At 40.7% G+C, this 284,401-nt stretch overlaps 2 protein-coding genes and 1 long non-coding RNA gene across 10 annotated transcripts; 1 reads left to right on the forward strand and 2 right to left on the reverse strand.

Moving 5' to 3' along the window:
• Nucleotides 1–9,679: 9,679 nt before the first annotated feature.
• LOC135445672 (uncharacterized) lies at nucleotides 9,680–12,551 on the forward strand. Of its 2 annotated transcripts, none has more exons than XR_010439578.1 (3): nucleotides 9,680–9,765; nucleotides 11,052–11,225; nucleotides 11,912–12,551. It is a non-coding gene; the product is annotated as an uncharacterized LOC135445672 (long non-coding RNA). The 2 variants fall into 2 exon arrangements; XR_010439577.1 differs by having other exon boundaries at nucleotides 9,760–9,885.
• A 29,374-nt stretch (nucleotides 12,552–41,925) lies between these two features.
• Nucleotides 41,926–216,472, reverse strand: DISC1 (DISC1 scaffold protein). Of its 7 annotated transcripts, none has more exons than XM_064708525.1 (14): nucleotides 216,361–216,472; nucleotides 207,862–207,936; nucleotides 196,988–197,955; nucleotides 193,467–193,536; nucleotides 163,570–163,720; nucleotides 160,048–160,177; nucleotides 155,540–155,775; nucleotides 141,789–141,843; nucleotides 137,240–137,342; nucleotides 126,208–126,396; nucleotides 74,779–74,839; nucleotides 55,224–55,467; nucleotides 50,140–50,184; nucleotides 41,926–42,121 (listed from the first exon to the last, which is right to left on the reverse strand). In XM_064708525.1, exons 2-14 carry the CDS (start codon nucleotides 207,866–207,868, stop codon nucleotides 41,960–41,962), a joined length of 2,421 nt encoding a protein of 806 aa, XP_064564595.1. In that variant the 5' UTR covers nucleotides 207,869–207,936; nucleotides 216,361–216,472; the 3' UTR covers nucleotides 41,926–41,959. The 7 variants fall into 7 exon arrangements, 6 of the variants coding, with proteins under 6 accessions (XP_064564595.1, XP_064564596.1, XP_064564594.1 ...); XM_064708526.1 differs by lacking the exon at nucleotides 207,862–207,936 and having other exon boundaries at nucleotides 196,988–197,136; nucleotides 197,221–197,955; nucleotides 216,361–216,471; XR_010439576.1 differs by lacking the exon at nucleotides 207,862–207,936 and adding an exon at nucleotides 51,821–51,896 and having other exon boundaries at nucleotides 42,029–42,121; nucleotides 216,361–216,471.
• A 24,217-nt stretch (nucleotides 216,473–240,689) lies between these two features.
• TSNAX (translin associated factor X) lies at nucleotides 240,690–264,643 on the reverse strand. Its single transcript, XM_064708531.1, has 6 exons — nucleotides 264,551–264,643; nucleotides 262,710–262,817; nucleotides 260,559–260,673; nucleotides 258,792–258,922; nucleotides 244,140–244,267; nucleotides 240,690–242,542 (listed from the first exon to the last, which is right to left on the reverse strand). The coding sequence occupies exons 1-6, from the start codon at nucleotides 264,564–264,566 to the stop codon at nucleotides 242,168–242,170; spliced, it is 873 nt and encodes a 290-aa protein (XP_064564601.1). The 5' UTR covers nucleotides 264,567–264,643; the 3' UTR covers nucleotides 240,690–242,167.
• Nucleotides 264,644–284,401: the final 19,758 nt, after the last annotated feature.

A 284,401-nucleotide genomic window follows, 5' to 3' on the forward strand; every position in this document is an offset into this window, starting at 1 on the left:
GTATTCAATATGAGAAAAAGGTTGATAACACGTGGATGATTTAGCTGTAGCTCAGCAGTGCTCACCCCAAGCCAAGGACTTTTCAGTTTCCCGTGCTCTGCCAACCAGCAGGTGCACAAGGAGCTGGGAGGAAGCACAGCCAGGACAGCTGACCCAGACTGGCCAAAGGGATACTCCATACCACAGAACATCATGCCCAATAAATGGACTGTGAGGGAGTTGGCCAGGAGGAGCCCATCACTGCTTTGGGGTCAGGCTGGGCGCCAGTCTGTGGGTAGTGAGCAATTGTATTGGACATCACTTGCCTCTCTTGGGTTTCACTCCTCTCTTTTTTGTCTACCTCTAAATTACAATTATTATTATTATTATCAATCTAATTAAATTTCATTTTATTTCCTTTTATTTCAATTATTGCACTGTTCTCATCTCATTGATCCTTTTCTTTCTGATTCTTCCCCCCATCCTGCCAGGCTGGGGGTAGGGCAGTGAGCAGATAGCTGCAGGGTACTTGGTTGCCAGCTGGGGCCAAATCACATTACCATTTACACCTACAGTTTGTGAGTAACAGGGAACACCAGGGATGCCACAACGTAAAACAAAGCAGTCAAAACACTCTGCTCATTCTTCCAGCTTTGGAAAAAAGCTAAATATCATGGCATTTAGTGAAGAGGCAACACAGTCACAATAATGAAGTACCTCTTTTTTAAGCAAATCATTGAAAATAATCAGTTCACAAGTGAAATAGGTGGAATCAAACACATCAGGCACACAAACCTCATAACACTAATTAAGCTTATGTTCTTAGGAGGAAGAATTTTACTAACAGATGACAAGAAATTTTTTTCAAACAATAGCAAATTTGTAAAAGATCTCTAAGTGGAGTAATGCAACACACAAGTGATCCCATCTCTTACTTATTTCCTGGCAGACTGAATTAAGTTTAATAGATACAAAAGGCTGCAAGCAGATGCATGATCTTCCTCTATGGTTATGTAAGCAGATTTTGCCTTTACATTAACCTGTGCACTTTGGCAGGGAGTAAGCAAAACTCAGCTCTGATTCCAGTCGCAAAAAAAAAAAAAAAAAAGTTGAAAAAATGCAAATTTGATGAGGAATTATAGAATGGTTTGAGTTGGAAAAGACTTAAAGGTGTCTAGTTCCAAACTCCCTGCGATGGGCAGGGACACCTTCCACAAGATCAGGTTGCTCAGAGACCAATCCAGCCTGGTCTTGGACCCTTCCAAGGACGGGGCATCCACAGTTTCTCTGGGCAGCCTGTTCCTGTGCCTCATCAGCCTCACAGTAGAGGATTTCTTCCTAATATCCAATTTAAACCTACTCTCTTTCAGTTTAAAGCCATTCCTCTTGTCCTGCCATCCCTACAAGCCCTTGTAAAAAGTCCCTCCCTGTCCTTCTGTAAGCCCAGTTAGGTACTGCGAGGCCACAGTAAGGTCACCCCAGACACTTCTCTTCTTCAGGTTGAACCACTCCAGACCCGCAACTGGAGAGGTGTTTCAGCCCTCTGATCCTCTTCCTGGCCCTCCTCTGGAGTGGCTCCAACAGGTCAATGTCCTTTTTGTTGGAGGAATCAGATCTGGACACAGTACTCCAGGTGGAGTCCCACAAGAGCAGAGCAGAGAGAGAAAATCACCTCCTCTGATCTGCTGGTCATGCTGCTTTTGATGCAGCTCAGCCTTCTGGGCCACAAGTGTGATTTTGTTGTGTTATGTGGAGCTTCTCAGCTATCAACATCCCCAAGTTGTTCTCATGAGGGCTGCTCTCTATCCATTCTCCATCCAGCCTGTATTTGTGCTTGGGATTGCCCTGGCCCAGGCAGAGAACCTTGTATTTGTCCTTGTTAAACTCTTGTGAGGTTTTCACAGGCCCACATCTCAAGCCTGTCATGGTCCCTCTGGATGGATTCCTTCCCTCCATCACGTTGACCCCACCACACAGCCTGGTGTCATCAGCAAACTGCTGAAGGGGCACTCTATACCCCATCTGCTCCATGATCTTGCCAGGCACAGAGGTGAGACTGACCTGCCTGTAATTCCCTGGGTCTTCCTTCTTTCCCTTTTTAAATGGGTTCTATTTCTTCTTTTCCAGGCGAAATGTTTTCCTTATTAACCCCCTTTGAAACACAGGAGCCTGGGGCCAGGTTCTACCAAAGAACATAGCTCCAGCTCCCTGGCTCCAGCTGAACTCTCAGTTTTTTAAAGGCTGCAGATCTGGCTGGGAATTTTGCAGTCCACATATTTCTTCCAAACTGTCCTTGAAGCTCCAAATAAATACAGAAGCAGCAGCTTTACAGCTCTTCCCCTGCCTTTGTGTGTACTCCTCTATTAGTATGTGCAAAGTACAAATTGTGGAAATCAAATAAATTAATTTAGTTTTTCAAAAGTCAGTGGAAATCTGCTGGTGGCCCATGTGAGGTCTCACATCAGGAAGTTTCACCATCTCCAAAGCTGGGGCACAGGAAATTATTTTCTTTTTGAGGGGAATATTTTAGTGAGGCTGAGTCAGAATGTGACCTGCTCTAGAAAAGAATGAGAAGGAAAAATGGAATGATGCTCCTGTATTAGTTGCTAACACATTTGGTTCCCCTGTTAAAGATGTATGACTGCTCAGACTGGCACTTGCATGTGAACAGTACCTGCAAGGTTCATCCAGGAGCAGAATGTGGCCTTCTGGAGATCAGGCCAGTGTCCCAGTCTCCCACCACCTTCCAATAAACTGCCAGAAAAACTCTGTGTATCCTGAGGGTAAATTTTTCCTCTGCAGATTCTTCAGGAAAACTTCTCCTGTTCATGCTGTCATTCAAAGGCATCAAGCTAGAAAGACCTAGGCTTTCCCCATAAATTATCAGCACAATTTAAATTTCTTTCTTAGGGAAACAAAACCAAGAGTCTGTTTCAATCTTAAGTGCTCCTGACTCTCATATCTGTATTCAGTGCACCAGCTCTGAACTTGTAAACAGCTATTCCACAGAGTCATATCAGAGAGAGATTTGAATGTTTCCATTTTTTTCCCCCTCAGCTAACTTCTAATAAAATGTCCTAAAGTCACGGGCCATAGAACTTCTGATTAATGTGTGCAGAATAGGTTGCCTTAGTGCCATAAAGAAACCAAAATCAATTACTGAGCAACTAAATTAACACTTTAGCTCTTAGATAAATATGTAAATGCAGTTCTTGATTAAAATGGCAACTTCAGCATCTTTCCCCAGTGGCCATTACAATCCCCAGCACCTGCAATGCCGCTGTGCCTCGCTTCTGTAGTGACCATCTGTGACCTGGCTGGGGCAAGATTCACAGCAGAAAAGAAGTCACAACTGACAAACAAACAAAGGCTTTCTCCCTCCTTAACAGCCTTGGAGAGGAGAGGGGAAGCTGGTGACAGGCTTGGTGCTGTCATGAGTGAGCATAATGTAAATACCTTGACAGGCAGAATCTGAGATTTTGACAGATGTAATACAGCTGCAAAGCCAGTAATAACTGAGTGTTAAACCCCTGTAGAGAGGGCACAGCCCATCTCTGCTGGCATTCTCCTTATCCTCTCTCCCCCACCCTGCCTTTGTAAGATCTTCTTTGTGGTTTTCAGCTTTTTCTTCCACCTCCTTTCCCCTTTCTTCCTTTTGTGCTTTCCCCCATCCCCCTCTCCCTCCTGGGAGCCGGCAGTGTGGGCCCTGCGATTCTTCACGGTTCATTGGGTGTGCTTTGCAAGGCTTCATTCCTCCACATCAAACAAAGATTGCGAGGAGGAGAGCAGAGGCTATAGAGAGCAGGTTACATCAGGCACGTTGTAGACAGCACCGAAATGCGCTTGTAACATTGCCAGATGGATGGACAGCCCCTGCACAGCAGGGACTCTCAAAAGCAGATTCAAGTCATACATACCAGAGGGTGGGGAGGGGGACAGAGAGGTGGGATGTCAAATTTCCATATATTTCCATGAGCTTGCTGTCATTTCTGCCTAGCATGTCACTAGCAGCATGTTACAAGGCTTTCCTGCAATAGTCCTGCCTATTAAGAGAGTATCCTGACCTAGTTGCTTCATTTCCCCCCGCTCAGAAATCAAACACACACTGTAGAAAGATTGTAGATGCTGCCTGGAGCTGGTGAGAAGCACTCCCTGTCATGGTTTGCTTGCTTGTGCTTGTTGCAGCTGCTGTTCTAAGCCATGCAAAACAATTAAACAGCTACAAACAGGGATATCCCCGTCACTCTTTGAGCTTATCGAGGGCTTGATTCAACACCATCCAGATACAAAGGAATATGTTGCAAAGAGGCAGCTGCTCATCACACATCAGGAAGTCATACAGGTGCTCAAGTCCAGATTGCTCCAGTGCCTGTGGCCACAGCCCTGGCTGGAAACCCACAGGACCAGACACATGAGAGGTCCATGAGGAAGAGCATAGACCTGGACACTCCCATTGTAAGCACATCTGAACAAGTGGCATCACTACAAATAGCAAATAAGAGCATTAAACACCGGTTATAAAAGGGACTTTCAGCAATGGCCAGTCCTTGGTGCTTCTCTTCTGTCTGAGCTCCAGGGAAGAAGTAGCCTCACAGACACCTCCTCCCAGATTTGGTCTGCCTTGGACATGGTGGGCCACACAAGCCCAGCCCTCCATCCTGCCACCCCCACACCACCACCATCAGCTTTGCTCTATTGGAAACCAAAGGGATACCTCTGCCCAGGGAGCCCTGAGGATGGGGGTTTCAAAGTGGGGTTTACTCTAAGCATGCATTTTTCAGTGTTTCAAAGTGACTGAGTCCAAAGTGGAGAGATGGACTACTTTGCAGTCTGCACTGAAGGCTGAGGTTTGTAAGGGAGAATCAGAAATCTCCTTTCCCTTCTGCCAATTCCATGATACCAACCCCCATGGAGGAAACTGCTCTCCTCTGCCCTGAGAATCCAATGTCAGCAGCCTTCCTCACACCATGGCAACTCACAGCTCCTTCACTGGCCTCTCAGGATGATGGATAAGGAACATGTTTTTCTAATTCACATTGCCCAGAATTTTTCTAATTCACAAATCCCCAGATTTGTGTCCTAAATCATATCTGCCAGCCTTGGACTCTACAAGTTCTTATGTCAGCTGAGCCTTCCTGAGTTGTGATGCCAAGAGGAGGGAGATGGTTTAGCTGGTTAGTTGAAGTGCTCCCAGTTCTCAGAAAAGCTCAAATACATTCTCAGCCACTAAATGCTGCCCTTAACCAGAGAGATACATTGGGAGAATTCATCTTAATGTTTGTGCCCAAGAAGGGCAAGACATTTTTTGAGGAATTACTGTCTTAGAAAGTTTGACCAGTTTTGTAGTACCCAAAAATAGTATAATATCATGTCTATCTGGTATTCACTTTAAAATCAGGTATAGTTCAATGTACTTAATTTATCTGCTTACAAAAATGTGCTGGTTTCTGCTGGGATAGAATTTTCTTCCCAGTGGCAAGTCAGGGCTCTGTTTCGGATTTGTGCTGAACAAAGGCTTGATATTACAGTGATATTTTTGTTATTGCTGAGCAGGGCTTACACAGAGCCAAGGCCTTTTCTGCTTTTTGTACAACCACATTGGGGAGGAACTTTGTGGTGCATGAGAGTCTGGGAGGGGACAAAGCCAGGACAGGCAACCCAAAATGCCAAAGGGATAGTCCAGAATATATGAAATCATGCTCAGTATGTAAAGTGGGGGGAAAATGAGAAAGGGGTGGACATTTGGAGTGATGGTGTTTGTCTCCCCAAGTAACCATTACATGTGATGAGGCCCAGCTCTCCTGGAGACGGCTGTACACCTCCCTGCTTATGGGAAGCAGTAAATTAATTCCTTGTTTTGCTTTTCGTTTGTGCATGGCTTTTGCTTTTCCTATTAAGCTGTCTTTATCTCCAGCCATGAGTATTTCAGCTTTTACCCTTTCTGTTCTCTCCCTTATCTCACCGGTGGAGGAGTGAGCCAGAGGCTGTGTGGGGCTTGATGGCTGTCTAGGGTTAAGCCACAACAAAAAGCTAACCTACTTTTGAGATAACTTTTCCTGTACTTTGTCTTATACCAGTGACAACTATGAGCACATGTGTGTGTTTGAATTTAGCCAAACTCAGCCAATTCTTTAGTGGGAAAAAAATAATCTTCCTTCTTATTCTGCTGTCCACCTTCCTGCTCCTACTGCCACTTTCTGCTCCAGCAGCTGACGGCCATACACTTTTCACAGAATTCACAAAATCTTCAAAAATTTACAAGATGGGCCTGAAGACAACAGGTCTTGGGGCTTGAGAGGGGTCACCTGGGCCTCTGCCCATTTTTCTGCACCATAGACTCCCATGTGCTCTGGCACATAGCAAGCTGCTTAGCTGCTGCTGCACCACTTCAAGGAGCTTAAAATAGGACCTTCCCTCAGAGGCAAAGGCAGGGCTGAGAATGAGCAACAGCATCAGAATGAGCCTGGTTTTGCTTTTACACACACTGGCTTTCCATTGCTTTTCTAAAGACATTTCTTGTTTCTGTGGCACTCTTTAAAACAAGGAGTATCGGGCCTCTCAATGACTTCAGAGGCTGCTGAAACATTTGTCACCGAATGTTAAAGCTGTTGTTTAATCACTTTACTCACAGCCAGATTCCTCTTTTTGCTTATAGAAATTTCTGCAGTCTGGTATGTGTTTTCAGGCAAGATCAAGCTGTTTTTCCAGCAAAAAGGTCTTTTCAAATCTGCAGTCATGTCTTACTTGAACTCCAGCTGGGCTCCTTTCTGAGTGCAACTTGTCATGGTCTGCAACACGTCTCTTTCCGTAGCTGTTGTTTTACTGTTCTCATTTGAAGCTGACTCTGAACTCCTCCCATTCCATGCCCACATCACCTCCTGGTAGGAAGTGCTGGGAAATAGGGGCCTCCACCACCATGCCATGCTTGGTTTGTTGTAAGAGAGCAGAGAACACGTCAGGGCGCCCTGTTACATTACACTGTGTTGTGTTATGCTCTGCTGTGCTGTGTTGTGCTACGTTGTGTTACAAGCAGAGCGCTGCAGCCATCTGTGCAGAGCTGCAGCCAGGAATTGCATGATACATGCACGATAGACAGCTGCTTTGCCCAAATATCTGGTGAATACTTGACAGTCTGCTATGACTAGTTACTGTCTAACCACTGTTTCCTACCTTCATTCACTGGTTAAATGCTAGTAATAAGTCAAATTACACTTCTGGGAATTACAGTTTTTGAGACTTTTTTATTTCACAGGTCCACATTGTCTGATTTTGCAAGCTAAATGACCAGCCCAGCATCTCTCTTAATCTACTGTCATGCATGCGGCATGCCTAATCTTTTTTTCTGGGTTGTATGTAGGTTTGATTTTTGTTGGGGTTTTTGTTGTTTTTTTTTCCTTTGTCACTTAGAGCAAGAAAATTGAATGAAAAAATCTGCCTAGTAAAGGTTAAGAATCTCCCACTGATTGTCTAAATAATCATTTTTCTTCTTCTTATCTTCTAAATAATTTCTAAAAAAACCCTTCCCCTTATCCAAGTGGATATCAAGTGTAGAAGTAAATTTTCATTGATGCTTACAATAAATACTTTCTAGGACATATCAGTTCTTTCTGACTAGGAAATGACAGCTCTTCTCAGGATGTCTTTAGAGTGCTCAGAGTAAGCAAAAGTAGACAGGAAAGTCTACTGTACCTCCAGGTACATTCCAAAATTTGATGCAGCATTGCCAGCAGACAATCTAGTGTTTGGGGGCTGTGCACAGCCCATTTTCACTGCATGCAGACATAGTTTGCAGAAAACTATTTGGTCATTTATCCACTATTGCCCTTTTTGCCTGTATTCACAAAGGGGAATAAAACAGAAAAAAAAAAAATCTGTGTACAAACAAGCTAGACACTGATGCAGTAACAGGATGTGTAAGATGACTGCTAGCAGTAGGTCATTTCAGAGCTCACAGACAGAATAATCTGTTAATTTACATATGGCTACTACCCAGCAGTAGTGGTAAATGTCGATGGATAGAGAAAAGTATAAAAGAAAAAAAAATCAGCGAAGTTTTCATTAAGTTTGATCGTGTGATCCAACCAAAGGGACCCATCAGAGCAAGTCACAGTCAGGTCAGGCAGCAGAAGGGGCTGCCCAGCACCCAGCCACTGCTGTCTGCCACTGCCTGCACTGGTCTCTTCAGCCTGGGGTGACCATGCAGGGAAAAACATTTCTTTCCATCCAGTAGCAGATCCACACCTCATAGGAGACCTTTTTTTCCCCCAAAATTTTAGTTAATCCTGCTTGAAAAAAAAATCACAGAGTCTACCAATTTATTCTGGTTAGTTATGTGTACAGACAAACCAGCCATGGGAGAGGGAATGATAGATGGATCATAGATAGGTTCCAAAGCTCTAGATTTGGAAGATCTCCGCTCCTGCTGAAATCACTGGGATTTAGGCACCTATTTCTTCTTGGAGATGATGAACCAAAACATGTCCTGCATCTCCCACAGTTAAAAGAATTCCAAAACAGGAGCAGGGCTGTAAAGCTTAATTTCTAAAAGCAGCAGTGTACCCTGTCAAAAAACTCGTGTTGTATTTCATTTGGTGGCTGCTCCAGAAATACTCTCAGCAGCTGCTGCAGCATCTTGGTTGGGATTCCTCTCACCTAACTTTAGTCTTCCCAAGTGAGGCCTCCAATCTGAATTTGATCCCTTGGCCTCCCCCACAGCCAGGCAGCTCCTCCAGATGGTGACTCAGAACTCAAAAAATTTGGTGAGGGGAATTTCTGTGGCTTCGTAGTTGAATTTGTTTCAAACAACTGGTTTATAAAATTCTGCTCTGAGGAAACACCCTTTAAATATCACTGCAATTTTGTTACATGGAGCATGACACACACAGCAACCTTGATATAAAATAAAACAATTGTGTTTGCTCATTGAGATTTCAACTGCTAAGGAGCAGTGAACCAGCAGGGAGCTGGCTGGGGATGGCCCTAAGAGCAGGGTGCTGAGCTCCTAGGGATTCCCAGGGACCCAAGAACAGAAAAAAAACTACTGCTGTGGCATCATTTCTGTCTCCAAGAATTAAGAGAAGCAGGGTGGGATGCTTTTATTTCAACAGCATTATTATTTTTGAATTGAGGGTAACAAAACCTGTAGTATCACACTAGCTGGAGATGCAGTCTTTGGCATTACTGTGGAAAGGCCTTTCCTGGGCACAGGGGAGAAAAGGAGGAGGGAAGGAATTGCTCTCTGGAGCCCACGGCACCCTCCCAGCACTGCAGAAGCCCATCTGGGGCAGCCCATGAGGACCAAGAGAGCTCCCAGGGAGACTAAAGAAATGCAGCCACTTCCTCCAGGAGCACTGGTGAAGTTCTCCATGCCACAGCTTTGTCACATTAGCAAGCTCTGCTTAAAAGCAGCTTATCCCTCCAGGTAAAATACAGACCTCCCAAAACACTGAGCTCCTTCTACTCTGGGTAAAAAATCATGTCTAGAACATGCAAAAGTGAATTCTTTATTGTGCAGAGACATTGGAGAAAAAAAAATTAAGACAAGCACCATACTACTACCATACTACTTTTAGTAGTATGGTAGGCTGGACTATTTATCTGGGCTGCTACTGTTGTAAATGTGTATGAGGATGGGATATTTTGCTCATTCAGGCCACCTGAAGGAGGTAATTAAATTTACCAGTGTCGTAGTCAAAGCTGTAATTAATCCTCTGCCTTGTGACTGGGGGGAATGCTTGTCAGCTGTCTCTAGTGATAAGGTGCTTCTGCACGGGGCTAAGGAATAAGGTCAGTCCTGCTGGGAGGTAAGGTGGGTCTTGATTGACTTTTGGTGCCTGCTGTAGATGCTGAGAGGTGCAAGCGCAGCCTTCTCAATTCAGTTTCATAGATCTCTGCAAAAAATTACTGGTGAGTGTTTACCTGCCTGGTAAACCCTTGTGCAGCTGCTTGGCTACAGTGCAGAGCAGAGCATGGTAAAAGCTGGCTGCTGAAAGTGATTGTGTCCTTTCTAATTGTATCTGAGCATTTATTTAGCTGTCTGATTGGTGAAGTCCTTTGAAAAGTGTTGTTTTCGGAAGAGGCAGTTGTATTTTTGCATGTTGAAACTCTGGTGCTCTGATACTTAAGTTTGCATTAGAGTTAAATTTGAGAGTAGTCTTTTCTAGCCAGACTTTTCTTGATTAGTGAGGTCTGGGCACCTATCCCTTTTGCTTGGAGGGACTGGTCCTAGCTATGCTGAAATAAGTCTGCTGGAAGAGCTGTTCTTGCTCTGGCCTGAGGTGACTTTTCATTTCCCCTCTGAAAAGGGAATTGCTCCTTTTGAACTGTTTTTTAATTTCAGCTTTTAGATCTCTTTCATGTGAAAAGGCTGTGTCCTCCTGGGACATGGTATTTCCCTTTCCTCAAACCCCAGTTCCTACCACCTCTCCAGATGGTGCTGCCTCCAGAAACCAGTTTTATCTCTGTGGGGGAAGAGGGGTCTCAATCTGTTTTTCAGTGAAAATGCCCTCTCATTCTAGGGGGTCTGCCTGTGCAAATGGTGTGAGCCCCTGTGTATTGGCCCAGGGCCACGCAGCAGAGGGGCATTTCCAAAAAGACTTTAAACTGGGGAAGGAGAGGCAGAGAGCTGCTGGGGTGTGACCCCTATCACAGCTGTGCTGTGCATATCTCAGCTTTGTGCTGTGGCTTCTACTCTGTTGGCAATTGAATTGAAATCAAAACACAACTGTATTGCTCTGATGCTCTGGCTGCTAAATAGCAGCATTGTGAATAAATCAGCGTTATTTCACAGAATCGCTTTAATGTGGCAGAATTGCAGCAATCAGGGTTTAAAGTTAGATTTAAGAGTATCTGGTAAAGAATCTGATTGGCATTCAAAGGAAAAGTGCTTTTGTTCACCCTTTCTGCAAGAGGGGGTAAGCACCCTCCAGAGGAATTAGCAGTGCTTGATGGCCAGGGTAACTCCTCATTCCTGCTCTGCCCCTGATTTTCACCCTGTAGCCTTTATCTAGACAATTTTACTTCATGCCATTTTTTTCCTAGTTTTAAGAGCACTTATTTCTTTGGTTTTCTAGTTCTGTGTGAGTCTGCTCATTTCACTGTATAAAGAACTACATAGACAGTAAAGCACCTTGTCCTGCTCAATGCCACAGTAACCATGTGGGAGGAAAGGAAGTGGAATTGCTCCATAGCCAAAACTGCAGGGTGCTAGTTGGAAGGACACAGTGGGATTTAAACAGTCCCTCAAGGTAACCATGTCTTGTCTTTTACAATAATAAAATGCCCCATTCAGTATTGCTGCTGTTGATGTCTGCTCTGTGTTGATCTTGGGTGCATCCCATCCTCTGTTCCCATAAGGAACCTTCACCTTCTGCTGCAGCCTTTAACCAGCCCATGCTCTACAAGCCTTGAACAAAAGAATTACCCTACCCAGAGTCTAACCCCCTTTACCAGAGAGGGGGTAAGGAGAGAATGAGATTGGTCTATCTTAAAAATAAAAACCCCTCAAGAGGCTGTTGTTGCTGGTTAGATGTGAGGGAAATGAAATGTGTAGTCCAGGTGTGTCAGGTTGGGGTGGGCAGGGAGGGATGCTGACTCTCCTGGCTTATAGAGGTGATAAAGTGAGCATTTGGTGATGAGGCCTGATCCTCAAGCAGCTGCACAGCAAAATTTCTAAATTTCTGGCTTCAAACTACCCCAGCAATGCAAATGGTGACCAGGAAGGTTGACTGGGGGCTACCTGAATTTGGTTCTCTTCCAGGTATTCTGTTTAAAACATTAGTTTTTCAGGCAGGTTGAGTGTCTGTGATATGAAGGTAATTTAATTTGTCAGGTTTTGGAACCACTGGAAACTTTCACCATGAGGCCATAGATCCAGGACTTTTTTTTCCCCTCCCTTTGTTAAACCCATTTTTTTTTCTTTTTCTCTCCACAGTTTAAAATGGGTACAGAGACTTTCCATGTAGGAGCAACTGGCAGAGTGCAAAGAAGTCAAGGCTCAGTCATGGTATTTTGGGCATTCATATTCTAATGAGCTCCAGTAATGGCCCTGTGAACAAATAACAAAAATACAATTTGTTTTTTCAACCTCCTTAAAGATGGTAGGGAAAAAACCAACCTCAACTTGGCCATTAGAAAATGTTTTTTCTCTGCTGGGCATATGCTAATTAGGACTTTGCAGATTCTATCAAGAGCTATTCTAGCTTTATGTAGAACTGCCTTTAACTTCTCTAAAGTCACATTAGTACTGCCAGTCAAAAATAAGGTCTGTGGCTAGATACGCCCCCTCAAAAATCATAAAATGTAGCATTTTTATTTTTTTTAAGGTAGAGTTAATAGATATCTGTGACAACTTGATTCATACATTCATTACCAGACATGAATGAACTAATGCTTGGTTTAATTTTTGGCGTTTCTTAGCTGCATCTATGGAAGTTGTATAAAAGAACCTTTCTGTGTCAGCGTGTGCAAATTTATTTCGGTTTTTGTAATGGAAATTTTGAGATCTGGCTGTGGTATTTTGGCACTAATCTGCTTCAATCTAGATCAGGCAAAATTAATTTCTTGTTTTTGATCCTTAGGACAGATCTGCTGCCACTTATAACTGCCTGTATGACAACTTCAGTGTAAAAGGCCTTTATGCTTCACAGCCTGATTAAAGACACTGAGAAAAGGTTTTTTGCGTCCTTTTTCCATTCTTGAACTAAGGAATTAAATCTGTTCTTGAGATCTGGCTATCAATAACACTAAGGTATTTCCTTCTCTGCCCAAAGTTAACCTGTTTGTACTGGAGCATTGCATGTTTTGAAATATGCACTGTTATCTTCAGTGCTATTCCCAGGGAAAAAAAGAAAGAGTAAGGCAAAAGTGGCAATTACTGGAGTGCTATACTGGGCCATGAACAGAATTTCTTGCACCAGATATTCCTGACATTCCCCTCATGTGAGTAGAGAAGGGGGATGGAGAGAGCACACAGGGAAGTCAAGTTCTGCCTTATCAGACTTCCTGTACAACTTCAAAGCAGTATGACAAATACTTTCCAGAGATCTTCTGGGTCAGCAGTTTTGGGAGTCTTTCTGAAATACCTTGCCTATAATAGCTGTACAACTTGGGTGTCTGCCTTTGCTGGTTCATAAGCTCCTGCCTATCAGTACAAGCATTTCCCTAAGCAAAGCTGCCAAACTGGTTTTATCCTGCCTGTGGAGCTCACCTATCCCAGCTTACAAGGCCAGGCATGAGCTGGAAGAACCCCTGAATTTGTATGGTGTGAAACTCCCTCCCAAGTTTCATAATCAAGATGAATACAATTGACTGAAATATGGTGGGAATAACAGGCTGGGGCACTTTTCTTACCTGACTCTGATAAGTTTTTTCCTCGGAAGTTGCGATGTATTTTGCATATGTCTGGTGATCTCTTGCACTTTGGTTGTAAACCATGTCCTGGATAACAATCTGGAGTTGTCTGTCAACACCATTGAAAGCTCTTTGGGTTTTGTTTTCGCAGTTTCCATGGTTCTGAGTTACTTGCAAGAGGTACTCTGTGAACTTCCTTATCCTAACTCCATAGCGGAGGTCAGGCTCCAGGTGGGTTGCCATCCTGCAAGGAATTTCATGTCGTCCAAAACTCCTGAAAATATCATTAGTGAGGCATCAGCAGCCTGGAGACCCATGTGATTATTAGGCATCTAAAACAAGATTAAAGCCTCTCCGACCTGGGGAGATCAAGAGTTTTAACTTGATCTCCAAGCAAGGTGTGACACTTGGGATGGTCCTGTGCAGGACAAGGAGTTGAACTCAGTGATCTTTGTGGGTCCCTTCCAACCCTGCATACTCTGTAGTTGCTTGGTGAAAAACACAGGTGTTTTCTTAATTGATGAGGTTTTTTGTTACTTTATTTTGCTTTCCTCTCCTTGTGTAAGAAGACTAACAAAGGATGATTTCCTCACTAGGGGTAAAGAAGGAAGATTTCTTTTAATAGGATAGGAAGTATATTTCCTGCACAGCTTTAATGACAATATTCTTTAAGTTCTGACAGTAGTTCAGGTAAGGAGTGTCTCTGGGAAGATGGGAAACTTCCAGGAAAAAAATATTCCCCTAAAAACATCTGTTTCCAGTATTTTATGGCTTTTGTTCAAGCACAGAATTAGTCAAAGAGGCCCCACATTTGCATCCACCCTCTCCTTTTGCATGATCCAAGGGGAGGCAGAAGGTGCACAGGAAGGGAAGGCTTTGTCGTTCATATTTGTGGTTAGTCAGGCTTGAAAGGCAGCTCAGCCTTGATCCAAGCTGAACTTTGTTTTGGCTGATGGCTCTTATTCTGTCAACACCAATTCCCCCATCCAAGCTCGTCAAAGCCATTTGTAGGAGCCTGCACCTAGGTGCTCTTGTCAGTGGGGAAGGGAAATGCCATCCTCAGCTCAAACCTAAGGATTTTGCTCTCTCTGCTGGGTGAGAGCAGTGAGTGCCGGCAGGGCAGAAAGCTTTATGGTTGGGCAGTGAGTAACAGGGAGCAGCAGGGCTGACTTGGCACTTGGGGCATGTCCCTGCTGGTGTCCCAGCCTCTCCTGTAGCTTCTCAACATGGTGCTTCCTGCTCCTGCCCTTCCTGGGGGCAGCTGGAGCAGCACAGGCTGGGGCAGGGTGTCATCTGGCTCCTGCTGGGTTGCTGCAGTCAGGGAGGAACAGCCCTGGAGAAGTCTGGGCATACAGGAAGGGAACAGCTCTGGAGAAGTCTGTGCATACAGGTTGGTTCTAGCAGGCGCTGGCATTCAATAAAGCTGCAACCTGTGCCTCGGTGCTTAGCTACTTTATAGAAAGCCCCGTTGCTTACAGCATTACTCCAAGGAAATGGTGGGTTTGGCTTTTCCACACCCTTGGACCTTAGCTTTGCTAGCTACTCCTCACATACCAATTCCTAGTGCATAGCATACAGAACACAACATTTGTCAATTTTTTTGTTGTGGCCTTTGCTGAACCAAGCTGAAGCCTTAGATAACAGATAATGCCCATTAAAGCTAGGCCAATTAATATATGTACTACCAGTAAAATTCAAAATGCTGTCTGCTGCCTCCTTGTACAAATTGTCAGGTTCACACACCTTGTAAATGGCAGTACTACTGGTGATGTACCTTTTAGTCTTGATTCTTGGTTGTTGTGTATTTATTTTTGCTCACTGTGAGCTCCTCTGCAGTCACAAGAGCACAAACATCTGCACAGAATCACCTCTTGGCCTGCTAGGAGAGAAGCCTCTCTCCTCCTTACGTCTCAGAGTTTTTTACCTTTTTCTACTGTGAAATATTGTGTGAGAATGAAACCCCAAGTTGTGTTAGGCTGTGCTGGAGAAACAGCCAGGAAAAGCAAGTGTGTGGAGGAAGCATTTAGAGAGCAGAGAGGTTTTTAACTGTGGGAATTGAGATCCTTCACGTGCTAAAGGGGCAGTACAATTCCCTATATATAATAGAGGGATTCTATGTATATAATAGAGGAAAACCCTTGAGAGCTATCCCAGACCCTTTGCTTAATGTTTGGGATTTCCTGTCCAGGATTGTTCATTTATTTCAGGCTTAAGTAAATGAAAAAAACATAAGCTCTGCTGGGGTCCTGTAACCACAGCCTTGAGCAATTTGTGCTCCACTGCAACAATTCCTATGGGTGAAAACTGAACCTTGGACAAAAGCAGAGGGAAGGGCATGTCCTGCCTCAGCGGGCAGGGGTGGCATGCTGAGAATGGGACCACAAAAAGGGATCCTAGCAGGTGGGTTATCAGGGTGAGCTAGTTACTTCCCCAGAGCATCAGGTTTGGTGTGAGGTCAGGTTTTGGAGGCAACTCTTCCTGCCCATGGGTTTGGCCTCATACATAGCCCTGGTCTCCAGAGGGCTGCTGCATGCCCCCACAGCCTTTTGGCAAGTGAGCACACCAGTTTTGGGTTTTTGCTCCTTTTCCCCCACCCTTCACTAGTTCCTTTCCCACCTTCAAGGCTCCTCAGCCACCTCCCAATGATGATGGGACATTGATCCCCAGAACAGTGTCCCCCATCCTGGAAAGAGAAATCTCCTCTCTGGCACACAGTGCTGGATGAGTTAATTCCCAACTGAAGCATGTTTGCAGGGTGTGCTTGGGTGTTCCTTTGAGCTGGTGGCAAAGGAAACTGAACAGGAGGTGCTAACAAAGGAGGAAGGGCCTGTCTGCAGCAGGAAGCTTTGAGAAGTAGGAATTTAAGGGATGAAAAGTTGTTGACTTGCTGTAGCTCACGTCAATCTCTGGCAGTTCTGTGTTTATAGACCTTGCATCCTCTTCCTGTTTACATCACATTCTTATGAGCTTTGCACCTTGCATGAGAAAGGATCTGCAGTAGCAGACACACTTTCTGAAATAGATGCTTTAAGCTATGAATTCTTTTAAGAAAAAAAATTTCCTTACACAGTACTACTCTTGATGGGTTTCTGGTGAACAATTTCAAAACAATTGTTCCTTCATAAATTATAGCTGCTACTCTGTGACAGTAAAAATGTGTCAATGAAATTGCTTAAATGCTACCTTGGGTTTGGAATGGTAGGGAAAAGTATAAATGTTCAAAATAACAGCCAAATTCCAAAGTAGGGACTTAGCCATCCAATCTCCTTTGGAAGATGTAAAGTTATGGCTTTTGAAAGGACGTGGGTCCTTTGAAGTTCTGTACCTAGCTTTCCTTGTAGGAAGGGCCAAGTTCAATTTCTCATCTGGACAGTGTATGAAATTTAACATAGAGGTCTTGTGACAGCTTTGGGATTGAAGATCCATCTTGTACACAGTTGTGAAGGACTTTGAATGCCTGCATGATAGGTGCTGTGACAACTGGCTGAAAGTACACCACGAACTTGTGAGGAAAAGCAGCAGATGCTGAGCACACGGTCTGCGTGCAGCAAGGGGGCTGCAACACACCAAGGGAAATTAATTTGTTGCAGATGTTCTGTGACTGAGCCAAAATGAAGGGGGGCCAAGAGGGCCATATTGCCTCTGACCTGTATGCTACAAATGCTCATTTTCCCCCCCTCACCAGCTGCATTTATGGTGTGTGTTTGGGACAGATGAGAGATCTCACTTGAAACCTACTACTGTTCTGTATGGTAAAGAATTGGGTATCCCCTGCATCCTTTCTGTTCTCCCTTCTCCATCTGCTCCCGATGTCTGTAAGAGTAAGACACAGTGTGCAGTGTTAGAGAGCTGAATATAGCAGCTGAATAAGGCAAAGCTTGCTGGAGTCCTTAAAGCTGTATAGCAAGCCTGTACTTTGCTAATCTTAGATAGGCTTTTATGTCAGCATTTCAAAAATAACTCTGAAAGATTCCTTTTCACCGTAACTACAATAAAAGAGAAAATACAGAAGACTACTCTTGAGCTGACTTTTGAGAGGCAACAAAAGTCTGTAATTGAAGTTCTTCTCCAGGCACTTCAAGGAAGTGCAACAATACCTGGCATTTCAAACTGAAAGGACTCAAAGTCAGATTAAAAGGTTGAAGGCACTTAGGCACTTGCAGGATTTTGCCATCACTCATACATTGAGCATCTTCTATGAAATAGTTCTTAAAAATGAAGCTGTTTCCAGTGTAACACTGATGGTCAAAAGCACAACCTTGCACTACTCTTGACTCTGCTTATTCCCAGGCCTTCTGGGGCTTGGCTCTTCCTGGGACTGGCAAGCTTTTTTCTGCTTTGCAGTAATTTTGTTCAACCCTTCATGGTTGACCTCCTGAGCCTCAATCCAAGCTGTTGCTAATGGAACAAACTCAAATTATGCATGTAAGCACCTGACCTGAAGGATCCTCATCCTCACAGGTCATAGCACCTGCAGCTTCCTTAGAAACCAGTGAGAAGTCTGAGCACTACTCTACTTGGAAAAACCACTAGAGCCTCTTCAGTTCCTGTAAGGCAACAAAAGGAGATAATATAGGAGAAACATGGCTATTGTATTCCTGTTGGGATAGAATCTCAAATGCCAGTGAGATGTGGCTCTTCAGAGAAGTCTAATCACAGGGGTTTGCCGTTGTTTGGGAGGGGAGTAGTGTTTTTTCTATTCTGTTTATCTGTGGAATCCCACAAATAAAAGATAAACTAAGTCTTTTCTCCAGTGCCCTGGTTATGCCATTACACTTGGCAGCCGGGGTGCAGACAGTAAGGAGCTGCCATGGAGGACAAAGACAGTCCTGTTTATTCACTTGAAATGCTATGATGTGAGTAAGTTCTGATCTGTGGGTTTCTTGTCCATGCACAATTTGGGAGGTGGTAGCAGCCCAGAGTGGCAGTGGGTTTGTCTGGGTCTGTAAATGCTTCCTGCTTCACTGGGCTGCCAGGCACAAATGTTAAGCTCATTAGCATGGGAAGCCACACCCTTTTGTCTTGAACTGAGCTATATGGTAGTCCTAACCTAGCTACCCAGAGAAAGCAAACACTTACCAGGTGTTGGAAGACAGCAAATGGAGGCGAGCCTTGAATTTGGGAAGGAGCAACTCTTCAGAGACCATGAGCATTTTCTGTTCATTTTGCTCTAAATGGCCAGAGGAGAGATAACTAATGAGCCAGTAGTCAGCTGTGGTCCTTGCTGATAATGCAGCATCAGCTGTTTGGGACCTGGCTGTTCAGCGAAGTCAGGCAGGCTGCTTGGTTTCTGTCCCAAATGCTCGTGTTCTCCTCAGGAAGAAAAATCAGAACTGATCCTAATTGGCATGGCAGAGGCCACCTGCATGTGAGGGGAGGGTGAGCAGGCCCTGAGCACATGGGCTGGGACAGGACTGGCCCTGAGCAGGGAATGCTGTCTCTGTTGCTGACTGGGCTGAGAGCAGAAGACAAGTCAGACTGGCACTGATTTTGCTTTAATGGCCACTGAGGCTTGCTCTGAGATCTGATTCATCATGTGAGAGGTGAAGCTCTGACTCCAGACTGGGGATGCTAGCAGAGAATGCGAAGAGATAAGCTCTAACCAGCTGGGATCATATCAGAGAATCATGAAATGCTCTGAATTGGAAGGGATCCACAAATACAACTCTTGGCCCTGCACAGGACAGCCATGACATGGTTGTTGAAGACCTTTCTGCCTGCAGAAAATGTTATCTGTTTAGAGAAAGTTTTGTTCTTCTCCAGCATGCCTTGAGCCCTGTTCTGAGCTCAGGTTTTAGGGCTGCTGGCATCTGTGTAACAGGGCTGTTGCTCTGGGTCAGATGCCAGCACAGCTCTCACCCCTGAGCTGAGAGTCTGTGCTAAAGGAACACACTGCAGCTGATACCCTGGTGGATAATAAGGCCAGCTGTTACTGGCTCCCTACTTGTTTTCCAAGTGAAATACACTGGAAGTGAGGCCTCCATTGCCTGGAGAGGAAGGTGGGAATGATACCTGCATTTACATCTGTTGGTGTATGGGAAGAGCTTTAAAGCTGAGCAGTTTACCCATAACCAGTGAATAGCATGGCATTTCTTCCACATGGCCAACTGTGCCTCTTCTCTTAAAATACACCTGGGAAAATAAGTGAATCATTTCTCATCAGGCTACAAGAATTTTGAAACTCCTCTCCAGGGTTCCTTCTGCACTCTTCTGTGTGCATCTTAATTTCCTGTAACAGCCCTAACTCGCTTCCCATAGGTACCCATGGGAGCCTTGTTATCGATCTCAACTGGAAAAAGAATTGTTTCTCTCCCTCATTACGGCTGCTATTAACTGGCATAGCTCTTGTCTGTCTCCATCACAGGGGCTATTTACATAATAGGTCAGAGAAGGTGAGCCGTGCCTCTGCCCTCAGAGGTGTCCCAGCAGTGTGGGGATGGAGCATGTTCTCTGTGTGGGAGGGAGCTGCTCTAGCTGCCCATCCACTGTGGAGGGCTCAGGCCTGGGGCTGTCAGACAGGGCATTCACACCCCCACATGACAGCTGGGAGAGTGATACAGGTGACAGGCTGCCCTGATGGCTGCTTTTTAATTGCCTGTTCCCGGAGCAGCCTCTGGGCTGAGCTGGCACTCGATAGCTTGTTACCTGCCTGGCCTCCATGGGCTTCCTGCAGAGCTGCTGGGGGACGGAGATGCTCAACTGTCCTTGGAGCTTGCCTTCTTCCTCTGCATCCCAGAGTAACTTAGGCACCAGAGCTGGGGTGAGCTGCCAATTTAATCCGTGCTCTTCCCCCTACAGTACTCTCACAGAGCCCTGTGATCTTCCTCTTCAGCCCTGAGAATATCCAAACACAGGGCCAGGCCTCAAGCAGAGGAACTGGAAACAGATTGGGTGGAGAAAATACAAGGATAGTGGAGCCCCAGGACTGTTCTAGGGGCAGGTCACAGGTCCAGCAAGAAAGATTCTGGGTTAGCTGTGGCACCCAAAAACCCTACCTAAAACACTGCCTAAATTAGCTACCTGAACTAGTTGCATGGGAGGTCAGAGGCAGTGTAGAACAGGCTTGTCCTGGTCTTGGGCTGGCCACTGGAATGTGTCTCAGATGACGATGCCTTCCAGGGAAATCCCTTTCTTCCCTGGCTGCAGAAGAGGGGCATGATGCCCATTCCTCTGTGTGTGTGCTCCCATGCCTGCAATGCCTCGGGCCAGCCCCTGCCCAAGGCATTTGAGGCAGGAGGGCAGGGCAAAGAGTTGGTCCTTCAGCCCTGCACAGCTGGCATGGCCAGCTCCAGCACCTGTGTTACAGCAACAGCCCCAATGCCCAGGTCTTGCCAGGTGTGTCCACACTTGGCACTCAGCCCGAGACCAGCACAGTGTTTGTGCTAAGTCTGTTCTTTGCAGTTAAAATCTGACTCATGTCACAGATCTCATTGCCTGATGTCTGTCCTGAATGTTTTCTTGTGCCCACACAGACTAAAAGGGATATGGAGGAAGAGATAAGAAAAATAAGCTTCTGTGGTAGGCAATAGAGTCTTCAATCCTGAGAGATCAAAGCATCAAACTTCAGTCTGGAAAAAAGGAAGGCTTGATGCTGTGCTTTTGGGGAGGAAAGAAAATCAGAAAATGAGATTAGAGAAGTACTCATAGTTCTGCACACAGCCAGTATGCAGAGCTTGCTAAGAGCCATAGAGATCTGTAATTACATTTGTATGGATTATACTAATCCATGAATTTGTAGCCCATGGGACCTGGCCATCCTGGGCTAGAGAAATAAAGAATTATCAGGTAGTGCTTTATGATGTGCTAGTACATGTCTTGTGGCTTTTTTTCTTAACCCCAGGAGGACCTTTCTGGTGAGGTGCTGCTGCCCTTCCACAGTCTGTGCTCTGGTTGACAGTGATAATTTGTCTTTTAGCGAGTGGAGCTTCCATTGTACATTTAGGAGGCAAGAAAACTTTGCCACTCTTTGAACTTGCTTTAAGGCACAGCATAATCAGGGATTTATTTAAATATAGACCAGGAAATTATGTGTTCTTATTTTCTTACTGTGGTGTTAGTCGTGCAAATGCAAGAAATCTTAACAAAAATCACTGATCATACTTTACATTGTTCACCTTTGGGATTAAAGTCAGTCCAGCTTTATCTGTTTGACTTCTAACATTCCTGATTCTCTTAATGCTGTGATTTCAGGGTCTCGGTCCCCACAGGAGATGGCTCAGCTCAGGCTGCTCGCTGGCATTTCACTGCTTGAATCCCAACTGTCCCTCCTGACTTTAGTAATTGCTCAGATATCTCTGACAGTAACAATTTATTTGAGAACTTTTTTAACTGCTGGGACAGAGGGAACACTTTAATAGGCTCACAGAAGAGTAATATCCTCTAAAGAAGCTGTTGAGGAATGTGACTACTCACATATCCACCTGCAACAAGAGGTTGTTGCTAAGTTGTAACACCTTACACATTGTTAAATGGACTGAAAGATAAATTTGAAAATCATCAACGTCAAAGGATCATGGCATGGGTTAAAGTAACTGACCTTTTCACTAAGATATTGAGCACCCTTCGTGCCTCCTGGAACTGAGGATGCTGAAGGGGTTTCTGAAGTGACCATCTAACACATCTGGTACTGAACACTTCAGGCTTAATGGAGAACAGCAATGGGACAACTTCAGGTGATAACACCAGCTCAGTGTTTGACTGGACTCTGTTTTGTGTTACTGAGTTTGCATTACCAATGTTGTCAGCAGCCCACTAGTGAAGGTCATGCTTCTGTGGGTTCTGCAACCATTATTTGTTGGACCCTGGATCTAGTCAAAGTGTTTTCTTTAAAGATGTACAAAACCAGGCAAGGCAGATTAATTGTGCCAGGGTGTAACCCTGAGGAGTATTTTTGAACAATCCTGTGTTTCTTGGAATTCACATTGAGGGTAAAAATGCATAAATGCATCTTCCATTTACTGGGGGCAGGGAAATAGCAATATAGAAATGGAGAGGCAGCGGGGCTCACAAGTGCCATTTGGGAAGATTTAGAACAGCAGTAAATGAATTTCTGAACTTCAGTGTGCTTGTGAACTGCTAACCTGATGTGACTGCTTCCTGGCATATAAAGCACTATAAAAATGCTGCAGCATGTGATGCTGCCATCTGCTATGAGATGGTGGCATCTTCATTGTGGCCTATAACAACAGGCCAGACTCGCAGCAGACTTCATGCGTTCCTCTGTGAAACATGGATGATTTCAGTACCCCAGACTCTTATTTTAGACCAAAATCCAGGAGCTGAGCCAGAGCATGGCCAGCCTTTGCCCCAGACACTAGTGGCTGTAAGTTCCATTAATTTTGGTGGCACTGCAATTCAGTACCTATAGTGAGAGGTGTAGGAGGAGGGAAGAGAGAGATGTACCTACTCTGGTTCACCTGTCAGACACCCAGTAGAGGGTGCAGACAGACAGCTCTGTCCTTCTCAACCACAGCTGGACCTAGTGCAGAGTGTGGGGACTGATGTGTGTTAGAGAGGGATAGCTGTCTTTGGCTTGCTCTGAGAAAGTCAGTGTTCCTTATCCTGACCAAGTTTAGAAATAAAAATTAATGGAATATTCTCTTAGTCAAATAGTGCATCTGCTCTGGGCTGAAGATACTGTTTGTTCCTCAATACTACTCACCTGCTGCTCATGATAGAGTCAAGAGAGTTACAAAAACTTCATTAGGAATCTCAAGCTGGAAATAGAGAGGAGGGAAATATGGCCCTGAGGGTGGGGAATGGAGGGGGAAGGTGAAGAGAAATATGGTGTTGTGTAGAGCATTTGAGATTTAAAACTCAGTCACACTTGCAGAGTAAGCTGATATGTGTGGTTCAAAATGGCATGTGAAATGCTGCTTTGCCAGCACTCCTGGGGATGTGCATCCTGTTCCCTGGTTCAGTGGGGCTCAATAGAGCTGTTATTCCTCCTCTGCAGACTATTTGGCACCACCTCCTGTGACATGGCTGTGGTCAAAACAGGCTCCTAGAATCACAGAGCTAATTTAAAACTGGCTAACCACCATCTGACACAGGTATGGATGTGCCAGATCTCTCATACAAAACATGTCTGATGGGTTGAAGGAGGACTTGGCTCAACAAGACATTAGAGATTCACTGGTGGAGCGAGTTCTGGGGCAGGTGGGGACTTTTCCCTAGTCCTGCTGTGTCCCTTTGCATCTGCTGATGCCGAGCACCCTGTCACTTTGTGCACAGCCAGACTTTGGCATCATGGAGCAGTCAGCCCAGCGAGGCTGCCCAGCCACACTCAGAACTTCCCTGGCATGGAATGAGAACTACAGCATTTATGTGAAGTAAGAAAATGTAGACCTACTTTCACTGCTAATTACTGTGTCAGAATCAGTTAATTAGCCCATGTCATGATGAAAACAGGATCTTTTATATGCAGATAGGAATTAGTGGTATCAAAGGGCTGCAAGGTAGGGAAGGAGGAAATGGCCCTGTGGATTGGATATTGTGCCCTTCAAAGAGAGAATTGCAGTCTGTCAACCAGTCCTGATTATCTTGCCCTTATTTAGACAATCTCTTACCTGACTGCTGCATGAAATGTGGTATATCTGCCAGTGAACTGAGGTTTACTAATCACTCCTCTTGGTTTTGGTGGGTCATTGGTGAGACAGTCCCTCCCTCCCCCTCTCAGTGCCAAGTTGATGAGACAGTGGTGGGAATAGCAAACTCCTCACTGCTGCCCCTGAGCGGGTGGCATGGAGGGTTTCTCTGCTGCCTTGGACTGGGCTGCCTCTTGGCAAGTGTATACTATTCATTTTATCAACTAGTAGAGAGGATAAGAAGGCAGTGAAGAAGGGGCCTCCAATGTGGGGTGCAGAGTAGAAATGAACAGTAGTAGGTGGAGGAAACTCTTTGAGCAGGATGTCCCTGTGCACAGCAGGAAAATGGTGGGGAGCCATAGTTTTTTGGATTCTCTCCATGCTTGGACACAGGTTTTTACCTTGGTCAATGTACCTGTAAGGTTTCATCTGGGGGGGAAATGTTCACAACATTGCTTTAGATTAAATACTAAATTTTAAAAAACCCCAAAAATCTAAGGTAGAATTATTTTAGTGAATCCAATTATGTCATTGCTACTACCTTGAAATGCTGAAGTCCCTGAGCGGAAGGATCCAGGCTTTTACTTTAGTGCTGCAATGCCTACCTTCTGGTGCAGAGTTTCTGTGTCAAATGCCATCATTCCTGTTATTTCATGAGCACCAAAGAGATGAACTTAGAGAGGACCATCATATACCAGCTTCAAAGGGTAAAGGGACATGAGGATCCTAAGCAGAGCTCAGGTGCTGTAGGGATGTTGTTGAAGACACTAGAAGTCTAACTTCTCATTGCCTTAAGTCAAGCTTCCCTTAAGCAGCTCAGCTGTTACTCCAAAAGTAAATTGTAAATTGTTACTTAGGCTTAAAATTTGTATTTGGGTCAGTGGCACTCATAAAGATGCAATTCAGAAGTGAAATGCACTTACTGGTTGCTGTTACAAGAAACCTGTGTCAGTGTCTGTCGAATCTCAGGTTTCTCTAGCATTTTAATAGCTGGAGCCGTGTCAGTGGTGTGCCTCTTGCCTGCATTTTTCTCCTGGTATCACTTTGTGACTCTCCTTGGAGAACTCCACATGATCCTACACGCTTTAATGCTCCCTCAAGCAAAACCTCTTAAAGGATTACTTTGACTGTTGATTAGAAGTGGCAGGGAACACTTGGCAGATCTGAAACTCAACAAAGAAGTGCAGTTTGCTTTCTGGGATTTCCCCCCCTCCCCCTTATCACAGAATGGTTGTGGTTGAAAGGGACCTCTGGATATATTCTAGTCATCTCCCTCCCCCCACTTCCTCAGATTCAGCTATTGCTTATGTTTCAAAGTTGTCAGATTGCAAATGATGCCTGGAAGGGCAGGTGGGGTTTGGTTCAAGACCCAGTGTTTAGCCTAGAGACAGAGGGAATGCTTATTTTTAAGTACAGGAGAAGCTCTCCTTTTGACAACTGTTCATGTAAGTTTTTATACTTTATTCTTTGCTAGAGAAGGTCTTATGTCCACAAGGGGAAACCTGAAGAAGGAGGCAAGGTGTTCAGAGGGCATCAGAAGGTAGAAAGAGCAGCTGAAAATCAGTATCAGGCCCTTGGGGGAGGAGTTGAGGCTGGGGGAAGGGGATGCTTGCTGGATGCATCCATGTTAGGGGCTCCTGTTGAAATGAATTCCCTCCCAGATGCAGAGCAACGCTGTCCTTCCATGTGGGACATAGTAAAAGTTGTCAAGTCCTGCTTTTACCCCCAAGTTGCACAGGAGAAGTTGTTTCACCTCTTGGTGACTCTGATATAACTTCTTGGCCACTGGCTGGGAGTTGCTGGCTCAACTTATTCAATCTGGGGGAGAATTAAGCAGCACTCAGTGGTCCAGAGCATGTGGTTGAAATCCTGTCACCAAGTCCCTAGGGAAGGCTTATCTTCTAGTGGGTGCTGGATTTTGCAGTCTGTGTAGTCACACAGATTCTGCTATTTCCTATGCCAAATGCTTCCTGGAGGATGTCTCACAACATTTATTTCCTCTACATGAATCCAGAGTTATGCAAAGCCCAGCCTTACTGCAGGGCCTTTAATGATGCCTTTTTAATCTCCCCCAACCCCACTGAAGCACTGTAGGTGTTTTCAAAACCAGCCTGGCATCCAAAGTCAGAGATACACATGAAAGAAAGGGTCTGAGCACCCTGTGCCTGATGCACAGTGCATCCTTGCCTAGAGGGTCCCCACAGACTGCTGAAGAGACCTCACTCTTGACTGGTGAATGGTGGGATCACAAAAATTAGAGAGGCACGTGGGTTTCATCCTAGCATTAGTGAAGCAATAATCACCAGAGAGTTCATCTGGCACAGCCTTGACAGCATGCAATGTTTTTATTTTAAGGGCATTGGTAAAATTTACTGGAGACTCAGACATTCTCAAAATCACTGATGTGCTTAAAAGCCTTAAGGGACCAGGACCTCTGCCCTTTCATCTACCTTCAGCACTGGGCAGCACTTCTAATTGCTAATTTGGGGATAGTTTGGAGTCACCTATAAGGCATGAGAGGTTCATCCCTCCTCTTTCTCTAAAGCCTTTAATGATCACTAACTGAGCTGCACAGTAATCACCCAGGACTGATGTGTTAACTCCAGCTGAGGCTGGTGCAGTGCTGGAAGCCCAAGCTCACACAGCCCAGCTTTGGTAGGGTCAGATGGAGACCCAGGCTATCCTTGACTTTTGAATTTGCTTTTGTTGTATCTCCAGGCAGATGAGATCTCCTTTCCCCCTGCAAAGATGGGAAGGAAGGTGTGTGAATGGAGCTGATAATCCCCTGTGAGAACCTGGGCACTCTGGTTCAGGCATGTGGGGAGCTGACAGGGTCCTGTAGCTCTTCCTGTGATTCTGTGATGAGATTAACTCCTCTGGGGGAGCTGCTGGGGCAGGCCCCTGCCTGCCCAAAATGTGCCTTTTGCCTCCTACTTCTACCAGTGCAACTAACCTTTCTTGCCTGTCTGGTGGTGTTCTGCCAGTTCTTTTTGCAGTCATAGGGAGAAGATTTAGTAGACCCTTTAGGTGTGGGGGTTAGAGACAAATGGCTCTGCTCTCTGCCTGGCTGCTCTCAGCCTCTCAAGAAGCAGATGTGTGCAAGGCTTGGATGGAAACAGCTTTCTTTGACCCAGGCCCTGGGGATCCTCACTCCCTGATGAGCATGCCTGCCTCCCCTGAGCCGCAGGCTTTTGGCAGGCTTTGACCCAAAGGAGTGAGGGAAAAGCATCTGGGCTCTGTTTATCCTCTGGGAGGGAGGATGCGTGCAAGGAGGGGGCTGTGCCCGTGCACATGTGCTGAGTGCAGGGGTGAGCGCTGCCACCACCACCCCGTCCCAGAGCTGATGTGCCAGCCCCTGTGCAGGGAGATCAAAGAGGAAAGCTGAAATGAAAAGATGACTACCAGCAGTGGGGGAAAAGCCTTGAATTCCAGCATGAAGTTTGCTCCTTTCTTTCCAATCAGTGCACCACTAAGGGCATGCATAAACCATATGTTAAAGGTGTTAGAGGGCTGAATGTGGAGCATATGTGTTTGAGCCTTTACCTCACGGTGGACTGACTGGGGAAAAGTTAAGCACTCTGGGAGCTCCTAACCATAAGACATCAGACACTTTGGTTAGTTTGGTCAATTTAGACTGTCTGTGCACAGGAATTAGGAATATTTTCTTCTACTGATTCAACCCCTAGAGCTAAATTACATCTCCCATAACCCAGTGACCATTAACGATTTGAGGTAAACCTTGAAGCTTACTAATATGTCTTGCAAAAGATAGGCAGACTCTGTTACCAATTTATGGGGGAAGTGAATAAAAAAATCCCTGAATGATTGCTCTGCTGACCTCAATATATCTTGTGGAAAGAACTTCCTAAAGCCCGAGAACTAAAACTGCAGAACAGGAGACATTAACCAGGTGATTTACTTCTCCTTCAGAACACAACATTGCTCATTGGGTTTTTGTTTGGCTTTATTTCCCATTTTTTGCCCACTATAGTAAACCCAATCAATATTACATTTCTAATTCAGGATAATAAAAAACCCCACATGGAAGGAAATAAAGCTGGTGATGCCTTTTTGTTCCCATGTTATAACCAGGGAATGTTACTGTGCTGGAAGAGCTGCTCTGTGCTGCTGCCTTCAGTTCACAAGACTAGAGAGGAGTTCCAAGGGCAGTTGGGTGTTTGGTACAGCTATAGGAAGGAATCTGGGGGACTTGATGAGAAGACAGAGAAGAAACATCTCCCATCAGGATTAATGGAGAGAGATTGGTTTCACTTGCTACAGTTCATTATAGAAAATTAGCAGTGACAAATCATGTATGGCTGTGAGAGGCAGGGTGCTCTTTTCACCTTTTCTTTCCGACTTAACAAGTCCAAGCAGCACCACATTGATCAGCACAAACAGCCAAGACAAGCAGTGCCTGATGGCTTGGTGTTGGTTGAGTTTCTTTGGGTTTCCTCTCAATGCTGCCGGTGGCTGTGCTGCCCCTCAGGCTGGAGGGCTGTCCAGGTGTTGTGGCACTGCCTCTGCTCCTGGGCCACCATGTCTGGGGGCCTGTCCTCCCTGGTGCTGCACCACGGCACGTGTCCCTGGCTCCTGAGCCCATTTAACCTGCCTGCATGTGGGAGGGAAGAAATTTGCCTCATGACCCTCAGCTTCTCCCCAGCCAGGCTGTGAAGCATTTTGTAATAGCTTCAGTCTTTGCTTCCTGGGGAAGATTTACAGGAAAGCCTTCCCTAGCATTTGGTTTCACTTGCCCTTTTGAGCTAAGGTCAAGATCAGAAAATGGGTAAATAGGCCTTCCCAACTTGCTGACATCCAGTTGTTCTGTCCTCCAATTCTGCTCTGAGCTAAGCACCATTTCATGAAAGCATTTCTTTTTCTGTGCCTTAATTATTTTTTTTAAGCTAGTAAGGAAAATGCATATATTTAAGGTAAAGCCCTGTGACTGTTCTTCAGTTCTACAGGTACCATACAGGCTGTATAAAACTGAATTGTGGTGTTTTCTGTGTCAAGTGCATTACATCTGGGATGCAGAAGGGCTTTATTCACAGTTTCTGGGGGGAAAAAAAAATCAGTGGATAATTACTCTCCCTGCTAAAAATATCTTTTTTTTCCCTTTTTTGTTTTGTGATTTCTGCTAGATGAAACAACTGGTAGGCAAATCTTTCTCCGTGTAAATACTAAAGGACATGAGTGGGTCACATTTTGAGCTTTGGTTGGCAGGCTGTCTGTGCTGAATGTTGCTGGTCTTACAGCTTACATTAGTTTGTCCTAACCTCCAAAGAGGTTCTTGTGCCTCTTTTTCTGAAACCTCACTTCCTTTTACTTTGTGGGGGCACAGCAGAGTTGTCAGTACTTGTCTGTACTGTGTACAGATGCAAGGCCACATTCTTGCTCTTCAGAGCTGCCCATCTAAGTGAGGCAAATACCTGGGTCAGCCAGTCAGCTGCTGCTCCAGGAGCTCATGTGGTTGAAACTAAAGGACTAAACTGTGATGCAGCCCTGAAGTTCTGCCTGTAGAGCTGTGCAGGGCTCCCTGCTGCTGCTCCTGAGCATTGCCCTGGAGGTTCTACTGCAGGGAAACATGGGAGTGGGCACAAAACTCTAGATTTTGGGATTGAGCTGATAGACAAAATCTTAAGCCTACTTTGACAAGAAAACAGAGAAGTCTTTCCTTTGGAGTGTCAAAGTTTCAGTGTCAGAGAAGTTATAAATTCAAGGTAATTTTCTTCTTGTAAATTGGATGGCCACTGTGAAAAGGTCTCTTAATTTTCCATTTCTCCAGTGAGATCTATCATGTGTCTCCTACCTGTGCCTGACTAGTTTAATATTCTCTCTCTCTTGCCACTTAATGTTCCTGGATGGCTGGTTTTATTTTAAACAATTTATTCAACTTTGCAGGTGATTACAAGAACAAATAGTCTAGTCTTGTATTGACATTATGTGTCTTTGACAATGCCCCAACAACCCCTTCCCAAAGACAGTGCTCTTCCAGATAAGGAAACAGGGAAAGTGTGGCTGAATACCATGCATGTGCAAAATTCAAACATTTCCTTACTCACTCAGCCCCAGATGTTCTTTTCCCAGGCCTCATATCCAAGTCTTCATTAGAAATTTGAGATAAATGCTTTACAGTGGCTGCTGGCTTGGCAGCTTTTCAGGTTCAGGCAGAATCTCCTTTATTCACAAGCCCTTTCTTCTTATTATTTTTTAATGCTTCTCCAGAAACTTGTATTATCATCTTTAGCAGTGCAGAAAAATATTCAATATTTTAGAGCTGCTTTGTAGCATGGTAATCTCTGAGACTAAAAAAAAAATTTCTTGGTCCCAGCCTCATTTTTAATAGGATAGTAAACTAAGAGGATGCATGAGGATTATTCTAATCTCACCCTGGAGCTCTCTCCAGCACTACTGCCTATCTGGGACCCATTATTGAGCTGCCTACTCCAATGCTCTAGAAAACAGGCACTTATCTTGATTTAACAAGTAATGATAGCAAAAGCCTGAGCTGTCATGCTTTAGAAATAATGGATTAGCTAATTGATTGTGAAAAGCAATATTAGACTGGAGCTGAACACCCTTTGGAGTGCTCTCTTCTCCTTGCTTCAGTCTTTAGTCCCTTGAGAGCATGTTTGTACACTGAGGGGGGGTATACTCAACAAAATCAACCACTCCTCTCACAAAGCACATGAAAGGGACTGCTAAAGGTGAGCTACTTTTCCTCATCTTGCAGCTCTCCTGGAGCAGTCCACTGTGTGTGCTCTGGAAGAGCAAGGGAGCTGGTGAAGAGTCTGGAACACAAATTTGATGAGGAGCAGCTGAGGGAGCTGGGGGTGTTCAGCCTGGAGAAAAGGAGGCTCAGGGGGGACCATATCACTGTCTACAACTGCCTGGAGGCTGTAGCCAGGGGAGGGTTGGCCTTTTCTCCCAGGTAACAAGTAACAGGATCAAGAGGGAATGCCCTTAAGACGCACTCTAAGTGCCAGGGGAGGTTAGTGTTAGATATCAAGAAAAAATTCTTCACTGAAAGGGCTGTCAAGCATTGGATCAGACTGCTCAGGGAGGTGGTGGTGTCACCAGTGCTGCAAGTACTTAAAAAATGTGTTGATGTGGCACTTATGGATGTATTTTAGTGGTGCACTTGCTTGGCAGTGTTGGGTGAATGGATGGGCTCAGACTTGGTCTTAATCTAAATTATTTTATTATTCTGCTGCTGTAGCAGAAGAAAACACACAAAGCCTTATTTGCCTATGTAGTCATTAAACCTATTGGGTCTGGGCTTTAAACCTCTCGGGTCTAGGGACAGCACATGATCTGGGCAGGAAAGGAACTTCTTTCTGGAGATTTTCATTGTTTGCAGGTGGTGGGAGACCAGTCTGCCCAAAAGAGAGAATTTCAATATATGAGAGTGGTCCTTGGGACACCATACACACTCTCCTACCTCTCATTGTGAAAATGAATGTGTGTAAGAGCATAACTTTGGCTCAGATATTGCTGTAGCCAAGGCACAGTCATGCTGCTCTTCCTTCAGCCTTTGTCCATGGGTGAGAAACTGAGGCAGGGCAGGCAGGACTCAGCTGCACAGCAAGACTGAGTCAAGCTGGGACCTAAGTGCAGCTATTACCTGTCTGTACAGCTCACTGTGTAATACTCACTTCTCCCTCTCATACTGAAAAGAACTACATGTTGCTGTCAGGCTTTAGTCTTGAATATGTCTGTAGACTGTTTTCAAAAGACATAACAGGCTAGCCCAAGCAGACGAATTACTGCTGTCAGCAGCACAATAATAGTCTCACACATGGTTTCTTTCTCCTTTTCTTTCTTCCACTCCCTGTGATGAAACTTCTAAAATGCTGTACACTGCACAGAATGCAAACAGACATTGGGTTAGTTAAAAACATACTTCTCTTTATTTGAAAGTTTTCTATTCACAGATAAAAGGCAGCCAATACATTGCATAGTATACCTTTTTTTTTAAAGTATGCTTATTATCACATGTGTCTCAGAAAAGGAATGGTTACTGGCTCTCACTTCCCACAACAAACAATGAAGTTAATGGAACAATAAATTAAAGGAGTAGTAGTAGTCCATGTTACATATAAAATAGATGTTAACAGATACAAACATAACATCAACGATGACTGATTCAGTTTCCCTTCTCCTTAGAAATTCAGTGTCTTATTAGAGTGGTTGCCTAAATGGAGTTTTTATTAAGATGCAGTAGTGCTCTGAAGCTTCAAAACACAAAAGCCACACAATTTTTTTAATTGAATGGGAATATCTTCAAGAAACCTTGCTAGTGGCAATGAGGGTGCTGTTCTCCTACCCCTGTGGTGGTCGGGTCCTATCCCTGCTGTTGACCCCTCACTGCTGCAAGGAGACAGGCCTGATGCTTCAGCTGTAGCTGATTCTGGCTCTAAGGCACTTCTAGGGCCTAACAACTGTTTACATTGCAGGCACTAAGTATTCAAAGGACAAAACTCTGCAGGGTGGGAGAGCTGGGTGTCATGAAACCTTAGTTGAGTGTACTGGCCATCATCTCTGGGACTGTTGTCATAGTCCCATATAAATGCTCCTTGCTGGAAATGCAGTACCTGGGCCCTCTGAGGTATTGAACCCCAGGCAGCTTCTATGGGCGTTAAAGAAACAGTTCTAAGAGCTATCTTAACAGTTTCAAGAGTATCTTGTCAGAGTGCTCGCTTTCCTCTTTAGCTGAACTCATGTGGGTTTCCATGAGTGCTTTCTGGCAGGCAGGTTTTGCTCTGGAGCTGTTCCTGTGCATGGGCTGAATGTCAGGGTGCCACCTGCACTTGTCTCCTGCCCTCAGCTGGAGGCAAACACCTTGTTCATCTGTTCAGGGGAGCTTCAGAAAGTGCCAGAGCTGTGGTGGGAGGTAGGTATTGAACAGGGACGTGGAGAGATAAAGTTGTCAAGCAGAGCAGCAAGAGATCTCCATTAGGGAACTGAGTAGCAGAATCCATGCAAGCTGGAGCTCCAAGAGTCTTGACCACAACATAAAGGGATGCTGGCCCATATATTACTCAGTGAGAAAAGTCAGCCATGTTCTGAATTACAGGGCTGTAATGCAGCCCTGAGGATCTGATGACTATAGAAACCACCTGAGCTCTCTGCCCTGCTTTGACAACCATATGCTCCTGGAGGCAATTATAATCCTGTTGTATGTCTCAGCTGCCTGGCACTTTTTTTCCCTCCCTCCTTCTGTACTTAACACTGAGGTAGAAGTTTCAACTAGCATTAAAACACACCAAAAATTAACAGGATCTTAGTGGGAAAGTAGTCCAATGACCTTCAAAATTTGCAAAAACACAATGTGGCTATAAAATGTGACCAAAGTAGAAGAGTAATTCTAAAAATGACAGAAAAGCAGTATCAAAAAAGTACAGTATCAGTTGCAAGACATTTTCTATTGTGTTTTTAAAAATTAAGATTTTTTAAAAAAAAAATTCTCCCTCTGCAACAGAATTTTTATGGTACCAGAGATATACCGGTATCAAAGTAGAAGTACACATGAATTTTTGAAGACATTAACTCTTTTGAACAATTATCCAGTTGGCTTCAGCTGAGTACTGCTTTTATTTCCTATAAAAATACATGTTTAACTATGCATGTGTATATATTGACATACATGTCTTGCAAAAAAATCTGCATTCCTGCTGAAGCTTACAAGGAAGGATCAAAGTAATGGTAGTAATCTTTACAACAAGATTTAAATGACTTCTTGTTCATACAATATTTAAATATAAGCAACACAAATCATCAACATAGGATTTTTTTTTTTGCTTTACAACCCCTGTAATACTAAAGAAAGTTTATATTAATACCTAAATAAATTGAGTTAAACTACTCCTATAGGGGCTGCTGTTAGCTACCTCCACTGTACTTGATACCACAGAGCAAATGAGATCCAAATTTCAGTTGAAAGAACACGCTTAGCTTGGATTTCACCCTATTGATTTAATTATTGGCAGGAATGTGAAAATACATTCAGTGTAAGAAAGCTGTTAAAGCCAAAGAGGGGAAAAAAAAAAGTTCTTATTATTCTTAGAGCTATTTTCCAAGAAATACTAGATGTTCCAGCTTTAATGTTGCATTTTAAATCAGGGAAAAAATCCATGAGTAGAGGAAGACAGTGTTTATGAGCCTTCAAGGAGAACACTTCACTGACATTAAAAGCAACTTTGCAGACTCACTTGAAATGTATCAATTTGTAATCTACACATTTACAGGAGCTGCTCTGCTCTGAAAGCTGTTTCCCAATCTGTGCCAAAACATATGAGGCTGCGTAGCATACTTCTGATGATAGACCTCCAGGCTCTGTTTCTCCATAATTGATTTAGTTATTAGTTATGCAGGGGAGAGAAGAGATCCCTGAGGCTTAGTAAAACAGTATTCAGTTACTAAAAGCACCCCTTTGTGAATTAATGTCATCCTACCAGCTCTTTCTGCTCATTATTCCTTCAAGTCTTGTTTTCCTGGACACCAGCTGTCACAGAGGAAGTCTCCAGCCTTTTCTTCTCCTGCCTCCTTGGCTGACTGAAGTTGCACCAGCACGGTCTGGAGTGTCTCCTTCACCACCTGGATCTCCCTCTGCAGAGACTGTGCAAGCTTTATTAAGGAATATTCTATAGGTGATTGGCAGTCCCTTTTCTCTTTCCAAGTTATTAAGTACATTCTTGTTCTGCTGTTCACAACAGATGGCCATGGCTATCTAATTGTAGCTTCAACTTCTTCCAAATTGTTTGGATTAAATATTAATACATTTCTCACACTTGCTAGCAAAAGAAAAATGCAGGCAAACTCAAGTTCTCAAGTAGCATTATTTAGCAGTTTAAAAAAGGGAGGGGATGGGGGATACTGCTTGGACACTGCTCTCATGGGAAAAAAGGAAGGAAGGAGACAAAAAATATTGTGTACCATGGAGGCAGCAGCATTAGGTGTGAGCTCCTGATGGATGGAGGGTAGAATTTTATGCCAGAGACACAGCCCAGGTGAAGGCAACAGGAGTAGTCTGAAGCAAATGCCAAGTGACCACAGCTTGTGTGGCATTAGTGAGCTCAACAACGTGTGCTATGCAAGGTGGGGTGGGAATCTAGGTAAGGAGCAAAATTAGCTTACAGCAGAGAAAGTGTTTCTGCTACACTTACCTCCAGAAAGCTTTCATGTTAGCTGAATTATCATTATAATTACAGTGCAGAACACACAAACATAAAGCTATACAAGACTCCACAGGGAATGCTTTGAACAAGTTGAAAAGCAAAGAGGGCAGTAATGAGGTTGTAGTGTCGTGCATTAAAAGGAAGAAGGCCACCTGAAAAGTATCCAATAATTAGTATAAAATGCTTCATTTGGTTAAGAAAGTTTTCCACATTTCATTGCAGGGTTCCTGCAATGAATTCAGGAAGAAACTGATGGTGAATGGCTCAGCCTCTGAAAGAGACCTTCCACTTCCCTCTTTCCCAGCTCCACAGTGATGAGAGGGAGGGTGGCACGTGGTGACAACAAGGGGTGCAGACGAAGGCAGGACATTCACAGAGACAGTAGCAACTACTGACATGTGCACAAGCCTTTAAGGGACTAGGCTTCCTTGGCAGTACAGCTTTTTGTGCTATGACTGAAAATAAGTTTGTACTACCAATATACTGGGCTTTGGGCTGATAATCTTAAATCAGCAACACTATCTACTGTTGGAAGAAGTCCAAGCTCAATGAGACAACCAATTTTATCCTCTCTTCTATAGCTTACTTTGTGTGGAGAAGAAAGCAAGCAGAGGCAAGTCAGAGCCTGCTGAAATAGTAAACCAATGATCAAGTCTATGAACAAATCCTAGGGCCCATCCCATCCCACTGAGGCCTCCTGGACAGGTATGGATGAAGGGCAAAGGCAACAAAAGACAGAAATTGGTTCATTTCTAGCAGTATGTTATCAAATTATACCAGAATCTCACTTCAAGGGAAGTGAAACAGGATGACACTGAAACAACTCAGTTTCAAAAGTACAACACACTGAAATAATAATGCACAAGGACAGTCTGTCCTTTGCAGAGCTCAGACATTAGGAAATGCTGTTTTATTTAACCGCAATGTTAATGCAATGTCAAGAAAAAAAGATGGGCTCAGGTTATGGGACTGTAAAAACTAAGCTGCTACTTTTGAAAAATTGTGACTGGACCATGGTAAAGCTATACCAACCACAGCTCTTTCAGGGAATCAATATTGTGTCTTTGAAAAGTCTTGGCTGCTTTTGATTCTGTTATCAATTCCCCAAAACTTCATCTTTGTGTATTTACATGCATTTGCTATGATATTTTGCTCTTAATATGTTCATGCATATTTCTAATTTCTGGACAGCTCTGTTAATCTAAAGGCCTTCTGTCTCTGATTATGAGTAGTAGCAGTACACACAAAGCTTCTCCTATCCCAGGATCACAAAGCACTGTACAAGGACAAATTAATTATGCTTTGCATCTTCTCTGAAGTAAGAAATATGATTATCCTCTTCTAAGTCCTGGATTCTCCACCCCTCTGCAACTTAATCATAAGGCTCTACTGAAAAGCTAACTGTTAAACATAAATCCTGCAATCCATGAACACCATAAACCTTCTGAAGTTTAATTCTGATGTGTAGTCTCTAGCTACATGCTGTTACTTGTAATAATATCCCAGGTAACTACAAATTCTTTTCACGTAGAGAGAAAAAGCAAAATTGAAATGTTTCAGTGACAGTAGATGAGAAATCTTAAAGGATGGAAGAAAATGAGGAAGACAGGAAAAAACCTGTCAACCAACAGAAAGATGGAGCAACAAAAAAAGATGGCTGCATAGTCTAAGTACAGCAAGTACCAATAACCTCATAAATAACACCACAATCATATGTAGACAAGTAACTGTCAAATGGGCCTTTATGGCTAAGACAAATATATGGTATATGGCTGAGCATGGCATCTCTATCCACACACAGGTTGTATCTGGAGAAACAGCTCCACCCATTTTAAAAATGAAAATAAACAGTTTTGCATGGGTCCACATGCATATGTGTCCTTCATGCTCAAATTCTCTATCCAGTGCTGCAAATATTGAGCCAGTATCCAGGGCAGGAGTGAAAACAAGTTACAACTAGGAATATTTTCTGGTTCTGCTGTCTTCCACTGAAAAAAACTCCACAGTGTCAAATAAGCAGTAAATTAAAGTACTTGGGAACAAGTACAACCTATATTCAACAATGCTGCAGGTCTAACATTGTCTTGCTTTAAGCTTTTCACCTATTTAACTTTGTCTCTTTGAAAAACTTGAACATCATCTCAGAGCCCATGATTTGCAAGCAGATAAAAAGAAGATAAAATTACTGTAGGGACTTAAATAAGTTTTGGAAAAAATGGGATCATTTTGCTCAAACGCAGCTTCTGATCTCTCAGCCCAGATGTTCAGGGAAAAGAGACAAAACGTAGATGTTATGGATCCGTTGTCTTCCTATAGGAAAGGTTGGAAACTGAGAGTACATATTATAAGATAAAAGACATTGGAAGGACAATGAAGGACTACTACTGCTCTGAGATAAAGGCCAATGGGATTTCAGAAAATAACTGCAGTTTTTTGGACATCTGAAGAAGAAATTAGTTCTTGAAGAACAGAAATAATCAAAAAGAGGTTTTTGGTTGGGTCTTTTCTTGTTTCTAACCTGGTTAACTATTCTGTTTGTTTCCAAAAGCCAAACTCTACAGTGCCTGCAGAAAGAAGCTCAGCTCAATGTGCCACCACCTAACTGCAAGTGTCACCCCTAATCCCAGGCACCAGCATCCATGGAGAGGCCAAGCCAGATGGAAAACAGCTCTGTAGAAAAGGACATTGAGGTCATGGTGGGCAATAAACTCTACACCAGCAATGCATCATGAGGCAAAGGTGCCTCCTAGGCTGGATTAACAAAAACACAGCCTGGACAACCACCTCTAAGTGACCCTGCTTGAGCAAGGAGTTGGACCAGACGATCTCAAAAGGTCATTTCCAACTAAATAATTCTTTGATTGTGTGTGCTACATGCCAAAGGACCAGTGAAGAGCCAAGACAGTTCAGTAACTCTTTTGAATGACTTGGGTTTTGGCCTTCTTGAAGAGCATCCTTGGGAGCAAGGGAAAGATACTAAGCAAGTCCCTGCTGTTTCTGTATGGTGTCACAGAAAGAGAGTAAAACAACCTTTGGAAATCCATAATTTCTCCTTACAAAATTCAGGGGTATTTGCAGTAGTGCAACCAATTAGAATTTTCTAAATTACCACCTTGATTACTGTTGCCCTCCTTCATATCCATGAATGTTATTTCTATAAACTAAGATAATATCCCTCCCATGCAAAACCCAAAACACTCCCGCAAAAACTACTAAACAAAAAACTGCAATAGAATGACTGCTACATATTGAAAAATGGAGCCCTTCAGTGGTCTGAACATCATCTACTTTCAAATTGCTTCCTCCAACAGAAAATGGAAGGCAAAGAAATTGCAGGACCTGGGTGGAAATACACTGACCTACCTCTATCAGAGCATAAAGTATACAAGTGGAACCATTCTCTGTGTGACACACAGTGGGAAAAGCTCACCCTCCTGTCATCTGAAATAAAATCAAAGAGGGTGCCATTGCCACCTCTAACTCTTGGAGGATCCCAAAACCTCTTAAAGGTTCACCCAGAGTGAGATTTCCCACTGAGCTACAGACAGGGCTAAAGTTTACATGATTCTGTTGAAAACCTGCTCTGGTGTAAAACAAGACTGGTGTGGGAGCCTGCTGCAGGATAAAGGTGAATGATTAAACTTATTAGGTCACTTTGCTAACCTATGTTTATGCACAAAATTCTGCTTTCAGAATAACTGATTGAAATGCCCATTTTAGGGCCAGGAAAGAAGATTGTTTTTGTAATAATACCACAGCTAGGTTTTCTTCCAACAAAGCATTTCCACCAAGAGGAACTATTACATGCATTCAAATTGTCTATCAAAATGTAACTACTCATTAAGAACAAAAAATGACTGTGAAATTGCAATATAGGCTCCATTTAATTTTAGTAGGAATTCCAGGCCTTTACTGTTAGGAAAGTAGCACCTCTCATCAGCTCTGCAGACACCATAATGAGTCACCTCTCATCCTTTGGTTTTTCCAATTAATGATATGGCCTGTTTTCATACACTCATTAATGATCAATCATAACTGAATATTTTGCAGGTTTATTTTTATAGAATTTAGCAAATATGTCATCGTGCTACAGGGAACTTTAACATCCAGTCATATGCCCCTGTTGTTTGATGCTTTTTATATAGAAGGGCAGTTTAGTGGTTTTTATGAAAGATTTCAACAATAAATTAGAATTGCAAGTGGGTCTGTGCCTATACTCAGGGCCAAGAAATGTCACTGGATTTCTCCTTTGTTTAAGTTGTGCTGGCACTTATGATGAGCAGCATGGTTGATTTAAGAGTGCTATGCCATCAAAACAGAATGAAAAACAATGACATCTGGGTTTTTTCTTCCAACACAAACTTAATTATTAATCAAAGCTATGACATACACTAAACACTGGAAAATGGCTCAAGAGCATTAGGAATTTATTTTTCTCAGTGGAGTCTTTGGAAGTCTTTTATAATCAGACCACAGGACTAATTTACATCTGTGCAGCTCTCAGTTAGATTTTTGACCTAATAATTTTGTTACATTTATGTGTAGTCATTTTTTTGGGAGAAATATGGGAAGGGTGAAAATAACCAGTGAATGAACTTGGAAAAATTTATCCTGCTTTCATTACTATTTCAGGTCTTTAAGCTCCTGGTCTGAGTCCACAGATTTTAATGAAAACTGCATGACTGTCCAGTATCTGTGATAGGAAATTATTTTATCTAAAACCAAATAGATTACCATGCAAACAACAGATTCATCTATTAAATAAATTCCTCTACTGAGGCTAATTGTTGTCTCTTAGCTTAGTGTTAGTTCCTGCAATACAGGCAAGTTACCAATGAGTGAAAGCAAATTGAAAGCAAATTTTATAGCCACTGAGCAGTCTTCATATTAAGAAAAAAAACCCCAATCCACAGGTCTGTAGCACTATGGTAGCTATTTTTCTCATTCCTTTTTGAAGTGCAGCACAGTGATTATATGTACCAGATGGTAACATTTTATGCACATTGACCTGGACTACCTCTGAAATAGCAACTTAATGTTAATGAGGGGTAGCTGAATTGCTGAACTGCTTCTTTGTACATCTCTGTTTTTTAAACATGGTTTCTTATTTTGTGACTGATGGTCATGCTAGGACCAGAATATCACATACTGTGCATTTCTGTATTTAGATAACATGAGTTGAATTTCACTGATATGGGAAGTCAGATCTCTATCAGAAAACTGTGGCTTAAAATGCGACTCATCTACAACTCTCCTGAAATTTACAATTACTAATTCTATTTTTTAACTAACTCTTGCAGTGTCAACAGCTGTGAAGAAATAGGCACACTCCATAGAACATAAGAAACACTACTATTTCACCTATATGTAGTGTACTATCTTCTGGGGACAAAAATGCAGTTTTCTAGCTTATTTCACATTACATAGTAAAGTTTAACTATGATCAGACGTGACTGTTCAGTTTGAATATTAACTTAAGTCCCCTGCAAAGCACCTATAACTCCAACCCTCAGTGTTCTGTAAGGGCCACTGAGAAAGCTCATTTGAGAGTAAATACATGCAAGGGAGAAAGGAATTGGATGCTCTGCACACACACACGAGACACACCCATACAGCTCTGAGAAAAATGCACTGGGGAAACACAACTGCAACCAAGCATGAACACTGCAAGTATAATAAAAAGAATGTTGAATAATCTTTCTGTATACTGTGTGTATATGGAAATGCTTTGAAAAGAAACATTTATAGTGACAAATTACTGACTGGATTTCTCTCCTCCAACCCAAATCCCCTTCCCTCAGCACCATTCCTCCTTCTCTCTGCCCCTTGCACTTTATCCTTCTGCTACCTTTAAAGAAACCTTCTGCTACCTTTAAAGAAAAGTTTCTGGAATAGGAATTCTGCAATGACTTATAATAGATGCCAATTACTTAAAACACAGTGGTATTTCCACACACTATTTATTCTCTTTTCTCTAAACTATCCTCTGTAGGACTGTTCACCTTCTCTTAGCAGGAACTGAGTCCTTTCTAGCACCATCACCACCCGTACTCACATTCAGATGTCTCCAAGGGCTCCTCTGCTAATCTCTGCACTTTGAACATATCTCTCTTTCTTCGTGATCCTCTTGACTGCCCCCTCTCCTCTACTAAAACCTAACCAGCTCAGCACTCTCATCTTCCTCAGCTTCACTGGTTCGTATTTTCTTTGCCCTTTCTTAGAAGAACAAAATCCCTTTTATGAAAGTTTTTCCTATGAAAGTTACAAATGAAACAAAACTTCATGTTCTTAAATTTTGAAATAACAGTCAAGGAATTTCTCATAAAGGTTAAGTAATCTTCAGAAAAACAGACAAAGCACAGAAAGAGATAAGTGGGCATAGGACAATATCTCATCTGGTTACTTGCACTGGAGTGTTAGAGGCAGACTATAATGTGTAGGATGCCACATGAGGCATCTGTTGCCCATTTTTCTAAAAAAGAAAAAACCCCAAACTACAGGTGACAATATACACAGTCTGAGTCAATAATGCAGCATCTAATTCAGATAAATCATGCTGGGAAATGCAGGTGCATGGACACTCACATCGATGCAGCTTTTGGTGTGCTATGTATTTAATTATATGAGCATTACCAACAAAAGGATTTTAACAGTAAAATAAAGGCTTTTTAGTACCCAATCTTAATTTACAAAGAACTAACTTCTGTTTAAATCAATTTTTTAAAAAATATGCATTATAGGAAAACTTACTACACAAAAATGCCCATTTCAGCAAGACAATAATTTCTCCCATTCTTACTGCATCTAACCTACACTAAGAACTAGCACTCCATGCCGATCTGACAGGCAAGTACTTCATGTGCATACTTACTGAGATTGATACGTATCCATAGCTATAGAGAAAAGGATATGAATAACTCCTTCATCAACTCTGCAGGCGGAACTTTGCAATTGATCTTCCAGATGCACCAATTTCTCACTTATTGCTTCACATTTTTCTCCCAACTCTGCAGAAAATATGAAGAACTCCTACAGAAAGTTGAAAAATAAAAGAAAGCACGTTTGCTGCTGACTGCACTTTTCTACATCAAATTTGCATCAAATTAAAGGGAAAACAAAATACTAGTAAGGGAATATGATACTTTGCAGTGCAAAGACATTGCCTAAAAGCAAATTCCCATTAGAGGGACGAAAAGCTGTTTCTATATAATAAATTGGTGATTAATCTGAAATGGAATGAGCTTGTGGTCTCAGTTTTCTTCCCAGCAGAAAAAAGTCACCACCTCACTTTCAGCAGATGATTTGGGGTGTGAAGACAACTACTCTGAACTTTCTCCCCCATTGTCTCATCACAGCAGGGGAGGGAAGTCTCACACTTACCACTCATTAAGGTACCCAAATTTCAAGTTGTTCATGTAAATATGATTTATACTTTTAGGTCATGTAAATATTTCAAGCAGCAACATTTTGGTAACTCTTATACACATAAAATGTACTTATATTTTTGAAGAAAAATCTGGCTAGAGTACTTAGGGACTTTGCTCAAGCAGTAAAACAAAATGTAAAAGAAAAGTAAAATCAAAGTCTTTGAGATTAAAAGATGAAACTGTACTTTTTTACTGAGTTATCATTAAGCAAGGCTAAATTTTCAAAAATAACATTTCTCTGCTTAGAACTTACAGATGGCAAATACTTTTTCTATTTTAAACTGAGTATTTTAAACCAATTTCAAAATCCTTCTCGTAAGTCTTTTTCAGATACATTGCACAAGGGTAATTGCTATTTTTTATATTTTGCATTGAGTAGTACTTTGAGAAATGACCCAAATAAGCAGAAAATATGAGAAGAGAGGAAAAAAAATCAATCCATTTGCACAGCTCTGAGACAAGCCTTTCCTCTCCCTCCCATGGCACCATAGTGCTGTCTACAGTAATGACAGGGGTTATTTGTAAAAAAAAAAATATCATGGTGCCAAGATGAACTTCTGCTAGAACCATGTTTAAAAAATGAGTAATTCATCAGCTGGAATCCAGAAAGCTAGATTGTTGCTAGACCCAGTCTGTGCACTCATTAGTAAAGCCTGCTTCTAATGTGGCCATATACTATCTGCAGAAAATTTTTCTACTCAAAGAAGAAAATACTTGGGGTTCTTTGCACTTACCAGTTGCTATAAGACACCAGTGGTTGTTTAAAGAAATCAAACCTTCAGCCAAAGGCCTTCCAAAGAAACCATGCTAATACATTTTGGAATGCTGCCCACTATGAAACAGTTTGAGTTTTGGTGAACACATTTACCCGATGTCATTTGTGTGCTATCCTTTCACTTTGCATCTCACAGTACATTGCATACATGGGGTCGAATGCCAGAAGAGCTCTTCTTGCTGGCACATCCTCTGTTATGGCACTGAGCTTTACCCTTCTGCTTTCCTTGGGCCTTTCCCAGACATGGTTATGCAGCAGATCCCACTGGGAGCAGCTGCAGCTCAGGCCCAGGACAGGTAGGTTGATTACGAGGTTATGTTGCAAACCCCTGCAGCTCAGACACAGAGGAGCACAGAGTCCCTGGCTCTGTGCACAGGACCAGAGCTGCCACTTCCAGGGATTACAAACCTAAGAACCTACAGCAGCACCCCACAGAATGTGTGGATGTGAAAAAAACCCATTGTTTTTAAACTGAGAGCATGGCAGGAGAAAATAAACACTCTCCTTGCAGCAACTAGGAATGTCTTTTTCTGAAGACCAGTGACAGAAGAAGAGGAAAAAGTCTTCCATCCAGCTACTAAATTATTATTCAGCATACCAGCAGGACTCCATATGCTGTAACGGAGTGGGACAACCCAGGCCATTTGTATCAGTAGAAAGCTCTTACAGAATCATTCTGGGACACACATGCAAGAACAGATGACTGTTGTCCAAGAGAACTTAGGGCTCAGGCTAAACAAATCATTAAATTGGAATAAATCAAACAGGTACTCTGAAAGCAACATCTAAAATTACGACCACTTAGAGAAAGCTCTGCATATGAAAAATTGCAGGGTATTCCTCCTGAATGATCATGTTTTGGCTACATAAGGCCTTGCCTAATAATGTAACAAAATCTTGTTTATTTTGGAAATTACGGTAAAAGAACAATAAATATGAGGCAAACGTAACCAATCATAACAAAAATATGGGAAGACAGGGAAATCTGAGAGTATAAAAGTCAAATCAAACTTGTTTAGGTCTTTAAACACTTGAAACCAAATTAATCATAACTAAATGGCTATGGCTGCACTTCAGAGCAACCAAAATAGCTCTGTAAGATTGAAGTTATATTTAATTACTCTTTAAATCCTAATAATGCAGCTTAATTTCTCTTTATTACAGCCGTAATTGTGTATGAATGAACTATTTCTGTACCTACATAATCCAGCTGGATTTTTAGTTGAAATGAGAAGTTCCTCCAACACCTTAGACAAGCATCAGCTCCCAGGAATTTACTTGCAGGTGTCATGTGAAAAATGCAGGAGAACCATTATATAAATTATGATTTTCCAGAATTTATATGAATAAATGTAAAAACAGAAATGGAAGAAACACAGTGCTTTCTAAAATACACAACAATAATTCTAAGTATTCAACCAATTCCATAGCTTCTGCCTCCAGGCCCTCATTTTAAAAAGGTTTGATAGCCCAGAGAAGTAGATAGAAAAGATTTCTCTTAGTGCCTTTCAGGCCTGGTGACATCATTGGTAGCATTTTTATTTGACATTTGTCTATGTAGGCAGGAAAAGCCCCTGTCAGTGATACACAAACTATTCAGAACAGCTCCTGGTTGGAAAGTGGCACTTTACACTGATCAACAATATCTCTGAGACGAAAGTGGACTCTGCCTCAAGCTCAACTTATTCATAAAATACAACTCATCCAAGCTGGTAGGTTATGTCAATGCTACAAGATGCTGTAAGTCTGAAGACTTTGGTTATTTTTGCTCTAACGGCACTTTTAGAAAGCAGCTGGGAGAGATAGCAGGAGTCAGGAGAGAGCTGAGAGTAATATCGTTTTATGGATTTTTCTCTGAACAGGGAATATAGCTGGCTTGGATTTTTTTTTTCCCTCTAAATCCTTAAGCAGGTGAAAACAGCACAAATATGGGTGTGATTTAGTTTTTAAGGTGAAATTCTTCTGGCTTCTCAGACAAGGTAGAAATTCTCATTCTTTCCCAAAGATGTGAACATCTGATGCAAGAAATGGTAAAAACAGACAACGTTCCAGATAATGCACTGCTGTAACATCAGCATATTGCATCAAGAGCAGAGGGAATGGTTTCCACTTTCATCTTCTGTGTTTTGTTTTACCCTTTTGCAAGACATTACAGCCACCTATGAGCAACACCTCCTTGATAGCATCACTTGAGGAAAATGTTTGATCAGCTTTTCCAGTACAAACACTTCCTATGCTCTTCCATCCAGTTTAGCAATTTTATACAGAAGAATTGACATTGTAGTAGCTAGATTAATTTAATTCTATTTAGGATTAGAGTCTATATTAGTCTTTGGTGGTTGTGCTGAGAAGAAGGATTCCCAGATATAGCCTTAAAATTCATTCTTCCTACAGAGGAACTTTTGTAAAAGGGCATTGCCTTACTTCCAAGCAGCAATATCATAATCCAAACAAAATAGAAGCTTTAGAACACCTTCTGCAGAGTCAAAGCCAGATTTCTTTCACGTGCACTATACATCCTCGGCCACAATAATTCATAGCAACGTAAATAACAACTACAAAAAGGTGTCCTTGCAGGCAGATACTTCACATTATGGCACAAGGTTTAGAACAGGGATCTACAGTTGACAGAAATCCTGCATGCTTTCCCTTGACCCTTGCAGAAGTTAATGGCAATTGTCAGCACTTGAAACTCCAGAATGTTAGGCCATGATGTATCTTAAATAATTGCTAGGAAACAGAATGCAGCCATCTATATTTGTCATGTTTGAGCAGATGCTTCAGCCACATGCAAGCTAAGTGCACATGCCCTTAGATAAATGAGCTGCATGGCCATGAGGTGACCACAGTGCAGGGGAGGAGCAAACAAAAGAATTTGTTCCTCCTCTGCATCCCAGTTTTACTGACCCATGCGCATTGTCCTGGGCAGCTGTTGGAGATGAGAAAGGCCACTGAGAACAGTGCATGTTACTCATGACCAGCACCAGCAAGGCTGTCCAGGAAGCAGCCAGGGAGCACCAGAGCCTCTCTGTGACTTGCAGTGTGACCAAGCCTGCCGTGACTGTCCTCAGCTGGTGTCTGCATGCACGGCTCTTAGCAGCTGACAGGGATCTGGTGGTTCTGGTTGCAGGGCAGAGACTGCTCCAGGGCTAAAGTCCCCTGCAGTGAGCAGGTTTTCCTCCTGCTACAAACCAAAATGGCTACATTCCATTCTACCCTTACATGGCACACAACAGTAACTATAGTTCTCCTATATAGCATTATGCTTTATGTGGTTGAAGACTTTGACTTTCAACCAGACTAGGACTTCTAAACTTCTTATTTCTATTCCTTTCTGTCTTTTCTTCACCATGTTCCTGTCTTCCATAAAGGGAGATGTCCAGACTAGAGCCATAGTCCTCTGGAGGCTTTGGCATTCTCAGCTAAGCACAGTAATTATTTCTGTCTTACAACTGACATTCCCAGTAATGAGGCTGCGAGTGACATTTGGCCTTTCTTCCAACACAATGAAGGTAATGAATCCCACTATATTTGCAGTCCACTACAAACCTAGATTCTTTTTCTGCAGTATTGTCAATTTAGCTGCTATTTACCATCTGTAGACATAACTCCGACTGTTTTCCTCCCTCAAATGTAATTTGCACCTGTCTTTCAATATATCCCTTCTTATTGATTTCAGACTATTCTTTCAATCTATCAAGACCATTTGGAACTCTAATCCTAATTGAAATTATGTTGATTGGCACATAAACTCCTGGCCTACCTCCTTTTTAAAGGCAAACACAAAGTCTGCCTTTACTGATCCCTTGGGACTTCAAGCTTCCTCTAGGAGTTTTCAAAGGAGCTTGTTAATGGTTTGGAGATTGTTTTTCTTGGCTCCTATGTGCTCAGGAGAAATTTCATCAGTCTAGCCTCACTTGAGTACATCTCATTTGCCTTTGGATCTTTTACTCTTGCTACCTGGTAGTGAATACCAGGAGCACTACATAATTGGGCATAGCTTATAATCTTTAGAAAGACCAAAAGCACAGAGAATAAGGAAGAAAAAAATTTCTGATCTCATTTATTTTCTCATTCACCTTTCCTATTAGAAAGGTGTTTTACCTTTCACCTTCCATGCTTTCTTTCACCTTTCACTTGCATCTAACTTATCCCTGAACTCCCTTGCCATTTCAGATGTCTCCTGTTTAATGTAGCTTAGTGGGCTCAGAGGTCTTGCTGCTTCACATTACACTGAGCAATATGCTTCTAGACTCAAAAACACTTTTGTCCTTTCCTTGTCAGAACTTTTGAGCCACTGAAAAACTGCTGATATAGTCTGTGACTGTGTCTGCACTTTTCTGCACCAAAAGAAGATGGTGCTGCACTATAAACCTGATGTCTTCTGGACAGTACCAAAGAATATCTGCTGAATCCTCCTCCTACAGAGTTTGTCCCACAGAAATTCCCCTGTTGCTTCCCTGATTTTGTTTAGATGAGCTTTTCTTTAATGCAGGTATCTAACTTCTCTCAGAAGAGGGATCAAGGCTGTTTCCCAATTACTTTTGCTCTTATCACCTTCCACTTACAGACTGCTCCTTTGTTACATTAGTGTGGTTATATATATTTAGGAGACTTCAGCACTACAACACACTCCCCACTTTCTCATATCCAACAATTTAGGCATAAAGCCTTCCAGCCAGCTGTGACCTACCTCTTTCCCACCATAACATACTTTTCCCACACTCCCTTTGCTTGAACTGATTCCTAACCCTTCTCCACATGGGAGTGTTAAATGACTCATCAGAATTACAGTGGGGTTGGCATTTCTTCCCTTTGTGTATCTCCCATTACAGCTACAGAGGAGTGTCCCTGGAAAAGCATCTCTGCAGGAATAGAGTTTTTCACTGCCTTCCAGCACCCTGCTGTGGCCTGACAGCAGTCTTCCTATTCTCATCCCTACTACACTGAAGATATTCCCTAATTGCAGACTTTCTAAAATGAGAGCACACACTGCACTGGCTCATTTAATTACACTGGGACAATTCCAGCTCCTGCTGCGGGAGGATGAGGCTATTTACTGACTTGCCAATAAAAATTCACAGTGGGTCAGGACTTGGAAAAAGAAACAAAAGTACCAAACTGTTTTCCTGCGTCCACACCCTGGTGTGCAAGGAGTAAGTAGAGCTGGGTTTCATTTATAGGTGGTTCCTAGTGTTGTTCATTCCCATCTCTGTTCCCAAGGCACTAAGATGCAGGAATGACTTAACTGGGCGCTCTCCTGCAGGGAGTGAGGAGACTGACCAGAGTGAATTAGGGGACCAGAGCACCAAAGGTACATTTAGGTAAAACCTTGACATGGTACAGGCTGCTGACACTCCCACAGAGCTTGGTGGAGAGCTCTCTACAAGTCACCATCAGCCCAGCTGTGGCAGTGTGGTAGAGCCTGGCTTCCTACCCTATTTCCTTTCCTTTTATTTCTATTGTTGCTTTATTTTCTCTTCATGCACTTTTGTCCCCCTCTGCCAAAACATTGAAAGTCTCCCTGCTTATGAGAACTTTACGATACAAAGCTCTTGGTGCACGCTTCTACAGTGGCAGCCCTGTACACCTGTGACCTCTGATGCCCTCAGTATTTTGCCCTGATGGCAGTAGGGCTTTGTGCTGCCTTTATCCCACGGCTTCCCTGTCCCTACTTCATGTCATACATGGACACAAGTAGCCACACAGTTTATCTATAATTCACAGCAAAGTTCACTGATCAGAAAGGCCATATGCATTTTCTGCAAGGTTCACCTTCATTCTCAAGGCTTCCTGTTTTTATTTAGGCTGAACTCACACACAGCCAAGCAGTCTATCCTAGGTGTGCCCTCATGTCACAATCTCCTTGAACACAAAGTCAACAATCTGAGCTTGGTGCTGCAGTTAGATTATCCTTCCTGGATCATTCCAGCAGCTCCACAGTCTTTGGATTCACTGGTGGGAATAGTTATCCTAAATTTAATATTTATTTATTTATTTAATATTTGCCTGGTTTGGAGCCCTTGTCAGTTGTACTTGACAGGAGGCATGTATGCAGTTATGGAAGGTGAACTGGGGGTTACTTGAACAGGTAATTTATTTGCTGGCTGGACACAATGCTTGGATACTAAATTTCTTTACTATGTAAGTTGCAACCCAAGGCACACTGATATACAAATGGACCAGACTGGAACAGTACTGCTCTTAGACCCAGGGTAACTCTCCTTACACATCTATTACCTAAGCTCTTCGTTTTTAGGTAGACAGTTTTTCGTATGTTGGCAGGTTTTTCTCATAGGCCATGCATCTCATGTCACTCAATTATCCTAGCTTTCTTAAATACATGCACTAGGTTCTCAGATCTTGTTATTTCTGTAAAATTACAAATATCCAGTATTTTTGTTTAGATTAAATTCCTATTACTGTGTATTCTGCTGCACTATGCTTGCATACTTCAAAAATAAATTCAAAGGTATTTTTAGTGGCACACAAGAAAACAGGCTAAGCATCATGACAGTGCTACATTGGGGCTGGCTAAATATTACTGGTTCTTATTTTACCTTGTGTTCATCCTGTTGTTGGTATGTGTTAAAAATATTAGCACAGGTTTTAACTATAAACTCCCTGAAATACTCAGCAATTACACCATTACCTTCAATGGAAAAAAAAAAGAAAAAAAGGAATGGGCCCACTCTAGTTGTGATTGTGTTGCTTTTTCCAAGTGCACACACAAGTGCAATTTCTAAGCAAAGGTAACACCATAAATACAAGTGCCATTTATTCTAATTGAGACAAAGAAAATTCTCTACAATATCACCACTTTATACTGCCTAGGAAACACTTACCTCAGATAAATGACCCTCTGTTCCAAATGAAATGTCTTCCATAACCTGTTAGAGATAAATTATTAAGTATATAGTAGATACATGCTATATAAACAGTATGATTTTAATGGAACTTATAAAAACCATATAGCACAATAAAAAGTTATGTAAGCTGAAAAATTGCATCAATTTTCTTCACATGCATGAAAGACTTAAATTGCATTTGTAATGGGGCAGTGGCAGCCACCCAATATTTAAAACTATATTTGAATACATTTTATTAAGGCCTGCTTTGGCTTCTCACTTAAAACCCACAAGGAATACTGCCTCAAACTGAATGACTAACTATAGATTGAAATAAACTTTTTTATCAAACTCTTGCAGATCTGTACACCATTCAAGAGTCTATAGGCTTTTTTTTTTGTACAAACCCTGTAAATTATCTTGGGCAGGAGAATGAGAAGCCAAATCAATGTTTCCTATTGATAACAAATGCTATAGTCAGTTCTTCCTTCAAAATTTCCTTCATTTGTGAAGTCTATATGAAATTAGCCAATGTTTCATTGACTGACTGAGGAGCAAAGAAATTTGATATTAGCATAATTGGGAAATCATTAATACTAATCACACATAAACGTGTTGTTGATAATAAACTGAGATAGGGATACTGCTTTGGTATCCATACACACACACATACATATATAGATATACATAATTAAAGTGCAAAATCATTAATCTGCCATAAAATCACAATTGTTACTTGACACTATTTTCAGCAATCAATCTGAAAAAATGGTTTAAATTTCTCTTGCCTGTAATATTAATTTTCTGATGATGTTTTACTGCTAAATTACATGTAAACATTAAGCTTTCTGAGGTGCTACAATCCCTCCCTAAAGAGCCAGCATTTTTACAGCAGAGCTCCACCCGGGCTTAGATGCAGCTGAGGGGCACCATGCTGCACAGCTCCACATGTGGCTGTGCACTCAGGATGTGACCACTGTGTGCAAGGCAGCTGCCTCCAGCCACTGACAGCCTTTTTCAGCTGGGATCAATACAAGAAACACACAAACGCTGACTTTCACTAATGCTTCATGCTGACATTTAAAAATAAGATTAAAATTTAAATTTCCAAATTATTTTCTAAGCTCCACAAATACAGCGTTTAATTAAAGCTCAAATGAATGCAGAGTTTATTTAGCCTTCAAAAGGCTTTGTCCTTTACACATCACACATTTGCCTCCTGGACCACAGGCCATCCCAATGCACAGTAATCAGTTACAGTCTGCTCACAAAGGCTTTCTTGGTGCTTGCTAGCACTAAATTCTGAAAAATGTTGTATCACGTTCTATGATAACTTCTTTTTAATGGCAGACGCCACATTAAATATTTTTTTGTGATGGTCCATTTGGTATCACTTAGACCTCAGTAACTTTTAAAAATTTAATCTCATGAAGACTTTACAATTATAGAACATTTTCCAAACACCAGAGTGATCTTCAACAAACCCCAAAACACCACCCCAGATGGCTAAACTGAAGTATGCAGAGAAGAGGAAAAAGACAGCTGACCTATCCTTATCCCTGTTCTCTACTTTCTTTGTGATGAAAAAGTGAGAAATTAACTACAAACAATTCTGATGGGGCAACTACCAAAAAATGCTGACTTACAGAACGTAAAACTACTGAATTTTGGATTTTACCTTGTAACTTTAATCACCTCAATTTTCTTGAAATCTAGTAGGTGTTTCTTTCCTTCATAGTGATTAAGAGGGAGCACTGCACAGCATGCCAGAGAGCAGAAGAAGAAAAAAGGATAGGTCAGGAACTCAAGCCTGCAGGTGCACACATAGCCATGTTCATCAGGTTACTTGCTGTTAGGGAGGTTCCAGCACACACAAATCTCTCAGTTTATTAGTGATCACTGGTGAGTTTGCTGTTTTTAAAAGCTCTTTATGAAAGTGTCTGCTTACACATATATTATCAAGAAGAAAAAAAAAAAAAAGCAAGATATTATAAGGAGTGGAAGAAGCAGTCATTAATGTCTGAAGAGAAATGAAATGATGCTGTATATTTTAGAAATCCCCCAGATTGCATCTAACCATGTGGTAATGATCACTGCAATTTCCACCTCACTCAGTTTAAAAGCATGAAACATATGTGGGATGAAAACCAAAACCCACCTTAAATTCTTCGAAGGTTTAGAAGAAAATCAAGCCAAATACTCACAAAAAGTCAAACTACAACTGAAATGATGGGACACCTTAAGTTCACCAACACAAGCTACCAGCTAGAAAGTACACACTTATATGAGAACTCAAGAATCCACATCAAATACATTAGACAAGGTGACTTCCACATGACTGAGGGTAGCAATATTGTCTGCAACTTTGCTCCAGTCTTTTTCTAATGCTAGCCAAATGAGTCTAATGAGTAATCTTCAACTGAGAGAAGCACATCTTACTTAAGTAACTCAGAGTGGTTCACAGGATGATTTTTGCTGGCCCCATTTTATTTAGCTTTTACTGAAACATCATTAATGATGTTTCAACAAACCGAGCTGCCAATGCATCTGATTTTCATCCCTAGTTAACAGACAGTGTTATAATGGAAGCCTGATTTACTGAATTATTCTGGGATGCCAGTCTACCACAAAAAACTGTAGAAAAAAAATCAGCAGTGTCTTAAAAAACACAGTTATGAAAACTATAAAATAACTGTTGACAGTTAATAAACCTGTGCTCACATGATAGTAAAATAAATTTCAAAGAATTTATACCTTACATATTTTTATACCAGAACATGTCATATTTTATGATTTAGTGAGGCTATTTAATTAAAAATGATAAATGGCCCCTCTGCAAAGCAGTATCTGAGGATCTACAAGAAGGGCTCTTTCATCTATTTTGCTGTTATTATTACTGTTATGTTTCTTACTTAAGTTTTTCTTGCTTTCAAAATAAACCTATAGAGTAAGATACAGTAACATGCAAGACAACTATTTATAGTACACATCAAAAAAACCAATATTCACCTGGCACTTGTGCTTAGCTCTATATGACACAATAAATAAGTGGAGAGCTTCATTTATAGAATTCCACTGTAAAGTAAATAAATCACCTGGGTTTGTAATGTACTTTCCAAGGCATATATGCACATATGTTATTATCAGCCTTTCCTATATTGTCTTGAAGTAATTAATTCAGTAACCTCTAAGTACAAAGAACACTCTTTCCTTCTGCTTCAGCGGCCAATGGTGCTCTCTAGGAATTCCCTGGGGGGGAACAGAGGTTGTGCCACAGTTGAACAGAATAGTTATTCCAGAAACATGGCAACCACAGCAAGCCAATTCCTCCCACAGAGGCACCACAGCCTCGTCAAAAAATATGAAACCATGTATTTTGACAAATATATGCTTTTCTATTAGGTATCTTCACTTGCTGATAAATGGCTATGAAAAGGTCCCCTGCTAATGGCTAGGAATAAGTTTTTCCATGGAAGTGATAAAAATGGCTAAATTGAGAGATTACACACCACATCACTATTTTTTTTTGCCACAAATATTGAATTATTTTTAAATAAAAAGTCACTACCATATAACAGAGCATTTAAATGCTTCAGAAGTGGTTTGTTTTTCAAGTCCATTTACAAATCAAGACAAATTTTTTTCTTGCACTTCAACATGTTCAAAACCAGAATTTAGCATGATTTGTGTCAGGTTTTTTCATTTGCTTTTAGATTCTGCCTTTTGATGAACTACTAAGAGATGTCAGGGAATAATCTGTGATGGCTCTTCTCTAAAAGTTTAGATACTGCCTGCCACTGCAAATACAGTTTCCTCTTCCATTCAAGATGTGGGGAATCATCCCTCAAGTCCCACGGATCTCTCCACAACCAGAAGTCACCTCACTTCAGCTGCCCAGCTGCCATTCTTGGATAGCAAGGTTGATTTCCAGTGAAACAATCTGGGCTTGCAGGGGTGAAAGGAGTGATAATCTATAACACAAATATCAGGAGTGCTACAGAAACAGTCACAAAATCCCAAACACTCGAGAGCTTCTAAGCACTTTTGAAAGAGGAGCACAGCTTTCCATAACCAACAGAACTCCTCATATTATTTCAGCAGACTCATAAAAAATATACTAAGGCCATGATGGAGGTGGAATCAAAGCCAAGCTGACTATTTCTAATAAAATGTTCTCTCTGTGAAGCTAGTCTGTAAACCATTTGCCCTGGGAAAAGACTGCAAGAACTACTGAAGCCCAATATAAAACCAGAATTTTACTAACGAGGAGATTTTACCGTCAGGTATGGGTCTGCTTTTCACTAAAACTCGGCCAGTATAAATGCAAAATAAGGCATCAGATTTCAGAGCAATGCACAGTTCAATGGCTCTTAACATCAGATGCAATTAAGCATAATTTAAATTTTTTCAACTTAATTCCATGCTAATAAAACTAACAACTGCTGTTGGAGGGACTTTTTGTCTCAGTGGTGCTGTTGAGTGATGAAGATTTTTTAACAGCTTGTTGACATAGGCAGTACAGTTAAAAGACTATTAGATAATGGTTGATCTTTCAAGCAGGGATAGTGTTCCAGATCAAAACATGAAAACATAAAAGAAATTTGTCAAACCTTCTAAGCTTCATTATTTTTTCCTCCTTTTAATAATCGTTGGATGCTGTAAGCCTATTAGCATCTATTAGCTCAGAAGCCTTTGACCATTTCACTAAGGGAGGAAAAGTAACTCTCTTCATGTCAGCCAACAATGACCCAGGCTAACAAGTCAGCAGGACCAACTTAGAATGAAACTCATTGATGAGATGAGGAACAACTGATAATTTTGCCTAAATAGTTTTTTCTTTAAATCCTGTATTTATTGCCTGAATAATTTCTGCATTTTAAAAAGACTGATGGTAAAAGGGAAAAGGGCTGAGGGACTTCTGAGAAGATAATAAGCTATTTTATTCATGTCCCAGATTGAAAGCCAGATGTTAAGTTCATACTTAACCTGCCCTGCTGACCCATCACAAAGATTCAACTCCTCCTCTCAACAGGAAAACCAGCAGTATCCCTTGAAATACAGCTGCAGAGTATTTCAGATACCTCTTTCAGCTCCCTGGGTTTGGGGCAGGAAACAGCACCCCACTCTGTGCCCTTTAGAAAGTGACCTTCTTTTCTTTTTTCAGAATCAGGTGAGGCATCAGCAGTCATCTCCATCTCATCCATTTGGTTCTCTTCTTCCTCAGAACCACAGCAACTGGTTTCTTTCAGTTGAAACCCTCGGATCAACAGCTGACAGGCCTCCAAGTCAGCTTCCCACACTCTCTGGAGCAGCTGGCTCCCACAGCTGAAATAAAAGCCAAAAGAAAATAAAACTGCAGCTCAGGGAAAATAGTTGCTATTTCAAGTAACACTCGCAGTAACTGCTTATTATAGACAGAAAAGTAAAAAAACCAAAAAACCCAACAGCACCTCAGATACTCCCACAGAGATAACACTGCTGTATCAAACTGAAAAGCGGCAAAATTATTGCCCTATTATAAAGCAGATGATAGAAAAACCTGCTTGGGTTAAGATGTTGCTTCCAACTGCACAGCAAACACTGGCTATATGAGACTTCCTCCTGTTCTTCAGACACAGGCTCAGGGCCCTTGCCATCATAGCCAGTGCCTCCTTCACAATATCTGACACACAGGCCTGTGTATCCTGCACCCATGTGGCTTTCCTGAATTTGATGTAAAAGATCATGTGTGAACAATCACACTACTTACTGCATTAAATCAGGTCTAAGTTTTGGAAAATAGGTACACTAAATTTCTTATTAGACTAAAATGTGCTTACTTCAGCACTGGTGAATCAGATTAGACTAAACCACAATGGTCTCCTTTTTTGAGTCTTATGTTTTTGAGTGCTGTTGTTATCTCTTACTAATGTGCTTTGGTTTCCTTCTATTTTGTTAGGCCACCAAAACAAAAACAGAATTCAAAATACAAAGCCTCTATAAACTTTTCATCCATTAATCATCTCTCAAACATGTACATTATAAGAAATACTCCTGAGATCCAACCAAAAGTTATTTCCACCTGAAATAAGTGGGAATTCTGAGTGTAGATAGATTTTGAGAACTGAATACTAACATCATACTGTTTGTAAATGATGTGGCCACATCTCCATTTTATACATGTTGTCTCAAAGAAAGCAAATGAGTAGGTTGCTTGCTAAAAAATAGTAGATCAGTGGCAGAGCCTGGGATGAGACTGAGAAGTGACTATTCCCATGTCAATACACGCTTTCAGACAGATTTCAGTGCTAATAACTGCTGTATTTTTTTCACTCTTTTTTTTCAAATTATACGATTTACTATATAAATACTATATTGTGAGAAATTTTAAGTGACTTAAAAGAAAAATAACTTTTTGATTTGAACTTTTCTGTCTAAATTAAGTACCAGCTTATCTTTTATCCCAAACAAAGGAAAAAGAAGCTACACTTCTCACAATGAGTTCATTAAACTACACAAGTATCTTTTTAACTCCAAATTCTACAAGATGGCAAGCTGTAAAAATCACACAGCAATATACTGAGACTGAAAGCAAAATCAGGCTTCAGAAGCTGAGCTATTTGATTTGTGCTTAAGAGTCAGTATATGTGTTTATTGAAGGCATAATGCAGCAAGGGGTCCACAAATTGGTCTCCCCCAAGGAGTTCAAAGTATCACTAATTAGAAAGGGAAAAATGGATTACACATCTGTGTTCCATCCAGGTAGCATTTCACTTACCAAGCCAGAAAAATAAAATAACCCCTGCTGTTTCGCTACTTGTCAATCACATTATCATAGTTACACAGTCAAAACATTTTCCTGCAGACATACATAAGCCCATTTACTTGCTTTTTGAAAATGTTTGTTTGCATCTATATATAGCTGATTATTAAAAGCTAAAAAAAAACCCAACACTCTAGAGAGCTAACTCAGAATTTCTAAAGGATAACTTGTTTTGGCTATTTAATTTAATGAAGAGCTTTATTGACAAAATTAGGGCAGAGATGGTGACATATGCAGGATTTCACAGTGGGGAAGATGAACAGCATGTATAACAGTACAGCATAATGGTGCATGGGCTGCTGTTATTTGGCCCTGACTCAGCGCATTGGTCAATGTGGTTTTGTCTGTGTCTAAGTTTTAAATGCATTTTAGTAATCAGCAGTTACTGAATCTACTGTTAACAGATGGCTTTTATTTGAAGGCTATCATTGTTTTATCATGGTATTTGTGAAACTCTGATACAACTTGAACTAAGATGCTAAGATGTTATGCTGAATTTTTCAACCAAAATCAGTGAATGCACGTACACTTGGATACTCTGAACAGATCTAAGCCCAGCATATCAAGGCTCCACCTTTTAGTCTCTATTTTGGAATTCAGTGCCTTGAAGCATTTTTCAAACACACTTTTGGAATGAAAATTACTTTAAAGCTGCAAATAGCTAACATTTCAAATTATTATTACCAATTATGTTGTCCCCAGCATGCAAAAAACTAGCTTTTACATCAGGTGTTAAAAATTAAACTAAACTGAATTTCAGAGTTTGGTTTATTAATTTTCAGTCCATACTAAAAGTGCATTTGCAGTCTCCATGAAGCCTCCATGGGTGGCTGTACAGAACACTGAGATTTTTCAGGTAGGAAACGTTTCAAAATGATGGATCGAGTCTGGATGAGATTTTGCATTATTCCTATACTTATAAATATTTCATGATGTATCAACACCTCTAGGTGTTATATGCCTGCCTGTATATTACTATCAAAGTGGCATATGTGGCAAGTTCAATGAAGGTGTCTGGAACAATCTGCTGGAATCCACAACAAATCACAATCCATCAACCATTTACATAGACCCAGTGACACAAAGCATACCTTAATCACCTGCTGATTCTGAGCTGCCAAGAGCCAGAGTGCCAGGCTTTGCACAAACACCAAACACATTAGAATGATGGCCTTTTCCTCAAAGCAACTTTTCTCTTTCAAACAACCAGCAAGAGCTAGGATAGAGATGAGGATGTTCAAAAACACAGTGGACTGGACATGGCATGTTAGTTACAGTTCTACAGTTTAATTAGTTACACGAGTAACTAATCTAAGTGGTGCCAAGAACACTGAGACATCACAGTGAATGAGCATTTTAAGATTTGTGGGAGGGCAATAAAACATGTCATTAGACTCCCAAGATCTCCATCCCTTGGAAGAGGAATCATGTAAGGTCAGAGATGCTATAAGAATAAGAATACAAGGGGCAAGTGATTGACACCAATGTGGTTTAACATCTAGTGAGGAAAGCCTTTCTTCTCACATTAAAAAAAAGAGACAAATACTGAGTAGAGAGTTAAAGAATCTGAGTAGCCCTGACACTGGAAGCTAGCAGTTAATCTTGATGAGACAGAACAGAAGGAGTCAATGAAGGAAAAACAATGTGAAATGGAAAAAAAGACAGAAGTGCTCATTTTGAATGAATGAGAGTAGGACAAGACTGCTTTTGTCAAGTCATGGCCAGGGAAATTGATGATGAAGTAAGTGAGATGCAAGACTCCACATGAGTAATTTTTTAGCTGCATGGATAGCTGGGACAGGTTTTACCTCAAGGATACTGTGCAGAAAGAATCTACAAGAGCAGGCCTAAGCTGACTTGAAGAATGGCTGAGACATCCACAACAACACAAAAGGACACAGCAGACAGAATTCTGCATTAGGTCAAGTTGATGATGATGAAAGAGCTGTCAGAGAAAAAGGGCTGTTTATGGGCAGGAGGAAATGGATGTGGAACACAGAGGCTTATCCTTGAGTTCTCTTCATAAAGTGGCAATTGACACTGTAATTGCAGTTGCCTTTACTAAGGCTCAAGCAGTTTTATAGGAAACACGACCAGGGTAAAAAGGCAAAAGGAAACTAGAGGATATCTCCCCTCTACTTGTGATGTTGGGTGAAATTCATGTCAAGAGACATAACCAGCAAGGGTTCTTTCTCTTTTGAGCTCCAAAAAACATTGCTCTTCTGCCTTTTGACGAGATTCTGGGAGGTATCTATGGGGGCTCTCTATGGCTCTCAGCACAACATTATTCTAAAGCTATTTATAGTGCTAACTGGAACTACAAGAACATGACTTTTCTTTATTGAGAGCTCTCCATACATACAAAAGGCACATTCAGTTCCTGAACATTGTAGTCTAAATGAAAACATGTCTGTGTAAAAATAGTAAAAAGATTTTATATTAAACTCTATTAAAAAAACCAAAAAACCAAAAAAACTAAAACAACCAAACCACAAAACCAAACCAAAACAAAGTTCTGCAAAACCTCCTCAAAAGCATATTGGAATCAACACAGGAAGATGTCACCGTTTATATGCTTCCTGAAAACTGTCTATAGTTTTCAGGAATGCCCCTTGGTGAGTGAATTGTTACAAGTGGTTTAAAACACCCTGAGGTCAACACTATGATATTGGTTATTTCAAGGGAAATACCTGTAAGAACCCTCACACTGAAAGCCAAGAGAGTGAGACAGAAGCTAAAACGTTACACAGTAAGACAACTATTGAGAAATGGCATAATCAAAATGTAACTTAGGATGGAAGGGCAACCATCACTAAGAAGAGATATTCTAGATGACTTCCTTTTAATAGGTGAGTCACATCAAGGTACATTTTCAGGAAACCATGTACTTATCTTCTCCCAGTACCTGGCACATATTTTAACTCTATTGACTAATCCTAAAAGTAGTTTTCTCTCACAAAAAAAAAAAAGCAAACAAAATGCAACAAAAATAGTCTGGCACAAACAACAGGGATTTTCATTATGACAATTAAAATGATTGAAAACTTTTGAGGCTTGCATAAAATGGCACTGTGAATCAAAGGCTTTGTTCAATATCCCCATTTTTTATTGAACTATTGTACAAACTAGGGAAAGTTCTTCTATATTTTGGTCACTTGCTTCTATTTATATTTTGCCCCACAGGGGAGAAATGAGCTCTTCTCACTCAACATTGAGCTATTATTTTTTTCCCTTTTCTGAAGGCAATAGCTGCGCAGTGAACAAAAGAGGCAAGCAAAACTAAGTATCTTCTAATGATGCTTTGAGGACAAAAAGCAATGTTATTGTTTCACTCTTAGCAGAGCCTCATCTTTTTATTTGATTAATCATATTAATTCACAGTCATGCATTAATAACACTTCTTATATTTAAGAATATCGTTTAGATATTCTTAAATATATTTCTCTATATAATTCTTAGATTTAAGAATCTACTCCAGCTTTACTTCTCTTTTTCATTAAAAAGAATTTAAAAAGAAGTTTCCAGCCTGATAAGTTCTTGTTCTTTAACCTTGGTTGTTACATTTTAAGATGCCTACAGCCAACCTGTGGAACAAACCAAGGACTACAATGTGCCAATCAGTGACTCACATGAGGCTCCAGGGGGAAGGAGGCACATAATCCTGTTTTCCCCACCTGACTGGTGTGCAACAGCAGACTGATAAGGGAGAAACTACAAAGAAAATGTGGACTAAAACTTTTGTTTCCCCTTGGCCTGCACACTAGAAAGTCACCTTCCCGAAACATCTGAAATCAAAACTCTTTTATTCTCCCCTTCTTGCAAGTCTCCCTAATCCTATAAATGCCTTCAACATAACCTCAATTTCACAATTCAATTCCTTGCATTGTGTCTCTCTTCCCCATTCTCCTCAGGAGCCAAAAATCTCATGAAATAACTTCATATGGTTCCAATCATATGGTTGTCTCCCAGTGTGGGAAACATCATTTCTACTCCCTTATTTTAAAGCTCACTGATAACACTTGTTTGCTGCTCAGCACTATTGCTACATTTTTCTATGTGAAAACAAGACTCGCTCCCAGAAGGAGACTTCACATATTCCCTTGTCAGATAACAATCTTCCCTACCTTGGAGACTAGCTAAAACTCCCAGGCAAAGTTTGAAGCTGGTAGTGCTTTTCCCTGGCACAAGCAACAGCAACTTGCTTCTCCAACCTTGCCCTCTCCTTTATAAAAAATACAATAGTATCTACAAACCAGCAATTAGCTCTCCCTCTTTAAATGTGATGTTTCATTCACTAGACAATGTTCTGGACCAGAACCACAGAAGCCCAAGAAAGCAATCCTCACAATCCCCATCTAACTTTCAGACTTTTACATCTTCAACATCTGAAAAATTTGCTCTGGGCTGACATTTCTAGTATCTACTTTATAGCCACAGTCACGCTCTCTGCACATCAGTCCTATCCAAAAGACATCCCAGTGCATCCAGACAGGACATGACAGTGCAGCACAGAGGTGTGGACATCACTTTCATGCAGCTCAGGAATGGGTGTTGGCAGTGGCTCTGCTTTCTACAGCATCCCAGGAGCCAGGCAAATATGCAGGAAGGGACAGATTTGAGGGAAAAGGTGATCAAAGCCTCCAAACCAGCCTCTAATGGGGTGGCTTTGGCACCCACATCTCCTCAAGACAGAGCAAATCTGGATGTGCAATAGACAGAGTACCTGGCACCAGATATCCTGTGTCCTTGTTGAGTGATCTAACCTCTACAATACTGCTGTGGAACACCCACCACAGTCTTAAATTGTGTTGGAATTAGGAGCTCTCACTTCTTGGCTTAGTGAGCAAAAAGAAGAACAACAGTTAAATTCTCTCCTTGTTCACAAATATCAGATGAGTCCTGGTGGAGAATCCCAAATACACTCAGACACCTTCTCATCTGAGATATTTAACACTGGAGACGCCTCATGCCGAGTACAAAAAACACTTAGAGAATGGAACAGAAATGTAACACTGTGTTGGAAGGAAAAATGCCATGCTGCAAGGCAACCACTCCAACACTGCACAGCCTTCTTCAGACAGCTGCTGCCTGTTGCATGCTCCCTGCTTCTTTCACATCTCTGCTTGCCCATATCTGAACTTCCACTCCGGGAACACTTTCTGTGTTTCTGCATTTCTGTGGGTCTGGGAGCAGGGACAACAGGTCTTTATACTCCTCTCAGCTAAAAAACTTAACCCTGTTCTTCACTGTCTCTACTTTCTCCCTCTCTTTCTCCTGTTATCTAGAAGGTAACGCTGCCACTCTATTACTTGGGGTAGCTCCAGGTAGTGTCTTTAGACAAAGACATTTTGTATATATTCATAATGAGGCTATATCACCAATTCTATAAAATGCATAATTAAGGAAAAAGGGTAAATATACTATTATGATGGATTCTAAGATTTCTAAGGAATTTTCTCAGACCTCACAAAAGCTATAAACTTAAACTACCTTCATATTGCTTTAAAAATTCCTTTCCATGCAGAATTTTTCATAGAAAGAAGCTAATAGCAACAAATAAGAAATAATATTCATGTAAAAATACATGGCCCCCCACAGTAATCTCAGTAAACAAAAAAATAAAAGAATAAATAAATATCTGCCAATGTTTTCTGCCAAATGCGTTTTAAAAAATTAGGCTTATCAACTACACTCATTATCCACAATTTTTTCCACTCAGTAAAATTACTGCATTGAGAATACTGAAAGATTAACACTGAAATCTAAAACCAGTCTTCTAAGAACTGACATATTTTCTAAAAAAACTGTATCCTGATATAGCAACTTCAGGACAGAACTACCACCTTGTATTTTATGTGAAATGTACATACTACCTGTCTGGTTTTTCCTTCCCAAAAGGCCTGTTAAAAACAATACATCTAGTGCTTAAAACCATCAATTGACATTTGATTAGTGTTATTAAAAAACAAGATACCACACAATATCAAACAATACTTCCGCCATTTTGTCTTCAATTCTCTAGCCATTTATTTTACCTGGTGCAGAACTTTAATCACAGGCTGTCATCTTTTTACCAATATTCAATGTCACTATGTTATACTTAAATTATCTCCACTGGCAACACAAAATGATAGACTGCTGCAGCTGATGGCTTTCACTTTGATTCTTAACACAGGGTGGATGTAGGAATGGGACGAATATGCTGAATGCAGGAAATTCAGTAATTTACAAGGGAAGAAGGAAGGCATTTTGTTGAGAGCATTTATAATTCAATTGTGTCCCTATATTTACTTTGCAGTTTATTTTTACTGTATTACCCAATCTATAATGTAAAAAATTTACTACCTGCTTTCAGGGCTATTTATTTCTCTTTAAGAAAAGAAATGGTCCTCTGCCTTTACCTCCACTGAAACATCTATTACAAATAATCTATTCTAAGACTATAAAACTTAACTTTGATAGATGAGGAGAAAGCTACCAGGGAATTCTTCTTATTCAGCAGTTCACATGAAGTCAGCTTCTCAACTCTAGTTTATCATTCACCTAATTCATAATCTGGTAAAACACCCTTGAGTTTGGCAGTAACTCTGATAATTCAGTCTATATCCTGCTTGCCTTTGGCTCTTGCAATAACAGCAAAGCCCCACAATGTCATTCATTTTGGCTGGATAGGAATTGCTGGAATGAGATATTTTTTATGCGCTATTTAATATTTGATCCCAAATTAGATTTAAAGGAGAGGCATGAATTAGACTCCAGTTTTGAAAAACATGCATCTCAGTATTTACACATCCATCTAAGCTCTGTTCAGCTCAGCTCCTACAAAGGCCTCAACAATTTCTTGAGTTGAACCCCGCAAAGTATCTGACTTCTAGTGACCTCCTCTAAAACGGAAGTCAATCAAGTCACAACCAGTTCTAATCCAAGAGAATACATTTGTTTCTAAAAGTATGCCACAGGAAGAAAGCACAGCGTTTGCATTGAGGCCACATTCTCAGCTGCCACAAATCCACACTGCTGCAATAGCAGCAATGGCTATTTATACCAAGCAAAGAATGTGTTCTTATTTCAAAGCAATTAGAATAATGAGCCTCATCTCTTATTGTTAATTACATTCTCTGATCACAGTACAAAAAAGCACAGAGAAAGAATTCACAATTCTCCTATCATTTTTATTCACCTCTGTTCTCTGATATAAAACAGTTTAAAATATACTTCTCTCTCTGAAAGCATGAGAGATTTAGACTTTCATTGTCAAGGGAATTTGGGGATGTGAATCATCCTGTGTGCCACTGACCAAACAGGAATTAAGCATACATAATGATCAAAAAACAGGGCAAAGAAATAACCTTTTAGAAGAGGCACAATTGGGAGAGGTGATATATTGTCATAATATAGGAATGTACCTTGAAATTCAGCTTTTGTAACCAGGAAGACACACCTGGAAAAAGGAGAGTGTTGGCCAAATCCTGATGTCAATAGCCACGTGCTTAGGGAGTTCCTCTGAAACATCCAAGGGCACCATATGACCTGCTGTAGTGGCAGAGTCATACAGACTCAGGAGCCAAATCCTGTTCTGGTTCAAAAGGAGCAAGAGAGAAAGGGCAAGGTCTGCAGATCCTCCCTGGCTCGACCCTGCTGGGTACAAACCCCTGCACTGCTGCTGACAGAACACTCAGAACGGCTGGGCTGTGTGTTGTCTCCCCAGACTAGCACAGCACATTCCCAGTAGTAAGCACCTTAACTAATGAAAACTTCCAAATGCTAGCAGGAAAGACTGTCCCAGCTGCATGCAAAATAGTTATCCTACATCTTCATACTCCTGCTATGCAGATGGCAATGCTTTATTTTCTACTGGTTTAATTATCATTGTTTCTATCTAACTGGGCAGCCAGGGCTTTGTGCAAAGTATCATCCAAAGACAGAGCAGGAGGATTTAGCAGCACTGCTGGATAGCAGGCAGATCGTGTCAGGCATCCATCCTCATCTTCCCTGACTGCTCCACACCCATGATACTGTTGATGACAATCCTACTCAGGACAGATGACAAAGCCTCTGTAATTGCACAAACTGGTTTCAAATCTTGTCTTCAGGGATGCATTAGAAAACATGGAAAACATGGAGCATTAGGAAAAGGCACATCCACCCAACACTTTTCTTGCCAAGTTCAGAAGGGAGCAGGTGTTTTTCACTACATGTATTCACTTACATGCAGCCACCAAGAGCACCTGGTAAGAGAGCAAAAGCTTAATGCCACGGACCCAGAGGTGACAAACAGCTTTGCTATCCCTCCGTCCCCTCACAGTCGTATCTTCACAGCTAAGATGGGTTGAGGTTTGCATGAAATCAGCTCACAGAGAAGTCAACAGCCGGGCAGAACTGGGCAAGCACAGGTGATGCTGAAGGGCAAAGAGAAGCACTTTGAAGAATTTACAGTTATTTTTCTCAGCAAGACTGAGAAAAATCCCATAAAATTACTGGAGATAGTCCTCTGTGTAAAGGGATATTTTTAATCAATTTCTCAAACTCGGTCCCTAGTTTTCAGACTGCCTCTCATCTAACACTACTATATTCTGCTGCATGTTTTCCTTATTATTTGAAGGGAATGATGAAACCACTGTCCTTTAGGTTGACAGAGTGCCCAAATTTAACTCCTCAACAGCCACAGCACACTGCAAATACATCCTCATATTGTTGATCTTGGATCTTCCTTTCAAACTCCCTCTGAAAATTCTAGGATGAGGTCAGTAGCTGAACAATCTTTGTGAAGCACAGTGGAGCTGTTATAAAAAATATTATGTCATAGTCAGAGCATTTATGCATAGGAAATGGAAAAATATTAAAAACAAACCACCAAAGCTAATTTTATCAATCTTCCCTCCATTAATGCAAACATACATTAGCATCAGTATCTTCAAGAGAAATTGTACAGGCTTCCAGGTCAAAAAGCCAAGAACCTACTCTGGGGAAGAGGAAGGATCCATGACTGCTGTCAGTCATGGTAGACATTCACCACTCATAAAATGGGATCCTCTCCACATTGAAAAGTATCACTAATTAACAAACAAAAAAATTATTAATATGGATTTTAAACTCTTCATAAAATTTATATAATTCAAGCAAGAAGAGCACAAGAGATTAGGGGAAAAGATACGAAAAAATTTACTTTTGCTCCAAAACAGGGAAATCTCAGCACACCAAAGCAGCAAAATGATATAGAAGTACTTACTCTTAATGAGGCAGGAGTTTGCAACAGAGAGAACTACTGTGTGCTGGTTTTAGCTGAGGTCATTTTCTTCACAGTGGCTGGTATGGAGCTGTGTTTTGGGTTTGTGCTGAACACAGGGTTGATGATACAGAGATGTTTTTGTTATTGCTGAGCAAGCCTTACAGAGCCAAGCCCTTTTCTGCTTGTGGTACTGCCACACTGGCAAGGAAGTTAGGGGTGCAGGGAAGGTGGGAGAAGACACAGCTGGGGCAAGTGACCCAGGCTGTCAAAAGGAATATTCCAGACCATCTAACATCATGCTGTATATGTAAGTGGGTGAAGAAGGAGGAAGTGGGACATGTTTGGATTGGTGGCATTTTCCTTCCCAAGTAACTGCTCTGCGTGAGAGGGCCCTGCTCTGCTGGGAATGGCTGAACACCTGCTTGCCCATGGGAAATGGTGAATTAATTCTTTGTTTTGCTTTATTTGTGGGTGTGGCCTTCACTTTCTCCAATAAACTGTCTTTATCTCAACCTGTGAGTTTTCTCACTTCCACCTTTCCTGTTTTCTCCCTGATCCTGCTGCTGGATCGGTGAGCGAGGGGCTGGGCAGGGCCTGGCTGCTGCCTGGGGTTAAACCAAGAGATTGTGACACTAATGAATTTCAGCAAAGTGGTGAACTGCAGCTCTGCAGGCACCACTGACCAGCACCAGAACAATGCAGCATAGGAAAAGAGCATACAGAATAAAACAAAATCCTGACAAAATGCACAATTGCGAACCGGCTCGAGAGGCTGTGAACTGTCATCATATTTCCTTTTCAAGCAAGGGCAATACTTTCTGGTTTTAGAAGGGGAGAGGCCTTGCCTTCTGACAATTTTTGCTATGCTAAGAATAAAATGAATGGAAGACACAGAGCCTAGAGGAAAAAAGGGCAAGATTTTCCATGAATAAGCAGCAAAATCCCCTGTCACCTTGTCTTTGACAATGCTGCACACTAACTACTGATGTTAATTCAGTAACTTGGAAAAAGTCCTGGATGAAACCTGAATTAATATGGACTGGGAGTTAGTAAAGGCTGTTCAACCATGTGCTTTGCTTTTTCTAAAGCTCTGAGGCACTGGAAACTGGCCTCAAATCTGACCTTTTCTTTTTTTTTTTTTCTAAAAGGATCTAGTTTCAATGCTGAGAATAGCTAGAAAGAACAGAGCTTTCTGCTACTTCTTATCAAACAGTATGGTCACGTGCCACAGTTCCCCCAACTCCCAATTAAAAATCAGTATTTGTGACCCAGCATCTCTGAACAGGCACAATACAAAAACAAAAAAAGGACAATAACAATTTCTGAGTTCTTAATTCTTGCGTCCTTCTTCCCTTCTTATCATCTCATACAGAAGCAAGTCTTTAAAAAATGTTATATGTAACACATATACGTTGGTGCAATAATAATTGTCTGCTAGGACTTAAAGTGAAAAGGTAAGTTTTGTGTTATGTCCTCTTTCCCCAGAGTACTGTGGGGTCCAAAAGCCTACCTACCTCATCCCTCCTTTCTGCAAAAATCTCCTTCCATACCTTAAACCAGCAGATGGTTCCTTAGTATATAAAACAACATTCTCCTCCTCTTGTAGCAAAAAATTAATTTTATGACTGCAAATTCAGAAGATTCCTGCTACTGACACAAAAGGCGTGGTGGGTTCCATCAATGCAATTATCTCCTATCTTGCAATTGCCATAGACAGAAATGGTATTGGGGGTGTTTTTCTCTTTGGTTTTTGCTTTGTTTGTTTTTTTTAAATATCTTTTCTTACTTGGTGCAGGAAGCAGATTGCATTCTTTGCCCTCCATTTTTACTGCTCGTGCAACCTGCATTTCATCTGTAGATAGGTATTAGTTCTGCCAGGGCTGAGAGACAAGTTCAAGGCTGGGAACAGAGTTCCATCCTGGCACAGACATGAGTTTATCAAAGGATCTCCACTAGCACATGGCACCAGATAACACTGATGATAAAACACACATTATGCTGCAGAAACATGATTAGAAACTCTTATCTGCTGCACTTCTATAGCGACGATTTCCTTTTCCATGCCCTGTGGGCATTAGCTACACTTTCCACAAGCAGAAATGAAAGGCAGAGTGAAGATTCCCCCCTTTCTTCCAGACCCACTTAATCTAGGCTAACCCACTTCTGTGAAGCAATACCATCAAATTTCTTCTGACATTATTTAAATTTACTAAGAGTTTCCAAGATGCTATACTTTGTCAGGAAAATGCAAACATTTCCAAACATATTGCAAGTGATTGTGAAGAGAAAAAGGATATTTGGTGAGAACCTGCACTGTGGTCATGTAGAATAAAACAGATTGAAAAGTAATTGAATGTGTTTTGAAGGTGAAAACAGGGTTTCTGTGAAGAAAGTGCTTTATTATATTCCCACTATCCAACTTCCCCCTGCTCCACGAAACACAAAAGAGATAGGCAAAAACAGGTGTCCTAAGGGATAAAGTTGGAAATAAAATAAGGTAAGAATAAAATGCACAAAGTGGAAATGAGACAAGTCCAAGACAGAGGAGCCACAATAAAGGGAAGAGCAGGGGGAGAATCAGAAAGTCCCCCTTCTAAGACTGCTAACATCAAGACAGAGGAATTAAAGAAGAGCAAAAAGGAAAGAGCACAGTGCTTAAAGCAGAGGGGAAAATAGAACACGAAAGAATACTTAAATTTTTCTTGTTAATTGGATTCACCACTGTGAAACTTTCCTAAACTATTAAAAAAAACCAGGACATATCTCCCAAATAAGACTGGGCCAATATAGGAACCAAAAATCACCTGTAAATTATTAACTAACACACTTAGAAATTTGCTTTTCAATATTCACAGCTCCTTTTCTTTGTATTTTGGGGAAGTAAACTTCCCTCACTACAACAGTACCAAGAAATCAGTGGGATCTTGCCAAATTTCCCCTCCCCTATAGAAACACATTTAAAATGTTACTTTCATTTACAAGTTCCTATGTTTTTGCCACCAGTTATATGGCTGAAAGTCATAATCCTTTGATTTGTAGTATCATAACATTTCCCCAGCAAAGCAAGTAGTATAACAAGAGCTTATGTTTTCAGGCTGGAAAAAAAAATACCAGGAAAACACGAGCCTGTAAGAAACAATAGCCCTGTTTTCATGACAGCCTCTATTATGTAGACAGAAAAATAAGGTACCTGAAACAAAGCAGCTGTATTGTTCACAACAAGGAGAAAGGATTGTCCAAAGTAAAGTGTTTGATTGTTCCCATGAGGGTTTGGTGACACTGCAATGTGTTCTTCACATTACTGAAACATGAGAAATTATTTGGTAGTGGTTGAAGGCTTTTTGTGTACCTACTAGTATGATAAAACTACACAGTATGGTCAAGAGAAAACTGTTTTACTCTAAAGAACAGCAAATCACAATTAGGCAGAATACCTTCAAATGTCACTGGAGAGTGCACAGATTTCTTCCAAATATATGGATCTGGCAAGTTATGTACATATTCACTTCATGCAGCATCAATTTCTAAACATGTTCCAAATTTTCAGTGCTTTAGTTAATCACACCAAGCCTAGTCCTGCAGGCCTTTGTTGTAACAGAAGGCAACACAAGCGATTCCACTGCCATCCAAGGGCATTTTTTCATGAAGAAAAGGACCTCTCATAAACAACAGCCTGAAGTCATAAGCAAACAACACACTGGGGAACACTACGCCTATATAATCAATGTTAAATTAAACCACAAAATATTCCATACATACAGGAACAACAGAGAAAGAGCTACAAATCTGCAAGGATACACAGTCCTTTTGATGTGAGACTATTTATAGACCATCAGCAGTGTGAAACACTGTCCTTTTAGTGTGCTGTGCTATTCAGAGCATTCATACCCAGCTCTGCTCCCAAAACCATTTCTGAAACTTAGTATTTTATAAAGGAGACGTGAGGCATGTGGTATGTAAGCTAACAGTGAATAATAAGGAAAGACAGTAACCTCTAAGACTGTTCGTTTTCATGTAAACTGGAAGGTGATGTGGTGGCATTTAATCCTGACCTGTCCTCTTATGGAATGGGACCCTCAGAATATCTTATGTCTCGCCTGAAGGGGCAAGATCTCAGTGAAGATGACATCCTCAAATGCATTAAAAGCACTGCCTGCATGAGAAACCTTGTTTCTGATAGAGAAAATGTGCATGCCCTTAGCAGTCTGAGCAACCAGGCTGCAGCCACATTTGTTCTGAATTAGGCAAGTGACATTTGATTGAAACTCCTAAAAGAAAAACCACACATGAGATCAGGTAAAAGACCTTGGGCTTGATTTCTGCTGCTTCAATAAATGCAAGGTGCCTTTATCACACCAACTATCTTAACAGCTCAGTGAACAAGGAGCCATGCAGAGGAGCACAAGTTGCATCAGACTAAGACCACGACATTTTCCCTACCGTGTATCCATGAGTAAAAATTAAGGCACCATTAATATGAAAACAAACATTGTTGAACAGAAAATGAACCCAAGACAAACAGCAGAAGAGAGTCAGTTAAAGAAGAAAGGTTTTGCATACATTTGCCAATTTACCTGCTGCTGTATCATTCAACAATGGCAAAGGACAGTCACTGCAGTATTGCATCTTGTTATATTTATGCATTTTCCCTTTCTTGCAGGATAGTACAGAAAATAGCTTAATAAAACACCTTTGTGTAATTGTCACCAGTTATTCTTGAATAATATTATTCCCAAAAAATAATTTCATTATTCCTATCCGGGAATTAGGAAAAGCCCCTTAAAAGCCCTGGTTTTGTGATGAATGGAAGTCACAGCATAATCTTTTGAGGTCTGGAGAACAGTACAATCACATTAAATTCCCTCAGCTCAAGAAATGTCATCTTTACATCAGCTGGTATAAAAAATTGTTTCCAGCCTGAGGCAGCTATGATAAGGGATTTAGAAGTCATCACCATGTGGGCCAAGAGATACAAAGGAATGCATCACCACATATAAAGTGTCTGCTTCTCAGAATTTTGGAGCTAATGTTCTCACAGCTGTGTATGACTTAGACCAGCTGGGAAGAAGAAAGGAACTAAATTAGTCACTAGAAGGATCTAATATTTTATCTAACCTGCATTTTAACACTCCAGCAGCAGAACTGTTGGTAAGCAAAACAAGATCAGATCGTTATCCAGCAAGGGATGGGGCTGCGAAGTCTCTTGGAAGCACAGTAGAAAACACACAGTCCTGGGGGCAGGCAGGCAAAGATGACATTTCAGTCCTATCTGTGCACTGCTGAGATACTACCAGCAGCTGAACAGCCCTCAGCACAACTGAGGGGGGCCATAGGTTACACAAAATTACCACAGACCATCTGGCACTCCCAAGAATGCCTGTGCTGCTCCACAGACAAGAGGGAAAACCTTTTGGAAAGACTTACTCAGTAGCCTTAGCACAGCAGTTTCCCTACAGCAGGCATCAGTTTCTGTAACATGACACACAGGCTCTATGCTCAAGATGAAATCTTTAATGGCATTTACAGCACTCTTGACTAGGATCAGTTTGTGACCCTCACCCATTTACATGACTAAAGCTCACTTATGGCAGAACTTGGTGGTTTTTGAAAGAGTTGGATGGTTGAAGTCCACTTTATTCATGGTAATGATATAAAGTGCTAGCAAAGCCTTCACTTGGTGTAGAAATAAGTGAAATGAAAAAAACTCCCACTTTCTGTGGCAGAACAAGGGTCCCATGAGAAGATGCTCATCTGAATTTCAATGAGCTAGAGCAATTACTGTAAACATCTCCTGTACAATCCCTCCTAAATGGCTCAAGTGATGAGCTTTAGTTACCAACACAAAACTTCTTGTACTTCAGATATTCACACAGACGGAGGTCTCTGCTGAACTCACTTTTATTATTCTAACTCTCACCACTTTTGCACATCTCCTGTTTCCTAACAAAAGGTAAGCAATGGTATTTACACTCTCAAGAGGGCAGCCAGTTATTTAATGTATAAACTTGGAGAATGGCTTGATGTATGTTGGTGACTAGGAAAGAGACAGACAGCAGCTTACTAAACATGCTATTTGTTCATTCTTTTATTGGAGGATACTGTCTTCAATGACTGTCAGTCTGCTGTCAGAAAATAACCTATATTTTAAATCAGGAAAAAAGAGTGTCAAGTAATCTGTATAGTTAGTGGGTGCTTTGCCTTCTTTGGGGTGAAGCTATCAGCTGCTGAACATATTTCCATTTTTTGTCAATGCATGTTTTCCCATTTTTTTCTTTAGACACAAGGCTATCAAAAGAGTAGCATTCCTAATGAAACATATTCTATTAAGCTCCCTGACAATGGATGCATCTTTTAGGTCGCAGTGAAAAGTACTGCATTTGTTTTAAAAACCAACCAACTAACAAACAAAAAAACCCAAAACCCCCACCTCCCCAAAAAGTACTCCAGCATGTGAGCTAGGTTACCCTCCCCTCTCTCCATTAAAAAAAAAAACAAAAACAAACGGACAAGAGGAATATATTCCAAACTTTTCTTAAGAAAATAAAAGAGAAAAAGGGAAGGGGGGGAGGGAAATTAACTGACAAAATTGATTTTTTGAAACTTGAATCTTCATTAAAGCTGTTTTGTCAAGAGATTTCTTCATTAGCTTTCTTTTCCTTCTGTTACAAAGTGGTCAAAAATGACATTTCTAAGAGTTCTGCTTTACTTTGAAGCTGTATCTTAAATTGAAGTGATCTCAATCTAGGCTGTTTCTATTTGAAACACTACCTAGCAGAATTATAGGTTTCATCTGGAAAAAAGCTTTGGAGGTTTATTTGAATTCATGCTATCCAGACTTGATCCTCTTTTGGTTTCAAGAGCCTCCCCAAAAGTGCATCCATGAGCCAGATGCAAATTCTATCTCTGTCTAAAATGTAATCTTAAAACTTACTCTTTAAACTTTCCTTAGTGACTCTTTCTTTAGCTTATGATATATACAAATGAGTAATCTGAGCATTTATATGAAGACCAAAAAAGAGAAACTCTCTCAAGTTATTGCTCTAAGCAAGGGCAGGGTTCGGGGAAGCCTCTTGGGCTCTTGCTTGCTTTTCTATTTTATTGCTCAAGCTGTAAAGCAGGTGTAGCTAACTACTAAAAGAAACTAAAAAGAACCTATAAAAAAACCAAATATCTATAATCACCTAAAATTAAAATAGTATAAAAATAAAATATTTTTCAAGACACAGTATCTTGGAAACTTCTTTCTCATAAAAACATGAAAGATTTTCTCTTTCAATCAGTATTCAAATTCTTAGCTCTTAATTACTTGAACTATTTTTAGACTAATACCATTTGCACATCTTGGAAAACAAGTTCAGGACTGAATCTTCACCATCTGGGACCTGAAAATTCTATCTGATAAACCTCTGGAAGGAGGAACAAACAAACATACTCTAAGTATTTAACACTTAAAGAGAAATTTAAATCCTTCTGGGAGCCTAATACGTCAATTAAATCCATACACTCTAGAAACATCAAAACTTGTTGCTATACTTCATTTTTTAATAAAGAGTATGGTTTTCAAAAAGACAGCATAAAAAGTCCTTAAGACTTGTCTTAAACTTATGGACTGAGGTATATGGAGTAAAAATGTTAATAAGAGAGGGCTAAGCAGCACACAGAAACAAAGCTTGATCTTCAGGTCTGTTTCCATCATTTTTTCATTCAGATCGGAATATCTTTTAAATTTACGAGTTGAGTAAAATATTTCTATATTCAAAAGCATGAGTGAGCAAAATATATAAAACCTTATCCTTATCAATAGAACAAAAAATAGCAAGGGCAACAATTTATTAATTATACCTGCTTAGTAATGGAAATGGAAGTAGTGCTTAGTTGGTGGATTACATTTTATTATGACACAAACTCCAATTACAACCCATGAAAGCCTTTTAAAATACAAATATACTCATTCAGGGCAAAGTTCACTCACTAGAAGATTCCATTACAACAGCACTGTAATATTTGCTAACCATATTTCAAGGAGAAGCCTAAAGTCAGAGGGGTCACCTAGAACCCTCTTCACACAGCAAAAGAAGGAAATAGAAACGTTAGTGTTTGTTTTTTAAAAAAAAGGCATAAAAAGATGTAAATTCTGCATAAGGATTCAGTTCTTAAAATATCTCTATTGTTGTCCTGGTTTGTATTTGCTCTCTCCAATACCCCAAACTGGCATTTTTTCAAAACTGTTATATTGACTGTCATTATTTGCTAAAGATGTCCAGAACTCTGCTAAGGGATTCTTTTGGCCCTGCTCAGTGTTGGTTTTTGCATCGGAGCAGAAGGGTGATTTTTCACCCAGCTGTCATCCCCAATACTTGAGGCTGGACCACTGCTGCTCCAGAGCAGCCCTTTGCACTGGAGAACAGTGATTCTTTCTTTTACCTGCACCCACTGCCAGGCTGCTGAATGCAGCCATGAACAGAGCTCTTAACACAAACAGTATTTCCTACTTTGAAGTATTTTTGGTATTATTCTAATGCAAGTTCCTAACACTTTTATGCATATCAATGCTGCATGTACAAGCATTTTTAAGATTTCAAGGTTTTCATGATACCATCCTTACCTATGTAGTTTATCCTCCAGAATCTCCATGTACTTCTCAGCATTTTCTTTTACACTGGTCACTGCAAAATAAAGGCCAAAGTTAGGTAATGATATAAATTTACAGTTCTGAGGGGGTTTTCTTTTTTTAAACCAACTTATCTCTTACCCACATATTTTACACATGTCAGTTAGGAATAAGAATTTCATTAATCTTTTTCACATTCAAATTGCAGTGTGGGTGTCTTCTCCCTTTTTTCTTGAAAGGCTATTGTATCTCTGTTATAATAATAGATCAATAAAAAATGCATTAACCTCTTGGCTGAGCCAGAAAAATGTTGAGACTAACAAACACACAATATGCAGAAGCTTCCTCTTGACAAAATAAAAAACAAATAAAGGCAACAATGACAGCTAAAAAAAATCATCCCCACAAAAACAGAAATATTGTCCATTACTCCTCTTTACCTTCAGGAGAAGTAAGCTAGCCTTACAAATGCATCAGTCCATGCAGAACAGTCCTTTAAATTGTTATCAATCTTGTATCAAACTTTTCTGATAAAACCAAAACACTACAGAATGAAAAGAAATACCACTCAAGATTGTTAGGAAATTTAGTTTGGAGTATTTTGTGGTTGGTGTCTGGGGAGATAGTTGTGTGTGCGTCTGTTTCTTTTTAAAGCTCAGACCTAGACATTCTCTTAGCCCCTACAACTTCTTCACCCAGAAGACACTCCAAAAGACTACTTACCATAACACACAACAACAAAGCTGTTCTTTTGAATGACCATTGGTACTCCATCAATGGTAAAAAGTAAACCTCTTCCAGGAAAATGGAGGCTTTTAGATAATAACTATTTCCACAATATGACAACTTTTCTTCCCTCCTCTCTATAAGCTGCTTGCAAAGTCCAACTCTCATAGGACTGTAAATCACTTGGTCTCATTCAATTGTACATCAAATATATATTTTATATGAAGAGGCATCCTAAAGAGCATCACTGTTTTTATGGGGAAAACATGCTAAATGGGTCGGGTACCCTGTGAGTTTACACACTCATCTCCCCCACCTTCCTTACAGTACGATGGCTCCAAGCACAAGTTACACACAAGTGCTTTCCCTTTCTGTGTTTGTTGGGCTTTTTCCCCTTATAAAGTCGAATGTCCCCCACCAAATCCTGATCTGAAAACTCAGCATTAGCCAAATCAGCTGTGCTAAAGTTTACACACAGAGGAGCTCACTGAGATAATACCATTAGCAGCAAGCATCAGGGTCAGTGTAACACCGACTGTCTGCAGAAGGTGGTGCGCGCCAGGTCACACAGCAGTCACACATCACTGAAGCTGTCTGCAATGCAACGGCAGGTATAGAACGCATGTTGCAAGGTTGATTTACTTGTTTGTTGTTTGTTTTGTTTGATATATGAGTTTATTAGATTAGCAAACAAGCAAACCAACCAAACAACAAAAAAACCTGAAACAATCAAAAAAACCAAACCCACCATAGCCCCAGCAGTCTGGAAGCAGGATTCTGCAATATTTTATTGTACATAGACAACTGCATTAGTTTATACATTCACAGGCCCAATCACTCATTAGAAAAGTGCTGATGGATGTTATGCAAAAGGGTTTATAAGGATTTCTGCAGTGGCACTGGAGACTAAATAACTTTCCCTAGCTTGTAGCAGGTCTGTAACTACAGTGCTTAGTAAAAGCTCACAGTTTCCTTACCATGCTTTTATTCCTACACTTCCTGTAGAACTGTGGAGAGCCTGCAAGCTGGCAAGTCTTTCTTTAATGACAGACTACAGCTTTATAAAAACGGCCAGCACTTCTTGCAAACTCCCTATCCATCAATCCCCAAATGTGCTGACCTGAGGCCCGGTGCACACTTTGATAGCAAATAGCTTCAAGGTGTTCGGGTGCTGTACTTCCCCTTCTCTTGCCATTGTCACAGTGTCCTTCAACGTGAGCTGTTACAACTCAGGGGCTTATTCTTTTGGATAATAAAGTCAGCAGATATTATTAATTTTTGGAGAGGGATGAGAAGAGGTGGAGAATCTGTTTCACACTCACTTTGTTTCTAACCGATATAGTGACTTCTTACGTTACATGAAAGATAAACCTTGCTTTCAATTTCTCCTGCTGTGCTTGTCACTTTTTAATTGGGTTTGATCTGATAGAGTAATTCGCACTTTCACAGTTCAGTCCTGCCCCTACATGCAATTTTACAATGCCCTTGAAGCACACAGCTTAATATATCAGCATTATTCAATGACAAAAAGTAATGGGCAAGAATACACCACTAGTCAAAAGTAGGTCAGCAAAAAGCTAACACTCATTTGGAAATCACCTCACATCACTAAACCCTACTCTCTCCTGTCAAACGTTTTAACTACATTAAAAGAGATGCAAACTTTGCTGCTGAAAGAGAAAGCTCCCCAGACTAGCTTTGTCTCCTTGCCTTCTTCTCCGTGTAATTGGAAAAGCTGTGTCCTGGAGATTTTGCTGGAAGGAAAACATATCTTCAAAATCTGATTAAGGTTACTTCCCTTGCAACAAACTGTAGACAGCACTGCAACAAATAATTCCAGCCTTTTAGATCATCCATTGAAATAGAAGACAAGCAAAAGATTAGCAGATTTTTTTGTTCTAATTTAATGAATCTATTCACCATCACTTCAAAGTAAAAAAAAAAATGCAAACAGGAAACTGTATGTGCTTTCAATCTGGCCAAGAAGGTACTAGATGACAGAGAAAGAAAAAAAATAATAATTTATGAGATTCTTCTCTGCATGCCAAATGGTTTATTTTTACATTTAAGTGAATGGAGTTGCCTTTTTCCACTAGTTCTCTGAGGATTTACATGCTTAGCTTATATTAGCCTTGAGGGGAGTTATTAAAATAAAGAAATATAAACTCTCTATTAAAATTAAGAAGTATAAATACTTGCAGAAGATCAAAACACCAGGTTATTTGCTAAGACTAAAAATAAACTTCTCTTGTGAAGTCTTAATTGAAGAAAAGTGAGTCAGCATTTCTTTCCCTTGTTTTATCTTAAATTTTTCTTACTTCTTACAGCAAAGTCCAATCTTGGAATCAGTTCTGGTCCAACAGGACTGAGAAGCAGCAGTGAGCTCCTGTGGTGGCCTTTTAATTGCTTCAGAATGTAAATCTGCTGTTTTAGAAGCCGCATAGATACCATTCAATAATTAACCTACATAGCATTCCTTTAAAATATCATTACGTGTCATTTCTCATCTGAAGGCAGCCCCAGTGGGGTAATGCTGTTTCTATTACTTACAGAGATTATTCAAGCCCGCACATGAAAGCCTAACATTACTTTTATTCTTCAGTTTCTTATTCTTCGGTCCTCAAAATTGAACTTAAAAAGACCTATGGACTATAAGATTTGCTTTGGATACTATGATCAATATTTTCTAAAACTTTATAAAACCTGAGTATTTGACTGGAGATACCTCAAACCCAGTGTTCATATGGATGCTCCAGATGTAAATGGCTGGCAACTCAGAAAAATAAATCTTTAAAATTGAATAAGGGTCTTAAAAAATAGTAGTCAATATCACAGTAGTTTTCACAGATGAGTAGTTCTTTACCAGACAAGTCATTCACCAAGTCCAAGAGATACAAAGTCTGAAGTAAAGTTTTTGCCTTCCATCCTAGAAGGTATTATTTCTTTTTTTTTTTCTTTTTCTTGTTCTTTTTTTATGGATAGACAGTGTGGATGAATAATGACACACAGTTTTATACAAAATTAAAGGTTGGAAGAGATGCAATAGCTCCTACACCAACACCCAGCATAAAAAGAACTGCCAGACATTACCTGCCTGCATGACAAGCCTGATACCTACAAAATTAGCTTTTCTGATCCACAAGCATAATGTTCCTTCTCAAATATTACATTATGTAGAGTAAAACTCCCACTGGTGTAACAGTGTCCACAGGGGTTTTCAGAGGAGGGAAGAGACAAGGATTTGACTTCATGTTTCAGAAGGTGTGATTTATTATTTTATGAAATATATTACATTAAAATTATACTAAAAGAATAGAAGAAAAGGTTTCCTCAGAAGGCTAGCTAAGAATAGAAAGGAACGAATAACAAAAGTTTATGTCTCGGACAGAGAGCCGAGCTAGCTGGGCTGTGATTGGCCATTAATCATAAACATCCAAGAGGGGCCAATCACAGATGCACCTGCTGCATTCCACAGCAGCAGATAATCAATGTTTACATTTTGTTGCTGAGGCCTCTCAGCTTCTCAGGAGGAAAAAATCCTAAAGAAAGGATTTTCATGAAAAGATGTCTGCGACACACTGGCTTCAATGACATTTCTGCCTGACTTAAGGATCTAGGAATAAAAATAAAAAAACTGCATAGACATGTATTGATCTGAGGACAGAATTAGGTGTGAAGAAGGCTGACATGTTGCTTCTCCTGTCACTATACTTTTTTTAATGTAAAAATTGTTATTCATATTTATATAAAATGAAAGCAGAAAATGATTCTATGCAAGTCTGTCTGATCTTTTCTGTCATGAAAGATGTACTGCATTAATGTGTGAAGCTGGGGTCTGAAAAACTGAAGAATGGCTTTGATATATTTAAAGGTTCACTTGAAAAGAGTGACACTTGACATGACATCTTAACCGTCCAACTACATGTCACGATGATTTATCAAGCCTCAGTAACAAGATTTTGCATTACAGAATGGTGAGGAATTTTGCATCCTGCAGACAGACAGGGGAAAACCCCAAAGAACAAGCTCTGTGAAGAACAATGGCTACTCTCCTATACATTGTTCTCAAGGAACCAAAGTAGAAAGAACAGAAAAGGTCAGGATTAAAGGCACAAAAATAAATGCCTTATTTAAGAAGTGTAAATACTTTTAAAAGGCAAATGAAATTCTATGCTGGTTCTCAGTCATCCAGTAATGAAGGAAATACCGAGATACATAGTTATTATCTGTCTTTTCCAGTAATTGGGGTTTGTTCTAAGAAATGTACTAACCCTCTGAATAACATTGCAACACAGCACAAAATAACTGAGGGAACCACTGCCACCAGACATGAGATGGCAAAAATTTGGGAGGTCAAATGGACTGGCTATTCTGCAATTAAAAACACTACATAAAGGTGAACTGGAAACACAAACATCTGTACTGAACATCTAAGAAATGAAAGCCAGACATTTAAAGACAACCTAATCTTACTTGACTAGAGTAAGACTGAGTTATGGAATCATCTCAAATTAGGCAGAGAATATTTTCAACTAGAGCTGAAAGTATTCTTTACCTAATTTGAGATGATTTCATAACTTAATCACAAGTTTTTTTTCCATAACGCAAAATCACAAGGTTTTTCCCTCTTTCTGTAAGCAGCTGGCCTGGAGAATAGGATACTGTCCTGCCACAGAAATGGAAAGCTGTGCTTTGCAGTGGCATAGCACTGGCAGGCAGCTCAGGAGCAGCCGCTCTGATGGGTCTGAGATCTGTGAATGCAGCAGGGCTGTACCATGCAGGGCTGCTAGACAACCTCAGTCCCTCTGGACAGAAAAGATGACTGCAACAACAGCTGGGTGATTCAGTCATGTTGATCTTATCATAATCCCATCTCACACGAGAAGAGAGGGCTTTCAGGGATCCACTGTCAAATGACACTCCACTGCTTTAAGAGCTCTCAGAGGGATGGAGTATGTAGTGTCTTGTCCATGTGAACATTTCCATCAGCATCACTTTCCTCTCCAGCACTAGACAGTCAACTGCTCTGATATCACAGGGCAGCACTTCTCTTATATAGAAGCAAACAAATAAAGGTTCCGTCTGGAGCATCACAGTCTTAAAACATTTTGCTCACTCTCACATTTAAAATCTTGTAGAATATTTCCACTTTATACTCTCTTACTCTGGAAAAATATGGGAAGTAATAAAAATCTATGAAGAGTAATAGAGAAATACAAAATTGGCACAACACAGGACAGCATAGCATTTTGGCCCTAATACTGCACTGAAACAGGAAAAGACTGAAACAGTGTGAACAACTCACCTTCCTCAGGAAGTTCCCCTTGGAGCTGTGGATTACAGAGTGTCTACTGTTCCATTTCTCCCTAGCACCTGGGTACATCCTGAGCAGAAAGAAGCCTAGTCTATCCTCCAGACATGCTGGGAATGGGTGGGCACTGCAAGCCCAGGAGAAACAGCTTCCTCTCTTTAGGAGATCACATAAAGGCCAAGTTTGGCCAAATTTTTCCAGGTCAATTGGAAAGATGGCAGTATTTTACACATTGTAGAAGCAGGCAAAGAAAATGCCCCTTCTGCTCGTGTCAAAGTTCTCAGAATATTTACAGATGGCTTAATTTGTAGACCTTGGTGCAACGATGATTTTGAGTATGCAATAAGACAAGTGGCACCTTGCCTTTGATGCAAAAAATTACAACTAAACATAGATAGCATACAGAAGATACTGATTTTAACAGAGAAGCCACATTCTGCTCTCAAGTTAGATGTCAGAGCAGATATAAGTTATGGAAAATCTCAGAATGAACAGAAGTTTGACAAAGAAGTAAAAAACAGAAAATAGATCTTACAAAGAGAAATGACAGGAGGTGCCAGCAGCTCTGCCTATAACAACTGACAATTCTGTCTTTGAGCAAGGCATAAAAGGTTTGCAGAGGCGACAAGGAGCACCCTGCATAAAAAGGTACATTTGAGAAACAGACATTCCCAGAATCTGCCTCCTGAACCTTCTTTGTTGCATGCAGCACTTTTCATCCAAAGAGACAGGTGACCCTTCAAGTTCTGTGATGATTAAATTGCCTACATTCAAGAGAATTACCATACTTTCACATGGTTTCTGAGTTTCTTTCAAATTTCTGAAAAATCTGTCAAACCTGACACAGGGATTCCTTCCGTGCTACATGTGGGAGACAGCAGGCAAAAGGAGGCAAATTACTTTCAGTAAATAATTTACCTTAAAAAAAAAAACAAAACAGCTGAAATTTTACGCATTGTTTTATTACACAGTATCAAAGCAAGCATACTGATTCTAAACGGAAGGGGCAATAGGCCCAGCAGTCACCAGAGCTCACAATAACATGAAAAAAGATTGGCCTTGATACTTTAAGAGACTATATAAAGAGTAGGGAGAGTCACAAAGCACATAGCACCAGACCACCCACCTGTGCAGCCCCAGGTCTGGAATCAGCCTCCTGGCCTTCCAACTTCTGCCCTGCATGTACCACCTCTGCAGTAACCACAGGCTAGGTGCAGATCCCCTATCACAGGTTTGGTTACTTTTCCACAAATGATTCAAAAGATACAAATGATTGGAGTGCACTAAATGGAATTTTAAATTGGCTGCAGAAAACCAGGGAGAAAACCATTCATACATTCTCACTTCAGGAAAATCTATGCTCAAATGAAACGCTCTCTCTGCTTTACACTGCTGACATAAATAAGCCAACTTGCCCCAGAAAGGTTTTCTCCATTGCAGACAGTTAACTTTATTTTTAAACTTTATTTAAAATTAGCTAGGACATGGACTCATGCGCAATTTCCAGCTCCAGAGTGACTGTATAGTGCTACTTCTGGAAGAATGCTGGAGATCTTCATTGATAACATCCTCAGGAGATGAAGGCTCCTGAACTCTCCTATGGGAAAGTGAAGGTTGAATTTTCCTCTCCCATTCCATCACATGGATAGGACCATCCTGTTTTCCTTGCTTCTCTGCAGCTGCCAGAATCATTGTTTACACTTTGTTAGACAACTTACTAACTACTTCAGTATTGAAAGTATCATCTCTTTTCCAAAACCCATGAGAAAAGTTTCCTTTCACTTTCTATTCTTATCTCTCTTGCATTCTTTACTAAGCAGCTGGGGAGGAATGAAGGGGAAGGCAGAAGTATCAGAGAGCAATCTGCTTACATTTTCTCCTACCTGGTTCTCCTCTCTGCCTGTTTACCACCTATTACTTCAATCCTCTGCTGACCATCTGTTCAACCTCCCTGCTCCAAAAACAAAAAAAAAAATTTCCTTTTTTCCTTTCTCCTCACAAAGCAAAGCCTGAACATCAAGGAGAGCCATGTGTCCAGCTTGTCCTCTGTAGATTGTCAGCAGTCACAAGACATCATCTGGAAATCATTACTCACCCGAACAAGGCAACCAGACTCAACATGTGCAAAGGCACCAGAAGAGTTCAAACTCGTTACTTGAATTGCCACAAGTTTTTCCTGGAAGTAAGATTTATTTTAACACTGTTAGATAAGATAAAAAGACCCAGAATGAGCCCTTTATACAGCTATCCAAGACAAACAACAGAGAACAATTAAGGCTTTATGCACAGGCTAAGCTCCATGACAATTACTGACAACACCTAATGCCTATATTATGAAAGGCAGGAACAGGTTAAACATTTTTGTCTGACAGACAAACTATAAAACAAGTGAAATCACAATTCAATTTTCGACTTAAGAGGATACTTTACAGCTAATATGGGTGATCCATAGACCACAGGACATGTCACAGCCATTCAACAACATCAAGGCTCCTAAAAGACACAGGAGCTGGTTTCAGGCAGCTGTTCTGCTGAACTTCCACGTACGCAGTCTTACACCTTGTGCTTTAATACCTGAATTGCAAATAAAAAACTATATTAAATTACTAACCCACTTTGGAGTTTTAATTGAAGGTCACAAAGGGAAGATGAGCAAAGATTTTTCTCAATCACTCTAAACCCTCCAGAAATTTTTTTCTAAAAGGACTCTGCAAAATTTCATCCTAGTCTTAATGCTACGGATTATTCTTTTCCTATCTCAACATGCTTGGCTAGGCCATACAAATTAGCAAGAACCCAGGCACCTACAGAGAAAGACAGCCCTAAGTCAGAGGATAAAATATGTTTTTACTTCAACAAATACAATTAAATATTTGAGAAACTGTGTTCAAAATTTCTTTATAGAAGAAAACCACATCATTGCAACACAGAAAAAAAAATAGAAAACTGGAATTTGCCCCCAAATGCTGCTGTAGAATCTGGTTACTAAAAGAGATTAAAGGGAGAGCAGCATACAAGCACAAGAGCTTTGAAAAGTAACAAAAAAAGTGGAAAAAAAGTCAAAAAATAAGTGAAAAGCCAACGCTCTTACTGACATAGGAAAATCACAGTTACCTTCACGGTAGAACAAATTGCTACTAAGACATCAGTCCTTCAGATAATTTTAAAGAAAGCAAAGTAGAGCTTCAAGGTATATACTGAAGGTTAGAAGTAATACAAATTGCAACAGTGATGAGAAAGAATATTCAGAATTCCAAGCTATTTTTTAACAACCTTGAAATGACATCAAATAAAACAGGGACTTCCTGCACCAAGGCTTACAAACGATACCTGCAAATAGCTTATGTTTTTTGTGCTGCTGTTCTCTCCAAGGATCTAGAACAGGTCTTGAAACTTCAGAGAAGCAGCAATTTCTTTTTTAGAAAATAGCTGACAATGATACCATGATACAGACAAGCAGTGTCCCACATACATGGAAGTTTTCAGAAACTCATTGTAAACTATTTGACCACTGTTGGCTATACCAGTCACCCTTTCTGCAATGCAATTACAGGGCTTCCAAACAAGAAAAAATGTTAAGCTGCTCAGCAGAGAGGTTGAGCAGAGCCTGTTCTGTAGCCATTTCAGGGACAAGAGAGCTTTAATATACCACTTTCCTTAATCCCTAATAATTTTTGCCCTAGCTGCTTCATCCTGACATTATGCAACCTGCACATAATGGCATATGAGTTTCATTAAACCCACAAGCAATGTTTGGCTATGCCTGACATATCAATGTAAACATGATGCTTTTGACCATGAACATTCAGTGATGCCTTAAAAGCCTCTCTGCTCCTTACACACAAAGCTGGGGCAGAGATTTACACAATGTAAGTGGGAGAATTACTGCAGCTGAGCAAAACAGATGTACCTACAAGAATGTAGTTGAGCTAAGTGCTTCTGCTAATCCTGAGCACCCAAAAGGGCAGAGTCACAGACACAAGGGCACACTGTTGAGTGGACAGATGTTTTTCTGAACTGCTTTCAAGACAGGATCATTAATTTAATTGGCTGACTTCAAAATGTTGTTTACACTGTAAATTCTTTCCTAGTTTTCTTATTAACTTCCTAGTGCAAAACTCTACTGCAGCAGAGCTCTTGAAAACAACAGCTTTAATATCTCTAAGCTAATGTGGTCACAACAAAGGCATAAGATTTCACATAGGGTGATAAAGTGCACTTTATGAATTAGTTGTAAACAGCAATTTACACTGCATAATAAAAAAGGGATTCCAATGACATTCCAATGGAAGACAAATACCAGCATATTTCATATTACCATGTAATCTTCACTGATCTACCCTCTCTTTCTTATCTTTTTTCCCTCAATACCCTCTTTGGTCATCAGAGCCAGGTATAAATCTACATCTTCCCCTTATCTGGATGAACTATAAAATATTTGAGCTCCCTGTAGCTTTTTGTGTTTTTTTTTTTAAGACAGAATTCATATTTAGCTTAGAAAGATGATGAAAAAAAGCAGCTTTATTACTATTCAAAATCTCTTTCTAGATTGAAGCAGACCATTTCAGCATCAATAGAAAATATTTTGTTTGAATTAAACCCTAAGACCTCTGTTTCTGTAATGTCCATAAAGGAAAGAAATTAAAGGTCCTGCCCTTCATATTGAGTCTCTGCATTGCTACATTGTAAGTAGGATGACTGAACTCATTCTTCAAAGCAGCAGAATGCTCTAATGCAGTGGCCTTTTAAAAAAATCCCTGATAATAGCAATTTCTGTTGAAACTGACACCCTTTCTTGACTTTTGACTATGATTTTTTTTCTCATACATTTTATTCACCATATGACCCAAGCTGTCTCCCTCCCTGACTCCTAAGCTGATGCTGTTTGTGTCATTTTCTCCACCGTTCTTTTTTTTTGGTTTCTACTCTGCCTTCCAAATTCCTCTTTTTCAGATTTTGTCAGCTTTGCTCTTTCACTTAAGCTGTAAATCATTCAATACCACAGGGAATTTTACTTCTGGTTTTGCTCTCTGTACCAAACTTGCAGTGTTTAAGCCACTTCTAGAAAAGAAAACTTTTAAGTACGAACTAGTAAGGATTCCTGAGACAGCAGTTTGTGGACACTTTACTGGTCATTCTGGTGATGTTGAAACAACTTCCCAATAGCTGATGCAGACTCTTCTATAATAGCATAATTGAACATTTTCTAATACCAAATGTTCTTTAGGTATGATTTCACATGCTTAGATGATGCAATCTTCATGACCTAAACTATTTTTCAAGTGTCACCTTGAAAAAAAAAATTTTAATTTCCTAAGTTTTGAAGACATGGGGCAGAAATCCAACTCTGGCAAAAACCAAGGTCCATATCTTCAGAACATCCCAAAACCTGCAGCAAGAACAGCATTATGAGGCTATTCCAAAAAGTCCAATATTAGGATTAGAATTATGCCTCCTCTCTTAACCTTCCCACTAAGGTGCAAGCGCAGCAGTAACTTCTCTTGGACACTCTCAGGACAAACTAATCAGCTCTACAGACAACGCCCATCCATTTCTCACCACTCCTTCATGGAAAAGGTGGACGGGCAGATGGAATTGTCCACTGGCTGGACCACAACAAACCTGGGCTGTGACACCCAAGGAATGAAATTTTCTATGAGCCTCACAGCCTGAAAATAGAGAAGATGACTCAGGTTTCCTGCTCAGGTATCCAGTCTAATTATTGGACAGTTAACAGCTTAAGAGAGACAGTCTGCCCAGAAACCACTGGAGAAAAGAGAAGTGGAGGGAATCAAACGGGGCAAAAAGTCATGATGAAGAGCAGGTTGAACGGTGCTGCTAAAGAACTGAGCCCAAGGGAAACTCCACTGGTCTGCAGCAGATGAGCAGATTACAGCCAACCTTCTAGGGCACTCTGTTCAAGTGTGAGTAGAACCAAGTGGTACAGTTCACCACACTGGAGAATAATTTTTCAATTGAGCTGCTGCCTCTTTGCCTGGCTGACTGACTAATATGTCAGTTGAACAATTAGAGTGGGTTTTCCGTCGTCTTCCCTCACAATTCAATGTTACACGTTGGGACAAATTGCCCACCATCTAATAGAAGTGGACTTGTACCAGTCTGCATGTTTAGACAAAACTGAGGAACATTCAGCATTTTCCCAGCTTTAAGGTCCGCCATAGATTTTGCTGCTAACACCAGGTCAAGTTGTTGAAATGAGAAATGCTCACACAGCAAATGCTTCCACAGTGTTGGATTGCAAGAGTCTTTTTCAAAGCGCTGTTTGTGCATTTTAGCCGTGAAACTTCCAGGGATATCAGCAGGAGTCACACAGCTAAATCCCCAAGCAACACTTTTGGAAAATGACTTATATTTAAAGGAGGATTAGAAGAAAATACTTCTTAAGCCATTTTCCATGTAACATTATCAGTCTAAAATTTGGAGAAATACAGAATCATTTGGGGAAAATACATTATTCACTGGGTATCAATTTTTCCATCCAATTAGGCTGGGCAGCTACGCTGGGTATTTAACACACACTCTTGCTTCCCCCTTCCTTTCCACAGAGTGTATATATTAAACACAAGTTAAGACTTCTGGGTTTTCAACTTTGTTGATTTTACATTCCTTCTGGGATTTAAAGTACTACTTTGTTTAATTATTTTTCCTCTACTCATCCACACTATTGAATGACAGTAATAATGAACTCAGAATCATTGTACAAATCCCAGTAGGAACCATTCACAGTTTGCTAATAGGACATTATATTTGCATTACCAAGTTCAGTTCAAAGCACGTTGTGTAAATTAGCTCTGAGGGTTACTACCATGAATCTAAAACCAGAACATCAGGTCAATTAGCACAGCTCCAAAGTACAGTATTTTGGGTGAAAACAGAAGGGGTATGATTAAAATTCTAGGAAATCCTCTTTTCAGCTAAGTGCTTCTGAAGAGATGTCTGGTTTCACTTCTGGGAGAAACCAGAAGGCCTCAACTCACAGCAGTGTAGCCTGATGCCAGTGACCCTGATGCCTGATAAGTACTATTGACCTGTTCTAAAGAGGGGGCAAAATTAACTCCCAGGAGGTGTGGAAATCCTCAGAACCCCACAGAGACACTTCCTTTCCCATCCAAATTAAAACAGGTGAGTATGAGGAAGATATGGAGGATGTGTGAATTTAACGTAGAATACATTGCTTAGATAAAAATGCAACTAATGCACAAAAGATACTCCGTTTCTTCCACAAAAACAAACCCAGCATGGACCAACCCACAGCCAGAGACTAAAAAAATCACAGCTCAATAATGAAAGGAGGCCCACAACAAATTAAGGTAAGGCATCAACAACAACTTGTAGGATTATTTACTTTTAGGGCAGACTAACATACATGTATGCACACACAGACAAATATCGAAGCAGTTAATGATCTTAATGAACTTCAGAGCCCACACAGCATCTTTGGACAAACTGCTGGAACAGGAGAATGCAGACACAACAGGAAAAGAGGTATCCTAATGAAGTTCTACCTCACGAGCCAGATAAAGTCAGAAGGCGCCACCTAAAAAATGAATGGAAGGGCCAATGGATATTATTCTGGTCAAGTCTGTTAACTGGTCTAGATCCTGCAGTCAGTTCAGGTCAGTCTTCCTAAGGCATCAAGTCAGCACAGTATATACCCCTGCCTGGTTATACTTCTGCCTGGCCAAAGATGATCTTAAGATTCATTCCTTGGAATATTTTGTGGTTAAGCTTCTAAAATTTTAATGTAACCGCCTTGAAAGGCTGCTTATTCTGTAAATGCTAAACTCCCCCCCCCACCACATCATTATTCTCTGCAGAAAGATATTTGAAATAACTGTTAGCCAACTTCAAAATTATTTTACCTTCAAACAAATAATGGGATTTCAGATTACACAACAGAAGTCATTCAACAGACAGGTTTTATAGCCAACTGTAAAAAATGGTCATTCCTCACACAAGAAGATGGCTAGAGCTGAGACACAGAGGGGTATTTCAACATTAATATTTATAATTCTTCAATTTATTAGGCTGCAGGCTAATGGATCTATAGGGGCTGAACCAAGCAAAACTCCTCACAAGGCCTGAAGAAATTGCTGGGTTATGTACAGGACCAGTTAGAAAGGTATAAAAGAAGAGATACTGGGAAACAAATCTGGATGTTTTGAGTTGAGTACCTCCACAAAATATTTTTGTGTCCATGTGCATGACCAGCTAAATAGCTGTAACCTCCTGGTGGGAATTGGTGAGAATGAAAGGATTTGCTTAAGTGAGAAAACAGGACACAAATACATAACAGATTCCACCCTAGCTGCAATGCAAACTGATGTGTGAAACAGAAAATGGGCTTTTAGTGAATTATAAATAGCTGGCAAGGACTGAATACTCAGCTGGGTGAAAAATGCTTTATATGGAAGACAGTAACACATGAAAGATCAGAAAGCATACGTAAATTGAAATAAAATGAATATGTTGTCAGAATACAAACAAATGAAAGTCGTATTTTGGAGAGTAAGCACTATAAGATGCTTACTACTGCATGACAGCTCAGCCACAAAAAGAGATGAGCTAGAGTGCCCAGAAAAGTAAAAGATATTTGGTATAATAAGTACTTCTGAAACTAGGTAGAATAACACAAATCAATTGACTGCTTATTGTATACCTACTCAGTAGCACAGGAAAGCTTAGATTAGCCTTAGGAGCCTTAGATTACAAGCACAAATGAATTTGCAGAGGCAATGAAGCAATGTGTTACTCAAAGATTCAATAGGATCTACTATGAAAAAAATTCTCTCTTTTAAAGGACTATTCAGCTGAATTTAAATTCTCCAATTTTTTTCAAATCAGCTTATGAGTTGTTTTCTTTCCTAATTTCAATTACAACTGTTCTTTTCAGTTTGTTTTTCTTTTCTGTTGGGTTCTTCACGGGTAATGTTTCTTCCACCAATTTTTATAATCATTAAAGAGGCAGAGAAATTCCCAAATATTTTGTCCTGAAGAAGAAAAAAAAAAAAAGGACAATATTGTTATTTCATCCTGCCTTTCTATATCCACACTGAAATATCAATTACAAGTTTTCTTTTAACACACACAGATCCACAAATGTACCTGAATTTGTGTCAGACTTCTAGGTGCATCCACAAAGGGTCAGGGGAAATAAGAGTGGGGAAATAAAGCCTATCTCTGCTTCTTCTGTGTTTAATATGATTCTGTCAGTCCATCATCTTCCTAATGAGTGGCACAACTCTTATTCTTAATTGTGCATTATTCCCATTTTCAGCATTTTTGAAACTAAATTATCTAAGAGAAAAGATGTCCAAAGGGGAATCATACCCTAAGAAAATGCATTTGAATAGCAGCAATTAAATACTCACTTTCTAAAAAGTTGTGAGGCACAATTGCTTAATAATGATTCATTTCAAATGAACCCAGAGAAACGCAGATTTTTAATAACTTCATTCTCCTTGGTCTTCCCCAGAAGATATTTAAACAGGGCACATGACTGCAATCAGCAGCAGGAAGCCAGTCTTGCTTCACTAAAGCAAAATGGAGCATGTCAGCATAGGAAAATACAGCTTCCTACTTTGATTTCTGGCATTGCATCTTTGGTCAAAATATATTTTTTGTGACAAGTTCCATGGCATTTGGATAGCTACAATTCTTTGAAAAGCACTAACATATTTATGTTTTCATAATTATTTTTTATCAGAGCTTTGAGCACTTGTTCTCCCACCAAATCAGATGATCCGTAAGAGGTATTGGCCAGCCGAACCGGTCAAATTGATAGCTGGGGGCGAGTATGGTCATTTCACAGGACTCTGACACACAACTCCTGCCATATGAGGTTGTCACCTCTTCCTGCTGGGCTTCTTCACAATTTACTAAAATCCGTTCTCTGTGCTTTAAGGAGCTCTCCTCAACTTTTTCTGTCATGCCTTCCTTGAAAAACAAGAACCTCTGGTTCGTGGAGTTTCTGGTCCAGAAGCACACTGGAGGCCAGCAGAGAGTGAACAGTGCCACCTCCTGCTCCACTGCCCTGAGCTCATGGCCACGCCAGCCCTCTGCTGCAGCCAGCCAGGCATTAAATGGTTCACCAGGTTCAGATGGCACAACAGACCTGCGAGCTTGCACAGTGCAAGAAGGAATGGGGAGACACAAAATGAGGGAGAATGAAAAGAAACCTTTGTGTCATCCTGCCATAAAAATCACCTTTAGTTACTTAGTCTAGTAAGAATCACCTCTGATTAATCTTTTATCTTCCACCCTCCTTAGTTAAGGAACTAGCAACAAAAGCATTAAGTGACACTGGATTTCCTCTATTTTATGTGCACGGTCTTAAGACTTCATCAGTTCTGAGAGGCATTAGTGTAATCTGCTATCTACTGGGTATGGACAAGGCCACACAGATAAACCACATCCCACTTGTAACAAAAATAAAAGTAATTATCCTGCTTTGCCAATTATTTGAAGAATATTTGGTCTTTTGCCCTAAACTGCCCAAGACATGGACTTCTGCAACTATTTGCCTATAGTGCTTCTTGTATTTACAGTGATTTCTAGGAAAACAATGCTAGTCTCAAGTACATTTTTGTGATGGATTTTAATTCTCCCTGAGGGCAATTTCACTCTTAGACATGACACAATACTGCAAACGTTCTTTAGACAGAGAAAAAATATACAGGCACTCTAATAAGCTATAAATCCTTTCCACAAGCTTCTGCTGTCTTTTTAAGACTTAAATTATCTTTGTTGCTGTGGATTGGGTAATCATAGCATTCCAGATGTGGATGAAGGAACCAGATGGACAACGGAGAAAATAAAATCCTTCACTGTCCAAAAAAGTCTATTTCGGGAAAAAAGCTTCTTACAAAAAGCACAGAGGCAACAATGTACTTGGGGTATCCTGATGGAAATTCAAGCTGGGAACCACAAGCAGCTTCAGACCAAAGTGAGAGCTTGTATGGCTGGACTGTATTTAAGGGCAAATCTCAGCCTCTCACAAGTGTACTTTGTTCACTGCAATGGCTGAAATGAAGATTCTAATTTTTTTCTAAAACACAGAGCAGATTAAATGTCCTCTGGACTTGCCAGGATAGTTAATAGAAGATCCCTTTGGGATCTTTTTTGCAAAGAGAGAGCAGCTCTCAGGCTCCTTGGGCTTCTGCCCACGATTGGACGTTCTGTACCCAGCAGCCTGCAGATGATAGCTGCATGCACCATGAGGAATTCAGAGTGGGTCCCTCAGGGTCACTGCTGGGGCTGGCACTGTTCAGCATCTGTCAGCGATGCTGATGGTGGGATGGAGTGCTCCCTTACCAAGTTCACTGAAGACACCAAGCCTTGTGGTGCAGTCAATGCGCTGCAGGGCTAGGATGGTATCCAGAGGGACCTGGACAGGCTGGAGAGGTGAGCCCATGCAAACCCATGAAGTTCAACCAAGCACAGTGCAAGGTCGCACACGCAGGATGGGGCAATCCCAGGCACACCTACAGGCTGGGCAGGGAAGGCACTGAGAACAGCCCTTCCAACAAAGATTTTGGGGTGATGGTTGATGAACAACTCAACATGAGCTGGCAATGTGCGCTCACTGCCCAGAAAACCAAGGAGTAAATTAGATATTAGGAAGAAATTCTTTACTGTGAGGGTGGTGATGCACTAGAACAGGTTGCCCAGGGTGGCTGTGGATGCCCCAACCCTGGCAGTGTTCAAGGTCAAGGGTAAGGCCTTAAGCAGCCTGGTCTAGTGGGAGGTGTCCCTGCCCATGGCAGGGGAGGTTGGGACTGCATGATCTTTAAAGTCCCTTCCAACTCTTAACATTCTTCAATTCTATAAACCACTCATCACCCTGCCTTTAAATAAGTGCCTTTTGCTGCTAGATCCCCAAAACTAAGTGATGCTCTTCACAGAGAGAGGAACTGTTCCACCATTTCAGTTACATGAACACAGACCCAGAAAGGCAGGGGTACTGTGTCAACATCAGGTGAGAGTACAAGGATCAGAAACAGGATCTGAATCCAAGTGTCCAACTGCTCAGTTTATTGCCCCAAACTGCACACTGCTTCAACAGACCCACAGCCTAAGACTATTAAATACAACCAAAAGTAAGGGTATTTCTAAAAGCATTATTGAGGTGAAAGCAAGTCCCATCCTCAGCTGGGAAAGAGGATACACTGCATGTTTCACCCCAGGTGATGGGCTGGATCACTGTGTCACCTGAAGGACCAGAAAGCTTCCAAAGTTCACTGGGGATATTCCTGCTATCAGAAATAGGCAGTGTACAGGGAGATGGCTTTCCAGCCTCCAGCACTGGGATGCCCCACCCCTCACACCAAAGGACAGCTGGGACACGCCAACAGTTCGTGGAGGGCAAGGCACTCCAGGGCACAGATTTTAAGACTTATTGTGATTGACAATGCCTAGCAAGGGAGCCCTCAAACTCTCCTCAAAGGGAGACTGTAACTTGCAGAAGTCAAAGCAAAAAGTTAATCAGCTGGTACATACCACAAAAACAAACTCTTAACTCCTTTCATCCTCTCAGTGAGGCTCTGCTTTTGACCTGCTTTTCTCCTCTTTTTTTTTTTTTTCCTACTTCCATTTACTCTTCTTCAAAAAGATTATCAACAAAGGTATTTCATCTATCTGCAGGCACAGCTTCAGTATCCGCACCAACTGTCTCTGTTGCTATAGAGCCAGTGTCAGCATGCAGCTTAACCCCAGAACCACAGGCAGAACATTTGCAGCTCAGGTGGGCTGGCAGGGAGGGCAGCCTTTGGGAAAGGGGACACGTTAAGGTGCATCTTAAACACAGGAACTGCTGCAGGGAGAGGGGTTAGAGAGTACCACAGTGCTTCATTCTGAATCCAACAGGTTCAAAGGATGGGAAGAGACTGAGGAAGACAGTAAAACAGAAATTGGAAGATCCCATGCCACAAAACAATTTCCCTCTGTTCGGCATGGACATTTAGGGCTCTGCATCTTTGGCTGATAAAAGTGATGTCAGCAAAATCCTGTTTTAGCTGCATTACTTAATATGCTTCCAGCTCAGCAGTACCATCGCCTCACAGACTGAAATGGCCAACACACACAAAGATTGACCTCAGTGTGAACAGCTGTCTCTAGTGCTGCATCAGCACAAACCATCACAGGCAAGTTACTTGCCATGGGGCATAACAGGGAACACCCAGTCCAAGCACAAGTAAAATGGTATTTCAATTCAAATATTATGATTATCTTTCTTCCTATTGTTATCATTTTTTCACATTTCCCTTTATAATTTGGATAAAAATTCATCTGCCTACAAGCCAAATACTTTCAGGGTTTCCAGTAAAAACACAAAAAAATATTAAGAGTTCCCTTAAAAAGCCCCTTGGAAAACTTACCTCTGTTCCAAGAGACTTCAGCTAAATTGAAATATTTATAAATGAAACAGAAGAATGAAAAGAAAACCAGAACATCCTCAAGAATCAAAACACAAGGAGCAGGAAGGATCCACATTAGCAGAAACATCTTCACAACTGACACCTTCAAACTACCAAAGTCCTCCAAAAATTCACAAACCAAGCTTCATATACAAGCTTCAAGCATTTCTGTGTCATCTAAGTGGGATATTCCTCATAAGAGACAGAAAGTGCCCTCCTGCCAGAGAAAACGTGAACAATTGGAAAAATTAAAAATCACTTATCCCATTACTCACCCTGTTGTTCATTTTTAGTAAGTTCAGTTACTAATTCTCTCATTGACAGCTTTGTATACTTTTTTCTGGTCGTCTCCTGAGATCAGCACCTGTCAGTAGTTCCAGCTCTTGGGGAACAAAACTACAACTCTGAAACCTTCCTTTAATTGCTCTTTCTGCAAAATTAAACTTTTTATCTAATAATAATGGATTTTGAGTTGAACCTCCCACAGCATTCAGTGATGTTACCAAAGGTCTGCTTCAAAACAGCCCCAAATCATCAGCATATTGCATAAAAAATAATGATAATTGAAGACAGCATCATTTTAAACTGTGGTCAGGAACAAGGAGCAAAACTCTGAATTTATAAAGAGACCAAAAAAAAAAATCATTCCAGGATTTATAAGGATTCTCTTCTCTTTTCCATGAAGATTGTATCAGATTTGACCAAGAATGACAGAACAAATTATTGATGGGGTGAGGCATTGCAGATCGAATCAAACAGTTGAAATAGACAGTGCTCACAGTACTGCCACTGGAAAAAAGGAAGTGAAAATCTCTCTGCCTCAATCACAGCTCCTTTGTCCACCTGCATAAAACCCCCAGACAGAGTCCGGAAGCCTACTGCTTCAAGTCCTGATGAGCATTCATGGTTCACAGCAGGAAACTGGCACAAGAAGATGTAACAAGAATAGAGCAAGGGGTCATAGGACTGAGCTCCTCTAATGACAGCCTGTGTGGAAGGGGAAGTCAAACACAAAATGTGGTTGTTCTGCAGCTCACCTGGCATATACAGCATTGGCTCAAACGAGACAGCAAAGCTGTGACAAGAAGTTTTTTGTGTAACATCCTTCATGCTACTCTAATACAAGTACTCACAGATGGATTTATGCTTATAATAACTTTAGAAACTAGCAAGTCTTCATTTTCTTTACTGAGTAACTCATTTCTGATGATACTTAAAGATGTATGAGTCTCAGTAGCATTGAGCTTATTTTGAAAAAACAGTAGTATTTTATTAATAGTCCTTTCACTTCTTACAGATTTGTTTTAAATTAAACAATAAAACACAAAACAGGAAGATAAAATTGTGCTAGTGTGGTTGAAATATAAATTATTTTTTCATTTAAATGTTTTAGAAGTATCCAGAAAATGCACAAAGCAAAGAAAAAATTTCAGGTCAAGTGAGGATAACTTTATTCGTCTTGCTGATAAACAAGCCATTGCACATATTGTCTCAGAATGTATTTTATCTTGTTAACACAAACAGCTTTGATATGAGAATTAAGGACAAAAATCATTGCTTGCTAATCTCTTGATTGTTTTCAACTGAGATAAACTAAAAACTGTGACGGGCATTTTCAAACACTACCATTTCCTTGTAGAAAATGTATCAATTTCAAATCTCAAAATGTTCCTAAAGTTGCATTGAAGCAAGGAATATTTGATAAAGCTTGTTAGAGACCACATTTGAAGAAAAAAAATTGTTTTGGAGTACAGTCGCGCGCACAAATAATGTCACGGTAATGACTCAAAAGCAAGGCTACTTCAGAGAAGCCAAACTATTCTTCAAGAAAATTAGAAGTCTATCAATCACATTTTCTCTTCCTAATCAAGTCATTTGCTGCTCTCGATGCCATTAACAGATCAATTTAGTTCAGCAGCAGAGCTAAATAAATCTGAATTAAATATTTTTGTGAGTTCAAATCAACTTGAATACTTGTTCTGCTCCAGACTTGGAACATGGAAAAGAGCTTAAAAAAGAAATTTTATTGGTGCCAAGAAAGCATGTCAAGGGTTTCAGGTTTTAAGGAAATGACAGCTCCCTCTGCTATAGTCCAAGAGCCATAGGAGTGGTACAAGTGTGAGGCTAACCACATACTTTCTGACACCACACGTGATATTGACCTGTTGCAACCTCAAGGCTTCTGGCTAGAGATGGGGGTCAGGAAATGAGAATTTCTTTGTAACTGCCCATGATAACAAGACAGTGTGAAGCCCAGTTTCCACATCTCATTGAGATGAACCAGTTCATCAGCCTGCAGCTGGAGACCAGGGTGAGCTGGTTGCTTTTGCTGACCTCAGACATAAAAACTGCTCTGAGCACCATCAGCAACTGCTGTGCTCAATCCTTCACCAGTGGGGGCCAGCATGGCACATTCATTTCCAGGGCACAGGAAAAAGAGAAGGAGAGGTCTGACTTGTGTACCTCTGGAAAGCAAAGAACAGGAATGAAATGTCATGATACCTGCTAACCTGGTAAGGAACTGCTTGAATTCACACAAACTTTTGTAACATGTTTTGCCCCTGCACTCTTGAACCATATCCACCATCCAAAGAGCTGAATCTCTCTGGATTTTTTCCTCCATTGTCTTTTCCAGAAGTTGACTGTACTGTCAGAGCAACTCACATCCAACAACATCACACAGGGTCAGACCATAAAAATGCAGACAAGTGGTGCAAAATCAGGAGGCAGAGAGCAGCTGAAATTGCTCTAGGGAGCACTTTCTGGAGAAATATGTGATCAGTGAAACCACAGAAAACAAAAGCAGAAAGGATCCTGGCAGAACGAGAACCAGCCTGGCTCTGAGAGGAGGCCAAGCAGCACGAACTGACCACCTGATGGAGCAGAAAGAAACCAAAGAGAGCAATAGCAAGAGCTTTATTTTTGCAGTCACAGTGGTGACTGGCCTGCACAGTGCCTCAAATCACAAGCACAGCATTATGTACCACTCTCCTTCTATCACACCATGTGGACAGGAGATGGGGCTCATTTTAATGTTGCCCTTTGATACCAATAAGAAAATTCAACACTTCTACAAAGTGAAAAAGGGTTCCTGACAGAATAAATAGTTGAATAAACCAAGACAAGCAGCATATAGATGAAGTAATTTTATTGTAGAACATTGTCTGCCTGGAAAACTGTACAACTGGAATTTTTAATTATAAATTCAATGTCAATACAGAAAATAATGAAAATCAGAATTTTCAGTTCACTGGGTTAGAGCCCTCACAATCCTCTCATTTTAGTCAACATAGAAAGTGCGAGCTCTTTCTTGCTGTGTAACAGAAAATCAATGAATGGAGTTTTGAACACTTTACTGTATACTGTGAGAACCTAAGTAGAAAGTAAAACTAAACAGAAAAAAAGTCAAATAAGTAACCACACCAATGGTAGCCTGCAACAACTCTGGGCTAAGCAAAGATCTTCTTCCTGCAATGGAAACTGAATAAACTTTTTCCTTTATTAGTAGTCCTCTTATTAAAATTGTCTTAGTTTATTAGTGAGTAAGGATGCTGGGGAAGCCTTTACCTATTTTTTACCTACATTCTACATTTCTCAGATATTCACTTCTGAATCCTAATATTGGCTGAAGAAGATCCAATTAGTAAAAAATTCAAATTTATTCCTTTGTAATTACACAGGCTATAAAATCCATTGCTTTCAGGCACACTTTTTACACATGCACAAGTGAAGTGTCATCACTGAATTTCCTTACAGTTTTTTTTTCCTCAGTTACAGTTATGGTATTGATGGATAAGCTAGAAAAGCTGAATTTTTCACTAAATAATGCAAAAATTCTCATTTCTTCTGGAAAAAAAGCTCTATAGTTTTAGTGCAGCTATAACAATTATTATGCAAATCCCTCAACTCTGCATGGTTACCCAGCCCTAGGACTCATTATAGATTCATTAGAAGCACAGTTGCTCCATCTTCTCTTTAGAAACTTTGAAATTTAATCATTACCATGAACTGGGGGATAATGCTCCAATATGAACATTATATTCATCACAAAGCATTTGTACTGGTGCACATGATTCTTTCATGCTTAATTTGTTATTAATCATAGTTTAGATTATAGTCACCGTTATGGGCAGTTATTAAAATTACCAAAAAAAGTCCTTTTTTAAAAAAACAGCCTGCATCATCTTCAAACTAATTCCCACTCTCCTCCCAGATTTTACCAAAAATATTAAGAGAGACAAGCATAAGTTAACTATTCTTCACAGAGACTGGAGTGTCAGACTATTTTTTAGTGGGACGTGGAAAAGTTCAGAAGAGAGTAAGGCAACTTCTTGATAAAGGACAAGAGGGCAGGGAACTTGACAGAGAAGCAGCTGTAGCAGTTGCTTCTCTGAGGGGCAGAGATGTTGAAAGGAGGGAAGCAACCAGGATGCAGGACTGACAGGATGAAATGCAATACTAGAATATCATGTCTTGATTTAAAGAGGCAAGCAGTATGTACCAGTCTGCAAAAAAAGAAGTAACTCCAAGATATTTAAGCACAAAAGTAAGCTGCAAAGACATCTGAAATTATAAGAAGTTATTACTTGGGTGCTTTGATGCTGTTTATACCTGGAGAAGTTCCAGGTTTCATTATTTTTTACATTATTAGTGACTATTAGATTATTGCACACAGCAATAATTAAAGGTAAATAAGGAATGGGAAATACAAACAAATGTTCACAGTAAAATTGGTGACTTGAGAGAATCTTTAAAAATGGAGAGGACTTTAGCCAGGCAGAATTTGCAGAGATGAACACAAAATATGAAAAACAGATTACTGCTGTGGACATGAATTCTGCTGAACAAATAATAAATATAATCAAATGCATATAAAGTCTTCACATTGTAGCTGCAAAACAAAACTAAGCAAAAAACAAACAAACAAAAAAAAAAACAAACAAACAAAAAAAGGCAGCATGTTACTATTCTCTTCACTGTTACCCAAACAGATAAACACACTGATGGAGTCCACCAACTACACAGTTGAAATCTTCATAACATCTCCATTGTTATTGTCCCTTTTGTTGTTCCAGATAAATGAAGATTATATCACAAAAGGTACCAAAAAACCACGGCTTCAAGAAACTGGGAAAAAATAAAGCAACCAAAGCATGTTCACTGCAGAACACTGACAGCAACCCAAGCTTGGGGTTTATATAATGAACTTCTGCAAAACTTCACAGCAAGGCTGGTTTTCAGGTAACACAAATATGCTATAGTCTGGGGGGAAAAGGAAGAGGGAGGAAGGAAGGATAATTCATTCAGTGATTTTTGGGAGAAAGAAGTGGTCTCTACTTGCTCACTGAAGGATAACTCAAAACACTTCTGCACTAAGCTGTGCAAGGAGGGGGGTGAATGCAAAAAAACACAACTTCACTACTTCAAGAGTGACAGAATTTAGACTGAAAATAAGTTATTCAAGAAGAATGCCAATTTACAGATACACACAAATAGACAGTACTGTTTTTTCTTTAGCAGAAAAAAATGCGGGTGGTCTGCAAAAAATTGCTTGATACATGATCAATACATTCGTATCCATACATGCTGCAGCAAGAAGCATCTCAAAAGTAGTTCCCTCAGCAGCTCAGTGAAGCATGTTTTTGTATTAACAATTCCATTCTAATCTTCTCCTCCTCTAATTTTGCCTAAGAGATTCAATAAAGAGACTTCATTGGAAATACACCATCCAGAACAACGACTAAAAAGGGTACAGTAAAAACAAGCTAAAATTACAGTGCACAGGCTGATCTGACCATTAAATGTACAGCACAAGAAGATAATTGACACATCCATTTTGAAGTGATAGCAAAGTAGTCACCAGCATATTAGAAGCCACTAGATTGCCTGCCTACTATAAAAATTAAAGATTTATCAGATGTGAAACAAACATTTCATGGAGCTTCCCCTGACATTCTCTTCAGAAGTGATTGATCTGAACAGAGTTCCCTAAGCCATACACTGAGTAGCTGAAACTAGTGGCACAAGCCTTCAAGTTATAGTAAGGGGGTAAAACCATGGCAGGAAAAAAAAAATCATGTGTGAATTCCTCTTCTGTAAACACTGAAGTCTAATGTTAGATGCTAAAAGGAAGCTTGATCTGTTTAGAAACAGACTCCTGCAGATCACAACAGCAACATTATAAGATGTGATTTTGCAAGTCCTGAATTTAAATTCCTTACAGAATTAACTACAATTGGTTATTTGCTTTCTAAAGGTGCCGTTCTTCACTTAAAATGGTTTTGATACTTACACCACACCAGTCTTCACAGGCTGGAATTCCCTAAGGGAATAAGTGATAGGGACCTGTAAACTTCAATAGAATCATAAGATTCAGTTTGCCACAAATCTCATTGAAGTCCTCAAAAGTAAAACAATTGAACACTTTGCCTCTTCTGGAACACTACAAAATCATTATGTGACAATTAGAATGATACAATAATAAGGAAAAAGGGTAAAAATACCAATCAGATGCTGATTGCTAATACAACACTAACAAATTTTCCAACTTGGAAAGTTTCTGAAGTATCCATTCCCATTATCCAGAAAAGTGATGCTGTAATTATTCTGGATAATTTGTTGGTTGTCTCAACCACTCAATATGCCTCTGAGTTCACTAATCTTCAAGTTCCACCACCAGCAAAAGCCTCATAAATTCAGTATCCCTGCTTTGGCAAGAACACAATCCTCAACATCTGTCTCAGGTATCAGTGCAGTTAAAATATTCCATTGCTCATTAGGGAGGAAGATGAGATCACCAGGAAATACTATTCTGTATCCTCTTGGTTAGATACAAAGAGGACTGGCAGTAAACCTAGCCTCTCTTTCTTTCCCTGGCAGTCTGGATATTCTCCAACAAAGGAAAATTTGTCACTTTCTATTCCTCCAGGTGATAAAAGAAATTAAATACTGCCTACACTTTGTCCTGTCTTCAGAAAAGGGCAGGAGTCTATGAACTCAAATGGAAAGAAGCACTTCTCTGAAAGTCTGAGCAAAACACCTAAGCTCTGTAGAAACTCAAGGCTGAGGACTCCTCTCTCCTTAGCCTTTCTGCTGGCTAGCTCTAAGCAGGGGCGGCAGATCCCACCCAAGGCACTAATTCCCATGAAGCTCTGTACAGGACACCCACACACGTGACAGACACTGTGCTGTACCATGCACAGCAAGGTTTAGCACCTGGGAGCCACACACCTGCCTTGGCAGCACCCAGTTCTTTCAGCTCAAGACCTCAATAACTTACTAAGGACCAGTAGGAAAAGTCACATTAGGGTGTCTGTGAGAGGCATTAAGAAAGTATTTGCCTGACACACATGAAGGGCAAAGTCAGACTAAATAATGTAACAGTCTCTCCTGGCCTCAACCCTGTGTAAAAGGAGCTTTATCTCAGAGGGGCTGGGAGACTAATTAATTTGTGCTTTTAAAAGCCCTTCAGAAACTTGGAGGAATAATGCTGGCCTGCTTGCAAAGTATTCATTCTTCTTCAGTTAATTTAATTCAGATTCCTTTTCCCTTAGCATGTATCAGGGCATCCCCCAGTAAAATACACTGAATAAAGTTCACAAGGTGCTCTGCAGTTCAAGGCTGATGCTTGCATCTGTCACCTCAGCACATTGCTTTCCTATTCTGTATGTGTAAGGCTGACTGAAAAATCGAGGAATAAATTAAAAAATTAGACTGTAATGAGGCAAGTGAGTTTGCCCTTTGTTCCTCTCTGTTGTCCTCAGCATGTCAGAAGGTTGGAAACAATACATGCCTACTCATTGGTGATCACCTACAAGAAAAAGGAGAACTAGGTACATCTGGGAGGGTTAATTCCCTTCTATACTATCAGGATATCAGGCTTGCTCTAAATTATGGTAAAATAAAACAATGTGAGCATCACACCATGCCTCCTGCACAAAACCAGGGTCTGCCTCCACCTAGATACTTGAGGGAGAGGAATAAACACCAAAGAAGGCCATCCTGGACCCTGGGATACTAACCCAGACACTAGGAACAAATTTCCCAAAGCAATGCTAACAAGAACCATAGCTTGCCAGTTCAGGGAACATGCAGATACTCTCCACCAACACTGATTTGCTGAAGTGAACAGTGCGAGAAAAATTTATCCTGAAATCCTCAGCTTAAATCACTCTTAATCTACATTTCTACTTTTGAGTTTATCTTCAAAAGACTTGGTTCTCTTTGTACAGCAATCATCAAATCATCCACAACCAAATGACACTGTATGTCAGAATATATACTATATGTTCTAAGAGTACAACAAAGAAATGCTATTTTAACAGTTATAACCTACCAGAGCTGTACCTTTGTATTGCTTTCATACTTGTTTTATTAGAAAACAGTAAACTGTTTCTATATTGTGACATTAATTTATTTACACCAAGCTCAGCTTGCATGACAGTGGGATCTTCTTAAAAGGCACACAAAGAACACTAAAAAACGGTACCAAATTCACTAGCTAAACTATTTTTGTATGATTTGTGTACATATTAAGGAAGTTAAGTTTATCCAAATTTGAATTTTAAATTGATCAAGAGGAAACATTGCCTCAAAGGAAATGGACACAATTAATTCTAGGTCCCAAATTACACCAAGATTATAACCATGACAGATGTATTTGTTGAAACACTGCTTTCATTTGCAGATTGGAAGAGGAGAAACAGGTATTCCTCTCAGTATTTTAACTCAGTTTTTCAGTGCTCAATAAACCAGTCACTAAACTGAATCAGAAACTGAAACAGAAAATTACCTCACAGCTCCTGCAGCAGAGACAGGAATGACACCATGATGTCAAAACCTCAGTTTCAAACTGGGATCCCAGTTGCTTGAACTCCAAGCAACTGGGATCCCTTCAGATCAGTGGCTGCAATTTCCTGTTAAAATTTCAACTGCACATAGCTCTATTCAGTACACAAGCAGCTAAAGATAAAAAACGTATATAACAAATCACAGCAAGCTTAGTTCTTTGCTGTTTCGTGATAGTATCAAAGCCAGTTTCAGAGCATTTGGTTGTAAACCCATGCCAGTGTATTTGCTGAGGGTCTGTACCTGGACACTGGGATCTGCAGATGGATGTGGTGCTGTGCTGCATGGGGCTCTGCATGGCACTCAGCACACCGCCAGGACAGGCTGCACTTTCCTGGCGTCCTCTCCCTGCCTCCATCACTCTTTGGTCTTGTATTTTCTGCTACACAGAGGATATGAATCACAGCTGAAATTCCCTCAATGCACCTCAAAATAATGAGGGTTTACTGCAGGAGCACTCTATCCTTCACATCCTGATTCTGGCCTCCTACCCTTCCCAGTGTGAGGATTTGTTTTCGAATCACAGGCAAATAAAGCACATCTACAGAATGCTACAGCTTCTAGCTGCTCCCCAGGGACACCTACACTGCCAATATATTCAATTTAGTGTTAATAAACCATAATGAGTCAGCAGAAATCACTCCTATCCCAACCATACTCCCCTGAGGGTGCCAGCAGATGTTCAAAGAGGAGATCAGCAGCAGGGCACTGCCAATTGCCTCCATGTTATTTTAACCTCTCTTGTCTGTTCTGCTTTTAATTGCCTACTTTATAAAAAGGAGATAAAAGAAACAAATCCTTTTGATGAATATAGTTCACCCCTGCAGAGATAAAAATTCTAGAAATTCCCATTCACACTTGCATGGCAAGACAATATAATATTACTTTATCATCTGTAATAATACAAAGCCACTGTCATCTGAATCAATCATTCTCCTGTTTGCTACATGACATAGCACAATAAAGCCCAAGGGGTTTTGTCCGCATTTGCAGATGCACATGGTTTAGTGGTGGCCTTACCAGTGCTAAGCTAGTGGCTGAATCCTCAAGTCTTTTCCAACCTAAACAGTTCTGTGACTTCCTGCAGTAGAGAGCTGCAAGTCCCCCACGGCAGAACTCTTGCAGAAGCACGTACGGAATATTACATTCAGCTCCGGACACCTCATTACCAGAAAGATAACACATTAGACAGAGTTATTAGAGAAGCAACAAAAATGATAAGTGAAGATTGAAGTGTGTTATTACATCGAGACATTAAAAGTTAACTGCATAAAGGTTGACTAGAGAACAGCTTTCTGGGGGACACAGTTACAACCTGTAAATATTTGAAGGAAGGATATGAAGGATATGTATGGCAATAAGGAAAATGAATTACTGAGGATAGAAAAAACAGATACAATTACGAATAAAAAGATGAAATTAAGAAACATCTGACTCTCAAGGAAAAAAGGAAGGGTAATAGAAGGCAGCTTTGAGAAGCCTATTGCTTGGATGACTTAATAGGCCTTTTATATCTCTACCTCCTGTAACTCCATGATAATAAGGATGGAGCAAAAGAAAGGACTCAAAGTATGAAATCCAATTAATTCTTTGCCAGTAGGCAAACCATCTTTATCAGATATGTTGGCTTAGCAATAAGCTTAAGCTTGGCATGATAGATCCTACCTGTCAGTTATTCAGATGTAGCTTTTTGTAAAGTCTTCAGGGAAGACAAGAGTATTTTTATACTTTCATTAAAACACAGACTACATCCATCAAAGGAGGAAGTTATATTAAAAAGATCTGTGGCATTCTCAGACTAATCTGTGCATCTGACCGGTGCCATATTTAGCATTATCTAATCTGTTTTGTGCATCTAACAGACTGCAAACCCTTTGGGGCAGAAATCCCATCCTCCTCTTCCTTTTATCACACAGCGTCGAGTGTGTTGACAGCGCTCAACAAATAATAGCCACTTCCAAGGGAGGGAAGAAGTCATAGCTAGCACACAGTGTGTAGCATTATTTTCAAGGGATGAACCATTACACTAGTAGCAGGAGTCTTCATGTACTTTCCAGCAGTATAACTCCTACTTCTCTCAGGAAAAATAACTTTACACACACAGAAAATGCCTCAGAACACTCAGGGGAAAAAAAAAAATATCATTTGAACAAGTACAGAAAATGCAAGGAAGACCTGACAAAGAGGACACTAATTATTGGTAAGTGGAAGAAAATAAATACTGAGACTAAAATTTAGTCTAAAGTTTAGACTAAAATGAGGAGCATTTTAAAGACATACACAATTTGTATGTGTGATACCATCTTTAAAAGGATAGTCAGGCATCACTTCTCAAATAACAATTCATCACTAGGGGTATATTTAAAAGAACCCATATCAGTCTACTTCTCTGTTTCCATGCAAATCATCCACAGCTCATACTATTTATTGACACTATTTTGGCTCATACAAAACTCTTGTAGAAGCCCATGTGAGGAGCCAACAAGTCTGCTCACCATTTTAGAATCTGCCAAAGTTAATTTTTGAAAGAGCATACAGGGACATACATGGTTACATAATGACACGCTGCCCTTTAAGGTGCTCTGAATTAAAACATAACAAGCCACAGATTATTTATAAAGATCAGTGGGAGAAAGTTACTGCTGGCAGCCTGCGTGGCACACCTGGGCACTCCTCTGACAAACTCCTCCTTTTAATATCTGATATTTCACACACATACTAAGATATTACAGACTCATGGTAATAAACTCTGATTTGGAATCAGGTACCCCTAACAACTTTACCTTCACCATCTTCAATGTTTGCTTTTATGCAGAGATGCTGCCTGTGTTGCTCTTAGATGAACTTTCTTCTAAGAAGTAATGCCAGCACTGAATGAAATACTGATATCCATGGATGAGACAGGTTTTACAGAGACGCTTTGTTTTACAAATGCTCTCAGTTAAGCATATGAAGCATCTGTTGTGTACTGCTCCCCGTACACCAAATGGATATTCAGGAAAGTAATGTACATTAAGTAGTACAGCGAGGGAGATGAACACTCCCACCTCATTTGCTACAGCCTTCAAATACTGTGTGCATTTACAGAGCTGCTAGTTTAGAAACAGTTGCAATGTAGCTTCTCTTTCCATGGACAAATTAGCTAGAGGATTTTAAAACACATGTTCATAAAACTAATTTCTCTGGCTCAGTTTTCCAATCTTTAATAACCAAATCAAATTACTCCCAAGTGTAGATAAATAACTTAGAAAAAATGCTTTGCTGTTCATAGAAATTTATTTTTACTGACAAATTTTCATGTAGTATGAGAAGTATACTTCTTAAAAAAATTATTGCAAGACTTTACTGAGATACAAAAATGCTATTTTACTCACATTTCATTAAACAATTAATGATCCAATTTTTTAAAAAAAAACTGTCCAGAAAGATATAGCTATTATGTCATTAAACAGCCTAAATTCCAGACAGTCAATAGGACTTGAGCACTTACTCCACTGGAAAAGCTAAGTGGCGAGAGATTCTCAAGACACACAGCTGTACCCCAAGTTAGGTTGCTTCCAGCTTCACCCCCACAGCTGTCAAGTAGCACCTGCAGGCAGATATGGTTTTTTGCAACTCCTAAAACTTAGGGGCAAAACCAAACACAATGACAGATTTTGTAAGAGTGGTGAGAAAAAAGCTCTGAATAAAGGAGACTTTTTATCATCTCAGTTGATTTTGTATTTGTCCACACCGCTTTCACCATACTGCTGCCACAGTGACAAGTAAGGGCATAGCTCAACAAATCTCAAACAAATCCAAAATCTGGATTACACTGGATTACACAAAAGCCCATCCTTTTCAAGTCCCATAATTTTTTTGTTTCTTTCTTGCATGTGAATGTATTCTGTGATGATTCCATGATTATGTAATCTTCCCAGTAGCCACACAAGATAACACAAATTTGGTTTCCCACTCCTACCCTTGTCCAGTCTTGGTGTAAACTGGAGACACGGAGGCAAAGCAGGGCAGGCCTTCTGGACATGCTGGATTAACTGAGTGCCTGCATGCACAAATGAGCACACCTACAGCACCTTTTTATGGGAAAACAAATTAATTTCTTCCCACCCAAGAAACTTTTCTAGATGGAAGACAAAAATGCGTCTGAGCATACAAAAACCAGATAAACTGTACTGAGCAAAACAGAGCTCTGCTCAAAACTCAACAGGAAAAATGTTTTATGAGAAGGTCCTTAATGAAGGACTTAACTCATGACATGTCACACAAACCCACAGGAAGAGAAACTGCTGGCTTTGAGATCTAGAGCACACAGGGTCTAGATCCTGCCCTTCATTTTAAAACTCTCTTACACAATAAGTTGGGTGATGATGACCTGACTTTTGTGAATTATTCTCATTATTTCCTTAGCTGTCACTTTAATTCTGCATAAAAGGGTTTCAGAAGCCTGTGTTTATTAAAATTGCCCACTTTTAATCTTATACCAGGTATTCTCCAAAGCAAAGCAAGAGAGAAGTCCAGAAAGCAATGTAATCCAACTGCAAGTCCAACAGCAGGTTTTTCCATCTTCCATACAACAGAACTAGTAAAGTGAACTCACAAAAATACTAACAAAAAAGTCAAAAGAACACTTCAGTATGGTTCATTATGAAAAAAATGGCTCAACACTAGCACTGTAAGGAAAATGGCTACATACCTCAATATTACAAATCACATTCGGAAAGAATAATTCACCTATAACATTTGTATTGATTTTTACAGATAATATCTCCCCCTAAAACATATTTCATGTTGCCTTCACTCCATTGATCAGAGGCATTATATAAATGTTTCGATCAATCTGATAACACTTTCACCTACACATGCATATCCTGAAACTTTGCTGAGCTCCAAAACATGCAGGCACTGCACACTAGGTAAAAAGAATCTGGATTTTTGTTATGCACTTCTATATATGCACTACCTTGCTAAGATTACACTACACTGGGTTTACCAGCAACCATCAGCTGTTCATATTTTCTACAAGAAAGTAAATGCATCAAAAAGGAAGGTTTTATCCAAGACATTTTACGTGTTTGGCAAATTACTGATATTCTCAGGTTCCCTGTTGATACAGATCCAGATTTTTTGTTCATCCTAGCACACACCCTCTGAGTTCTAGTTCAAGCTGGTGAATAATACATTAACTCTTACTAACACAGTAAGTCTGACACTATATCAGCATGGCATGTTGATATCACATACAGGTGAGCAATAACATTAATGAAAACGGAAGCTGCATTTATAATACAGTTGCTGAAATCAAAAACTTGTACTAAGGTAAGTAGTCAAGAGACAGACACTTTGAGGGGCTATAAAAATCATTAACAACATACATCTCCTTAATGGATTATAAAAATGCTATACATAACAAAAATGTTATACAGGACTATAAATTTAGTCAGCATACATACACATTACAGCATGCCCCCAATTCCATTTCACTATTCCGATGAACCTAAATCCTTTAGGCTTTCATGAAAAAAGCCTAAGGGATGATCCAAGTGCCATGCTTATAATGCAGAGCTAACTCTCATGTGCAATTCCTATCAATGTATAAAATACCTCTGCAGGTTGAGCCGTAGGAAAGGAGAGTAACCACCATTCATTTTACCTACACTACCAATAAATCAGAAATCTGACATAAGCAAATCCATCCTGAATATGGGAATCAAGACACAGAAGGGCCTGCCTTTCATCAGTGATTACTTGAAGTATTTGACTGTCATTCTGAAACCAAGCACAGTCTTTATGAACCAAATAAAGCCTCCTAGTTCCAATCTCACAAGCAACAAAGAAAAATGGTACTTCCACCTCTGTCAGTAAAAAAAATTTCACAACAGAAGACTAATTCTATGCACACAGTGGCTACACTGAAACAAATCTACAGCAGTGTCAATGCACCCACTTTATTCCCACTGTACTGACATTTGAGGAAATGTGTTCTCTATTAAAAAGCATTTTATGCAGCTCAATCACTCATTACTCTGCAGGCATTTTGAGATTTGGCTTCATTACACATTGCAGCACAACCAGCAGTGATCAAGGACAAGAATTCAGTGTCAAAGCAGCATTCTGATATTTTGAACTTAAGTCAGACAATACCCAGACTTATCTGGTCACTATCTCAAAAACATCAGTCCTCTTGAAATGTCCATTTGCAAGTGAGAAGGTGAACTCACCCATCCCAGGAACGGGTGCTAGCACAAGGAGCCCCAGAGGCCCAGTGTGACCTCTCTACTTCTCTATCACTTCATTCTGAAGAAACCAATATCCAATTCCACTCTGAATCAAACCACACATGGACGTGCACATGGAAACCCAGTTTCCCAGACCACTGCATTTACTACCTGTTTTGCATCCTTTGCTTGAAAAAGTTTTAGCGGAAATCTCAGCAAAATGTGTCCTCTAACGTTGTGTGCTCTTGCTCTGTGATGCTCTAACAAATTCAAAGACTTAGCAAAATGTCTTACAGAAGTCCTCTCATCAATTCTACTCACTGAACAGCCTGCCTGTTTGCAATACTTCCCCACCCCATTTTATAAGTTGGTCTTTCGAAATGGACTCTTAGCCTGTAAATGCAACTCAAACTAAATTTTGTGTTTGTGAAGCTTCCTCCTCCTCCTTCATGTGCAACAGCTCCAGCTCTTCCATACTGCACTACTGCTTGAAAAAACTACCATCAGTAAAGGTGTCAATACAATATCCTAATTTAAATGGTTATTTTTCCCCTTGTTAAATCCTCAAGTGTTTTGAATACCGCACCAGGGTATAATAGAACGTGAATAAGTAATGAAAGATAAAGATGTGGATTTAAATAAAATATCCCCTATTACCATCCTTAATTCTTATCTATTGTTAAGAAGACAGCCATCTGGAACATTACAGCAAGGTGCGCATTCAAGAAGCGCCCAGCCAGAACAAAGTGCAATTCAAACCCCTCAATAACAGCCCTACATCAAGTTTTAAGAGGACACTTGGCTACCAAGAAATGCCGCAACCGCGCCGCTTTATCTTTTGCCGCAGGACGCGAGGCTGGCGATGCGGAGGCAGCTGGGGCGGGCTGCAGCTGCGGGGGTATCCGGGAAGAGGGCTCGCCCTGTCCCTCTGTCGGTCCGTCGGTCTGTCCCGGCGGCGGGCGCGCCTCTCCCGCGGCAATGCCGCCCCCTCGCGCCGCCGGCCCGGCAGAGGCGCCCCCGCTCCCAAAGGCCGCCGCCGCTTTAATCGCTGATTAATTACAGACTCTCAACAAGGTCAAAAGGAACGTTCCGAGGCAGTATAAATGCTGCCATGTGGAAAATACATCATATTAAAAAGGCTTTTTTTTTTTTAAAGTAAAATCTGATATTTGCTGCCCTAATGTGTGCAGAGCTTGCCTCTCACAGCGCAAACCCTGCAGTAAGGCACCTCTCCTGTGTATGAAAATAGTGACACAATCCACACACTAAACAAAACTTAGCAAACATGGGGGTTTTCTCCAAATTAAATCATTCTAGAATATACTTTCTCTTTAAATTAATTCTTTCCCAAACAAGACTGGCCAATAATACAATACCTGTAATATTACAATACCTGTAATTATATTGTAGTGGTATTTGTAAAAACATCAAACTTTTAAATTGATCCAATTCAGAAATAAGGGAAACACCAGTGCAGAGTGGCTGTTGAGTGCAAGCAATAAATCATACAAATTGCATAATTATAACTTCCATTACTCCAGAGACAGTTTGCACTAGGAAAGGCAATGCATGATAAAACAGGATGAGTTTTATAACCCCTGAAAGGAGAATGCTCCAGTCTGGTAGTCAGGACACAGAGACAATAGCACATTGTTCCTCAAGAGCATGTTTGACTGCTGGGGACCCATAACCCTCCTTCAGTGGGTCAGAGGTGGCTGCAAGTCCTACACACAGAAGAAAGTCCATCCTGATATTGCACACTGTCATAGTGCTGGGCCACTGATCTCCTATTTGTTTTTTAAGGGGAGAGGCAGGGGAAGAGGAAATTCAATTAACCTGATTCCAGAGGTTTGCAAGGGGACGAGACAAGATTCACTTTTGGTTACAGGAAATATTTAATACGATACCAAATCAAAGCTTCTTTCAATCTTCAACACCTTTTCTTCAAATATGTCCTTGGGTTTTGTGCCTCCTTCCTGCCACTACTTAAATTCTTCCACTGAAGTTTTTGGGGTTTTTACCACCCTCTCTCCCAACTCTCCAGTTCATCAGATGGAATAAAAATAAATTATTTGCAGTATCCAAATCATAGCTGCTCCCTCAGAACAAGGGAGGAACAGTCCCTTTCCTTTTTTCTTCATTGCAGCTGATTTACTACCAGTCACAAGTGGGCTGAGCCTTTCCCTACCCTGCCAGGCAGGGTGTTCTCCAGTAATGACAGCAGAAAGCAGCAAAGAATGACCTGGCACAAGGCTTCTCATAGTCCTTAGTGAGGCTGTTTGAGCTGATGGTACAAGACTCCAGTGAATGTTTCAACAGTTTAACTTAATCTTACTTTCTCACTCTAGCAAATTGCTCCCATTTTCCAACCAATTTACAGCCTACATTCCTACTCTGCTGTTAGAACTGTTTACAGTAAATCAGATTTGCCTGTGATTGTTGAAGCAATAACTCTCAACAAAGAGGGCAGCAGGAACATATTTCAGTCTAATAAAATAAATGATGGCAGATTAAGTTCTCTTTTAAAGAATGTCTTATCAAAACCTACAGAGAGACTGTCACTTCACAGAGGCAAAGGGATGGTTGCCAAAGCTGGGAAGAGTTAAAGATCTGTCACTCACACACAGTGTGCCAAAATAACAAAAATAATGTGTGAAGAAAGCAATCACCTACGGCAGGAATGGGGAACAAAAGCTAAATGAGTTTTTCCTGTGCTAGTGACCTTTGATTGCAAGACAGTCAGGTAACTTTTCCTACCTAACCTCTTATTACAGAGTTACTCTTGGGCAGGAACTCTTCTATTACTATGCCTCTTACCTATTTTATAACTTTGAAGGTGCACAGTACTCAGTCTCAAACTATTCACTGAAGTATATACTTTGTACTGAAGGAGAATTCTTCATCAAACAATCACTTCAGGTAGGCTATTTCCAGAAATCCATCTTTTTTGCCTTTTGAAACTTTATAGCTATGTAATTTCTAGACACATCGTAGGTATTAAGTTTATCACCAGTCCTACTGTTCAGCAGCAAAACGCCATGGAAGAAACAAAGACAGACAGAGATAATAATTCCAGTGCCAAGTCATCTTGGGCTCTCTGCTGTTTAATACAGGAAAATCACTCCTCTGTGGGATCATCATACTCTGCCTTGAGAGCTTAGTACTTCATCACAGCTCAGCATGGACCTTTTTCCTAACAGGGAACTGAAAGAACAGATGGGAACCTGGAAAACACTGCTGAAGGAAACACACATTTGCAATGTGTGATGGCACAAAAAAGCCAGGATTACCCCACCACAAACCCTTTAAGCACCACCTTGAACAGGCATAATAGGCAGGGTAAGAGAATTATTGGGATTGTGATAAGGAAACTGTCCCACAGCGCAGGTCCACCAGGAAGTGCACAGAGTGTGTTTTCCAGCCTTGTTACCATTATGAGAGCAGAGCACCTCATAGCAAGGGGGAGCAGGATTTTGATTGAAGGCACTTCTCACTGCATCTCCATGTTCTGGGACAGGAAAAGGACCTGGCACTGTAGAGCACCACACAGAGATGGGTCTCCTGCTCGATAATTTCAGATACATTGCCTCTGGGACTGTGAAGTGAAACACCCTCTGTTTACAGTGCCCAAATACAAAAGAAATCCTATACAAATTTCTTGGGACAGCGAGCAGGTATATACACAGAAGAAAGAAGCATAAATGGGTGCCCATTTGGGTTATTCTCTTGCACTATATATGTAGGCTGGAAAAAACCTACTTGTCAGCAAGTATTGGCAATTTTTAGAGCAACCATATGTAACTACCAAGTCACAAATCATGCAAGTGGAAAGGAAAATCCATAACTCAGGTTTGCTATGCATGGGTTGAAACAGGGAAGAAGGTCCATATTTTTTAAAAAGAAGTAACATTAAGCATCAAATTTAGAAAGCTCAATTAAACTGGGAAAAAAAAAAGGTAACAAAAATAACTTAGAGAATAGAAAATTGAATTAACAGTGAAGCGGGCCCATGCAAGTTACTTCAGGAACCTTTTGCATTAGAGAAACTATCAGAAATAAGAGAACAGCATAATAAACTAAATGAAATTACTTTACACATACACAGATATAAATAAAAATACAAAAAAGTTCAAAAGGTTTGCACAGAGATGAGGAAAGATCTAAGAGAAATAAAGGAAAATATGTCAATGAGATTTAAGAAAGTTGAAGGCTGACAATGAAAGTGAACATATAACGAGTGAAAAGAGTGAAAAGAAAATGAAATGTTGTCAACAAATTGTTGCTCAGAATTTAGAGGTTAAAATGTTTTGATTTTTTTACTGCAGAGATGCCTGGCATTTATCAGAGATGGAGAAGTATTAAAATACAAGCTCTACAGAATGTCTAATGGTAGAAAGAGGGTATAAAATAAACATAGAGATAAACATGGAGAACAACAAAGATGATGGACTCTGGGCATTCAGAAATTTTAAAACAATTCCCAAAACCACAGAGAATTTAGAAGACAGAGGTTTTCTTACTTCTTTATATTTCTTTGAAAGGTGTAAGAGGATGCCTGGAACACTACAGGGGGATGCTACAGAAGCAGAACTAAACTAATGAATGTATACTCTGATGGTTCTGAGCTGCAGTTCAGCATTTTAGCCCTGTGACAAAGTATTCTAACATAGGAAAAGATCCTGCTGCCCTGGTCCTTTATCCTGCAAAATTGTGAATATGTCTTCCACTTAGACCAGTGGATATTGGTTTTCAAGGTCAGGCAGACAGCTTGTAAAATGCTCGGTGCTTTTAGAGTTCTGTGTTTTCCTGTGGTCTCCATTTCCCCAATCAATCCATTCTTATGCCACATAAGTAACCTCAGCAGGGGTCACCACGAGAGGCAAAATGCAAGCAGCATAAGAATGAGGAAACTCCTACATCCTGGGCCTTGGAGGAATGGAGCCAGAGAAGGCTTCTGTATGGCATCTTCTTTTAAGAATAAATAAATCAGGTAGAGAGTGTGGTCTTGGTGAACTGTACACTGTCCTGGAAAAGGTGTGAAATTGTGCTCCATGTGATTAGGAGCTCAGACAAGCAGGATTTCAATGAATTACTGAATTGTATGAAAACAATTTCACATAGCGTAAGATGGAGACAAAAACCATAAGGAGATTGAAAAGTATTGTGAGCTAGTAAATTAAAAATTATAGAAAAAAAGTGGGAAGGAAGAGAACCAGGCACTACTGCACAATCCAATTAATTTTAACACTAACAGAAAATGTTGCCATTTTGCATTGGTGAATAAAAAATTGGTGAATAAGGAATTTTGCATTTTTAGGTGAATGGAAAATTTTGATGATCCTGTTCATCTGCAAAACACAAAAAGATCTTTCTGAACTGATTCCAGCTGCAGCTACATATCAAAAACCCCAGTTATTTGGTAATTTCCAATAAAATCTTTGCTGAACTCTGGCTAAAGACAATGGTCCTGTCAGTTTAAAAGCTTTTTTTTTTTTTAATCTAAGGTTGTCAATTTCAATTATCAGCCATTAGAAATGGTCACTTCTGCTTTTGTCTATCATCATAAATATCTTTCCACTATCAAGTTCTGGTCTCTGAGCAGTAGTTGCAGGTTATAACCAAAGGATCTCAGACTTCTGTTCTTTAAACTGAACAAAGATTGCTCATATTTACAACTGGCTTTAATCAGCCTCATTGGCAGAAACTGTTAGGACACATGGGCTTTATTTATCATTTTCCTCTGGTCTATAATCCATACCACAGACAGGTTGCAGGCAAAATCTTTTTGAGTATTGGCCAATTTGCTCTTGAAACATCCTTGGACTACAATACTGACACACCATCGATGCTTTTTTGGGCTGGCAAAAGACTAAGCCAAGTACTTGCCAAAAGCTGTCAAAAACTCAGTTCAGCAAAGCTGAAGGAATTGTACAAAGCTGGAATAATTGTTGTGTCCCTGTCAGAATTTTGTTATTTTCAGGTTTTCTCTAGATTGTCATCACTTACTACATAAGAAAGGATATGGAGAAAAAGATCTAATCTAATAAATATCCATATCTATGTTTTTGCATTGCAATCTAAGGTACTGAAAAGGACAACAACATCATCATTTTTGATGCTTCAGCTAGTGTCTACAGCTTATTTAGAGGACATGTCTCCCACTGGAATTATATCCTTCCACCTAAGGATGTGGCTGACCACTTCATGAGCTAATAAACAATGAAATGTTACACCAGTTCTCACAGTTTTGTCAGAGGTACTGAATAGAAGTGGATAAACTTCACACTTCTAACATTTTTCTGCTGGCACAAGAAAATTTTTATTTTGATCACTAGACCAAGGAACACTTAAACAGATTAAGAACTAGATCAAGAACATATATATACCTAGAAAATTGCACACTGGAAACCTGAAAATACAAGAGCAATACATTTCATTTGGGTCATTTTTTACTGCAGTAACAAGAACAAATGCTACAGGTGATTCTGTTGGGAATTCCACATTGTACATGCTCTGATTTGCAAAAAATCATTTTCTCCTAACTACAGGGAAACAATATCCTACAATAATAATTTAACTGTAAAAGTCAAAGGGCTGTTAAGTTCACTGAACTAAAATCAACAGCAATTAGCTTTTAGCTGAAACATGCAAAATAAAACACCTGGATTCTTCTTTAGTAGACAAGGACTACTAATCTCAAAATTTATCATTTTGTCATAAAGCTGAAGGATTTCCTAGTTAAAAGAATTTCTGACCAAGTCCTGCTCTTTCTTATGTGGACTGCAGTTTCATCAAAGTAAGATGATCTGCATCCAAGCAGCTCAGCTCAGAAACAGATGCTGCAGCTTCAGTGTGCAGAATGACAGAGGTGAAACCCTGAACTCTGCTGAAACTGGAGGCAAAACTCTTACTGGTATAAATGGATCAGAATCCCTGCCCCCTTGTATTTTCAAAATTCTCTCTCCAACAAAACATTCAAAATGAAGATTATGAAAAATCTAAAACAGCTGCTGTTTTCTGCAGGATTCAACATTTTCCAAAGGTTCTTAAGGTCAATCCTACAAGGAGATGGGGCTGGTGCCTATTTGCTCTTCTCTGGCACAGAGCAGAGATTATTTTTCTCTGTACAATGTTTTAGAACACAGGAAGTGGGAAAAAATTAGTAGATAAAATGTTTCTATGACTTCTGATCCAGATACAGAATTGTTTATCTGCACAAAAATACACATAGTTTCAGCCTGTCATTTCCAGCTCACATTGTTAATTATATTTCAATGCACCTCACTAGATAAGAGGTATAATCCAGCCAAAAGCATATAAAGGTTGTAGTCCAAATTATGCAAGGTGTCTTGCAGCTGATAATTCCAACAGGTAATGAACTGTTTAATCTTATGCAGCTTGGCAAACACGCCTGTTTATCTTTACCCAAGCCTTCAACATGCACATCAAACCAAAGATATTATCCACAAATTTGATGAGTGAATCTCCTTTTCAGTTAGCATCAAAGTTTTAATTATATTCTACTACAATATTTTTGCATAAAAAAAGTAACCAGGTTCAAATGCAACAACAAAAAAAGTAGTGTTTGAAATACCCAGTTCTGTGAATTTCTTACATTTCTTAGATGATCTCAACCCATCAGCAGAAATCTGGCAGGCCATCAGAAATACTGATCACAAGCACCTACCGCACGTGGGCCACAGATTCTTTGCAATTATAGATGACAAAATCCCGGGGCCTTATACTGTCACCTGCTGCTATCGTGTCCCGTGCCCAAATACTGAATGTGTGGAGCTCACAGCTCACAACAAGATTGTAACAGGAGCAGTGCTTACATCCCACCTTGTACAAGGGAACTGTGGCCCAAGTCAACTGAAACATCAGCAAACTGCCTCTGCTCCTGCTCAAGAGCAGAAATCAAACTGAAGGACACGGAGTTCCAGCTCCTAACTGCAGGCATTAGCAATCCCTTGGTTCTCTGCCTTTTGCTCCTGTTTATGTCTCCAAGGACAGAGAAAGAAAATTCTTGGGTGAAAATTTTAAGTTCCTGAACTGGAGATGGAAGGTACTTAACTCTGCTCTAAATAATAAGATTTCCATTGCCTCAGAGTACTCAGTTCAGATTTAATGGAAGTACAGAAAAAGACTAAAAGCTTAAAGAAGATGTAAATACATTTTCTTTGGGGAATCAAAGTCAGAAAAAAAATCTTTTTCTTCTATTTAAATTCTCTGTATTTCTACTTGCCTATATTGGTAAAAGGTGTAAATTGGAAGAGATTTTCTATTGTAAAGCCTTCTTTACCATAATACACGTAGCATTAAAATAATTTTAGAGAAAAAACCCATCTCTTCTAGAAAGGATTAGAATTTCAGTAGGTTTTTTCTGGATTTATCATCAGGTATTATACCTCCCCCACCTTTTGATAAATATTATCCATTACTCCAGATCTGGTTATACTTCTGCCTATCTGTAGATATTACGCCTGCAAGCATGCATGGATTGTAATCACCCTGCGGTGATTGAAGGAACAAACTACACAGCACACAGTAATTTCATTCACTTTAAAATAGTTAATTAAGTGAATACTCAGTCAAGGCTGGTAATGTCCGTATTTTACAAAATCTTCTATAGAAACTTTCATTTTAGGTTGTATCTTTACTACTGTATACCTCAAAGAAAACCTTAAACCAAAAAAAGCAAAAAAGAATGAGGCAGAAATTACATCTGACAATCTGAAGGAACAAAACCTGGAGGAAAAAAACCCTGTGTTTCATGAGGGACACCTTGTATTCCAAATGGAATTGTATTTATCAGGGTTTATTTTACTTAGATGCGCGTAAGTGTAGATGCTATATCTGAATATTGCCAGTCAAAATCAAAGTAAAGATGAAAGGCAATGTCTGAGAAAAATAAGTATCTGACTTCAGTCAGCAAGGTAGATTTACCAACAATGCAAAGAGGTGTAATTCTTTATAAACTGCATGCATTTATACAAGCATAGAATTAGATTTGTACACCGTAACTTGAAAACACCGTAAAAACTCTCGAATGAAAATTTTTGTGTGGAAATGTATTAAAGTGATAAAATTTTGAACCAAAATACACACATCTGAAAAACATGTGCAATTAAAAGGTTAAACAGTATCTTCACTCTGCTTCTGCTGCAGTATACTGTTCATCTAGCACATCAATTTTATGTCAGTGATCCCAGATGACCCAAACCAACATTTTCTTGCTTACAGCTAGAAAATTAAATAAAATCAAAACCATTAACTGAATATAAAATGCTGTACTAATTTTATCTTCAATTTGCAGAAAGTCTGAATATTTGAAAGGCTAGCTGCCTGAGATTGCTTTCACTGAGTACTACTTGAAAACAAATTAACACTATTTCTTAAATATTCTATCCATCTCTATACTTATCCTCAAGAGAAACTAAATGAGGCAAAGTATCCTAATGAGCCCTTTGCACATTTCTGGGACCTGAAAATATCATGACATGTTGATAAAACTTGAACAACATTAAAGAAAAAAAAAACAAAATAACAACAACACACACAAAAAAAACCCCTAATTTAAAGAAAAAGCAAAGCAAAACCATGCTGTACGACACAGAGAACAAAACCCAAAATGAACGTAACTTAAACCTGTGAATGGCAGACCAACTGTTCATTGACTTTTCCAATAAAACTTGAGGTTTTTAAGTCTCCGTACTTCCAATATATATACAGGCAGTACCTGTATGTAATGGCAAAATTAACAGAAACACAAAATCAATTCAGTAAATACAAAGCAGTATTTACCTTTCTTTGAAAAATAATTTGATCCTATATGCTAAGTGTCACTCCATGTCACTACTTGAACTGGTCCTCTTCTGAGCACCCTACCACCAGGCCCACAAACCTTTCTGCTTGCCTCTGAGCAGCTCATCAGACACAACAGCTTTCTCACAAAACTGGAATTCTCTTAATATTACATTAAGAACAGCAGCTATATATTATCAGGAAGAGAGTTACAAATTTCCTAGCACAATATATCCAAACTCCAGAAGTGGCAAACTAAAGAGTGCTTGTTGGTTGTCACCAGGGCTAGTGTCATGCTAAAGGAGTTTGAATTACATTTGGGAACCTGCTTTATCTGGCCAATGATATCTATTTTTTCTCTCTTTTTTAATCTTAGCTTTCTGGCATCTTAGCATCTCATTCTTTTTCAAACCAGCTATAGCCATTGCAAAAAAAAAAAAAACAAAAAAACAAAAAAAAGCCCAGAAGATGCAGCTGCAGAACCAGAATCGAATGAAGAATGATTAAAACTGGTGGTATGCATTTCCACATTTATTCCAAATTTCACTCATCTGTGTTGCTTCTTCCTACTTATTCTGTTGCATTGCTGTCAGCTGAAGAAGCTGAACTAAAAAGCAGAGCAGTGCAGAAACCTGGAGCATAGACAGCAAACCAGAATAATTTGATATGACGTGCACTCCAGAAGTCTAATGCACCGTGTATATAGCTGGCAGCAGCATTTCAGATGTAAAGGAATAAGTTGCCTGGAATACTATCAGAACTTTCTGTTTGCTTGTTTGCCTGCACACCAGCACAATAAAGTGTCCACACGGCATTACAGGCAGGAGGTTGCCCTTCTCCCATTGCAGTAGGAAGCTGTTCAGCGACACTATTCACCACCAGATTGTACTTCCATGACTACAACACAGACACTCTGTATTTCTGTGGCCTTAAACTTACAAAACTTTGATGTCTTTATGCTTATCCTAGTTGAGGATGACATCATGTTCCCTGAAGAGATCCAGCATAAAACTTCAGCCCAAGCTTTATTCCTTGCAGCTGGTAGATAACCACCTCTATGACTGCAGCATCAGTATTGGGTCATTTCAGGAGTTACTGTTCTGTGTGTAATTACTTCATCCTGCTGCCCAAAAAGTATTACACAGGTAAATAAAACATTTCAATAAGGTTATTGCCATCATATCTTGGAAGAAAGAGATAGAAGAGAAGCTCACCTTTGAGCATCAACAGAAAAATGCCCTGATCAAAAGATCTCTACAGATACTGGCAGGCTTTGAACCAAGCTGCTTTCTCAGTTCAAGTTCCCTGAATATTTCATATTTTCTGCATTACAAAGATTTGCATCTAATTATGGTAGAAAGGCCAGATTAAATTTAATACCTCCATTGCATTTATACAGACTAAACCTCTATGCTCCAAGTGAAAATCAAAGTATTTTACATACTTAAATGAACAACACCGGACTAGATGACCTTTAAAATCACCATTATAAGAAACACAATTACAAGTGACTTAAGACATATGGCAAACTTAATTATGCTTAAACATACTGGCTTCCAATCTTTTCAATCATGACAAAAGTTGATGTCTAAAATTAAAATGCATTTGAGATTTTAGTTACAGGAGATGCCTAGCAGAATTTACTCTTTTTATGTTACTAAATTCTATTGATAGTGTTTCTCAAAAAAATAAACAACATAACACAAAAAACCCTTTCACTACTTATAGTTAAATATTACTTAACAAAGATGATGAGGATGATTTTGGGGAAGCATGACATGGAATGAAAATCATAAGTCTGAATTTGATCCTCAAAGCTTGGTAGCAACTTGATATGCAGTTACTCCCATTACAGAATTATAAGACCAAAAGATGTATATGTGTATGCTAAATTGTAAGATCCCAGGTGCTTTAAAATGAGCCAAGAAAATGAGACCAATGCTCACAATCAGTGAAACACAAGCACAGAGTAAGCACAAGAATGCAAGTCCATGCAAATGCAGGAACACCAATTTTTCAAATGAAACAGTAGAGAGAATACTAATGAGCAGAGAGGGTAACTACTCATGCTGTATTTGCCCAAGACAACACAAAAGGAGCTCTGCAAGACTGAGCCTCTTGGGGGTTTTGTTGTTGCTGTTGTTTTGTCCTTTTGGTTTCCTATGTGGACGTGATTTTGCCACACCGCCCAACAAAAGGCTGCCAAGTGCTACTCTGGAGCATGAACTGAACATCAGCTCAGAGTAAAGGATGCTACCAGCTACACTGCCAGTCCATCCCCGCATCACCACCAAGGGTTTTACACCTTCTGTGAAAGCTAAACTGGCTAATTCCTGCAGGACCACAGTCTGAGTAGAGATGGCCACAGACATAAGCAATAAGCCATTCAACTGCACCAGTAACTTTAATGACAACAAGCATTTAATAAAGGTGCGACAAGCAGAACTTAATGACCTCGCCCATATTAGAAGTAGAGATACAAAAAGACTCAGAGCAGCTTCTTCTCCCTCATGGAAGCCCATCTGTTACACACTATGTGGGCTCTCCTTTAATGATTTATTTAAACAGAAGCAATCAAAAGGTTCCGCTCTTCAGTTTAGAATCACATAATTGCTCAGACAGAGGATGAACTATAGAAACAATATGGAAAGCCTATTTGGTCAAGAAAAACTATCACTGAGGAAGAACATTAAAACCACCACCTGAAAAATCAGTTGACAAAACATGGAATCATTCTGGTTATGCCATAGGCACAGGAGTTTATGTCATACTTGGTATTTTTTGCAACACTTAAAAATGGTGTAAAATTGTTAATAATCTTTAGACATCTTCAAATAGTATTCCAAAGACCGGTTAGGAAGAAAAATAGAGAAGCTTTTGTATTAAAGCTATTAAAACAAATATTTAAACAAACAAAAAAAGGTAGGTTTCTCAGTGCAAAGTACACTGCATGTGTTTCTATTGTAAGACTTTCTTTGTTGCATCTATCAGAATAAAAATGTCTTTGAAATAGAATAATACTGCTTTGTAGCAAATGGTCATTAACACTTTGATAAATCACATCCTACACAATTGTATATGAAGCACAGAACCTTTTTTTCATAAATATTTCAGTATACAGCAGTGAGTATTACATTAAGCAGCACCACTAGTGGTTTGTGCTGTCCACACAATATTAAGTTTCAGACTAATTAATTGCATCCTTCACAACAGTCAAATGTTCAGCTTTTGGAACAATGACTATAAAAATAGCAGAATTTTTATTATTCTTTGAAGTACATTCTGAACATATTTATTCCTAATTAGAATTCTAAAGCCAAAACATTGGGGTTTATTTTATTTTTAATAAAGCAGATTTTAAAAAATTAACTCCAATAGGTTTTTCTCCTGTTAAAAGTACAAAACACTCTGAGATATTCTGTGCAAGCATACAGAGTGTGTGTATTGAACAAAAGAAAGTAAAACTGAGTGTGATAGAAATGTCCCCAGCTTCCCAAGAAACCCCTCTGCTACATCTAGTCTGTTGTTTAATAAACCTATCCGTTCAATTCCAGAAAGCTTTACTGTACAAGCAGACTGGTAAGAGCTTTCAGACTTACACAAGCAATATCTAAGACAATAAAAGTCAAGGATGGAAACAAGAATTGAACAGAGAGACTGAAATATCAGCCTTCAAACAGTAGTTTGAGTTTTGGTGTTTTTTAAAAGGGTTAAAAAGCTATTTTCATGTGCATGATAGCCTTTATTTTATATTTCCTCTAGAAATTAATGCAGTATAGAAATTCTACTTAACATGACTTGGCAAGCACAACCTAGCAATTAGCTCGGGAAGCACGGTGTCCCCTAGCTGTGTACAGGAGGTGCTTTCCCAAAAGTGTAATAGGGGCAGAAAAAGGCTGAGAGCAGCCAGGAAAAGAACTCAGCAGACGAGACAGAAAAACTTGCCCATCAGTACTGGTGATGAGGAAATCACAACAGGAGGGTAGGTTTCATTTCCAGCCTTGGGTTACAAATGCCAATCAACCCAAGCCAGGATTTATAAGCACAATCCAACAGTTTGGCAGACAGGCAAGTAATTAAGCTTCAGTTGTCTGGAACACAAGTTTGGTTGTTTTGGGCTGTAAAAGCAGTTCTCTTCTTTGCCATAACAGAACCTTTTGACTTTATAAGACAGGTCTGTTCAATGACCAAGCACAAGACCTTCAGCAATTTCCCCAGAACCATCACGTCTGTAGTCCAGAAGAATATAAAGCTCACACAGAATCAACAGCACCACTTGGTTTCACATGTTTATTGCAAGGATTGATTCAATCAGGATTGATGCTAGACTACCTGGGAAACTGTTTCACCACCATTTCAGAGAAAATTACATGACCTCTAAGGCTCTGGATTTCCTATCTGTAAAATGGCAATAAAAGCTGATCACTTTTACAGCAGCATTTTGATGGCCTCAGAAGAAAGTCAGTGTCTAAAGGGCAAGTTAGTACTATTCATCCTAAAATGCTAATACTTAGTGTTGCTTGTCAATGCTTCTATTATCCAACATGAAAAGCATATTTTTTAGCATCTCTAAAAATATGAAAGGATTTTTTTGTCAAATTTCCTTCATAGAGAGCACTGACAGCTCTCAGTGCAGTAAGCCAAGCCTGATTTTTGCACTACATCTGCAATATCTTTTATACTTGGGCAGCTGGCACAGAGTGAGAAAATTCATTAACATGCTAATGATGTGTCCTATTTAAAATTCCAGCTCTGATTATTGTGTGATTAAGTCTCTTCCCTTGACGTCTGCTTCCCTATATCTGCATTACTGTGAAAAATCAACAATTATTAATGAAATAAAAAATAGGTGACCAATTTATACACAAGATAAAGACAAACATACACACATATTTTAGCATTTAAATTTTTTTTGCCTAATGCTTTCCATACAAAAGAGTATTAAGTTCAGTTAAAAAAAAAAAAATCAAAGTTTTCAAGAAGCTCACAGGCACAAAACAACAATTCAAGTGCCAGATGACACAGAAATAGACATGTATAGGACCTAACCCTAATCTAGTGCATGGTTGGGTAGGAAAAAAGGCAGAACTGCCTTTCTCTGCAGCAACACAGATTTTATTGGCATAAATGAAACACCAGGCCTAGGGCTGCGATGCAAGTCAGGTCAGCTACCCCAACTCAAATCACACCTTTCACAGTGCAGACAAAGCCAACACAATTACCTCCAGCTCTTTCAAACAACAGCAAAAACAAATAGCAAAAAATTGTATTCCAATTCTTTATGCTGTATTCTCTAAACATATAAGTGCTGTGCAAAATAACACTGTTCCATAAAGGTGGCCTCTTTTCCTCAAGACACCATCTGCATACTGTTTTCCAGAGAGTATCTGAAAGCTTACATTCAGTTAAATGTGTTGGTATCAAACCCATGCCAGTGTTCTCAAATATTTTCATTTTTTAAAGGGGAAATTAGGGTTGATCACATATAAAGGAGGCAGGGAGGGTGAAAAGGGAAGATGTCAGGTTTCAATTTATGTATCTCTGACTAGCATCTGCTTGACAGTATTTTAGTTTAACACAAGGATAAATTTCTCCTTATGCCTACAGAATCACAGTAAATTAAAAGAAAATCTACAGAGTAAACACCCAGCATTTTGAAATTTATTGTCACAAATTGTGGGACACTAGAGGTCAGATAAAGAAGGTATCTCCTTTCAGCTATATAAATGCAAAAGGGAAAAAAGAACTTATGAACTTATACCATTTCTGTTGCTTCAGCAAGCATCTTGCACAAGCTTGATTTAAAACCTTGCTAAATTAAACCACAAATGGGAATGTACATGTATATTATAGGAAGTTTAATTGTACTAAAATAAAAGAGAAACAAAATGGGCTGATTAGAAGGTCAGAATCCTTTTCAACTCTCTTGAAAATCCAAGGAAAGAAGAAGCACTGCCTGATGCACATTTATGGGTTTTTATCACAATACACTAAATTTGAGGAATAATTTGTTAAAATTTTATCTAGATTCTAGAAAAGCAAGTTATCTAGAAGTATGTGTGTATATATATTATTCTTTACATTTTTAAAACATTGTCTTAGATTTATTCAGCTGCCTACAAATCTTTTTGTTTCTAAGATAGCTCTGCTTATTTGCTTGCCTATGAAGAAGCTTCATATGATTCTAAAACAGAGGCACCTTTCTGTCTCCACCCAGCCTACTGCTCATAAGATCCTGAAAAAGGAAAGACACCTCAAAATCCTAAAGCTTTAAAGTAGCTCTCAGGACTGTATTTAGTTTAGAGATAATTACAGTAACTGTACATTTGTAGTCAATCAAATGTTACTGAGCCTTTTCACTTAAGTGAGCAGCAAGGCCATTTTATCTGCCTCAACTTCAGGAGTGAGTACAGCAGGCAAGAGATTAAGTCAAGTCTAGGAATGAATGTGCTCTTTGATAATGTCAGTACCTTTCCCAGCAATCACAGACAACCTCCCCAATTCCACCATGACACTACAACCCAAGCACACTGCTCATTGTTGTGTGAGAGCAGCACTTGGCAAGTTGGTTAAACTCCCCCTCAAACACAAGTTTAGTATGAGACTTCTTGCTTTCAGAATCAGGAGTCTCTTGCACCTCATACATTCAGACCCACCACCAAATGTGCTATATATGTATGCACTAAACATTTGGTTTTATACACTAAACATGTTCCTATTGTCACAGCCGGACACATCTACTGATTTTGCATAAAGACTTGGTGTTCCACTGTGTGGGAGCACAAGCACAGCCCCATCATCACTGTGACAAAAATGGGCTTAGAAAAGAAAGGCTTTGAGAACTGGGCCAAAACAGATTTTTTAGAGTGGTATATTGCTGAGGTATCCCTTGTTCCTTATGGCCTCCCCCAACTCCAGGGGAAAGATGAGAGGATATTGAACATACCACTTCTCTAGGTCACTGCCAGACTTTCCTCAGGACAATCAGTATGTTTTGTGAAATGCAGAATGATTCATCAAACCCAGCACATCCTCAGGAGTTCAGGTCAGAGCAAAAAGCTGTAACAATCTGTAAACTACTCACCAAAGGCAGTTTCTCCTTGTTCAAGTTCTTGTTTCAGTCTGGTGTAATCATCTTTAATTCTCTCTAATTTTCGCATATTTCTGGCACTCAGAACCAACAGTTCATTGAGAAGTCCTTCCAGTCCCTCTTTCTCAGATGTTAATGATCTTATTTCTTCTGCAAGATCCTTTGCAGTGCCAAAATTACTTCCTGCATGTTTCGTGGGGGTAGGGGAAGAAAGAGGAAAAAGACAATGAGACAGACCCTTGCAACATCAGTAGCTCACACAGCAATCCTGGAAAATTAGGCAATTATACTTCCCAACAGCAAGTGAAAGGGGGAAAAAAAAGAAAAACTTCTTTGCAAGCATCATATCATTAATATTACAAGAATAATAATTGTAGCTGATTTAACCTTACATACACAGAAATGGTATTTTCTGTAATTATTGATACTATTTACAGTTTTTCAGGAAACCTGTTCCTTAGGGTTCAAATAATGTCATACTGTAATTCAATGACTGTTGCAATGTGATCTATCAGACCATTTTCTTCTTTTGGAGGACCCCTCAACACAGTACATTTGAAATAGAGGCCATAAACCTGCTGGACCCTGAAGTATTTCCCTCCTGAACAAAGCAGCCCTGTGCTGGTTTTAGTAACAAGCATCAAAGATTGTTTATGAATGACACATTGCATTTCTTAAATGGCTTGCACCTCAAGCAAAGACCACAGGGAGATGTTCTTCTCAGAGAATCCATTCAGAAGTCACAACCCTCCACTTCTGGCTCTCCCTGAAGAATGAAATGTCTCAGACAGGTAGAATGCCTTGGCAGCACCAGCTTACACTATTTTGGAGTTTTTAAAAATGTCTGCTTCCTTTGGACAGGAATACAGAGTAAAAAGTTCAACTCCCAAGTGGTTTAGAGTGTAGCCTAGTAACATTTATCCACTTAACTGTTCTGAAAACCACTTTTATAAGCAGCTGGAGAGGAATGTTTCCTTACTTTGCAAAGAAGTCTTTTGTAATAAATAGAAAAGGACAGTGAGATACTCTGCCATTAAATTATTTTAAACAGCACTATAGTAACAATGCTACATTTGCACAACTGTACCAGAATCATTTTAATGATTGAGATACTTGGCTGGGGGGAAAAAAACCAAACCAAAACATACACACAAAGAACGAAACCCCACCACCACACTTCAAGCTAAAGAATTCTTGATAAAAATAATGTTCATATAGAATTGCCCAATAAAAGAAAGAAAACCTTTAGCATAGGGCTTAAGCTGTGATATCATCCTAAATTAGCAAAATTTTGGTGATATGATCTAATAAGTAAAGGTATTTAGTAAGTAAAGGCACTTAGAACATTTAGCCTTGAAGCAAATATTAACATAATCCAGTCACAAAAATGTCTCATCAGCTTCTGAGGTATGTGTAATGACTTTAGACTCCTGAAATCACTTTATAATACCACCAGCATTATTCAGATGTAAGGGTTTCTTTTTGGTTTTGTTTACACAATATGACACACTGTTGCTTAGACACAACAGACCAATTGAAAAGTTTATTTTCAAATATTAACATACAATCCAAACAATCAAATCCACATCAGAATATCCTGAATTATGGCATTACATCTTTCTGACCGGGAGTCGAAGTGTTGGTCACAAAGCCTTAAAAGAGAACACTTAGCCTGCTGTTCAGTTTCTTCAAGACAAGGAAGCAAGAACAGGATGCAAGTGTACACTGGTCAGAAGATGGCAAACCACCACCAGCATCTGCCAGGAGAGGTTCTATTCCTCCAGAATGCCAGAGAGAACAGGAGCACTTCCACCAAACACCCACAGCCATTCTCCTGGAGCAAAGGCGCTGTTGCAAACTCCAGTGGCTCTGTGAGGGCAGGTGTGCCAAAGGGAGGCTTGCACTTACCAAAATTTTGGAAAATAGTTTATCAAATAAGTCAGGTTTGAAGACTGAACATTGCTAAGCATGGTAGTCTTGCTTTGCATTTGGTTTTTTGGTGGTTTCTTTAGTCCCAAGGCTATGATAGTTTCATTCAACCTCTTCCTCATTTAAAGGTGACGTTTTCTTGTTTCTTTTTAACAGACTGAAAGTCCTTAATTTCTAAGTCCCAGCTAAAACCCTATTTTCCACTTCTGTCTTCCAATTAAATAACTTTAAACATGCTATAGAAATTGTAGGATCATATGGCTTACCAGAGCTTTACTGGGAAACAACAGCACAAATTTCATTACCCTAATTTGTCATGTTTCCAAACAGGCAAAAAAAGCAGCAAAATAAGCAAGACAAAATCACTTGGAAAACTGGCAAATATTCAGATGATTCTAAGGCATCAAGACTTGAGTCCACCTTTATCCACCTGAACTCATCCCAAGCATCAAAGCACAAGAGCCTTAATAAAACATGAAGGTGAGAAAATCTTCATTAGAATCTGGAGCCTGCTGTTACATTTCAGAGAGCAGCAAGGAAAATGGTATGATATTGCATATCAAAGTTTTATACATACTGAATGGATCTGAATCCCCAGAGGAGAAGTTTATATCAAAACTGAGACTATAAGGAAATGGCAGCAGATACAAACCCAAAAGCCAAAGACACCCTACCTGCTGCAGCTTCCCATGACAGCAAAAATGTCTGTAAGTCTGCAGTGAAAATTCAGAAGAACATATAAAAACACAGGCATTACAAGTACCATTATCAGTGAGCTCTGACCTCCATCCCAGTAACAAAAGTAACTGCTTTCTACATGCCATAAGAAGGTTGATTTAAAAATTAATATATAATATAGCTGCCAGCATTGAAAAACATGCCCTCCTGGGCTGGTTTTTTTTTTGTTGTTGTTGTTGTTTTGCTGTGGTTTGTTTTTTTGTGGTTGAGATGTACACCATACAAACATTCTGAAGACATATGTCAAGGTATTTTATTCTGCTAATGCTCTCAAAATGTTACAATTCCTCTTTTTGATAATTTAATAATTGATTTGCCTAAATGAACGCAGTAGCTGTTACTTTGTCAACCACTGGGAGCTATATTTTACACAGCCATACCAGTGAGAGGGTTCTGATTGGCTGATATCACTTAGGTCAGTCTAACTCTTCCCAGGAAACTCAAAAACCATGCAGCCAATAGGACTGCTCACTCAGAAAATACATACAGAGAAAACAAAGCTAAGGAATTCATAGTTTAAGATCAAAGCTGAGATTCTGATCTAAACCAGGATTCTGTGAAGTTGACTGAAGAGCAAGATGCCCCTTTTCCCATCTTTCCTTCTGTCTCACAGTGATCCTTGATACAGATGTGCAATTTTAGCCACTGCATCCACACCCATAGAAACACACTGGGGGAAAACTGGGGCAGGAAACTTGCAGTATCCAGTGCTCTGAACAGCTCATGTGCTTGCCGTGCACTGTCATGAGGAACTGAGTATGTACACTTCACTTTGAGGCACTGAACAGTGCCATTACCTCAAAAGACAGCAACAAAAAAATTTAAATCTTCCTGCTTAATCTTGCCCTCTGGGGCTCTCTCCTTCCATGCATCCTTCATCCTCTACAGAAAGTGACATCAGGTAAGCTCCAGCAGCTTGATGTGAATGCCAAAAATACCAGCCAAATCAAGTACAACAACCCACACAGGAAAAATAGTAATTTTTTTTTAAATCTCCAGGCAGAAAGTAGCTATAAAATTGCTTTCACTTAGTGTAAACATTAGTATATATCCTTAATTATCCTTGATTTCCTCTATTCTTAAAATTTTGATTGTATGGTTACAGCTAAATAGTACTCTGCACATCAAACATATTTTCAATAGATTTAGCCACAAACTCATGCCCATTATAACACCTCCTTGTCAGATTTTACTGTATTGGGCAGATTGTGGCCCATTTAGTAGCCTTGAAGTAAAATATCATGATTTTGATACCATTTGTCAGCAACAAATTGATTAAAAATATGGCTTGAAATCTGTGCAATTTTACCAAAAAACAATATGTTATTAATTAGACTTTATTAAATATTTCCCCCTTCAAAATATACGACAAAGTTAAGGGTCCACAAATTTTTTACTCACAGTTTTTCTCAAATTTATGGCAGAAGTTATGTACATTCAGAGCTAGCATTAGTTATGCTTGAAGCAGAGAGAGAAGTCTAAGTCCCACTGAAAATATATATTCATTGTAGTACAAATAAAGGAGTAATTTTTTTCATTAATAATAAAGCATATCTATTTGACACTAGCCTAAATGTAACAAGGAATAGACTGATCATTATTTATCATTATCTATAAATTAATTCTTCATATACTTACAGCACTACCTTTAATAATTCATAAGTGAAAATTTGCATTTTAGCTTAAGGCATTTGCCACCATATTATTTATCAATGGTACTGGAATTCAAGGCTGAAAATCTTCCACCCTGTGATTAATGAGGGTACAAAGTGATTTCAACACCACAAAAGAAATTGAAGAAAATAAATATCATTCACCTACACACAAAGGAAAGGGAAAAAGCTAAAGACATGACAGAAATGTAAGATTCTGGAAGGACTGCCAGTATGTTTGCACCTCTGAAAAAATAAACTGCAAATGAGGGACAGTCTACCATCTCCTCAAACGTTTTACAGAAATCCAGCACATTTGAATTGCAATTATTGTTTTTAAGCAATAACACATGTCAATGCTTTTACAAAGCGTAACACAACTACATGATTGATATAATTCTGAAAGGTAAATGTCAGCTAGAAGAAGGTGAGAGACCCCACAGACATATATTTGGAGGAGCAATCCTCAGTCACAGAGTGCCTCTTGTACCTGGACCTAATCAGTCACCAAGGAACAACTCAGGAATCATTAAAAAAAAAAGGGAGCCCAAATAAATAAACCCCAAAGTAATAACATTTCAAATCAGTAGTAACAATGGAGAGAAATATCACTGTCCCCTTCTACAAGTGTTTTTCCTCATGCACTCCAGACCACAGCACAACCTTTCTGCAGGGTGATAGCACCTTCTCGTCACAGCTCTCCCATCCAACACATGTGCTCCTTTGAGCACAAAACCACAGAAAAGAAGCTGCCAAAGAGAACTTGAGCTTCTCTCCTGCTCCAGGGACAGCTGCTTAGGTAAGAGGAGTGAAAGAGAGTAAGTTGTTTCATGACTGACTTCTCCAACAGAAGAAAAGATTTTCTGCTGTCTGGTCACATATCATGCTGGAACTTCAGCTACAATGAATTACCCTTGAAGTTCACTGAAAACCAGAAACATCCAGCAGTCTGACTTGAAAATGAGATTAAAAAGCATAATGTCCTGGTTTCAGCTGGGATAGAGTTAATTTTCTTCTTAGCGGCTGGTACAGTGCTTTGGATTTAGGCAGAGAATAATGTTGATAACACATTGATGGTTTTAGTTGTTGCTGAATGGTTGTTAGCCTCAAATCAAGGACATCTGGGTTTCCCATGCTCCACAAGCAAGCACACCAGGAGCTGGGAGGGAGCATGGCCAGGACAGCAGATCCAAACTGGGCAAAGGGATATTCCATACCACAGAGCATGATGCTCAGCAAATAAGCTGGGGGGAGTTGGCTGGGAGGGACCAACAGCTGCCTGGAAATGGGCTGGGCACTGGTCTATGGGTGGCAAGCATCACTTTATAGGTATTGTGAATCACTTGCCTGTCTTGGGCTTTATGCCTCTCCTTTTCATTACCATTATTATTGCTGTTATTTTTATCATTAGTATTATTATATTTTATTTTGCTTAAGTTATTAAACTGTTCTTATCTCAACCCGCAAGTTTTACTTTTTTTTTTTTCAATTCTCCTCCCCTACTGTAAGCAGACAGAATGTCCACATTTGCTTCTGGCTGGGGACAAACCACAACACAGAGCTATCTGAAGTCTGAGGGACCATGTGAGTTTTGGTTTGGGGGACTCACTAGCATTAGTTTTCAAATGAGATAACAGGCATGCCAAAAAGTACACTGCTTGCACCAATACATGGTGGCAAATTTTATTTCATGGAGCATAAAGTGAGTGTTGCAGGAAGACATGACCATACGCAGCACTGAATGCTGGAACCAGACACTGCAATCATGAAGTAGAATTAATCTGAATATGCCTCTGCTCCATCAACCCAGGCTGCTGCTGGAATCAAGAATAGGAAATATCTATATAATAGCTATATCATCTGACAAGATGCAGCCCTCTATCGGACTCCAATTCATCAAAAAACTGAGCCTTCATGAAAAGGCACAAAGGGGCATTGCTATTTTTGTCTCTACCTCAACCCTTACCTTAATTCTCAGAAATGCTGAAGAGACCAGGAACACCACTACCTTCCAGAGAAATACAAATTAAGAGCTGTATGCAGCACATCTGGAGAAGAACTCAACATCATACCAAGCGCTATGTGTCCATTCATATTTCTGAATGAAATGACAGACTACAGCAGGAGCATGAAAACGAGGCATCCACATTAACATAAACCACAGATAGATGGCTGAAAACGTCCTTCTGCCTGCACTGGCATCTTCCAGCCTGATGGCTCTGTCCCCTCTCTAACACACTCATTCCCAACAGGAATACTTAGCACCAAATCTGGGAAGCTGGGGGCTCTTTTTGTTACAGTTGGATCTATGCAGAATTTGCCCTAAATAAGCATCAAACAGCAGCCAAAGAGGCAACAGCCCTAATAGTAAGCTTTGTGAAATATGCTATCTTGTATTTATGTCATGTTATTTATAAAACTGTGTTTTTACATTGACATAAGGAATTATATTATTACATATAATTATTGTACTGCTGGAAATCATCCCACAACATCATTTCCAAGCAGCTCCCACTTGCCAGTACTTAATGAAATAGAGGTAATGGTATTTATAGGACCATGACACATGGTGTCTTACTGGTATAAAACAATTTAAAGATTTTTCAAACTTCAAGTCATTTCACTTCTGTGTTTGGATCTAATCTGTATTTTCAAAGCCAGAAAGTTAACAATATGCATCTCAGGGATAATAAGCACAGTATTTCATTCATGCCTCCTTAGCTTCCCATTAATTCACTGTCTGGCTATCTAGTTCCATGCTCAATATGCATTCTCAAGAGAAAAAAAGTTCTCAAAGAGTTTATGAAAACATTGTAAAATGTACCTCCGTAAACCTTTTTTATTCAAATATAGGAAAGAGATGAAACAGGACTAAAAATTCATTTTAGTTTGCATCTTCCTTCCTATTCCCAAATTATTTTCTCACTAAGGAAACAACAGAAACACACCATTTCTTATTATTTCCTCTTGTATAAAACAGATGAAAGTATGAAAATAATTTCAACAGTATTTCTACAATTATGTTCACACTTGATAAAACATCATCTTATTTGAATCTTTTTACCAGCTTCAAATTATTTAATCTGAAATTTATACCCTAGAAAAGTTTCATGCTAAATAGTAACACGATACTGAAAGAAAGAACAGAGTATCAGTTACTGACACGTTCTCCCTATAACTGACTACAAAATTTAATGAGCATGTTAAGAGCCACTGTAAAAAGCAGCTGTTGGAAAAATCACATGCAGGTTTCTAAGCACTGACATTAAAGTGGCTTTTTAATAAGAGAAAAATCTACTAAATGCTAAACTATAATAGTTCATCAATGAGAATTTACAAATGTGCATAACAACAGTAACATTCATGACATCAGGAGTACTTGTTACCTATAATTACCTAAAGCTATTGACTTAATAACTGGAACAATATAGGATCCTTCTAATTATCTCTGGAGGAAAATTCTGGACTAGCATCTCCAGAGCATTAACCATTAGTTATTTGTCCCAACAGGCCAATCAGATGTAAGTGAGGTGTTGATATAAAGATTCTCAACTGTAACTGTTGATAAAAATACTTCTTGAACATGTAAGTATGGGCTGCTTTTCCTTTTCCCATAAGAAAGCTCCCAGGATTTTAATTTCTTTTATGGCCTTCAATAATCCAAATATTCACAAACTTTCTTTTTTCTCTTGCAAATTTAATTTTATACTTCTTCCCAGAATGAAATAATAGGAGGGAGAGGCATTTATATGCATAGTGTTGTCTCTTATGTCTTTACAGTATCATTTATCATATAGCCTTAAATTCCATGGTGTTGCATTGATAAGACTAATAGAACTTCTTCTTGCATTGCATTTATCATGGTATTTTCCTCCAAAAATAATATCAACTAAATTCTACATTTTTGGTGCAAATACGTCAATATTTTAAATCAATGTATTTGTATTAGAAAGTACAGTCCATGTAGCAAATGAATGTTGTCTGAAGCTGTCAAAATAGCCATTAAAGGCTGAGGTATATATCATGCTTTCCAAGTCATTACATCATTAAGCCACCACACATAAGCTCTGGAAGCTAATTTTCACTTAGTATTTCTAGTCTTTAGTTCATCTAATCAAACTTTTGGGAAAAAGTTCCAAAAAGTCCCTTTTTGCTTTGACACTGTTCCAAGTCACTCAACTCTTACTGCTTCCTCAAGAAAAATGCTACTTTAATCAAAAATGATGTGACAACTGTATAGAGAAAAACAGTTGTTCTCAGTGTCCATTAGGATTCCATTGAAGAAACTGTCTGAATGAATTATCTAACTGCTACATAAGAAGAAGTAACAGACATTTAACCCTGCCTGATGTTCCCAAACTAAACAAAAACACAAATATGACCACTAAACTATATTATTACTGCATATTTACATATGCACACACTATAATTCTTTCTGAACTTCATGCTGTTCCAAGACTGTCCTTAAATAATTACATATTACCCAACTGAACATTCTTCCAACTCCTAACAATTGAGCATACCCAGGCTGCTCATTAACACTGTTGGCTGAGAGACCAGGGAATATGCACATAAAGTACCTTCCTTAAATCTTAGCTGGTATTTAGAAGGTTAAGACCTGCTTCTTAACTATGCTTTCCTTAAGAGCTGTCATTCATTTACTCCTAACACATGAATACACAGAAACTAAAGCAATTTATCCTTCTCCATTATCCACTGGTTTTGCCTTATAAAGTTAAAAAAAAAAAAAAACACAACAAAAGACAACAACATAACCCCCACTATTTTCATCTCTTCTTTCCTCTTTCTTCTTCTGCATTTAACAAATCTTTTCTTCCTGATTTCCTTCTCTGCTAGCTAGCTCCAACTCACTCTGCATTGTGGCTTTTCTGATTTTATTCACCTCATGCTCTAAGACCATTTCTGGTGTTTTCAGATTATTTTTTTTTGTTTTTGTTTTTGTTTTTTTTTTTTTACTTTCAGGTCTTCAGAGAAAAAAAATTCTTTTTATTCTTCTATCTCCCCTGTGTTCTCTGTATACAACTTTGCATTTTATGTAAACAAGTACCACCACGTTGACTAAATGTATCTGTATCTTACAATGAGGTAAAGAAATTACAGTGTCCACTGTCACCAAATTACTCTTCATCCTTGATTTTTAACCATGCCATGCAGAATTTCACCTTAGCAACAAATTAGGATTCTATCATTCACAGTCATTAAAATTCCCTGAAGCAAGAGTAAAAGAAGAAACAGTGTTTTTATCAGCACAAAGAAATTGCACTGATACTTCTTAAAAAGCATAGAAAGGCAGTCAAATAATTGTAAAAAACAGTTTCTAGAAAGAGCAGCATTAAATTGACTTTGGAATTCATTCCTGAAACAACCAACCTCTTTTAAGAGCTAACAAGTATAAAATGCTGTTATGAATGTTTTGGAAATGATCCTCAAGCTGTCATTCACTCTCTCCAAGTGTCAGACTGAGATACAGCTTTTCTGGCCAACTGCTTCCTACATGTAGTCTGTAGTTACTACTGCATGTCCAGTTAATGGGCTGTTTTGTTCCCAAGCCATAAAACCCCTTTTCTGAAAATGAGAAAGTCACCTACATTTAAACAGTCTAAGGGGAGAGAAGGACAATTGCTTGATTTACCTCTTACAGGCTGAGAGAAAAATAAAGAGGATTTCCATTTTAAAAAGGTATTATGAGAAGAAAGGAAACTGGCTCAGCACCAGCACAGGATCTGGGCTTTAATTTCCTTTAAGACTTTGCTCAAGCCTGACATTATCCACTTCTGGCAAACAAAACATGTGACTGCCCAAGGTTTCATTTTAAAATCATTTATGTGTGCAATATAGATCCTTATATATAATTGAAAAGGTAAATCACATATGGAGAGCTAAATCCCGTCTTGACATGTATCAAAAATCTTTTAGCATTTCTTTACTTGGTGTAACACTGGAAAACTCCTTGCACTCAAGTCCACATTCCCCTCTACTCAGCTTCCTCTCTGAGGCAGGTGTTTAGCAGAGAGACACCTACTGAAACATTTGCTGAATAAGAAAACCCACCTCTTCCAACTTAAAAGAAAGGGCTGATTTCCCTTTTTTCCTTGGTGAACAGTGCAGCCATCCCAAGCAAGTGGCATGTAAGGCTGTTATGTATCACACTCTGTAATCACATTTCAGTGGTTTACTGGTTGTAAATAATATGCATGAGTGCTCCAAGGATGAAAATGCTCTTTTGCTGCCAACATTAGTTGTTTAATGATCTGAACAGCAGAAGCTGCCAATTATTGTATTCCGTTTTAAAGTGTCATTTAAAGCCAGACTTGTAATTATGATACCTTAGGTATACATTTACAATTTAGCTAGAGAGCTCCAAGAATATAACTCGAGGAGTCCTGGAACAGCTACTGATGATTATACATCAATTTCACCTATGGAAAAATACCATGTGTTTTGCATGTTAATGGTCTACCTCACAGCATCAGCTTTGCCAGTAGTTCCAAACTGTGGAGAGGGACCTGAAGTACACTACACAAGGCATGGCATAGCCATAGTTTAGTTCTGCCAGGCTGGTCACGACTTCAAGGGCTCTACTCAAGCACATGAACAACTTTCCCTAACAAGTCTGCTGTGAAGAGGTCAATAACTACTCTAATACACTCCTTAACACTTAATCCTTCTCATCACTTAAAACTTACCTGAAACAGCCAGCATTTTGGCTTCAAGTAGAGCTGGTAGTTGAGTCTCAATATCACTCACTTTCCTCCTCAAAGTACTGCAGAGTTTCTGACTCGTGCAAACCTAAATTGAGGCAGACAGCCATGATATAGAATTCATTCATGTAAAAGTATAAGGCAGTTGAAATGGGGCTTCAAATGTTCTTGGTTAACAGACATGACATAACATCCTGCAGCAAGGTGAAAAAGCTTAATAAAAAGTGATGTCTTTACAGAAACACCCAACATTGAATCAAAATGTCCAGGCTTGCTACACATTCTATTATTAAAACAGGGAATGGTATTAGCATTAGCTACCTGCATGAGAGAGGACATGTTCCACTACTACATACTGAGGCTGCACACAGAAGAATGGTCATTGTACAGAGTCTGCACAATTTCAGTATTAATAATCATGCTTGAAGTGGCGCACAACTAAACCAGTATTTGGAGATTAAAATTCCATAACATACAATGTGCACTGATTTTTATACAAAATATACCGTGCTCTGCATTTTAACTGAAAAAAGGCAAAGCAGCCTTATTTTTCACACAGGCAACAAACAAGGCCGTATCTGCTTGATACTGTACTTTTTTTAACATCAGGACACAGACGACTAGGGTTCAGGCTCCTGACTCTCCCTTGCTCTCTATATCTTTTTAATTGGAGGTCCTTCAACAATCAATATGTCTTGGTATTGAAAACATGGAGAGAGGAAAAAATAGAGAAAAAAAAATGAAATTCAGCTTTTACTGAATTTTAATTTCAGTGAAATTACATTTCAGTGTACATTGTCACCTCAGAAGGAGCTTGTGCACCATGCAAAATTTATACAAGCCCCACATATTCAAAATGTTGGGGTTTACTCCATATTGCATCATTTTGGAAGGAAAGCAAAATGAACAAACAAAAACCTTTCACTGAACTACAGCAAATCCCTTGTTTTGGAGGCAGATGCCAAACACTTTCTTAAAATAGTAGCTGACACTTAAGAAAACATTTCATTCATTGGAACCAAAACTAAAGCAATAGTCAAGACAGGCACAGGCCAGTTCTGAAATGATGTCACATGAAAGGCAATTTCCAGAGAGAAGTTTCCCTGCCTTCCTTCACTTTTATTTTTCCTTCCTCAAAAACAAGTGCCATGCTTATTAACAGAGGCACAGTTATCACTTTACTTTTTAAAGAGCAAAACTTTATAGTTCTAATGGTTTACCTGTTTGTACAATTAAATTATAATAATTTGTACATAACACTAGCTTTAAATCCTTTTGAATTAATAACACCCTCTTGCTTTGCTGAGATTCTGTTAACTATAAATGGGTCAATTTTTTTTGAGCCAACAGAACTATCCTCCAAGCAGTAACTGTTATTTGTAAAGACTTCAGAGTCATCCTATTAATTTAAAAATACATATGGCTTCTGCACCTACTATAATTTTTTAATTCCCAGATATTTCAGTTTGTTTCAGCACCCCCTTCTGAGTGACTCACCAGCTAATTCAGTTAAAATGTTTTTAAAACCTCAAACCCGTCAGAGGTGAATAAACGTGCCTAAAAAACCCAAAGGCCATTTCTGTCTCCCATCTCCAATATAAATCTGAAAGTTTTTAATGACTTCTTTCCAAGCAGTACTCTCTCTTTAGGGGCATTGAATGGCTCAGTGAATTGCAATTAGATGGGGAATCTTTCAGCTCCAGGAAAACTGCATGAATATATCCCATGCTGGTAATAAGTTAAAGTCATTATCACTAGACAGCTGTTTGGCAATTATGCAAAATGAGGTGGGATGTTTAATCAGTTTCTAGTGAGCACTGTCCACTTTTTAAGTCCCACTGTCAGAACAAAGCTTGCTGGCACTCTTTATTAAAGGACCAAAATGCAGGGACCGGAGGCAGAAAGGCAGCCCCTCCAACTCAGAGATGATTCTTCTGGAACATGAGATAAGGAGGTTGCTGGGCCCCTGCTTGTATCAATGTCACATGTATTCTGTAGATAAATGAACAACATTAATCTTCAGACCTATCATATGGCATAGTTCAACAAAACTAAATGAGCAAGTGGGAAAGACAAAGAAATATCCCCTAAACTAATGGCACTGCTTCTGAGCTACATCAGGGCTACTCTATAAGGTCCAATCCTTTTCATTTTTTATAATTGTTGTATCTTCATAACAGATCCCATTATTCATTACAGTAGCTTATTCAGCCACTAAGGCAAGGTTATTTCTTAGCTAACAAAGATGGTGAACACTCACAGAGCCAGTGTCCTGGGCTCCCAGTGAGCACCATCCTTCTCTAACCAGCCTGACTGCTCTCAGTGACCAGCTCTGCTGTGACCCACACACCAACAAGCTCAAAGTCTAAATGTCTAAAAGTCTAAAAAATCTCCTTCCGTTTCAGCAAAGTGTTTTTGCAGACAAGTATTACAGTATTTATTTTAAAATCCTCTTCAGTGGTTTCTGAGGTTTTTTTAAAGCAGGCTTTTTGGTTTTATTTTAAAAGGGTTTTTGTTTAGGAATATACCTAACAAATCTGCATTCAGAGTGAAATATTACTCAAAAAAGCAGTCTATCTGAAACCAGTAGGAAGCTGGTTAGCAAAGATATGAGGAATCAAGATGAAAAACAGCAAAACATCAAAGGAAAGTTTGCCCATTGTCATCCTCTTCCATCTTTCCAGCTTATGATCTTAATCTAAAGCAGCAAAAACAGGGACAAGGACAGCAAGTAAAGCACTGGAATTGACTCTCCAATCATCTCAAGAGAAAAGAAGTTTTGAGTAACCTTCACATTTCTTTAAAACAGCACCTTGGAAAAGATAAACAAATTCTGCTAACACTGCCTAAAGGAAGGAACAGCCTACCTGGTCTCCCACACATCACAATCTTGCCATTAGTGAAAGCAGATATTAATTTCTGTAGGAAGGTGGTGAATAAGGGGCAGCACTCCCTTCATTAGCAGGCAGAAGTTAGCTTTTGCAGTCACAGCTGAAAACAAGAGAGAAGAGGCAGAAAAGGCCAGAGAAATGCCAGTGGCACAGGGGAAAAGGATAGACCTTTGACAAAGAAATATTTTCCCCATATAATAAAAAGGTTTAAAAGACCAGCTCTATTTATTTTGAGATGAAAATAATAGGATGAGATGATATGAGTAAACTAAATAGGAAATTATTTGGAGGAATCTCACTACATGCTTCCTATTTATCTTCTATAACAAATAAAAGTAATCACACAGGACTGGAATAAAATTAAAATAGTATTTTATCTATTGAAAACATAAAGAAAAAAAATCCAAGCTGTGACAAACTACCTCTCTACTGTAACTCAATGGCTTCAGCTGCTATTGAAAAAGTGTCTAGCTACTATGGTGATAAAATAAAACCACATGAGACTTTTTCTGGGAAAAGTAAATTCCATACCTTATGCTTGAGCTTGCAAATGGCTTGAAACAACACTTGAAACATCACTTTGAGCTACTTAATGTCTCATTCATTTTAGCAGATGAGCTGTAGGTCAGTTAGAATAATTTTCTTGACCCTTTATTCATAGTCATTTAAAAAAATACAGCGGTAATCATTGTTATAGTCTATATTAATTTTCCCAAGATGTGGGTATAAGCAAGGAATAGAGAAAATGAGTTCAAAATAGAGTGGAAGAGAAGAAATGAGTGGTTATGAGATACAGTCTTCAAATTATCTTTTCCACAGTGCACAGTCAAAGTGTTGGCCAAGACGATTAGGAAGAACAGATGATAAATGATAAAATTTTTACTGATTTTGGTAACTGCTATTAGAAAAAACATGAAAAACAAGTTTATTTCAGAGTATAAATTCATTATTAATCAAAACCCAGAAATATTTTTCACTTCCTGTTTTATATAGATCTATGTGAATTGTCTAGAGTAAATGGATCTTTTTTTCCTAGAGCATTCATGGAGCAACTGGGCCATTCTGAAGTAAAACTTTAGTGTTCTACTTCTTGAAAGGAGCCCATGAAATAAGAAAGATAAAGGAAAAGAATTAACATTTCTAGTTAGAAAGAAAAATTGTGCTAAATAAGCAATATCACTTTTCTTTGTATTTTTAAAGGGTATGAAAATGAGATTGCTAGCTAGATTATTAGTGAAATGGTGGGGGAAAGAGGTACTTCATTTATGCTCTTCCCTTCACACCAACAAAACCAGTTAGACAAGAAAGAGATTCTGCATTAAGAGCCAAAGCATTCAGTTGTGACCATAATTTCATGAAGCTGAGGAGTGTGTTCCTGAATAGAGACCTCAGCAAGAGCATGGATTGCTAGTAAAATAGCTGAGAAAAAAGAGATTACTCCATTTGCTTCCTGAAGTATTATAATCCCTGTGGCCTGTTCAAACAAAAAGTTGGGGTGGGCTTTTCAGTATATGTTTAAAAATATTTATGTGCAAAATCTTCTTAGAAGGAGCACCACAAAACCAACTTCCTAAAACAAAGACAACATGCATGCTATGATCTGCTTCTGTAAATATTCTGAAGAACTGAAAACATGTACTTACTTTGGCAGTAGTTTCTTTAATGGACATGCTGTACAACTGTTCTTTCTCTTGAAGGCTAGAAGGAATGAAAATAAAATAGAATAAATAAATAAAATAAAAAAGTTAACCTCTGCTCAACATGGCCTGCTGCACAAGACACATTTTCTTATGGAAATAGAGTGTTAAGCTGACTCATACCCACACAACAGAGTCAATATCAAGACAAAAACTATGCTTCATTAGGGTTGCTAATGACTAACCAACATCACCTTTACAGTTCTTTATTAACAAGTATACAGATTTTACTTGCCCTTTGAAGCATAATTATGATTATTTGTGTAATCACAATACCTAAAGCAAACTGAGAAGTTCCCAGAAATGTCCAGGACTGGTGTTTTGCTGGACCATCATCCAAAACCTTAACACAAAGGCATTTCTCACACAAAGAACTGGCAATTTACAACTCAGTTTTCAGCTCTACCAGAAAAAGTTCAACTACAGTCACTTCTTCTCACAGTAATTTTATATGAAATACCACTACTCAGTTTCTTTAGATCCATAAAAACTTACCAAATATTTTCACCGAATTGATGCAACAGTGGGCTGAAATGTGGCAGTGGCATCACCCATGCTTATATGAACAAAATGAAAGGGTTTTTTTCCATATATTAGAAGCATGGAGGCTTTCTACTTTTCTATTATCAGATCTAAAGTAAACCTGTTGTTTTGGCTCTTGCAAATAAATCCACCATTTACATTTTTAACATGAAGTTCAAAAATCCAAGCAAATCAAACATCAGGAGTTAGGAGAGAGGTTATTTTTTGCAATTTTTGCTTTAATACTCCCCTCTCTCTGACTTAGGAGGTGTACACTTTTTCTACATTGTTCAATTTCTTTATCACACACTATTTTCTTTTCTGTCAAACACCTCAGTTCTGTGTATGTGACAGTCAGCACACTCCATTAGCAGCATCTCAATTTTTCCTCATGCCTTATGTGTTATAAAAACTATTTATTTCATGACTTAGCGTTACTATTTTTTCCCAAACAAGAACTAATGATATATTTCTGAGCTTTTCTCTAGTGTTAGGCATTGAAATATCCAGGCATGTCAGAGACATCACAGGATTTATTTCAGTGATACTCCTGCATGCCAAGGCAGCGTTGTATTAATTTTACAGATGGAAGAAACAAAAGCCACAGTTATTCAGAAAGCACATTATGACTGAGTGCCTGTTTTGACATGCACACAGCCCCTGCTGCCTATGCATTCCTCTTCTGTATGCATTTCAGTTTTCTTTTGAGAACCTGCCCTGATTTTCCAAGCACAGCACTTCCTGAGCCCTAGTTCAAGAGTCAGCATTTTCACGAGCATGAATCCCAAAGCAGGTGAAGTTGGAGTTGCAAACAGCTATTGATCACCTACAGAAAGGCTGGTTGAACCACCCTGGCAAACTGCACACAGGAGTGAAATGGCCTCAGAGACAGAATTCAGAGTATCATTTAATCACATTAATGAGGCACCTATTTGCATTGCTGTCCCTAATACCCTGCTTCAAGGAGCACACATCATTCCTATCTACAGCCCAGCCAGGCCTGTCACCTCATTACCACCCCAGCACCTGTGCAATGAAACAATCAGAAATGCAGCTGCCTACCTATGTAAAAGTGTTTAATGACATTTCTCACAGAGTCTCAAATGTCTCCCTTTTCTACAGCAATATATGTGCAAAACACAAAGTATTGCTGGTGTAATGATGCCATTATCAGCTCCCTGCTTGCCTCTGGGCATGCCAGACAGAATGAACTATTTAGCCACTTCTTTTCTTATGCTTTGGAGCTCCCAGTTACTTTCAGCATCCCCCACAATTGGCATCTGAGCTGGTCAGGTTATGTAAAAAAAAAGATGGGCTTTGTGTACAGATGTCAAGGGGTAGCAGCAAGGCTGCAGTGTGTAATTGAATGAATACTGGGTGACTGACCCAATTGTACTGAAAATGCCTCAAAATTCACCTCTAAAGACCTAGGCCATAATAAAATATAAAGTGCAGTTTTAGCCAGAAGAACAACAGTATATAGATGGCAACTCTAACAAATATCTTCCGTGTGCTCTTCCTCTCATCTGTTTCCTTTCCTCACAGAAAGCCCCCCTCGGGTTCATACATTTCACTGCTCTGCATAATTCACACAGCTAACAGGAAAAGAGATCAATTTTTAACCTCTTTTGAAGCAATGCATTCAAAACAGCATGGCAAACTAGGACCGAGTTGTCAAATCGGCATTGCTAACAATGATGCACAAACCCATGCGGACTTTCAGGACCAGGTGCTGAGTGGGAAAAAACATTCTCCCTATACCCAGATTTCTTTTTCATGAGTCTCTAACAAGCCACTAAAAAATAAATAAGGAATCAAATGCTGCCACTACTATGACAGCGAAACTACGGCTTTAAGATAATTTTGTGGAACTACAGTTTTAATGGAATTTTATATTAATCTGACCAATATCAATAAAGGATATCATTAGTAAGTAATTCATCTGACCCAAGCTAGTGATAGCTGGATTAACCAGAAACTCAAATCTAAAGATCCTTCTGTTACAGATAACAGCATTCACATACATAGACTCTTACAAGTGCATTTGTTTTATTTATGGCACGAATTTTCTGTTTCAAATCCTTGTTAGCCTTCAGAGTGATACCAGAGGAATTCCCTACCCCTTGCAGAGACTAGCCCTTCATACAACGCACACATAGCAATCAAAACCATGTAGGAACCAGTCATCATTACCAACTACAAACTGCTTTTAACTACATTTATTCCCAGGTTGTTTCTTCTACCACAAAGCACTGGTAGAAGAGAAGCTGTCACAGAGAAGCCCCTCACAAGCTTTCCAATTAACTGACAAGGTAATGACCCACAAGAGTAACCAGGCAGTCAATACTGATTCATTCTACCAACAAAGAGCTTCAACCGCCATGATCTATTACATGTGACTTGAACCAGAAACAGCATTTTCTTTTAAAACCACCCTGGAGCATCATATTTCATTTTAAGAGGGGTATTCTGTCTGCTTAAAAGCTGTTTTAGGTATTACTACAAGGGTAAACGACTTTAGAAAGAGCTCTTTGGAATAACACAAAATTCTTGCCTGGGAAGGCGTCCATAGTTTTGACTCATTGCTATTCTTCTCTGACAGAACAGCTAATCAAGAGTTTGACAGCTTCTCCTCACAGTCTTAGCAATCCATTATGAGGACCATTTAGAACTTACTTCTCAAATTCATTATAAGCTAACTCTATCACAGAGAAAGCAAAATTCTTGACCCAGCTGATGCAAGGACTAGAGCAAGACAGGAATTCAATTAACACAAATTTAACTGACTAAATATGAAGGAAAAGAAAGGTTTTTAACACTTGCAGAATCCACAGCAATCTATACCTCAGTATATCTTCATTCATGTAGATGGCCACACAGGCCTTTCATTTGAATGACATGCCATGGGCTTACAGACATTGGGATCCATTAGAAGGAAAGAAGAACAGGAATGTACACATGCTACGTCCCAGAGTATCGCTGTAGACAGGCTAGACTAGAACAGGAAAGCAGGAGCTGAGGGATTATGTAATTTCTGGATGACACATGAAGCAATACTTTAGCAAAGCACAGACTTTGGCTGGAGAACTGTAGGAGGGTGTGGAAATGCTGCATGCTCAGGAACTGAAGTTGATCTGGCATGTAACAACAGATTATGGGAAAAATTTTAAGATTCAAATACTTCAGGCAGTACCCTTTAAGTACCTCATTTTACTGATATTAAAGAGTTGCTACTGAATATATTTAATTGTAACAACACAGTTGGAACCTGCTGAGATGATGATGTTCATAATTGGGAATGGTGTGCAGGCAAAATAAAGGAAGACATTTCAATGCAATAGGGGACAGAAGGAAGAATAAGAATCAAGTGGTCGGGCTCCCGCATTCCTCACTCTATCACACCTTCCCACATTACCACAGAGGACATTATGTGTCACGATATAATAGATAATGCTTAAAATGCCTTTTAAAGAATCTTCTGAGAAGTTTAAATTTGCATGCAGGAATTACAGACACTGTGGAAGTGGCTTTGTTCAAAGGAAGGCTAACTAGCACAATACTGGGAAGAATGGCTGTCTCCAAAAGGAAGGCATGTTTCTGAATGTCTTTCCTTCCACTATGCTAGTATACTTCCCTTTGCATACCAAGCTATTATGTATCTACGTTTTGCTTCCTAAGAAAAAATTCAAAGAATGTAAATGGGCAAAAGGCAATTCATGCTGTTCTCCATATTCAATATGTATAAATATACACACTGCTTAAACAGAAACAGTTCCTGTATTAATAATAAAATTTTTATACAGCAACAAAAAGCACAGTCAGAATTTACTTTTGTATCCACACAACAGAACATGCCACACACAGGGTACTGATATAAAACAAATAAATCTTGTACTAAAAATTCTTATTTTTCATAGAGAAATTAGGCTGCCATCTCTGATCCCTTCCTGAACACACTGAAAGACAAGTAAAAAGTCCTTTAACAGCAAGTATTCTCCTTTACATTACTGTCACCTAAAAAATTATTATAGATCTTGTCATTACACTCTCAATCTCCACACCACAATACAGTGCTTAAGCAAAAAGCACTTTAATTTCTTTAAAACTAAGCACAAGTCAGAACAATTTAAAATTACCCATATTTGAATTTCTAATTCAAGAACAACAGCCTAGAAGCCCACGCTCAGATTGTATGCAAAAAGCATGATGGGCTGAACCCTCAATTCACATGAATATGTATTTCCTTCTAGATAAAAATCAGCAAATTTAAACAATTTACAGTTTGAATTTGGCCCAGAGTAATGAGACTGCCAGCAAACAATAAGGTTACTGTGATCATTCTCATGATCACAACTGCAGGGACCATGGCTTTTACAGCTTTATGTCTTCTAACACGATTCTTGCTCCAATTCTGAAGTCACAAGAAGCTATACTCTCTTAGAAGATAAAAATATATAAACCAAGCCCTACACTTGTAATCTTGCTTTTAACAACAAACAGAAGCTGACCTTCAAAAAAAAAAGCTTTTGCCCAGACCCTTGCAAAAAAAAAAACCAATCACAAGTGCCACTTGGGGAACCTTTGGTGTAAAAGTCTGCTACAGTCTACATCAAGGCAAAATTCCACCAAAAGTCTTCAGTATATGGACTTCACTGTGCTTTTAGGGAATAAATCCACAATATAAAACCAAATCAATCAATAGCTTCCTTGTGATTTTATAGTTCCCTCAATGGGCATATCTCAGAGAGTTTTGAAAACAGCTCATAAAAAAAGAGCTTTGAACAAAGCTATATTTAACAAGAGACATCTTTAAGCTAGACATGTACAACTAGGACTAAAGAAAAAAAAAAAAAAAAAAGAAGAAAAAATGAAGAAAAAATATACTTGTTTCCAGAGTTTTCTTGAGGAAAACCAACAGATTATTATTTACAGATACCATGGGCAGATTTTAGACCTACAGGGCATTGCTGACCCTACACTTCTTCTCAATTAGGGACATTCAGGGCTAGAATGCATTAAATGCACAAATGTAAACCATCACTTTTTGTTCTCTTTTGAAACTCTTTACCACAAAGTTTGATTCTACCTAATCAAGAAAGAAATGGGATAACAAGATTTTCATTCCATGTGATTGTCTCATAAGGCTGTCTGGGCTACACATCTGACTATCACCATACCGAGAAAGCAATTTTTCAGTCAAGCACGTAAATTCCTTTTCGTCTTTGTGCAATGATCCATGGGACTTAAAACAATGGCATTTTCACAGCAGCATATCTTTTTAATGGGAAGTAAAACCACTCTTTAAACCTCAGTCAGGGTTTTCCAAATAAACTCTTTTTTTTCTTCAATACTGCAGCCCAGAGAAAACTTCTATATGATGACAGAACTAGTTAAAAAAATATAAAAATAGAAAATTTCTGCTCAGCTGATGTGGTAAAAATCCAATTTCTTTATCTAAACCTGAAAGTGCTCTTGAGGAAAGGACTTGGACATTAAATACAAGGAGAGAAAAGTTGTGTTTAACTCGTAATAAAAATGAAATTTCTGGCAGCTGCAAGGACTAGTCACCTGAATTAGAAGTAAAATGCAAAGTCTCACCTTGGAAAACTTCCAACCTCAAAAATTAATCTGATCTGAGACAACAACTATCAAGAGATGTACTTTAAGGTACAGGAGCATCACACTTTCTGCACATTTTCAATCTACAAAGTTCTCAAAGGAATATGAATGAGAACCTGAAATTATGCACCTACCTCTGACTGAGCAGAGAGCCGGCTTTTCTTCTTTTTGAAGAAGAGCAATTTGCTCTTTTTCAAGCTATCATTTGCAGAGCAGTATTTATTCACTGCTGCTATACATCAAGGATTGCTCTAATACATGTGCTACTCCACTCAGAATTTTTCAAGAGTCAGAACTGGAAATATACTTTCTCAAAGTTTGCATAACCTCAGCTCACCAATAGGGTTTCTCACTGATTCATGGGTTGCTCAGTGACTGTATTTCCCTTTGTCAACTCTCAAAGACTTACACCTATAGGAAGTGTACTTTAAAAACTCATCATCCTGCCCAGCTCTTGCATACATAAGAACTCTAAACAGAGTTAACTCTTATTTGCTGAGTGCTGCCAGACAACAGCACCAGTTAGGAGACATGAAGAAAAATCAGGGCATTGGATGACACTTCACAATTTTTTTATAAGAATGATTAATAAAGTGCTTTCTTAAATGCCAGCAATACAAAGACAGAGGCAGAATCTCAGTATGGTTTTGGAGTTTTTACATAAAACCACTCCAGCAGAAACTATCAGTTCACAGACACCTGAAGATACTGCTGGCATCTTTAATCATCACAACAAGCTCTATTTTTATTGCCATGTATTGAGAAATCTTCTGGACCTATAAAACACCATTCAGGCAGCCAAACCAGCTGGCTGTTTCAACCAACCAAACCATTCATATGTTGCTGGGTTTCCCACCACTCTTCTGCCAGCTGATGCTGCAGGGCAGTTGAAGCAGTTGTTGCTTCAGCTGCTATCAGGAACAGGAGCATCAGAATGAGAACAAAGGGACAATCAAACAGCTATCTACAGGAGCAGTTCATCACATCCTAACTAACAGTTTCCCCAGATTTTCTGACATATCAGTATATCCCCGTTCTTCTGCTACATCTGTCTGGACTGCACAAAAACTAGAGCTTGCCCACAGCAGCTGCAATTATTCTCCTAAGAATAACATCCATTTTATTTCACTGACTGAAAGGGTCTGTCCCTGGATATAGTTGCTAGCTGTTTCTCTTCATTATATACAGACTAATTTAGTATCACACATTGATTGAGACAGCTGGTCATTTTTCCCTGAAGAGAAGTAAATCTCATTGTGCACATACCCAGAGGAATCAGCACATATGTGGCCTGGGCTTTATAGGCTGCTATGTCCCACTGGATGCTGTTCAAGCAAGCAGGAGGAACCAGATGCTCAGCAGGGAAAACCAGATTCCTCATTACACCATACACGTGAGCACTCAAGCAAGTGTTACTTATCCTTCTGCTGCGACTTTTTCCTTCTATAACACTGCTTGGAAAGACAAAATACTGCCTTTAAGATTGCTCCAAAACAATTTAGGTTGACAGCAATGGCTCTGCCCTCCACATTGGAAGACTGGCTCTTTCCTTTCCCTGCTCTGTTTTTAATCTCCCCTGTTCTTCCCAGGGAAGGCCAGTGCCTACGGTATGGGAGTAGACTTTGCAGAAGTCCTTTTCCCTCCCTCCAACGGGGGTCCCCCTCTCCTCCTCCAGTGGGATCAGAATCATTATGAACTTCTGAACCACGTCTGCACCTTCACAGAAAGCAAATTCACATCATGTGCCACAGCACAGACACTTTATGGCACACAGTTCCTCCTAGATTTACTGCCACAAGAAAGGGGAAAAAAGCCACTTGCCCATGAACTCTACCCCTAGGCAAAGAACAAAGGAATTAAATTAATCCTAGACAGACAAAATTGAGAGGAAAACACCTACCTATCCATCCATCCATCTATCTATCTGAAAGATGAACCTTCCTAATCAGTCAGTTCACTCTCTTCTTTCACCTATGACTCGTCTTAGCCTCACACAAAAGACTGTAGCCAAATACTTTGAGAAAGCAGAGATGACGGCCTTGTCAAAGACAAACCCAGGTATGGGACTACATATGAGACAGTCTTATTATCAAGGCTCAAGCTGGATCATGGCATGATAAGAAATTGGGAGTTCCTCTGGAATGGCTATTACAAAGACCCAAAGGGACTCAGGTGGGCGTTTGGGATAGTAGCTATAGAGGCAGAGGACATTAGCAGTTGAACAGCTTGCCTGGACTATCAGAAAACCCATCTGCAGTAGGTTTCCTGAAGGTGGAAGAGCAATGAGTGCCAATTGCCACCTTGACAGTGCACCACCGGAAGTATAGGACTTATTGAGATGCCGTGATCCCCATCCACAAAATGATCCGTGAGCTGGAGAGTCAAGGGGTGGTCAGCAAGACCCACTCACCCACAGTCCCATCTGGCCTGTGCACAAGTCTGACAGAGAATGGAGATTGACAGTGCACTATCGTGGCTTGAATGAAGTGACTCCACCGCTGAGCGCTGCTGTGCCGGACATGCTGGAACTCCAGCACGAGCTTGAGTCCAAGGCAGTGAGGTGATATGCCACTATAGACATTGCCAATGCATTTTTCTCCATTCCTCTGGCAGCAGAATGAAGGCCTCAGTTTGCTTTCACCTGGAGAGGCATGCAGTACACCTGGAACCGACTGCCCCAGGGGTGGAAGCACAGCCCCACCATCTGCCATGGACTGATCCAGACTGCACTGGAAAAGGGTGAGGCTCCAGAACACCTACCGTATACTGATGACATCACTGTGTGGGGAAACACAGCAATGGAAGTATTTGAGACAGGACAGAGGATCACCCAGATTCTGACAGAAGCCGGCTTCGGCACCCAGAAGAGCAAAGTCAAGGGACCTGCCTGAGAAATCCAGTTCCTGGGAGTAAAGTGGCAAGACAGATGGAGTCAGATTCCCACCGAGGTCATCAACAAGATCACCACAATGTCTACACCAACCAGCAAGAAGGAAACACAAGCTTTCCTAGGTGCCATAGGTTTTTGGAGAATGTACGTTCCTGAGTACAGCCAGATTGTGAGCCCTCTCTCTACCTAGTTACCTACAAGAAGAACACTTTCCAGTGGGGCCCTGAACAGCAGCAAGCAGTCTCTCCCAATGACAAAACACAACAGCCCGTTCTAAATCCTACTTTCCTAAGTTTGTATGTGAAACTATGTTGAAGTCTTTTTTCCAACTTTACTCAAGTAAACCAAGTTCTCTAAAAAAATTCCACCTTTTGTCTTTATCAGGCTTTGTCCTCAACTTTAGTTGCTGAATACTTGGAGTATACTCCAACAATTATGATTTACACCCCCCCTGAGTACTTGTACTTCATTTCAAATTGATCTTTCTCAAATGAACTCCAGGCATCAAAAAAGCAGAGTGAACTGGCTGCATAAATGTTCAAGTTCAGTTCCTTGCACCACTGGCCACCCTCTCATAACTAATATACATAAAAGAGAATTTCCTTATCTTCAGATGCTCCCACAGACTCACCATAGAACAAATGCCTACTAATCAAAAACTGTTCCATGTGAAGAAGAGGTGGAGCATTCTAATATTTTGAAAGGTACATAATTTAATTTCTTTCAACCAGCAATCAGTGCCCAGACAATAGTCCAGATGGAACACTGCAATTTATTTTAAGAATCGCATGCTGTAAGAACACATGCATCTGCAGATATGGATAAAACAAAGAAACTGCAAAATGAAACTAAAAATGAACTGAAGTAAAACAGATTTCCCTAGTCGGTGTTGTGAAATGGAAAGAAACAAATAAAGGAACTAACAGATATTGAAGTGAATAGGTCAAATAATTAATATGGTCTTCTTTTATAATTAGAAAATGCAAGTTACACCAGCTAAAAACACGTATTTCTGAAATGGTGTCCAGTAGCGAATATGAAAATTATATATTTGGATACTTTTTGCAATCTCCAGAAGAAAGTACCTCATGCTGAAACACTCAGGCCCATTTTCCTCTGATTTCAGTGTGTTGTCTTCAGTTAAAACATTGGCACGTGTCACAGTGCACATAACACCAGCTGCTCCCACCTTTTAAACACATCTCCACGCAAACTCATTCAAGTGAACTGAGCTTTTGCCCTGCAATTTCCCATTTTAAAATAATTATTATACCCTTTAGCTTACCAAGAGCAATTAAGCCTGTCTGGATGAGCAAAACGACCACATTCTGCAGTCTCAACCTCAGTGAGAATTCCCTGTCAAAACATTCTTGTTTGCCCATTAACCAGCAGGTTTGAACCGTGTCTTCCAACAGCCCTCAAGTAAGGTCCCAGGGTAATGCGCCTAACATTTCTTAATTCTTCAAACTCAAAGCATGCTTTAGGTATTGACAAAGGCTCTTTGTATTTAAAAAGTTCAGCACATACCAAAGATAAGGCAAAACAAAGAACACTCTTGAAAAAATAACAACACTTGACAAGAAAAATAAGCTTAGAACCAATGCTCATCCCAGTGTTGTATTTGACTTGCTCTTTTCCTCCTTCACACAGAAGGGCAATTACTTGAGCAAGTATTCTTTGTTTAATATACCCTCTCGGGTTGCTGGAAGTTTGCTTCAATATATTGAATATTTTTTTATCTTTTAGTGAGCTGCAAGCCACCAAATACAATTCATTACAGCACAGATTGTCTTAAGAGATGCTTCACACTAGCCCTGCCTGTGTTACTCCAGTGCTGAATGCAATTCATGTAGACAACAAATAATTATGCAAAAGCACGTTATAGCAGTACTCTACTGACAAGCACAATGTTGCTAGAATAAATACAGAGTATCTTGCAGCCCAACAGTGAGGGGTTTGTATTAATTCACTGCCCATTGATACTGAACTTTCTACATAATCACTGATCTCTAGCACATGTGCATGAGTAATAGCTTAATTTCTCACACAGATAGCTCTAAATTTAGAGAACTTTTTTTTCTCCTCTGCAACTATTCCTAAAATCAAATGCACATTTCCAGAAAAACCTCTTTCAGATTAACTATGCCAAGACTTTGGAATTTAAAACTAATATGTTGAACTAGCATCAACAAAGTATGTAAACCTTTCACCTAATAAACAATACTTCTTCCACAAGTACTGATTTAGAATAAGCCAATTCAAGTTGCAATCATGGAAATTCTGGAAAGACAAAGGAAAAAGAGTTTACAGCAAGGGTGGTGAAATGCAGGACGCAAAATATCCGTCTTTGAAGATATACAAAACTCGGAGAGATAGGACACTGAGCAACTTGATCTCACCAGGAAATTGTAGCCTCACTTGGAGAAGTTTAAACAAGATAATCCCCTAAATTAATGTCTAACTATATGACAATCTGGGGGATGCCCATAGGCACACAGGAATTAAACCCACACCAAATGTCTTGCTATGCACATGATGTTTTTTCATCTTACAGAAAAAGAACAGGCTGGAATCAGATATAAAATCTCTGTACCTGAGGTACGACAGACTGCACAGCTCAAAAAGGAAGCCACCCATCAGTTAAGCTCACTGTTAATCTGAATAAACTCTCACTATTAAATAAGTGCATTTATGTGTCCTGTATTTGGTTTAGCTGAGATGGAGTTCACTTTGCCCACAGCAGCCCCACAGCGCTGTGCTTTGCACTGGTGGCTGGAAAGGCACTGGTAACACACCAGTGTGGGCTGGCACAGCATCAGCACCCTCTCTCCAACATTCTGCCCTCCCACACCAGCAGTAGGCTGGGGTTCGGCAAAATCCTGGCAAAGGACATACCCAGGACATCTGACTCCCACTGACCAAAGGGATATTCCATACTACAGGATTTTTGGGATGTCTGCTGATATAAAAGCTAACAGAAGGAAGAGGAAGCAAAGCCATTCATTATTTACAGTGTTTGCCTTCCAGAGTAACCACTACATGTGCTGAAGCCCTGCTTCCTGGGAAGTGTCTCGACATCACCTGATGATGGAAAGTAGAGGATAAAACCTTTGTTTGCGTGCATGCAACATTTTGCTTTTGCTTCAGTAAACTGCTTTATCTCAACCCATGGACTGTTTTCCATCTTATATTTTCTCCCCAGGCCAGCTGAGAAGAGGGAGTGATAGACTGGCTTGGTGAGCACCTGGTGTGCAGCCAAGGTCAACACACCAGAGTCCCAAGAACAGAACTCCAGCCATGGGAATGAGAGCAGAAGCATCTCACCACTGGTGACAACAAAGTCAACCAACAGGAAAAAAAAAAAGAAAGATGTGTCATTCATTGCATCTTTTAAAAATGAACAGAAAGGAAAAAATTTTAAAATTTTCATTCCTATTATAAACTCATTTTGAATAATGAATGCCTGTTTTCTCTCAAGTGATTGTGCTATTTATGGTGCTAGTAAGAGAAAATTCCTCCTGAACCCATACTATTTAACTCATTTTTAAATAACTTCCCAGTAAGGTAAGTGCAACCCAAATATTACAGCAGCAATGAAAATAATTTGAATATTCTTTCATAAGCAAACTCAAAACTAAGAAAACTCAAATCAGTTTCTCATACTTCTTAAGATCTTTTATTCCTCAATCTCAGAAACACAGGTATAAGATATTATTAAAACAAGCTAAACTTAATGCAAGAAACTATTTCTCATAACCTAATTTAAACTTTTAAACACATGTCAAAAGAGAAGAATACCTCCTCTATAAAATGTTCTGCTGACTTAAAAAAAAACTGTATAAATTAGCACACATGAGCAGCAATTTCTCATGAATGTTAATACAACCAAACTAAATCCAATAAACATGATGGGAGATAAAAAATTGCAAGCAACATGGTTTTTGCTTTTCTGGAAGAAAAGTACATTAGGATAAACAGGAATTTTATTTTCTCTTGGTGACATGGCAGCAGTACCACTTTCAAAGTCCCATCACCAATGTCCAGTACAGTTTCAATACTTCAATTGCTTTTTTAAATAAAGATGAGGTTATTTCCAAAATACTGCCAAGAGTAGCTACTTTTCCATTTAAAGGATGCATCTACTGTTCATTTAACTGTGAGTGTCCCAAAATTATTCATGCTGCATCCTCCTCCCCACTGCCTCAAGTCCACTGTCTGAGTCCAGCACTCTGAGGAGTTTATTGCAATTATAAGTTTGTGGAAGCAAGAAGCATCTCTAATATTTACTTGAATGGTGCCTAGTACACACTTTCAGGCTGTAAGAAATATGTTTGAATTACTGCATTACCAAACTGGGGAAAGAATTCCACCAGCTAACGAGAAATACAGTGTAAGCTGATGATAGGAATTAACAGTTGATGGGGACACATGCTTTCTTCAAGTGGGTCTTCACCATCAGAGAACATTAAGTGCAAGACATTCAAATAACTAAACTCCTCTGAGGAAATACACCGATAGTAGAACTCCAACAACTCTTCTCAGAAAGTTTTAAAGCATCTAAATCCAGATAATTAGCTAGCACAATGATGAAGAAAACAACTGACAGCCAATTCAGCAGAACATACAGGAAGATATAAGACTCACATCTAAATTGGAATTTAAATACCTCTTTATTGGTCCTGGAAGATCTAAACTGAGTGGAATTCGATAGGAGGATGCTAAGGTGTCATCCACAGCCTTGCTTATTTCCTGCAGCTCCCTCAAAGAAATGCAGCCAAGTAAAGCAGCCAGTTCACAGTCCTGTGACTGAATAAGCCTATCTTGTTCTTCAATTTCTCTTCTCAGCTGTTGATCTTTTCCTTCTAATATGGCCAGTCTTGTTCGGAGATCTTCAATTTCTTTCTGCATAGAACAGAAACCAAAGTTTACTATGAATCTTATAAAAGAAACCCATTCACCCCTAAGAAAAAACAGTACAAGTGTCAGAAGTAGCATGAATTAAATATGTCCAATTCAGCAAACATTAAATGAGACATCTTCTTGCTGACACACAAAAACTCTTATTTCAGTTGTACTCAGAAACTCTAGTGCTTCCAGCAGTCTGAAACTCAACACCTCCAGCTCAGTACCACACTTCACGTTCCTCTTCCAACACCTACTCTCAGTCCTCTTCCACTTTTAAAATACATAGGTATTTCACAATCACAAGCTAAAAACTTCCACCAAAAAAACAAATGTCAGATCACCCATGGCAACAGAATCTTGTTCTACAGACTGGCAGCTAAACTCATCAAACATCTATCCTGCAGAATATCCCTGCAATGGTTTATCTGATGTTTCCAATTAGATATGAAGCACAGGATGCAAGCAGAGAATCACCTACTATCTAATCAGCCCCTCTCATAATTAACATTTCATATTAACTAAAAAGCACAAAATCCTTCCCTTGACTTAAGATGCACAGAACTTCAATATCAGTTGCACTCACTTTTCTAGAAGTGCAAATTGTGTGCATTATGGTATTGATGTTTCTTGCAAGAGCAAAATACAATTTTTAGAACCATAGAACTGTAGAATCATCAATGCTGAAAAAGAGCTCTAAGATCATTGTGCCCAACTTTGACTGAACAGCACCTTGTCAACTAAACCAGAGCACTAAGTGCTATGTCAAGCCATTCCTTGACCATTTCCAGGGATGGTGACTCTACCACCTCCCTGGGCAGCCTACTCCAAAGCCTGACCACCCTTTCAGTGAAGAAATTCTTCCTCATGTCCAATCTTATTCCCCCCGGTACAGCTTGAGGCCATTTCCTCTTTTCCTGTCAATTATTACTTGGGAGAAGAGACCAACCTGGCTACAACCTCCTCTCAGGTAGAGAGTGATAAGGTCCCCACTGAGACTCCTTTTCTCCAGGCTAAACACTCCCAGCTCCCTAAGCTGCTCCTCATCAAACTTGCGCTCCAGACCCTTCACCAGCTTCATTGCCCTTTTTTGGATGTGCTCAAGCACTTCTATGTCCTTCCTGAAGTGAGGAGGCCAAAAGTTAAAAAAAAAAAAAACTTCATTAATTTGTACATCATCCTTGCACAGGTTTTTCCTTGAAAACCCAACAGATAGCTTGCATCCAAGGAAGCAGCACTTGTTGAAGGAAACTGGGTTGCCGAGTTAAAGTTGTCATCAAACTAGCTGAACATCATGCTGGAGAATATGATTCGATTCCTACACTTCTTACTGTCTCTGTGAAACTTTGCAAGCCATTTAAACTATTATGTCCACACATCGCCACAGATTGTATGTTCATAATTTTCTATACAACCTGCAAGAGATCTCTGACATGCTATCTAGAGGCTCTCAACAGAAATCAAAGCTCAATTTCAAACTCTGATCACATTCAGTCCAACTAAAAATAAAAATGAAAAACAAAAAACCAAATCTTTAATAAGTAAAAAACTAGGCATTACAAAACTGATGTTAGAATCAACCATATGGCTTTTTATGGCAATTCATTTTTCCATTCTGCAGCTGAGCAAATGGCAGTAACACCCGAAATGGTGTTGCAGAGATAAAATTAAGTGGGTTTGAATCACTAAGATGCCATGTTGATTAATACTATAAAAGGAGCCCACTCACAAATTAATAAACTTCTATTCAAAAGAAGGTTTGAGTGGCACACAGTAAAAGGGTTCTGGGGTCAAATACCGAGTAATGAAGATAAAATAGTATTCTGAATATCTGAACAGACACTTCAGTTATGTATGAGGCAGGGATCTCAAAGGCATAATTCAATATTACAGACTCTTATAAAACATATGTACTATGCACAAATAACAGACTTTGGCATTTCTTTGCTTTTTAGAGTTTCACTTGATAACTTTAACATTAAAATAATGTTTTCAATGCAATTTGCATGAAGTTTAGTTCACAAATTTTGTTAACAAACATACTTTCAGGTTTGCTGCACTGTAACCAGCTTTCTCAAGTATCACTTAGAACAAAATATGGTCCTTGTACATTCAAAGGTTGAATAGCTCCAAAATTTCAACTTCTAATAGTCCTGCGCACTAGGTTTCCTAAATTACTTTCCTCCTTCTATGGTTTTAGACATAGCAAGAAGAGAATGGTGTAGCCCATGTTTCAACCCACAGGCATTTGTCAAGGACAGAAAGGTCAGCAGACCAAAAACATCAGTTTTGTTTCTTTCAGTCTCAAATTAGGCTTTTAGTGTGCACAAAGGACAATTCTGTCTCTGTTTTACTGGCTTGGGAATACTGCCAAAATCTTAATAGGCCCTACTTAATACAGAGACCTCCATACTCTGTGAAAATGTAGTAATTGCAATCACTGCAATAAGCAACCTACATGGGAACAGAAAGCAAGATGAACAGAATCTGGTTTTATAATCACACTTTTAGTATTGAAATGTACAACATAAATAGATACTAGAAGCACACAATCTGCATCCACAGAAAGAAAGCTGCTCTGCTCAGGAATAGTTCACAGGCATTCTTGGGAGCAGGGAAATTTTAATCAGTAAACTCGAATACTCCTGCATTCTTTTCCAGAAATGCAAAGAAGCCTTTAGCATGCTCTTGGTCAGCCTCCAGGGACAGATAAAAAGGGCCTAAAGTCTCAACATGGAGCAGCAAATGATATTCATATGACTAAACATAAGCTGGAGTTCTACTTTGCAGATTTGAGTTTAAACTGGGATTTCCAACACAACAGCTAATCAGCACTGACTGTACACCTCCAGCCTCACTTATGGACTGATGGTCTCCATGCAGTACAGATTGCAACAGAAATATTAATACATAAATTATAGATACTGCCACAGGTTTTCAAATCCCTGAATACAAATGCAGAACCAACAGAACAGAGCAGAAAAAGTAAAGTGGGGCTGAGGAAAATTTAAAAAAAATTACTTCTGATCATGCAAGATTTTGGACAGGAGCAATCCTTAGGGATTCCTGGGTGCATACAACCACCACAGATCAGCATTCCCCAGAACCTTGAATTCCCAGTAATTTTGATAAAATGCTAATAAATAGCATGCCTGTATAATGGTGTGGTTAATTTTTCCCTAGTATAACCACAGAAGAATAAAGATTCTGCTTGAGCAAGTGTAAAAATTAGCTGTTGTGGAGTCTTAAGTACAGCAGTTTTCAGTTCAATATCTTGAGGTGGCTCTTGGATGCCTAGATTTAAACAATTTTCTACATGCTTATAATGCTGAGCTACACTATTTCTCCTCTTATTGATGAAATGAACCCAAAAAATATAAAGGAGATGAATAGGATTAAAAAAATACATTTCTTCACCTAAGTACAATTTTGCAATGACTACATAAGATGTTTTTCTCTATTTCTCTGCAGGTTTTTTTATATATATAAATTTATGTGCGCACACACACAGAGACTACTATAATATTGGATCCACCAAAGGAATGAAAATATCCCAAAAAATTATTTCAAGATGAGACCACAGAAAAAAAGAAAAATTAGCTCTCTAAGGTGCCACTTTACTGAGTGTGATCACCAAGGTTTAAAAGAGATAACTAGACAGTATATTGAGATTTTTGAAGGATGGTGAAAAGAAAAAGCTAAATTTTGCTTAGAAGGCTTGCAGACTTAAAATTGGACTAATGCCATCTCGAAACATTCCATTTGCCAAACTATCACATTGTGACATCATGTGTCATTGTAATACTATTGTTAGCAAATGCTAACTGCTCCGTGATGATTCCTTCATCCTTATGAAAAGCATCAATCATCTTTCAGGAATAAAAGCTGGTAAATCATGCATTTATAGTAAATTCTAACCAGAAACGGATGAAAACTTTTTGTCTTCAAATAAAAACTTTGGAAGATCAGTGTAATATTAAAACATCAAATTATAACAAAGAGCATGCTTAAAAAGATAATGAGGAAAGTTTAAGCATGCACACAAGCCACCAAACCTTCCAGCTCTGCATTTCTGTAATGAGATTAACACAACTCCTGTGGCTGCCATCTCCAATCATCACTTAGATTATCGACTGGACTCCAGCCAAGGCTCTAATTACTACACAGAAGCAAAGTCGCTATTACAATAAATTTATTTAATTCTGTGTGACAGCTTACAAGGTTTTCCCCACACAGCACTGGCTCCTATGCACAACTTTGCAGTCCTGTTACCTGTAGTCGCTTCTTTTCTTGAAAAAGCTGGTTTCGTTTCGTGGCTGAAACCTGCGTCCTCTCCTGGGAAGTTGTTCTCAAAAATCTGAGCTCTTTTTCATGACAAAGACCATTTTCTTCACGTCTAACCCTTTGAAAAAAAACCAAAAAGAAAAACGAAAACAAAAAAACAACAGCTAAAAATTAGTGGTTTCATGAGTTTCAGTGTCTTAAGGATTAAACTGATCAGAATGCTATATATTACCTTTAGAGTCATAACACTGCACCACCAGAATGACTGCATTTCAAACAGATACAGTTAGAGAACAAGAGGGTTTTTTTCCCTTGGCATATCTTCCTTTATTATCTCAAACATTTGCACTGTTTTTACAACATGATGAAGAAAGAAAATGGAAAGCTTGTATAGCTTCAGGCTTCCCCCAGCTTTATCATATTTCAGAAATTTATCCATCACTGCCTTGAAAGAGACAAAACTAAGGCATGTAGTTTCTATCAATACAGAGAAAAATCTCTTAGACAGAAGTTTAGAAACTTGCCAAAGCCATTTTTGCAGCTTCTGTCAGCTTTTGGAGACTACATTAGAGATCATCTGGAGTGTTTGCTCCACAATGCCAAATTTTACTTCTCTCTTGCACAGCGAGTTCTTTCAAAATCACAATCAGTGGGCTTCCTCCCAGTCATCTGTGCAACCCTCAGTCGTAAATCTTTGCATGACTGGACTCCAAGGTAATCAGCACATTATGTTAAGTATCAATTCCATAATCTGCCTCTCAAAATGCACCTGCAAACAATGCAAACCCATTTTCATTTCCATGTTCCCTCCTAAGGGCACGTGCACTTGCAAAGGGCAATTGTGTTTCTGTGTCAGTCTTTAGAGACAAGTGCATGCATCTCCACATAAAGATTACAGATACATTTCAGTATCTTCTTTAAAAAATACTGCATCTCGAATGAAGCGTTTTGAGGCATGATTTCCCACTGTAATCTTGCAAAGCAAATCCATCCATGCCACATATAAAACATGCATCATAAGTCTGGCTTAAGCATGATTTATCACACAATTATGATCTCCATGCACAGGTGTTTAACAAGTGTGTAGAACAAGAGGTTTTAATCTATTCTACAGGACCATCAAAAGACACACTTGCTTTACTCCCACTCTATGGGCCGTACTGAAAAAGCAAAATAAAGCTTTAGCACTAACATAGGTATCGTTAAGCAAGATAGACATAATGACAGTGTAACTGCATTTGTGTATTAACAGCATGCACCAAAGAGAGATCACTAGTATGAGGTGCTGGGCCATCACTGTGCCTTACAGACATTACAGGTTCCTGTGGCTCCAACCAACCACACTTCCCAGCAGCTCTGAAGGCACCTTCTTCAAGCTGGAGCTGCATCATTCCTAGAGATGTACATAATAAATTTCCAAGTGGCTGGTCAAAATTTAGAAAAAATTCCATTATAAACATAGTTTATTTTCAGAACCTTGGAAGTTCCATGTGTATCTGTCTACTTGGTACTGCTGAAAGACAAACAAGATCTTTCTGATCTCACCAAACCTGACTGATTGCACAACCAAAACATCTGCTGTTCCTAAGCTAAACATAACCAAATCTGGTTCCTACCACATGACCCCAATATTCTGTATCAATATCAAATCCATTCACTTAAAAACTCATTTCATAATTTAATCAAGTAAAACAAAACTGAGGCATGAATTTCAGCTTCATATCTTAAATAAGCTGCCATACACACTTTTCTTGCAAAACTATGAGATTGCCTTGACTACAGTAATATTGCCATGATCTAGTCTTCTAAGGCTAGTCTGATCATCTTTTTAATTTTCCAGGCAAAAAAAAAAAAGTCTTCTTGGGTATACTGCTTTTGTTCCAATTAAAAATGAATACAAAAACTGAAGCCTACAAATTTTCCTTGAGGAAGAAGTTATGTTTGCCACTGTAGTATCTAAAAATACAGCTGGAACAGAAAGGAATTAAACCCCTGTACAGAAGACAAAGGGTACTCTTGTTGTATCAATGAGTCAGGCCACAGACAAAGCAACATAAAAGGCCACAAAAATCAAGCAAGCAAATAAAAGGGTGTCACAACAACAGTAGTTGAACTTAAGCTCAAAGAAAGGAGTGTGCACAAGACAGAAAAGAGAAGAGGATATCTATCTGACCCTGAAGACTGGCACTGCTCAGACCTGTGCAAAGAGAAGAGTTACAGATGTAATCACACAAAGAACAGGAACACTTTCATAAATATAACATCTATTTTATATATAAAAGCATTATATTTTATATATTATATACTTATATATTTGTATATTATATATATTTTTATATAATATATATTATATTATATATATTATATTTTTATATTATATACATTTTACAGGATAAAAATAAGCAAACTGTATCTGAGGAATGCTTTAGTGACTCAATTTCCATGACAAAGAAGACAACACTACTTCTAATGTCAAAATCATTATTACAAATTAATGCATAGACCAAACATATATTAATGAAATAATAGAGAATGGTGTATCCTAATCCTTAAGGAATGGTAAAACAGCCTCTTAAAGCCTCAGATGGTAGAAGGAAACAGCTCAGAAGGAATACAGCTTCTTATAAACCTCCCTTATTACTAGATGCTATAAATACAGACTAAAAATACCTTCCAATTCTCCAGTTTCAGAAAAAATCGTATTATCTGTACTGATTTTATCTAATTTTCAAGTCTGTCAAAAATTACACATGAAGGTATTGACTAGCACACTGCAGCCTTTATATTAACAAGCCGCCAGAAAACAAAAGGCTTCTCTTCTTTCATTTGTGTGATTGCATTTGAGAATAGCTTTCAATTCCTATGAAGCATTCTCTTCTAACAACAGTAACTAGGAGCACAGATTAAGATAGACCAAGAAATAGAGACTATTTTTTCCCTAACCTATCCCTCTTCAGCCATCTGACACATCTCACTTTCCTCCCATCTTTGAAGTTATCCCTTCAAGATGAGGTTTAGAATTTATTTTTGTGACTTTGTACAGTGCTGAGCTCAATATTGCTATCTAAGAAGTGGCACACAAAAGGAAGCTCCCAAAGATCTCTTCATATCAAAAAATAATCTGGTTTTTATTTTATATTTAAATATCCTTTCATTGCCTGAAAGGGAGCATCAGAATTAACTCCACAGGGAAGCGTTGCTCAAGCTGCGTTGCTGTTGTATGCTCAAGCTGCCGTGTCAAGGATTCAATCCCATTCCCACTCAATATCAATGAGAAACATTCCATTTAATTTGCCAGTTCATCATGATCAATGTTTCTGAGGGGAGTTCTGAAAGAATTGTAGAAAGAAAAAAAAAATGGGGGGGCAGGGTGGGATTGTCATAAACAAGCTCCATATGGACACATTAGATGGTCATTAAAACTCTTTATTATAGATATTCATAAGTGTATTCTGCATTTTGAGAAAAACAGAAGCACCATTTTACACAATAATGAATCAACAAACTTACCAATTATCAGCAGCCCAGTGCAATGTTGCCTGAACTTGGGTCATGAACCTATCCAAAAAACTGCTAACAGTGGGATGCCTTGAAGGAAGCTGAAATTTTAAAGAATTTTTCTCCTTCTCCAGTTCTTCCAGTTTCCGTCTAAATTTATCAGCTAGAAATTAAATAAAAAATAATTTTAAAAAAGTTAAACAGTGGTAAAGGATCCTGTTTTACCTGGGGGGAGGGAAATAGTCTCTCAACAAAAAGTAAAATCCACCTCTCCAATGGTTCTTCTTCCTCCTCTTTTCATAAAATCTATCTGTCTGTTCTACCCAAGGACAAATCAACAAGACTACAATGTAAAACAGCAGATAACCAAGATGCCAAGCTACTTTTTTTCTAAGACAAGGACAAAACTGCAGGCTTCCCAGAACTTTTTTAATTTCATAGGGCTCCAAAGAATTGGCTCAAAGTTATCATCCATGCTCTTCCTAGAGTAACAGATGAGAATTAAATTCTATGAAAAATGCTACTTCTCACTGCTTCAGTTTGTATTAAAACCTAGACAGCAGTTACATATTTAAGTTTCGACCTTATTAAAAATTTGTATTGTTATTAGATCAAGAAAGGAAGAATCACATATGATAAAAAGTGTACTTCAGCAGAAAATGCATGTGCAATTATAGCAATTAAACAATTATCACATTCCGGGCTCTCCTGAATTATGCTCAATTTATCATTCAAAAATAAAAATATTTACCTCCAAATTAAAAAAAATAACAGTAGTCTCCAAGAGACTGCTTAGATTCTACCATAATCCTACACGTTTCTTAGAGTAACCACTTCTCTTATATAAGTTACTTGTTTTCTGTCCCTGTCCAGAAAACAAAGGAACATCATTCTAACTACTAATTCTTAATGCAGTACATGTATCTTCTATTGTGCCACTATATCGACAAAATCACATATATGACAGATAACAAGCCTGCCATCCAAGACAGAACACCTCTGATGATACATTAGTCAAATTAGAGAGTTTTGAGCTAACCCACAAATGGAAAACCTTTACAGTGCAGTACTCTGCTTGTGACCTCACTGCATACAATTCTGTGCGATTAGCAATCCTCTTAACATTTTCAATATGTTATTATCAGAATAGCATCCATCTGTGCATGCTTTTTATTGCTTATTTTCTTTCTTTATCCTCTGAAGGGATTTAACACGAGAAGTTGCTTACATTTGCTGGTTTTGAGAAATGATGCATTTTTACAATAATCTATCATTAGTATTGATCTCCATTCTGCATCTGCGCCAACAGGGCAGAATAAAGACAGAGACCTTCGTAATAAAACTAGATCTTTTCCCTGTCCCAGCACACTGCTCTCCAGGCTGAACTCACTGTTGTGTTGTCATCCACACGCAAAATGTCACAAGGCCCTTGCTGAAATGAGCACGCTGCCCCTCATGTACCCATGTGCATACTATCCCTGCAAAGTAGTGGAGGTGAACCACACCTGCGATGCATTTCTCAGGGGCCACAGCTAAGCAGATTCACCCTATCCCTATCACCACACTGAAACTGAAATGTGAGCTAGGATCAGAGTCCCAACCCCACATTTTGACCAGAAAAACATACCAGCACTTGCATGCTAATGTGCCACTTGGCATTTCAAACTCAGCCATGGAAAACACCACTGTTACAAACAGAATAGTGAGGGCTGAGAGGGTTGGCTACTGACCAATGACCACTGAATGCCAAACCACATGGAAACACCTCCTTTTACTCACACCATTCGCCACTGGGCTTCCTGGGAGTTGTGGCAACCCTCTATAGCCATTTAACAACATCATCATTGTTCTTAGACATAATTATGCTGAACTGTGTTTGTGTGTCCAGTTGTTCCATCGTTCTACTCCTACCCCTCCTGGCCCTAGAAACACGCTATTTTGGGAAGGAAACAGATGAGGGATTCCACATGCCAATTCCTTCTCTCTCTCTCATTAAGTCTTGGCTGCATCCTGCTTCATATATTCCAATCTACACACTATTCAATTAGTTTCTACTAACAGACGTTTCTAAATAATTTGTTCCACTGGCATCTTATAAGTAATATGGCTGCTCATATCCACTTAGCTCTCTGCACTAAATTTTTTTTTTACCCTTTGACTTAAGAGACTCCAGCACCAATGAGCTGAACATTGCAGCAACCAGCTTTTAGAATCCTCTCCTGGAAAGCAGATCTGTGCCATTTGACCTGGGTGATATCTTTAGTGCATGGAGAGACCCAAGAGCCTCAGTGCCAGCTGCAGAGCAGGGAACCATGCAAATAAGGCTCATCTCAATCTAGCTTTTAGTGCTGCAGAAGTCTGGATCAATTACACAAGTAATGGAAATTATCAGAAGTCTAGCCAACAGGATGTGAAAGAGGGAAATAAGCAGGGTTCCTCAGACTAGCAGAGATAAAGACTGAGGTAACTTCCAGTACTACTATAAGCCAGTAAGCGGCAAAGAAAGCAGTAATAGAATGTTCTCTTAGAACTTGAGTCCTCAGTAACAAACCTGAGTTGCAGCAAATTGTGTGTGAAAAAAACACTGGATATAGTGAAGCACTAAATCTAACTGCCAGGGTTAGACAGGAAATCCCCTCCAGTGTTGGTTTTCAGGTCAGACAAACATCTCTGAGGAATACCTCTGGCAGAGTTTAAGGGCTGAGGCCAGAAAAACCAAATGCATTGCCTTGTTTGAACAAGGGAAAGTGCCAGATTCTGCACCTGAAATGGTGCAGCCCTGGAAGTATGGACAGACTGGGGAATGAGAGATGCTGGAAAGCAGCACCACAGAAAGGCCCCTGGGGACCCTGGTTGATGACAAGTTGAACAAGAGCCAGCAGTGCCCTGGCAGCCGGGCAACCCTGATCTGGGGGGCATCAGGCTCAGCATCAGCAGCCAGGCAAGGGAGGGGATTGTCCTGCTCTGCTCTGCACTGGGGTGGCCTCACCTCGAGTGCTGAGGGCAGTTCTGGCTGCCACAATATGAGAAAGAAATTGAACTGTTAGGGAGTGCCCAAAGGAGGGCAGTGAAGATGGTGAAGGGCCTTGAGGGGAAGGCATTTGAGGAGCAGCTGAGGTCACTTGGTCTCTTCAGCCTGGAGAAGACTGAAGGGAGACCTCACTGCAGTTATAACTTTCTCATGAGAGGAAGAGGAGGGGCAGGTATTGATCTCTTCTCTGTGGTGAACAGGGACAGGACATGAGGGAAGGGCCTGAAGCTGCATCAGGGGAGGTTTAGGCAGAATATTAGAAAAAGTTCTTCACCCAGAGGGAGGTTGAGCATTGGAACAGGCTCACCAGGGAAGCTGCCATGGCACCAAGTCTGACAGTTCAAGAAGTGTTTGGACAATGCACTCAGGCACATCATGTGATTCTTCGGGCTGTCCTCTGCAGGGCCAGGAGTTGGACTTTGATGATTCTTATTCCAGCTTAGAATATTCTGTGTGATTCTGTGTGATCTCTTCCACTATATTTTCTAGGATTTTTCAGCCAAGAAGCAGACACAGAAGGCCTTTGCTATTGCTAAGTCATCAGACTCACAGACACAACTTTCTTTTACTTTTTACTGCATATATTTATGTTTATTTATGTCTGTGCTAATAAGTGGAAGATAATCAATCATGCTATTCTACAAATTGCTGGACATAAAAAAAGTGTTCCTTCAGCTAGCTCGATTAGGGAAGGTCATTTGATCTTGCTCCACAATTCAGCAAATAACCTCTTCCCCTTTGCCCTTGCATCCCCATAAAATCTGAAGGCCCTAAAACAGGATTTAGGTAGGATTTATAACCATAACTCACACACTGCAGCTCTAAAATATTTTTTCTTGCCTGCTAGAAAACTTCTGGAAACACATGATCTCCCCACCACTCACTCTCTTAAAAACTGTAAGGGTCCAAGATGATGGAAGTGTCTTGTATGCTCAGCACCAGAGATAGTTATGTATTTTGTAAGAACCAAAGAAGTGCCAGGATCAGGACCAAAGACCCCTCTTGCAGCCTGTATCCAGAACCACACACAGTAACAGGACTTTAGAGGGGAGATTAAGAACCAGGGTGCAAAGTGCCCCCTTGCTGTCCCCGAACCTCTAAGGTTTGTCAGCTAAAAGACTTCCCTTCTATCCACCAGATGCTTCTCTCTTCTCAGGCTATCTATGCTTTTGGTCTCCAAACTACATTATAACAGAATACACAAATTGAATCATGGATTATTTAAACACATACCCCATGTGGTAACTTGAGGAGTCTAATGTGGAGCTTGAATATGTGAATGAAACACATCTGGAGAGCAGACTAGTGTGCAAGGTGTCTACAGCCCAGTTACTAGATTGGCCTCCTGCAAAATAACTTGCAGGGAAAACACAGATCAATCAATATCCAAATATGACACATAAAGACATATACTGTTTTAAGAACTGAAGGCATTACAAGCACCTGGAATATCTATCTGCTCCTAAGGATAAAATAATTAACCATTTAACAAACATGTACATAAAATTTAACCATTTACCAAACATACACACAGTTGAAAGTAAAGACACTTGATATGTATAAAATGTAGCTGCAGATTACTCTTGGATAGTCGAACAGCTAGCCCTTACCATGTGCTGTCTGGTCATGAGTATAGACCAAACTTTCCTACCTTCCATTCAGCCCTGCATATGGAAAACAGCAAAATAAAGCCACTGCCAAGTCAAACTGCACACCTGGGCAGGGCTGACTCCAAGAAGTCATAGGGCTGGGGACACAAACCATTGAAGCAACAGGAGAAGCTGAGTTATGCCTACCCTGCTGACTGTGGATTAAAAGGAGAATATCTGCAGAGCAAAAGAGTTCAGTATTGAGGTCCCAACATCTGGACTTTGGAAGGTCCTACTTCAAACTAGGTTAAGTGCAATGCCATGGATCAAGAACAGACAGTTGGACCCCTCTGGTAGCTCTACAGCACATCTTCAGACTTTGTCTTGCTTGAAAGAAAACCAACCCATTGTACTACAAGACTGCTCTACAGTGCAAAGCAAAGCATAGCAAATGGGACAATTGGGAGATTCCAGAGGCACATGCACCTAATCTGAACTAAAATTATATTTGGGCCAGGGTCCATTAAATACATCCAGCAGTCAGTGGAAAAAGCAGTTCCTGGAAAGGCCAGTAAGCAGAGGCTAAAGCTTTCCAGCCAAGGCTAACTCCCTGGGTACCACAGCCAAACATTCGTGTTCGCCTCATAAAATGGTAGAGCAAAATGCAAATGTAATTATCCCCCTTGCCCACCACTTAACTTTTTCCATTCCAGTCAAAAAGGCAACTTTGTGCAATTTCACACTCCAGCTCTGCTCCTGAGCTATCAAGACTACCTTGAGGAGCAGCAGAACAAACCGAACTCCTGACTGCTCAACACCCTTTGGAGTCAGAAGCTACTGCCACAAAATTCACCCTATAGCAGGAAGGCCAAAATCTGCAGGAGCTACAACTCCATTAATTCCTTGGTTTGTGTGTATTTCTGAGTTATTTCTCAGTCTAGTACAGATGACAAACCCTTCTAATTCCTGCTGAGATGCTCAGCTGATGGTTAGTTACCGCCAATGATGGTGCTGTTTAAAGTTAAAGACTCGTGACCAGAAGAGTAAAGGAGAGCGAGTCTCCTGCATTCCCTGACAGAGTCAAGGTACCAAAGTAACCAAAATATCCAGCAATGACCCGATGTGGCATTTGATGCCACAAGCTCCCTCTGCTGCAGCCAGCATCAGCTGCCTAACCTCAGATTCCTTCTCCTTTCCCAGCAATGAGACACCACTATACGTAAATCAGGTGGGGGAGGAAAGGGAAGAAAACCTGGTACTCAAAACAGTCCCTTCAAGAGAAGCAATGTAGAACACTGTCTACAGGATTTCTTAAGAGGTAGGACAGCTCAAGCATGCTCTCTGCCTCCCTGCAAGCTCTGCATTTTCCACCCATCAGTTCACACCAATTACAACCCAGGAAATTGCTGCCTCCTTAAAATATAAATTATTTCAGTATTTAGTGTACTGAACATCTGTGTTAAAGAAGAGTTGGGAAGTCTGAAAGCTTTAAAATATACAAGAACAGACACTTCTTAGCTGTTATTACAAAGGGAAGCATGACACATTGGCAGATATTTCCCTCCTCTAATTTATATTGAATTTAGGAGCATTCATTTAGCATTGAACAAAAAGGTACATTCTTAGACATTTTAACAGATGCTTCCTCAAAAGCACACCACCAAGATTTCCACCTACAGTTTACACCTCCAGTTAACACTGGAAAATCTATCTCCCCAAAAAGAAATTACTCCACAGAAAGTCCCCAGTGCAAAGCTTGGGGCAGACTTTTATGATAAATTTTGACCAGTGTTCCACAGCAGCAGTGCGGCTGACAGACTGTCACTCAGATCTGTGCTGTGTTCTCTGGCTCTCAATAACAACACTCAACAGGATTTAGGGGCACAAGCCACAGAACTCCATGGTTTTTGTGAGAGTGTAGGTGCAGTTACTTTCAACATCAGCAGTAACATAAGCAAGAAGCCACAAAGCCAGAAGGGCTTTGTCCAGCACACCTCTGGGAAATTTGGGGGTTGAGAGAAAAATATCCTAGTCCTGACCTGGACAATTAATCTCTCTGGTTACTTGGCCAGCATTAGAAAACTTTTACTTTCTCCTCACCTGGCAACGATGTAGGGTGAACTATCCTCACAGCTGTTATTTCTGGGCTGAGTTTAAGGACATCAGGACTATTTGGATAAACTTACATTTTCCTGCAACATGACTATCCTGAAAGGAAAGTAGTTATTGTAGCATCTCACAGAGGAGCCTCCAATAGAGGTTCCAACTGCACTAGGCTCAGACAAGGGGGGGTAGGGGGGAAGAAACCCTACTCCAATAAATTTACAATCCACAAAATAAATGACAAGCAAAGGGACAAATGGAGAGAACAGTGCATCAGATGCCCACTCTGGGTAAAAATTAGCGGCAATAATTTCAGCATATTAGAAGCAGCTTAATCCCCATTGCTCTTATTCTGAAATTTCTGAAAAACATTGAGGTTTTATAGTATCTTTAATAGCAACATTTTTAATACTAGGACCCTCATAAATATTTCAGATTAGATCATAAACTAAGTACCTCCATAATTTTCTAAATGCAGGAGTAATCACATTTTTTAATGTGTCTGACATGCATAACAGTTAGTGAAATAGTGGGCAGTTTTCTGTATGTGACAGCCTTAGTAATTAATCTTTGTAACTGCATGAAAAGTACAATTCCATACAGTTTCTATCCCCTACAGTCCTTCTCTTCAGATTTGCTGCATTTGTAAATTCCTTCAAACACCACAAGAGTTCACAGATAGGCATGCGAACGTTGGAGACATCATTTCTCCTTTAGCCAGTTCACAATACAAATTAAACAGTGCCCCACTGACTGTTTGCTTTCCACAATCTTTCACAAAGTTTCCAACGAAACCACCAAGATCCTTACATTTCCAATATGACTTTACAATAAAAATAACTTACAGTAACATCAAAAGATACACTAAAAGGGGAAAAAAGCTGATTGCTTGTGCCCTTTATTTGATAGCAACATTATTCTGCAAGCAGTGCTGACAGTACTGTCACTACATATGAGATTTTCAAGAAATGAAGAAAAACACATACCGCTGACTCCAGGTCAAATCTGTATCTTTAAAAATGTCAGGCTATGCAGCACAACGGCACAGACAGCTACTGTGAATAAAATTGTACTCTGAAAGAGATCTCACAAGGCAAGGAAGCTCACAGAGATCCATGCAAAGCTCCTTGGCTGGCAATATAGCTTATTCTTTTATTGGAGATAGTAGAAGAAAAGGCTTGGTGGATGCTTCCAATCTGTGCAGTTCATATACAAGAACTGTCAGCTGTATATCAATGTCAACTGAAGGAGATTCAACCCCAATTCATCAAGTTCCCTTTCCTTGCCCCCCGAAGCTCTAAGCCAACATCCATACATCTTCACTGCCTCTGAATAAACACCATGAACTGATCAGAAAACAGGTGACTTAATTAACAGTAAACCATGCAGTGCTCTACAACTAATTGCATTATATTGTGACATATCTGTCATTTTTTTAAAGATCTAAATACTCCAGAAAGAAATTTTGCTATGGGATTGTCTATATCTGAGCTTTTATATCAAGGATTTTGTAACTAGAGACAGATTTTGTTGGGACTTTTCTGTACCAGGCTCTATTTAAGAACATATTGTGAATCTAAAGTGCTTTGATCCAGCTGTCAAACAAAGAAAAGGATCCTTTATTATTGCCTAACCTGAATATATTGAGAACACCATCCTAAAGCACACAGTTTAAAAGATTTTTTTTTTGTGAGCAAAGCCACAAAGTAGCAGAGATAACATAAGCAGTATTCCACAAAGGTTTATCTTCATACTTTTAAAAGCCATGTTGCAAAAATGCAGAACAAAGCAGCAAAAAGTCTAGACTAAGGAACACCAATGAGTAGATGTAGAGTTGCTTTCAGTTGAAGTTTGAAAGAAAACAGCAGAGATTTTGAAGTGTGCTCTATATTAAATTGTGCTATGTTTCCCAAGGACTAAAATAAGGGAAGAAATCAGCTTGCAGTTCTGCTTAAGCCACCAGCTACAGATCAACACCATCAAAACAAAATGCAATTAGGCAACGTTATCTCCCTTCTGTGGCAAGGCATGCTGATGAAAAGGTATAAAATACTATTTCTTATTGATTGAATATTACACACAGAGAACTATAAAGAGAATATAAATGTGTGCATGCAGCCCCAAAGCAATTGCTCTGAAAACTGCAGTGGGAAACTCTACAAGGAAACTTGAAGCTTCTAGAAACAAAACAGGAGAGAGAAAATAAAGTAAGTCTTTGTGGTACCAGAGCTGAAAACAGTACATCCATTCATTATGGATGAGTACCTGGATGCCAGAATTTTACTTCAGGTTAAAACAATCTTTTTTTCTGCCTCTCTTGTTCCTGGCATTCTCCTTCTTGAGCTCCCACAATACTGCTCAATGTTTCTTTGTATTGCAGGTCCCCACTCTCACATTTAATACTCTACATAATTTCAAATATATAAACCTAATTTCATTGTTTCTTCTTTATTCCCAGAGCTCTTCAAGAACTAAAACTTTACCATCAAATTGAGCTTATAGCCTTCCCCAAGTACCCTGCACCAGTAGATGCAAAACCAACAATTGTTTTAAAACTTCATATCAAAAAATAAGGGCAAATTTTAAAATAGCAAATAAAAGATGCTAACTTAGTTCAGCCTAGTCACTTTTCCAGTTTCTCCCATCCATCACTGTTCCAGCACACAGCAGTTACACTGTTCTGCTCTATACAGTAAAGGCCATATCCTAAGAAATCAAGCAATAAGAGAGAATGGCTGACAACATTTGTCATTTGTTCTCGGACTATTCTGACTGTCAAAACAAAAAATGGATTATTAAGGTCATCTAGTCCAACCCAACTGCAATAATCAGGGATATCTTCAACTAGATCAGGCTGCTCAGAGCCCCATCCAGCCTGACCTTCAATGTTGCCAGAGATGGGGCATAAATCCATCCACCATCTCTCTGCATAACCTGTTCCAGTGTTTCAAGCACACTCATTGTAAAAAATTTCTGCCTTCTATCTAGTCAGATCCAATAATTTCTACCAGGAAATTATTGCTCCAGGAATCAGGATCTAATGGAAAAGAAAATAATTTAAACACAGAATAGCTGCTGTCTGTCAATATTTGGTGATTGGCTTCCTGCCCTTCCATTTGAACTTGACTTTATTAATTCCCTCCCAGCAATTCACAGGTACCCTTACACCCCAGTTTCTCTCCTCATTGTTTCTGCCCCTTGATCCTCTTCCCACATCTTCCAGCTGGCATCGGCTTCTCTAGTCTTTTCTAAGAACAGAAAAAGAAATACAATTTTTTAGCTGTCTGACTTGCACCTACAGTCTATTTAGCTTACACATACAAGTACTAAGCTTTTGTCTATTTCCTACCTACCACCTTCAACATTGCTTTCCCAAGTCTGTCTGTGGTACCAAAGCATAAATACAAAACAATTTAAATAATTTGGGGCAGTGGAACTGTAGCTGGATCCTTCAATTTCCTTTGGAAGGCCAAAAATAACAAAATATCAAATGTAAAAGCTGCATACCCTTTTTTATTTTTTCCCCTCTGGAAATTAATCTCAAGCATACTTTGTACTATTGATCCTGAATTCAAAAACATCCTGCATTCCTGACATTCCCCAAAGTGTCACCAAATTCTGTGAAAAAAAACAGAAACTTTGTGGGGCTCAGAGCACTGCACAAAGTGAACTTCCCTGAAGAAATAGTGTCTCAGGCCGAACTGGATCAAAGCCACATCTCACTGCAAGAACCTCAGAGGAGGCATCTCCTCAGCTATCAAGCCATACTTCATGTTGGCAGCTTCTTATTAGCTTAAGCAGGTTCTTACTGTAAAGATTGCTTGTGTTTTGTTGAGCTGATGAGACATCACCTCCCTGAAACAGATCTCTACCAACACACCATGGCACTGGGACACTCAATGCCACCACCACGTTCAGCCTGTCACAGAGGCTTCCACAAACAACAAAGGCGGCAATTTTGTTAAGTTTGGTCTTGGAGCTGCCCAAACTCCACCACCAGGGAAAAAGAATAGAACAACTAAATACAAGGCAGGCAACCACCCCACACTATGTGAGGTAGGGTCAGAAGATGACATAAGGCTTAGATTATTTGCTTAAGAAATCCAACATTCTACAAGCAAAGCAGTGTAGGAATATCTCAAAATTTTCTATTTACCCATCCTCATCCATCCACCAGTACTTTTTTAGCATTCTTTTGTGGAATTATCAACAGCTCAGGAGTATTACAGGAAGCAAAACAACAATTACGAGCTGTGTGACTTCCCTATGGGAAGCTGACAAAACAACGTGTCTGCTCAGCATTGAGCAGATTTACATGAACACACAAAAGGAATTAGCATACAAAACCTCAGCAACATAGGTATATTTTCCTCACTGCTGGCTCCCATAAGCCTCACAAAACACTGGATGCTAACCAAAGTATCACAGGAACCTGCAAATTACAAGCATAGCATACCAAAAAAAAAAAAAAGGAAAACCCAGGAGTAGTTAGAGGCATAATGAAGACGGCCCATCTAGAAATAGTAATTTTTCTTAGTCCACAGTTTCTTTTTATGCATCTACACATACCTACATTTTAAGACAAAAAGAAAATATTTGGGATATACCATTGGCATGGTTTCATGGAATGGGTTGGTTCTGCCATGGCTGTGCCAGGTGGCTTCAAGTCACACTGGGTACTCTCCCAGGAACACCAATTCTACAGTGTTGCATTACCAATAACCTTATTTATTTCAGCTTCTAGGTCCTCTGTCTGTAAAAACACAGATAGCAACAATTGCTCCATAGGGGCCTCATTAGGCTTAATTAACACCTGCGTGAGATCTTCAGATAAAAGGATAGGTGTAATTACACAACCTGAACTGCTCCTTGCATAAGAAACCTTGTATTAACCTTTTCCTAATTTGAGCTTTGCAGACTGTTCCATATAAAAGACTCACACTCACTGGAGTCACCTCTTAATCTTCTCATTTCAAAAGCAGATAAAGCCCATCATCTTTCCTGTTACAACAAATGGGATCCTGGAGGTTTTTGGGGTTTTTTTAATCATTATTCCCCACCCTACTTCCTTTTTCATATGCACTTTAACTTTTTTACCCCTTTCATCCTGGCTCTGAGCTCCTGAAAGTGCTTTAGGTGTAGGAACTACTCCCCAAGCATGCTGGACAGAGGGCAGAGCTGTGCAGGAGGTCAGCAGAGGTCAGCAGGGGGGAGAACAAAGGCTCTCTAAGGAAGTTCCACAGCTCTTTAACTCTACTTTGGTGCTTTTCAGCAAGGCAGTTATGAATGAGATAACAGCACTCAATGACAGCCACTGCAAGAAGTCCAACCTCCTCCAGCATGCAGATCCACAGAAGAGCCCCTCAAATGCCCAGCCTGAGAGGAATGCAGCAGTACCAAGATACCTTCACTGGTCCTCACACCTCAAGCTACAGGACTTTACAATTTTACACACAGGCTCACTTGCCTTACCCACCCTGAGCCCATGAAGTGTCACTGCCCCCAGCAGCATCTCCCCATATTCAGCAGAGCCTCCAGGGGCTGGAAATGAAAGCTGCCAGACCACTGCCTGTGTTGGCAGAGCCAAGTGGGAAGGGGAAAGAGGAGCAAAGTGGCAGTCTGATGGATGCACTGCTTGAAATGGAGCTTGGGGAGAGGGATTTGGATATTGCCATGCTCTCCAAAAGGGGTTCAGAAAAGCAGGTGCTCCAGAAAGGATGAGAGATGTGTCATTTTTATAGGAATCTACATTAAAAAAGACAGAACATTTTCCAAGTGTGATCCTGTTGTAGACCCCAGAATTGCAGCTCACCAGATGCAGGTTTTGCTTCCAGCCTCTGCAGCACATCTCCTGCTATCTTTTGTGGCATGCATTAGCTACAAATGATAATAAAAACTGTTTTCTTGTGAAGTTATCATACAGTTCTACATTAACTAATCTCTACTTTCTTTGTGAGTTACAATCAAAAAGCATTGCTACACTAATGAATCTTGCTATGAATTTCACTCTATGCCAGTACACCCACACAACCTATTTTACTACAGCATTTCTTTCAAACATTACAAACATTTATATCCAGCCTTCCACCTTGACTCTGTCCAGCAGCATCCCCTGCTATTGAAATTGTCTTTGAAGTAACAAATAATATATGTCTGTTGTTAACAGCAACCTCTATAAACACCCAATTTTTTTCCCCTTCCAAATATCTCCTGCAAATCCAACAGAAGAGACCTGAAATGCTTTCTCCTCCCACACCCATTCAGCTCCTTTTTACCTTACCTCAACAGAGAGCTTAAGAACTGTGGTAAAATATGTAGATCAGACAGATGGCATTTGTTGCTCTTTTCTCAGTCCTGCTGCTCAATGGTTTCAAAAAGCCACAATAATGCATAAGTTAGGTAGTCTCAGGTAGATCCTGAGCTCCACTACAAGTTTTTCTTATCCATATTGCAGATGGAATTATTTTATTTACAGGAAGTATAAGAGCCTTCCACCTGAGCAGAAAAATATACTAGATTAGAACAAGACACCTGAAATAAATGACTTTCAGTCTTTGCTTTCAAGTTTCTCCTCAACAAACACCATCTTCACCCTACTTTATTTTAACAGATGCGAAGAGCAGCTGACATCTGCACTTCCAAGCTGTAGCAGTGGGGCAGGATGGTTTGGTTCTCCTTTTATGACTCTCTTTATGCTATCCACCACCCTCACTCCAGAGTGTGCTTATAGCTCTCCACTCCTCCTCACAACGAGAACTTCTCTCTTCCCATATTATATCTGGCCATTATTTCTGTAATATATTAATAAATAACCAAGAAAGCTATTATACACATACACACACACACACACATGTGGCCAGCCTGTGGAAAGACATGGTTTCCTTGTCATACACTGAAAACTGTTTATCTTTTACTCCTATTTTCTGTTTATAAAACAAGTAGCAAGATTAAAATACAAAAAACCACTGTTATTTGGTTACAAAGCAACGCAGAAATAAAAGGTAAGCCAATAGATTTTACTCTGAAACATCACTGTTTGCTAACATTTACTGGGATCTCAGTTAACCAGCATTCAAATTGCAATTTAGGCAGCAGTCATTTCTAAGCAAGTTGTTCCTTAGTGATAAAAGACATGCAAATGACTTTTATCACGTTATTTACTAGTGGCTCCACATTTCCACACATAACTGCTTCCAAACAATAAGCTCCCATCAAGTTAGTGTTCCATCAAATCTGTCAATTGTAACTCATTTGGCACTACAGGAAAAGCTGACACATTGCATAAAGGTCAAGTGGAAAAATGTCCCTTCCACTACATCAGTGCCTAGATTGGAAAAGGTCACTCCATCCAATAATTGCAACTACAGAAAATAACTTTGTTGTAATCTACATCATAGAGGAAAAAAAAAAAAAGGAGTTCAAGTGCTTCATTTTTTTCCCCAAGACATGACAAACTAATATTACTGTCATTTCATGACTAGAGGTCAGTGGGCTTTGGAGTATTTAATTAGAACTCAAAGGACTGTAGTATGGCAAGTGATGATACACCCATTTTATCGACAGCTCACCTGATCAGACTGAAATAGCTTGCCTAAAGTTAAAATAGCATATATGATTATGTAGACTTCAACAAAACAAAGCAAAAAAATAAATCTGTTGTGGGTTTGGGTGTTTCTTTCTTTTAGCTCCTTATTCCTGTCTTACCAAAACCTTTTTCTTCTTAAAAAAGGCAGCACTTAATAATTTGTAAAATCACAGTATGTTGTAAAATATAAAATTAACATATACAAATACAGAAATTAGCATCAAGCCACTTTAATGCTGGAGTGGAAATCCTAAAGCTAAGTGATCAAAAACCCAACCTACAGACACATGACCCTTGTCACCCAGGGAAGCCTGGAGCAGTACTGTGCAATGATGGAAGAGAAGGCAAAGGAAGATGTTTGGGTTCTCCTCATCTCACTACATCCCTCCACTCAATTCATACACAACTCAGTTTATTCTCAGCTTCCATCACTAACAAAAATTTAAAATTCAGCACAATTGCTCAAGATTCAGATCCTGTATCATCAAGACGAGTTTGGAAGAAATTTGGGAGTTACTGGGAAGAGAGGTAGAAATATTTTAGAGTCAACTCTAAAACAAGCAAAAATAAAATAATCATGCAATCAATGCTGTGATTGTAAGCACAGGGTTTCCAGATGTACTGCAAAAGCAGGTTAGGTCTTATTAGACTTTCCAGATACTAGTTGAGTAGAACTAAAAATTGCCTCCACTCTAAGTAAGCTTTAGATTAAAACAAAAAGAAACAACATTCTGATGAAGAAAAAGAAAGTTAACTAGAGACAGCTGCAACGCTGTCCGTAAGATGCAGAATAAACATTAACAACCTGAATGTTTCCAGAATGAGATAAGGGAAATTAAATCACCTGTAAGAACAGAATCAGACGATCTTCTCACTAAGTACCTCAAGAGATACAGTAACAGGTATCTGAAGCCACACACCCCTTGTTCAAAGCAGTATTATCTCTCCATTAAAAAGAAGATATTCAGTATAGCACAGTAACATGTATCTCCTTTCATAGTTCACTTCCACAGGGAAGAAAAGCCTGGAAGCTGGCAAAGGGACAGGGAGGCATTCTTCAGACCTCTTCACTGCCACTTCAGCTGCCACATGCAAGAATGGGAGTGATGTTTGCTTTACCCTCTGGCAGGTTTCCTAACTGTGTCAAATTCAAGTAGTTATTCAAATATACTCAATAACAACACTATCAAGACCTTAGAAAGCCACAATGGTTTTCTTCAGTGACAAGCACAATGAATGATGGCAGCATCAGAATGTCAGGCTGGAAGCAGCTGTAGTAAAAAAAACCCAAAAGAAAAAGCTTCTCAGTAAGAGACAGAAAACACAATTTTTAAGTTTTTTATGCTAATGAAGCACTGTTTGATTAATGTCCCTCAATGTGTAGATGCTTTACCTGTAACTGCATTGACACAAAAAGATATTCTGAAGAATACCACCCAGCACCTCCATTCTGAAAGAAGTTATTTGTTTAGTTGGAGGTTTCATTAAATAGATGCATACTGTCTAAATAAAATTTGTCCACTGCCAGCTATCTCCTATCTGAAGAGATGAAGGCTTATAGATCCAGAACCTAAATATAAAGAAGCTGATATCCACTGAAGCCAGTGGGATTCTCAGATGCACAGGCTGAAGTGGTTACATGAGCTTAAATTGCAGGAAAAAAATTATTTTGTTTTATAAAGGGCTAAAAAGAAAAGTTTACAGATGCTACCTTATACCTTTGCCAGCACAATAAGTACACACAACAAAACATGGGCATATCGTACCAGCAGAAGAAACCAAAACAATCTTGAAGTGACAAGAGTTGCCAAACTAGATCAGACCAGGGTCCATCCAGCACAGGCTCCTGCCTGCAGCAGTGACAACTGGATGTTTCAACCCTTCTAAGGATGGAGAGAAAAGCCTACAGGGCAGCCTGCCAGCCTCTGCAATACTGCACCCACCTCTGGTGCAGGGAAATCCTACAGACCTCTTTCAGCAAGCTCCAGGAATTACCAGGCTGCTGTTATCCAATGCAATTATCCAATGATGAACATTTAGAAATAAACCCTCAGACAAAATACCTTCATGCCAACTTTCAAAAACAACTTTCCAGAAATAACTTTTTTAACACATTTAGGCAGAAGGTAAAATCAGGCAACACATCAAATACACAAAAGGGTATAATAAAAAATGCAACAAAGTATTTGCATAAAATTTCAAAGAATGTTATTCTTTTAAAAAAACTCCTATTGAATACTCCCCTCTGTACAACTGCCTTATCTCCTACACTATATCTGTTACTGAGCTTCACCAATGATCAAAAGTCTTTGTTTCTAAAATAAAAATTCTACAGAAGTTCTCCCTGATGCCACATCATTTGCACTGTCATCATATTCACCTTCTTCCTCCACTGTTATTAAACAAGATAATTAGCATAAAGGTTTAAAAAAGTGAGAAATTGATTCTGTTATAAGAAGTAAAAATATCTCTTGTTCAGTTCAGGTATTCCTGGTCACTCCACCCAGTTTCCCAAATTTTCATTTGGGAGCTAAAGAAGCCATTATTCATTCTTGTACTTAACATGACTCTTTAAATTGCCTATTGTCTAAACAAAGGGTTAAGATATTCAGATATTAAGATATCCTCTACTCTGTCACTTCTCCTTTCTTAGTTTGGCTTTATTTCTAAAGCAGCATCTGCTGGGGCTGAATTTGCACAGTAGCAGCCTGGACAACTCCTCAGGGCCAAGGTTAAGGCAGTAAGCAAATGGACAGCCCTTTTGCCAGGAGGGGACCCCAAGCAGAGTATTTCTACATGAACAAATACAAAACACCAGAGGACAAAATCCACCCAGAAACAGCAGTTCTGACAGATCCACATTTCCCACTGGTGTCACCCTGGTAATTAGCACTTCCTTGTCCACTGTGGTCATCCCCACAGATTGCAGTAACAAGCAGCTGCTTATGCTTGGAAGCAGCTGAGCAATAAAGGGAGAGCCATTTAAATACTCATCAAAACCCAAGCACAGCAAGAGCACCACCTGCACAAAGACTGTGCAGAGGCAGTTCAGCACTGAACACATCATAATGCTTGCTAAACATTCCCCAAATCTACTGGATGTTTCTCAGACAGCTACTTGAGGCCAAATTAGGCTCCTCACCAACACAAGGAAGCAGAATCAATGATAGAAGACCAGGCTGGAAAGTTCCTCAGGGATGCACAGTCCAGACAAGAGAGCCCAGCACCCTGCCCAGCTGAACCTTAAAGGTATCCAACATTGGGAAATGCTCCCCTTCCCTAAGGAAATTACTCCAATTTCCCTAAGGAAATTACTCCAACTGATTGGTTTCATTGAGAAAAATTTTTCTTGCATCCAACTGGTATGTCTCTAGGAGTAATTAGTGCCCATTACTCCTTGTCTTTTTATATGATTCCTTGCAAAAAGGGACTCTCCATCTTCTTTGTAGCCACCTTTTAAATATGAGAACATGGTGACAGGGTCTCACCCTAAGCCTTTTTTCCTAAAGCCTGAACAAACCCAGTTTTCTCAGCTTTTCTTCACACTGAAGGTTCCCAGTCCTCTGGCCATCTTTATGGTCTTTTCTGGACCCTCTCCAGCCTGTCCACATCTTTTTTTGTGTAGCAGGGACCTAAACTGAACTCAGTATTCCAGGTGTGGCCTGACAAGTCCTGAGTAAAGTGAGAAAAAGCTGTAAAGCAGGACAGTCGTGAACTACATGAGAGCTGGCAGCGATGAAACATTCATTCAACTTTTTGACCTTACCCTGAGCTCTCAAGAACATTCTTTGATTGGAAATAAGCATAGCACCAGCTTCATCCTAACCTTCAAAAGAAGTCTGCAGCACTTAGCTAATCTTGGCTGAGCAGAATATTAACATCAAGGAAGTCTCTCTATCTCTATTGCAAGTAGGTTTGAGTTGTTACTTTAAACCCCTTTGCATAGAAGGGATGGCTGGTACTTTTTGCAACTTTTAACTGACCCCAGTGTCATTTGTCTACTTGCTTGGAAGCCAAGATGATAGGTTTGTGTGCTACACATCGCTTCAAAAAAAGACCTCCAACTGTCAAGAGTCAATTGGCCTGCAGATGAGAACTGAGGGGAAAAAATCTAGTATTCCGTACTATTTTCTTCATTTTTCCAAAGGTTATCCAGTCTACTTTGGTAAAGAGAGCCTTTTTGGTTGCCTAACAGGGCTGTAAAAAGGCTTTCTTTGCTTTCCCAAGGGTGCTTAAGAAATTCTGCATCCCAGCAGTATTTCTTTTAGGTAGCCATTGGAGATATTAGAAATACTGTGTGCTGTTGCATTACAAGACAGATTAATCTTGGATATTAAAAAGGGACTTTGACAATTCTGGGCAGATATGAAGTATAATTTTGTAATGGATAGGCAAGAAGAAATTAAGATTGTGTAAAAAAAGCATGAGAAAGAGGACACTCCTCAGGTGTAATAAGCACTAACTATACATACCTGAACAACCAACCATCCAAACAACTCCTTAGATCTTCCTACAGACAAAGAAATGTGAAGCCTAAAGGCATCTGCCTTACATGACAAAAATTCAAAAACCCCTCACCAGTCTTGGCTAAGAGGACAACAGCTTCTAGGATCCTGCTCCAGCAGTGGGGAAGAAACACAAGCCACTGACCTGCCCACTTCTGTTAGAGAAAGAACGGATTTGGGGAAGCATAGAGAAGGGCAGGCAGCACACTGGACTGCAGAGCAGGGAAGTGGAGCACAGAAGTTCCCTTTTCTAATGGAAATAGGGGAAGGGTAGCCTCTGAGGAAAGGGAAAGCCAGGAGTGTTTAGAATCAAGGAGGGCAGACTTCCCCAAAGAGCTAATTTTCCATCCCTCCTAACTTCAGAAATCAAAACTGATTTTGTAAGCAAACATTCAGCTCACTATTAGTTGCTCATATCAACATTCACTCTGAATAATTATAGGCATTGGCAAGGAGGTTTCTATTAAGGAATTGTACATCATAAAATAAAAGCAGGGGGAAAGGAGCTTCTAGACAAATTAAAAGCAGGCACAGCAAGCAAGTCAAATTTGGCCAATGACTTCAGAGAGACAGGATAAACAATGTTGTTTGCTTACACCCATGGGAGGCCAGGAAATGTGGCAAACATCACTAATGGCACAGTCCCTCCAGGAGCACACTTGGAGGTACAAGAAACCTCTCAGAACAGGCCTGGTAAAGTCAAACTTCAAGTCTGCTTCCTTCAAGCTGCAGCCCAGAAGATGCTTGTCCAGCAGAACCAGCGACATTATCCCCCCAAAGGATTCCAGCCCTCACCTGACCTACACCTCCTGCAGTCAGCACACAACTGAGCACTGGCTTAAACAGGAACTTCATTGCTTTTTTTCTCATCTGAGCAAAAGCAGCATTTTTCAGGACACTTTAACCAGCCAAAAAAGCTTCGTTTCACTTTTTTTGACATAATGAATATTTTTCTCCTATATTCAAGAAACAAGTGTGTCACAAGTGAAGAAAGTAAGTCAAACACAGCTCAGCTGCTTTGCTGCCCACACTGTTCCCAAGTAACTCCCATCTGTTTGCACTGGTGAGGCATTAGCCATTCACACACACACAGGCAGCCTCGCCTTCTCCTTTCTTGACTGAAAAGGAAAGGACTTCTTGTCTTCTTTTTTTTTTGTCACTCTGAGAGAAGCAATAACAATGGAATAACTTCAGCATGTAAGGCTGCCCCTATATATTCAGCCTGAGTGGGTCAGTCATTATAACACCTATAGGCAGGAAGAGCCTAAATATTTTGAAAGCAGGAGCAGGGCAGAGAGAAAGACCTCTTGTCTAAAGTAAAGGCTAAGTTCACTCAACAAGCAAAGTGGCAACAGTGCACGACATGGGGAGTAAAGATTATTTGTTTCTCTGCCAGATTTCTCTCCTCCTTCTTACCTGGAACATCATGATTGTTTTCAAAAATATAAAATAAAAAAAAAAAGCCAAAAAGTAAGAGCCATTTAAATGAAACAACAGCATTCTATATATTCCTCATAGTAAGTTCTGGGAGTTAGAGGAGGGGAAATAAGCACCTGAGACAGGAAATATAAAATTGCACAAAACTCAGACTTCTCTACACACAGACATGAACAGATTTGTGATGGCAGAATAATTATATCCGAAAACCAATCTAGTAGCAGTGCTTCTGCAGGCACATTGCTCTGAAACAGAATTAAATTTCAATTTTGAAGTAATTCTACTTTGGATATTTTTTCCCCAAATAATTCTTGTTTTTATCCTCCTCAGTATCTTCAGCATTTTTTTCCCTGGAAGATTCTGCCATTTTACACAACATTATGAATTGTTTGGGGTTTTTTTACACACACATTGAATCTTCTTACCCTAGGTTCTGCAAAGCAAGTGACACAGCCTGACCAGAACCTCTTTGTTCAGAACTCTTCACTATTTTCATTATTATTAGACAGCACCAGAATAACCAGCTGTTAAAGCCTACCTGTGAATGGGGCTATTTCAGCTCTTGCTCAAAAGTGTTTTCTCCACCACATAAAGGCAGTAATTTAAATATTTTAAACTAACACCTCTGCACTTCAATATGAATTTGAGTTTGATTTTAATTATAGCTGTGTACTTAAAAGAGCTGAGCTTTTTGATTTATTCCTTTTGATTGTTCTTGCAAAGGCCAGGACAGCAGATGCCCTGTGAACACGGGCAACAAAGCAGGGCATTTGGCCTGTGAATACAGAGCAGCAGGTAACTACTTGTATGTATTTGAAGGAGGTCAGAGTTAATGTAGCTTCCTTAAGTCACCAGGGCCATTTTCTCAAACCTGTAAACACAAGAACTCAGCAGAACTATTAATAGGATATTGAGCTTTCTGCTTCCAGTTCACCAGTTTGACTCTTGCTCAGATTAAGGATTGAGAAATCAGTTGCCCTTGAGTGATATTTGAAAGATGAGGACTTTTCAGCAATAACCCTTACTAGTAGGCTTTGCACTGTGTTATGGGGTAGAGCAGTAACCTTTTCTCTCTACATTCCTACATGCTCATGATTAAGAAAACCATTTGATTTCAAACTACTCCCATTGAAAAGGTTCTTGTTGTCATTCAGGATTCAGACTGGAAGAGCCCAGCTTCAGCCCAGTGCAGAGGCGCAGCCAAAAGTCATCCCATTACATCATATGCTTTACTTTTAAAAAGTTGAAAAATACATGAGGGCATTTCATACTCATTTGATAACACAAGAAAAACTCACAGGTTGTATTGCTTGTGGGAGTTTTACACATACCTTCCACTTTAAAACTATAAAATTCTTAGGACTAAAAATAATTTGCTTCAAAAACAGACCAAGTAGAATTAAGTTCCAGAATTGGGCTGATAGTCACAACCCTATTAATATGTCTTTTTTTTTTTATGCCATTATTCATTTCAAATTATGCACAACTCTAGAAGCCACAGATCACTGGTATGACTGCATGGCTGATCTTCACCTCTATAAGGAAAACTAAAGCTGAAAGAAAAAAAAAAAATCACACCATGTAGTGACACCAGCTTTTCCACCTGTACTTTCAGAAGACCTTTTATTAGCCAAGTTCCTCCAGAAGTTTCTAAAAATTCTTTTTATTCCAGCAACATTTGTTTTACTGCTACTGGTATGCACAATGGGAAATTCCAAACTACTTGCTTTTTAATTTAAAATTTCTAATAAGTGATCAGTATTTATTTTTCATAAAAAGAAATCCTTCCTAGACAGTGATTTTAGTTTTCTACATGTTCTCTTGGTTATTCAGATTTAATGAAGCAGGTAAAACTGGTAATGTACTTGACATCATTAGTTACCAACTACTACACGTGCTATTGTATAAGAATGCCAAGAATTTGAAATTTCCCCACTTAGCCATTCTCATTAACACTTACTGCTACAAACTTATCACTGTCCTAAGAGCACTAAAGATCTCCATGAAACACCACATTTGCTACTTTCACCTTCCACAGGCTAATGATAAGAAAAAAACACACAGAAGCTTGCATATGCCAAAGGCAGGGCAGTGAAACATCATAGAGCACAGACACATCTGCAGAGCAATGAGCACACCCCACACAGGCAGTTTGGTCTGGACAGGTGGACACAGAGGGAGAGGAGGGAAATCTGAAGATAAAGCAGAAGCTAATTGACTTGAGGCAATCCCACTTTGCAGAGGAGTTTGGAAAGCAATGGAAGGGCTGCAGAGATCTCCAATAAAAACATCCTATTAAGGAATTTGGCCAGACAGGATTCAAGAATCAGCAAAGAGCATTATCGTTTCCCCAAAGAAGACTCACACAAAGATTTTCATGTTTGCTTTCAAATGGTAGTCACGTTCATTCGGTATCCTTTCAATCCAAATTCACAAAGAAATTGCATTATCATGACATCTAGAAGTTTCTGCCCATGTTCAGTCATTTATTAAGCAGATAAAAATTGAAAAGAGCAGGTGTCCCCCTTCCTTTAGAATTTTTATATCCAAAGTGTAAGACAAGGGCAACAAAATCAATTTCTAGCTGTTGGGTGAATTAATAGCCATGCTGTCTCCAGTGGTCATATTGCAAATGAAACAGAGTGTTCTTATCTGGAGCTAATATTTCCAAAGAGCTAGGGAAAGATAAGTCTGTCCTGAATATAAAATTTGTTTTCAAGTGCAAAGTAAGCAGATGGGCTGGCTGGGTATCAGGAGAGCCATGTCATTCATTCAGTGGGTACTGTCCAGATAGCACATCAACACTTCTCCCAAGCTACACCCATCAGAGCCCAATGCTTCAAACAGCCACTCAGCAAGTAAGATCTTAAATTACCCATAATTGCTTATTTTGTTCGTATTTTTGTCATTACTTGTTTGTTTGTGAAAGACTGGCCAGGCTGTCTGGGAACAGCTTGGCTGCATCATGGACTGGGAAACAGAGCCCCAGTGCCCTAGGAGGGTGGCCAGCAGTGTCAGTTTTAGACAGCAGATGGCCAGGAGCAGAGAAAGCTTCCAAGCACTCTCTATGCCAAAACTCCAGCAATTCCCCTCTACTCAAGCAGCTTCCAGAAACACAAGACTTAGCTGAACTTCTTCACTCTGGCCAAGATTAAAATACAAGAGCATTCAGAATCCCATAAAATACTACCACTTCCTAAAAATATTTAGGCTGCATGATATTGCATGACTACAGCAGTTTCTGCTCCAATATTGGCTAAGGAATTAGAGATACAGAAAACAACTCAATGTGGAACATAACTGGACCAACACCAAGAGTTGGTTTTACCCCTAAGACACTCATTGATGTGAAACAGAAGAACTGGTCTAAAATAAGAATTCACATCAAAAGAATTTCAAGAACCTGCTGAAGATGCATGTGCTCCTCATGTAATTACTGAAAAGAAGTCAAAGTACCCAGAAATGCATAGCAGACCTCCCTGTAATAAGCATTGGTCACTACTATTTTAGTATTAAAAAAAGTTTTCCCAGTTGTCTACCTGACAGCAAGACAAGAAAATTCGTACCTTAAAATTGTTGCAAGGTAATTAAAGTCTAATGTATAATTCACATAAGCATTTGCTATCCTTAACCTTCCAAACTCTTTTGGGGAGGTTATTTGAATTTATCAGATTAAGACAAGGTAAGCAAGATCCACGTAACAAAGGTTTGGGTTTGAGAATTTATACAAGTTCTTTTTCCTCCCATCCTCTTAATAGCTTTACAGGAAAGCTATAAAAATGAAAAATGAAACCTAGAAGGCTTACCCACAGATCTCAGGAAGCTTCTACAAGCTTGAGATGAAACAAGGCTCTGACAGTGTGGCATCACAGAAAGCCCTATTTGCTCCATCCACCCCCAACCAAGTGACAAGTCAGTCAGTGACCTGCAACTGCAAGTTACAAGCTTGCAGCAAGTCTCCCATGTCACAGCAGCTCTGCTCCTCCAGCATTCACCACTTTTTATTTAGTCAGCAGCCTCAGCTAGACAGCTTCACTGAACATACAGCTGGGCTTGAAGATTTAACTTCCAAAGGTACATGTCACACTGAAAAAACTCCAATCCAAAGCAACGTGTTCTTCGAGAGTTATTTCCAGATATAGCTTCTCTCAAATTCCCTGTCCTTCCTCAGAAAGAAGCCAAGTTGCCTTCGTTTCTGTGTCCTGTTATAGCAGCCATCTGTCAAGCAAGCAGTTTAGTTCAAAATAATAGAAGCACAGTAAAGCAGGGATTCTATCCAACCCTCATCTACAAACAGCTCTTCCAAGAAAAAAAGAAATTAAAAAACAAACAAACAAAAAAGACAACAAAAAGAACAACACACCACCCACCTGCTTGAATATCAGATTAGTTCAAATGTTTTAAGAGCTATGATTATAAATAGTACTCCAAATTGGGAAAAATACTGCTCCTGTTTAAACTGCAAAAAGAAACTTGTAAAGACCAAACGGCTACACATCTGGCCAGGTGTTCAGAGTTTTTGCAAAATTCAGTATTTGCAAGTACCAGTGTAAGAAGTGGCAAAGGCCTTCCTCTGAGTGCCATTTAACATTTTCAACCCAAGCATTACTGAACATGATTCTCTCTCATTTACTTTCTCTGCAGTTGCCTTAAAACAAATAGTTGGTTCAAGTGAGCAACAGCACCTCTTATAATGTAAACCTACAGGAGACTAACAGCTACATAGTCTTTCCTTTCCCTTCCTAGTCTTGTGATTAAGGGAAAATGTGCAAAATTAGACTCAAACTCCTACACATACCAGAGGGTGTCCTTGATGCCCTGCAGATCCTGAGATATGGAAAAGACAATTGGTATTAAGAGGTCTTAAAGAACACAAGCAAAGAGCAAAAAAATAAAAAGAAAAAACATGCAGAGATTATTTTTCTGCAGAGCACACAGTGCACAAGTGAATGGCAGCTCACCAATTCACACAGCTCATCCTTTGCGAGCTCACCTAAAATAACTGAAGGCTTACATGACATTAAATGTATCTACAGCATGAATCCTTCTTGCTGAGATAGGATAGATTTCACCACCACAGGCATAAATGTTTGTGTTCTTTCTGTCATGTTGGACCGATGAGGAGTTGCTCTGATCTGCCCAATGACCTTTACTGAAGAACCCTAACTCTGAATTGCATGGGGGAATTAGCATTCCTGACCAGTTGCAAGCAAGGCATCTGCAAAGAAGAAATTTCTTTTAAAAATAATTATCATAATTTAAAAGAATCATTCGTTCTGCAGAAACATTTTGCTCAGAAACAAGATGGCGTGTGAGCCAGTAGTGGAGTTCAGCAGCAAGACTCAGTCCTGACAGTTACCACTCCGCTTGCCTCTTGCACCAGGCAAGGTTGAGAAGAACAAGCAGCAAAGAACAGGAAAAAGATTTTCAAATGTTTGGGCAATAGATTTGTACTGAGCAAAATGCACTCACTCCTACTGCAAGCACAACTCCCACAGACACAAAATACACAGTCTTTTTTTTTTTTCCTCCTGTATTCAGCAGTGTGTTTAACCTTGGAGCTGTCAAGCTCCATCATGAATAATGAGCCATGACAACACTCCAAGTGATCCTTGGAGAACAGACCAATTTCTCCTATATGCTATGCAAGGCAAAATGCTTATATTCCCATGGTACACCACCTGCTTTGGAAATATACAGTAATGTGGCCATCAAGAGGAGACCACAAGTAAATACAGAAAAAAAAATCACTTATTTCCCAATATTTCAGGACCTAAAAAGAAGCAAGAGCAATAAAACACATAACATCCCAAGGGTTCCTCTTTAAAATTATACTGGGACTGAGGATATTTGTCTCACTGAATATGCATTTCACACAACCATTTCACAGCCGAGGAATATCTGCATTTGAAAGAACCGCTGACAGCTACAGCACTAAGAGAGAACACCCTGCAGGTTTCACAGCACTGTGACCTGCAGAAAATGAGCACCAATGAGGGACACGGGGGAGGCCTGCACCCCGAGCAACCCCCAACGCTCTTGGAACAAACACATTCCCCACCCTGCACACTCAGCACTGCCAGAAAGAGTAGGACAAAATGCATTCTCTGAATGCCTGACTGAAGCTCCTCTACACCAACACCCTAACCATGCCAAGGCAGGTCTTGCAGAGGCACAGCAAAGGTAACCATTCAATAGCAAGAGTCACTTCTGCTGTGCACCTCTCAAGCTCAAGGGGAGGAGGAAAACAAAGACAAAAATTCAGATAAATCTTTAGATTTACCTAAAGAACTGAAAAACTAGAAAGAAACAAGCTGAAGACCAAAGCAGGTATTGCCTTGCTTCTTAAACAACAATGGAGGGCTGTGGCTGCCCTAAATAAATTTCCCTCATTCTGTAAATAAATGCTAATGCATTAACATTAACCTGGAAGACACCATGCTCTCTAACAGCTCAAGCAGCATGCATTTCTCCTGTGTTTCTGCAAGGTGGAAAAACAAATGTACCCTTATTCCTGAGCTGTTTGCAACAAGGTATTTGTCCATGGCTTTGCAGGATAAGCTGGCCTTTATTTCTACGTCATTTCCTAGTCTTGTTGCCACAACTGAACACACGGTGCATCCCTTTTCCCTTCCTCTAGAGACACTACTTTACTTATAATTCAGCTTCAATGATTACCTTAAACTACAGGAGCTTTCAAAAAGCTCTGTAGAGCAGGAAAGCAACAATGCCAAACCTGTGATGCTTGTCTCTTCTTAAGGTGTGAAGTTGGAAGTGTCAGACAGCAGAAAACAGTTCTGAGCACTAAGAGGAGTTTTAAGTGCTAACACATCTCCCTCCCACCAAGAGGCCTTCCCTCAAGACTAGATGGCTCTTAAAGAGCTGGAGTCAGAAAATCTCTGGAGTTAAGATCTTGATAATGGCTGAAGCTGGAGACAAGACTCTAGCACCAATGCAGTAGTAAGACATTATAATGTATTTACTGGCAGTTTAACAATTCCCTTGGGAGTCTAGCCACACATATCCCTCCTCCACCTGCTCTCCCTCCTCTCTATTCACCTCTTCCACGTCCAGGGCATTTCACAGCTATTCCCATCACACTAGGTCTATCCTTCCCCTGCAGCACCTCCACATGAGCAAGACCTGTATTGGCACCACACACAACACTATCATCATCTCTGATTCAAAACACTTCTGCTCTTAGCAGAGGACTCACTCTATACTCAGAGTCACTCCACAAATTACAGGATCAGTAATTTTCTCTCTAGCATTACAGTTAAATTGTCCTCAGCCCCCCCCATGCACGAGGTTCATTGCTCCCACTCCCTGACAATACACCGCCATGTATGCCCCACATCACAGCTCTGCACATTTAGCAATTCCATTCCCTGCTAGCAATATTTGGCAATAAGACCCATTTAAAGAAGGCTAATTACAGATTTCACTTGAACAGAAATTGGTACAAGGCCAATCTGTGAGCTATTTAACAAGCTCTCAAACTTCAGCCAGGGAAGCCTTTGTTCTCCACCAGGAGCAGCAGCTTAGCTCTAAAAGCAAAGGTGGAAAGCTTTGCCACTGCAAGGTGAGGAAGGAAGGTCACAGCTCTGATTCTCCTTGCAGCACTACACCTTCTCCATGCAAGTCTTATCTTGAAGATAGTTTTCCTTTTGTGAAACACAGGCAGTCTAAGGGAGCCAGTTCAGCTTCCATGAAAATAATGAAAAGTAGACACCAAAAAAAAAAACAAACCCAACAAAAAAACCCAGTTGATATTTGTATCAGAAAGAGAACAAAGACCAGTAAGACAGAAAACAGGTCAAGGACTCAAAAGCTAGGAATTGATAAAGCCTAGGATGCCTGGTTGCACGCATGCATGAAGCATGTAATCTTCTGAGCACAACAGTACCTAGTTTTCATGAGATGGAAGAACTCAAGTTCAAGTCTCTCAAGCATCTCAGTGTCCAGTTCCCTACCAGAACAAATGTTTTCTGCCTGTTTATGCCAGACAGCACAGAATACAGTAATCTCACCTGTGGATTCTCCTTATCATTTTTTCTCTCTGTGCCCACAACATCTGGTGAAATAACATTCCAGTCAGACCACTTACCTGAGGGGAATTAATGCAACTAGGTGTGCAAACCCTGCTTGATAACTAGGGTGGAACTGAAAAGGATAAAAGAGGGAAGTGATGGACAACAGACAACTGGTCCTGTTTTAAGGATACAAGACTAGTGCCCAGGAAACTACACAAGAGCTTTCTGTGTGAGATTCAAGCTAAGTCATCATTTTTCCCTGTGGTCAACAACTATATGGCATCACATGGAGATGTCACACCTGATACACTGAAACTGCTGTCAGACTGGCTGACTGCCTAGAGAATCCCAGCTGGAATCTGTGGTAACCATGCACACTGAGTACACAGCTGTTGGGAAGTCTCCAACTGTGAGCTCAACCCACAGGCACTTAAAAAAGAAGAGTTATGAGTGTTACACATGTAAAGCACACACATTAATAATGTCTATTTGACAGACACTAAACTCATAAATATCTACTACATCCTCAGATTTTAACACACCTAAGGGTTTTTCTCATCAGGAAATGCCACACTAAAAGAATGACTTGTGGCAGAAGCAGACTCTTCTCCTACACACAGGCAGGCCTTTAAGAGGCCAACAGAACCACTCGTGCAAAAGTGCTACACATCTACCCCCTAGACACCAGATTTTCATCTTGGGGACATCTTAGGGGGCAGGAAAACAGTCATGGTACAACTGCAAAGCATCACACAGTAATTTGGAGAGACAAACCACAAGTCTGACCACTGCCCAGTTCCTAAAAGCCAAGAATATTAAAGTAGGATGAAAGAAGCTGCCTTTTTCCACACTTGTTCTCTGAAGTAACCATGCAGATTTCAGTGAAATGCTTGCAGTCTCTTACAGCTGAAGATAGACCTAGCAGGAAGAATTTACCTTAGAACCTCAAGATTTTCAAAATGTGAGTACCTGAACACAGACTACCACAACAAGGAACAGTAAGAAATCAAACATTTTGTTAACAGATGCTCTAATTATTAATGTGCACACACAAAACTTATCAGAAGTGCCAAGGCATTTGAAAGAAAAGCATTATTCAAAGATAGATATTTGCCAGCAGCTGCATCACCACCATATTGTCTAGCTGAATTTGATTGAACTCAGTGGACATCAACTTCATCCCACAGGACAGTATCATTCACTTCTGTAATAGCTACTGACCTTATTTCCATGAGCCCTGCTGTAGTGTCATGACTAAATGTGGCAAGCAGCAAATCTCACTCTGTCAGCAGCCAGTGCCTGCCTTTTCTCCTTTTGAAGCTTCCATTCATTTCTGCATTTTTTTCAGTCATGCTGCTTCAAAACAGCTGATCCAGATGGTGGGTATTTGGATTTCAACCTTGCCACATGGTGATGTGGCTCAAGAAAATAAAAACTGTTGCTACCTGCTGCTGACCTACTTTGTTTCCTGCCATATGACAGAATAAACAATACAGTTCATTGAACTCATTTTCCACACCTAGTCACTGCTATGTAGGAAATATAAAATAAAACTAATAGAGGAAGAGGGAAAGGAAAAAAAAAGGCAGCATGATCCAGGGGGGAGTAGGGAGGAGCAATTCTCACCTCTATCATAGTCATCTTCCTCTATTGCTTTTTCCTGAAGCCTCTGAAGCCGTAAGATCAAGGACTTTAACTATTCAAAGAGAAAAAGTTAGTTAAGAAGAAGCTGCATTTAAAAATATATAGACTACTAACTTTTACACAATATAAATTTAATGGATTACTACATCACTACAATGGCCAAATGTTGATAGTTAATCCCAGCATTTGTTAAATAGACAGACGTAATTGGAAGTCAGCTGAACTGCAGCTACTTGAGCCAAGCATGGCTTTAGTCCAAACACACACAGAGAACAACAAATTATATTTCTTTAAAAGCAAAGGAGATCGTGCGATCGTAGGATATTTTTCACCCTTTGAATAAATTAAAGTATGATTATTAGAGAATTCTGTCAGCATGACATCTACTTCTGATCACGTTGTACTCAACAGTGTGTTCCCAAGCTCATTCTGACAATTTTTTACCTGAGTTTTGCAGAGAACAAATATAAAATTTCCATATGCAAACTACATTTTGTTCTGTAAACAGAAATGCAGTATGAGTACTTTGGAACAGGTATATTGATGTTATGGGTAAGAAAAGAATGTTAATTTGCAGCCAAAAAAGTTTCCTTAAAACACAATTTAGACTTATCTACATAATGTTGATATTTGCATTTTCACAATGCAAATGCTAGATGAGAAAAAAAAGCAGAACACCAAGAATACCCAAACCACATACAAAGTACCCTCTCACATTCCAAAAGAAACTTACCATATTAAAGTTTTATTCCAAAAGTTAATGCTTCTCTTTGTTAACATCAAGAGTCTGGACCAAAGTTCTAAATTCACTAAAAATTTGTAAGGCCTTTACAAGTTTTTGATGTTAAAAGAAATTGGTTAGAAGGTTTAGTCCTCTCCTCACTGCCATGACAGCCACAGCTGCAGTTACAAGACTGGAATGTGTTTCTTATTAAATTTCTGCATGATCTGTACCAAACAAGCCACTATCAGCCCTGAAAAAGGTGAGCCTGGAAAAAGAGGCAGTGTATATTCTCAAAGTCCAAAGCCTGAAAGTGCCTGGGAGAGCACAAAAACCCATAGTTTAGATATCCTTAAGAAATCTTAAAAAATATTTCCCTTCTCCCTGAAGCTCTTTCATATTTAATCCTCATATTTAGAAAAACAGGTACAGCCAGTCAACAAGTTAATAGAAGCATTCAGTTATCAAGACTACACATCAACACATAAATTAGACAATCAACACACAAACCATTAAATTCAAGATTTCCCTTTAAATATGATATGTGAAAGTGGACTGGTAAGAAACAAACTATAAAATATAAAGTCAGGAGAGTATCCAAAATGTTTGATTAATAATACGCTACAGGACACTCCAGAAGAAAAACAAACAAAAAACATTGCACACATTCCCATTTCTTCTGTGCTTTACTTTATTTCAATTTTCACTTCCCAAAACTCCAATCTTTATTCTCTGAGGCTAGTGAGGAAGGCAAATGGTACTGAAGGGAGGAGCTCTGAACCCTCACCATAAATTATTTTCTGTGTTTTATGCCCGACTTTTTATAGAGTTTTAAAGAAGCTTGCAGTAGGAATGATTCAAGTGACACTTTTTTCATATCCATGATGTATAACAACGACCTATACTGAGAGTACAGCTTTGCTGCTGCTGGCAGTGTTTATTCCATCATGCCCTACAGTGGCAGGTCATTTAAAGTCAGCCTGGGTACCACAGCCCAGGCAAACCGACTGATGCTGCACTGTAAAGTGCTTTCTATTTGCAGGCTGGGGGACGTTGGGAGCTCAGCTAAGCAGAGACCTGCTTGTGCTTCAGAGTGGCATTCCTAGATGTGTACCAGATGAAGATCACCTTTTAAGTACAGAGAAAGCATAACTTTAACAACTTTGGCATTGTCTCCTTTTCTTGACTACTGTTGCCTTCGTTCCTTTCTGAAAACTTTGAGACTCTACTCATTATCATTACAATAGGAAGGTGCTTCAAATTAAACATACAAGACTGGCTAACCAAGGGCAAAGACATCTGAGGGCACAAATCCCCAGTTCTCCATTCAATGTATTAATGAATACAGAAATTAAAGATAGCAATGTTTCTTTTGTGCCTATCAAATAAGCAATACTGAAAAGAAAGGAAAATAATTTCCTATTTTGATTGCATTATACGTTCCCAAATTTGCAGCGAATTAATTTCCCAAACCATCTCAGACTATAGGCACATTACAATTCCAGGCATGAAACCAAAGAAACTGCTCCATGTAACTGTGTGTGAACTCTGTAAATAAGAGAACCTAGTTTGAGTTCTACACATATAATCTATGAAAATAAAGTACTATGGAACACTGTAAGGTCAGGTCAGATGTCATGGCAAGCAAGGAAAGAATAAATGTTTCTCAGCTTTCTGTCTTGCCCAGAGAGGAGGTTTGTGCAAAGTCTCCCCAGAGCAAGTTGTTTCATTAGGCCCAAAGACAACACAGCACATCTCACCAGGTAGGTGTCTGAGCTGAGAAGTTAAAAAGATCTGAGCTTCTGAAAGGCAACCAAGAAACTTGGGCACTAGTGAGACAAAATAAAATATTAAAAAAAAAAAACCAACAACAACAAAAACCAACCCAAACAACTCTACCAAAAAAAAAAAAATCCCCACTATCCACTCAGTGCACCTTGAACACATTAGTGCAATCCATTGTGTCCATAATAATTTCTAGATTAATGTTTCCTGTCTGCGCAGTAAAGCCAACATTTGGCTCCTTTAACCGGGTAAGCTCAGAATGCTCACCCTACCATCATAATAATATAACACAGCTGATCCTTCCTAAAGTTTCCCCACCCCTGTCCTATAAAGAGCACAGTCAATGACACTGCCTGTATACATTGTAGGTATAAATGTGGGAACATACATATATGCAGAAAGACTCCCGACTCACCAGCCCACTACTCCCCTAGGGTAGAAGGGGAAAAGAAAAAAAGTTCAGTTCCCAGCTGGAGGCAGAGAGGGACTTGACTCCCAATTTTCATCACATCACATAGGGAGAGCACCTATGAGATTACACACTACTTTCACAAAATTACTTAATTCTTAGAAGTCTTTGGCTCAACTTCAACATTTCCAATTAAAAAGTTTGGTGTTGTTAAATCATGAAACTTCAAGAAAAGAGTTCTTACCACCTCCTAATTTTATACTACGTATAACCCAAACTGCAGACAAAACAGCCACCTGTGAAAAGAAATGGTACTTACTGAAGTCAGAAACTGATGTGTGATGTTGGAAATGAGAGGATTAAAGTTTCAGTAGAACATAGAATAGGGTACTGCAAAAATATCACCTATTTTTAAAGGACCAAACAAATCCTGTTATCTCATTTTTAACATGCAGAGGTCTACTGCAAAACTCTGAACAAAGGCCACAAAAGCCAGTAGTATCTGAACTCCTAAATAAACTTTGATTTTGGCACTACAGATAAAATGTTTTGAGGAAAAGGTATCAAAAACAAAGTGAGATTACTGACCTTTAATGTACTGCGGTTGCCAAGCAAGCAATCCTGTAGCACTGGTTCATATTTTTTCATCAAAGTATCCCAGTTATGGTCACTGACAGTAAAGCTGCTTTCATAGCCTGAGGTGACAGAAGAGCCTGCAGATGCTGCATCCGAGGAATCTGTAGAATATGAAAATGTTGTGTCTATATCCAAGAGAGAGACAGTCTCACAGTCCTGTAATTTATCATTTACTGGGCTCTCACGTTCATGCTGCAAATCTTCACCAGAATTGGAGGAGCAACACAAATCTCCCAAGTGCCCATGTGCCATCTCTTCTAGCTTCTGCAGATTGCCTGTGGTTTTGGGATGCAGAACGATCTCAGTTTCCTCAATAGATTTGCCTTCCACATCATTTACTCCAGAGGCCGAGTTCAGGGAGAGCTGTATGAAACTGAAACTTGATCTAAAGCTATCCTGTGCACCAGCAGAATGAGAAATACCATCTCTGTTTTGATATTCACAGTTGTTATTCATTTCTGTCTGATCCAAAGCATACATGTTTGGGGGCTTGCTCACTTTGGTGCTGCAGCTTTTCTGCCACGTACAGCACACAGCAGAAACATCTCCTCTGCCTGTTGTGGCAGCAGGGCAGACCCCTATCCGTGTGGTGTCTGACCGTGGACTAGTGCAGCAAGAAAGATTTTCACAGCATCCTGGAGTGCTTCCAGTAGTGGCCAAGGTTGTCACCCCATTAGCAGGAGCTACAGCACTACAGTGCAGGAATTCCAGGTCATTTTGGCACTGTCTGAGCAGAGCAGATCCCTCAGAGCCTCCACAGTGCTGTCTGGCGTGCGGGAGCTCTGCTGGGCTGGACGCTGCACAGGCACCTGGGGACTGGAACTCGATCTGCTGCTGAGCCTCTGGCCTCATGTAGCCAGGCCTTTTGGCCAGCTTCTTTCTAGGGAGAGAGCCCGCCGGCATCAACTGCTGGGGATCACCTGGGAGGGGAGAAAAAGTCAGTCAGTGTTTCTGCAGTTTTCCAGGCTTAACATAGTCTGGCATCTGAAAATAGTCGTTTCTGAAATTTCAAGCAGCGTATCGTTTTCCATTTCAACAAAGCACAGACACTGACCATACTGCAGATAGAGAACACTGCGTGTATTCATTCACCTTCTAAAGAGTTGGCACCTGTTTTTTAAGTGAGCTCCCTAAGAAGCTCCTCCATTAGGACACAAACCTGGGTACAATCTATCACATCATCTTCCCTGTTCACAATATCACTCTGCTTTTCCATTCTCAACTTGCTTAACAGCACACTGAAGCAGAAACTTGGTTTAAGTTTCTCTGATCCAAACTGATTTCAGGCTTACAAGCACATCTAAGATAGGACTGAATCTGCAACCAAAATGTGAGAACCATGATCACAAAGAGATTTTGTTCCGTTTCTTGTGTTCATACCCATGTTTCAACACTATGAGTAGCAAATGGCTCAGCTGCCATAACAGATACAAATGTTACACCCAGTGGTTGCAGATGTCCATGTAATGAGACACTGTACAAGTTGTCATTTAGATTTATGATACTACCTACTGTCCAAAATGTAAAGTTATAGGAAAAGCTTTGCATGAAGAATCACCAATCCTAGAAAACTATTAGTTTGTAGCATTACTAAAGTATTAATACCATTAAGAAGCATGCTCTTAATGATGCTCAGTAACTTGATTTCCTTACACATACCTTACTTACACAGATGAAAAGATAAATTTGCAGTTTGCAGAGATAGGAAAACAAACAAAAAACCCCATCCAAACAAGACAAAAATATCACAGTAAACATTAAAAGTGGGAGATCAGAACGTAACGTCTGTGTTTTCTGTATATTTTTATATATGCATTATTGGTAAAAGATTACATGATGACTACTTACATTCTCTCATGGATTTACTGCTAGTTAAAAAGCATTTCATTTTTCTGTCCCGCACAATGGGAATCAATGGGAATACAAGCTCTGCACTATCACCCACTTTGTAACACAAAAAGATATTGACTGCACCTATTTGCCAGAATCACTCTTCAAGGGGATCTGATGGCTACCTGAATTATGCCCTCTATTAGCTGCCCTCTACTCACAGAAACAGAATCAATTGGGTGTTAGAAATATTCATGTCACCCACACAGAGCCCTTACAAAAACACAAGTTTCTGATTTTTTTTTTACATTTACCATTCCACCCTAATCACAATCCTTTGTCAGCTTTTACATTGATGGATATGCACATAATCTAAACTCCTCAGCAGCTCCAAACACACACCTCACTATGACAACATCCTATACAAGAATTTAAGCATTAGAACTGAAACTTCCCAGGAGAATTTCCCCAACATTCATTACATTCTCTCCAAATAACCTCCAACAAAAGCGATTTATACATTTTCCATATACTAGAATAGTGGCACATCTCACCATGGGACTGCAGTTAAGCCACTGTATTCTGCCTCCTATCACCATAAATTAGAATATCCCAGCAGTCTCTTATATTCTCTCTTGTCTGAGGAAAAGAAGCATCACAGAAATCAGAAGTAAAAAAGGTCATGGAGTCCATCAGCCTGTCTACTATAAAAAGACAGCGAAATGCTGTTCTGGGAGTAATTTAATAGAAGTCTTAACAAACAGGAATCACTCTCGGAGCAAGGGAAGAAAAACTGAACAGAATGTTCTTCAAAATTTAATTATTTTGGTTTATATACAAAACAATAGCCTAAATTTGACTTCAGCAGAAGAAATCAGTCATGCATAAGAGTCATTCTAAGGCTGCATATACTCCATGGCCATTTTAAAAGGCCTGTCACAGACCTCATCTGTAAAAACAAAAAAGGTTCTCTGGTTTAATTAAAATCAGTTTAAAATTGATCTCACTAAGTCACTATGAATTTCTAAAGTAGACAGACAATTACAGCTCTTTAAACACCAAATTTAAACTAAGCTAATGTAAATAAGGTTTAAATTGGCCAAAGCATTAGATATTCACACCAAGCGAACTGGATGCAATTCTAAAAATTATTGCAGCCAAAAAGGGTACAATTCCAATGTACTGAATGAGATCGCACACAGCCCAGGCATCTCTGTGCTCCTCACAAGGTTCACAGGTGGCCCAGACAGGTTTGGCATTCTGTTCCTTCATGGACTCCAGGTCTATCTCCTGGTGAGTCCATCCAGCGGCACAAACCGCTCACCTGGATACCAGAGCAGAGTTCCACTGCCCAAGTTCTAATCAGGATTAGAGCTAGGCCAAGCCAAGAGCCATCCAGAGGATGCTACGGGGAGAGAGCTGCAGGTCCTTCACCCCTAAGCGCAAAGCAGAGCGGACAGAGCTGGGACTGACATGAACATGGACACTCACACCTTCCCCAAAGCATAAGGGGAAGCCTGATCTCCAGGTCCAGGTAGAGAGCACCCACAGCACCTTCAGCCATCACAAAGCCCAGCCAGGAAGGTTCTAGTGCCTTGGGTGGACTGTTTGGGGACTGTTTACCCTGTGCCATGTCCCTGCTCTCAAGATTACAATCACTTCAGTTTGTTTACTATTACATATCTGAAATACAGTTCTAGAAACTTTTTCTGCATAGCCTTCCAACCATAGCTTGCCTTGTCTGCACGTCAGAGAAATTACACTGAACCAATTCAGCTGGCTTATTAAAAAATACAGACAGGCCTTAAATTCTTCTCATCTTACCTCAGTTTGAAGAGCATCAAACAACTCTTCACAATTAACTACAAAATTAACAGAATGAAAACAACCAAAGGCAATTTTAAAACCTTACTCTACAATGTGTTATGCATTGGGTGAGACACATTTAGAAAGAGAAAAGCCACAAATGGAAAAGCCTTTCAATAGTAATATTAAAAATCAATTTTTTAAAATATATTTTTTACAATCTTAGATTATATAACAAATATTTAATGGCAGATATGTGCAAATCACTTCTAATTCAATTATGAAAGCTCAGAAATATTCTTAACCACTCTTTCACCATAGAAATCTTTCCTGATGATCAACATTTCATGTACAATAGCAGTTCAGATCTAAGGCAGAGGGAAAAAGAAAATAGTCTATTGCTGTAAAGTAACATTGTTCACATCTTAGTCACACCAAGTGAGATGAAAGAGGGAGAGGTGAAGCCTAAAAGCATTTCCCACCAATGGAAAGAGCACATTCTCTTGTACCCAACCTGACACCAAAGGAGAGCAGAACAGTCATCTAATTTATTTTAGATCATCAGTCTTTGTTCTCAGCCACAAATGACCAAATGTTTTAATAGCATCTGTGGATGAAAAGGCATAAATACCTTACGTTTTTGTTATTCCAATAGAATTTTATAGATCAGTACAGAAACTCTGACATGATCACCTCCTCACTGCTGCTTTAAGCATGTGATGCAGAATGCTTGCAAGATCATTTAAGCTCTCCCTGAAAGTGAGAAGTTATAGATACAGTTTTAAAGGTAGCTCAGCTATCTGAATACACCTATATTATACACAGTTCATTTTTATTAGAATAACAAATTCATCTTCAGAGCATTTGTGGGTGGTAACTGTGATGTGGAAGAAAAGGTATTTGGTCATATTCAAAGGCAACTATTAAAGTACTGCTCCAAGCAATTTCTGTAGTGCTTCTTCTCTTAAAGAGACCCATAACACCTGCATCAAACTATACACAAACAAAGTAATTGAGTTCCAAATATTTATTATTTACAAACAACATATACACATAAATGTTTAACCTATCAGAAGAAAAAATGAACGATTTTTGGAGATTAATCTGACATGACAATAACCATTACAGTTCAGCTCCTATGTCACAGAAATATGTACAATGTTGCAAGTTCCTGATCAGTTCCAGTTTGACTCATTTACTGAATTTCAAAGATACCACTAAATATGCAAAATAAGATAGCACTGATCTCAACACAGCCTATGTTGAAACAAACAAGTATCACCTCTTTGCACAAATAAGCTTTAAAAGAAAGTCACTTTCAAATAAAGATTTTCATAACTCCTAAAATGAAAAGGTCTCACTTGGCTTTCTCATCTCACCTACTGAGTGTTAACTGTAACTGTGGTTTACCTGAAGTTTTATAAAGTGTAACCACAGAGGGAAACATTGCTAAGTTACATTGTATTTGATATAATAATAATTATTTCCTCACCAAAGCTTCCTGTGATTTCTAGGGTCACAGACTGGGTTCAGTTACTCAACTGTCAGATTTCCAAAATGTGGCAAATAACATATCCTCTGAGGTCATTAAATGCACATCAGTTTCCATTCTCTACTAAAAAGCACTTCAAAGAGTAGAGCACTGTAAAAGTCAGAATGCTCTTCTTTAGCCAAGGTTTAAATAATTGTGTTTTTATTGACACACTCCCATAATGCATGTCATTGAGTTGTCACAATCAACCCACTTACCTCCTTAATGCAACAACTCATTTTATGCCATTTGATGAAATTACAGCACTTCTCTCTAGAATTAGAATCACATCAGCTGATATTAAATTTTTCACACCTCAAGAAATAAAAAACCAGTTTAAACCTGATCTAGCCTTAACACTAAGAAAGAAAAAAAAAAAAAAAGTCTACCAAAAAGTAAGTTGGTAAATAACAAGCATTTCCCATGTCAGTAACAATCACCTATTTAGTCAGGGGAATAAGAGAAATCACCCTTTCCCTTATTACACATTTGTTACTAGAACTCACTTTCCAAATTCATCTCCAGTTGACCAGCCTCAACCCAATCATTCTCCAAAACTCCTTACACAATTCACGGAGGTGTTTCACCCAACAACGCACTGATACCTGCCTTGGCCAGCTAGAACTGCCAAACTCACACCACCAGCTGCCTGACAGAACAGCTCACAGGCTCCCCAGTCATCACCACTAACCCTGCACCCAGCTCAGGGATCCATCCTGTCAGCCCATCTGACCAACAACAAAACATCACAAGGATGAACACAAGCAGGTCTGGAAAACAAGCCAGTACCAGCACTGGGTGCCTTCAGCATAGTGAATAACAGAAGACACTTCTCCAAAAATATCCAGCCCAATTTTTATCAAACCTGTGGGCAAACTTACAGTTAAGTTATTGAGAATAATTTACCCGCTTTGCAAAGAGGCAGATGGACACACAAGTTGCAAGCCTACAGAGCATATTCACAACTTATTTCAGGAGGTGGGGTGTGGGTGTAAGTTTTGTTGTTCTTCCCGGGGAATAACTCTTTTGTTCTCACTTTCAATACAAAAGTCTGTAGAGGCAGTCCATGCAAATGTTTTAAGTGGAGAGAACACTCTGATTCTTTTAGTGAAGATCTGACAACAGCTTTAAATATTACACAGAAATAGGGGAGCAAGGAGTTGCATAGTAACTGTGTAGTTTTCTTAGGTCATAAATTAATTTGCAAACAACATTTAATGAGTTTGCAGTCATATCCCATAAAATCATTCCACCAAACACTTGTGAAACTATGAAATCAGCACACAGCAGTCCTTTTCAAAAATGGTCTACTTAACACACCACACTTCTCTTTCATCACTCTGTCTACAGAGTGACAGTGTGGATTCCCACTACTTCTGCTCAGTCAGATCATCTACAGCAAGACTCTAATATAAAACTCATCAGGGGGGAGGGGATGAAGGAATTTTTAAAAAAAAAGTGAAGTGTGAGAGCACATTGACAGCAGTCAATTTCTAATTCAAGCACAGTTTGAATGCTCCAGCTTGGAGATTTGAATTTTTAATTTCACCAAGAGAGTGGGTTCCAAATTAAGCATCTGATGCACAGTCAGTCTGAAACCAGAATTGAGTTCACTGAAATAGAAAGTAATTTTCTCTTAACAGCTCAGTAGTGATCACATATAATGAAAATAAAACAACGTGGCAGCTCCTATATTGCCAAGGGTGAGGAGTCAGAAGGCTTTTAGCTTTATAATTTAATATCAAAGTCCCAGGACAAATGCTCCTCCTCTGTCTGCTGAAGGAAGTTCACCTTGTAGCCCCAGACAGGCTGTCAGATGCAATGTCCATGCTGTCTAGGGAAGAACAGAGACGGAATGGAGCTCCAGACACCAGGAAAGCTGAGTCCCAAACTCCCACAGAAAGCACAGCACCTCAGGATGCAGATTAAATACAAGACAGTGCAAAAGCCAGGCACGAACACAAACTGCAGTTACAGCAATGAACAGGACACGAGGTCGACTCATAGCTAGGAGAAAAGCAAAGTGGTGCTGCTCCCTCCCCCTGCTCCCCCAAAAACAAAACCTCTGGGCTTTACATGAAGCCCTGCAGCTCCTTAAGCTCTAACAGAATTTCTGCACTCAGGAATTCTTTGCTCTTTGCAGCAGCAATTGTGAGAGCTGTACCTTTGGCAGGTGACAATAACCTGCTGCTGCGAGGGGCGAGATGAAGATCCTCCAGTGGCCCCACGAGGCACAGCCTGCAGCACCGCCCTCCTGTCCTCAACGCCTGCACAAGCAGCTTCAGTCAGTGCAAGTCCTCACCAAATGCCAGCAGACTGCTCAGCATCATCAGCCTGCAGATGTTACAGCCTGGGAGGGGTGAAACTGTGCTCCAGCAAGCAGAGTGCAGCTCCCTTGGAGACCTTCCCTGGCAAGTGGGAAAGACACACATGATATCCCTTTTGAGATCCTCACTGAGAATATGGCTTGACCTTTACAACCCTTACCCAAGGCTCCAGACAGACAAAACAGAAGCTGGAAGTTTGTTTTACTGGGCCCCAGAACACAAAAGTGAAGACGTCAGCTATATCCTTTTCCTCTAGCACAGAGGAGAAAAGTAGGCTGTTCAGATGAAATTCTGAGATTATCTATGAACAGGGTATGGAAGAAATACTACAGCAGAGATTGCTGAAACAGCAGCTGAATACTAACCACAGGCAAGAGCACTACTAGCAATCAGAGCTCCTTCTAAATAGAGTGGGTCAGAAGTCACTCTGCCTAGAGCAAGTCAGATATCTTTCAATTTTTTTTTTTATTATTAACATTCCAGGAAAGAATAGTTTCTCTTTAGAAGGTAATTGCACTGAACTACAGAATTTAGCAGATGTGGCAGCACAGAGGGACAACAGCTATCAATACAGAGGTTGAGAAGGCCTCACTACACAGCTGGAGAGCACTCAAAGGAGGCACCCATCAGCACTAGACAGCTAGTTCTCCATACTTCTCCATTTAGGAGCCCTGGCATTAGAGGCCAAACTTCCCACATCATCAGGTATGGCAGGAACACGGATATCCAAGCAACTGCCTGCTCAGCTTCAGGCAGGAGTAACCCGTGCACTTCACACCAGGACTGCAGACCAAGGACTCCACAGCACTAAAGCCTGTTCACACACCTCCTAAAGCAGGCAAGGATCAAGGAATACAGTCAAGCAGCAGCCAGTCAGACCCTAGACTGAGGGAGGACATCACCAACACTAATGAATCTACTTTGAGTGTCATTCACTCATTTTTGTCTCCATCTCAACTCTGCTAGTACCAACACTGCACATGCTTTTCACCGTTCCCATCAAACCCTGCCTCCACTGTCACTGCATTTCAATCATCACTGCCCAGTTACTCCTTCCAAATCAAGGGCTCATTTCTCCTCAAGTGAAAAAGAGAGTTGATCCAGAATCTTTCCAATTGTTGCTCTGGAGCTTTGACAAAAACTCAGGACAGGTTCACACTTCACAGTCTAGAACAATAACCACAAAGCTCCCGAAGAGTGCTCCAAGCCAAAGAGAGATCCTCTCTTTCCCAATACTAATTTCCACAATTCTGCCTCTCTGTTCCTTTCCAATCTTTCCTTTTGGTCACGACCTCAATGCACAAGCCTCCCTCCATCTCCCCTAACAGCATTTCTCTCTCAAGAGCAAACAAACCTCAACTTACCCCCAGAAATCCTCCTCATATGAGCTTCCATGCCCCCCACCTCCCCAGCCCACCCCATCCCTTCCCAGGCAGAGAGCCTTCCTGCTTTATACTGCCCATCAGCAGTGCTCAGAATTTTCTGGGCTTCCCCAGGTGCATTTAAAAGAAGCCCAGCCCCACTCCAGCAGTGTTCATTAATTTCATTGCTCCCCTCCAGTTGCTCAGCTTTTTGGCTGAGGGTTTCTTTTACATCTTTCACAGCACACAGAGTTTGTATGACAATCTAAACCAAACCTTACTCTAAAGACACACTGACTCCATTCATCCCCTCAGAGATCATCTCAAGGAAAACACTCTTGTGAGAGCTTCTTTCCCCTGACTGTAAATCACTGCTATTCATGTCTAGGAAATCAAGACAATTACCTGTCACAATTTACTCTGACATTCTCCCTGGGCTAACATACATTAGCTAATAATACAGGCTACTCTTACTAACACGTCTGTGCTGCTTAATAAATGCACAGACTTCTGCCAGAAGTTTAACATATTTCTGTCACATGCAGTTTGTGATTCACATAAGTACTACTACCCGAGTACAAACACACAGTATCTCCCACCTTTCACTGAACCTTGCCCATCTGCTTTTAATATCAAAGTAAATGAAAGCACAGCATTAATCCTCAAAGAAATTGTCCCCCTATATGACACAGCCTGTTTCATGGGTCCAGGGACTTTGCAGGATACTGCACTGAAACAAAGTCTTCAGCAAAACACTTCAAGTTTAAAACAAAAAAAAAGTCAACACAAAAATCATACCTCTCAAAAATATTCTCTGTATTAAAAGAATAAGCCAGTGAACAGTTTTGCAGGTCAACATATTCCAGATCCATCTTAGCATTTTAAGTGGATAAAGAAGGTGCTGAATGTACCATATGGCATCAAAGACACACACACCTGAACAGATCTGCTTCAGCAACAAAAAGCTTGGCAAAGGAAAACTTTGAGTGTCATTCAGATAGTTTTCCAGAATAAATACAGATTGTTAACTCATTACTTCCAATTCTAAAGCAGTATTATTTGCTTTAGAAACCCTGAATTCATAATCCAGGATCAGCAGGGTCCTGTGTGAGGTAGCTCATATTTGCATATCCCTTTCAGGTATATGGGATAGGTCCCTGTGTAATTAGGAATTTCTTCTGCTTCTTTCAGGTTTACACACAATACTCCTGACAAGAATTATTATTAAGAAGCAGCAGGCAGAACTGCTGTAGCTTCCTTTCCAGGAAAGCAAAGCAATTGCAGACATTTGATCTCATGAGTTCTGAGGTACAGCAGTAATCTGATGCATTTGCTTTGTGGTTGAAGCAGACTATGTGAGAAACTACATAACTTCATGCCAGCCACAAAGCATGGTCAAGACAGAACAAAGCACTAACACAGGACTCCTGAAAGACAGCTAAGTATTTTCACTATCAGAATACACCTAAAGCTTTGTACCTTTAAAACTCCTGTCTTCATGGAAAAGGTTGGACATTTAAAAGCAGCACTCAGATAGAATTTTATCTTTATATCATCTAAGCTATCAAACCTTAGAGTTGCAGGTCCCCTTGAGGCAGATATCCTGCAATAATGCTATTCGGTCTGGTGAATTTTTATTGGAAACCTCAGGTTTAACTTACATTTTTCACCAGGAATATGAAGCAAATACAAACATCATATTTAGAGGACACTGACTATGACAACTTGCACCTGTCTAAATTTTTGTACTCCAAATCTAAACAAGTCTGAGATCTGAGACTGGAAAATAGGTTTATAAAATATCTGTGTCAAGTAAATCCACTAAGATAGTCTATAGACATAGATAGTTAATTGACAGACTCCTTTAACAACTGAGTGAAAAAGTGCTACCTTTTTATGTTGGAAACCTTTAAAATCTTTTCTTGACTAGGCAGAAAGGAAAACAGTATTTTCACAGTATTTTGAACGTACTTGCCATAGCTGCTCAACCTAGAAGCATCCTCTCTCTCCATCCCTCTGTGAGCAGGAACACCTTGCATGACTAGCCTTAAAAAACAAAGAGGTGACAACAAAACCATGAGAGATATTGAGAAGACTGAGATTTTCATTTCTGAGCAATAAAACTGTCATAGTCCTCCACTGAACAAAAACATATGAAATGTCTTAAATTACCTTAAAGTCTGAGTCATAAGCAAGGACTGTACCAGAGAAAGCCAGCAAGGCAGAACTAAGAACATCTTTAAGGTTAGAATGCCCTCTTTGGGTATAAAGACACATTTGCAGCAACAGTAAATCTCAGTAAGTACAGTGCTATTTTATGCTGTAGGAAGGGAAGCAAATCAAAGATTGCAAGTGTGCTACTCCAAGACTTCTAAAATGTTAGAAACTAATTACCCTCTACTAGTAGCAATGCTCTGAAGAGGGCACATAACAATAGCGAGGATGACAGCAATCCATACACAGCAGTGCAGAGAGGCAGGACAAGAAAGAGATGGGCATAACTAAAAATAGGAAACTGGATACAAAGAAAAACTTTTTCACCCTGAGGGCAGCCAAGAAGTGAAGCAGAGAGGTTGTAATATCCTTGGAGGTTTTCAAGGCCCAACAAGATAAAAGCTCTGAGGAACCTGACACAACCCCAGAGTCAGTCCTGCTTTCAGCAGGGAATTGGATCAGACATCATCTGAGGTTCCCTTGAACCCAAACTATCCTAACATACTTCTAAGATTTAAATACATGTCTCAGGATTTGCAGTATTTCACTAGTTACTATACCCACAACAGAAGTTCAAGAGTTTCATCTGTGGAGATGCAGACAACCTTGCAAGAAAGCAACTTCTCTGATTTATAACTCCATAAAGGAGTCACTAGAAGTTAGCAAACAATAGTTTCATCCCATCCTGGAAGCTGAAAACAGCTCACTTTCTATAAATAAAATTCAGAATAAAGTTCAATACTAGAAATAAATAAGTTTTCAAACAGCATTTAAGCATCCATCACTCACACACTGATATCTGTGCAATATCTCTCTACAGAGAGAGAGAAATTACAAACTTTGGTGATGGTCAGAGCCTTAAGCAAGACAGATACAATAAAGCAGAACAGCACAGGAACTCCAATTGTTCCTCAGCAGCAGGCCTTTAGTAGTTAGCTGGCGATTAAATGATGCTCATGAGCATCACTTAAATGTCACTTTGATCTACTGCAGTTATTTCACAAAATCTTTATTACTGAGGCTTTTTATTGGCTGTACAAACATTGGCAAGCCTTTCTCTTTGCTGTATTAAAAATTATTTTGATACTTATTCCTAGGCTGCTTGCCAACTGGAAGACAAGATGGAGCCATCTGTGAGCCTACAACTCTCTGAAGACACTTGCCTTTCAAAAACATAATCCCTTAAACAGTGCCAAGGGCATTACACACAAAAAAACTAACATCACGTCTGAACAGCTGCAGCAAAACCTGCCTGTCTCACAAATTTCCCAGCAAAGGGAGGGGAAAGACCACTTCTGCCCAGGGAATACTTCCTCTACCCTATTCAGTCCGTGAAGTCTCATTATGACATGAGCATGTAAAAAGTCACGCCTGAACACTCTGCCACGTAGATGCATCAGGCAGCCAAAACTGTGCCAGAGATCTATATGTAATCTATATGACTGAATTAAATAGCAAACACAGCTATTTCTATATTTTCTCTTTGTTGGTTTGGTAGAAATTTGAGGGGGCTCTTTCTTCTTCCACTTTTTAGCAATGTTGGTGCTCAAAATATGTACACAGGCTGCTACCCAGAATTCCTTCTACCTTCTGCATTGTCTTCACCTGGTCTGCTTGATTGTTATTACTATTACTGCTGGTATTACTCCCTACTTGCCCCCTGCCTTATAATCCTCCTTTTAAAAACTCCTATTTTATATCATGATTTCCAAGCCATTAGAGATCACTTTTAGCCAACTAACACCTAGAACAATTACTCCTAAGAGAAGACTTGCAGGAAAGACATGTATTTCTCATGGCTTGCACTGAAGAGTCAAACTTGGCCTCTCAGCATTAAAACCACAGCCAATCTAAACTTGCAAGGGTCACGCTTGATGCCCAGGCTTCCAACTTCCAACTGTGCTATGCCTAGGCAAAGCACACAAAGTTTCACTAGGGCATGGCAGCACACAAAGCAGTAACACAGGAAGTGCATGTGCATCCAGATCCAGGAGAAAAGCCTGGACTCTCACATTAAGAAATTCAGTGCCACGCCAAGCTCACCAGAAACACAGCAAAACAGCTGCTACACACCACACTCACTACTCATAACAATGACAAATTATTTAAAAATAATATGAAATTAACTCAGAAAGTGAATTACATAAATCTACACTGCCTACTTAACCCAAAGGTGGAAAACCTTACTAACTTCACTCTAAAAGGTAAACACGAGGCCTTGAAGTACAACAGGGCCAGCCAGTCAGTTTCACAAAGGGCAATCAGAAGTCTTATGGATTACTCTTCCCAAAACAGCAATGCTGGTTTTTACCTGCCAGTCCTACCTCACAAAAGAAAAGACAGTAACAAATCTACTCCTGAAAGTCTACATCATAGCTATACTCAAGGTGGGCAGAAAGCATCTCCTTGGCTAACATGAAATAGATCCTAACTTGACCCTGGAACAGACTATCCCATGGAAAATTCTGTCATTGGCAAAAGCTGGCACCATAGTAGGAAAATTCTCAATTAGCTACAAGAACAAATACCCAACCGCTGGTGCTCACTGCATATTAAAAAAAATAAGTTGAAGCTGATCTTTTCTTAGCTTACAGCAACTCAAGATCCCCTGGCAAAACCGGATTTTCCCCAGTCTTCATTCCCAGATGAAGGAGACACAGTTCTGACAGACTGCTCAGAGGAAACATTAACTTGTGCAGCTCTTCTCTCCCAGCCAAGTCTGTACAAGTCCCCAGCAGCCACAAGTGTGGGAACACTGCAGCAGCTCTCTCACCACGAGCACGTTCGGGCCCTCCAGGGGAAAGGGAAAGACAATACCTGTTGATTATTAACTGCTTTGGGGAGCAAAACCACACAGAGGATCAGCTGCTCTGGTTCTGCGCCCCAGGCAACAGTAACCAGATCCTTCTTACATAATTTCAGTGAGGGTCTCCTCAAGATTTTCACTGCTCTGAGAAAATTAAAATGCCACTCTCCTAAACAAGGATTCTGGCAGGACAGCAGCAAAGTTTCAGCATGGTGCCCTGCTAAAACAATGCTGTCCTACTGCAGTGGCAGCACAGCCTGGGACCATCCAAGGCATCCAAGAGCACCTCATGCCCCTGAGACCCCACATCACTGCTGAAGCACAGATATCAGCACCCTACCCACATTACTCCCACCATCAAGATGTTAACAGCAAGGAAATCCTACTACAGCAATGTAAAATATCACCAAATCCAGCAGATGTGTGTCACACCCTCCTGAGACTGGTGTGCCTATGGCCCTCCAGGAGCAGAGCCAGGAATGTAACACAGCCACAGCTCAGCCTGAGCTATTAATGCAAATACTGATGGGTTAATGCACTACTTGTTAAATGGGAAAAGTCAAGCCCCAGCAAACAGCTGGGCTGCCCATTTCCTTCCAGCACCACGATCTCCACGGGCCATTAGCAACAGGAAGCACCTGAAACTTAGACCAGCACCATGAAATTCAATCTCATTCTTGCCTCAGTAACCATCTTGTCCAAAATCCTAACAAAGAATGGAAAGCTCTTGTCCCCAGAGACATACTCTCTAACAACAGGGATAAATTAGGTTTATATGATCAGCCTAGCTCTTGCAACAAAAAGTCAGATATTTTATGGAGCTGAGGCTACCTCAATTTACCACCCTGAACAGTCCCAGAGATGTTCCTTCCTTTGAACCTCATGTAGAAAATTTTTGTGTGGAGGAAGGGGAACAACCAACCACAAGAATTATATAGCCATAACATAAAGGGAAAGCTTGTGGCTATAAGCATTTGGCCTTGCAAGTAGTCTCTCCCCAGCACCACTCCAAGTGCTTGCATATCTGCAGTAATGATAACCCATGAGACTAAGCTGCTGTGTCAGTGGGAAGAATGCTTACCATTGTAACAGAAACAAATTGCTTTAAGTATCCCACTAAAACAGCAAGAAAGCAGTTTATTATCATGAAAAAACTATTCTTCCCCTTCCCACACTCTCTGGAGAGTTGATGGCTTCCCAAAAACAAAACAAAAAGATGTTAAAAATTGTTTCCTTTATTGCTTAAAGCATTTTTTCAGACCAGTCTTACGATTTGCACCATGGTCAGACTGATGATTCAAACTCAAGCTGCTGTCAGATGAACTGAGCTAGGGACCGTGGTGCTCACCCTATTAATCAATAAAGTAGTGAAGCCAATGACAAACTTCATTATCTACAGACACATTCAAAGCATCACTATGATCTGATTCTAATTTTCCATTAGTACTATTATTCAACATTAAGCAAGGTCCTGAAAAGCTACGCCAGTGCCACATCACCTTACACAGATCTGGAGACTTGTAAAACAATTCAGAAAATGGTATCAACTCCCTCTAATGGTATCTGCCTCTCTCACAGATACTAACTCTCTCATTTTATTTTGTTTTACAATACTCACTATCAACCTCTTGACTTTTCACTCCACAGGTTGCCTCAAAGTCCCCCTACTAAGAGATTTTCCTCTGTAATGGTTTCCTGCCCCACTGACCTCTCAGCCCAGCAAAGGAAAACTTTCAACAAGAGCCCATTAAACCCCTCCAAACAACCAACTCTTCAGCCATTGCAGAGAACAGAGAAAGGTCACATGTGCCACATCCATTCTGATATTAATGTCAAGGAGCCACTTTTCCCACACAGCTCCTTCCCAAGGAGATTTTATAATCTAAGCATACATACAGTGTGTTTAACAAATTTTTGTTCAGTTGCGGTTCTGACTTGGTTGCTCTTTAATTCAATCCATAATCACAGGTAGTTCATACAACTTTAAAGGAGCTAAATAAGCAGTACTAAGAAAACATATTTTCCACTTTCCATCCCTTATTCTGAGTACACAGCTGTTTATGTAGTAAATATTTACTGCTGAAGGTAAAGTCTAATTTAGTTGGGGGTTTTTTACACTTGTCAGTGTTACAAATAAACAGAGTGACAGAGGGCAAAAAGAGCAGAGTAACAAGACAATTTACCCTGACATGGGCGCGACACGACGAAGAGACCTATTTGTAAGGCAGCAAGAGAGGAAGGGAGGAGGTGGTAAGAAAAATCAGAAAGCACCATTGATCATACTCATTAGACAGCTGGGTCCCAATTAGAAATATATTACACAGAGATAATAAGAGGTGTTCTGGAAGGAAGCTCGGCTGTGAGATGAAGGAGGGTCTGAAACACAGCGAGCAGCATTTTACAGTACGTACAAAGGGGAGGCAGAATCCAAATTCTGCAAGTCCCAAAGGAATCACACCGAACAAAGAAATCCTACTGCAGGCAAGCACATGATCTCACCCCTCTGCCTGCAGACTTCAAATTACTCATTAAGCCACTTCACATTCTCAGCATCAATAAATAAGGAAGTAACTCCATGTCAATAGCTAAGTCAATTTCCATACAGAAAACTCATGTTTAGCAGACAAAGTGTATCCATAGTGGATCCTAGCTTCCACAGCATCAGTAGCTTATAGGCTTGGTATTTCTCCCTGAAAGCATTTTTCAGGTGAGCTCTTAATGGAATCCACACCTATATGGTAAAGAAGAAAAAAAGGAAGTTACATGGTGTGTTAAATAGTTAACACTACACAGAAATAAGGAAACACCTTCAAAAAAGGATACTACCATGCTTAAAATAGGAACAGCAGCCTTTATTCAGTGCCAGAGGGCCAAGATTTCCCTCGTGTGACTGCTGGTTCACAAAGGGCGCATTCATTCCTAATACATAAGGGTTTTGCAGCAGTTTTCCTTCAAGAATATTGAATAGTATTACAATACACCCTGGGCTCAATCCTAATCTAAGTGACGCGGCATGAAAGGCCTGCTTTCTGGAAAGAGACACAAGATGCTAAGGATGAACTTGGAAATCACTATGGTAAGAAAACCCCTTTCCACAGGAATCATTCATATGCAATATGGCCAAAACCAAAAAAGGTCACAGCCTGTCTCTGCTCAATTAGAAAGAGGGGTTTGCTCAAAGAAACACAAGGCTAAAATGGGAAAAGAAAAAATCATAACTCCCGAGGAGCGCCCGTGAGGCATCCCACACTCGAGTAAATCACACTTGAAAGGTCAGCTGGTTCAGTAGCTGTCAAAGGCCCCAGCCACAGCAAGCAAAAAAAGCCTAACCAAGTGTGCCTAATTTGGGAACAAAGTCAGAATTAACCTTTAGGGTTTTCGCTTTTGTCAGTACAAAACATTGTTTGCAGTGCTTTCTGTCCTCCTGTTCATCACAATTAATTTATCCTGATGCTAATAAATCCTCTTTTCTTACACGAACCCACTACAATTCCACCAGAAGCAGCTTAGGCCCAAAGTTTTGACTTCACTTTAATGAAGAGAACAAAGGATGATTTATCTAAATTTAAAGAGGGAGGAAGCCAGTGACAATACAATACTTGCCTCTGACTGTTTCTTAGAGTGCTGCTGCACTGTAATCTTCAATGTCATGTATGAGAACGTGCCATTTTTGGTGCCCAATCTCAAAGAGAGCTATAAAGAAAATTGATAACTCTGATAGTATCAAGCACTGGGAAGAAAAAAAAGACATATTGGATATGGTCCTAATCTCAAGTATACAAAACACTGCACATAAACATTTGGTCGTTCTTGTACATTTCCTTCAATTTCCCATTATCTCAATATTTTAAGTAACCACAAATCTCTAAACTCAGCCTTTTTTTTCTTTTAAATCAAATATTTATTTTAAACACCCCTACTTTGCAGTTTCATAAGGGCCTAGAAGCCCCATGAATAGGGCTTCAACTGGTAAACCACTGTCAATGCCTTCCCAGAATGAACCAAAACAATTTCAACTTCAGCAATGAGATGGGGGAACATACAACATCATTAAAGGGACTTCAGTATTTAAACACTAAGAAAAGTTTTAATAAGTAGAAATTTTCTCATTTTAAGGAGTTACTGTAAGGCCAATAGCAAATTAACAAGTAAATGAACCAACAGGAAAGGACGAAACAAGAGATAACGCATCCCAGGGGACTTCACCCATTTCTTTAAAAACCTTCATTACTTCTAATTAGTAGCAGCACTTGCTGTTATACATTCTGCAGCATATTTTGCGCCTTTATTATAAAAGTGTCTTTATTATAAAAGCACTTCACTGCAGAACTCTTAAAATGCTAGCATAATTAATTCAAAAGCATAGCAAGAAGTTACTCAAGAAGTGTACACAAAGATTAATATGGATTACCAAAACAGGAATGAGCCGTTTTCTATTAAACTGTTGGCAAGGATGACTGAAGTGTTTGCACAAAGTCTTGGTGGACTCATGGAGCTGGGAGAACCACATATCCCAAACAACCCAAAAGACAGCACCGAGTGAGAAATACACCTTTCTTTCCCAGTTGTCCTGAGAAAGGTGAAGTGTTTTTTTCCAGAATTTCCCCATGGCTCCAGCCTTTTGCCAGTATCACTGTTGATAAGGAGCGCAGCCCTAGCTCAGACCAGCTGATTGCCACAGCTCTGAGAGAAAAGGAGAGCAGTTCATCCACATTAGAGGTCATGGGTAAGACTCATTTATTTATAAAAGCATACACACACAGAGTGTCCGCTGAGAAGGCAGGTTTCTTTTTCCTCCTTAAGCCAGGGCGGGAGACATAACGTAGGTGACTTTTCTAAGAGCACCATTACTTCCCTCTTTGCAGTCGGTTATTTTAAAAAATAAACAAACAAACCATACTAAATAAACCATTAATGGCTTTGTATCACTGTAACTGCGCCCACACTGGCTGAAGTGAAATCAAAGCATCTTATTTTTGAGTTAAAAAATGATAGCTACGTTATCTCAGTCACAAGACCCTTTCTTAGACTGCATTAACTGTGAAATAAAGGTCAACATCACCAGGAGCTTAAAAAATAATAGTAAAAAAAAAAAACTTAAAATTTTCGGAATGTGAAATGAAAGATCCGTGGAAAGATCCGTGTGGGGTTTTTCTTCATTGAAAAGAAAAAAAAATAAAAAACAAACCCACACACAACTGCACGTTCCCCATACTGAAAGCGACTCCCAAGAGCGGCGGCTGTCCCAGCCCGAGGGCAGCATCCAGCCGAGTGGAGCCGCCCGGCCCCTCCAGCGGGGAGCAGCGCTGCCGGCCCCGGCCCCGGCCCCGCCGGGGGTGCCCCAAGCCCCCCGCGCGTTCAGGGGCTCCTGCGGAGCTCTCCGGCCGAGCACCCCCGGCCTCCTCCCTTCCTCCCCGCCGTTCCACCCGCGGTGCTCCGGCCCCGCTCACCTGGGCCCGCCGCGTCCCCGCCGCGGCGCCGCCTGTCGGTCCCGCCCGGCCGGGGCTGCGGCCGCCACATCCCGCCCGGCCCCGGCCCCGGCCCGCAGCCGGCGGAAAGCGGCCCTGGCCCGGCCACTCCCCGCCGGGGGCGGGCTCCAGGCAGCTCCGCCGCCCCGGGGAAGGAGAGGGCGGCGGGCGGGACCGGCCCGGGCTCCGGCGGAGGGTGGTGCGGTACGGCCGGCCCAGCCCCAGAGAACCCGGCCCGCCGGGTTCCCGGCCGCGCAGCGGTCCCAGGCTGTGCGGGCTCTGTTCCCGCAGGTCTGCAGCGTTACGCTGGGTGGGAGAGGAAACAGGGAATCACAGAATCGGTCAGATTGGAAGGGACCATAGCGGTCTGAGCTCTCTGCTCAAGCAGGGTCATCTTAGAGCACATGGCATGGAATTGTGTCCAGTTGGTTCTCGAGTATCTCCGGTGAGGGAGACTCCACAACGTCTTCACACAAACTGTTCCCGTGCTCGCAGAGTAAAGTTCTTCCTCATGTTCGGGTGGAATTTCCTGTGCATTGGTTTCTGCGCATTGCCTCTTGTCCTCTTGGCACCCTTCCTTCGGATACTTAAAAACATGGAAATTGTTCCCTCTCAGTTGTCTCTCTTGAGGCTGAACAGGTCCAGCTCCCTCAGCCTCTCCTCACAGTGGAGATGCTCCAGTCTTTTAATCATCTCCGTATCCCTCCACTGGACCTGCTCCAGGATCTCCATGTTTCTCTTGTACTGAGGAGCCCAGAGAGACCTTGACACATCAGAGGGCTGGGCAATCATCAGCCATATGAAGTTCAACCTGGGAAAATACTGGACTCTGCATCTGGGATGGGACTTGGGGGTCCTGGTTGATGACAAGTTGAACAAGAGCCAGCAGTGCCCTGGCAGCCGGCAGGGCCAACCCTGTTCTGGGGGCATCAGGCTCAGCATCAGCAGCCAGGCAAGGGAGGGAATTTTCCTGCTCTGCTCTGCACTGGGGCAGCCTCACGTTGAGTCTTGTGTGAGTGCTGGGCACTACAATAAAAGAATGATATAAAGCACTTAGAGAGTGTCCAGAGGAGGGCAATGAAGATGATGAAGGTCCTTGAGGGGATGGTGTATGAGGAGTGGCTGAGGACACTTTGTTCAGCCTGGAGAAGAGGAAACAGAGGGGAGACCTCATGCAGTTACACCTTCCTTGTGAGTGGAACAGGAGGGGCGGGCACTGATCTCTGTGGTGACCAGTGACAGGACCTGAGGGAATGGTCTGAAGTTGTGTCAGGGGAGGTTTAGGCTGAATATTAGGAAAAGATTCTTCACTCAGAGGGCACTGGAATAGGCTCACCGGGGAAGTGGTCACAGCACCAGCCTGACAGAGTTCAAGAAGCATTTGGACAATACTCTGAGGCACATGGTGTGATTCTCAGGAATGTCCTGTGCAGGTCCAGGTGCTGGACTTGATGTGATCCTTGTGGGTCCCTTCCAACTCAGAATATTCTGTGATACTGTGAATTTTATTTATGTATTTTCATTGCTTTTGTATGACTCTGGATATCTTTATGTCACAGAGTTTTTTATTTTATTGAAAGGTACTATCTTTTATATACGTATGGGGTTTTGTTGGTATAGGGGCAATTTTCTTCAGAGTAGCTAATTTAGGAGTCTCTTTTGGGTTTGTGACCAGAAAGGGGGATGCTTTAGCAGTGCTAACACTGCTTCTTGAAGTGCCCTGCCAGTGAGCATGCTGAGGTATACAAGAAGTTGGGAAGGGACACAGCTGGGACACCCTGACCTAAACAACCCAAGGGATATTCCAAACCATATGTCCACATGATGTCATGCCCAACAGTAATGGTTGGGGGAAGGAGGAGGAAGAGAGGACGTTCAAATTTATGGCATTTTTCTTCCAAATTCACTCTTATGCACGATGGATCCTTGCTTTCCTGGGGATGACTGAATGCCTGCCTGCCCATGGGAAGTGGTGAATGAGTTCCATGTTACATATCATTGGAACAACATGAATTTCTGCTAAAATCCCCTTGCCTGTTTTTAGGTAATTTTAGTCCTCCACCATTTCCAGTGTATCTTCTCCTCCCTAGTTAACACATACATCATTTTTGCTATCCCAGTATTTTTCTAGTGACAGTTTTATTTCTATTGTTATTCATAATTACAGGCTTTATGTAAGCTTATGAGTGCCCACTGACTACAGCTTTTATTAACTTTAGTAAAGTTAAATCTGCTTCACTCATAAATCATCACATCCCCTATATTAATCATGTACATTAAATCAGTGTTTTCCAGATGGCCTCCATCCATCCTAGTCTTCAAGAATACTCATTTCTTCTCAGATGCAGGAAATGCAATTTTGAGTTAAATACATCATCCTATGCACAAGGAAGTTTTCACAACATTCAGAAAAGTTGCTGAAAAAAGCCCAGGTTTATCTAACAACTGTCATATTACTGATTTTCTCTGGTTTTAGTCCATTTACTAAGAAATACAGGACATGCTAAGAGAGTTTTGACCTCCTGCTCCAGTCTGTGCCCTTCCTGACTTGAGAGACAAGACAGCAAGCAGCTGTGCCTCACAGGCCAAAAATAGCCACACATCCTTCTTCTTCCTTCAGCCTTGCTGCAGTGCCTCTGATTCAAGTGATGTCAGTGCTGGCTCCCATCAATCAGAAAGAAATTGGTTGTAAAAGGCCAGCTCTATGGGTGCAGACAAAGGGCCCATCTAGCACAGCCTTGCCCCTAGCTCAAAGCCAGGGCAGCTCTCTCAGCAAGAGCAGGAACAAGGCAGCAGCCACAACACTTCCCCTTTGGAATGTGCCATCCCTCTCTGCCCATGTGTGCTCAGGGGGCTCCTCAGCTCAGTGAGGTTTGGTGAGTCAGTAGTAGCCTGCTGTGCTTCTCAGGCTCTCCAAGGGCTTGCCCAGCCCCACCTGGAGCCTGCTTCAGCTTTTGGCCCACACAGCATCCACAGGTGAGGGGCTGCCCAGATCTCACCTGCTGCACAAGGCACCAGCTCTGAGCCTGGCTATGGCTCCCTGCCTTTGTGACCTCCTGGATTTTTGTGCTTGAAAAGACATATTTTTCCCAATGTGTCTGTGCCTCTGATGATTTCGTGTGTTAACTCGTAATGTAGTCTGTTTTCCAAACTGTGCAGTGCTAAACTAATCAAACTGACCTAGTACACAGCCCTTCTCTAATTTTTTTCTTTTGCTGCATTCTGGGATGAAGGAACTCAGTGCTCAGGTTTGCTATGGATTCCTGCTGTGGCATCTTCATGTTTCCTGTTCTGTTCTGTGTTCCTTTGCAAATGGTCTGTAACATTGGGTTAAATGCAGCCACACACTTAACTGATGTTTTCTGATATGTAACTCGTGCCATTATTTCCTTCTCAGTGGCTGTGATAATTTCAGAGCTTTTCATCTTATATGAGAGGCTAGGAATTATTTTTCCTGGTAGGTGCTGATTCAATTCACACAGTGAATTTCATCTGTGGTTTGATTGCCCAGTTATTCAACCTCACAAGGTCCTTCTGCAGTTCTTTGCAGCCAGCTCTTGTTCATGCTACCTCAAGTAACTCAGTATCAGCAGCAGACATGTTTCAGCTGCTAATATGGTGAACAGGAAGGTTTCAAGAGACACTGGTCAATACAAAGCTACCAAAAGGTGCATAGTCCCAAAACAAATTTTTAAAAGAAGCAGGGCATGAGATGTACTCGGGGAACAAGCCCTGCTAGTGAGTTCTTTGCACTTGTTCTGAATCTACTGAGAGATTTTAAAGTTTAAAGTTAATTCCAAAAGTTTTAAAGTTAAACTTTATTCCTCATCCCTTCTGCTTCAGGTGAGCTTGCCTTACCTCATGTGTATCACATTAGTGTGTATATTTAACAAAAAAGTCCCACCACAATAGAATACTCAGCAGACTGTAATTCATTACCTCAGACAATAATCAGGAGTATGTGTGAATATGTGTGTGTGTACACAGAACATGACATTCTGTTCCTTTATCCAGAAAGGAGTTGCTTTTTGACAGCCATGATCATTAAACTGCCAGACCATTGGAAAGGAGTTTCAGGGGGAAGACAGATAGTTTTTGCTGAAGACTTTCAGCATAACTGGAGAAAAAGGTGCAGATACCGTTCTGAAGCAAATGCTAGTAGAGAATGATAGTATCATTGGGTTTTAATGCTGTTCCAATTGTGCCCTAACCTAACTATAACCATAACCCTAAGCCTGATTCAAATGACATAGTGAGACATCCAGAGATGTAGAGATATCTACCCCACTCTAGTTTGCCCTAATGCACTTTAGGGCAGTAGTTAAGTGTTTAGATTGAGATGGATGGTGTTAGAAATGACACAGTAGAGTGTTGGGAATTTAGCTGCTAGAGACTGGAAAATTACAAAGCCGTGGCTAATTCCAAGTCCTGCACCTGCAAAGATAGTGTGTCCTTGGGCCTAGCTGTAGTATAATAGCAAATAGTGAAAGAGACATGAGAAAAGAGAGATGTAACCCCTAAGGAATGAGGAAGAGTTCATGGTATAGTTTAACCACTAGATTGCTTGGCTTACAGAATATTCATAAGCTTATTATTTGCTGTATAAGTGTTTGATGTTTTCTTCAATAAACTGGACTGGACCTGTTGGACCTGTGATGAACCATCTGGTGTCCTGGTCCCCTTCCTATGACAGTAGAGCATACCTAACAGTTGATACTATAATGCTGTCTTCTAGTTTAGATTAGTCAGGAGGGAGCTGGAGAATTTTGTAATTTCTTAATTTTCATTTTTCATTATAATGGCACATAAAGGCACAGGCACCAAAAGAAATTGTCCTGCCTGCTCCCTCCACTGCTTCTCCAGTTGTGCCTGCCTTCCCTTTGCCCATGCTACTGCCTGCTTTGGCTGGCAGGAGAGTTTCATTGGCTCAACAATGAACTAAGAACATTTTTCCCACAATAAAAACTGCTCCTGTGAAAACTGTGAAGCTACAGCATTACGTGCTCCATCAGAAATCACACCAAATTTTAACAAACCCTCTCTGTATTGAAGGCAGAGCTGCTGCCTCCTTCCTTCCCAATCAGCTTCCTGAGCCCTCGTGCAAGCTCCAAATTGACCCGTTTTCCACTGCTTGTCTTGGCCTCTCAGCTTCTCATTATCTCCACATAGCTGCTGCTTTGTGTGGTACCTTCGCTTCCAATTGGCATCAGGCTATGAGAGCTCTCCCTGCACCTGCTGCCATAAAGAGCAGATTTCCTGTAGCTCTGTCCCTTGCGACCTCTGCTTCGTCTCACAGCTCAGCTGCAAACTCTGCCTTTCTTCTTCTTCTTGCATTCGTCTTTGTTTTTCCCTCTCTGCCCCATCACTGCTTCACCAGAGCTTTTTTCTGTTTCAGTAGTAAATAACGTATTCATCAAAACATGATGCTGAAGGGAAGCCAGCTCTACTTGCAAATTCAAATCAAATTAAAAAAAAAAAAAAGGTTTTGCCTGGCATAAAAATAAAGAAATCCCAGACATGTTGTAGTTATTTATTTTTATCTCTTTAGCATCAAGACATTTTGATCTTTTTAAGCTAGGCTCACATGTGGCACTGTGGCATCTATCATGGATCAGAAGAGCAAAAAAACACCATGCTCATGTTCTAAAATGGATTTTTTTTTACCAGCTATTCTTCTCATCCTCTCTCCTTCCCTTTAAGAACCATTTGCAGGGCACCTTTTGAAGGGTGGCTGCAGTATGGACTGAGGCAGCTGCAGTGAGGAGGGAGGGTGGGAAGGAGTGGCTTGTGTGGAGCAGCAGCACGGCTGGCAGAGCACAGTGAGGCAAAGCACCCAATTGTCAAAAACCAGAACAACTCCTTTCACTTTCAATGATGAAGTTCATCACCACATAATTGTTTTCCATCAAAAACCAGCAAAATCCAGGATATTGTGGGTTAATATGCAAAGAATTTTTAAATACTTGTATTTTTAGGTCATCCACAGAACTGAAGCAAAAATTTTTTTGCATGGCTTTAATCAGTGTTTTGTTTAGATGTACCATCAAACCCTATCCAAAATGAGTTATTCTAAATTTGTGCTTTAGTTAATTCTGTGGGTACTTACAATACCTCTGGAATAGACCCTGTGATGTGATAAGCATCAAGGTAATCTTCCTAATAGACAGGGAAATAAAATAAATACAGGTGCCTAATGTGAAAGGTAAAAGTCCAAGACTCAGTTATTAAACCACAGCGCTCCTAGAAACTTCAGCTAAACCAGGACTTTGTCAAAAAAACCAAAAAAAAAAAAAAACAAAAAACAAAAAAACCCCCAGCTTTTTAAAACAAACTCATGTCAATCTGAAAGAAAAAGATGAGGCTTTATTGTGATTCTTGTTACAGGTGAATACATTTCACTTTCCAGAATCACCTGTTTCATTATTCATATACAACTGTGGCAGAGGAGCTCTTTGGCTTTCCTGGCATCATTTTCTGATCCTGTTCCAAAGACAGTGACTCAACTGGTGCCAGGGTAGGCTTCAAAACAAGAGTAAAGCTGATAGCTCATTATCACTCAATTAAAAATATTTACGGAATTAATGATCACATATTATGGATAACTCAAAATTTTTGAAGTCCTAATTCAGTGGTATACAATTCAAAAGAGTTAAGCCTTTCAAAGTTTATTTTGACTGAATGACTTCCTATAAATTTAAATTAGTTGAAGAAAAGAACTAAGTTTCCCTAGACACACCTGATCACTAGCAAACGAGATAAGGATTCACACTGCTGTTCGGCAGGCTTTAAAAATGGATTTTACTCACAGTAGTGTGAACCAGCCATAACTATATGTCAGTAGATCAACTAAGAACAAAACTGTGAGAAACAAAAGCAGGAACACTGGTGATTTAAAAAGCAGAATAAACATATTTTTCTCATCAACTGTCCTTTTTACTGAATTAATCACCCCAAATCCCAAATTTCCTCAAATTTATTTCTCACACTGTTCAGTATTTACTGCTTGTCACAAACTGGGGTTTAAACACTACACTACAGCCACTAAGTAAACAAACATTCCTGCATATTTTTTTTTACATCTGGATATGGAATTACTTTCTATTGAGCTGTCATTATTATAGTGGGAGTTTTTTTCACAGCACATGTGTATTTGGATTTGAAGTTGTCATTATGTGGCTGTAGCATTCATTTAAATAAACCTTACTTCTATAACATGTAATCTTAGAATGGACATTGTATACATCCATTCTCTTGTGGATTGAGTGGGTCCCAATGAGGGGAGGGCCATTTTCTCTCATTTTCATACCAAAATGTCTTGTAAGTGAAGAATCACTTAAATAATGTAATAAACAGAAATTCACAACATTGAAAGTTCTAATATGTAAAACATGTTCCCTTGCATGCCAGAAATCCAAGGGGCACTAAAGCAGGATTGCCATCTGGGAATTGAAAGCCCACATCCTAACTTCTGTGGGATTTGCCTGAGAATGTGCACATGGGCAATGTAGCAGGCATCCAGGCATTTCTGAGGAAACAGGAAAAAACCTACTCTCCTCCGTGACCTTCACAGGCCTGGCCTGTTCACAGGTGTTTTCCTGACTGCTAAGCCAGCAGCCAGTCCTGCTGGTGGTACTGTTGTCTCTGCCTGATCAGACCTGCAAAAGGAAATATTTCTCTGGTTGGTGATACAAACCACACATAACAATTCTAGGAAATTCTGGTTGTCTACTTTTTAAGAAGTAAACTATATGAATTAAAAAGTCATCCTCATTTTATTCTCCAGTTCAGGAAATGCCATGAGGTGACACAAATGTTTCAATTATTAATGCCTGAAAAGAGGAAAGCTGATTCCATTTCAGACACCATCAGATAATACTTTTGCCAGAGGATGTTATTACAGTTTTAGGCTAAATATATAATATAAATAATCTGTCTTCTGCTAGATAGAAAAAATCATTACTGGCTGGAAACAATTATTTTGAGATAATACAGGGAAGTTTGCCAGCCAGGCTTGTTACATTTTCTAGCTCTACATTTATAATTTATATTAGTGCACAGCACTATCTCTGAGCACAGCCAAGGCTCTGCTGCTCTATTTATGAACTCACTTTACGTATCAGTGGCAAAATTATAAGGCTGAAGTAAACCATGCAGTGAAGTAATCTAAACCAAATCCTTAGAAGATATTAATTTCCATTCAGGAAATAAGCACCACCTTTAAATGGACCGCATTCAATACGAGTGAATTATTATTCCAATTATTCAGCCAGCTTTACAACTTGCCTGTGGCTCAATGCCAGCGTTTTGCTTAGCAGACTAATGAAAATTTGATTATCAAAGGCACCAGGTCAGCTGCACACACAGCAGGCAGGGAGTGAGCTGTAGCAGCACCTTGGTCAGACACCAGGCCAAGGAATTATCCATCACCTCATTTTATTATGTCATTAATAAAAATAAACAAAGCATGCTCCAAACAGCTATCTGAGCCTAAGAACAAGTTGGTGAGGACCCAGTTTTCCCTGCCCCACTGATCTGTGGAGAAGGATAAAGGGAAAGAGTGTCCTGCTGAGCCTGCCCTGGGACAAGGGACGTTCATGAAGGAAGCAGTCATCCCTCTTGGGCCCAAAAGGGAAGGCAGGGCAGGGATGCACAGGGAAGGGGAGGGAGAAAACCACTTCAACAATTTTTCTTCATTCTTGGGTCAGCAAGTTGCAATTGCACTGGAGATGAAATCCAAGGGAAGCCAGTGAAAAAATCTCACAGGCAGATCATAGGACCAGATTTCTACAGCGAAAACCAGCCCTTACCATTTAACAGCTTGTCAGCAAACTCAGAATACATCAGAGCATGCTCTGGGAGAGTTGTTACAATGTCACTCCTCTTTTCTTGGTCTGATCACAGGGAACTGGAAAATTCTCTTTGGAAACAAATGTCTGGATGGAGATAAGGCTCTATTTGCAGTTCATGGCTCCCGTGTGATTTGCTGTGGAAAAGGCTAAATGTGGCTCCATTCAAAATGTTGAAGTTAGCTCCTGGGAAACATTCTCCTGGTGAAATGAAAGTCATGGAAACCGTGCAGATGCCTGCTTTTAAATGGCTGTGTGAGAATGGAACTTTTGTTTCCCCTTTCACTTTTATTTCCTTATTCCTTGCGCAATACTTATTTTAGAGCAAAAAAAGGAACAGGAGCAAAAGCGCTTGCTTGACACTTTGAAGTTGGAGCAAGTGATTTGTCTATAGCAGAGATGGGGGAAGGTTGTTGCAAGGCTCTGTCAGCTGCTGTGCTGCAGATGCCACTTGTCCCAGCTGCCAGGCTGTGGGCAGGAGTCTGGCACCTGGGAGGGCAATGCTGGTTAGAGGGAAGATCCCCTGATTTGTGCTTCTCATCCATCTGATATGTGCCAAAACTCTGCAAAAGCAGGATTTGTCCTAAATAAAATTGGGTCCCCAAATCAAAGACTGGAAGTTAGGATATTTGTCTGCCTTACTGGTAGCTCATGAGAGGACATCAGTCTTCACAAGGTCTTATGACAGCCTCAAAACCTGAGTCACCTTCTGGAGGTTCCCATGTCTTGCAGCTGACAGCAGAGGGATCCAAGGAAGGTCACCTTCCTCAGCTTGGCACCCCACACACTAGGAGATTACTCTGGGCTATACAAATGGCCACTCAAACAGAACTGCTGTGATTCAGCCCTTGGGAAAAAAATAACCAGAAAAAGAGAGAGTGGTGCATATGGTTTGGCAGAAAGCAAAAGGGAAAAGTAAGAGGAATAGGGAAGGCAAAAGAGAAAAAGGGGAAGAAATAGAAAGGAATGAACATGAGCTGTAAGATGGAAAGCAACTGCCAAAGGGAAATAACAAAGAGACTACAGGGCTAAAAGTGCCTGAGAGGTCAAGCAGAGGGAAGTCAAAAGCACATGAGTGACAAGCCTGAGCATCCTGAGGAGAAGCATCCCCATGCCTTGGCGGAGGAGCAGCAATGCCCAAGGCCACCAGAGTGACTGTCTCAGCCACCTCCAGGGCCTGGAGGGAGCCCTGCATGAAGGACACTGCAGTTTGCTCTGTCAGGGTCACTCTGTGACAGCCCCTTCTGCCATTCCTGGTAACAGCAGAAATTTAACACTTGGGAGTCAGCAGCCAGAGAACACAATTGTCTTTTCCTCATGACAAACATTCAGCACTGCTCAGCAGACACAGGACAGGGTTTCTGACGTGTAGTACCAGCAGGAGGAATTTTTCAGCTTTCTGTTTTCAATTTCTCCTTTAGATATGAAATAGCTGGCACATTATTCAGTGCTATTTCCTTGCTCTGCTTTCCAAATTATCTCAGCACAAGCAAGGTAACATAAGCACAGAGAAGCCTTCAAATATATTCAGTGTGTACTGGAAATCTCTGGAAACACTTTTGGTTTAATTGCTAAATGTCTTTCATACTTACAATGTACTTGGAAAGTTACACAAATCTGCATATTATACAAATCCAGTGATTAGAAGTCACTTACTGGTTCATAGCAGTAAATGTACTACTGAATGGCAGTTAAGTATGGTTAATAGAAAAGAATGTGGGAGGCATTAGCCAGTGAAATTGCTTTGATAGAGTCCATTATCTTTAATGGAGTTTTTACAATTGTGCACACACATGTACCTGCTGTGAAGATACCAAATTACAAATAAAACTCTGGTAGAGCCAAGCCACAACGTAACTATTTAGACCATTGATAACAGGACCACCCTTGCAGCTGGATTAAGTACTGCAAAACACAGTGAGATGTGTTTACTCTTTGAGAAACTTTCCTGTTCACCACTTGCTGCTGCAAGGAAGCATTCCTTAGGGGGAGCCTGCACATCTGGGAAGGGAGCATCCAGGCTCCAATGTGCCCAGGGCTGCAGCGAGAGGCCCAGGGAGGCACAGAGGAAATTCTCACAACTGCCTGTTTCCCCACCACAAATTAAGTGACTGAGTGATCACAGGCCACAACTGAATTACAGGAGTGAGTCACAGAGTTCAAAACAAGAGCATCCACTAATTGTTTCATGGAAGAGGCTCGGGGAAGTCTGAAGAGGGATTTTGTAGGATTTTCTTTTACTCATTGTGAGCTTTGTAGTCTTTTGTAGCAAAGCCAGCCCTTGTGATCTGAGGGTTTATTTTGCGACTCATAGCCCAGGGAGGGCTGTGTTCCAGGGCTGGGCATCCATCCCTCGTGGGCAGCTTTTTCTGCTGTGAGCCTGGAACAACTTTGGAGCAGTCTTCTGGAGCTCTCAGACACCACCAGATGGTAAATGGGAGGAGGGATAAATGGCCTTGGTCTCAGTCTAGCTGTCCCATCAGCTCTGTGCAAATGTTTGATCAGTTTGATTGAGATTTGTTCACCTACATTTCAGGTGTTCAACAGAGGAAGATGACCTGTAATTTTTATTTGACAAATATCTCTACCCCCTAGCCTCTAGACATGATAAGATGTCTTAATGATTATCCCCTGAGCCTTGCTCGGTGGGGCTTAGAGCCCAAAGGACAAAGGACATTCATCCATTGGCAGATTGCTCTGGTGGGATGGTCACTGAGGATGAAGATGGCTTCCACAGCTTATTACCACAGGCTCACAAGCAAATTTATGGCTTGGGCCTGCCTCGTGGTTGTGCTTTGGCCCTTCCCTGCCCCTTCCTGACCACCACCCCAGCAAGATGCTGCAGTTAAGACACACACAACACACTCAGTTTTACAGTGCTGATTCCCCCGATCTCTTTGGCCTATGTCTTGGAAAAACAATCTGTTACCCTTTCTGGGTAACTCAGCTCCTCCATAAGTGCTCTCAGCCCTGATTTGCCCAATTTGTGTCATGTTCCTCTCCGAGAGCTTCACCTCTATTGTGCTCCAAGTCAGTGGGATCCAATTTTCAGAATCCAGGAATGCAGAAGATAGTCCAGGATCCAATGTGCACTAGTGGTATAGAAACATCCGCCAAAAATGTCTTAGTGCATGCTGGGTTTCCATGTACCCATTTCTCAGGATAATTTAGATTTGTGGTCTCCAGCTGCTGTCCAGTGGGTAACCCTGAGCTTTTCCTTTTTGCTGCTCTCTCTGTGCTTTGAGACACAAGTCTCCTCTCATTCTTGCCATCAACTTTCTGATTCCACATACCTGCCTAAGACAGGAAAGGATCACAGCCTACCTGCTGGACCGTTGTTTTCTGAGCTGAGGCTTACTCAGCATCTCAGAACCCTTTACCGTACTTCCTTCCAGATCAGAGCTAACCAAGGTTCAGTCACTCATTTGTCTGGAGTCGTGGTCTTTTCTAATTTCAGTCCCAACCTGAAGATAAAAAAAAACAACAGAGGAAGCAGATGAATCAAAATGGGATTTGCAGTTTGGTGGAGAAAAGACCTGTGAAGGCAGATTCACTTGGCAGAAGTTCAGCTGGGGGGATTCAGAGGCAGGCAGGAAAGACTTTATGCAAATACAGTGATTTCTTCCCATTGAGATTATATGGGCACAAAATACGTAATGCGCAAGAGCTAAGGTCCCTTCCAACTCAAACCCTTCTATGATTTTATTATGATCTCACCCTTGTATTTTTCTGAGTGAAGAAATTGAACAGAGGCTGCTTTTGGACCTGGCCTCCACTAAGAGCGCTCTGGTGGAGAAAGGTCCCTGCTGTTGACAGGAGCCAGGCTCCTTTGCATTTTGCTTCTATCTGAATTTTTATTAAAAAAGAGTACGAATTTTTTTCCATTGACAAAAAATTTTAAAAAGTGCAAAAATAAGCAGGCTTAGAAAGTGAGCAGAAATTAGAAAAGTTTGCCAAAAATTGGAAGTTTTCTCTGTTTTGCACTTGGATTTAATGCAAAGTCCATTTGGAATAAAGGTACTTGCCAAATTATTATCAGGAAAGTGAGAGTTAGCAAAGGTATCAGCCAGGATTGAGAAGGAGCCTAAGTTAGTGGAAAACTATCACATTTGGGGACCATTTACTAGAATAGTAACACTTATGGTCTTGTATTTAAAACAACAGCTTGGTCTCAGCTGTCTGAAAAAACCCATTGCATTACTGCCAAGTCATTAGCTTACAAAGCTCCAGGCCCTGTCTACACACAAGCCTGCCATCAGTTTAACTAAAATCACTATTTAATCCATTTAGAGCAATCAGCACAACCCTTTTTTTTTTTTTTTTGGGTAACCAAATTAACCTAAATCAATACAAGCCTGTTGCAAACAGAGACAAACAATTTAAGGATATCGACATCAAAACCTGCATTAGCTCAGGCAGTGTAAGCTTTTTGGTGAGGCAGGAACTCAGGTCAAGCCAGGCAGATGCTGCCATGGTTCTTTTTGCACCATAGAGCTGTGCCAGAAGCACATCCAGTAGCAGCTTTGAATTGAGGTGCCCAAATTTGAGGTGACCAAATGGTCCCTCCTGTTTTACACACATAGTCAGGATCCCCAGTGCTTCCCTGGGCCATGCCCTGCCGTGTCTGGGAGCTGTGGCCACCCTCACCCTGTCCCCTTCCCAGCCCTGAACCCTGCATTACCATCACAACCAGACCCCTGGAGGAGCTTTAGGGGAAAGGTTTAAGACATGGCTTTCTCCTGTAGAAATCATTCAGCTTCCATGGCTCAGGAAACCTTGTTTAAACTCTATTCTCCAGTGCTGAAAAACATGAGAGTGTAAGAACAGACACAGCCCTTTTTGACAACATCCTCCAGCAGTGTTTGCAGCTGCCTGGGCAGGAGACCAGCTCTCCTCTCCAGAGACCTCTTGCACCCTTCTGCTGGGAGACAAGGAGGAAAACAGCAGCAGCAGCAGCTGGCCAGGGTACAGGCTGTTCCCCTGGGGTGTGCAGGTCTTGCTTGCAGTGCTCAGCCCCTGCAGGGGCTGTCCAGCACTCGCTCATGCTGAGGGAGGGGGGCAAAGCTCTCAGCAGGGCCACCCTACAGCCAAACACAGCAACACAGCAGCACACAACTCCTCACCTGCAAGGAGCCTGGGCCCAAAGGGGTCTCAGGGGGTTCCCCAGCTCAGTTTGGTTTGTTGGCTCAGCAGCCTGCAGTGGCCCTCGCTCTCTAAGGGCCTGCCCAGCCCCACTTTGTGACCGTTCCAGCTTTTGGCCCACACAGCATCCACATGTGAGGGGGTTCCTCAGGTCTCCATCCACTGTGCAAGGCACAGCTCCTGGTGCTTGCTCTGAGTCAGGCTATGGCCAGCTCCAGCTCATGGGGTCTCACACTTCTTTTGGCAGAGACAGTGAGTGGCTGCTCCATATCCATCTTTATGGCACACGTAACTCTGTAGGCCTCTACTAAACCCTCCCTATCCAGCCCACTGGAGTTGCAGCTTCCTTTCATAGAGAAACTATTCCCTACCTTCAGTCATCCATTCTGCCTTTCTCTGGACCTCTTCCAGTTCTGCTATATCCTTTCTGAGATAAAGGATCAGAGTCACACTCAAAAGCAGGTGACCCAGGGATTCATACAGTTACATTTATACAGCATATCCTTGCTTTTATTCCTAGCCCTCAAAATTCCTAACATAAAACTGGGTGGTTTTTTGGTTTTTTTTGGTTGTTTTTTTTTTTTTTTGCTTATTGGCAATCATTGAATTGATATTTTCTTGGAAAAAATATCCCAGTATTTTGAAGGGGGTACATGGGGATTATTTTTCCCTGTGTATTGCTTCACATCCACCTACACTCAGTTTCTCCATCCTGTCACTCTGCAGGTCCGTATTGCTCTTCTGCACATTTTCTAGTCACCTGTGGTCTTTACTGCAGTGGATATCTCAATGTGAGCAAATGTTTTCACCTCACAACTCACCTGCTTTTCCATGTCTCTGTGTGTATGCACTGTATGTGTGCACAGGGCAGTGGGAGGGAAGTGCACAGGAAATAAAAATCCAAGTACACACTCATCTATCAGTTATCCCATTTTCAGGTGCTGCATCAGCAAATGTCCATGGTAACACCCTACCATGAGAGCTTTGAGCTTTGACCTGAGGGAAAGCTGCAGGATGTAGCTGCTGAGTTTCATCAGCCTAGGGATGCCACTACCTTCCCTGCTGAAGCTGGGGTTTTCAAACTCGTTACTGAAGACACCAGCTGGAATCTCATTGGAGTTTATCATAAAGACTGAGAGGACTCAAACTGCCTCTGACCTTTATACATGTGCACGTTGGGTCCCAAGCATTCAGAGGTTCACAAACAAAATCTGTCTTTGTTAAGCTGTGACAGAAAAAGACGGAAATCCCTCTGAAACCTGTGATCTTCCAGAGGCAAAGGAACTGCTCTAAAACAAACCAGCATCTCCTTCCTCCCATGGCTGTAATCCAGAAAGCAGTTTACATTAATGAGGTATCTGGCCCCCAGCTAAGCTACAAAAAGCCAAAGATGCTCAGATATGACTGTGACAACATAACATAAAACAGGGCTAATTTGGTACTGCAGAATGCCTGGGTAGCAACAGATGTCTACAGCCATGTGTCCAGACACACCAGCCTCACGTGATCTTTTCCAGTAGTGCCAGCCCTCCTCCCTGGAGCTGGGTATGGGACAGGCAGGAACTGTGGGTGTAAGAACAGATCTACGCTGTTCTCTGGCTTTCAGTCCCAGAGTAGGTATTGTGTGGAGATCATACCCTGCAGGAGAAGGACCTAAAGTCGCCCTTGAATGACCTTTAGAAGAAGAATCTCCAAGGTGACAGTGCCACCATTTCTAAGTCTATTTATGTAATTTTGTAAGTAATTGTTATTAATGCCTTTCCACTGGGGCAATCCAAGTGATGACTATGGCTGTATTATCCCCTTTAAAGGCCTGATGCTTCATCATTCCTCTGCTGTGGTGCATGCCATGTCCCTCCTGGCCTGGGACACCCCTGAGCAGCACAGTGCAAGGGAGACACGAAGGCCCAAGACAACACAAGGGACCAAATCACCTTTAGCATAAACTGGGCGATGTCCCAGGGCATAAGCACCAACCCCAGCCCCCTTCTGTTCAGCCACTTCTTTTATCCTGCAGACACACAGTGGGCTTGGAGCCTCCCGTGTTTCTCCCTGAGGGGTTGCTGTGACAACTACACTCAGGGCATGTCCGGTTTATCTCGGCTGTTTGAGAGGCCTGGAAAGGCCCGGGGTGGCCTTGGGGCAGCCCGCGTATCGAAGGACGAGAAGAGGCTTCAGTTCTTCTTTTTGGTTTTATGTTTATTAATTGTTTATCTAAAAGATGTTCTTTCAGCCGACCAGAGATCTGCTCAGCAGTCAGCCATGGGCACACTGTCTCTGCCCTCCCGGGCAGCCACCTATCTTTATACCCTTTGTTACGTGTACAATATTTATCATTTTTCCCCAATACCATCTATTCTTATAACTCGGTGTACTCTTAGTAATAACCAATCCAAAAGTGCCACCGTGGCCAAAGAAGATGGAGGAGAAGAGGAAGAAGAAGAAGGACAGGACACACCCCAATTCCTCCATCTTACTCCTCTAAACCCCCCTGTACATAAATCTTAAACCTTGTGTCTCACCCTCTAATTAACTAATCTTTTCACCCTTCACCCTGTGAAGCCCTCATCCTTGTCGTCTCCTGCGCAGGGTTAAAGTCCTGCCACCAGACACTTCTGGCAACATTCCAGGACTCCCGAGCCCCCCCAGGGTCTCGGTGGCTCAGCATCTCAGGACTGAGATCTTGAGATCCGACATCTCCCCCTTCTGTTTGCCCCAAGAAAACCTCTTTTACAATCCGATTCATGGCATCTGGGACGACATGGATGAGGACTAGGAGAATTATTACAATATAAAATCCTAAACTATTAAAACATAAAATCCTACCCTTAAAATTCTTCTCCAAATGGGAGAAATGTCAAAGAAATCTGCCCTTAAAATTCCTCTCCAAATGGGAGAAATGTCAAAGAAATCTACCAGCTGATCAATATATGATCCTTTGTCAGTTTTCCCTATAATAGGTAAATTTACCCCATTGCCTATTGCAATTCAAGATCCCAAGGAGAAAACCTCCCAGTCTTTCGTTCTTATACAGAAATATTCAAGACCCCAAAGAGAAAACCCCCCAGAGTCTTTCCGTTCCTCTTGTTTCTCTTCTGAGTTGTCCTTTGCAGTCTGAGTCCCGACTTTTGTCTGAGTATTCGTTTCTTCTTATATCTTGTTGAGGAAAATCGCTGCATAGTTGCAGACTCGTTACGAAATGATGCTGTAGCTCTGCTGAACCGATCCGGCATGTCGTGCACTTCGGTCATTCCCCCACGAGTGGCGCTGTCACCGGGCTCCGTGGCTGGGACGACTGCATGAACACAACTGCCTCTTTGTTCCGCCGATTGTTGCTGTTTGCAAGCCTACTTGAGACCGGGGTTACCTAGTTTTTGATTCAACTGACAATAGGGTTAAAACACACGCCTCCCCAGGAGGGGAGAGGCTTGGGACCCCGAGGGTTTTTACCAAAGGCACCAAGTCTGGAGAGGGCCCCTCCTCGCCTGAGACGTCACCGGGGGTCTGGCCCGCCCCCGCCCGCGCTCTGCGCATGCGTGCTTTCCGAGCCGCTCCCTGTCTCTCCCGAGGTAATTTTTCCCTCTCCCTTTTTGTTCCGCCTCTGAATTTTCCCCCCTCGGTCTGCCCCGACTCTGTCTCCTCCTCCTCCGACGCTGTGTGTGTGTGGCCTTTCGTCAGTGTGTGCGGCCGCCCCCGCCGGCACCCGCGCCCGCCGCGACTCGCTCCGGGTTTTTTGCGTCACAACCGCGCGCCCCCTGCGTCTCCCGGCAGCCTTTCTGGGATTGCGCAATTTCCCTAATTTCGCTGCATGGGTCAGACGCCCTGGCTTTGGTTTGTGGCTTCTGCCCCGGGTTCTTGCGAGTTTTGCCCGCCGCGCGCATTTCTGCTACCTTGCTGGCCCCCGGGGCCGCTGCACCCCCCGGCCCTGAGCTTAGCAAAGCCGTATCTGAGCACGCGTCTTTTGTTTTTTCTTCAGCCAAGCTCCCTGCCTGCTCCGCCGCTGCCTGGCTGCCGCGAGAAAGCGCCTCCCCCGATCCCCTTTTCTCCCCCCCCTGCTCTCCCTCTGCTCCTGAGTCCTCCATGCTCTCTGGGCTTTCTGGACGCTTTTTGGGAGTTTCCCAGGGTTTCTGGGTTTTGGGACCGGGTATTTTAATAATATTTCTTGCTCTTTTTCTCCAAGAGCATTTTCCTCTCGGCCTTTTAAGGCCAGAGCTAATTTTTTCTTTCCTGGGGCCTTGCCCCCCCCCTCTTTCAGAGAGGCCTCCCCCCCCGGACGTCTGCTGCGTCTGGGGGTCCTGGAATTTCGTTTGCATAGAAATCCCTTCTAGCATTATTCTTGCAGGAGACAGCAGCTTCAACGCTGTCTCATCTTTTTTAGTAGCTAAGAAATATAAGTGTCTATTTATTTCCTGCCAGAACCCCACTTCAAATAGCAGGCACGTTTCTGCCAGTGGGTAGTTTAGCCTTGCCCATAGTAATAATTGTTTTAATTCTTTCTTTGGAATTCCCTCTGTATACGTTTCAGTCACACCCTGTAGGGCGGACAAAATTTCCCGTTGTTCCTGGGAAAGTGTGCCTCCCATGTTGTTATTTTTCAGGCTTTCTTACCGAATCTGTCGTTCAGAGCAGTCTGGACGTCTCGATCTGTCCAGCAGATCACGAGAAGTGGTCCCAGGGCGCCTTCTGGTTCCAGTCCGGGCTGTTCTGCTACGAATTGTCTTCGGCAGAAACTGAGAGGTGGAATTCTCAGTGACTGCTGTTTTTTTGCAGTCTCTGTTGGCTTTTTTTTTTTTTCTTCTTCTCTCTGGTCTTCAGGGCTTTGAAGGTGGTGGTGGTGCCCCCCCCCGAAAGGTTGTGGTGGTCAGAGCTCACCCAGTGGAAGCCAAATGTCCGGTTTATCTCCCCGAAAGGTTGTGGTGATTCGAGTCCGTCCAGGGACGCCAATTGTTCGGTTTATCTCGGCTGTTTGAGGGGCCTGGAAAGACCCGCGGTGGCCTTGGGGCAGCCCGCGTATCGAAGGACGAGAAGAGGCTTCAGTTCTTCTTTCTGGTTTTATGTTTATTAATTGTTTATCTAAAAGATGTTCTTTCAGCCACCAGAGATCTGCTCAGCAGTCAGCCATGGGCACACTGTCTCTGCCCTCCGGGGCAGGCACCTATCTTTATACCCTTTGTTACGTGTACAATATTTATCATTTTTCCCCAATACCATCTATTGTTATAACTCGGTGTACTCTTAGTAATAACCAATCCTAAAGTGCCACCGTGGCCAAAGAAGATGGAGGAGAAGAGGAAGAAGAAGAAGGACAGGACACACCCCAATTCCTCCATCTTACTCCTCTAAACCCCCCTGTACATAAATCTTAAACCTTGTGTCTCACCCTCTAATTAACTAATCTTTTCACCCTTCACCCTGTGAAGCCCTCATCCTTGTCGTCTCCTGCGCAGGGTTAAAGTCCTGCCACCAGACACTTCTGGCAACATTCCAGGACTCCCGAGCCCCCCCAGGGTCTCGGTGGCTCAGCATCTCAGGACTGAGATCTTGAGATCCGACAAGGGCAGGCACATTCACACATGCAGGAGCATTTGATTTTGTACCAAGAGTTCAGCAGCTAAAAAAGGCTTGCATTTTCTTGTATAGGTAGCGTGATTAGAACATAAATTAAGGAATTTAGTACTTCAGTCTATAAATTTTTATAGACTCCTTCAACATACTAGTTCAAATAAGAACATTTGTATAATTCACAAATCTGCAAGAACATGCCTGGTCAAAGTTTCTCATGGCTTTTTATTTATTTGTCTTCAAAACACCATATGCACATATGATGAGATATAAAATAAAAATATGCTATTCTCTGGTATTCCCCAGATTTCCAAATAGTAGGGTATGCAGAGAGTAAAAATTATTACTATCAGAAACCTACCTCAGTCTAAAAGTGAAATTTACACCACATCACTAATTGTGTTTATAAGCACTTAAAGAGAAAACAATAGCTAACTTGTAACACAGCCAAAAGCTTGAGCACTCCAAAGGCTGGACACTAGGTGGCAGAAAAATTGTACGTTCTCCAGTACCTGACAAATACTCATCCTTCTAGTAAGAAGGCAGGGCCAGGGACTTATAGGATGTATCTCAAATAATTTGAAGGTTTATAGGTGCCCTATTTTTCCTGATCAGTTCAAATGAGCACAGATTCCGTTAAGGTTGGACTTTTTTGCTCCTGCAAAGCAACATTTCTCCAACAGCCCATCAACCCGGAGCCATCACAGGCAGAAGGTATGCTGAAAAAGCTGGAAAAAAGGCTTGGGAAGGAGGCAAAGGTGTCAGTACATGTCCTGCCCATGTCCTGCCCTCCTCTTCGTGCCCTCCAGCAAAGATATAGAAACCATAAATAAAATAATTGGTAAATATAAAATAACAGGCATCAGGACTTTATGAAGGCGAGCAGGAGGTTCTACATCAGTGTTTCCAACATCACCCCCTTCTCAGTGGGCACATGTAAGTGCCAGGTCACAGACATGACCATGCGAGTGACCGTGGCATTTTGGTGGTGCAGCTTCTGGCCTTGGCTGGCTCTCGGGAGCAGATGGAGCTCAGGCTTGCATTGCTGGATGCAGGGCTGGAAGTTAAACAGTCACACCTTATTGCAGGCTCCTGGCTGATTTACTGATTTATGGCTTCATCTTACTCATCCTCTCTCGCAGCCCCAGCAGCTGCTGCTTTCAGGTACGAGGTGCAAAGTAAAACACACCAGCCAATTGCCCCTGCTGCAGGGAGAGAAACAACCCCCACTCCCTCCTAAAAGGAGACTCCTGGGACTCCATGTTCCCATGACACCCAAACTCCCAGAAATGACTATTCAAGCACATCCTTGCCACCCTGGGGCATGTCCCTGAGCATGAAAAGGTTCATTTTAACAAAAACCTGGGCAACTTCCAGATTTTTTTTTCCAGTATTTTCAGCTTCTCTTGCTGGGGTCATCTGAAGAAAGGACCTTAAGGACGAATTTAATGAAACTAGTGAAACTAATGAAACTAATCCAGGACCCTTCTGGATTAAAAGGGGCTTGCAAGCCTGCAGGAAAGCTCAGGGCAGTGGGAGAAGTGCCCAAAGCTAGATGTACCCCAAAACCTACACTGCATCTGGAGCCAAGAAACAGTTTATGAGGGGCTCAAGAAGTCATCTGACCTTTCGTGGCAGTGCAGGAGTAGAGCACACACAATAGAGTCTTTCTTTAGGAGGAATGAACATCTGCTGACATGAAAACAACAACACTAGGGAAAGAAAAAAAGGAAGATGAACCCACATGTCACTGGTCTGCAAACTCCAATAGTGGAGGCTCAGAGTTCAGCCCCCCCGGGTGGCTGAAGGGACACCAGAGCCAGCCAGCCTGGCCGGTGGGAGGAGCTGAGAAAAGAACCATCACATCACTTTTGGCCAGCGTTCAGGGAGGCACCGACTGGCTCCAGAAGAAGTCATCAGCAAGTCTCTTCTGCTGCATTCTGCAAACAGGCCTTTCAAAGTGGTGATGGGTGAGGTAAAAAGAGGTAGAATTTGTGGGAAATCATACTCCTCAAAGACAACCTTCCTCAGAACTGGAGAAGAAACTTCTTTCACGTTTGTAGGCAATTTTCCTTGGCTCGTGATTATTGCACACCTCAGAATAACCAAGGTTTGCTCACCTGCAAAAGCAACATGAGATCTGCCCACCCTCCCACCCATCCTGACACATGGCACCATGGCTGCCATAGGACAGCACCAGGCCTTATCCGAACGCAGGAATACCAGACCTCTCCCCTCAGAGTCACAGCACTACTCCCACATTTGGAGGTGTGAGCAGACAACCCTACCTAAGAAACCCATCGATTCCTCTTCCTGCACGGACACATTTTACCCCAGGATTCCAGGTAAACACAGAAAGGACTGAACCATGGGATGGACATGGGCCATGGCTCAAAAGAACAGTACAGCCTGAGAAAGGATAAGTAAAGAAAGGGAAGAAGCAGAGAGAGGTTTGAAGCAGCAATGCCAGCGAAATGGACACGTAAACAGCACACAAGGGGCAACTGTGGTCACCGTAAGCATTCCTTTATGTTAAGAACTGTATCTAACCATGTCTCTAACAGCTGCAGATGATGGCAATTCAAACATCAAGGTTTGTGGCTACCTGTGTGGGAGTGAAGCTAATGTGAGTGGGAAGTTGGGTCATATGGGAACTGAGGGCTTGTTGATTAGTGACAGCATGACTGGAAGCCTGCAAACCCTGCTCAGTCCAGGACCTGCAGGTTCTCAGCTGCTCAGGAAATCAAGTTCCCCTTATTTATGGCCCAAGGCTAGATCAATGCATTGGGGACCTTGTGGTAATTTTAAATTCAGTTCCTTTGGTCAACTCCAAGTCTCTCTTATAGCTGAGTCACTTGGTTTCAAAGTGTTGTTTCCAGCTTCTTGCAGGGCTGTCTTCCTGTCCCACGTCCTCCCCAGTCCCACCCTCCTTGCATGTGCACCCGCTGTCCTGTGGCTCAGCCTGCTCTTCCTCCATGCTGTCCCACTCCTTGCCACTCTTCCCCCCTTTGTCTCTACCTCACTTCCTTCCATTTTGCCTCTCCACTGCCTTCACCCTTCCCAACTAACCCTTTACTGTCACACTGCGGACTTCCGTACATTTGGACAAGTTTCTTTTCCAAAATAGGAAGTGGTAAACCAACCTACTACTACACACCGTCTTCTGGTAAAAATCCTGTCACTTTATCCCCTCCCCTTTCTACCATCTTCCTTTTGTTTGTCTTGGCTGACCTTTTGCCTACTCTTAAACTGCAAAGTCTTTGAGGGCAGTGCCAGAATCTGGATTCTATAAAGCACCTAATATGCTAAATATTATAAAAGGTGCGGTTTATTTTCTTTCTTTTTCTTTTGATTTTCAGTTAACTCACTGAACATCCAAGTAAGCAGGAGTTTAAGTAGACAGACATATGTGTCTTATCAACAGGAAGTTTCTCTTGCATAACTTCTCTGGCAGTTCTGGAAAGCTAAATGCGGGTGCGTTTTTCCTCACTGAAAATTAACACTCAGGGAAAAAAGTGAACCCATAAAGAAAAGTCATTTCTGAGAAAGCAGATTCCAGAAAAAGAGATGATTTTTAGCACGCAGAGCTGCCCTTGTGAAACATCTGCCATGACGTAGTCCTGTTCTGGCTGCAGACCAAGCGTATCAATAGCTCCATAGAGTAATGGGATAAGAAATGGGAAAATTGCCATTGCTTGTTTAGCAGCTTGTTTTGCTGATAAATGTCTGTCACTTTTCAAATAGCTACAGTGCAATTGTTTTTTGGGAAAAATATTTCCTTGAGCAGGAGGTTTTCAGGCCATTAGCTACTTCCCATCTGTGCTGGTGTTTTAATACACCACACATACACTTTGCTCCTTATTAGAAATTATTCAGAGCTTTTGATTATGGCCAGGTGGCCTGAAGTTTAGAAATCATGTCTGCCATTAAAGAAATTTCTATTGCCCTACCAAAAATTTAAATCTCAAAATCATTAGAGCCAGTATGAACTTGTTGAAAGAGCATCTACTTCTAAACATTGCTAGAGGGAAAAAAGTACTCTTTTTAGACATCTGTAGTTTTAAAATAATGAATGACTGTATAAAAGCAGGAGCTGACTAAAGTGGTGGCCACTGTGTGCTCATTCCATGGCTAGAGGCAGAATGTCACTGAGCCAAGCAGTGCAATGTGCTGAAATTCATCTCATCCGTTTCAAACTGTGCCATGAACATTTTTTAATTCCCCCTGGTAGCTGCTAGGACAGACAAGAGACAGATCTCTGTTTAATATCACACACTATGTCTAACAGTATCTGCTTTCACTTCACACACTTACACTAAACAAGCAATGACTTGCAGTAAATTTTGTGTGCCAAAAGAGGCACAGCTGCACCGTAGCTGCATCAACTGAAATCCTAGATGTATGCATCTCAGGGAGAGGGTGACACCCCAAAACTATTCCTTTTTAGCAACAAGCCTTCTTTCTCTCCCCTCCTCTCATCAGGGAAAAGAAAAAAAATAAAAAGCAGCAAACAAAGGTGAGATGTAGAAACATGGGTACTGTTGCAGATTTGTTCCAGGGATATACTTGCTTTGTCATCTGAATCCTTTGCATTTTTTTCAAAATTCAAAAGATTCACATGAAGTTTCTATACTAACAAGTTATTAGACACTGCAGAATAAAGTTAAGGGAGAAAAAAAAATTTCAGCATTAGAAAGTGCCCATGGAAGTATGAATATAGGAATAGATCAAAACTTCCAAGAGAAGTTCTTCACAATGGGAAAATTGCTCTGTAATTTACCACTTGGACTGACAAGCAAAAGGATCAACATAGAGACAGTGACTACTTTTCAGAATTTATTGTAAAAAATAGTATTAAACAATAGGAAAAATACCACTCCTTGTTCAATCCACCCCATACTACTTTATGTGGAAACAATGGAAAAATTTGACAGAAATGTATTTACCATTCCTATCCATATATCAGATGATTGCAGCTACTCAGGACATGCTCATGGGAAAAGTATTGGCAGCATCACAGCATATGGAAGTGGAAATAAAAAACATGCAGTATTTTCAATTGCAGTTGGGAGGCCTATTTCCTGGAGTCTAGAGATCATGTTGTTTTATCTGTTTTCCTTTAGCATTATGTACATTATCAGACTCTCATAACTTCAGACATCAGCATAAAGCCCTGATTTTTTGCCAACAGTGACATACCCCCCCGCAAAGATAAATGTGGAAACCAGAATGCCTGCCTTACTTCTGTTTGCAATTTCCTTTCCACAGGAACATGCACATGATACAGATCCTGCTAACATATATTTAAAGCTTGGCTAGCCCTTTTCCACTTATACCAGTTTAATCCCACTGGAGGTCCTCAGGGCAGCACAAACAATGGAGAACAGACTTCCAGCACTGCAACATATTTGTTCTGGCCAAAAACTGCTAGTCCTAAGACCAAATTACATACTTTGCATGACAACTTATTTTGTCTACAAACAAAAATATGTCAGAATCTGCATTAAACTGTATTACAAAAAATGTAGAACAATACTTTCCACAATTATTTTCTGTGGATCTCCTAGCTCATCTCAAAACTGTGCAGTACTAGTGTTAGCTCAAATGGAGCCAACTTTTAACAGAGACCCAAATAACAGGTGACAGTAGTATTTACCTGGTGCAATTAGCTTCATTATCAATTGGCAAAAAGTTGACTTAGTTTCATAGTTTAAAGCACTAATCAGAGAAAACTCGAATTACATGGCACTGTTGAGACCACCCCAGTCTCAAGTCAAGGGCTGCACTTATTCTCAGGTGCATTGTTGTAGGTGTGACATGACTACAGAACCCAAATACTCAAAAAATGAGTCAGCAGAAACCTATGGATAATGCTAAATAAGAGCACCTAACCATTTTTTTTCCACTGCTGTGCTTGATGAAAACTTATTCTGAGGTGAGTGACACAAATGACAGTCACTGGAGTAGAGTGCAGTGGAAATTTTGGTCATTCTAAAAGAAGATACAATGGAGCAATACAGGAAATTCCATACCAAGAGGCCAAAGTCAAACATTTCTTCTCTTGCACACCATAAAAAGTATTTTTGGTTACAAATTACCACTGCAAACAGCCTTCTCATCGATAAAACTAAAAATGTCTCTACCTAAAAAGCTTTGAGAAGGGTCAAAACCCCACAAACCACAATTAGAGAGCTTTCTCTATGTCCTCTTCTCTTCTGAGTAGCAAAAGCTTCCTGGTTTTAAGGAAGCCCCTCCTCTTGGTCAATCAATTCCGTTTTGGTGGAGAAGACATCAGCCAGCATGTGCTTCGGGATTTCGGATCCCCGTACTTTTAACGTGTAGCAGGCATTCTCTACCTTTGCCAGACTCTGTTTCAAGGTGTAGAGCTTCTTGGAGACTTCGTAAGGCCCGGTGTTGCCGATGAAGGTGAAGCCATCGTAAATCTGGCGCAAGAACTGGCTCAGTTCGAAGGGCGTGTCGATGTCCCCGTTGCCAACGCTGCTGATGCACAGCCGCATCAGCTCTCCCGTCAGATCCGCCACTCCCAGCAGGTAATCCACAGGGGTCACCTTCAGGCTCCACCTACGGGGCTCTTTATCGTGGCAATTGGAGGTCTGCGGACAAAATGGAACAAAGTCCAGCACAGAAGGAATGTGAGAAAGCCATCTGTAATGGTTCAACTACACGCTAACTCATCTAACGTAACTGGAAATTGAAAACATTCTGGAAAATTAAATTGCATGGCACTTCCACATGGTCTGATTTCAGAAGTACTAATCTCCTTCCAGCATAAAAAAGGTAATTTCTACTTGAGATGTCATACTTCTAGCAAGTATGATAAACATACCCTAACTCTACCATCTCTATTTGCAAACAGAATTATCACATCTTTGCAGCAACATTTATTTGCAGTTGTTTGGGGTTTTCTTTCATCTGACAGACCTCAGCCTGATAGATTTTTTTCCTAAATAGTCAGTCCAAAGTTAGCAAATCAGTCAAAAATAGTCTGCATTATGAAAACAAATAATATAACTTCATAATGGTGTCTTGAATTTCAAAATATATTCTCTACAAGTAGCCATAGTATTCTCAGATCTATTTTATATCAACTGAGTTTATTAAAATAACAAACAAAAATCTTCATGAAGCAAACCCATTACAAAGTTACAAGTTTGCTCCAATATCCAAGTTTCCAATACTTTTTTTGCCAGAATATTGGTAACGTGGGAGACAATGCAGGTTTCTTTCTGTTTGCTTGTTCCCATAATATGCTATCTACCCAAATTGACTGATCTTGTCAGAGGCATGCACACCGGGGTTAACAACTTCATAGCTGGTACCTCTGGTAAAAACAAATTAATTTAAGCTAAAAATCAAGCTTCTCTGCAAATATCTTACCGAGAGAATAAAGAAAGAATGAGAAGTGCTTTACAGCAGAATCTCTTCAGCAGAAGCAAACTCAGGAATTCATGTAAAGCAGCATTACTGTACACTGCACCTCAACTGCTTGTGCACTTCTATAGATTGCTACCAAATCACTGTTGTCCTCTGTGAACAATCAAACTGCACCCAGCTGACTGTGTTTGGTGACAGCAGTTTGTCCCTATGAGCTGTTTAGGGCAGGCTAGGGGTACAAGCAAGCCAAGAAACAGCAGATCCGGCATTAGAGTTAAGGTATGACGGGACACCAGTCTGTCCTCTGAAAGGAATCAGCTCCAGGAGAGTTACACATGATGCAGCCAAAGCATATGCACAAGGCAAATACAGTGCCTCCAGTGACTAGTTCAATACCAGCAATAAGACTTCAGTCATGGAGTTCATCCTGCCTTGTATTTGTTTGTGTCCTCCAACTTCTGCAGCATCACTATACACCAGAAGGTTTTAGAGACAGCCCCAGGCACTAAAAATCCCTCCACTACATTTGTTAGCTAGCATTTCACTGTCCTGGATATTTTGCCATATCAGAAAGAGTTCAGTTTGCTCTGAATAAAAAGGATGTGAAATTTATAAACTTGTATCCCACAGATTTAGTTTACTACTTATCAGAATAAAAGGCATGTTTTGAACAAGTGAGTCAAAGCCCACATGTCTATCCAATCCCATTCCACTAACTGGCCTTATTTAATCAGATGCCAAAAACGTGACTAAGCCTTCTCGCTGCATTTCCATCCCAGAAAGATGTTTGTCAATTGAGAAAAGAAAAACTTTTACCATGTTTGTTGTTTCTTCTCTGTCTTCTGCTGTAAATATTAGTTGTTTGTTGATCTCTTCAACACTGATCAAAGATCGTGTTTTGATAAAATACTGAAATGAAACTGCCTCAACATATTCTTGAAGCCCTGCAAAAACAGCAGAAACAAGCTCATGCTTCAAACTTTCCAGCAATGATCCATGCTCACAATTATTTAGTTTTTAAGAAATCTTTTAAGTGAGACTATTTGAAGGTTATCAGCAAAAAGTGAAAATTAACATAATCCAGAAATAACATTGAAACATAATCTAACATAGCACGTTTCTGAAGAATGAAAAGTCAGAACAAGCACACAGATAAACATGTTCAAGTTTTTACTCCATCTGCCTCTTTCATGCAGAACCTTCTGTAATTTCTATATAAAGCATCATGGTATTCTCAGAAACATACTGAAGATCAGTTCCCCACAAGGTTTCCAAGGGCTCATACTAGGACCAGTATAGTTTAATATCTGCATCAATGTCACAGAGAGTGGGATCAAATGCGCCCTCAGCAAATTTGCAGATGACACTGAACTGAGTGGGGCAGCTGATGCACCTGAAGGATGAGAGCCCACCCAGAGGGACTAGGACAAGCTTGAGAAGTTTGGTCCATGGGAATCCCAGGCAGTTTAACATGACCAAGTGCAAGGTGATGCACCCGGGACAGGGGATCCCCAGTATCAGCACAGGCTGGGGGATGAACAGATCGAGAGCAACCCTGCCCGGGAGAACTTGGAGTAGATACTTGTTTAAAACTGAGCTTCCCACTTCGTCATTTTGTGAGAATCAGGCTCCTTAAAATAAGCAGGTTTGGTGAAATTCACATTCAAGGCAAAGCATCTGTTGTTACAAATCACTCCAGACCAAAGAAATAAATAAATAAGCAAATAAACAAACCAGACTGGACTGTAATGTCCAATAAGAAGACTAACAGGTGATCCTTCATTGGCAGAAGGGTTGGATGAGGCAGGTCATCTCTAGAGGCCACTTCCAACCCTAGCTGTTCTGTGATTCTATGAATACATTAATAACTGCTCTGTCCAAAAGAACTGACACTCTAAAATTAAGGAGTAGGAGTGGGGGGGACAAAAGGAGTTGGTGTGTTGGGAAAGGAATAAAAGATGGGATAACAAATGTAGCTTGTACCAGATTTGTAGGCCATCTACAGCTACCTGCCACAATTCTCTCTCACTACCTACTTAGCAGATGTTGGTTTTATTGTGCATTACTGCGGATGTGACAGCCTGGAGAAAGATAAAACTAGATAAGTTTTCCCAGAATTGGCCTGGGAAGCTCTAGGGAGCTGGAGATAAACAATGATAGCCAAATATTAAAACAACCTGCAGGTGGTGTTTTTCTAATAATCTGTTTTTCTGATAGGATTGTTTAACAAGACTTAATTTGGTGTCTTTTTAATTAGCCAATCATGTGAAATGTATTGATTAAATGACAAATCAGGTCCACCTGTAGCGAACTGAGCTAGAAAAGAAGAGAGGATAAACTCAACGAGGCTTTTGCCACTTTGCCTTTTGATCCACCTATGCGACATCTCTAACTCAACAGTGACATGTTACAACAAAGGCAAGATCTAAAAAAAAAAAAAAAGTTTGAATGTTCAGACAGAGATTTTACAGGTTTGTCAGTTTATGTGCAGAGAGCAGATTTGAGGGAAGCACATGAGAAAAGTTCCTAAGCAGAAAGCTGAAGCTGGCACTGTTGGTGGAAAAAAAGGCAGAAACAACGCTGGAGCAAACAGCCACGGCAGTACTAAGCTAAAAAAAGGTGTAGAGACAAAGTCAATGCCTGTGTATATCTGACCCATGAACAGAGAATGCCTAAAGAGGACATTAAAGGAATGGCCACATGACAGAGATGGTTCTAGCAGAGCTATTCTGAGCCATTTTAAGGGGATGACTTCACTTCAAAAGACACTAACAGGTATCATGCTGCAAGAGGGCCAGGATTAGACAATAGTTTTGTCAGTGAGAAAATGAAGATGTAACCAGGGGTACCAGAAGTAGAAGCCTGTTTCCATTAAAATAATCTAAATACCCTCAACTGACCTGTACAGTGCCAGGACTTCAGCTTATGGAAGTATGCAGGAAGAAACAAATTTAGACTTCACCTGGATCAAAGAAATAGTCTGAATCAAAAAGAAGAGAACATAGATTTGAATAACAGATGAGTGTGGAAATACCCCAAAAAACTCAAGGGGTAGGAGGCTTTCCACGTACCCACTACAAAAGCATGATAAGTGACCTGCATTTTTTTTTTCCTTTTAAATATGTATTTGAGCAGAAGCAACTCAGAATGGCAATTCCTTTATAGTACTCTACAGCAGTACTGGGAAAAGCAGAATAAATATGCAGCAACTAAACTCACACTCAACAGTGCTGTTCACAAACCAGAACACAAACACAGAGCTGGCAAGGCCAATTAAACACCATAATTTAATCAACAGAATTCAGGTAAAGCACTCAGGGCACAAGCAATAGAAAAACACACTAGATAAAAGCTACTCAGGATCTTTTAAGATAAATAACTTTGCAGGCTGCAGAGAGGTAGATTTCATCACTCATTCTTTCCCTGACTTACCTTCTGATGTAACAGGACCAGGAATCTATTACGAAATTTTGGCTTTTTCTGTGGATAAGCTGTAAGCTACCAGATACAGCAGCACTCAACATGACAACATCTGTGAGACTCTCCCTCTGCTATCTATGGAGAAGACTATCACATATGAAAAATCAACTTGGCATTTTCCACAGCTCTCAGAGAGATCAAATCAGCCCTCAGACTTTTTGGTAAACAGTCTTCTCGATCAGTCAGATCTCCCACTTTCAACTCACTCCACTTTACTATTTCATACGTGTTTTGTCCTTTTTCCATTGTAAGTGTTTGGCTCCTCTGTTCTTTTATCTATATGTACTTTTTAACGTGGGCATATTTATATGTATGTACACACATAGATCTTTGCTTCCTCCTGCATGCCACACTAGCTGACACATTCCAGCCTTGTGCTCCTTCCCTTTGTTTAACACCACCATGTGAATGTTGCACACAGTCTGTTTGCAGTCTGTTTGCCATTTACTGTCACCTTCTCACAATTAGGGAATCTACCTCCTGCTATTTATTAAGCCTTACAAAACTCAATTAAAGTTACCATCACAAATAGACTGCTAACAAATCCTGCTCATGACTATTTTGCAAAAAATACTAGTATTTTACTTTTTCTTCTTTTTTGTTTTTAACAAGTCCTTCTGTCAGAAGTAGCTACAATATGGTATTTCAATGAGCCAAGACCTTGAAATAAGGTATTTCCATGTGCAGGTAGAAGGATGTTTAAACATGTTATATTTTAGCTTAATGGTAGGACATCCGCTATTTTCAGCAAATAATTCCCAAGGTGAAAAACCCCATCCCATTTCACTACACCATCCAACAATACCTTTCCCCTTATGCTCTTGTTTTGGATTTATTCCAAAATTAGCTTATTTATGGATTGAGCTGCCAGTAATAGAATAGTTTTTAAGACTGCCTTTTATGGATTTGGGGTTTTTTGTAGTACATGGACAAAAATACCAATTAAAAACACTGTTATTATTTTTACTAGCACTTCTTAAAATTACAGATGCAAGGTAAAGAATTAACTGCTTAAGTATTTTAATATTTTATTCCATTTATTCTACAGAAATAGCTTATACTAGACAAGTGACAGTGACCCAGTATAGCAGCTCCCTTCTATGTTTTAAAAAAAATATTTTGTGTACAAGAACTACAGAGTTACACTGAGATATCTTCTGAGCATGTACCTACAAATATAGATTTTTCTGCCTGAAAATTTTAGCACTTTTTGCCAGCTGATATTCAAGACCTTTTTCCTTAACTACATATGCAAGATCTGAGAAAGAAGAAAAAGCAGTTACCCTAAAAAACTTACAAAGAAATTAGTTTTCTTAAATGAAAAAATAATTTTAAAAAACGTAATTGGAGCACTCAATCCAAGAGTCAAATGAATGCATAAGACAGAGGAAAAGCTAGTTCTATCTAAAGAATGAGTAAATAATTGAAAATACTTCATTGCAGGAGTCATATTAGGGTAAACAGAATCTAATTCCACCTGAGGTATGCATGCATCCATGCATGCATGGAAGCTTCCACTCAGAATGACAGATCAAATAAGAGGTGAAAGTTTCCTTCTAAAATTTTGTTTACTTCATTTCCTCCTTTAAATCTCGGTTCAACAGTTACAGAACAGGTTCAAAAGGATTTCATGCTTCTCAGTTGTTAAGGTTAGCAATGCCAGTGCCACCTGCCATCTTCTCAAATAAGCTGCTTCTCTCCTTATTTCTTCCCCAACTCATTTTCTTTCACCCTTTGTCCTGTTTCTCTCTATCTTCTTGTTTAGAGAGGATCCTGTGCTGATGGTGTGGACACAAGCCTGTGCTCTCTCACCCAGCTCCTCCCCTAAGCCATGCAGCAGGAATCACAGGCCAAGAGCAGCCACCAGAAAGATGGTAGGAAGATACACCCAGCCAGCTTCTTCCAGGATCACTGCATGGAAGGTGGGGCACATTATTTACAGGGCGAGCCATGTGAAACTGCCCACTTGCTGATTCATTACAAAACCAAAACAGTGCCCACAAGGCTCTATCTTATCCTCATGTTTAGGCTGGCAAGTTACATTGTCATTAAAAAACCCCAAACAAACACAGAAAAAAAACTTCCCTTTTTTCTCCTCCCCCCAAAAAACAAAGAAAGCAACAACAAAAAACACCCCCCACCAAAATACAGAAATCCCTGCCATAATCCAGGAAAAAAAAGTTATATTCTTGTAGAAATCCCAACCAGAGAAATAATTATACAGAATATGGGGAGCATTGGTAAACTTAAAGAACTTGTTTCTAGAAGCATATGGATGAATAAAAGGGAGAAATAAGTGAAATAAACAAACAAGTAACCATCAATTGAAACAAGTAGATACAATAAATTTAGAAGTAATAATACAAAAACTAATGCCAGTGTCCTATTAAGATGAAACTGGTAATCCACACCTTAATCCACTCCTTTAAAGTTCTCTGCATACTTAACAATGATTCCTAAGATTCAGAGATCTTTTTCTTGGCAGAAGGGGTAAAAACTAAACTTTAGTGATTAAACTTAAACTGAGGCTATGAAACAATCAAAGCATTTTGTTGATTAGTGAGCATGAAGTCAAAGGTTAATTTTATAACACACACTGAAAAAGGATAAAGCCAGTTCTCCTCACAGACAGGAGTGCTCTGGACATCCTGTTGTGAAAATGGCTTAAAAGAGTAATTCCAGTCAGGGATGGATTTTACAAAACAGTACTAACTAAAAAATACAAATAAAAGCACTAGAACAAAAATCTGTATGAGCTTACATATTTGGGAAAACACGTTTCTATTCACTCAGTAATAATTCAAAAGCTGAGTAGGTTTACTATTATATCAATAATTAAAATAATGTAAACTTCTCCTGTAAAGCCCTGAATGTTTTGTTCATTAGTCAACTGCTACTTGACACACCCATATCTCTTCTAGCTGCACGTGTTGAAGCGATGTATTGCAGATACCGAAGTGTTAATATTGTTGCACTTTGTTTGAAGTTGAATACACACTTCAGGGGAAAAGGTAACACCATTTCAGAGGAAAAGGCAATACCAAGATTAGTCAGTTTTCCCAAAAGCCCCAGAAACAAATGAAAGTTCCCCATCAGACAGGTGCCTGTGAGAGTTAAATTATTTCTCCAAACAGGAACAAAAACCCTTCAAAGAACTGCAAACAATATTTTAATCTCTCATTGCAGAGAGCAGGGAATCAAGCCTTTTTTATACTGTTATTAAAAACACATGGACATATGACAAATGATAGGCCTTTTTGCAGATGAATGATTATGGGTGAGAAATTCACAAACTTTCATTTTGCTACTGCTTGGAGACCTAAGGGATGTACCATGCTGACTTTTGTAATCAAGTTTTTTTTTCTGAAGTTTGGGGTTTTATTCCAACTCACAAGAACCAAATGTAGTAATTACAAAGAGCACCCAATGTTTTACATGAGTTCTTAAAAAACTATTCCCATGACAAGTAATCTTCCTGACCTCTTTGACTACCCCCAATTGCCTTCATAATTAATACAGAGTTTTAAAAGTCATTCAGTCAGTCAGACACTGCTGGCAGCCTTGAGGGCAAGTGTTCAAGATACCAAAGAAAGGAAGCTCTGACTCAGCCAGGATGTTCAATGATCAAAGAAGAAAGAGCACCTAACACAACACAGCTTCTGCAGTTCAAAACACAGTGAAAGTTCTTCTTGAGGTGATGTTGTTTCCATGCAACAGACTCAACTCACAAGCACATCAAAAAACCAACAGTGGCCATTTGTCCTCAAACACAGATCTGTGAGATGGCACAAAGGTACTTCACCACATGCCAACCTCTATTTCTCCACACGTGACTGCAAAACAAAAACTGAACCATGATGTGCTATCCCCATTGCTTCTTGGAATGGAGTTCCTCTATGACACATTCTCCTGTGTGATTTTAAATAAACAAACAAAAAAGCTTCACAGATTTTTTTTTAATTTCTCTCATGTTCCAGCTGCACTTGGTTCCTGCAAAGGCTGGAGAGATCTGGTCTGTGAATCACTCATGTCAATAACTGCAGGGTTGAAAAAAATTCCTGAGCCAGAGAACAAAGTCTCCTCCATTTGCCAGCTATGAAACTGAATAAAAAGACAAACAATGTCACTAGTTTCAGGCTGTCATGTGAGTAATCAAGTATTTGTCATAATAGTACAGGAGGACTTCAGGACAGTTAAGTCTTACGTGAGAAGCAGGAAAGGACAATCTCTGTGATCATGCTGACCCACAGCATGATTCTTTAAAAGACTGTCCATAGCTTCTCTTATGGATTTCTGCTGCTCTGAATGGCTCCTGCTGAATTTACATCTCATTCAGGGATGAGCTGATAATCAGCTCTCACATAGTGCATCCCTAGTTTGTTCATGTCAGAATTTGCATTCATGTTTGCAGGCTTGTTTTGATTTTTGTCTATGGATATACAAAGCCTGCAGCAGAAAATACAAAGTGAGGCTTTGCAGTAACTGTTTTTTCCTTTTCCTTAGAAGAACTTAGGAAAAAGGCATGAACCAAAAATAATAAAAGTGCAGCAAAATGCAACAAACTGAAGGTATCAAATTTCACATAGGCAACTTGCAGAATGAAAAAAAAAATCAAATCAGTTTCACCAAGCGGGGATATGAGTCAGAGAAACACAGAAAATAACAAAACAGAAAGAAATTAACAAAATTGTATCTGATAACCATAAGCTTATTCGCTGCAAATTCTGTTAATTTTCCAGTATAATCAGGAAACTTTGTTTCCATTTCTGGCATTTTACCCCTCACCTACAACAGCAAGAGATTAATTCTTCAGTCACATCCTGTTCCTGTGTTTCTGTGTTTTCCCACCATCTTGCATAAACCTGATTGCTTCCTTCATGGTCAGCTTTCCTTTCAAGTTTTAGGTGTATTTAGGTCTCATCCTGGGTGAGACATTTACAATTCTGGTACCTTCTTCCTGCAGCACAAAGCTTTTCCTTTCTCTTACCTACCTAAAATAAAATATGCCATCTATTTTAATTACAGTTTTTAAGCTTTCTCAAGAAAAAAAACAGGTGTTCTACTTATACTGTTCCTGATGTGCAGAACAGTACATTGATATTATATCCTTGATATTGTGCACCTTGATATTATTTCAGAAATACATGTGTGCTTACAAAGGCAGAACAATCTGAGCATGTTATTTCCATATTTTGAGTTAAAAAGCTAAGAAAAAAACCCCTAAAACAAGCCAAGTAAACACAGAAATCATTACACAGATAGTTCCTTTATTGCATTCTAATTAAAATCCTTCATACAATACCCAAAAAAATGTTGTTACTTAAATAATCAGTAATCTAAAGCTGGCCTGCTTGGACAAACCCCACTCCTCTCCATAGCATTTCTTACAGCATCCTGTCTGGTGGTCCAACATACTGCAGTTAGAAAGTGCATTCTAGTGCCACTGAAGTATTTCCTTTTCATCCACACAGATTTAACTGGCCTGGTCCAAACCAGCAATGCAGTTTATTGCTGTATCTAACATGCCTAAAGTGACTCTAAATGGCATAAGGCAGGAGACAGAAATAAGCTCCATTATATCAATCTCTCAGAATACAAATAGTGCCTGCACATGATAAATGATGTGCTAGACTGCGTCAGTGCTGAACTTTTACACAGAATTTCCTGCATCATCATCAGCAGAAGCAGTCACACAGCAATAGTTTTGACAAGGTGCTGACATTTTACAGCCCCATCATCTAATCCTATTGAGAGCAAGTGCAGACATGATAAACAGCTAATGAGCTTCCCTGTGCACAGCACTCCACTCGCCACTGCCACAAGCACAGGCACACAGCAAAGGTCAGCCAGCAGTGCTCCACTTGCATCTACCATCATCACCCCAGGTCACTCCAATTAAGAAACTCCAGAAGAATTATGGGCTCCCCATTCAATATTTCGTCTTAAGGGGCAAAAAACTGAGTAAAGTACTGAAATAGCTGTATATTTCATTTAACAAAGTCATGTTGAAAAAGTACTCCATTCAATCCCACACAGAGCCAACTTATTGAGCAGTCCTTAATTCTCCCTCTGCAGTACACAAGTTCTGCATTTAAGCAGAGAAGATTGAGAACATCCTTTGAATAATTACATACATCCTAACATAGAATCATAGAATTTTTCAGGTTGGAAAAGACTTTTAGGATCAACTGAATCCAACCACTAACCCAACAGTGCCACGTCCACCACTAAAGCATGTCTCTAAGCGCCACATCTACATGTCTTTTAAACACCTCCAGGGATGGTGACTCCATCACTCTCCTGGGCAGCCTGTTCCAATGCTTGACAACACTTACCATGATTAATTTTTTCTTAATATACTATATAAACCTCCCCTAGAGTGACTTGAGGCCATTTCTTCACATCCCATTTCTTGTTACATTGGAGAAGAGAGCACCCCCACCTGGTTACACTCTCAGGCAGTTGTAAAGTACAATGAGGTTCTTCCTGAGTCTCCTCCAGGCTAAATCTCCAGCTCCATCAGCCAGCCCTTAGCAGATCTGTGCTCCAAACCCTTCACTTCTTCCATTGCCCTTCTCTGGAGATGTTCCAGAACCTCAGTGTCCAAAGTTCTAGTGATGGGTCCAAAACTGGACACAGAACTTGAGGTGCAGGCAGTGCTGAGTACAGGGGGACAATCACTGTTCTGGTCCTGCTGGCCACTGTTGGTGACGGAGGCCAGGATGCCTCTGGCTTTCTTGGTCACCTGGGCATGCACTGCAGGATCACGTTCAGCTGCTGTAGACCAGAAACCCCAGATCCTTTTCCAGCAGGCAGTCTTCCAGTTGCTCTTCCCCCAGCCTGCAGCACTGCAGGGGGTTGGTGTAGCGGAAGTGTGGGACCCTACACATGTTGCAGAGCACTTCTTCCTTGTCATGAAGTTCCATACAGATCTTTTCTGTATTACTGTTGGTATTTCCCTCAGTAGCTGAGAGTTAAATACATATATAAAAATACTTAAACACATGTATATACAAATAAAAAAATCCTGAAAATTTTCTTCCTTCCTTTCATAAATCCATACAATCTTTTTCAGTCCTTTTCTTGCATAGTGTCTCTCAACAATTTTAAAGAAAGAGTACATATTTCCTCACAGGATATATAAGGTATACACTGCAAAGTGGGCCAAAGGAGCAGGAATTCTATATTACAAATAGTAAAGCTTTAAAAATATCAACAAAGCAGAACATTCTAACATAACAAATGAAGAGCTCTGCATTAAAAAAAGACTTCATTATTTCAGTATCTCTTTGTTTGCTTGTTTAATCATCCCCTGGGACAATCTGTACTGTTAAGAAACGTGTAGAAAACAGTCATCAGTTTTTGTTGTTGTTCAATTAGTGCTATACTCAGTGTTTGAGCTCATGCAAGTGTCCTTTGGGGAAACGTCCTGCGTGCCATTAGCACTATTCTTAATGAGGGAAAGCACGAAACTCCTTTAGTGCTCTGCCAGAATTGTTTTATCTTCAAGTCAAAAGAACAACTGCTTGGAGGAACCCCAAAAAAAGCATTTAACAATTACAAGTGGCAAACAATATTCCCAAGCATAACACTCATAGCATTCTTCTATTTATAGGCTAACAGTTATTATACTGAATAAAATATGTATTAGGCAGCTTTATTATGCAGACAATCATGATTCCCCAGTTAAGGCTGCTACAGTGGTTTCCATTATAAGCTCAATTTTGAACCCTTTTACTCCTTCTGTGAGAGGTAGGGTGGGGAACAGGAGGATGTTTCATGTTTGGTTTCAAGACAAAGGAGAATATTTTTAGGAAGTTTGAGGTTAATTAGACATGCTGCTTTTGAGATATGGGGCATAAGCGTTTCTTTATTCTTTTTGGAAGAAAAAAGCAGTTTAATGGCAATGTTTTTGTTCATAAAAAGCTTTTTAACTAGTTCTCCAGAATTTTGTTAAAATACAAAATCAGAGTTGAAAACTAGGTTAAAGGAAAGTCAAGATTTATAGCCCTAGGAAATATATAAAGACCTAGCACTTTTCTCAGTCACTTTTATTTTCAAAAAGACATGAAAGTTTTTTTGACTGATAAAGAGCAAAGCAACAATTTAAGAACACTAGACTAAAAGCCAAAACTAAAAGCAACATTCTTGACTCTTATCAGTTTTCACCTCCCAATTACAGTTCTTCATAAACAGTGGTGGGCAGGTGGAATAAAGCATTCCCTCTCCCAGCTGCTCTTCATTTAACTGCCCCTTCATTCTTCCTGCTTCTAGGTTTTCTATCTCAGCTTCATCATCCTGACATCAAGCATCTTCAAATCTCTGACACCTCCTTGAAGCCAGCTTCAGCACAATCAAGATCTACATGTCTTGAAGCCTGCATGTTCCCTTTTGTGCCATCCCAATGACTAACTGGAGAGCAGTGGATTTAATGAAGGTAAGAGTAAAGGTCTGGTTGAAAGTAAGCATTTTATACCTGTTATGCACACAAGCTCTTTTACACAACGCCTAAAAGCAAACCCTGTCCTCCCAGTGACACACAGGTATATTTTAACACTCCCTTACTAAACATGCACCATGGGCAACAGCTGGCACAAACTTGCCTTGCAGAGGAGCATATGTAGAAGAGCTAGAACATTAAGTAGATCATGTGGGTGATGTACCGAAATAGAATGAAGACAACTTATTTCAGTTGGATTTTATAAACAGTCTTCTTAATGAGGCACAGATACCTAATTACAGAAACACCAGAAGATCTTAGGGCCAAGTATTATACAACTGATGAGAGTGCACAGACTCACCATTTACCTCACCTAAAGAGAGGGAAAAAGTAAAAGTACAGCTATTTCCAGTTCTAACTTCAGAAATGCATTGGGGGGGCTTTGTATTTCTACCCTTTAGTTTTGTCCAAAAAAACTGTGAAGTTCAGGTATTTGAGAGATTCCACACCTGACTGCTGGAAAGACAGACAGCAGAGTCTACTTCTTCTCTCCCTTATTTAGCACACTGATACCTTCTTGCCTTCCTTTCTTTTTACCTTGAGAGGTCAGTATGATTCATTCTCTTAAGTTTCCTTAAGACTGTAGTAAGAAAATTCTTTAATTCTATGACAATCTCACCCTAAGTCCCATGTAAGCATTACAGATGTGCTACCATACATGCAACTGTGAGCATTTCTGGGTGTCACCATTTAAAATGGATGTGAAGGTCCCTGAAGGCATCCAGAGGAGGGCAACAAAGCTGGTGAAATCGTTGGAAGGAGTGTCCTGTAAGGAGCAGTTAAGGATTTTGGGCTTGGGTAGTTTGGAGAGGACAAGGCTGAGGAGCAACTTCATTGCTCCCTACAGGTTCCTGAGGAGAGGAAGTGGAGAAGGTGCTGCTGGCTCCTGTCCCATCCAGTGACAGGGTATGTGGGAATGGCTCTAAGCTGCATCAGGCAGGAGTATTCCTTTTGAAAAGGTGCCAAACACAGGAACAGGCTTCCTAGGGAGGTGGTTGATGCCCCAAGCCTGTCAGTGTTTAGAGGAAGCATTTGGACAATGCTCTTAACAACTTGTTCTGACTTTTGGTCAGCCCTGAAGTGGTCAGGCAGTGGCACTGGATGATCACTGTAGGTTCTTTCCATCTGAATTTACCTATTCTGTTCTAAAAGTTTTGCAACTGTCGTGGCATTGAGTCATCATACACATGCATCAGGTCTCTAACTTCCTCTGCTAACTACTTCTACTACTGACCTGCCCTGGAGTAACTCATCCCGCTCTAAAATGGACAAATACATCTTAGTCATTTTAAGAGGCTGAGATTTACAACACCGGAAAAAACTATTAAAAATTCTGAATTACTCCTGACAGAATACTTGCAGTTGTTTTCTAAGCAGTTTATTCAGGTCTATTCTGGTATTAATGAATACCTTTATGCAAGTTAGAAATAAATTATGCAGGAAAATCAGTGTAGCTGACAGTGTGTATTTAACAAGTACACAAAGCAAAGCTGAACAGTACTTTTTTTTCATTAATTTCTTTATTTCCACATTGCTATGGCTAGCTTAAGTTTAGGTATCTTTCATGTAAAAAAGAAATTTCACTTTTGATTCCTGAAAATATTTTTTTTAAAGAAACAGAAACAGTGGTTTTTTTTTTACTAAGAGGAAAGACTCTGGATATAGAAAACTAGCATCTGGTTTGTTTGCTTGTTTTATAAGGACATGGGTACACACAGAAGTTATTGTGCAGTAACTTTCTATATGTCTGCCATGCAGGAATAGAATACTCTCTTATGTGTGAGATGAGTGAATCTAATTCCAAGCCAACTGCTCTTCAGTAGAACTAGAGGCAAGTAAGCCTCTGAATTTACTGCCACAAAGACACAAATCAAACAAAACAGAGTCAGTTCAGGTGAGGCAGCTGATGCAGAGTGAGTGGTTACCCTGTGAGAAGCTGACTCACATGGCATGGCACATGGCCTGCACCACGCAGTCTCACAAAGATCCATGAGGCAGCACAGCTCAAACACTGCTGTTCTATACAAACCATTATATGACTCACACAGGACTACAAACTTCAGGGGTTATTCAAACAAACTTTACAGGTCACAATGAAGCTTTCAAAAACTTTTGTTCATAAAACTGAAATGCAAGATTCTCAACAATTGTACAAGCAGTATAAGCAGTACTTAAAAAGAAAATCAAAAGACATTTTTAATGTGTTAAGATACTCATAATACACTTTGAATAGAATTGTTCACAGTTTAAGTTCATCTGTAGTGTCAGCATTTTGAATTATTTCTTTTCATGGTGTCACTCCAGTACTTGGCTATAAATAGCAGCAAGACACATACAGATTAAATGGCCCTAAGAAAAACTATTTACATCAAATTTGAGCAACCCAATGCATCACAGCTAAGAGGGCTGTGGAATTAATCAGAGCCATTGAAGACTATCAGGGCAGGCTCTTTCCCGTTCCAAACTGCTAAACTGAGACTCAAGACCTGTGTCACTCTTACACCAAAGTTTGTGTAAGACATGAGTACAAGTTACCTTAACCATTGTTTGTCTGGTAAATTACAGACACATATTCGCTGCTGGTTAATCAAATCAATCTTATGGACATTTTTAAACAATTAAATAATTCAGGGCAAATCTTCAGCTCTCATCAGCTGAAGAAGTTTTGCCTAAACAAGGAAAGATATACAGAATTCCAAATTGTTTAAAATGAGATTGATAAACACAAGACACTTTTATACCATGGAAGGAAGTAAAATATTTTACTCATGTGTTGCCACAACCAAGGCATACCAATTTTAGGTAATATTCAGATTGCCAGCAAGGAATCAGCAAAGAAATATGGTTTGGCAGCAAGTCATGAATGAACTGGGATTTAATATCTCAAGAATGTTAGCAAAGACTGATGTTTACAGAGAGGAGCAGAAAAAGATGCAACTGAAACACACAAACCGGTTTAATGCTTGTAACAGAGAGGCAGAAGCGCATTTTGAGCCTAGAAGAAAGAAAATGCCAAACTAATGATCTCAATTCATTGACTTTATCAACTCGAAATCACTTTATCACTCAAAATGGATAATTTCACAAGACAGTTGCTCCCACTCTCCTCTTTGGAACTGCAACCCTTCAGAAGGGGCAAATGAGTGTGCTACATATATTCCTCTCAGTCATATATTCTCCTCTCAGAGAAGAACAGCCAGTACATTTGTGAGAAATACTCTCAACTTCAGTTTAGGGCAGGGTCCAAATTGTTCCAGTTGTAGACTCCCATTTACATCTTCCTTTAAACTGCAATGAAACTGTAGAACAACAGCTTGTCTAATACCAGAGCAAACTTTGCTAGTGACAAAGATTAACCTGAGTTCTGATTTATAACCACAGAACTCTAACAAATTCAGACCTGCAGTATGAAGAGGAAGTATTGCTACATAAAGAGAAAATAAGCTTGTTTCAAAACTGTACCCTTTTTCTCATTTTAAATTATTTACCTGGAGATATAGCTCTGTGGAACTGATACATGTCTTCTCCAATCAGTTCTTGTGCAACCTGCTTGATCTTCTGTCGGACAGCATCTAGCTTGACTTCAGATTCACTTAGTATTTCTTCCCCATTGGGAGCACTGCAATCATAAAACAGAAACTGAAAGAGCAGTTTCCAGCATGAGCAAACAGTTAAAAAACATTACACTTTTTCTTTTAGTAATCAATACTATTTTACTGGCTTCAAGAAAAAGCAAAACTGATACTAGAATGAGAAACAGTTTAACTTTCACAGATACCTATTGCAGATTCTGAAATTATGTAGATTCTTACCAAGAAAATAATCAACCAGTCAGGGTTCTGGTAGTATGATGCTTATTCCAGACTACAGTCATGATTATTGTTTAAGTAAGAAAAAGAAAAAACACATACAAAGGCTTCAAAAAATATTCCAGGAAACTAGCAGTATTTACAGAAGTCCTTCAACTTCTTAAAAAAATAATATTTTGCAATACTTGACAGTATTGCAAAATACAATACATTATGTACTTCTACATGTGATTTTTTTTTTCTTTTAAGGAAGTAGTTATGGATTGTGCTGTTCAGGAACAGCAGAAACATCTGATTCACAACCACAACATATATTTGGCATTTAAAGTTTAGTTTATCTAATTTCCTTTAAACTTTCTCCTCCCTTGAGCCCAAATAATCCACATGGTATATTAGTTTACAGTCTTTAAGGAACTACTGATTAATTGATCTGGAGAAAACATTTAAAAGCAAGCAGTAAAATTTACTGAAATTAAAGCCACAACACTTGCGAAAAGCAATGAAGAAGGAAATACAGAATACAGCATGGAAATTTTCCACTCTCACAAAACCAGGAATGCCTTATAAAACAAGAATCTAAATTCAGAGTAATGAGGAGTTCTTTGTTGTTCTTTCCTATACAAGTTCCCAGCTACCTAGCCCCTGCAGTGGGAGCAGTTATTTACAGTCAAGGCTGTAGAGGTTACTGAACTATCACAGTACCTCTCTGCAGAAGAAAACCAGGTTAAAGAGCAGGCAACTTCATAATCTCCATCCATAACTGCAACTACAAACAGTTACTACTTCAACATAAATATATCAATAGGTAACAAAATGCAAATTAAGATAAATGAAATTACAAAGAAGAGTAATAGGGAGAGCTGTTATAACACGCAAGACCAGTGTTTGTCACGTACAGCAAACACTTTATACAGCAGGCTATGCAAAGCTTCAAATTTTCCTGTTGCTCTTCCAGTTTGTCTCTGGCTTCCATGGATTGCTTAAAGGCTCATGAGAACACAAAACATATGGAAGCTCAAAACCTCACACAGAAGCCTATCCAGCTGTAGTATTTACATAAACAGACCCCAGGTCACCTCCTATTTGCATTGATGACCTCGGGTGGGGGTGCAACAACCAAAATGGTGATGGAACTGCCCGGGCAAGTAACCTGAAGGAAGGGTGCATAACTCCTCTCTCACAGCTTGCTGAAAGCAGTGAGCTACTGCTCATTCTACTGCTTTACAGTGGTTTAGTAAACCAATAAAACCAACTCAGAAACCTGAAACAGCATCTCTTAACTCTCCAACTGGAGCGTGCATTCATTAGCTCGCATCCACCTTAAAGGATGTTTATGGGATGTTAATTAAATTCCTCTCAACAGAACACTGCAGCTATTACTGACAGACAACACTGCAAGGCAGACTGGAGGTTTCTATGAACATTCCCACGCTCAGTGTGACTCACCTGGTGAACCTGTGGAGCAGAAATATCGTCCTTTTGCTTTCGATCGTTATATCCCGACTGAGCTTCACGAGCCGCTCGTATTTATCGTGCCTGGTGTCAAGCTCCAGCTGGAATGCTGCAGTCAATTGTTACAGAAAAACTGAATTGTCACACAAACACAGTGCAGGGGAAGAGAAAAGCACCTGTGCTGCACCAACTCCTTACAGACCCCACCAGCCCTGCCCCTGGGCACCTTTCCCCAAGGTGAGCTGTCCCTGCAGACACCATCACTGCCTGTCACCTGCCACAGCTGCAAAATTCATCATTACTACCTTTGTTTAATAAGTCAGGTTAAGTAGATATCAATCCTGATGATGCCTTAAAGCAGTCTAAATAATTCTTAAGGTAAAATATTTGGTTTTGCTAATAAAATCTATTCCACAATACTGCTGTTCTTGAATAGATTGAAAATGTCACCCCAATTCAGCAAGACAAATCAAAAAATAAAACCCTACAATCATTTGTTAATAAGATTCACCAGTGCCTAAACCAATCAAATAAAAAGCATCTGGCTAAGGCACATATACTGTTCACAATGCACCATTTAGTTATAAGAAAGGTTGCATTTCATATCCCAGCTAAAATACTAAACCAAAAGTTGAGTATTTTAGAAGTACTAAAGAAAAGTGAGATCAATTACTTAAAATAAGATTTCTGACTTGCTGATATTAGTTCTCTCTAACTACAACAAATACAGAGAAGACAGGAAGTGTATCTGGTTCTGACAGTCAAACATGATGAATGTTTACAAAGAGTGGATCTTTGAAAAACTTTGAAGAAATCATGTCCCTTAAATTCTTTCTGAAATTAACCAAACACGATGAATGAATCTCATGAGAAGGGAGGGAAACAACTGTTTTGAAGTGGAAGTAGTAGCAACTTTATGATAAACTGATATTCACAACAGTGAAAAATTAAAGTTGAAAGTACAGATGCTCTACTCAATTCAAGAGCAAGTGTACCTACAATACTCTATAATTGATAGAATAGTTTGTTTGAAAGAAGCCTTAAAGATCACCTAGTCCAAAAGGACACTTTTCACTAGATCAGGTTGCTCAAAGCCCCCTCCAACCCGGCCTTGAACACTTCCAGAGATGGGGCAGCCACAGCTTCTCTAGGCAAAGTTCAGCGGTCATGGTTAATCATCTGCCAAGCAGACTTACACAGAAAAATATAAACACCCATTTTAAAAAAAGCCAGGAAGTTATATGACACTGAAGTACACATTAACCATCTAAAGCAGCCAGCCAGCTCATATTTTACCCTTCTTAGTGTCATAAAAAATATGTGGCATTTGGAAAATTTTACAACAAGAATTAAACTATTTCCCATCTCAAATCTCCTTCCTTCTTCAGTCAAGGCTTCTCATTTCTGAAGGTCATCTTTGCCTTGTTAGGAGTTGTCTAATGAGAAATTTAAATTTACTGGAGTTTAAATCTGGTTTGATGAAAAATCCTATAAAAACAATTCGGCTGAAGGGAAATTTATACCTGCACTTAAAAACAAAAAAGACTTCAACTAACTAATATAGACCTTCATGTACTCTTTATTCACTTTGAATGCCTTTTAAATATTAACATATATCTGAAGTTCTTTAAAAAATGCAAGTATAAACAACTACCAACTACTGAAACAATGCATCCAGATTTACATTTCAGCGGCTTAGTCATTTGTGAATCACAGCCAAGGTCAGAGCCTCCTCAGTCTCCCAAAGGTCACCATCTCCTCCTGTTGTCCTGTGGCTCAGATTTTGTATTACACCTCTGCAGATCCTAGTTTTCTGTCACAAAGGGCCCAGCCACCTTTGCCTGACTGAACACTCGTGCAATTTGTGCAATTTGCTCAGCTTCAGGTCAGCACAAGTGAGGAGGGCAGGGGGAACAGCAGGTGGGATGGAGACAGGACAAGTCATGAACCAGGCAGAGCTATGCAAAACCCAACTCCCAGGACTTCACTGCACAGAATGCAGAACAGTAAGCTCTAAAGGTATGAGTATGAGTCAAATTAGTTTAAAGTTTCTCCCTCTGGAGAGAGCTGGTTTATTTCACTAATAACTTCCTACCAATTTCTACACCTTATTTTTAAAATCTGGTTTTCCAAATGCTTACTTACATTTAAAAGATTTCATCAAAGCTGAAGGTGGATTAACATTCTCTTTTTCTTCTCTTCTTTGACCATGTGGAAAATTATCATGCTTTCGTTTTCTGAACCCACCTGATCCTATTAAAGAGTAGACACACAAAACAAAAATTAAAACAGTTTTGCCAGAGCATAAGGAGCACCAGAGTGCTGTCTTCAGAGCATTCCTGACAGCAATCATATTCTACAGGACAGAATAAGGTAACTGGATGAACCTTACTATCAGCTGATGCCAGCTTCACATTATAATGTTACTTCTTCTACCACGTTGCTAGTGAAAATTAGAAAAAATAAAATCCATTTCAATGGATGAGCATGGCAGGAACCTAAGCTTTTTTTTTTGGAAGGTCTTTGGGTCTTCACACCCTTTTTCTGTTTTCTTGCTGTAAGCGAATGGTTGCATGGAAATCAGTGATTTATGTCACGGGTATCCTCTAACACAAAGTAAGGCACAACTTAAGCAGACTACCCCTATTCAGGTATACAGGTTTAGCTCCTGCAGTGCAGCTTCTTAGGCCCTTACACTCTGCCCATTTACCAGTTTCTTCTCTGAATGCAGCTTCTCACTTCAGCTGCTTCGTGTGCCTCTTCCTTAACCCTCCTTTTCACACCCACACCCAGAACTCATCTCTTTTGGACTACGTTTTACTCCCAATTTACACCTTGTATTGCTCCTTCCTTCACCTTCAACTAACTCACTGTGTCACCCATGTGTCAACCATTCCTCTCCCTCCTTTTGGTAACAGCTGGACACTGTTCCTCCTTTCCAGAGCCAAAAATTTGGCAAACTTGAATACAGGCATACCTTTTGAATACGTGGAGTTCTCTCAATTCCCTTAAGAGATGAACCAGGGGAACACTGGATTTTAAAATGTTTCCGCTTAATTGTTTATTATCCCAAGCCAAAACAAGAAGTGGGCGTAGCTACTTTCTTAAAGAGGAAAGTGAAAATAATTTTTTTCTATCCTCTTGGACATGAGTTCAGGGGTTTGTTTTTCCTATAGCAGTTGAAAACACTAAATGCAGCCCCTGAAAGAGTGCTGAAGGGAGGTCTGTGTGATTCTCAGCGGTGCCAGAACAAGAGGCAACAGGCAGATACTGATGCACAGGAAGTTCCAATCTTCCTGACTATGAGGGAAGACTTTACTGTCCAGGTAAAGTACTTTCCAGGGCACTGGAGCAAGTTGTCATGAGAGGTTGTGGAGTCTCCCCCACTGGAAATGTTCAAGAACCATATGGACACAGTCCTGTGCCATGTGCTCTAGGATGGCCCTGCCTGAGCAGGGAGGTTGGACCAGATAACCCACTGTGGTCCCTTCCAACCTGACCCGTTCTGTGATTGATTCTGCGACTGCCAGGGCTAAACGAACACACAGGCAGCAGAGCAAGCTGTGAAAAATGTATATTTCACATATATATTACGCTACATACATAATATTTTATGCATATATATATATATACACACACACTATAGTGAACACTTAGCACAAGTGCTTTACAGGCCTCACACACTCAGCTCCCCTCTGTGGCATCTGTATTTCCACCCCAGGGACACAGACAGACCCCTACAGCCAAGTTCTCTGGCGCACGCGCGCAGCCGCAGCGGGAAGGCCGCGCATTCACGAAGGAAAGGCCGGTGACACCCGAGAAGGAGCGGCCTCTCGCAGAGCGAGTTCCACGGCACAGGGCACCGCTGGCCACGGCGGAGGCCCCGCACCCCCGTCCCCTTTGAGCCGCGGGGCCTCCCCCGCTTCCGCCGGCTCCAGCTCCTTCCGCCGCGGTGTCCCGAGGGTGGGGAGGGGAGGGGACATCACCTTCCTTGCCGCTCATCACGGACCCGCCGCCGCCGCGCCGCGTCCCCCCGGCAACCCGCAGCCGCCCCGCGCACCGCCAGGACCCCTCGCGCCGCCCGCCTTCCCCGCCTTGCCGGCGCCATGCAGGGACGCCGCGGCTGCCTGACGGCGAAACGCCGCACAGGCGGCAGGAGCCCGGCCCGCCGCCCGCGGCATGGGAGGCGCGGTGCGGAGCAGTGGTGGCGCGGAGCGTGATCCGGACGTTGCTGCTCGCGAAATCGGGGCAGCGCGGAGGCCGGGCCGTGCCTCCGAGAAGGCGACTCCGTGGGCAGCTAGTGGGCGACCCCGTTGTAGGGCCTAAGAGCCCGCGGCATGACGGGACATGTAGTGCGGGCGGGGCGGCGGCGCGGTCGGAGTGCAGACACGGAGCTTCGGGGTTATGTGCCCGATGTCCCGCTGGTGGCCGGCGTGTCCCGCCACCGGGTGGTCCTCGGCTTGGACCCGCAGAAATCCAGCCCCATTCCTCAGCCCAGACCCGTACAAAGCGGCTGTGTGTCGCCTTCCCCTCACCCCTAGACTGACTCCTTACTGCCCTTTCCTTCCCCGGCACATCAGGACTACGGCGCTTCCAGAGAATCACAGAATCAGCTGGGTTAAAACGGACCTCTGACATCACCGAGTCCAACCTGAGGCTGAGCACCACCACCATGTGAACCAGACCCTGGCACTGAGTGCCACGTCTAGGGACACGTAAAACACTGAAGCACTTCCAGGGATGATGACTCCACCACCTTCCCGGGGAGCCCATCCCAATGCCCAGCTGTGACATTCTTTCTGTGAAGAAATTCCTCCTCACGTCCAACCTAACCCTTCCCTGCACAGCTTGAGACTGTGTCCTTTGCTTACTGCCTGTCCTGTCCACTCCTGTGTACTTAGTGGCCCGTCCCTCCCCGTCAGGATGCAGGCGCTCTCCTTCCAGGCACGGTGAGAGCGCAGCACCAGGGGCCGCCATGCTCCCCTCAGTGCCCACGCACGCGGTGTGCCCGGGCAAGGAGGGCAGGCAGCATGGCAAACCGATCTGAGACAGGGCTGGAAACTGGAGACGCTAACTAAACACCGAAATATCTGATCGTGAAGCCACCTGATAGCAGGGAAAGAAATCTGAGAGCAGCAGATGTAGCTGCTGGTACAGAGGAGGCAAATTCCCAAACTCGGGTTATTTGCATCCTATGTTTAGTCAGGCCTGGTAAAAATTATGTTTCCTCTATTGAAGACTTCGGGTGAGTGTTCTCAGGACACACTGCAGGACTGAGCGTGAAGGAGATGGATGCACACTGTAAATATTTCCCAGCACAGAGGGCACTCGATGATGCTTCACTTCTTATGATGATGAGCTATAAAAAGTCTTCTTGCCCACTAGATTCATACTTCCCTACACATGCATCCTGATAGATTCTTCCGACGTGTTTAAAATAGGGATGGGTCTTGCAAATCCCCAAATCAAAAGGTTTGCAAATCATCAGTCTTGCTGCTCTGCTGCTAGATGTCATTTCTTGTCACAGCTGTTGCCTGTTTTAGTAGCTGGATTCCCAAGGAAACAAAGCTCATATGAGCACAAAGGCGGAGCGCTTGCAGCCTTTGTGTGTGGGTGTGCGTGTGTGTCTGTCCTTCCTCCCCACCCTTAATAATTTTTTAATCTGTTGGTCAACTGGTCAATCTGATTTGACAGAGGGAAAGAGCCTCCAGGAGTGATTATAAACATCCTGAGTAAGGAAAAATTTTTGGGTGGAACTTGCACCTTATTAGAAATCAGATAAGCCCAGCTGTAAAATGCAAATGCTTCGGAGTGGAAAGTTAGCAGAGCCCAGCCTGTGGGAGTTCTGGAAGAGCAGGGACATCGGCCCAGTATCTGGTCTTTTGCGTTTAACAAATAAACAAAGACAGCTTTTGACAAACTTGAATATCAGGTGAATCCATCAGCAGATTCAGGAGGACAGTAAATCACCTCACTCAGATAGCAGAGGAGTAAAATTTAGACACTGAGCTTTAAAGTCTCCAGGCAGCCAAGCAGGAGTTGCTCAAACTTGGTATTTTCAACTGTTGAGAACACGTGACTGTCATGCAGTGTTCAAAATTATTCAGAAGTGTAACATAAAACCTCTCTCCAATTTCCTAATCTGAGAAAACAGATTTCAATCACACTTGAAAAACAGAGGACAAAGAGGATCCCGGCAGAACTTCCTCAGGCCTGATCTGCATATTGAGTTGTGCAACAGCTTGATTGCTGTCCTACCAGCTGCACAGGAGATTTCTGCTTTCTATGGGGCAAAATCAGGACATGAAATGATTTGTGTCGGTGTTATCGCTGCACACATTCAGGCGCAGCCTTTTGTTTTAGAAGATGTACAAAACTGCTTTTGGAAACACATACCTTTTTTTTTTTTTTTAAACTGTGCTATTTCCCTGTTCTTGGCAGCTCTTTGGACGAAGAGCAGAGTTGTTTTGGTTATATTGATGTTGCAGGAGAGTGGAAAGAGTGCCTGCTTTTGAATGCTTCCCAGCAGTGGAGAATTTTCAGCCAATTGTAGGGAGTGAAGGTCAGGTCTTCAGCTGATTCTTGTTGGATTTAGTGACACTTTGTACGTGCTCTGAGATACTCAACTTGTTTAACTTCAACAGGATGCTGTTATGAAAAAGAAGTGGTTGAGGTTTTTCTTCTGAAACAATCCACTTAAATGTGGCAGTGTTAAATCACTTTGGTAACAGGTTAGTTGCAGTATTTTTCATTTTCTTCTAGCTGGTATTTAAACCTTTTCCCTTCCCCTTACAGTTTTGTGTTCTTTATGCCTGAAGAGAGTGGCGCCTGCACCTCCACAAGTGTGAAGGTGGAATAGCAACGTTTTGAAGGAGGAATAGGTAGGAGAAAGGAGTTGTGAGGATTTAGGGTAGAGCAAAACCCTAAATCCCAAAACCCAAACAAGCTAACAACAAGCCAACAAGGTTTTCTCAGAGACTTAAGGTCACACTAAGATGTTGTGTATGGGTTGCACACGACTGTGCTCTAGATCCTAAGACAAGGTTGGTAACTCAGCTTTCACATGGGAAAGAAGTGTTTTCTGAGACTCAGGGCTGTGAGGACAGTGCATGAGTGCATAGACCAGACAGGATCTGTGTCTTTCTGAGTGGGGAAACCAACTGAAAACAACCACTGTAGGGGGTTGGAACTTCTCCATTCATTTTATCCCTGAAGCCTGCTGCTTTGAGCAACGACCTGCTTCAGCAGCACTCCAACACAATGTCCTTCAGTGAGGCTTCTGGTCCTCTGCAGTACTATCAGCTGAGACCACCTCGACATGGCACTCAAGGGAGCAGGAAAGGAATCCTTCCTTTCCTGTAAAAGCCTGAGTTTAACACTGACTCAGCTGAACTCTGTGAAGGGCAGACAGAGGAGTGTGGTGGCTCCAGCTCAAGAACCACACTAGTGAGGCTGCTTCAACACCTACAACTTCAAGTAATGGAGCTGCACAGAGGTAGGACCCAGGTGATTTGTCAGACACATGAAATTACCACTACCATTTCTTTCTGCCTTCAATCATTTTGATGTAGCTCTGTGGAAACTGTTTAAGATCTCTGGGATCCCTGGCAGAGCTCATGGTGTAGCTCTTCATGCCCCTGTATGGCTTGTATATCTTTAGAGACAAATGCTATCTTTGTGGTGCCCTCCCACGTTTAAACAACCAGCTCGGGAATGTTTCCTAAAGTTCCTGCTAAAGGAGAGTAGCACTGTGGATAGTTAGAGCTGGAATTATCCCCGCGTATCCTTTTGGGTTTCATTTTACCTCATGACATGGTGCAGTACTCTTGGAGCAAGACTGTGAGGTTGCCTTGGAGATGGAGGGCTTAGCCACCGGGCAAGCTGTCACACCGAAACGCTCCCATTAGCCAGGGGAGCCGTGAAAGCTTTCCACAAACAATTGAGTGAAGTGAGGTGACAAAAAGCTTATGAAACGGTCACAGGGGAATTGCATAAACTGGGGTCAGATGTTCAATTTGAGACTGTTCCATGAGCGAGGAGTTTCGCAGCTGGTTGACGAAAGGAAGGGGGAGGTCAGCTGCTCTCTAGCTGTTGTAACAACAACCTGTTATGTTTCTCAGGCAACAGAGATGCCCACAGCAGTGGCAGGATGATTTCCTCATTTCCTGGAATAAGGTTTGAAAGCTGTGAATATTTTACTGCTGGTAGAATTTGAGATTTCAGGATGCAAGTGCTAATACACCATGGTGCAGTCTTTGGGTGGATCAGCAGGAAGACTTTAGGAATGTACCATTGATTTATCTGACTTGTAAACAAGTGAGTGGAAAAAAGGACAGAGAGAACCCACAGATTTGCTGCAACATCCATCTGGGAAAAAAAAAAAAAAGAGCCCAAACTATGCATCGTCTTTACTCCTAATGTTTAGTTTATATCTTCCAAGGGAAAACTGGCAAGTGACCGCCTGTGAATAATGTACCCATGGGGAAAGTTTGTTTCTAAACATGAACAGTTAGTGCCTGGCTTATGTTTGGGTGGGTGTGCTGGCTATTTCATAAAGATTTCATTCTACTGAGGCAACCACATAAAAGAATTGCTTTGGAGGAATTCAAGGTGAGAATATCTTTATTTTGCATCAACACCAACACCCTTAATGCAGTAGAAGTGAAATGCAGAAATTAACCTTTCTCCTTCATCTCTCCCATACCCTGCTCTGTGTCTGAGCCCCTTGCAAAGTCTAACTGAAATTATATGATCCTTTGTATTTCGACAAGGAAAATGTAGAAATGCTCCAGATTGGCTTGATTGTTAAATGCTGGGCTTTTCTGCCACAGCATGGAGGTAGGACACAGAAAATGTAAGAGCTAAAGTTATAATGTGTTGTAGTTTTGGAAAAGATGCCGGTGGAGTAAGAGCTGCAAAAAAAGGAAACCTAAAATGTTTCCTTCAGCTTTGGGAGTCAGGCAAGTGAGGGAACCTGAGGGTATGGCTCTCATCAGAAAAGGTAAATCCAATTACATAACAGCAGATTTTCCTTGGGTTTTTTGGGGTTTTTTTGTTTGTTTGTTTTTGGTACGCATGTCTAGGTCTCTCATCTGAACCCTATGAACCTTAAAGAATCTCAGATGCTTTTCAGTTCCTGCAGCCCTCAGGATCCCCTGCTGCTCCTGCACTGCAGTGCCAAATACATATTCTCCTCCACCCTCTTGGTGCTCTCCAATGCTGCAGCTTGGCAGTAATGGCTCTTGGCAAAGGAGCTGATCTGATTCATCTGCACTTAACTCTCTATAAGAAGGAATCTGAGAATAGCCTTTGTGTCTACATCTGAGAGAGGCAATATATTATATTATATATGGAAAGCCCTTATTCACGCCTATGTAAATCAGGAATAATTACCTTTAAATTGGGTGCCATTGAGATGACTATCAAGTCTTGAGAATTCCCAATGTACAGAATATTTTATGCTGCGGTTTAGGTAGGGCCAAAAAAACACAGCAAGGCTTAGGTAGTTAGAGAAATGCTTTCCTGACAATTCCCACCAAAAAGTTCTGTTAAAAAAGCAGTTAAAGTTGCTCCAGGGCAAAACACACCCACACAAGAAATGACAGGTTAGGGGAACCTTCCCTGCATAAGCTCTCCTGCACACCTCACATTAACCACTCCCAGCGACAGACTCCAAACCCCAATGAGAAGCTCCCCTTGTTCTGCAGGATAGAGAAACAAACCAAACCTCCTGCATGCTCCAGTGTGAAACCCTCTGGCTTTTGCAGCACTAACATTAGCAGCTGGTGCATGTGGAGAGTCTATGGTGATTATAGGGGGAAATGGAGATTAAGTGCCCCCTGAGCATAGACTCTGTTGGTACTGCTGGTCTCAGGGACCTTCTGTGACTTCATCAGACTGTTTTTTCTGTGGCTGGCCACTCCACTTAGCAGACCTCTTCCATAATGCACAGCTGAAGTGCCATCTGTTGCTTTTTATTACACTGGAGAATGAGCTATTTGATATACTTACACCAGAATAAATATTTTCTCTTGCTGAAAAAAATAGCTACATCTGCACCAGGTATTTGTATGCAGCTTCTTCTAAATGCTTTATTCCCAGTTGGGCCAGAAAACATTTTACATGAAAGCTGTTTTGTCACCCAACACTGTGGGGTGGAAGGATGATGACATGAAGTTGTAATTATAATTAAAGCTGTATTTTTTTAAACAGAATTTTATGATTGGCATAGCATACAATTCTGTGACCAGAATCAAACATGATTTTTATCATTAGAATCAGCATACCATAAGTTTCTAAGTAGTTTAGCTCAAAATTTGTATCACAGGTGGGCTTACAGTTCCTAATGACCTGGATGCTTTGCAGAATGGGTCAAATCTTAAACTTGGCTTGCAGTATCAATATAATAATCATAATATAGAATAAAAATGTGGAAAAATATTAATCACTCAGAACTCTGGGGAAGCAGATGATGGTGAAAGTATCCCTGACCACTGGGAGATCATGGGTTTTGCTGTCCAGTGGCAACTGTGGTCCAAGTCTCACTGTGGTCTCACAACTGCTTGATTTTCTAGACAGTGCTCTGTGTTCTGCCACACCTCCCTGTTCTGTGATGGTGTCATCACAGCCTGGGTGCCTGAGACCTTCAAGGCTGGTAAGGAAGGGAGCCCAGGGCCCAGGAGCCTTGAGGCTGATAGGGAACGGGGAGAAGAATTCTGTCTGGTGCATGGGACCTTCCAGACCTGATGAGGAAGGGGAAAGAGACTGATACATGACCAGTTTGGTCACAGAGAATGGCCATTTGCCTTTTGAACTGGCATTGCTTAAGCTAGGCATACTATGAGGGGTCAAGAACAGGGGGTGCCAGTTACAGATTTGTATTGAAGAAGCCTTTGCTTCAGGGTGGTGCTTTTCCATCTAGTTCCCTACATAGCTTTTTACCTTCCCACACCTAGTGGCTGCTTTCATCCAAGTTTCTTCTGCTCAAGTGGGTCACAGTGACCAGTACTGACAGGTTTCACCTGGTAGTTTAAATGCTGACACAGGGTTAACTCTGCCTTTTTATGCCCAGGTACTCTGGAATAATGTTTTGGCATCATACTAATAGGCTTTGTCTGTTGCCCCTGTGCCACAGGGGGCTTGTGAGTCTTCTCATACTCCGTAGAAAGGTAAATCTGTGTTAGTCCAGGCACAGAAACCAGAATTTTTATGCTTGGTCTCAGGGGAGGGTTTTGACACAGCTATATCAAAACAAAGAATTCAAGATGAGTAGAGGAAGTACTCTTGTGTTACAGACCTTTGTCCATTCAAAATGAGCTGGAGAAGAGGTAGTAGGCTAGCAATGTCATTTTGTGGCATGGATGATGACCTTGAGGACACTGAGGGCTGTAAACCTCCTCACAGAAACTTTCATATGTATGCCAAAGCTGTGACTTGGTCACAGGCTGTTACTTCTGCAGGTGTCTCCAAAACTCAGGCCCAGCTATTCCTGAGTGCTGTGCTGTATGATCAGCTCTGACCTGGAAAACTGCAATCATGTTAAAACTGTGCTCATTACAGACTGAACATTTTATAGTTCTGTCACAGTGTGAGGGCCTCAGAGTGCAAATCAATGAAGGTTTTATAAGCATTTATATTTTAAAAATCACCTTTAAAAAGTCAGCATGAAGTTTTTGTTTCCTGTCCTCCAGGAAAATCCACCTATTCCAACAAATCCCAGAGAATCAATACTTGTTTAGAAAACTGTAATAACTGAAACATTAATCCTAATTTTAAATGCCTCTATTAGTGGTTTCTAAGTTTATCACAGGCTATGTAAGAGTAATGAACAAATCAGGGTAAGCTTGGAGCACAGGTCTTATGAGGATACCTATAGATGACATGCATATCTCTACTCACTGGTCCAAGAATATGATCTCAAAATGGGTGAAATACTTCTTTTGTTCCCATGACAAGAATACATCCCATATGGAAGTCATCAGTATCAATGCTAAGCTTCCCTGTAAGCCCTTTTGAGCCACTCTTATTAAATACACATTACACATACACCTGTACAAGCTGAAGTCTTGGAAGGACATGTCTATTCCCCAGAAATCAAAGTGCTTCAACATGGATGCCTGCGGGGGGACAGTGATCATAAAGCAGCCAGAGAGCCAAAGGAATGCTGAGATTTCAGAGCCTGTGTGATTACCCACAGCTGTACAAACAGTACAGTGGAGAAAACAGACTGACCTTGGCCATGTTTTGAGAGTGCCTGATAACCAGGTCCTTCAACAAGCCCTGTTTCAACATGAAGAGGAAAGAAGAGACGGTGACCCTGAGGAACAGGAGGAAACCCAATAATGACTAAAGCAGCAACATGGCAAGTCAGCAGCTTGAACATCTTCCAGGGACTGGTCTGGGACAAAACTGGTCAGTGATCACAGAGATCTGCCTTATGTAGCTGGCAGCATCAGAAGTGGATTAAACTAGATATATGACAGCAGTATCTCAAGTACAGCAGACAGCACACTTCAAAACATTAATTACTGTGCTTTGACCATCCCAGAAATATCCATGGCAGAGAAATTTTAGTCCATTTGCAAGAATTTTGAAATAGAATTTAAAAAGCAGAGAGTGTTTCAGTGTATTTCTAAATCCACAGGGTTGTGGCTATCTTTTTCCAACTTATTAGTGCCTATATCCTACTGTATAGAGAGAACATTGAGGAGGCCCATACTAGCAAATAATTGTAATGCTCATCTCACTGACCTCCCTTTCACCCTGGCAAACAGGTATTTTCCTTGCTGTTTCTTCACATGTCTGGGGATCACACCCTCCAACACTTGCAAAAACAAACACTATCACTGGGCTGGCCATCAGAGTCCCCTCTAACTCTTATCTTGGGCTGTGTCCCTCTAGGGTTGTTAAGTTACACACTTAACCTCAAGGAATCTCTCTCCCCTCCCTGTGGTGGACAAAACACGGTTAGGATCACCTAACTCACAGAGATGTTTGGCCCATAAATGACAGAGGCATGATTCAGGATCAAAGCTAAAAACTAACTTCTTCCAGAATATCTCACACCTCGGAGAAGGCTGTGGGGATGATCCTCAGAATGGTTGTAAGAAACAGTTTGAGGTTTGAAGGAAACTTTAGCTTTGTTTGAGCTGGAGGACTGAGCATTACACAATACTTTTCTCACCTTTTGAATTCTGCCCTTTCAATGTGCAAATCTGTAGCATCCCTGTGTTCACTGCCATCCAGAATCTTGTTAAGAAGGAAAAAAAAAAACAAAAAAAAAAGAAAAAACAACCTAAAAACAGAACAAGGGCAGTGAGAAGATGGAAGGAAGAAGATCAGAAGGTGAAGGTCACTATTGTGTCACTTAGTCATTTGTGGAGAACTCCCCTCCTAGCGCAGGCAGTATGAAAGTGTTTCCCTGTTAAGTGTTCCCATCTATAGCTGCTGCCAGCTTGGCAGGGAAAGCAACTCTCTGATGAAAACAAATTCCCTTGTTCCCATGACATTGAGTTGCTCCTGCAACACTGCAGCTGTCAAAAAACTTGAGTGACTCCAAGGAGAAACTGCATTTACCCTGGCTGTTTTGCTCTCTCTTTTCAAACACTAATTTTATATTCTACAGTCAGCCAAGCAACTCTTTACAAATTTTACAACCCATTCTCCCAAGAGCCCGAAGGCACAAAGCATTCACACAGCGCACAACCTGAGAACTACAGCATAAAATGCATGAAAACACATAAAGCCTGTATGGACAGTCCCGAATAAGGTCAGGGAATCTGCCTACACCTTCATGAGCAAGCGCTTACCTGACTAATAAGAGTTAAAACCAGACCACGTTAAAAGTTGACGAAAGCACAAGAAGATACAGCATATTAATCTGCCACACAGTAATCCTGCATCTGATTTACAAGAAAGTGTATAAAGCATGTCCTCACCAGATTATTCACCAGCTGCATATCAAGAGCTTTAGAACAAATTTAGAGAATGAATAACTACAAATTGTATGTAATGAGTAGCTGGGAAACAGGATAAGATGCAAGATGAGTCTTTTAAAACAACACCATGCCAAAGTAAGCAATTACCTTTCTTAGATGTGATTAACTCAATCCCTCTTTAGGCAGAGGTAACATAGTCTGTCTCAGCTATTGGACTTCAACAAAGCATTTGATTCAGTGCCACAACTTTGGTGATTAAAAGGCAAACTGGAGAAGATGAAGATTAGTCAGCAAACTGTAAAGTAGGGAGGAACTGCCTTAAGGGAAGAATACAAGTTGCATTGGACAGGTGCTGTGCTGGCATGAGGGGGTTCCACAAGTACCAGTCTTAGGACTTTCAATGTTTTTACTGACAGTTCAGATATTAAAAAAAAAAACAAAACACAACACCAAAAAACCAGCGGTATTGTGAAACATGACTGATCTCTGATGAAATCTGTCAACAGTAGACAGCTGGAGGGTGTTGCTGGTACTCAAAAAGTCATGGATATCACAGGCAGAAATCTCTCAGAGATGAAATTATACAATTAGAGTCAAATGGTGTAATAAAAATCAGACAGAAAAGCAGTAGAAATTTTTCTCTTTGAAAAGACACTAGAGAAACTTCATCTGGAATATTGTATACTATTCCAGTTAGATCTATTTTCAGAAAGCTCTCAAACTGGAACAGGTGCTGTGAAGATATATCCAGGATATCCAGAAACATTACAGGGAATAAACAGCCCATTCTATAAGACATTGGAAGAACTTCAGAAAAGCAAAGGATGAAAGAGCTTATGATTTCTCACTATAAACAGTGTGGGGGACAGGAGGGAAAAAGTAAAGCTGTTCAATTTGAAGGACAATCTGACTCAAAAATATTTGACTGCAAGCTGGTCATCAGCAGATAAAGTCTTGAAATGAGAGCAAAGTTCCTAGTTACCAGAGGCATGACCAAAAGACTACTCACAGAGGAAGACAGCAGCAAACATTGCTGCTTTTCGATATGGGATCTCTAGTTTCCAAAGAACCTCTGTTACACGGCTGCCTGCAGTAACTCACGCCAGTGCTCCAAGAAAGCAATCCCTGTTCCTGCCCCTGTCCACACAGCAGTTGCTGGTGGTGTCCCAGGAAGGTGTTCCTCAACTCTGGTCTTACACAAGCAGGCATTTCACTGGTTGCACAAACTTGAGAGGCAAATCTTTGTACCTCTGTCTCCCAACCCTCAGGGAAGGTCACTCCCTTTTCTCACAGTGGTGCTCAAAATACAAAATCCTCTTCTATTTCTCCAGCTGCCAGTTTCCCAGAGGTGTTCTTCATTTTTATCTTTGGCAGCAGTTGAACAGCTCATTTCTCAGCCCAGGTGCTTCCTCCAGCACGGGACAGGAAGCGAGCAGGCTCTGAGGCAGCAGGTTACTGAGCCCCTGTGTGGTGTTTCTGCCCCTGTCCCAGCCCTGCAGCATGCCCTGCTCTGTGCCCTGCCCCTCACAAGTGCCTGTGGGGACCTGCCTGAGCCAGCACCTGCTCTGTCCAAAACACACACACTACTGCACTTGAAAGAGAGGGGCACACAGGCTCCTGGGGAGAGGAGAAGGAAGGGGGGGCACACAGCTGTTATTGATCATCCATGCTATGGCTAAAGATCCATAGGGCCTTTCCCCATAAAGGGAAAGAAATGTGTATTTTGAAAGGTTGAACGTTATCTTTTCTGGACCCAGCTACTTTAAAAACAGCATGTTAACTATGGCAGACAGTCAGGTGCTAAAGAACAACACAGAAGTGCTCTTTCATATTTTTGGACTTCAAAAACCCCTTCTTGGAAGAAAGGGCAGAGGAGGGTGAGGGTCAGGCAATAGGACTGTAAGCTCTGTCAACTGTACCAACTCACCTGGAGCACCTTAGATCCCCCAAAGCCATTATCATCCCTTGGGGACTGCTGTTCTGTGTGATCATAGCGATGCACACTTTCACCACCTGCTCTGACATGCAGCTGCACCTGCCCCTCCTTCCCAGCCTTGAGGCTGACCACGAGGAAAATGCCCTTTGTCACTTTGTCATTGCCGGCCATGCCAGGTTTACTAAACCACCCACCTTTTTTATTCAGCATTTTACTGGCCTTGTAAGACCTAGAACTTTTCCAAATACTGCTTGAAGCCACCCCACCTCTGCTCCCTCTCCTTGCTGGCAGGGGCTTTCTGCAGCCAGATGAAGTAATGGGTACCTGCAGGGTGTCTCCTGCACCCCAGGAAAGCAGGGTCTGCTGGGAAGGTTAACGCTGACTTTTCCTTTGCACATGCTGGCATCAAGAAGGTGTCACAGAACTTGCCCATAGTTGCAGCTCATCTGAATGTCAGCTCTACTGGAACCCAGGAGTCCCCTGGGTTTTGAGAAGGGGATCTTGCCAGATTTCACAGAAAGCATTAACAGGGAACACACTGTGAGCAAGCTTGTGGAAGGCAGAGAATATGGGACAGGACTGTTTTAAATTTCTGTTACTACGGTACAATCCTGGCCTGGGCTCAAGGCTTCTCAAAACTGCCCAGTATCCACTCTAATGGTGATAGCATTCAGAGATAAAACTGTTCCTATGCAGATGGGACAGACAAATGTCACAATAAATAGTTCAGCAGTCTATCTTTAGAGCAGAGCTTCCGCACTTAGACACAAAAGTAGCTGTTTCGCCCACTCCTTTGTATGTTGGCCCTGATGTCCCAGTCTGACTGACCTTTCACTAGTGTGAAACCTCTGAGGGCTATTTTCATCCTACTGTAAATCAGCAGAGCTTCAGGGTTGGCACCACAGTAGGTTCTTACCTCATGGGGACTGTTCCAGCACAACCTTCCTCTGGAGCACACCTCTGGGCAGGAGATAACAGGATTTGCTGTACGTGCTGACTGTGGCTGTCCCCCCACCAGAGGAATTCTGCACCAATCATTTAGCATTTCCCTCTTCCCATCCTTAAGAGAGGCCCCAAACAAGTACCAGTATCTCCCCTTCAGGCAGTACTTCTGCCACCCTGCTACCTCGCTGCAGCCAGTGAGGAGGTGAGCAGTGCAGCACTCTGTGGACTTCTGTGGTCAAGAGAGAGGGAGGTGCCTGCAGAAAGCAATTTATCCCTCCTAAAATCTTAACCATGTCTCTCTCTGAGGAAGTACCCAGGACAACTTTGTTCCTGACATCGGTGCTTCATTTAGACACCTAAAATGAGGTGTGGACAAATCCACACCCTTCTGCTTCTCCCATGATGTTTCACAAGCAGAAGTGTTGTAATTCTCCTGCTTGCTGCTCTCAGCCACTAATGTTGGATAGGATGTTAGATAAAATACATCCACCCACATTCTGGCTGAGCCCTTTCCCCCAAGTGACATAAATGATAACTTTCATCTTGCTTCACTAGATATTCAACATTGTGTAGTGCAAAGCATGCATATTTTCATTTTTGGCTGTGATCAATAACACAGCTCCTATCTCTGGCAACAACAGCCCAAAACACCGAGAACTGGATCCTCTGTGGCGGTTGTCAAAATGGCAATATTTTGTAATCAATAGTGTGAGAGTCTTTCTCAGGAAGATTTGCATTGCAGAATCAACAGCAACAGTAGTCCAAGCCAAGCTGATGAAAGAGACAGTTAATCCCAAAGAGCCAAGTCCCTGGAATGTGCCCTGCTCTGGGAGGGCATCACTCAGCTACGTGCATATAGCTGGGTATGTCTGGTGTAGCTGAAGCTGGTAATTAGCCAGAGGTTGGGGCTTGGTTGGTGGTGGGGGTTTTTTTGCCTTTTTTTCTTTTTTTTTTTTTTTAAGTAAGAAAATCATCCACAGTTGTTCCACAGGAAAAGAACAAGTAATCTACCCACATGGAATATATGCAGTTGTCTTTGTTTCCTCCTTGCTTACTTTCAACTTCTGCTAGTGTAATTTGAGTGACAAGATTTTTCCAGACACCAAATTAGGATAAACTGCATTTGCATGCAATAGATGAAGGAGAATAACTGGCAGGCTTTTAACAAATCAGGAATATGTGCACAGGGCAGATACTGAAATGCACTGTTTTGCAAAAACAGCCAAAGGCAGAGCTGCATAGGTAGAGTCCTACAGCTGTAGGGTGTCTGTGCTTCACTTCCCACTCTCCCCTTCCCCTGGAGGCAGCTACTGCTGAGCTGTGACAGCTGAGCTGCATGTGAAGCAACTCTTAAACCACTTGAAGTTTTCAACCTGACATGTTAAAACAAACTCCCCTTACCCAAGCAGGGGAGTGAAAGGAAACCCAAGGCATGATTCTTCAGGGAGGTAAAACACCCCAAGTGACACCACATCCCCTGGTGTCTGAGGAGGGCCATTTGCACACATGAATGGTCAGGAAAGCCCAGGACACAGTGGTTTGCACCTGCTTTGCCCACTTGCACATGCCTCCACCCTGCCCCGTGCACTGAGGGACACGCTCTGAGTCACATCCAGTGCAAAGTCAGGTCTGAGCCGACCGCATGTGAACGCCTGCTAGAAGGCAGCCTGTAAAACAGGCTTTCCTCACCACTGATCCTATGGAGCTACACACACGCCAGCAATGAAGTACCATCTCTGAAAAGCACCCCAAACATAAGCAAAACCAACAATGACAGTCAAAGCTAGAACCACATGAAACTACATAGGCAGGCCATATCACCTATGGTGTCTGAGCATCACTCGGCTCCATGCAGAACTGCTGAATGACCAATGCAAAGGCCTGAATTAAATGAGTTTTAAGATGAGGTCCAGTCACTGACTATCTGCACTTTCCTAGACTGATGCAATATAAAATGAAAATGAAACAGGTCTGTGTTGATCATAAGTGAAGGTACCAAAACATGTCAACACCTTGTGTGGTGCTTGATAGAGCAGACCCAGGGAATGTTGCACTTCAGGGCACCTGGTTGGGTCTGACTGGCCAAAGCCATTTCTCTTGGCTCCCCACAGCTGAACTGGCAAAGTTGACTTTTGCCACTCCAAGGATAAAACACCAGGACTGGGACTGGCTCTTACCACTCAAGAGAACGTAGAAATGGTCAAGCTGTTACAGGGAGCTGCCAGAAGGTCTTGGAGAGCTGAGTATGCTGTCATAACACCATCACAGGAGGCAGAAATAGCAGAGGTGGGAGCAGGGCAGTACTGTGTATCCTCCCATTCCAGCTTCCCAAGCTCTGCTCTAAAATACCTAGGAAAGCCACCACCATTCCAGCTGCTTACTTTGCACCAGTGACAAGCAACTTAAATGATCGTTCCTCATGTCTTCCTGCCTCAAAGCCCAGAAACTTCATTTCTCCTGGTGGAGGCAAGATGGTGCTTTTATTTCTCTGTCAGGCTTAGGTAGGAGAGCCCAGATAAAGGAGAAGAGCACAGGCTGAGGATGGAGCCAGGCACCTAAGCCATCCATTTGCAGGAAACCCAGCATGCCGAGCACAAGGCACCTGAGCACTGGGTGGAAACTAAAATGTGGGGCTGGGAAGTTGTGCAGCTGAGAGGGATTTACATGGCCATGCCCTATGTGCTGAAAGCTCTCCCTGCTCCTGTGCTGGGAGGGACAGAGTTCCTCCTGCCTGGCACAGAGCTGCCTCAGCCCTGGGCTGCGTGCTGCCCAGCTCGCACCTTGGCCCCACTTGGATTCACACACACCACACAATGCCTTCACACAGATATATTTATCAAGCTAAAAAAAGTTCTGGTTAGCTGTTGTGTTGGCTGTGAGGCTGAGTTGCACTATCTAGGAGGGGAAAAGAGGCCACCTGGAGCTGTAAAAATCTCACAAGCCAGCAAAATAAGGAGGGCAAGCATGCTGGTGGGAGATTGGATATTTACTGGAGTGGAAGAATTCCAATACAGAAATGATTCATCTTCACAGCACGGTCCCTCCCCCACATAAAAAAAATTCCTTTTACATATTTCCTGGAATATGTGATTGTACTAGAGGAGCATTTTATGCTCCTGTTATGAAAGGGAATCCAGTCCAGTGGGAGAAAGTCATTCTTGGAATAACTTCCAGTGAAATCAAGAGTTGTAACTGGACTGACTTCAGTGTAGCAAGTCCTTGGGATATTGGTGTCTGCTGCAGTCATGTTTTTGTAGGCAGTCTGGATCTACAAGTTTTCCTAGTATAATAATTGCAGTAAGAACTGTGAGGTTTTGTAACCAAACTCGTTTATGCTGGCAAAATCCCTTCTTTGGATGATAGAGAGGTGACTTACACCACTTAATTTCTTCCAGTTTTTACTTGGGAGTTGCTGTTCTATTATGTCTTTATGTTGTCTGCACAATAGGTATGAATGATTACTTCTGCATTGTTGTAACAGTACCCTTTTCTAGCATAGACAAACTATCATGTCTAAACTATTTTATTTTTTTATAATGCAAATATTAGGATATGGTTAGGGAAGAAAGAAACTACTATCTTACAACAAAATAATAGACTGATGACCTACAATAGCCTGAAAGATAAATTCTGTGTGACAGTAAGAGAACAGAATTTACCAAAATAATCTAGATTATTTTCTTTCATTACTTTTATCATGATCGGGATCTTTATTTCCTAAGCAATCTCTATAAACATCTGCATGAACTTATAGCCTGTATATGTCTATTTTCATTTCTAAGATCCAAGTTAATCTTGTTTGCAGCACGCAAAGAACTTGAGCAGGATGTGATACCACTTGATGTCATCCCCACTCAGAAATACAGTAGCCCTGCAGTATCACTGCCTGGCCAGCCCAAGGGGCAGTGGGACACCCACAGATTTACCATTGACAGTTTGACTGCCGATGATCTAAGGAACTTCTAGGAAGCAGATGTTCCCTGGTGCATCTCCTGGAAGTGAAAGGGAGCATGATAAAGAGAAGAAAGTTGCAGGGGTAAAAATCTAAGCATGGGGAAATACAGCATCATCTTGAAGGAGGGATTTCAGCTTGTATTTTGTCCTGGAAAGAATGGAGATAGGCTTAGAAGGTTCTTAAAGCAGAGATAAACAGGTGTGTTTGATGGTTTAAAATCAGTGAAACTCAATCTGTGCTTGTAGAGAGCAGCTTTACAATATTTCCCCATGTATGGCACATGGAGCAAAGTCGCTCCACCCGTTGTGCACAGCAAAGAAACCCATCTGCATGCACAGAAAAATACCATCAGCCACAATATAAATGCACTTGTATAAGTTGGGTTGAATTTTTCTCTTACTGAGGTAAGGAGATCAGTGGAAAGGGGTGACAAAACAGCAAGCAAAGAAAACAAATTTTGTAGCAGCCCTGTGAATGTGTATGCAGCTGCAGGGTCAAGGAGTGTGTGTCTCACAACCAGAAAAAGGATATTGCAGCAAGCAGTATAAAAGAAGGAGAGTCTGGCACAGTTTGGGCTATCAGGCTGGCTAAAAAAAAGACTGTATCTTGTAGCTATTACCCAAAAATAGACTGCAAGACTAAAAATAGCATGGATATATCAACGTCTAAAAAGAGATCAAAAATGAAGCCCATAAAGATTTTAAGTCATATGAGATGCAGAACTTTAGGGCTTATAAAAGAGAGTGATGAAAATTAAATTATACTAATTCACACTACCTAGTTTCAATCCCCAGAGTCAAAACAAGCAGACAGCTTTATTTACTTTCTTTCATTTTTTCTGGGATGTACAAACTGAAGGTGCTGTATGCCAGACCTCCCATGCTTCTCCTTTACAGACCATGTTTCCTGCTTGCACAGGCCTTTCTCTTCTGCCACCACCTCAAGTATGTGCTTTGGTGGCTACCTCAAAAAGTGCCTGCAGGACTGAAAAGGTGAGAAGCAAGAAACTGGCTGTGTCTGGAGGAACAGGCTGCGTGAATCCCACTCTGCAGGTTAGACATCTGTCTCAAGTTTGCAGGGTTTTGCAAAGTATTTCACGTGCCACCTTCTCTTGCCCATGGGTTAGGATGCCCACCAAACAAAGTTGGTGTCCTGGTCTTGAAGAGATGGCAGTAGATCTGACTGAATAGGGACCAGCAGCTCACACAGGCTGCTGCTTAGCAAGTCTTGGCACCACCAGGGGTGTAGCCAGCTGCCCAGGGGCATTTTAAACTTTAGTTACAGACTCAGGACCCTTGGTTAAGATATATCCTGCTAAGATACTCTAATCTTTCATCTGATTTAACCCTCCATCCCTGCTCAGGGGTATTAAGGGTTTAATTCAGCATTTGCAACAGGACCCAGATAGATGAACAGCTTAAGGTGAAAAGACAAGCTAAGCAGGGGGGCTGCAGCAAAGGCTGATTCTTGTCCCATCTGGGGAATACACAGAGCCCTGCCATTTATGCTGTGTGCTGCTGCAAGCACTGGACACGAGCTGGCCCAGCATGAGCAGTCTCTGCATGAGCACACCAGGCTCAGGTGAGACAAGGAGAGCCACAGGAGAGGCAGGCAGGCTGCTGGGGCAGCATGGAGAAAGGAAGGGAGGGAACAGCTCTACTCAAAGCCCTGCTTGTGCAGTCATAGCCTGTCTGCAACCACAGCCATATGGACTGCAACCTCCAGCCAGACTGGAGACTAAAGCTTCCAGCTGTTGTTGAAGTGTCAGTACCTCCATCCAATCCCACCCTGGCTGTTACAATTCTCCTCCTAACCATCACTACCCTGTCAGCAAAACTGTTTGTATGCTTCCCCTGCTCCTCTGCTATCAAAGTGAGTTGTGCTAGCTCAGGCAGCTGAAACACAAGGTCTGCCTATATCTAGTTCAGTGGTAGTAAATAGGTCAAGGAAAGCTGGCAGGGTGTGTGTGCCTGAGAGCTGGGTGAGCAGTAATCTCCTCAGCCCACAGACCTGGAGTTTACACAGACAGGCATCTCTGTGCTGCTGTGCCCCATGCACCCAGGAGCAGGCTTTGGCTTGTGTTCAGGGCAAGCTACACCAAGAGGGTGAGTCTGGTCAGAGGAACTCCAGATGTGCCCCACACTTTTTCATCCCTACATTCTCCTTGACTGCCTCTCCCCCCCACTGGCAGTCAAGGAGAAGGTTCCATTGAGGCCCAGCTGGGGTCAAGCAGAGCCACACCATGCTGCACACACTGCCAGTGGCACAGTCCCTCCCTCCTGGAACAACAGGGTGTGAAAGCAGAGTGTGGATGGTCCTGGCCATGCAGGGTGCAGTCCCTCTGCCTCAGCACACCAGAGCATGATGATGCTGCTGAGCTGCCTTCTCACACCAGCAGTTTTCATGCCCCAGTTGCTTGCAGCTAGTGAGACATGGTTTTGGTGATGCTTTAAATGCTCAGATCTTGACTACTGGGGCCTAGCAATGGTCACCACCTCCTGTGGTGTAGATGGGTTTGGGGTTGAGCTTATGAGAGCACAGAATTTGCAAGTTCTCACCTCTTCCTTCCTTCCTTCTCAAGCCTCTCAAATCAAGATGCCACAAACAAACCACTTTCGTGCAAGTGCACTGTTTTATGTAATTCAGAACTGCAAAATCACTTTCTCCAGTACCTTAGCAGGCATCAGCGTGAGATTGTCTGACAAGGGATCCAAGGAGACCTGGTGTTGACTTTTCTGTACAACAAGAACGTTTACTCTCTAAATAAGATAATTATCAAGAGGGTGTTTGTGCCCATTCTTGTTTTCGGGGACTCTCCTTTCTCTTTGCCACCATGACTCATAAAACTCATTAAGCCAGAGTATGCTTAGCAGAACATTTAATTACACAGCAGTTGCAGGGTAGTGACGGAATCTATGTTTAACAGGCTGACAGCAAGATGGCTTTATCTACAAAGCTGCTTAGATGTCAGTATAGCCAGTGCCATCCATAAGGCTGGGCAAACCATACCAGGCACCAAACCAGCAAGGAGGAAGGTAAGATTTGTGCCAGGAGTAGGCTCAAG

This window comes from Zonotrichia leucophrys, chromosome 3 (assembly GCF_028769735.1).
Source record: "Zonotrichia leucophrys gambelii isolate GWCS_2022_RI chromosome 3, RI_Zleu_2.0, whole genome shotgun sequence".
Lineage (NCBI taxonomy): Eukaryota > Metazoa > Chordata > Aves > Passeriformes > Passerellidae > Zonotrichia > Zonotrichia leucophrys.

Coding starts and splice junctions, on each gene's coding strand:
- DISC1 (XM_064708524.1), bottom strand. CDS start 216,430: ATGTGGCGGCCGCAGCCCCGGCCGGGCGGGACCGACAGGCGGCGCCGC. Junction 126,397..137,239: donor CAAAATGCTGGCTGTTTCAG/GTAAGTTTTAAG, acceptor CGAAACATGCAG/GAAGTAATTTTGGCACTGCA. Junction 55,468..74,778: donor CTGGAGGATAAACTACATAG/GTAAGGATGGTA, acceptor CTTTTATTTCAG/CTGTGGGAGCCAGCTGCTCC.
- TSNAX (XM_064708531.1), bottom strand. Junction 260,674..262,709: donor TTTGATGAAATCTTTTAAAT/GTAAGTAAGCAT, acceptor AATTGACTGCAG/CATTCCAGCTGGAGCTTGAC. Junction 258,923..260,558: donor CTGCTCCACAGGTTCACCAG/GTGAGTCACACT, acceptor TTATGATTGCAG/TGCTCCCAATGGGGAAGAAA.